The 285,080-nt window shown below is 52.8% G+C and overlaps 1 protein-coding gene across 2 annotated transcripts; it reads left to right on the top strand.

Annotated features, from left to right (window-relative positions):
* The first annotated feature begins 55,667 nt into the window (after positions 1-55,667).
* RBM19 (RNA binding motif protein 19) lies at positions 55,668-186,662 on the top strand. 2 transcript variants are annotated; one of them, XM_075996600.1, is made up of 25 exons: positions 55,668-55,834; positions 59,472-59,654; positions 61,148-61,267; positions 61,447-61,485; positions 61,777-61,969; positions 63,072-63,331; positions 64,634-64,714; positions 66,667-66,745; positions 69,011-69,082; positions 70,092-70,295; positions 70,811-70,941; positions 71,772-71,893; positions 72,301-72,397; positions 74,998-75,108; positions 78,054-78,254; positions 79,245-79,374; positions 83,996-84,168; positions 86,642-86,702; positions 90,287-90,366; positions 92,015-92,070; positions 94,906-95,022; positions 138,387-138,492; positions 151,534-151,654; positions 168,614-168,726; positions 169,394-169,551. In XM_075996600.1, the coding sequence occupies exons 1-24, from the start codon at positions 55,799-55,801 to the stop codon at positions 168,709-168,711; spliced, it is 2,871 nt and encodes a 956-aa protein (XP_075852715.1). In that variant the 5' UTR covers positions 55,668-55,798; the 3' UTR covers positions 168,712-168,726; positions 169,394-169,551. The 2 variants fall into 2 exon arrangements, with proteins under 2 accessions (XP_075852715.1, XP_020138512.2); XM_020282923.2 differs by lacking the exon at positions 169,394-169,551 and adding an exon at positions 186,267-186,662 and having other exon boundaries at positions 55,669-55,834.
* The last annotated feature ends 98,418 nt before the right edge of the window (positions 186,663-285,080 follow it).

Genomic DNA, 285,080 nt, shown 5'->3' with positions numbered 1-285,080 from the left:
AAGTGGGGAGAATTAGATTTTTCAAGAACCAGCTTTCGATGGTGGCTTACAGCAAGAAGCTAGGGCCTCCCCTGACCAACTCCCACACCCCATGAAACTGAGATGCTTATGACACCAGAGGTTACGCAGTCAAGCTGGGCAGAAGCAAAGCCATGTTCAGCCGTCGATATGCTGGCATTCATTGATGTTGCATATCAAGATAGTCTGAGGCTTTCTGTGCTTCGGCCTGGCCACGTGGCTACAGCAGTGCCCACTTCGCCTGCTAAGCACGTCATTTGGCTTATACAAACAGGAATGTTTGGTTAATCACAAGCTGCACAAATTCTGGGTTATTATGTCAGTCTGACACAGAACCCACATTCTCATGTGGCAACGATCTGATGGAGTTAAATGAAACTGTGCCCTTAAGGCAGAGTCCCAACAGGCAGCAAGAGTTTGAGGCTCCCCCCCCATGAACAATGGTGAGCATTTTGGCAATACGGTCCTGGGGTACACTTGGGAAGCTGCACCCTTCCCACTGTACAAAGTGTTTAAGCAGCATCTGAGGGGCGAAAGCTGATCTTAAGCTAAGTAGGAATGCAATTTGTTTCCAAGCTAACATGTTCCACCCACAACTGCGGCCCTCACCTTGGCTGTTTGCAACCAGCTGGAAACGGTGGTATTTTGGTGAAGTTTCTCTTCCCAGGCAGCTGAGTCTCCTCTTTGAAGATTACAGGGCTTTAGCATGCCTTTAAAGTGAATTTTTCCCCCTGTGTTTTATTATAACTAATGACCAGAAAAACTCTTCTTTTTTTCCCCTCCCTTTATCTCTTAAATATGTTTCTTTCCTCTTTAAAAATGCAATATTTCTTTTAAACCAGGATATGGATGAGCCTGTCTCGAGCAGGGCAAGCCCAGCTTCATCTGTCAACTTGATTATGCAAAGCCTCTGTTTTCTGCTGGCATCTGAGGTGGATTTCAAAGCCATGACTCATGTGTGCTTCCAGGCTTACGACCCAGAGAGCAACTGTCTACGAGGGCCTGAGTTCTCGGTGCAGGTCTAGCTTTGAGGAGAGGGTCCCTCCAAGGCTCCAGTGGCTAAACGATTCGCAGGACTTTGTGCACATGCGTGCGCTAACACAACCCTAACAGTACAGTTCTGCAATCCTGAGCTGACAGTCTGTTATGTGTGTTCGAGTCATTTCACTTAGATACAAGAAACATCTGCAATTGCTCAGGACTTGAATTGAGACTTCGTTGTGTAAATGTGCAAAGATGTAGATACAGAGCCATTTCTGTAATAAGCATTAGGTTTCCCATTTTTTCCCAAAAGGCTCTATGGTACATGCACACAACAGAAGGATACACAGATGTCCACAGTATTAAGTACAAAATAACAATTCGGAACAGTTGTTACAATATGCATGCCTGTGTGTATCTATATGCACAAACATCTAGAACAGGATTTCTCAACCTCAACACGAGTGATACTTGGGGCTGGATAATTCTTTGTGAAACTGCTGTCCTATACATTGGGAGAGATCCCTGCTTTCTATCCACCAATGCCAGTTCAGTTGTCACATCCAGGTATGACAACTAAAAATGCCTCTAAGCATTGCTAACTGTCCCCATGGTAAAATCGCTCTTCTATTGTATAGAACCACTAATCTATTATACACACCAAAAACCCCGATAGTGAATTCTGGGTAGCACAATCGGAGAGAAGGAATGAATGAATGGAAGGTAGATGCCTCTGCAAGGTGAGACAAAGTTTTGGGCACCCTGATTTAATAACCAAATTTTCATAAAGTCAGGTGTCTAAAATTCAAATCTGTTAAGTTTTTGATGGAGTTTTTACTATGCAAGTTGTCTTCACTGGGAAGGTTCGTCTGGAGCCCTTATGGAGTTCTTGCCCAGGATGTGTGTTTGGAACATAAGACAATTACATTTCTCTACTTCATACGATACACTTAACAGAAGCTTAATCTGGGTACAGGAGCTCTGGCAAAACATGGCCTTGTACCAGTTGTACCGCTTAATCATTGTTTCTTCAATAGCTGTTTTGCACTATGATCAGGAAAGTGACTGGCTGTCTTTGCCTTTGTTAGGGACACCCTCAGTGGGAGAAAAGCCAAGGGGCTTACCTCGGATGGTGCAACAGTGAAAACGTGAGCAGAGGCCAAACTTGTACATCACACCCAAGGTGTATCTTAAGTGGTACCCGTCTTCACAAACTGCTCCTTGAAGAGATGCCTGTAAAATCTTGGGAAACACATTCAGGATCATAGGTCCTTGGGTCTGGTTTTGATCCAATCCTTCAAGTGTAAAGATCCAGTGATCCTGGAGACCCACCCCCAGGGACTCTGATTTTGGCGGCTCTGGAGTGGCCCAGGGCTTTGGAGACTTTAAAGCCATCCCTGGGATTCTGATGTAACCTTGCCCAGTTCCTTGCAGCTACTTTCTGCAAGAGCCTGCTAGAGGTCCTCGGTGATGGATGAGAGGTGCAATTGAAGCCATAGTAACATTCTTCCCCTATGACAAAGCACTGAGGATGCTTGGGATAGAAGTCTTACGGCGCCCATGCCCTGTCTAGGTTTAAAGTCCCCGTATGTTGGATGTGGAAGGGTCGCCCTACACGTGCTGTGCAGCCAGCAACGGGAACGTGCCTCCCAGGGAAGCATGCAGGCCCCACATCTGGGTCACGTGGCCAATTTGCCAGCTGACTTTGATTAGAAACACCCAGAAGATTTGGGGACGTCCAAAGCTTTCCAGGCTTTGGGATTCCTCAATTACCAAGTACTAGGTTTCTCTGTGCCTAAAACTGCTGCCTGGGAGAGGAAGGGCTGAAACAGGATGAGGTCTCTGCTCAAAACCGGTGGTGACTTCTATCCCACCCCCAAATTCTGCCCACTTGTTAAGGCCCAATTCTATTCTCCAGCAAGAAGCCTTGCCTGATTCCTACAGCCCTGGAGCACTTAATTACAACCACAAATACAAATCTTCAAGTGCAACCTGTCTGGCATCACTCAGCAAGGACGGTGCATGGTCTGGTGCTTGCACAGGCCTGGGGTAGAGAACACAGTTCCCAAAACACCTACCCTGTCCCTTATCAAATGGAGCTAGTACAGGACACAGGTGGAAATACTGAGGTCAAATAAAGTGTGGAGCAAGCACACCAGGATGCATTAGAGCTCTGACAAATGTCCCATAGTGATGTGAGGTAGACACCAGGGAAGCCGGGGGAGGGGTAGCAGGAAAGTGCCTCTGCTCTTTGCATGCCAGGCCCATACATCAGGGACAGGCTGGCGTGTGTTAGGATCATGGGCTTTATGGGAGAGTTCACGTCTCAGCTCTGCCTCTAGCTGGAGTTCAAGGCAACAGGATGTAGAATTTCCCTAACCATTCCCCTCAGTTTCCCCATCTGTAAAATGGTGATAACCTACCTAGAAGAGTAATTAAGAATTAAATGGTGTTGCGTAATGTGTTAGCACAATGATTCCATGTCACTTCATTCATGCAATCTGTATTTGCCAATCAAACCATGAAATTCATACCCCCACAATGGCTAGATGTAACGTTCTGCTCTAGTTATTGTGCAACGTTTTCTTTGGGTGGCCAAATGGTGTCTCCAGCCCACTCCTCCCAAAAGTGGCCCTAGACATGCTGGGTGGATCCTGGCATCTTGCCCATGTGGCAGAATTGCAGATTTCTTGGCTATTCCCACTGGGGCCTGGTCATTGTCTCAAAGTACAGTTCTGACAATACGGAAAGAACTTCCGTGGGGAATATTTCTCCTCCTGGCCTAAACCACTCTACCCTGCACAAATCAATCTAGCGCTCCCAGAATGAACAAGGATGTTCCCTGTAGCGTCTACAGGGACTGATTTCAGTGGATCTGAAGTGGGCTAGGCCTTTGGGATACTTTAAAACCATCCCAGGGGATTCTGATGTAACTTTGCCAGATTCCTTGTGGGCCATTTTCTGCAAGAGCCTATAGTTAGAGGCCCTCAGTAATAAATGAGGGGTGCAATTGAAGCCATAATGACACTCTTCCCCATGACAAAACAGTGAGGATGCTTGGGGCAGAAGTGTTACAGGGCCCCATGATCAGGGAAGATCTGTCTAGGTGGAATCCCCATGTTGGACGGGGAGGGGTCTCCAGCCAGCGATGGCAAACCCCTCCAGACCCACTGAAATCAGTCCCTATGGATGCTACAAGGAAAACCTTTGTTCATTGAGCCCTAGATTGACTTATGCAGGGTGGAGTGGCATAGGCTAGGAGGAGAAACTCTCCCCCTAAAAGCTTTCTGTACCATTATCAATAGGAAGAAATTGGAAATAACCTTAAGTGCTTGTCGAGGGAATGACATAGGATATCTATACCCTGGGCTGCTCTGTGACAGCCGAAAATGAATGAGGCGGATCACTGTGGATTGGTGTGGAACAATCTTCAAAAAACACTAGGTGAAATTTCTGTGTATAGTAGTCTCTACTGCATAAAAAATGTAACATTAGATTTTTTTATGCATTTAAGTATACATTTGTGTGAAAACACATAGAAAAATCTAGAATGGTGTTAATGTAATACACGAAAATGTTCTGTATCAGTCCTACCCAGTGCCATAGCCACTAGCAACATGTGCTGTTGAACACTTGAAATATAATCAGTGTGTCCCGGGAACTGGACGTTAGTCTTATTTGATCTTGACTAACTTCAATGGGACTCACCTTCCTGGCCAATGGGTACCATATTGGATAGCACAGGTGACAATCTGTAGTTGGGAAGGCTATAGATCAAACTTGATGGCACTAGGACAGAAGACAAAGGAGGGGGACCTCTTTTTGTGAGTGGTGTGGCTTGTTTAGAAGGTACATTTTCCATGCTGCATGGAATTCATATTCGGGTGCAGTGTGGCACCCTGGGCTGGATCCTGGAACAAAGCCAATGGCAGGAACACTGTTGAAATGTAAATGAAGTTCAGAATCAGGTAATAGTAATACCTTTGTCAAAACCAAAAATATACATGGGGTATCACAGTAACATAAAACGTTGACATTAGGGGAAGCTGGGTGAAGGGTATGCAAACTCTGTACTTGTCTTTGTGACTACTCTATATATCCAAAAGTATTCCAAAATGTGCATTCAAAAATTAAGACTAAGATTGCTAAGTTTTTCCTAGGTTTTTTTAAAAAAATCACTTAATGTTTCTGGCTAAAGACAAGAACACAGATTTAAGTGGTTGGTTGTTCTGGGCTCAGTATGTTTGGGAACCTGGACCTGGAGGAGGCGGCTATGCAGCCACCGTGGCTTCCCATGGAGCTGGTATCTGGCATGACTCCGGAGCCTTGGGATATCTCCAGAGATTGGCCCTGGCACAGGCTGAGGACCTGAGATACTTGTCCTGTTGGCCCCACCTCCATGAAAGTGTGCCACTGAAGCTGGTGCCTCTGAGGTCCCTTCTGGCTCATTCTGAATTGTGAAAAAGCTGAACAAAGGCTCCCACATTCCACTGTCCAGCATGTTCTTTGCTCTTCCACCACAGGGAAGCACGCTATGAAGACTTCTCATGACTTCCATGCTAACCATGAAGAAATCTGGAACCCTCCCTCCCTTTGCCTCTCTGAGCTTCAGGATCACAGCCTGAGCCTAGGATTTTCTTTCAAACCCAACTACAACATCTCAGTGCTTGGGAGCCAGGCACTGTCCTATAGCATGGAAGCCAAGGGAGGTCCCTGTCCTCGTGGCATTACATGCTTGCAGAGCAATTGGGAGCATGCATCCTAGAGCTCAGCACACCTGGACTCTGTCCCCAGCCCACACAGCTAGGGTGTGGCGGGGGCAAGGCACAGCCTGTCTCCTGGGCTGCTCTGAGCCTGTTTTCCCTTCTGTAAAACGTGAGTGATTCTCATAGAATTGGTAGCTGTCGTGATGTATCAGGTCTCAATTAGCACTTTAAGATCACGTAATTCCTACCCATTTCCTGACATCATTGTTACCCCAGGTAGAAACGATTCCTGAACCTCATACTCTTCTGGAAAGTTCCCCAGTGGAGGGAGGAAAAGCTGGTGATTCTTGATGACTTAGTTTCTAGCTGGAGCCTCAGAGCAATCATATAATCATTCTACTGTGCTATACTGTTTATGGAAGCTGAATTTTCCCTCTATAGTAATGAGTGCAACCTTGTTTTATCACATCTAAACCAATCCAGGAACTATATTTTGCAAGCTAGCTGCTATTACGGGAACTGAAGTTGCTGGTCAGACATTACTTGGGCTGTGCCTCTTCACACAAACGCTCACATGTATTATAAGAACACACTTGCTCCCATGGCAGGTTTACAAGTCAAGTTGCTTCTTGCATTTTGCTTGGGTTATCTTTTAAGCAGCCATGCAAAACATGCCATAGGTTTCAATGTATAATCTCTTGGCTTTGATACTTATTTTCTTTAAAAATGAAAACGTATTGCTCAAACAGATAATGCAATCATAGTAAACCCAAGCCTGAGAAAAGGCTGAAATCCCTGCTCTAGTTCCCAGTTTTGTCACTGGGAGAACGTTCGTGAGTGTTCTGAGTAGTCTGCCTGGTCTAAAAGACCAGAGATCGGTGTTTTCCTGAGGGTAACGAAGAAATCATGATCAATACGTATGTCGGTCCTACCTGAAGCATCGCATGGGTTTAATGAGGTCCTCTGCTCTGTGGGGGATTGTCGTGCAGGGTCGCCGTGAGACAACTGCGGCGTTACTTCCTGGGTTTGGCAGGGCTGCCGGCTCCCACGCCGGCCAGAGGGCCACGTGACATCTGCCTTCCTGAGCATTGCTCCTGACGTGCATAAATGATGAGTCCTAAATCAAAACCAGACCCCACCCCTCACCCAGGGAGCACCTCCCCCTCTGCCTGTGAGCCTTTGTCTCGGGGGCCTTCGTGTACAGTCTACAGGCAGCTCCTTCAGAAACCTGCTCAGGTTTCCCCCTCAGCACCAGCCAGGACCCCTGAGGGCCGGAGAGGGAAGGCTCAGTGGCCTGTCCCCATTTCGCAAATGGGCTACTGTCTAATTCCTAGTCCTGCGGGATTATCCCAGGCTAGGGCTAGACGAAGGGAAGGGTGTAAGTAGGGAAGTCTGAGAAGCACTTGCAGCCATGCTGTCTGCAATAGCCTTTTTTTTTTTTTTTTTTTTTTTTAAAGACAAAATGTTGACCCACCTGGCCTAATTAACGCCAACTGCTCCTGCCATCCTGCTGTTTGATGGCAGGGCTTGAGGACCAGAAGCAGCTCCAGCACCACTTAAACTGGAAATCCCAGCATATGCCACTGGCTCGAGGAGACCCCTCGCCCTGTCCCTGGGAGAGTCTCTGGGGTCTGCTGGATGACTTCCTCTGCCACTTCCACGAGACGAGAAGCCAGCATCAATGTCCCCGTCCCTAGCAGCAGCCTGCCCTTGGCTGCTCGCACCTGGGAATCTACTTTCTGACTCCTGCAGGTGCCCAGAAGCCAGCAGCCGGGATCCGGCAGGCCCGCTGCCCCTGCTATGGAAATCTGGAGAGTGAGGGGGGCAGGCTGGGTCCCCTGCCTGAACACGTCCCCATGCTGCTGTATGGCTTCCAGGAGAATCGTCTCTTCTCCCACTGTGCCCCCTGGAAATGTCATGCTGTGTGACCTTGTTCACCTCTGAGCCTCTAGTCTCCCCATCTGTGAAGTGGGAACAGCAGTGCCCATCTCATAGGGCTGCTCTGAAAGGAAGCAAACAAGTGAATATCAGGCACTGAGAACAGTGCCCGGCTCCAGTCTTTAATCGACTCCCACTGAGCTCTCCCAAAACCTTCACGGAGGAGGGAACTACGCTCTCCGCCTTACTGGGGAAGGAGTAAGCTGGTCTGTGTGTCAAGGGTCACTCAGTTAGCAGACACCAGCCTCCCTTTTCAGCCTAGGCCATCTGACTCTAGTCTTTGCTCAAACACCCAGTTTCACATTGTGGCTAACTGACTCGATGGTGGCTTCTGGCAGCATGGTTTTCCTCCTTGGAACACCACTCTGCATTTTGCAGCAACACTAGCCATTAACCTTAATACTGTCCGTTTAGACTTTAGTGCAAAACTTAGCCAGGCTGTTAACAGACTACAAATCAATGTTTTAAGCTTTCAACCAGTTAACTAAAAAACAGGATGTTGAGAGCTGATGCTTCAGGAAGATGAACCATTGCTAATCTCTAGCCATTTGCCAGTTTTTGCACAACTGACATTTATGTTGGATTTACCGTGTTTGAGTACTGAGTTCTCTGCCTGCGTTAATTTCTCTGAATCAGCTGCCCTAAACAGGGAAACTGAGACTCAAGGACTCGGTGAGTTCTCTTGGCTGAGAGTCACACAGTGAGGAGGAGAGAGCTAGACCTTGGGCGCCGGCTTTCTGGCTCCTGGGTCCGTGGCTTTAACAACCTTCTTCTAAGCCCTCTTGGGACCAAATGACTGTCCCAGGGGTCTTTCATCTCTGGCTCTTCTAGGAAAGCCAAGTGCACCACGGGGCGCAGGCAGGATGGGAGCCTCGGGCAGAGGTGGCCGCACGTTTGTTATTCCCACCCCACCTTCTGGCGGGCTTGGGGGTGGCGCAGTCTGTAGAGAACGTTGAGTAATAACTGCAGAGGGGGCCGCTCTGGTTCCCAAATAAACATGCTGGTGAGTGACGAGGGGACCCCTTCTCTCCCACCCCAACCCGGGGCAGCTGCGGCCGCCAACACCGTGCGCACGTTTCTTACACGAAGGCGGATAAACACCACCGGGACCCACTTCAAAAGGCTCCCAGGGCAGCCGTGGAGGGGGCAGCTGCTGCTGATGGAACCAACGTGCCTTTGGGGGGCTGGGCCCGGGCCGGGGGGCTGGGGTGGCCTCTGGTAACAGACGGCCCCAAGACGTCCAAATACATCAGCGTGGAGGCCTCAAAGGCCCAGAGACTGAGAGCAGGAAAAATAAATAATTCCGTTATCTCTGATGAATTTTTGCCTTTGATCTCATTTCCCCCCTCTCTCTCCTTCCATCGCTCTTTTCCCCCCACCCCCTTTCCTGATTTTCCTCTCCTCACTACCTTTTTTTTTTTTTTTTAAACCCTTCCTCCTCACCATTTGATTTATACCCCAAACAGCTTTGAGAGGCTGACGTCCCCTGATGAATTGGCGAGGCTGTTCTGCTCAGAGACCCCGGGCAGGCGCTGGGAAGGGGCAGGGGGAGGGTGGGATGGTGCCTTCCAAATGGGAAGACCCGGCTCCAGTGAGGGGGTGCTATGCGGGTGTGTGTGAGCACACGCGTGGATGTGTGTTCCCATTGGCACACCGTGTCACCTAGGGCTTGGGCTACTTCTGTTTGTTTGAGCCAACGTGGGAGGAGGGAGAGACCTTTGTTCTCCCTCCCTCGGTGGACGGTCAGTCATCTAAAACCATTAAGTCTCTACTATGTACGAGGCTCTAGGAATTGAAGGATATCCGTCAGGGCAAGGTCATGCCAATATCTCGGGCCCTGGGACCAGACTGCTCAGGGTCAGCACTCAGCTCTGCAGTTTCTTAGAAAGCAGCTCAACCTCTCTGTGCCCCAATTTCCTCACATATAAAATTAGGGTAACAAGATTCATGCCAAAGCATTCAGTGAGTTAATACTGAAAGCTCTTAGAGATGTACTTGGTGTACCCCATAGTTCCTATCAGCTATTGGTGGGGAGTACAGGCAGAAAAAGCAGCTCTAGAAGCAACTAATAGGTACATCAACTAGCTGAAGCCTTTAGAGGAGGCTGTTTAGGGATGGAAGTGTCCAGAATAGCATGTGCAAATCTCCTGGGCTAAAGCATTTGAGGAATTCAAAGCTATTCTCATTCAAGTCTGGAAATCGAGGGGTAGAGCAATGACTAGAGGAGCTGGCAGCAAGGTCCTGTAGGACAGGATTGGGAGTTTGGTCTACATCTAGATGGCACTAGGAGTCCTTGAGGACCTATGGCAGCGGAGCGATGAAATGTGCATTTAAATAGACCCATGTGCCTGGGAATGGAGGCCGGGAAGGTATATGGAAGATTACTGGGGTTGCCCAGATGGGAGATGATGGTGGTGATAGTGAGAATGGTGGCTTCTCACTCTCCTTAACGGCAATGAGGAATTAGAGAAGGAGCTCGCCTGGACTTGACTGAATATGGCAGATGGCAAGGGTAAGGCAGCCTCCTACGTTTGAGCATCTGGTGGTTGTGGTACCCGTGACTGCAATGAGAGAGGCTGGAAGTATCTTCTGTTTCTTTTGTCAAGCGGCAAAAGAGACCACTCACTGGAGCGGCTGAGCTCGTGCCTCACACCTAAGCAGAAAAGGCCTGAAGCCGGAGCTAATGAAAAAGACGGGCAGCCTAGCCCACCTGCTCGCACAGACTCCTGAATCAGGGAAACTCAAGGCACCAAAACCTGGTTTTGGGAAATGATAATGATAAATCCATGGCTCCCAAACCTTGCTGTATGTTAGGATTTTTAAAAAGTATGGATGCTTGGCCTCCAACCCGGCATCAATTTGATTCGTATGAGGTGTGACCTGGACACCAGGGATTTAAGCTCCTTGGATGACACTAATGTTCAGCATAACTTGGGAACCACTGTAGTAAAAATTCACATCTTAGTTGTATGCCAGGCATTGTGCCAAATAGATTATATATTCTAGCTTTAATCTCCATGACATCTCTGAAGGTGTTTCTCATCTGTACAAGAGAGACGGGAGTAACTACTTCGCAAGGTTAAGTAACTTGCCAAAATGACACAGCTGATGTTTGGATTATGTGTGAACTTAAGCTATATGACTCCAGCTGCAGGGCTCATAACCATTGTGCTATCCTGCCTTCCCACTTGGGGGGTAAAGCAAGGAAAGAGAAGAGGTGATGAAAGCTCATCAAAGACTTGAAGACCACCATATTGGACACTCCTCCAAGGTTTCCCATATGGCTCCAGGGAGCAGAGCTTAGAGTGGAGGTGGGTGGGGGAGGTCTCTCCCATCAGAGTTGGTGCAAAGTCTGGGGTTCTCCTTATTCAGTCTCATACGGGCTGCCCAGGTTTGTGGGACCCCAGGGAAGAAGCCGGACTCAGGCACTGATTGTTGGGAACATTGGTGGAGTCATGCCCCTGGTACAGATTTTTATCTGAATAAACTTCTCAATCTTTACCAACTTAATTCTACAATTTGGTACCAGGGAGGTCAGAGACCAGACTGATTTTACACAAACCAAGGATTCTCTTTGCCACCATACTCTTGCTAAGCTAACCTTTAAATGTTGGCCATGTTGTGGCCCTTTCCTGCTCCAGGACCTACCAACTCTGTAAGGTTTGATTCTTCTAATTGGATTTTATAGTATTATATGAATAGGCCGAGATGTATCCCTTTTCCTTCGGGAATTTGATTGTTTCCAGTTTGGGGTTATCACACGCAATGCTGCTATGACATCCTTGGACATGTCTCCCGGGGCTAGGAGTAAAATTACTGGGTCACAGAGCATACAGGTCTTCACCTTGATTTTAGAGAATGAGGTCAACCTGGTTTCCAAAGAGGTCTAGACACTCCCAGCCACAGTGCATGAGAAGTCCTACTGACCTCTACCCCTCTGACAATACTTGTCTGCTTGGAAGTGACTGGTGGCCACAGTCCAGCATGTTCCTACACTTCTGATATCTCCCCCTAACACTCTTCCTTCTTTCCATGTTCATTTGATCCTCAAACGGTTCCTCTGAGGGAGAGCCAGTAGGACGCCCACTTAATGGATAAACAAACTGAGGCTCACCCAAGTCACACTGGTGGGAAGGGACAGATCCTGATCTGGTTTCTACCTTGTACTCAGCAAGTCATCACCTTCGAGGATCAGATCTGAGACTGGCCTCTATTTCCCAGAGTGTGTGACACAATGGCATCTCCCCCAGGGAAGGAATAGCTCTTCCCGTAGGAGTTTGACTGAATTCTCAACATTCAGGGTGGTGTGGGTTTGTGGCTTCTATAATTCCAGACCATTATAAGGCCAGTCTCAACCTTTAGGAAGAGCTTATACTTTGGGATTGGATTGTGATTCAAGCACCTCCTGTGTTCATAGCTAGCCACATGCCTCAGTTTCTTCCAACTGAAAAAAATGTGAATATTAATAAACAGCTTGCTTCTGTGGTGAAGATTAGATAAAATCATGGCATGCAGGAAACATCCAAACATCAGATACTTTAAAATGCTTAGAATGTATAGTATACCACCACCTGTCCCCCCTCCAAATAAAAACAGAATGTTTGAAAGAAAATCTAGTTCCAGCAGTTAAGCTTTAAATGCGGAAGAATTCTTATTCTATATAACTTAGGAATTCGCAGCCAGAGTTTTGAAGGAGTGTGTGTCGGGTGGTTGGGGGGTTGCTGGAAAGGGAAGCTAAAAGGACACTTGATTAGCGTGTGGACTGGGCTGGCAACAGCCATCCTCATATCCACACTTCCTGCCTGCTAGTCCATCAAGCAAGAATAAAACTCTAAATGGATAATGTTCCAAACGAAAGATCAAAGAAACCCAATTAAAGAGATGGATAAAACCAGAGAAGGTTAAAATAACAGAATTAGTATAAAACGACTAGGTTGAGACCCCTAGATATATGCTCTGGAAGAAAGCTCCACTCCCTTGCCAGAGCTCCTCACTGTGGCCGCTGACACTTATTTGATAATCCCAGGGTATATAGGACGAGGCAAAAAGGTGGCAGCTGCTGCCTCCAGGGCTGTGTCCCGGGCACCTGGCATAGTGCCTGGCGCATGGTACATGCTCACCAAGCATTTTCCTTTCCCTGCTTTCAATTTTATTCAATGAGACTAAAAATCTCATATGTGAGTTTCTTAAGCTTTACCTTATCATTTCATTCATAAGCTAACATGGTAAATTCCATAATCATGGCATGAAATCAGGGGAAAACAGGCAGAATAATTATAAAGTCAAGTTGAGAAACTAGAAACTTATCACATTTCATCTTAGCTGATTTTGTTTATCAAACTTGGTCTCTTTGCTTTTTGTAAGCTCATATGTGACCCTCTAAGTTCAGAGGTCTTGGGTGTAGTCTTTGGACCAAGGTAGCCAGACTCTAGAAGGAAGAAACTCTTGCTCGTGTGTGCTCCCCAGTTGGGAGTTCTCAGCAAAAGGCCACTTAACAGCCTTTCTCCCAACTTCCAACTGAGCCAGGTCTCTTATACCATCCTCACCTCACGAGTGGGGTTAGAAGCCAAGCTTTCAGGCTTCTCTGGACAAATTCCCCTCCACCATAATAGACAGGTCTGTGTCCATCGTTCTCAAGTATGGTTTCCTTGTCATAGCTTTCCTTTTGGAAAATCTCTTCTCCCCTCCCTGGCTTCAGTGGTTGTAACCTACTATAACTATTCACTTATTCTAGGGATGTTGTCCACTTGAATCAGTTTGCACCAGCCTCAAAATGCCCCTGCAGGTCCTGGAGGAATCTGCAGGGGTCTAGATTGGTCAGGGCAGAAGGGAAAAGGAGGAAAGGTGAGCAGTAGGTAGTTCCATGGTGTCTGCTGCAGTTGAGCACTGAGAATTGTTTATCTATGAGCACCAGGTGACTCACTGGAGAAAGACCTCCGTGTTGGGCTCCAGCCAACCATGGCTCAGCAGAGAGGAGGAGATAGTGCGGCAGTCAAGAATTCAGGCTGTGGGGTCGGGTGGCTGAGATCTAACCTGGTTTCCACCTCTCACCAGCACTTTGATCTTGATACACAATTCTTTCTATCCCTGAGCCTTATTTTTTCCTCTCCTGTAAAATAGTTGTGCCTATTTCATGGGGCTGATGGAATTAAGTAGATTCATACAAGTTCAAGGACTTTGACTCCATAGACCAGATGCTGTTCAGTATCAGGTACTATAATTATGTCATTATCCCTCCTGTGCTCAATGTTTGCTGGCTGTGCACTGTGAAAGGTAAAGTGAGATATTCCAACTCGTATCAGACAAGAAAGATACATTTCTCGTCCAAGGCTATTGAGAGAATTAATTGAAGTTTGCATGGACCTAGTATTGCTTTGTGCACAGGACTGCTGAGTCCACAGAGCTGGGACTAAACCCTGGCCCCTTCACACAGTGCTTGGCTTGGGGCTATGTCTTACCTAGCTATGCCTGTTTTCTCACCTGTAAAATGGAGATACCAGGACCTCAAGGTAGTGCTGTGAGGGTTACATTGAACCAATGCACTTGAACTGCTTGGTGCATGATAAAGGCTTTATAGACAAAAGTTGCAATTATGTGCATGGAAAATCTTATAGAAGATATAATAATCAAGGTTTTATGAAAATGAGTCAGGCATTATAATTACCCAATATGTGTTTGATGGTTCTTCTTTTCTCTAGGTAACTCCACCCCCACCTCATTCTATCATTGTTTTCCTTTCTCTGTAATCCTCTCAGTTAGGAAGTTAAGACTCCATCTGAGAAGGCCCCAGCCCATCTGTTTCAAAATTCAGGGAAAGATGCCAAAGAGCCTCCCCAGCTGGGGCCTAGCTGCCTCTGATAAGAAGGATGAAGAGAGGTGAATTCTGAAAATTAAACAAATCCTGATGTCTTTGAAAGGTCACCCGGCTCTGAGGTTGGCTGTCCTGCCGGTGACAGGCTGCGGGGCTGGCCAGCAGGGGAAGGGAGCCTCAGGAGCAGATGAAACCAAAGTCTGGGGCAGCTAGAGAGAAACCGTCCCCAGGATGTCCCTTGCAGGAATTAAGTGGCCCACAAGATGATGGAGGTGCTTTCCATGAAGCTGGCCATTCACAGTTGCCTCTTGAGTACGTACCACGTGCAAGCACCAAGAATTGAGGAATCCTGTCCCTCCCTGAAAGAACTCACTTTCTAGTGGAAAGTTAGCACTTCCCTCCTGCCCAGCAGCGGATACCAGTTCTATCCCCAGAGGTAGACTTCTGATCTCAACAACAGCTGCCCTCATGGGGCTACTGCTTTGCATAGACATCTGCATGAGACTCACGACCTCCACGTTGAGATGTGTATGTGCTCCCCCCAGCATTGGACGAGGCAGTTGGAGCTAGGGTACATCTGTCAGCAGCCTTGCCCCTGTGTATGGCAGGACAGAGGGTCTGTTCTGTGGCACCTGTTGTGCCCAGAAAGTGAGAGGAAGGACAGGACCACATCAGGAGAGCTCAGAGGGAGAAGCTTAGCTCTTGGATACAGTATAACCCTGTGAGTGTGTGGCTGGAACCACCAAGCATCATATGACCTTTTCATCCCATCCTTAAAACAGACCCATGTTAATAACAGGTGCTTTTATTAATCCCAATTGGCAGGATAAAATAGACCATTGTAACTGGGCTCTACTTCCTAGCTGTGTGACACTCGGCTCAATAACTTGCCCAAAGTCCATTATAAGCAACCGTTAAGGTTCCCCATTTGTTGACCACCACCTATCCCCAAGATCTGGGAGGAAAACAAGGTTCTTTCATGGACTAGAGACTGGCAGAAACTTTAAAATCTGGTTCCAGCTCACCCCACCACAATCATGGAGTTATCCTGTGCTACTTTCATGAGAAGGGTGCTCAAGCCTTTCCTGCTCAGCCTCCAGCCCATGTAGGTCAGAGAGCCACAGGGGATGTGGCCTCCTGGAGGACCTCTGAGATTGGACATGGCCAAACTGGAGTCGACCCCCTTTCCTTTCCCCATAATAGATGTGGGTGCATGTATTATGGGGAAAGGAAAGGGGGTCGACATACGATACGGATTGCCTTAATCAAATGGGATGCCATGAAGTCCTCTATCTTCCAGTAGTTCCCTGCTTAGTGCAATAGTATGCTGTACATTGAAAAGAGAAGATGTGGCTGTCTTTGCCATCAGAAAACATGCAACCTAGCTGGAGAGACAACTGTACAAGTATTTCATACTCCTTTGTGGCAACACCATCTTGTTTTTGTATTTCTATTGTATTTCTATTAATTGGAAAGGTATACAAAGTTGTGCCCTAGTTCCAAACCCCAGCCCCACCACTAACTTGCTGTGTCATCTTAAGTCATCTCTCTTTCAATTTCCGCTTGCATAAAATGGGGATAACACCATCATTTAATACTTGAGGATTAAATAATCAGGAATATGTATCACTTAAAAATATATGGAAACATACCCATACACTTCAACTCTGGACAGTACTTTTTGTTCGCCCTCCAGATTGTTTTCTAGCTCTTTACTGTGTCTTAGTCACTGAGTGTATCACTATCTGCAATTATGTGTTGGGGAAGAGTCTCCAAAACTGCCAGCAATTTCTCCTCTCCTGAATGTGCCTGTCATTCTTCATAGAAGTAATTCTACCCTCTTCAGTCTGGGCTGGCCCTGGGACTTGCTTTAACCAATAAAGCATGGTAGGAGTGATGATCTAGGACTTCTGAGCCCTGAGGAGGACTTGCAGCTGCTTTTTCCCCTTTGTGAAGCCCAGACACCATGCTGTAAGGAAGTCCAGGCTGATCCATTTCAGTGGTGAGAGGTCATGTACAGAAAGACCAAGGAGGATGGAGAGACCATCAGCGTTCCACCTGAATCACTAGCTAAATGTAAGTACACGAATGATTCTAGCTGATGACATTATGGCAGAAGAGCCGCCCACTGAGCCCTGCCCAAATGCCCAACCCCCACAGTATGAGAAATAAGCGATCACTATTCTAAGTTACTAAACTTTGGGGTGCTTTGTTATGCAGTAATCATCTGACTCTCCTCACCAGGATGTAAGCTCAATAATGCAAAGATTTTATTTGCCTTGTTTTCACTGTATCCCTGAGCCTAGCCTGGTATCTGGTACTTGGTAATTAAGTATCTTAATAGAGGATTAAAGCCATTCATTCAAGCAGGCACACAGTGCCTTGTTTACCCTTGTATCTCCCGTTTCCAGGCAACAAAACTGCTGCCCTCTTGTTGATTAGAGACTATTTGTGTACATTCTTTATCTGGAGTTACCTATTGCTATGTAATAAAGGGAGATAAATAGTCAGGACCTTGAGGCAGGGTGATCTGGGAATGCCCCCGCGGTTGGCCAGGCAGCCAGCTGCTCACATCCTCCCTTTCCAAGGGGCATTTCATGTTTCTCACTAAATCCTAGTGCTAATTCTTTCTGTTGGTAGACTATATCTCCGTTCTTCCCCTACCCTGTAACATAAAGGAATCCTTTGGCTTCCTCTTGGTGCTGGTGCAGACGTACTCTCCACTCGTGTGCCCTCGGCACTGGCCTCCACTCTAGGGAGGCTGTTTATCTGCATCCTCACCTTCTGTCCCACCCCCAGCCTCTCTGGTGCAGCTCTGGGTCTTAAGAACAGGAAAGATCTGAAGAGAAGCGGTTTGTGCACGCCCACCCCCCTTATCTGTCCTCCAGTGTCAGAGCCCTCCCCTCCCCCCACAGGCTGGGCCTGACAAGCTTGTACATTAGCACTTTTCAAAAGCGGTGTCCACTTTGGGGAGGGCAGAGGACCCCAAGAGCAGCCACTCCCTTTGACAAATGCCAGTGCTGACAACTGGACGCTGTTGTACAAACCCTGGCCCCTGCTGCTCCCCGGGAGGTGCTGGGCAGAGCAGGAAGGAGCTTGGAGACAGTCGCTCACCAGGGACAGGGAGACCCGAGGAGACATCTGCTTGGTGGAAATCTGCACACACAGGAGGGGGGTAGCCTCGTCGAGGGCCTAACAGCCCTGGGCTCAAAGCCTCTCACTCTGCCAGTCCCCCAGCTGTGTCTCTTGGGCAAGGTAGCTCTTCTCGGAACCCCGTTTTCCTCACCTGTAAAATACAGGCAATTGCCATGTTACGTATTATTACTCCTTTTAACAGATTGAGAACAAATGCGTGTTGAGTTTGGCAGTTTCTGTGGGTCGGAGGTCGGCGCGTGGCTTAGCTGAATCCTCTGGAACAGAGTCTCGGATGGCTGCGATGGAAGTGTCGTCCGCCGGGGTCTCATCTCAGGGGTCAACTGTGGAAGGGTCCACTTCCAAGGTCCTGTGGTCTTTGGCAAGACCGTTTCTTGCAGGTTGCAGGACAGAGGGCCTCGGCCCCTTGCCGGCCGTGGGCTGGAGGCTATCCTCAGCTCTCTGCCGCGAGGGCCACCTCAACATGGCAACTTGCTTCATCAAAGCCAGCGAGGGGGAGAGTCTGCCAGCAAGATGGACATCACAGTCTTCTGTAGCACGATGACAGAAGTGACATCCCATCCCCTCTGCCTAGAAGCAAGTCACAGACCCCACTCGCACTTGGCTGGGGGGAAGGAGGGTTTATAGGGGGGCAGGGACCACCAGGAGGTGCAGGGGGCCACTGGGACCATCTTAGAGCCTGAGCTTCTTGCCTAACTCCTAGGTGCGAATGAAGGAGCTGATGGCTGAGAAGTCCTTAGTGCCAAGCCCAGGTTTTCTGTCCACTGCTCCTAGCATTTCAGGGCCCCAGCAGGAAACAAGGCACATCCAAATGCAACCTCTTTGTTAAACCTCCCTCAAAGGTATGGAAAGGAAGCAAACAGGGTAACCCAAAAAGGAAGTGAAGGAAGTGCCCTGGGGCTGGCAATCCCTACTCCTAAAGGCGCAAGGGGAGGGTGCAGTTACTGGAACTTGGGGGAAAGACAGTGGGGGAGAAGCCACAGGCCAACCAGCAGCCAGCGGGAGGCTAAATGCCCTGAGCGCTCTCCTCCCACCCCTCGCCTCTGATGTCCTGCTGGGCCTTCCAGGCACAGAGCTACCCTGCCTGTCCCGAGCAGGGGAAGCCCTTTCGATCAGTTCCCAAAGATGTGGAGGATGGATCTGAAGACAAACAGGAAGCATGGAACACATTCTACTCTTGTTAACTAGTTGTCTTTCATACCAACCAGTTTCAGTTACCACGGGGTTTTCTAAGACTGGAAAACCTACTTGGTTCTAAGCCCTGGGAATCCGAAGACCAGTGTGGCACAGCTGGTGACCTAGAGCAAGGGTCGGTAACCACAGCTTGCCAGCCAACAGTTCTGGCCTCGGATGGTGATGGTTGTACAAGCCCGCGAGTGGACTTGATGCTACCGAAATGTACACTTAAAAGTAAGAACAGAATAGGTAGGAGTGTGGGTTGGGTGAGCTTTGTGAGCTCTGCCACAAGGAGACAGAAATGCCTTCTTACTCGGGGCTCTCAGGCTCTGCTGCCACCCACAGCGGACTCTCTAGCCCAGAGCCCTTTGCTCCTTACAGCTGTCCAGCCTCCTCCCCCAGCCCATCCATCACTCCGTCCCTGTTCTCCTCCCGCTCCCCAGGGCCATCCCAGGCACCACACTCATCCATCAGCTCTGCCACCACTGTCCCCTCTCGCCCAGCCCTCCTTCAGCCCCAGGCCTGTCTTGGGGCTGTCTGCTGCTCCTGCCTCTCCTCCCCACCACTGTGACCCCCGCCTCTGCCCCTCCAGCTGTGGGACTGCAAGACAGAGAACCAAGGCAGGTGCCCCAGCAGCAGAGATTGCCCTGCTTGGAGCTGATCATCTTCCTCTCTCTGTTCCTGGTGACTCTGGGGTTCTAAGATAGCACTTCTGAAACTACGGACCTGCACACAAGTCACCGGAGCTCTTGCTAAACTGTGGAGTCTGATTCAGGATGTCCGGTTGCGGGGGCCTGAGAATCTGCATGTCTGAACCAGGCTGCAGGTGATGCTGCTGTGCTGCTCTGGGGGCCACGGCTTGAGCAGCCACAACTGAGATACCACCCAATTCCCCCTCTGATGCCAGAGCCCGGGGAGGATTCCAGAGGACTCTGAGAAGCAACCTAGCCAATATTGGTCATCTCACTTGAACTTTGGGGTAACTGCCATACAGCTTGATTAGAGAGTGTGGGACGTGATCTTTGAGTCAGCAGGCATGTTACTATCTTGGAATTTTAGTGGAAGTTGAGAAATTTGTATAAAATTCATTGATGGAAAAGGACAAACCATTACGGAAGAAACCCAAATAATATGTCAATACATCCCCACCCAGGAGGTGGAGCTTAATTCCTCTCTTCTCCCCACCTCCCTAAAAGAGTATGAAAAGGAAAAGTGGTAGCCTTACAGTGGAGAAATCTGGCAGATGACACCTTGAACAGGTGGAGATTAACACCACCTGTGAGGCCTGGAGGCTGCTAAGGTAAGAAAGGTGCTTCCCCCTCCATGGTGGGCTTCCTGGTGACCCATCCTCCCAGTCCCATATGAGAAGCATCAGTCTAAACCCAACGGAGTTAGGGATATTCTAAGCACCTGATCAGTACTGCTCAGACCATCAAGGTCATGGGCAACAAGGAAAGACAGAAGCTTTGGACTGAGGAGAGACTGGAGGAAACAACTAAGGGACATGGTGACAAAACACGATGTGAGATTTTGGATGAGATCTTGCCATAGGGAAAAGCCAATGGAGCAAACAGTGACGAAATCTGAATGAAGTCCCAAGTTTGGTTAAGAGTAACAATGTACCTAGGTTGGTTTTAGTTCTGATGGATGCTTGGTGGTATTTGGAGGATGTTAACATGAAGGGTCTGGGGTATATGGAAAACACTTCATGTTATTTCAAAATTGTAAAAGCTTTTTAAAAAATAGCCTCTTACCCTGTGGGTGAGAGTGTAACTGGGCAGCACGATTATATGGGCGGGGAGGTATGGGAGCACCTTCAGTAACAGGAAGGAATTGTTTGATCGCTGATGTTGTTTTCAATTTCACTATCTTCTGCCAACTCTCCTGTCGCTAGTCCGAGGTGCATGGTTGGGAGCTGAAAGGAGTGGTGCTGTGAACTGGCATACCCAGGTACAATCAGGAAGGGTGCATTGTCTATTTTAAAACACATCAAAATCTGGTCTGCTTTTTATTGCTGTATGCTAGCTATTCCAAAGTGGTGATTTTTGACCCCAAAATTCAACTTCTTTAGGCATTGAAAATTGAAACCAACATCAATTTCTCTCCCCATGTGACATAAAATTCCCAATGCATGGATTTTGTCCCATTTCAAGAGCTCTAGCTTAGCGACAGAAGTACTCAAAGAACGAGGAAAGGGCGATGGTGTTGATTGTAGTACATCGGATAACATGGCGAGTCTGGGCACGGCCTTCTGCCCGTCCGTGGGGAAGTGGCTGCGTGATGGCGGTGGTGCGTCCGTGCGTGGGCTGCCAGGCAGCTGTCAGGATGGGGCGGACCCATGGCTTTTACCTGGAAACCGTATCCAGGATGTCGCCACGAAAAATGCACACTGCAAAATGTCGTGTGTGTGATCCCATGTTTGCAAAATGGGGAGAATCACGTGTGTATATGTAAGTATCCAGAAGAATGGTCGAAGTAATACATCAAATGGGGACTACTGGCTGACCTAGGGTGCTGGGACAGTGTGACCCTCTGTATTTTCCCCTAAAGCCATAACTTTGTAAACTTGAATAGTTATACAGTTCTGCATTAAAGCTAAAACCTTGAGGAGCTGCTGGTTGCACCAGGGGGTGAGGGCAGCATTAGTGCCAGCCCCCAGCCTCCCCTCTGTCCTTCCGGGCAGGCGTTATGGATGGCAGGGCATCGCCCACCCACCCCCCAGGCCCCACCCCGAAGCCCTCCGAGCCAGAGTCCTCCTGGGACATCTCACATTGACACGGCCCACGCTGCCCAGCCCGCCAGCTCTCAGCAGGCCTGCTGCCCCAGCCCTGACCCCGGCTCTTCGAGAGGTTGAAAGGCCACGGTGAGATAACCCAGCTCTGCACCCCCACCCTGCAGAAGATCAGTTAGAAAGCATCCAAGTGGAGGACCCCTTTGGCTGCCTCCTTTAGGGTTCCTGCAGAGCCCCCTGTGATAACAGCTTACTGTGAGCCAGTCCTTTAAATGCTCGCAGCAGAGCTTGCCTTGAGGAGCATGGACTCTCTGGAGCAAGTCGCCTGCTATCTCTGGGCCTCAGTTTGCTCATCTGTGAAATGGGCATGATGCTAACAGTACTATCCTCACAGGACTGTTGAGAGGATTAAAAGATGATACGCAAGGAAAGGCAAAGCTTCCACATGTAAGTGAGAACATGTGGTCTATAAAAAAAAAATCTCATAGAAGTAGAGAGTAGAATAGTGATTACTAGTAACCTGGAAAGCAGGGGGCAGGGTGGGGACAGCCAGAGGTTGGTTAATGGACACAAAGGTATAGCTAGATTAAGAGGAACGTTCCTAGTGTTCTATAGCACTGTAGGGTGACTATAATAATTTATTGTATATTTTCAAATAATGTTCCCAATGCAAATGATAAATGCTTGAGGTGAGGGGTGTGCTAATTACCCTGCTTTGGTCATTACACGTTGTAAACGTGTATTGAAATATCACTATACCCTATAAATACGTACAATCGTTACATCAAAAATAAAGCAAAAATTAAAAGATATATGTATGTGAATGTATTCACATATTCTCGTCTATTGTCTTACCTATGTATGTAATTTATATATATTCTTTTCGACATATATTTTCATATATAAATTTGTGTGTATGTATATTGAATAGTAAATGAGAACTCTGGTGATGAACTCAGACTGGACCTCGTTTTAAATCCAAGCTCCACAGATAAGTCTCCCAAGACGGCCACCATGATTGACAGGGAGGCTGGGAACGTGTCACCCTGTTGCTACCCTTTGCAGAGTTGGGAAGTATCCCTGAACAGTTAGGGGCCACTTGGATGAATTTCTCCAACAAAAGATGGTGTGGGCTAGGACTGTCGAAGGGGGGGGGTTCTCTATTGCAGAGGTTGGTGTTCGGTCTCCTGAGAGAATGGGCACAGAGCTGGGTCATTTTGCTACATAACTGTGAGATGCCATTTATGTTGCACCCCAGAGAGTCTACAAGAATAAGTGCTCTTGGGGTTGTGCAACACAACATGGCAGCCCCACTCGGGGCTTTCTCAGCTGACGACGTGGGGATGGGGATGGGGACGTCAACTTTAAGGCCCCAAAAAAAGCCACTGTCCCTTCTGACTTCCTGTCAAAGGTCTAGCCTAAGTTATCTCCTACCCTTTCCTGTACAATGGGGGCATTGGTAGACCATGACCTTGCAATAATAAAAATAATGTTTAAAAGTTAAGATTCAATAAACTGAACCTGTTGGCTGCTTTCCCTGTGTGATCTCATCTAACCCTCTCCATGACCCCCTGAGCTGGGCACTGCTGCAAACCCGATTTCTCAGGAAGGACGAGATTGATTGAGAGAACTGACAACATTGTGAAGAGCTGTCACCTGTTGGGTGCCACAGGCACTGAGCTAAGCATTTCTCTTGCAAGGTTGCTATGGAAATCAGATAATGTGAGCGAATGACAGTGCTCCCCAATGCTCAGGCTGGAAAGCCGAGGCACAGAGAGGGGCGACCACTCATCCGCGGTCCTGGTGAGAGCGAGTGGCAGAGCTGGGGAGCAAATCCAACTCCCTCCAGCTCCAGGTCTCTCTCTCCTACCGCAAAGGATTGCTTCTGCTTAAAGAGCGTGGGGGACCCCTTGTGGCAAAACTGCAAATCACCTGAAAACAATTCAGACAGAAGGGTGGTCTGCAAGGGGAGGAGAGGGTAGACTGGTAGGATTTTTTCCTCCTGTGGGGAGAGAAAGGAAGGTCCCCAGGAAAGCAACTGATTTATCTCCCCTCAGCATTGGTAAGATAAAAATTGTAAAATAACACAAATATCCAATAATAGTAGTTAAATGGATTCCTTTACATAATATGTATTATATAACAAGAGGAAATTTAAACCGATGTCACAGAATATTGAGCAACTTGGAAAGTGTTTAGTTCATGAAAAAGCAGACTAAGAATAATCATATAAGACATGTTCCATCTTTTTTAAAAAAATCTCCATTTTTCCATCCTCCCAGGTCATTTATTGAAGTAATGTCACGTGGTTATGCTCGAATGGCAAGATCAGTTAAAGGTAACCTTTGATATTCTTCGTTTGTTTTGTCCAAATTGATAAACCTAAATGCTCCTTTTTCCTCTAGAGAGGAACATCATTGTATAAAAACAATTTAAAATTAGTTTTACCAAACTGTTGTGGAAGAAAGCCCCACCCCTTGGGGGCCTCAGTTTCCCCACCTAAATGACTTGATTGGGCACCATCACTAGATACACCATTCAAGTTATGGAATGTTCTAGAAGTCCGGGCATATCCGGAAAGTTCTTCTAGTGGGGGTCGGGGAGGAGTGCTCAAAATGGCTCCTGCCGACACCTTCCCTGCTGAGGAAGGTGGGATGGCTGGTTCTAGCCATGTGGCAGATGAGCCAGTCACTGGCCACATGTGCTTCCTGTTCCCAGAGTCCTTTCCTGGGCTGCAGCTAAAATCCCTGAAAGTGGGGACTTGGCCATCTCTGTTAGACGCAAAAGGAAAGGGCAGTCTGAGGATACCCTTCCAGGGTTGTAGTCAGTTCTCTGCTCTGGATCAGTGCCTGCCAAAATGACAAGGACTTTTATGAGCAGAGTATGCCTCGATGTTGCTTTCTGTTAAAAGGGACAATATCCTGCTTCTGGAATCCTACCTACTATGAGGTGGAGGGGTCAGGCAGAAACTACACTGTATGTTGCTAAACCAAGGGCCAGTCCTTCCTCTAAGCCCGTCCCTAGGGACAGGAGGGATGTGGATTGCAGAGAATGTGGGCAGGTAAAATTTAGAGAGGTTTGAAAGTAGGAGAGACACTCCTATGAATTTCAGAGTGTCCCCACATGGGCTGGTGTCACGTCCCACAGCCTGACACTTGGTAGGTGGTCTGCAGGTGTTAAGGAAATCCAGCCCTTCCTAGGCTAGGGGCCAGCAAGTCCCACCGATGCTAGCATCTTCCTCTGTCAACAAGAACCAGCCATTTCTTCAGATCCTTAGGTAGGCTTTCAGCTACTCTAGCCTGCCACCTCGTCCATCTAGAGCGTTTTATTCATCGGTGAATACAAGGACAGGTGTGAGCTGTGAGTAAAGGTTGTGCATTGATGTTAGAAGCCTGGTCCTAGCCCCAGCTTACAAATAGACGCTTGCTATTTGTGGAACCCTGGGCACTTCCTTCCCTCTGTCTTACCAGGGAAGAAACTGAGGCTTAGAGAGGGGGTGTAGCATACTGAAGGTCACACAGCTGCCAGGTGGCAGAACAGAGATTTGACCACAGTTCTGTCTGTACCCCCAGCCTCCTCCTTTCCCACAAGGCCACCCCTGCTCTGCGTCCTAATGCAGAACCATGTCTCAAATGTAGAAAGAGGCTTCTGGAATAGGAGCAGTCCTTTTAGACCACTGGGGGGTTGGGGGGAGGGCTGGCACGATGGGGGAAGTTCCGGGGAGTCCTGGTCCTGCCCACTCCCAATCCCTCTGCTAATTGTCGCTCCCTGGCAGCTAGTCCCAGATTTGAGATGCTTTCTAAGCCCCACATATGCAAAGTGTGGTGTTGGCAGGCCGGGAGAGGACTTCGGCACACTGGCCTGGACACCCTAAGACATACAAGTGTAATCCTCCATGTCCCACCCCACTGAGGCTGCTTATAGACCGCTGTCTCTTGACCTCTCCCTGGAGCCAGGGGGTGGGGGTTAAGAGGCACCCGCAAATTAAACTACGTGTAATAGATGGGGCCAGGTATCTTACAAAAAGGACATTCACAGCACTTGCCGTATACAAGGCACTATGTTCAGGGCTCCACGGGGCTCACACCAGACTCTCCGGCCCCATGAGGAAGGTGCTGTTATGGTCCCCATTTTCCTGGTAAGAAAATAAAGGCACAAATAGTGTAGTCGCTCATCCAAAAGCCATGTGGTAATGGGCAAAGCTGGGACCAAAACTTCCCCACTTTCTTGAGTCCATTCTTCTAGCCTTGTTATGACCTCCTGAGAACCCCTGACCCCAGGGCACTCTCCCTCCTTGTCCCTCAGACCCTTCCCTCTCCGCAGGAAGAGAAATCAATTGAAAGACTGCTCACGGTTAGCCAGAGAAAGTTTCTTCTAAACAGAGTCAGTCTCAGTCTCCCCCCTCCCCTCCCCCCTCCCACACACACACCTGATACTTAGCTTCAGATTCTTCAACTGTAAAATTGAGATAATACTCTTCCTCTCATAGGTGTGTTATGAAGATTCAATAATATGTGTAAAGCACCTAGAACACATGAATTGTACTAAGCACCCACCTAACATCACTAAGCACCTACCTAACATGTATCACTGTTACCCATAAGTGTCCAATAACAATGCTGACAGGAGAGGCCAGAGCCAAGGTGCGAACCCAAACCTTATAATGATTCCTAATCAACTGCTCTTCCTGCTACATTCCATTTCTTCTTTATGGTGTCATTTCTCATAGAGGACTGTCAGGCACAGGGGTGGCTGCAAGTGGGTGAGGTTTGGGCAGGGGGTGGTGGAAAGAGAATCCCAGAGGTCTTTGAAGCCCAAGGGGCGACCACGATTCCCCTGACCCCAGGCCGCGTCACACTCAAACTTCCGAGTCCTTGTCTCCACGGCCCTTTCATGGCAGCTGAATGTTTCTGCTTCCCTGATTCCAGGGCCATTTTTCTGCCTGAGCGGCTCGGATATCTAAATGTGCACTCCTGGCTGCACGAGAGAAGGGCAGGCGTGGAAAGCTTTCGCTTCTGAGAATAACTCAGGAGTCACGGCAAGGGCAAGAGGAAGAGGAGGCGGCTTCTAATAGGAGATGGTTCAGCTCCCTGCTGTGTTCACCAAAGGCTTGGAGGATTCTCCTTAGAGAGGTAGGAGACCCCAGACCACTCTCTTCAGAGGCTGGTTGGAAGTTTAGGCCTGAAACTCTACCCACTAGGAGTTTTCTACCTAAATATTGAGACTACAGTGAAAGCATCCATGTGTAAGGCTGAATTTAAATGATGGAAATATGTGTAGCACACAGAGATGCAGGATTAAGCACACGACTTCTAGAAGGGACTTCAGAGAGCATGCAACCAGTGCGGTGGCTTGAAGATGACTAGTCCTCCCACTGAGAGGTGAAGTCTAATTTTCTTCCCCTTGAACCTGGACTGGCCTTAGTGTCTCATTTGACCAGTAGAATATAGCAGAAGTGACATACAGGGACAGCCACGGCTTGGTCATAAAGGCATTGCATCTTTCCACCTGAGCCTCCTGAATACTTTGTAAGAAATCATACAACTCTGCTGCCACCATGCTGTGAGGAAGCCCAAGCTACATGGAGAGATCCTGGAAAATGAGGCACCATATGGAGAGTGAGGAAGGCTAAGGAGCCCCAAGATTGCAGACATGTGAGTGAGAAAACCATCTTGGAAGTGAATCCTGTTGCGCTGGTGAACCCCCAAGTGTGTGAAAGAGAAACCGCCCCACTGAGCCCTTCCCAAATTCCTGTCCTGTAAAGCCACGAATGAATAGACTAAAATGGTTGTTTTAAGCCATTAAATTTAGGGGTAGCTTTTTACACACCAATAGATAGGAGAAATTGTCATTTGTCTACTACTTTCATAATTTTGCTATACTAACATTATTTACTATAGATTTTTCTCCTCTAAATTGACTTACCTTTTATGTTACTTTTTAAACAAATATCTATCTTTATAATATCAATATTATGTGTTATGAGCTGATTTGTGTCCCCTCAAAACTCACATATTCTGAGGTACTAAGTGTTAGAACTTCAAAATATTACTATATTCAGAAGTAGGGTCTTTAAAGAGAGAAATGAACTTGTTAGGGTGAAATTATTTAGGATCATCTTCAAGCCACAGAGAGAGGCTTCAGAAGGAATCATTCTCACCAACATCTTGATCTCGGACTTGCAGAATCATAAAAAAATAAATTTCTGTTGTTTCAGCCACCCCATCTTTGATACTTTGTAATGGAAGCCCTAGCAAACTGATACACCATGAAATCAAAAACCAGTAGTATTAGACACAAGCAGAAGGTAAAATTAAAACCTCTTTTGCTTGGTTGTATTTTTTTAATGCTTCATGATACCTCCAGTGATAAGCACACCACGCTTTGAGAAAAACTATGTATTCTCATCTACAAAATGAGGGTATTGGATTAGCATAGTGGCCCAAGAGAGGCAGTGGCATTGTCAAGGCCATGGAGAATGTTAATTGGTAGATTTGGGATGAGAGCCTGGGCTTTCTGACTCCCAGGCCCCCAATCCAAACTGGTTTAGAAGGTCCCTGGAAAGACCTCTTGACATGAATGTCTCTATAATTCATGGGGAATTTCTAGCATCAAACTAAGTGGACAATCTCTTAATACAAAGGAATAAAATTTCACTTGAAATCTAAAGAAGAGAAGGATCCTTAGTATGGTGTCAGTCACTAACACTTTAGTATGAAATTATTTGCTGTGTTTCTTTAGTGGGCTCAGGTCTAGGGCAGCATAGATGTGCTGGTGAGGACTAAGAGTTGAAAGGATTGCAAAAGTCCATGAAGAGTGAGGGATGCCGCTGTGGTCTGTGTTGTGTTCCCTCAAAATTCATATGTTGAAATTCTAAACTGCAAGGTGACAGTATTAGGAGATGGGGCCTTTGGGGAGGTGACTAGGTCATGAGGGTGGATCCCTCACGAGTGAGATTAGTGCCCTTGTAAAAGAGGCCCCAGAGAAATTCCTTGCTCCTTTCACCATGTGAGGACAGAGTCAGAAGTCACCATCTATGAACCAGGAAATATGAGCTCACCAGACACCGAATCTTGACACCTTGGTCTTGGATTTCCCAGCCTCTGACACTGTGAAGAATTGACTAATGTTGCTTATAAGCAACCAAGTATATGGTATTTTGTTACAGTAGCATGAACAGATTAATACAGTCCCTATTTCATTTCTCTGCCTGGGAAGTCCCTGCCAGCATAGATATACAATTGAAGAAAACTTAAGTGTGCCACCCTGCACAGTCTGTTGGAGAGGTGAATGTGAAACTATTTCTCCTGTAATATTTACTGAGCCCTTAGTAGCAGCTAGATGCTTTCTATGGATTCTCACATACACTTCCCATGATTAATCAAATAAGGGAAGTAAATACCATTGTGCTCATTTTCCAGGGAAGAGAGTGACTCACAACCTCTTCATGCTACTGTCTGGGAGATTTGAAAATCACAATTCTGCATGTGCTGTTGCCTTTGCCTACACAGGCCCTTCTTTTCCTTCCCCCTGAGTGTTTTGAATTTGTCCTCCAAGATTTATCTCCAACACCGCCACCTCTGTGACGCTGTCCTGGGTTCCCCTTTCCGAACGTCTGGGAATTACTTCTGTCTCCAAGCCCCCATGTTACTTTGTAACAGTTTTTTTTATATGCAGACCCTTGTCATGCAGTGTAACATCACACATGCAATGTGACACTCAGTGACCAGCCCAGACACCATGCTGCCACATGCCCAATCCATCTCAGAATCTATTTTTTGTGCACTAATTCATTCAGCTGCTACTCTATCTACAAAAAATAACGGGGTCCTTGTTTCTTTTACTCACAGGTGAATAAACATTTCCCGACATACAGCCCACTGGAGAGTTTTACGGAAAAAGGTCCCCCCCCACCACCACCTCCTAATTGGTGCACAGAATGAGATCAGCTCGCCCCAACTGCTGGAATCTTGACACGGGGGGTTGGTGATGCTGGGATCAACGGCCTTTGTATCTCTGGAAGCTCTCGGCACCCACGGCTGAAAGCTCTGCCACACATGTGCACGTTGCATAGTCTGTACAGGCACCCGACTCCAAGGTAAGTCCAAATGGTACACTTGAACCTAATTGGGTACAGCAATTTCCTGTAGAGAATCAATGTCAAAGTGTTTTACATAAATGAACTCATTTGAATATCACCAACAATTCCATGAGGTGGGAATCTATACCAATCAAACACCATTATCTTTTTCCTCTTTTAATATATCCACACAAACATCATTAACCATAACTAGAAAAGTATGTGATGATACTTTACCATTCATTAAAGAGGACACCAGATTTTCTTTGATTATATATACATATTTATACACACACAGGCATTCAGGGGCAGGACAGTGATGACAAGCCAACACTTTCTTGATAATCTTTTTCTGCCTATGAGGCAGCTTCTGTAGGTAACACTAAAAAGATAGGAAACACAAAAGATAAAAATATGAACATCAAGAGTAGAATAAAACAACTGTAGAACATAATCCTCGTAATCACAAGGAGCTAAAAGCCATTTTGTATGAAATCAAAACATGAAATATTGTCTATATTATTTATCTCTTGTTGCATAACAATTTGCCCAGGACTTGGTGGCTTAACATAGCAAACTAGTTAATATCTTGCAGTTTCTTTAGGTCAAGATTTTCACACTGGCCTCACTCCCTGCCTTAGAATCTCTTGTGAGGTTGCAGTTAAGATGCTGTGCAGGGCTGCAGTCATCTGAAAGCCTGACTGGGAATGGAAGATGTACCTCCAAGATGCTGCACTCACAGTGCCTTGGTTCCTTGCTATGGGGACCTCGGGACTGCTTGAGCACCCTTACAACATGGCGGCTGGCTTCCCTCCAAGCAAGTGATCCAGAAATAAGAAGCAGAAGCTGCAAAGTCTTTTATGATCCAGTCTCCGAAGTCACATACCATCACTTCTGCTTTTTCGATTTGTTAAAAATGAGCCAGTAAGGGCTGTGGCTGTAGAAAGGATAGGTCCTTGCGATGGAACTGTTCTGTATCTTGACTGGTGGTGGTGGTCCCATGGATCTACACACGTGATAAAATTGCATTGTACTGAATACACAAGCGTGCAGGTAAAACTAGTAAAATCTGAATAAAATTGGTAGATTGTATCAAGGTCGATTTCCTGACCATGGTTTGCACTATAGTTATATAAGATGTTACCAATGGGGGGAACTGGGTAAAGGGCACAATGCCCAGCCCCAGGGAATTTGATGTAATTGGTCTGGGGTGGGATCCGGCATCAGGAGTTTCCAACACTCCCTAGATGAGCCTCAGGCACAGCCAAGCTTGAGCACCCTGGACCCAAAACAATCCCAATCCCTGAGTGCTCAATGCTCCTGGAAGCCACTTGGCACCTCTCACCCCTCATTCCCCTAAATCCCTAAAACAGGAATTTAGTAATAATTCCTGGGGGCATGGCCTCACCTTGGTGTGTGCTGGATGTTGTAGCCAAGCATCATCCCTCGATGATGGATCACTTAATGGAATATAGCAAGAAATCGCACTGGAGAGAATGAAGATGCCCCCGGAACAAACTAAAAACTCAACCTTCCTAATATTAAGGCAAACGGGTTCCTGTGGCTTGCAATACAATTTCCAGCATCACTATCTGTTAGGGGCTGAATTGGATCCTGCCTCAAAAAAAAAAAAAATCATGTTAAATTCTTAACCCCAGTAGCTCAGAAAGTGACTGCATTTGGAGATAGGGTCTTCAAAGGTGATTCAGCTAAACTGAGGCCATTAGGGTGGGCCCTAACCCAATAAGACTGGTGTCCTTGTAAGAGGGGTTTAGGGGACACACAGAAGGAAGACCACGTGAAGACACGGAGAAGACAGCCATCAGCAAGCAAGGGGGGAGCCCTCGGAAGGAACCAACCCCATGACACCTTGGTCTTCCAGCCTCCAGAATGGTGCTAGAATACACTCCCATTTAAGCTACCCAGTCCGTGGTACTTTGTTATGGCGCCGGAGCAGACTAATCCAGTACCACATGCAGATATTAAAAGTGCTACCTTTCAGACAACTTTTTTTTTTTTCTTTTTCCAACACAGGGCAGCCAGCCACCAAAGTGAAGCCTTTCCTGTTGGGGAAGTGGAGATGCAAAGACAGGGTTCCAGAGCCTCAGGCTTAATCCTGTCTCTGCCCGGCTGTGTCTTCCCGAGCCTTTCCCAGTGCTTCCTGGAATCATCTCCCAAACAAGCTGCTTTCACTGGGTTCGTTGTCTCTGGGTCGGCCTCCAAGGGAGTCCAGCCCAAGACACCTCCCAACCACCTTGGGATTTGAGTCTTTGATCTGCTAATTTGGGCTGAGGTTGAGTTCATGTGTGTGATATGCTTGGCCGGGCTCACCTCCGCCAAGGCAGTTAATATTAGGAGAGGATGGTTTCCCAGGTTGCTTCCTGATCTGCCCCAGATTGCAACTTCCCTCTGGAGCAGAAGGCAGCCTCCCTTGCTCCTGTCTTCCCTCAAAAAGGCAAAATGCCTGCAGTTCTGGATGGCACAGGGCCCAGGTCAGAGCCCCATGCAGGGTCTCAGCCTGGACTCTTACCGCCTCTCCATCCTCAACGTGCTACAATTTGTGCAACAGATTCTTTTCCAAATTCCACCAAAAAGGAAATGACTATTAGTCTGTAGGGAGTCTTAGTGGGAAAGGATGTGGGGAGGTTAATCTGGGATATTCCCAGGATCCAGACACCTGGAGATCACTAGATGACACATTTGAAAAATAAAACAAAACCTTCCCTAAAAGTTGAGAACAGAAGACCAACTTGCCACATTCTTAAAGCACTTTTCTCAAAGCACTAGGCAGATCAAAAAAAAAAAGAAATCCCTCTTCATCGACTTGCCTGTTCTTGGGCAGTGCCCAACCATTCCTTTGGCTGCAAGACTGTTTTATGGGCTGTTTTTGGAAGAGCAGTAGAATAAGGTTTTTGAAAAATCATCAAATGCTTCCAAGAAAACTCAATACTGACCAGTGTAGGGGGTGGTGGTACCTTTCTTGGGCATGAGCTGCCTGAGAGCCCAGGACAGACTGGCCAGTTCTAGACAGGGCCGGCTGAGCCCAGGGCAGAGGAAATCATGCTCATGGATATGCATGGACATCCCCAGGTAGGGCTGCCCTACGGGGCTCCCAAGTGGCTCATTCTCTCCAAGACAGCCAGGCACTGGGCTCAGGAGGAAAGGTGGAGGTTCTGGGTATCTTGGCAAGGTCTGGGAGATAGTCATTTTACAAGAAGGCATTTGCATCTCCCACCCTTGTGGAGAAGGAAGCCAAGGTGGGTGGGAGCTGAGAAAGCTGGAGCTGCTGGTGGATTGGACACATGGAGCCTTCAGGATCTTTATCAGTCAGTCTCTGTTCTGAGAGAGAGGGCGGGAGAGAGATTATGGGGTAGAAAGATGAAAAAAAAAAAAATGTGGGAAGACCAGAAGTGAGTCCGTCTGCATCCAGATAGCGGGTGCAGAAGCAGAAAGAGGAGGGTGGCACCTCCAACTCATGGCCACGTGTGACCCCTCAGCACAAAAGAGCTGGGCACTGGTCAAAATCCTCCCATCAGGCCAGGCGCGGTGGCTCACGCCTGTAATCCTAGCTCTCTGGGAGGCCGAGCCGGGCGGATCGTTTGAGTTCAGGAGTTCGAAACCAACCTGAGCAAGAGCGAGACCCCGTCTCTACTATAAATAGAAAAATTAATTGGCCAACTAATATATATAGAAAAAATTAGCCGGGCATGGTGGCACATGCCTGTAGTCCCAGCTACTCGGGAGGCTGAGGCAGGAGGATTGCTTGAGCCCAGGAGTTTGAGGTTGCTGTGAGCTAGGCTGATGCCACGGCACTCACTGTAGCCTGGGCAACAAAGCGAGACTCTGTCTCAAAAAAAAAAAAAAAAAAAATCCTCCCATCTTCCAAACTAGGACTTAGATCAGTCCACAGCAGACAGCCCGGGGTATTTGAGAAGATAGTGGGGATGCTTAGAAGGGTCTAAACTTCCCGCCTATGTCGGGTTTGCAGAGGCAGGAACTGACATGGGGAGTCTCATGCAAGTGATTAATTATGGAAGAGCACCAAGGGAAAAAACTCACTCAGGGCAAGGACACTGGGCTTTCACTGTCTTGCACCCGTCAGTTGTCGGCTAGGGGTCACCCCAGAGCAGTGCCGGGCATATGCACTGTCTCCCGGTGCCACCAGCTCCCTGGGCTCACAGGCAGAGCAGTGGGTTGTCAAAGGCCTCCAAAGAGACCCACAGGTGCAACCACAAGAAGCCAAAGCTGCTAGAAGCCAGAGGATGTTCACATAGAAGCAATAAAAGAAAGAGATCGAGGTGGAATAGCAGCCGTGCAAATCTGCCAAAAACCTGGGTGATTGGATTAAAATGAACAGCCCTGTGGGACTTTTCTAGTCTGCAAAGTTCTGGCTCCTGTCCCCGCATATGCCCCTGCTTCCCAGGAGCCAGCAGAAAGAGACAGCATTGTTAAGCATCTACTATGAGTTGGGAGCTGAGATACGACCCCAACCGGTATTTTATTTACACTGAATCCTTGCCAACAGTTTTTGCCACCCTGCCCTTCTCATCATAAAAGCTTACAGACTTCCCTCCCCACTCATGATTTATGCTTCTCCAAAAGTTGCTCATGAGTAGAATATCTGTATGTCAAATCCACTTGACTTAATCAGCTAAGATGTTTCTTCACTCCCCCACGAAGCAGCTCTGCCTCTTTGAGCAGCTAACCGTCTCCCGAATGTCTCTTAAGCCACAGGTGCATTTCAGGGTGTTAGGGAGCTTCTGAAAGCGTTTTTCAAAATCCTATGTGGATATGAGTTCTTTGCAAAGGGGATCTGTTGTTTCGTTTGATTATCTGGGTGGACCATGGCCCCAAACACGTCCAAAGATAAAAGTCCCTCTCTCTGGCAGAATTAAATTTTCTAAATTAGGATGTTTATTAGTTTGCTTGGGCTGCTTTAACAAAATACCACAGATGGGGGGGGGGGCTTATACAATATGCATGTGTTGTCTTGTGGTTCAGGAAGAAGAGAAGTCTGGGATCAAGGTGGGCCCGGTTTGTTTCTGCTCAGGCCTTTGAGGGAGAAACTGCTTCTTCTCTTCTCACTTCTGATGCTTCACTGGCAATCCTTGGCACTCCTTGGCTTCTAGATGTTTCGCCCCAATCTTTGCCTTCGTTTTGACATAACGTTCTCCCTGTGTCCATGTGTCCATATCTGAATGTGCCTTCTTTATAAAGACACCAGTCTGGTTGGATTTAGGGCTCACCCTACTTTAATATGACGCTATCTCGACAAATTTTTTTTTTTTTTTGGAGACAGAGTCTCACTTTGTTGCCCAGGCTAGAGTGAGTGCCGTGGCGTCAGCCTGGCTCACAGCAACCTCAATCTCCGGGGCTCAGCGATCCTTCTGCCTCAGCCCCCCGAGTAGCTGGGACTACAGGCATGCGCCACCATGCCCAGCTAATTTTTTTTGTATATATATTTTTAGTTGGTCAATTAATTTATTTCTATTTTTGGTAGAGACGGGGTCTCGCTCAGGCTGGTTTCGAACTCCTGACCTTGAGCAATCCGCCCACCTCGGCCTCCCAAAGTGCTAGGATTACAGGCGAGAGCCACCACGCCCGGCTCGACAAATTATTCATACACCTGCAACCAGCTATTCCCAAATAAGGTCACATTCTGAGGCCCTTGGGATTAGGATGTCAACATAAGAATATTTGGAAAACACAATCCAACTCATAACAGGGTGCCTTAAAGTAGGGCAAGCCATCATCTCGTGGTGGTGGAGGTGGTATTGGAGCAAAGCGTGGAAGAAGAGTGTTCACCAGGGTAGAGGATGGGTGGGCACAGCCCCCGCCCATGGGCTTGGAGAAGCCTTCCTAGTGACTCCAGCCTCCAACTGCTTCTCTGCACCATTTCCTGTTTGCTCGCCCCCCCCCCCCCCCCCCCCCGTTACCGCTATCACTGACGGGTGCGAGAACCAGTTCCAGGGCAGCTGCGACCAGCTTAATGCAGGGGCTCAGGGACACCCCCAGCAAAGCAAGGGCCACACCATCACACAGCCAGAAGTGGGGGAGGGAATAGCCACTGGATAAATGCTGCCCTGGGCAGACGCTTCGGAGCTGCATTGCATACGGCTTCTTAGGTCCCTGGCGGCGGCCACATCCTTCTGGCACTGCCCGTTTTTCCTGCTCCCTGGGATCACTTTCCAAGTAAACTGCCAGTATGTGAACCCTGGCCTCAAGCCCTGCTCTCGTGTCCAGGCTAAGGCCTTCTGCATGCGAGACCGCAGAGGAAGGGGGAGTGGGCTTCTCCCTGCTGCCATCCGCACAGCATCTCTGCATGGACAGACGATGTTTTCAGAGAGAACTGGGAGGGGGAGAGAAGAGAGGGGCAGGCAGGTGCAGGGGCTGCAGCATCTTTCCTGTCCCTGAGAGCAAGCCACTGGCCACTACTCATGTCAGAGGGCGCCCTTATATGAGGGGAACCCCCCCCCCTCACCAAACAGCTCTGTTTCTTATAAGAAGCCCTGAGGCATCACACAACTATTAGTTGAGAGCTTGCTTTCCTAACATACCCTTCTTCCCGAAAATAAAACACTCTCTCCCTACTGACCCAGCCCTGAGGGCGCCATCCTGTAAATGCCTTGTCCCTATAACAGCATCGTTCCTGTAAGGTGCCATCCCTGGAAGAGCAGTGTCCCTAAAGCAGCAAATGCTCTCAGTCAGTCCTGCAGCCAGGGCTCAAAGCTCTGAACCCTCCCCTACCAGTGTGTGACCTTGGGCAAGTTACTTAGACACTCTGTGCCTCAGTATTCTCATCTGCAAAATGGGCATCGTACTCGCACCAGCCTCATGGTATTGCTGCAAGGTTTATGTAAGGTGAGTGCCTACAAAGAAGCGCCCCCCTCACCTGGTGCCTAGTGAGCGTGTGGTTTCCCTGGAGGGGGCACAAGAGGAGTCTCTGGGGGGCTGGGAATGTTCAGCTGCTCCACCTGGCTGCAGTCTCCAGGGCTGGGTCTGTTTGTGATCACTCAAGTGTGCTGACGTGTACACCCTTCTGTATATATCTTATACTTCAGTAAGAAGTTGAAAGCCAAAAAAATGAAATAACCTGCTGCTGCCAGGGGTGGTGGTGGCATTATGCTCCAAGCTACAGGAGAAGGTGGGGACATTGTTGGCTTATGCAGAAAACCCAGTGGCATCGCCCTGGGCTCCTTTCTGGCGACACTTCTGAACCGGGGCCCCACCCTGCTCCAATCTGGGGCAACTCTTAGGTGGGTAAACGCTGGGCTGGTTCCTTGTTGTGCAGCTGCCTATCGTGAGACCTCGGTTTCTCCATCGGTAGAATGGAAAGAAATCGCCCCTGCCTAATTCCAAACTCCTGTGCTGGCTCCGTTTCACTGGTGGGGAAACTGAAGTCTGAAATGGTTCATTACAAACTAGCAGGCACTGAAGCTTCTGGAAAGACCAGACTCCATCATTCTCTCCCCGGCTGGTCCCAGGAATAAAAATAGCAATCATCTCAGCACAGCAACGACAGCTGGCGTCTGTGAGCTCTCGCTCTTGGAACCAGACACTGTGCTGAGCACTTTACATTTCGGATAGCTCGTTTTGTCTGCACATGGCTACTCCCATTTTACAGAAAAGGAAACTGAGGCACAGAGAATCAAGGCCACAGGAGCAAAGCAAATGGTCCTAACTGCTGCCCTTCCGCCAGGTCCCTGCGGTTTGGTGGGTTGCTTCTGACCCCCCCCATGTGCCTTCCTTACCCTCCCCCACCCCCTGGCCCGTCTGTCCCCTCCCCCACCCATGTATTTAGCCAGGCTGGGTCCTTGCCAAGTCTCAGCTGTCACAGCGCTCTCATCTTTGATCACCAGTCAGCCCAGATGTTGGGCTGATCAAAGGCAGCTGCTGCCCAGACCCTCCCCAGAGCACGGGATCGTGGCTGCACACAGGAGAGGGGCGGGAGGGCAGGAAGGCGAGGGGACGGGCAAGTGGCAAGAGAGCTGGGCCACTGGGTGGGGATGGGCTGGGTCAACGGGGAGCCAGACTGGCCTGTGGAGCGCCCCCCGTCACTGCAGGTCTCAGAAGGACCCGAGTCCACTGACACTGGGCAGAGAAGTTGATGCTTAACTTTGGAGAAGCTGGAGCTAGACCCAGGGGCCCTATCTTCAACTCGAGGTAAGCAGCCAAATCCCAGAGACGAAGGGAGAGTGGCAGTAACTCTGCCCAGGACAATAATTCCCACCACCCAGCATTGATGCCATCGTCTTCTCTTGTAGGTCCTCAAGACCTGAATTTTCTGTTTACAATTAATTAAATAGAAAACAGAAAGCAAAGCAGGAAACAGCACGTAGGAGAGAACCTTGTGAGTTTTCATTTTTTAAATACAGCTAGAGAAACAGAGAACACAGAAACTCGCTGGAAGGGCCCACACCGAATGCTCGCAGCGGCCACGCCTGGGCAGGGAGAATGCACTCCCTTTCTCCTTCATTCACTGATTCAACCAAATGCATGGGCATATTCTCAAATAATAGCACTTAAGATTTATTGAATGTTTCCTGGATTCTAGAAACAGGCACATTTCTATTTTGCACAGTTAATATATGCTATTTTTGTGAAAAAGAATCTTATAATTTAAGGAAAATATAAAATGATGTATATGCTTGGATACCAATTTTCTAAAAGACATACTATTGTATAAACACAGAGAGAGAGAGAGAGACAGAGACAGACAGACAGACAGAGATGATAGATAGAAAAATGAGCTGGAATATGCAAGGGTCCCCCGGTACCTACAACCTGACTGCCAAGTGGCAAGCCCCTGCTACCCTCCCTTGTCCCAGCTTCCATTTCTCATGGGTAAAATAAAATTTTATGGTGTGCTGGAAGGGCTCCTATTCCCACGCTCAAAAACCTCAGGACCACAAACTCTAAGTGGACCTGCGACAATGGCAGCTCACCCTTTGTGAGAAGTGTGGTCTGTGCCAATCACTTTGCACACACTATTTCTAACTCGCACAGCGACTGCAGCAAGTGGCATTACCCTGGTTGAACAGGTGCAGGCTCTGAGTTGCAGGAGAGCCCGGCACGGAGGGGTGCTGGAGCTGGCTCCCGCCAGCTCTTGAGAGCTGATTGTTAAATGTTCAGGAATTTTATGAAGCAGTTGTCAAATGTGGCCGTTAGTAAAAAATTAAATTGTATAAACATGCAACTAAATAAATACTGAAACAAAGGAAATACCCCAAACTCATCACTTCCTAATTGCCTTGCTACCATGAATTTACTCCTGCCTGGTGGCAATATTACATCAATGTCATGCTGCTTACCTCTCCCAACCTCACATTCTGTGGCATCACTTTTGCAGTGATTAGCTATGCTATGTAAATACTATGAGAGTATTTACGACATGGAAATTGGGAAATGCTACATATCAGGATTATTTTTTTTTTCAGAGAGCCATTGTTAAATATTTACCAGCATGTATCACGGTTAGTGGTGGAGTCCGGATTTGAGATCTAGACTGTTTCCAGAACCCATGCTCTCAATACCAGCAGTGAACCACAGTCACCCCGGCCCCGGGCAGAGTTCCACACTGTCGTGTAAGCCTGGTCTCAAAACCACCAGGTATGAAGTCTTCCAGGTACAGAAAGAAATAAAATGTAAATTTCATGTGAGCAGAGATGGGTCATTCTATTTGAAATGAAAAAATGCATGAATTGGATCCAGTTCCATTGATGCTACAAGTTTTGTAAAAAAAAAAAATATATATATATATATATATAAAATTGTCAGATAAAAACTGAATATATTTAAGGTGTACAACATGAGGACTTGATATACAGACATATTCTGTGATGATAACCACAATCTGATGAACATGTACAAGGTTTCAAGAAAGCTCCCCGTCCTGACTCTAGCCCTGAGTGAGGGACGGATACCGACTTCACTGGGCACACAGCTGAGGACCTCATGATGTTGATGAGAATGACGGCTTCCTTTATTGAGCACTTAATGTATGCCAGGCTACGCACAGAGCACTTTAAGGAAATCACCTTGTATATTCCCCAAAATAGATGCTCAGGCATTCAAATACACTCAGGAAAACCCGTCTGCTTTATTTTCTATTTCCTCTCGTCAAGGCCCAAGCATTCCATGAACCATTAGCTTTGGGCACAGAAGGACAAACAGAAGCACACTTCGTAGATGCCCTAATTGTTCTCTCGCGAGAGGCAGTATGTTTTCAGACCCCAAACATTCTGTTTCCTAAGACATAAGAGCAGCAGTAGAAATGTCACAGTATATAGTTCGGGACTAACATTTATCGGCTGTCGGGGAGGTGGGAGGGGGGAGGAGGGGATGGGTATATACAAACACGACGAGTAAGATGTGCAACGTTTGGGGGATGGACGCGCTTGAAGCTCTGACTCGAGGGGGGAGAGGAGGCATGGGCAATATATGTAACCTTAACACTTGTACCCCCATAATGGGAGGGAGGGGAAAGAGGGAGGGAGGGGAGGAAGGAAGGAAGGAAGGAAGGAAGGAAGGAAGGAAGGAAGGAAGGAAGGAAGGAAGGAAGGAAGGAAGGAAGGAAGGAAGGAAGGAAGGGAGGGAGGGAGGGAGGGAGGAAGGAAGGAAAAAAAGAACCACATTGCAGGTGAGCAGCTGACTCCTCAGTCTTGGGAACTGGGTACGATCCAGGGGTTGGGAGTCAGAGCTACCACTGTGTTCACCTGCCCCGGAATCTTCCCGTGGCAACCCTAAGCTCCGCGGTGAACGTCCAGACTCCTCAGCAAGGTCCAGGGCTGACACAATTCGACCCGTGTAAACGTCTCCAGTTTGGTGTCTCGCGGTTCCCTCTGTTGTCGTGTACGGTCACCCCACGCCAGACATCTCAGGCCCTCCCGCCCCTCTCCCCTGCTCTCACCGGGGCCGCGTCCACCCTCGAATCTCCTCTCTCCCTCCCTCACCTGCCCCGTTCTCCAGGGCCCCTTTGTTTCTTCACTTCTCCTCCGCGCGTCTTCACTTCCCCTCCGCGCGTCCTCACTTCCCCTCCGCGCGTCCTCACTTCCCCTCCGCGCGTCCTCTCTTCCCCTCCGCGCGTCCTCACTTCCCCTCTGCGCGGCCTCACTTCCCCTCCGCGCGTCCTCACCTCCCCTCCGCGCGTCCTCACCTCCCCTCCGCGCGTCTTCACCGACCCAGCTCCCCGCCCAGTCTGTGAAGCGGCCGCAGCGACACCGCCCTGGGGTTTGCCTTCGAGGAAGTGTCACCTGTAAAGCGCTCGGTGTGATGGAGGGACCATCCGGTAGAGGGCAGCTGGTTGTGGTTGTTTTGCGTGTGTCGGTTTCGTGGGCTCAGAGACTGAAGGGGGTTCTCCCCAGGGTGGGGAGAGGCGAAGTGGACAGTCCGGAGGTGCCACCCCTCCACGCCGCCCCCACCGAGGGCATGAGACCAGGGAGGAGCGGGTTAATCCACGGGACTTTGAAGCCGGTCGGCTTTCGTGCACTGTGTCCTCCAGTGTTTCTCTTAGCTACGGGGTAACACCGTTTGTTTAGAACTCACAGCAGATACATCTTGGGGAGGACTTTGATCCCTGGCAGCTGTGTGCGCGTGAGCAGGGCACAGTCCCAGGGGCAGGGCGCGCCCGGAGAGGAGGCGGGCTGACCTCGTCGCTCTCGAGGCCTCTGGGCTGGGCACTTCATCCCCCCAAGTCCCCGCCCCAGCCCAGCACGCTGCACTTGGAGGCAGAGCTGAGAGCAAAAGCCAAAGCTCCAAAGTCAGAGGGTCTTGGATTCAAATCCTGGCCGTGCCACTTTCCAGCTGTGTGCCCTTGGGCAAGTCGCTCAACCTCTCTGGGCTTCACTTTCTTCATCTGTTAAAATAGGCGCCATGATGGTTCTCGAAGCCAGTCCTTTGCACAAAAGGAAATGGGACATGCCTGTAAAGTGCTTTGGAGTAAGGTAGGACCTTAACACATGTTCGAATGAATAAATAATCTGGCTCTGCCTGTGCAAAAGATGCCATAACATTGTAATTATGTTACAATGCAATTTGTAATGAACGAATTACATTGTTACAGTTGGCACCACTTCTGTCCAACTGTGTGACCTCCTGTGACTTATTTCCCGTTTCTAAGCCTCAGTCTCCTCATCTGTAAAATGGAAACCAGAACAGTATCTCCCTAGTAAGAAGGTGGATATGAAAATTAACTAAGTTGGTACTTGGCATATTGTGCGCTGGATAAACATTACCTTCGTCATCATCGGAAGTCACATGGCCACACAGACCTGCGAGGGAGCCTGGGAAGTGTAGTCTCTAGCCAAGGAGGCACGTGCCCCGAATTGGGTGGAGGGAGGTGGGGAGAGTTTTCTGCCGTAAGTCCCAAAGAGGAAGGCAAGTCCCCTTTGCTGAGAAAAGGTCTTATGTTCCTCACCCCAGCCCTTAACTGTCTGTACTTTAATCTCAGCACCTTGGCCTGGTTTTGCCCTCTGATCTCAAGACATCACTCAAAATCCCCTTTTGGGGTTGTTCCAAGGTCTTACTTTGTCACCTTGTGACCTCATTTAACCTTAATTACCTCCTTAAAGGCCCTATCTCAAATACAGTCACACGGGGGGTTAGGATTTCAACATATGAATCTGGGGGCGGGGACAGGGGACACAGTTCCGTCCAGACACTCCTGCTGCTCCCTTGGGGGGGAGCGTTTGCGTTCCCCTCCCGATGCGAATCGAATTGAATTTGCCTTCAAGTTCATTGAAGCACAAAATAAACCCTTCTGCCTGACCGAGGGGCAAAAAAAATGATGTTTATGAATGTGCACTCTCCCCCAAAGAAAAATGGCATCAAAAAGAAAAATACTAAGCTGAAAGGAAAATCTCACTGAACCCATAAGAAAAAGTTGGACGCTATGCATCTTTTATAAGACAACCAACCGTCCCTTGTGTAGAGTTCACCTCCTTTCCTGCCTATTATAACTAATATAGCAAACATAATTCCATTTACTAATACTCAGGGAAGTCTGGTGTTTCTCAGCTTCCAAATTGCTTTGTTGAACAGCATCTCATTGGATTCTCACACCTGCACCTAGGGGACAGGTGTAGCAGGACCCCATACATAGCTCCTATCCTATGTGCTTTTCTGGCACGGCCCCACCCCCACCCCAGCAAGAGGCCAGGGTCAGTGTCCCTGCCCTCAGATCCAGTTGCGGCTGTGACTTCTCTGACCTACAGGGTATGGCAGAAGTGATGCTCTGTGACTTCGGAGGCTAGATCCAAAAACCGACACAATTTCTGCTTGCCTCTCTTGCTCTCAGGGAAACGCACCTTGGAGGCCGGCGGCCATGCTGTGAGGAAGCCCAAATGAGCGTGTGCCGAGAACCTACATGGAAAGGCCCCCGAGGCCCCAAACAAGCCATCTCATCTGTGTTCCGTCTGAATTCTAACCACCAGCTCCTCCTTGTACGGTTACGTGGACTGGTCACACCCTGGACAGGTCCCAGCTCCCGTCAGACACAGGCCTGCACCTGTCCCTGTCAACAGGGCCCTCGGCTGTGTCCTCCCTTCCCCCTCCAGCACTAGAGACGGTCCCCACTCCTCACTGAGACCAGCCCCAGGCACTGCGATCTCCCACACCCTGCTTGTGCATCGGTAAGCTTGCCCTTCATTAAACTCCTTAAACCCTCAGTTGGAACGTGCTACCTACATCCTCCCAGAACTAGACCAACACAACAGGCATTACACTCGCCACCTGTCTTCTGGCTAGTGTGGCCTTTCAATCTTTCCGACCCCAACAGGCTGCTGCACGAGGCAACCACGTCTTACACGTTCAGGACATGCTGTTATCTGCAGGCTCCTCTGGGCATGGTCAGGTAGTCGGCACTTGAGACCTGCCTTCAGCAGTTCAGGAGCCAGGATGGATTCGGGTCACTCGGTTCTGTTAATGCCTCAAGTTCCTTTCTGCCACCGAGTTCGAAATTCACTAGGATTTGCACGGGAGAGGGGAAAGAACGGGGTCGTTCTAAACAAAGGAGCCACAGACCTCAGGCACAGTCCTCTGCTGGGAAGTCTCCATGACACTCCTCCTCGGGCTGTTTCCTGAAGTGTTTCTGCACCGTGTTAGAGCCAAAAGGGAGGGAAAATTAAAAAGACAAATTTTGCAGCCAGACAGACTTGAGTCGCACTGTGAGAGTGAGGACAAGACCCTGGCCCCAGCCTCCTCGACATGTAACATACAGGAAACAATGGAACCTCCTGCAGAGGCCGGTGGGGAGGATTTCACTGGGAAAACCCATGACACACAACAAGCCCTCAACAAGTATCAGCTGTTGCAGATTGATTGCAGTGAAGAAGTGCTGGCCACGACCAGGCACGGTGACGTGCTGCTGTCTGCTCGTTAGCTCACTTAATCATCACAGCACAGCCATGTGGGAACCCCTGTTAGCACCATCCTCAAATAAGGCACAGAGAGGTTAAGCATCTTGGCCAAGGTAGCACAGCTTGTAAGAGGCAGAGCTGGGATTGCAAACCCAGGTGGATGATTTCAAACAGCATGCTCTCAGCCACTGCACTAAACCTCCTGGGATCTTGATCCCATTTTGGATTCCATCCAGTCGTCCTGAAGCCCACTACTTAATAATAAGTACTGCTTGCTGCTCTTGGGCAAATGTGTGTGTGCAAACTGCAGTTAGGTTTGAGGTTCCCTGAGGGCAGGACACCTGACTCACATTTATGCAATAACCCAATTTTCCCAAGCTCAAAATTCAGATGTCTGCAACCAGGCAAATAAATGATGCTGTATTTCCTAACCAGCAAAGGTATTTTCAAGAAAGTGTTCTCGAAGCACCAAAGCTAAAGTGTGTTGTGGTGTACACAAGTTGCCAACGCTGAAAAGGGGGAAATCTGCCAAAATCTGGGGCTGTCCTAGAAAACTGGGAGACCTTGGCTGACTACACGCACATGCTGGGCACAGAGTGGGTGGGCTGGTCGTGAGCCCTGTGTCCTCCCTGACCACCCAGCTCTGGGCCTAGGAGGCTGGCCCGTATGGGCACGTGACACAGGGCTCCCTCCAGGCTGTGGCCAGCCAATGGGAGGCACCAACAGGCGACCGCAGGGTGGAGAAGAGGCGGTCAGAGTCCCCCCAGGTCTGGCCATGGCCCTGCCAGTGCTGCGTCTGTCTGTGCCCACAGGTGCCCTCTGGATAGCTGCAGCCCCCTCACTCCCTCTCTGCTCTGCACTGATTTCCTGACCACACACTTGAGGATTTCAAACAATGCAAATTGGTTCTTCCATAGCTCTGGAAGCCAGAAGCCCAAGATCAGTTCTGGGGGTGCTGAAATTGCAGCATCAGCTGTCCCCCCTTTCCCCCCAGGCTTGGGGGGGGCTGTTTCTTCCCTCTCCCCACTGCAGGTGGCCACTGGCTTGCCTTGGTTTGTGGCCACATCAATCTTCAAGGGCAACATTTTGTTTCTCTCCACTCCATCTGCACACCAGCCTCTGCTCTGTGTGCATCAAATCTCCCTCTTATAAGGGTACACACGATGGCATTTAGGGACCACCTGGATAATCCAGATAATCTCCCCATCTCAAGAGCCTTAATTCCATCACATCTGCAAAGACTCCCCTTTTTTTTGAGGGAGTGGGTGTCTTGGAGGAGGGGTGCCCTTCCCAGCCCACTATGATTTCCACAGTTGTAGGTGCCTTAGGACAGCTTGGCCTTTCCTTATCCTGCCCACGTCTCTGCAGAAACAGCTTCAGAACCTCGGTGGCCTGTTCCCTGCTTGGGACCTCAGCCAGCACGATGTCCCCGCCCACCTGCCCTGCCAGGTCCCTCCCTCTTGCTGTAGACCCCTCTTTGACTTCCTCCAGGTTCAAATCAATTTATGCAGAAATATTCACCGACCAACGATAGCGGGGCACTCTATTCAGCACGGTCCTTCTGGGGTAAAATCGAGAATAAGCCCCCATGCATTGAGCACCAGGCCAGGTTGGGCACGTGTGTGGCGGGCGTGGAAGTCCCAGGTGTCTCCGTTCAGCCGCTCAAAGAATCTCCCCCAGGTGTGCGCGGCTCTGCACGGGCTTATCCGCGGTCCTCTGGCGCCCCCTGCTGGTCGATGTGTAGAATTGCCGGCAGCTTCTCTGACATCCGCGGAAAGACCAGCTGAGCCAACTTGCCTCTCACCCAATAAGGAAAACGCAAATGGGGTGGAGGGTTGTGGCCTGGCATTAAGCAAGAGCGCCAGGAGGCACACATCTGAAACGAGCAAAGAGGCATCAAGCCAAGCCTGTCCACTCAATGAGCGGCCGCTACAATGTATAGCGCAGTGGATAGGATCTAGGCTCTGAATCCCTGTTCACTGCCTCCTGGCTGAGTGGCCTTAGGTAGGTCACTCCGCTTCTCTGTGCTCGGGTCTCTGTGCTCAGGTTCCTTCGTCTGTAATGATTGTACCTATGTCACTGGGTTGTCATGAGGTTTAAATGAGATAGTCTACTTTAGCTGGTGCCTGGCACTTCAAAATATGATTTTGTTATTAACATATTCATGGCTGCCTAGCATGACACCTATAGCAATATCTCTAATCCTCGCCACCAACCTGGAAGTGGGCATTACTGGTCTGCAGATGAGGGGTGATATTCAGAGAGGGTGGCTGCCTTACCCGAGGTCACACAGCACGAAGTGCCAGAGATGGGATTTGAACCCGGGTCTCTCCACTTCCTATATTCCTGCTCTCCCCGGGGCTTTATGTCATCATCTCGAGATGAGCTACTTCATGGCTGTGACTTTCCAGAGCTCCCCTCGGCAGTAAAAGGGGAGAGGACAGCTGAGGAGATGGTGGCACAAACACACCCAAAGAAAAGCCAAGAGGGGCAGGCGGGCACAGGTTTGGGGTTGACTGGGCGAGTCTTCACTCATCTCAAAGCACAGAAATTAGACTTAGACACGGCCTTGGAGATGCACAGCCCCTTCCTCCTCCAAGCTGGTGCCTGTGATGGTAAAGTGACTGTCCCACAATTAATATTTCATTCATTGTGGTGACAGTGATGGTGGTGGTGATGATTACAAGTGCATGCCTTTTAATGTTAGTCTCTCCCACTAGACTATAAGCCCCCTGAGGACAAGGAACATGTCCGTGCTGATCTCTGTACCCTCAGAGCCTGGGACAGTGTCTGGCACACAGCAGTTGCTCATTAAACATATGAATGAATGAATGAATGAATGAATGAATGAATGAATGAATGAATGAGTATGTTTGTTTCCCTGCATCTCAGCTTCCTGTCTAGTTGAACCACAACCAATCTTAGTGATGGTCTTAGGCCAATGTCTTCCACTAATGAACGTGCCATGATATAAAGAGGCTCAAATAAATCTGGGGCGCATTGTGTCAAGAAGTCTCGACCAAAGGGCTTTTCAGAGACTCCAATGTCCTGAGGTGTTGGAGAGTGTGTAGGAGCGGGTTATGCAGCATTCCCCCAATCTGTTTCGCTATTCTTTTTCTCCCTCCCTCTGTAGAAGAGATTACAGGCATTTTGCTGGATGCCGTTCCAAAAAAACATAACTTGGGAAATGTCTTTTTAAACCCACTATGAGAGTGGGGCGCTGAGGTTGGATCGGAATGAGCCCTCACCTTGTCTTCACAACCACTTATGATGAAAAGCTGAGCAGAGCAGAAAAGAGTGATGACGCCTCGGAACCATGAACATAAGCCTTTTAATGGTTCAAAGTCAAGTGTCTTTCAAACCAGACTTTGATAATTCTCTGTATGTGCAAAGGAGGCATCATCACACAGCACAGCTAAAATATAGAAGAAAAGGACAACCCCTAACCCGTCCCCAGATCACCCCTCTTTTGGCCCCGGTGGAGCGTGACAGCCAGGATTACAGAGGCACTAAAATTTGGAGCCTCCAGAGCCCACGATTAGACCCTCATCGGGTTGTCTTCTCAGAAAGAGTTGAGCTTTTCCCCAGCCATAATCCGTTGGATGATCTGTTTGTGATGCCTGCTGTTTACCCAGGTGAATATTTATGGAAACCGTCAAGGGCAGGAGGGGCTCCCTGCATCCCTAATGTCTGGCCTCCAGCAGGGCCTATCGAGGCCAAGGCTCAGCTGCCACCTGCCACAGGTGGGCTGCCTGATCTCTCTGCAGGTGTGGCTGAGGCTCTGCACACCTGGTCTCCTGTCTCGAGGTACCTGGCCACCTGGAGCCCTCGTGGCTCCTCCGCAGCTGCCTGGGACTAGGAAGCTGCTCTTCCAAGGGGCTTGTGGGGTGGTGGGCAGTGAGCTGCTGGGGGCTCCACTGGTGGCGTCAGGTGGTGACACCCCAAGGCAGCCCCGCCCCCGCCTCTGCTTCCTGACCTCAGGGGCGGCCACAGGTGGGGAGGCGCAAAGGGAGCAGAGCTTGAACCTGGCCTTGGTATATTCCATCTAGAGCCTTCTCTCTGGGCCTCAGTTTCCCTGTGTGTCAATGGATGGGAAGAAGATTGCTGCAAGACCTGTGTACACTTTTTTAAAAAATAAAAAAAAAAAATAAAATGTGCCACCTCTGAACCTTTCCACTACTGACAGTTTCTAAAAATCCATAGATTACTTATTAATGACAAAGGGTAAAGCTTCGCAAAATAGGAACCTTGGCAGACACCCCCTTCACCAAGCGATCAAAGTTACCATCACCAGTTTGGGGACAAGTGGACATCACCTGTCCCAGATGTGGTGCATTCTGAAGGACATGGCGTGGTGCCGGTGGCATTGGTGCCAAAAGGCAAGATGCACACGTGTGACACCTCGGCCCCTTAGACCTCAGTGACTGACACACGCTCATGAATACAGAGCTGCTGCACCTGTTTTTCATTTTCAAAGTATCTTTTAAAAAATATTTAATAAACTCTTCATTTTGGAATAGTTGAAGATTTACAGAAAAGTTGCAAGACTCTTGCAGATAGTTCCCACGTCTGCTGCGCCCAGTTCTCCTTATCGTCAGCTTTGCTCTGGTACATTTATCACAATTCAGGAACCAATGTTGCTGCGTCATTATCCATTAATGCCCACGCTCTATTCAGATGTTTTGTTTTGTTTTGTTTTCATCTATGTTCTTTCTCTCTCCCGGGATCCATTTCCTCCTCATCTTTCCTTGGGCTCCTCTTGGCTGTGACACTTTCTCAGACTTCCCTCGTTTGGGACGACCTTGACAGCTTTGAGGAGTGCCGCTCGGGGATTTTGTAGCCTGTCCCTCAGCGGGGTTAGCCTGATGTTTTCCCACGATTAGACTTACCTGATGGGACTTTGGGACGATGACCACGGAGGCGAAGTGCCGTTTCCCATCCAGGGCGCATCCTATCAACATGACCTACACCTGGCGAGGGTTGTGCTTGTCAGGTCTCTCCACCGTGAAGTTACTCATTTCCCTTCCTCTCCATCCTGTCACCTTTGGAAGGACGTCACTACACACAGCCCACGCCCAAGGTTGAGGAGTCACGTTCCATCTTCTCAAGAGTAAAGTATTATCATAAACTATTTGAAATTCTCAATTTGTCTATCCTCCATGCCTATTCATTCATCATTTATTTATACCACTATGGACTCGTGGATAGTTACTTTATACTCTGGATTATAATCCAATACTGCATTATTTATTTTGTTGTGCAAAATGTTCCTGTTTTGGACATTGGGGGCCTCTTTCAGTTGGCTCCTGTGTCCCTTTGGGAAGCTATAATTTTTTTTTTTTAGCACGTGCTTACTCTGGCACTGCAAGATGTCCCAGGTTCATCTCATATATTCCCTGTCCCAGCCCTAGAAATGGCCATTGCTCTAAGGAGCCCTGGTTCCTTTTTATCAAAGAATGGATTCAAAATCAAGATCTGAGCAATACTTTTTAACATCTGCATGATATTTTGTCAATTGTTTTTACCGGTTTCCTGTTGATAGGCATGTAGGCTGTTGCCAATCCTTTGTTACTGCAAACACTGCTACAACAAATGGCAATGTGTTGATATATTTTCCACACGGGTCAGCATAACTGTACGATCAATTCCTTGAAGTCCTCTCAGTACCTTTGAGCTGTGCCAAACAGGGACAGAAAGAAGGATTAGGGAAAGAAAGCAATGGCAAATTCCCGATCAGCTCTTACACTAAATGGAGCCAAATTCTCAATTCCTGTGCACGTTCCTGCCTTCCCCAGCTGCCGTCCTCTCTACCCATTTCACGCCAAGCAGGGGGAGGTTCCTTCTCCTTTACCCACTGCCACCAACCCTCACCGCAATCTCTCCTGCACTGAAGCTATGCTTGCCCATTGAGTCATTGAGGAAGGGTCAGAAAACAATTTGGAACTCAAGGTCTTGCGTCAGAGAGTCTGGCCAGGCATGGGGGTAGGGGCCAGGGATCCAAGGTGAGCAAATCAAACTCAGTCTCAGCTCTCATGGAGCAGGTATTTTATTGGGGAAAGACAGACAATATTATAGAAGACACCAGGTCATGCTAAAGCAGAGTCAAGGGATGGGTAGAGTGGAGTCCCAGGTGTCATTTCAGGTAGGGTGGCCAGGGAGGCCTTTCTGGTCAAATGAACTTTGAGCAGAGACCCGAGGGAAGTGAGGGAGGGAGACACATGGCAGGAAAGTAGGTCCAGGCATTGGGAACGGCAAGTGCAAAGGTCCTGGGGCAGCAGCCTGCTTGGTGGGGTGGAGGACAAGCCAGGAGGCTGCAATGGCTGAAGTGAAGTAACAGACCAAGGTGAGATCTGCTTCTGGGCAGACTTAGGAGGCACTGGAAGGTTTAGGCAGAGAAGGGACAGGTCTGGCTTGGGTTTCAACAAGACTGTGGGAGAAACAGACAGAACAAGGAGCCCAGTGATGAAGCTGTTGGAATAACATGGGTAGGGCTGAGGGCTGTGGTCAGCTGACTAACAGTCCCCAACGATATGTACATCCTAATCCCTGGGACTTGTAAATATGTTACTTTCTATAGCAAGGGGACTCTTTGATGTGACTAAGTGAGGGATGTGGAGACCAGGAGATTATCTGGGATTATTTGGGCAAACCCAGTGTAGTCACAACAGTATGGCAGGAGGGTCAGAGTGAAGGGAAGGTGAGCCGGCCACAGAAGCAGAAGGTCAAACAAAGAGCTTTGAAGATGCTGTGCTGCTGGCTTTGAGGGTGGCAGGAAGGTCCCCGAGCTAAGGAGCACAAGTGGCTGCCAGAAGCTGAGAAGCAGCAGGGAAACAGAGGCTCCCCTATGGCCTCCAGAGGGAAGCAGCCCGCCAACATGTGACTTCACAGAACTGAAGGTCACGAATGTGTGTGGCTCTCGGCCACTGAGTCTGTTACAGCAGCGTAGAGGATGAACACTATGGGTGCTTGGACCAGGTGAAAGTAATGAAGAAAAGACAAAGTTTGGGGCAAATCTTTAGGAGGCAGGGTCGACAGGACAACCCGCTGATGGGTCAGACACAGGTCAATGAGTGAGGAGTGAGCGCAGAAGACCCCCAGGTTTCTGGCTAGAGTAGCTAGGTGCCTGTTGGCCCCATTCATCAGGACAGAGAGCAACTGACATGCGGAGGAAACCACGAGCTCCCTCTCTTCTCCTCTTTCCAGAACCTTCCAGAACCTTCCAGAATCTCTCCCCACCACTGGCCTGTCCCAGGGTGGGAAGTTAATTCCCTCAGGCGCCAGACAGAATTTCTCACAGCCCCAAGCACACTCAAGAAGCAGCCAGGGTGGAGCTGGTTTAGACCTGCCAGGTTGTTTTTAGTCTTCAGGTATAATTGGAGATCCCAGCCTGGTGGCATCTAGGTGGCCCCAGATTATTTTTTCTGGGAGAGAAAAGGAAGCAGAAGAAAAAACAGGAAGGCCAGAGAGCAGGACGACTAACAACAATGCTATAATGTGGCTGATTATTAAATGCACAGGAACATACAGCCAAACAGTCCTTGCGACCGACATGTGGTGACCATATTTTCAGGGCCTGGTGTTGGGATGTGGGATTTATAAAGGGCATTCCATTTTCTTTTAATACCTTTGAAAGACCTTCTGATTTGTGAACTTCTTTAGGGGAGGCTACATTGAGTTGTATGTTTTAATAAAGGCAGTTCATGAAAATAATAAAATGAAAGTATATGAAACCAGGATTGGCTGGGCGACCCACCCTGGCCCTCTTATACAAGGCTTGTATCTCAGAGCTGCCTCGTAAACCCGGCCCCAGCCCGTCCTAGCCAGGGTCACGGTGTGCAGAAAACAGCCCCCCGGTTGTCATTTAATTCATATCACATATCAATAAGTATCTGTTAAATATAACAGTGCGTAGGAAACAATCCTCCAGTTGTTATTTAATTAAAGACATAACAATAAATATATGTTGCCTTGGAAACACAGTGACCCATAAGTTATCTACTCCAGGCTTGAGGGTACATTTTTACGTGTGTGTGTGTGTGTGTGTGTGTTTCAATTGCACAGAGAGTATCCATGAGACATAGGGTGAAATTTGCTTTTCAGACTACCCTACCACAAAACAAGCAGATCTCTGTGTAATGGGTTGAGTAGTGTCTCACCAAAAAGATATATCTACATCCTAATCCCTAGAATCTGTGAATGTGATCTTTTTTAGGAAAAAGGGTCTTTGCAGATGTAATTAAGTTAAAGATCATGAGATAAGATGATTCTGAATTTAAAGTGAGTCCTAAACCCAACAGCAGGTGTTCTAATGGACAAGAAAGAGACAGGCAGATTTGACTCAGACACCAGAGGGGAGAAAACCATATGGAGATGGAGGCAGAGGTCGGAGTGATGCCGCCACAAGCCAAGGAACACCTAGGGCCACCAGTAGCTGGAAGAGGCTCCCTAGAGCCTTTGGAGAGACCATGGCCCTGTTGATACCTTGATTATGAATTCCTGGCCTCCCAAACTACAAGGGACCAAATTTCTGTGGTTTTAAGCCATCCAGTTTCTGGTATTTTGTTATGGCAGCCCTAGGAAACCAATACACTCATAATCCTATAATTTGAAACTACAGCCCATGGGGTGGCTTCCTGTTATTGTAAATAAAGTTTTATTGGAACATGGCCGCACGTGTCATCTCTGGGTGATTCAAGCTACCACAGCAGGGCTGAGTGGTTGCATCAGGGACCATATAGCCCAATGAGCCTGAAACATTGACCCTCTGGCTTTCCAAGGAAAAGGTTGCCAATCCCTGACTTAAAACAGATATACAAAGAAATACTAGTCTCTCCACCCTTTCACCCCTCCAATGCCATCCCTTAGAGATGACGACAACTAATATACAATACTCTTCTTGACTTTGTCCTATGGTTAAGTATAAATATTTCTGTTTGTAGTTTATACATGAGCAACATGTTCATTTATTAAAAATAATAGGTAATTTTTTTTCATAATGAAAATGACAAAGGGTTACTCCACGTAAAAGACATCTGATTCCACCCAGATGCCCCCTTTCTTAGTCCCCTCCCCACAGACACCGTTATCACTTCCTTGCACATCTATTGAGACCATCTTTGCTTATGTTACTGTTAGAGGATGAACCATGTCCCCTCCGAGTTCCTATGTTGGGGTCCTAACCTCACAAGGCAACATTATTTGGAAATAGGGTGTTCACAGAAGTACCCGAGTTAAAACGAAGTCACTAGGATGGACCCTAATCCAATACGACCTTACAAAAAGGGGACATTTGGACACAGACACGCACACGGGGAGAATGTCATGTGAAGGTGATGGCAGAGATAGCGGTGACATGTCTACAAGCCAAAGAACACCAGGGACGGCCAGCAAACCATCAGAAAGCAAGGGGAGGGGGAAAAACAGATTCTCACTCACAGCCCTCAGAAGGAACCAGCCTAAGCAACACCTTGGCCTTGGATTACCAACCTGTAGACTGTGAGACAACACATTTCTAAATTTATAAGGGCCCTAGCAAACCAAATCAACAAGTATCTGTGTATCCCCGTCCCCCCTTTTCTAATACCTGAGTGAGAGCTGATGTCACACGTTATTTGATACTTTGCTGGCTTCTTGGAGATTGTCCCGTGGCTGGTTCTTCTCCAGTAGCCCATCTGCCAGCCTCCGCACCTGCTCCTTAACCCCACTCCGTGCACCAGCTGCTGCCCGTGTGGACTGCAGCTCTCGTGATCACGCCTCCGGCTTTTGGCTGGTTCGGCTGAGACTCCGGCAGAAAATTGGAGGTGGGAAGAGAGAAGGGAATAGGGTATTTATCTCTGACACATAAGTGGCCGTATATCTCTGCAGCTCTAGCCCTGTAGAGCCCACCCCTCTTCCACCTCTCCTGGCCTCACTGAGCACTAGCTGGTGAGGAAATGTCCTCCTCTGCCCCTTCAGCCCCAGGGCTGGTAATCGCTCCCCACTGCTGCTGGGTCCTGGTGTTCGACAATCCTTTGTAGGTTCCCTTTACCCTGCCCATATTCCTTTCCTGCAGCTGCTGTCACAATGACCACAAATCAAGTGGCTTAAAAGAACAGGAAGTTAATCTCCCAGTCCTGGAGGTCGGAAGGCTGCAAAAGCCACAGGGGAGAACCCCTCTTGCCTCTTCCTGCTTCTGGCGGCTCCAGGAATTTCTTGACTTGTGGCTGCACCACTCCAGAGTCTGCCTCCATCTTCATGTGACTTGCCCTGCGTGTCTTTTATAAGGACGCTTGTCGTGGGATTTAGAGTCAAGCAGGATAATCCAGCATGAACTCATTCTGAGATGCTTAATTACATTTGCAAAGATCCTTTTCCCAAATAAGGTCACATTCACAGGTTCCAGGAGTCAGGACGTGGACAGATGTTGGACTGGGGGGAGGTTATTGTCCATCCCACTACACCGCTGCAACAGTCCCTGCTTTAGATTCTCTTTGGTTCAGTCCTGAGTACACCATCTGTTTCCTGCTGACTGATGCATGTCCTTCGAGAATGTGTAGAGCTACCTACCTCTTCTTAACAACTGCATAGAATTTCCTTGAATAGACAGAGCTTAATTTACAATTAGCGTTTAATGAACCCCTTTACTTGTCTCCTTTTGGTGCCTAGTGTGATGCTTTACAAAGATGGATCTGAGGGGGCCCCCTTTGGCAACAGAATGTGTAGAAAACCGGCAGCTTGTCTATGACTCTGAATCAGCAGGGTATGTTCCTAGCAGCAATTTCTGCAGGTTTACGCTGTGGCAGATGCACGAGCTCCCTGCGTTTGGGCTCAGCGAGGAAGAGATCTATTCAAGGACACTCTGTCTGAGCTGGTCTTAAAAAGTAGGGGTGGGAGTGTGTTCAGAAAGATATTGTAATGGCCAAAAGCTCATGAAAAGATGCTCAACTTCATTAGCCATCACAGGAATGCAAATCAAAACCACAATGAGATATCGCTGTACTTACTCTGGCTCATTATGTATTTAAAAAAAGAAAAATAATAAAAAGATACCACTGTACACCCACTAGAATGGCTATAATTAAAAAGATTTCATAAGAAATGTGGATTTAGAGGTGAAGAACCTTCATATATACTGCTGGTAGGAATGTCAAATAGTGCAGCCAGTTTGGAAAACAAGTTAGCAGTTTCTAAAAAGGTTAATAAGCATAGAGTGACCATATGCCCTGGCCATTTCACTCCTAGGAATATGCCCAAGAGAAATGAAAACTACGTCCACACAACTTCAATCTCAGACTTCCTATTTCATAGCTATACCACTCTAAGCAAGTTGTTACACCCGTCTGGCTCTCAGTTTACCCGTCTGCAAAAAGCGGATGTTTATTTCCAACACGCACATTCTAATAGTTACACAAAATGCTCAGTAATTGATTTATGGTGCCTCTGCCTCAGTTTCTCCATCTCTAAAAGGGAGGCAACAGTCCCTAACCCTGTCCCCATTCTCAGGGCAGTCTTAGGGCTAAATATTAAAACTGTGAAGGGGCGAGAAAAGGGTTGCCGGATCTGCGCAGCACCAACGTCCGCCAATGTCGGGCACCTGCGCCCCCTGCCGCCGTAGCTGCTGCAAAGGTGCCTCCGGGAGCGCCGTGCGCCTGCGCAGAATGCAAGCGCCCAGGCCCGCCCCTTGGGGGTGTGACTTCCTTGAGTAGCTCTGGTTTGGTGACGTCACTTCCGGTTGGGGCCGGCCGAGGTCTGGGCTATTTGAGTGTTTTCCGGCTCTCCAAAGATGGCGGCGCCCAGAGCGGTAGCGTGAGAGTTGACGGTGGAAGTCGCTGTCCCGTTGCGCCGGAATCAAAACAGTGGGGACCGTGCGCCATGTCGCGACTGATCGTGAAGAACCTCCCGAATGGGGTGAGTGCAGAGCCAGGACTTGGAAATATGAAGATAGGACCAGCCGGGAGCTGTGGAGTTGGGAAAGATGTAGTTGAAGGGAACCAGGGCATTTCCCTGTGGGGCGGGACTCCGGGCGGATTCGGAACCCAGAGGGGCAGGATCCTTTGACCGATGGGGAAGAGGAAAAGTGACTCTTAAGGTGTCACAGCCGGCCGGTGGGTACCGACTCCCGACCCGACAGCTCTTTTTGTAGAGAGGTGCCAACTCGCACCTCGTGCCGAATGCTCTGTCCCACAAGCTCTGCTCTCTTGTCTGATCACTTTGTTGTTGTTGACCCGTGACTGGCTCAGTGTATTTATTACACATTCCTCTTCTACTCGGGAGACTGTTGGCAGAGTATTAGTCTGAGGACCTGCGTTCCAATCCCCACTCCCGTCATTGAGGCGATACTGAGTGCGTGTGAAGGGCTTTAAACCATTTATCCAATAAGTGGGGGATAAGTGACCCAGCCACACTTTTCTGTTCCCTAGAGCCAGGCACGGAACCTGGCACGTAGTAGGCATCCAAAGAAAAAAATTGCGGGATAGTGTGCCTTCTTCATTTCTTGAGCTGCCTGCCTCAGTGACTATCTGCTGAGTTCCCACTATGAAAGATGAAGAACTTAGATTATCTATTCCTCCCCTCCAGTCTCTGTAATGTTATTGTTTTTAATTCTTCCATCATTTCCCCAAGTAGTGTACTTATAAAATATCTATTTTTTTTTTTTCTTTTGAGACAGAGTCTCACTTTGTTGCCCAGGCTAGAGTGAGTGCCATGGCATCAGTCTAGCTCACAGCAACCTCAAACTCCTGGGCTCAAGCAATCCTCCTGCCTCAGCCTCCCAAGTAGCTGGGACTACAGGCATGCGCCACCATGCCCGGCTAATTTTTTCTATATATATTAGTTGGCCGATTAATTTCTTTCTATTTATAATAGAGACGGGGTCTCGCTCTTGCTCAGGCCGGTTTCGAACTCCTGACCTTGAGCAATCCTCCCGCCTCGGCCTCCCAGAGTGCTAGGATTACAGGTGTGAGCCACCGTGCCCAGCCAAAATATCTATTTTTGATCCATCCATCATCTTTAGACAGTGTCTCTTGATGCCTCTCTTTATTGGATCAGGATTTTAGCCTTGCTACCCTTCCTTTCCCTCCCAACTTCTGCTTCGTTGTGTTTCTCAGTGGGGATGACTCTCTTATGCTTGTTGTGTTTGACAAATGAAAGAATAACAAAAACAATATTAGTGGTAGCAAACACTCTCAGTGTTTTACTATGTGCCAGGCACTGTTCTGGATGCTTTAGGTAAAGTAACTCATTTAATCCTAACCACAACTCTGAGATAGGTTCCATTATTGTGCCCATTCAAAAGGTAAAGAAACCCAGGTACAGTAAGGTAAAGGAATTTGCCTGAGGTTACACACAGATGGTAATTTATAGAGGAGAGATTGCATTGAGCAATCTGGTTCTAGAATTTGCATTCCTGACCCTGCACCATAGTTTCTCTTAGCATGACTGCCTGCACTGGTTTTAGTTATTTTTCAGCAAATAAACATTTACTATTGAGTACTTATAATATTGCTGACATTGTAGATAGAGGTGGATAAGACTTAGTCCCCACTTTTATGGAGTTTTCAGTCTAGCAGAAGAGACAGACACCAAGTATAGGGTTTGAAGTGTCAACTAGGTGCTTTGGAAGCACAGAGGAGGTTGGGATGAGATCCCTAACCCAACTGAGGGATCTAAGAAAGGCCTCCTAGAGAAGGAGAGATTGAACTGAGAATGAGGAGGAGTTAGCCAGGGCCTGTCTGGGAAGATATCTCCCAGAGGGGACGGCCAAAGTAAAACTTAAGAGGTGAGAAGCACAGTTTGGCAAGACATGGGACTAAAGAGATGGGTCAGGGTTGGATCGTGGAGAATCTCATGTTTCCCTGTAGGTGTCTGTCCTTGAGCCTTTGGTACCAGAAAGTCACCAAAAGGTTTTTGGCAGAGCAATGGTGGGGTTGGACTTGAGTGAGGTCTCTCCCAGGCAGTAGGGACTTGAATTCACTGTGTTTTATACATCTGAGCTGAGTCACAAAGCTTGATTCTGTAGACCTTGGACAGATCATGTATCCCCTATGAGCTTTATTTTCCTCTTTGAAAAATGTGGCTAAAAATTCCTAACCCATAGAGTGGTTGAGATTTTGATGGTATCAGAATTATTAAGAAGCTGCCTCAGAAAATGTAGTCCCCTCTCAACCCCACTGCCACACCTAAGCAGTGGTGTCAACCCCACTGCCACACCTAAGCAGATCTAAGCAGATCTGCCAATATCTGCTTAGAAAACTCACTGCATTGTCGGGGTAGCCTGGCTGGAGTGAGGATGGTGGGACGCTAGGAGTCAGTTTTACGTGCAGTGGGCTTCTTAACCAAGTTATAATAATATGAGCATGTTGATTCCCTCATGCTGCTGTAAGAAATTATCACAAACGTAGCAGTTTAAACAATACAAGTTATTTTACAGTTCTGGAGGTCAGAACTCTTAAAATGGAGATTTTGGCAGGGCTGTGGTCCTTCTGGAGACTCTAGGGGAGCCTTTGCCTTTTTCAGTTCTAGAGGCCACCTGCCTTCCTTGGCTCATAGCCACGTAGTCTGTCTTCACAGCCCATAGTGTCGCATCTTCCAGTCTCTCTCTGCTTCCATCTTCTCTGAGTCTCCTGCCTCCCTCTTGTAAGGACCCTTGAGGTGACATTGGGCCCAGCTGGCTAAACCAGGATCATCTTGCCATCTCAAGATCTTTAACTTAATCACATCTGCAAAGTCCCTTTTGTCCTGTAAGGTGACATCTCCAGAGGTTCCAGGGAGTAGGGTGTGGACATCTTTGGGGGGACTCCATTGTTCTCTATACTACAATTATTAATAGCAAATGTTTATGTAGCATACCATGTTTGTTCATTCATTGATTCTGACAAGCATTTATTAGGTATATACTATGTAGCAGCTCTAATACTGCTTCTGTAATTGGGCTTATCCTCATAATAGCCCCATAGGGTAGGAAGATGGCATTTGCAGCCATTCTGACTCCTTTTTTTTTTTAGACAGAGTCTCACTCTGTTGCCCTGAGTGGAGTGCCATGGCATCAGCCATGCTCACAGCAACCTCAAACTCCTGGGCTTGAACGATCCTCTTGCCTCAGCCTCCCGAATAGCTGGGACTATAGGCATGTGCCACCATGCCCGGCTAATTTTTTCTATATATTTTTAGTTGGCCAATTAATTTCTTTCTAATTTTAGTAGAGACAGGTCTCGCTCTTGCTCAGGCTGTTTTCCAACTCCTGAGCTTGAGCGATCCTTCCGCCTTGGCCTCCCAGAGTGCTAGGATTACAGGTGTGAGCCACCATGCCCGGCCTCGTTCTGACTCTTGATTTCTGCATCAGCTCATGGGTGAGGGGCTCAAGGCCACACAACTAGAAAGCGTTAGAGTCAGAGCTGGAACTTGGTCTACCTAGGAACACGCTCTGCCACCTCCTAATCTATGGTCACCCTTGGAGAATCCAGTGGCCTCAGGTATCCAGCCCAATTTGTCCGCTCACTCTGGGGACGCCCCAACTCCTCCCTGGTCTCATGCCTGTCTGTTCCAGATGAAGGAGGAGCGATTCAGGCAGCTGTTCGCCGCCTTCGGCACGCTGACAGACTGCAGCCTGAAGTTCACCAAAGACGGCAAGTTCCGCAAGTTTGGCTTTATCGGCTTCAAGTCCGAAGAAGAGGCCCAGACGGCACTGAACCATTTCAACAAGAGTTTTATTGACACGTCCCGGATCACGGTGAGTCTGTGGGAGTCTTGCCCTTACTTACCTGTAGAAAGTGACACCACTCGGTCTTTTACTCAACACTGGGGCCCAAAGGCTGTCCCCCTCACTGGTTCACACACTTCCAAGTACGTAAGCATCACCTGAGAGCTGGTTAAACAGTTTCCCGAGCCCATCCCCAGAGCTCTGATTCGGTAGGTGAGCTGGGGCCCAAGATTGGGCCCGTCTAACATGGCAGCAGGTGATGCCCGTGCTGCTGGTCCGAGGACCACACTTTGAGAACCACAGGTCTGCATCATCCATTCACTCACCCATTTAGCAAGTACTCAGTGAACCCCCATTTGAGGCTGGGAAATTAGAGGAAAATGTGATTTTCCTCAGCCCCTGACCTCAGTGAGCCAGCTGCCTTCGGACAGGCAGGGGGTCCACAGGTAAACAGGTTGCTTTTGTTCAGTGTCATCGGGGCTATGACAGGTCGAGCACCAGCGACTGCGGGAAAAGAGAGGAGGCCTCTCTTTCCCTGGCCAGGGAAGAGTCAGGAAAGCTTCCTGGAGGAGGAGGTCCCACTGGGGTCACTCGTGCATTTAATGACTGTGGAAAACATCTCTAATGCTTTTTTGAGAAGGAAAAAACAGATAATGGACTAGTATATGTGTGTATCACATGGCCTCATTCATACACAGCCATATCCCCCGTCTGTATGTGTATGGTTTATGCATAGAGGGCCACGTGGTAGGAGTTTTACCAAAATAGTAATAACTCCTCTCTCTGGGTGATAGGAATTGGAGTACATTTTTTTAACTTTCACTGTATTTTTTCCTATTAGAATTTTGTTCTCTGAGCACATGTCATTATAACAGCAGCAACAAACTTATTTTGAAATGCCCCCTGTTGTTTACCCCATTTTTCCCTAGAGCTGTTCTCTGGGTCCAGGTGCACTCGCCTCACAGTGATTAGCGTAATCCTGGCAGCCATCGCCCCTCCCCGTTGCCCTGCCCAGACCCTGGCTAAGCACCTCGCTTGGGTCATCTCCTGCCATCCTCAGGGCCACCTTTAGAATAGAGGGGTAAGAGCTTGGGCTCCAGAGACTCCCTGGGTTCCAGGCCTCCTTCCATCACTTACTGCCTACGTAACCCAGAGCAAGTGACTTCATGTCTCTGTGCTTCAATTTCCTGATGGGGGGGGGGGTGGTGCCTGCTTCTTGTTGTGAGGCTCAGTGTATTCAAACTCGAAGAGCACTTAAGACAGTGCCTGGCATGTGGAATTCCTCAATACATTGTAGTTATTATAGTTACAGTGTTGTAGACTCATGATACTAGACTGTGATAATATCGTATTAAAGACTTGAAGGAGAAGAAAGCCTGCACTCAGAGATGGTGCCTAATCTGCCCCAACTCAGCTAGTCAGCGGCAATCGCCTGTTTAAAAGCCCAAGCTCCCAGGTACTGACAGGCTGTACCCAATGCCCAGGCACCAGGGCAGGTGTGAAAATCACCCTTTCCCTCACAGGTGGAGTTCTGCAAGTCATTTGGGGACCCAACGAAGCCCCGAGCCTGGAGCAAGCATGCTCAGAAACCAAGCCAAGCCAAGCAGCCTCCCAAAGACTCTGTTGCTCCAGAAATGAAGAAAGTACGTAAACAGTCACTCAAGCCCCTGTCCCCAGTGTCAGCCAGGCGGTCACTTCCTGGGAAGGAAGGACAGTGACTCCCTCTCAGTCCCGGAAGGTGGGCCCTCCCAGGGCGTTGCAGTTCCATCTCCCCTGTCCCTTTATCTGCGTGACCCTCACCATCTGTGCCTTCTGTTTCCAGAATGACAAGAAACAAAAGGTGGCAAGTGAACTGGAGAAGGTGAGTCTGTCCTGTTGCCCAAGGGGGCAGGAGGGTGGGTGGCCGGGAGGAGGGGGGTGGCCCAGGCAGACGGAGAGCTTGTCCCCTTGCCCTGCCCATGGCTTCCTAGTCTCATCCGGCGAGGAGTCTGCTTGCCTCCCTCGGAACTGACCCCTGACCCTGGGGTTGTCTGGGGTTTGGGGGAAGAGAGCGTGGAGGGTCATTTTGCCCCCTTCACAGTTAAAAAGGCTGACCCCACCTGAGCCTTCTCTGCCCTTCTCTGCCCCTGCTGCCCGGCTCCGGTGCCACCAGCTGAAGGAAGATACCGAGTTCCAGGAGTTCCTGTCGGTTCACCAGCGGCGGACGCGGGCGGCCACTTGGGCGAACGACGCCCTGGATGCCGAGCCCTCGAAAGGGAAGGGCAAGTCGGCCAACGACTACCTGAACTTCGACTCTGATTCAGGGCAGGAGAGTGAGGAGGAGGGCGCCGGGGAGGACCCGGAAGGTGAGGACAGGGAGTATGCGCCCATGTGCTTGGGCCTGTGCCTGCCACCGGGCTCACAGGCACTGGGGCCAGACACTAGGGGCTAGGTGAGCCGACACTGCCCTGGAGCTTTCTCCAGTGGGAGCGATTATCCCACCCGCTGGTACAGCTGCCTCTTCTGGTTTTAGTCACTTGTTTGTTCATCAGTCACTCAACAAATACTCATTGAGCACTTACTATATACCAGGCAGGCTTCAGACATTGAGTCGAGAGCAGTGAGCAAAAGACAGAGGACTCCCTGCCCCCCTCTCCGGAGGGGGAGAGAAACAGTAGCAGATAAACACACCGTTGGCCCCTGTGTCATCTGGTGGCAACTGCTGCCTAGAGAAGGCAGGAAAGGGGGTGGGAGAGTCAGCAGGGAAGGGGAGAGAGGAGCCTTTGTCTTCAGAGGGGCTTGCAGTATGGAGCAGTTGCGACACAGAATGGGAAGTGTTGGGGTCGAGGGTTGGGAGTGCGTGTTGGTGTGAAGGTGAGGGGTGTGCATTCAACTGAGTGTTACGCCTGGTAAAGTTTCTGTGCTGAGATCCAAAGGACTCATGGGACCTGGTGGGACACCATAAGGGATGGAAGAAGAAGGGGATTCCAGGCAAGGGAATAGCATTGCAAAGGCACGGGAGAAAGGGAAGTGCATGGGCTTGAGGGGCTGGGCGTGGGTCCGGGTGGCTGGAACAGGAAGAGATGGGTGGAAGGAGAAGCCAGGCACAGTCAGCTTTGAGTCAGAGGCAGCTAGTCACCTGAGCTTCTGGAAACCACTGGAGGTTTTAAGCAGAGAAGGACGATCCTATGCATAGTCTCAAAAGCATCATGGGGGCTGCAGAGTAAAGAATGGATTGCGTGGACAGGGCTGGCGGCAGGGAGGCAGAGGCCTTCCACATGCAGTACATGGAATATCAAAACTGCAGTAGCTTCGCCCATCTGGCGTGGCTTATCTGAGTGTTGTTGGGCACTGGGCCCTGGTCATGGTGGGCGTGGCATACACAAAGTGACACATTACTGCCACTCTCCAGGGGGCGTCTCTGGGTTGCTCACAGGGGCCACTGATGCAGCCTCCACCTTTTTCCAGAGGAAGAAGGCCTTGAACCGAGGGCAGCTGTGCAGAAGGAGCTGTCGGACATGGATTACCTGAAATCCAAGATGGTGAAGGCCGAGTCATCCTCTTCCGAGGAGGAAGAGGAGAGTGAAGACGAAGCAGTGAACTGTGATGAAGGGAGTGAGGCCGAGGAAGAGGAGTCCTCTGCCGCCCCAGCCCTGCGGAGGAGAGAGAGTGGAGGAGCCGGCCAAGAACAAGGGGTGCCCAAGAGAGCACTGGAGGCCAGAGTTGAGGTGTGTGTCTGCCCTCGGGGCGCAGAGGGAGGAGGAAACAGACCTGGAGAAGGGAAGTGACTTGCCCAAGGTCACGGCTGGGAAGGGGTGATGTCAGGACTTATACCCAGGCCCGCAGGCTCTGGAGTCTAGATTGCAAACGGGGGCGCCACCCTCGAGGACAGCCATCTCGCCTCCTACCGAGGAGTCCCCTCTGCTTCAGAGACAGGGCAGTTTGACACGTTGTCTGGGTCCCCGTTTCCTCATCTCCCCACGAGGCCTCTTGAAAGGATCGACTTTTCTCCTGCCCAGCCCTGTTTTCAAAGGAAATGAAGGGAGAGTTCATCTTCTTTCTTTTTCCTTCATCTTCCTTCCATCCTTCTGTCACTTCTAATTACCACACAACATCCTTTTTTCCAAAAACATATATTTCAGAGAGGTAGTGGAGTGTGGTGAAGTCAGAGAGTTATGGGTTCAAATCCCAGCTCCGACATTTAGTGGCCCTTGGACCTTGGGTGAGACACATCATTTCTGGAAGCCTCTAATTCTCATCTGTAAAATAACACTCGTCATAGCACTGGCTTCTGCAGCTGGTTTCAGAACCCCCATGCCTAAGTGTATGGTGGAATTGAGAACTTTGGATTTCAGGAAGGTGACACTACATAACACAGTACCCCAGCAGGTGTGGGGCAGCACCCTATACTCAAGCATATTAGTATTTCCATGGTGAAACCAGAAGTGACCACTTGCTCTGCATGGGACAGGTGTAAGCTATAAGTTGGCTCACATCCGCTCAGGGCAGGCTTTGCTGGGAATTTAGTTCAAGTTGGGAGGGCAGGTTTATGTTGCCAAAGGAGTTACCAAAAACTTAGGTTTTTCAGAGCTATTTTGATTCCAGAATTACAGGAAAAGATCCTAAACCCATATCCCTACAGGATTGTTTTAAAGATAGGGTAGTAGGTAGGACAGTGGCGTCTGCAAAGTGCTTGGCACAGGTGGGCCCTAAATCAGTGATAGCAGATACCACTGTATTCCTGTCCTCTGTCCTTTCTTGTAGCACCGGGACCCTTGTTAGCATGCCCGTGGGCTGCCAGGCTCTGATTCCAGCCCTCATCTCGGGTGCAAATGGAAGCGTGGCAGCTCCCACCTCCACGCCTGGCCAGCCTCTCCATCCACTGCAGGCACAGCTACTCGCCAGCATTCCCCGGCTCCCCTGGCAGCAGCCACCTCCTCCAGCACTGAGATGTCCCAGTCTGCCGCCTCCTGCACCTGTGCCAGGGCACTTACCGTGTCCATTTCTGTCTGTTCTTTGTGATCACTCAGGCAGAGAAACCAGCAAACCAGAAGGAACCCACCACCCCACACACCGTGAAGCTGCGGGGAGCCCCATTCAACGTCACAGAGGTACGTGCTAACTGAGGACCAGGACCAGGAATCTCCTTGGGAGCAGATGAGAGTGGGGGTTCCAGGAGCCTTTGCTGCATGGGGGCATGAGGGACTGTTGAGGACATGAGTTAGAAAGAACTGGAGCCAAATAGGCTGATAGATGAGACCTCAGGCATTGAAGGGTCAGGAGACAAGGATGGCTACACCAAGACAGAAGACTGATTTTACACACTGATACCTCCTACACCAAGGGCAAACTTTCTGTTTTTTAAAAAAGAGAGGGAGATGGTAAATATTTAAGGCTTTGTGGTCAGTATGGTTTCTGTTGCGACTACTCACCCTGCTGCTACAGCAGGGAAGCAGTCTCCAACAATAGGTAAATGAATAGGCGAAGCTGTGTTCCAATAAAACTTTATTTACAAAAACAAACAGGGGGCGGGATTTGACCCCTGCCTGTCATTTGCTGACTCTGGGTCTACAACAGCAGACAACACTTAAATTTCCCTCCTTATGAAAGTAATAGAAGTTCAGTATAGTAATTTTTAAAAAAAATATAGCTAAATAAAAAGAAGAATATAAAAGTCACCTATCAGTAGGATGCCTTTATAAATTATTATCCTCACCATGTTGAGAGTTTGAGGGGTGCTAGCCAGACGTGGTGCCAGGCTGCGAGTGTGATTACTGCAGGTCTCACCACCGCAGATACAAGGACTGAGTGTCTCAGGCACACTGGGACAACCTACCCAAAAGACTAATGTCCTACTGAGTGACAACCGCTAATACATTTGGGGTGTGTCTTCTTTGACCTTTTTCTGTGGATAAGCATTAACCTCTATATTCTATTTTTCAAAAGCAATCTTATAGTAGGAACTATTTGGGAAACCGGTTTTTCCTCTTATCACCATATGTCATAAACATCTTTGAATATTGAATATACTCTGCTACAACATCATTTTTTTATGTTGCAAGCTCTTCCTTAATCAGAATACATTTTGATGTACCTCCCCAAGCCCCTAAATTGGGACATAGGGTTATTTCCAATTTCTTGCTGTTATAAATAAATAATAATGCAATTCCTTACAATCGGAGGTCAGCAGACTTTTTCTGTAAAGGGCAGATAATAAATATTTTGGACTCTGTAAGCCATATAGTCACTGTCACACATTCTTCTGCTTATTATTACTTTTTAATGGTGCTTTAAAAATGAAAAAGAAAAAACATTCTTAGCTTGCAGGCTATGGCAGTAATTGGCCTGTGGGCCACATTTTGCTGGTCTTTGCCCCAGATGTTCTGTACAAGCACACGCATGTACGCTTCTAAGTCATTGACACAGAATGTTACTTGCCGTCTGGAAGCATTGCGAGTTTATACTCCCTCCAGCAGATGTGAGAGTGCCCATCGCCCTCAACCCTGGGTATTATTAACGTTTTGTTCTTTATCAATATGACAGGCAAAAACAGTATTTCCTTTTATATTTTAAATTATTAGTGAGATCAATCATCTTTTCATACTTGTGAATCACACAGACCTTCTGTTATGGAAAGTGCACGATCATGCCTTTTGCCCTTGTCTCACTCAACGCTTTCATTTTTTTTGGCAGTCTGTATGTTTACAAATTTTTGAAATACAACTTACAAAATTTCGGAGTGGCAAGCATTTGGGTTGTACTAAACTACTGGAGTCATCTGCTCGTTTAGAGTCAGAATGCTCTTCGTACCAACCATGCAGAAAATTGCATACTTTAATTAAAAAACAAAACAAAAACCACTAGGAGGCTACTTGTAAAATTAATACCAAAAACCCAAATATTTGTGCTTTAATGAGAAGTGACAAAAGCCAGATTTAACTCCAAGTATATTAAAAAGGTACTTAGGGGAAAAAAATTAGAAACAATGTTTTAAAATGCTCATGGTGACATTACTCATTGTTATTGGTTTGATAAAGGCGAAAAAAACTTTTCTTCTTAACAGAAAAATGTTATGGAATTCTTGGCACCCCTGAAGCCAGTGGCCATTCGCATTGTGAGAAATGCCCACGGGAACAAGACAGGTAAGGTTGGAGTGTCCCTGGGTGGGAAGGATGGAAGTTTGGGGCACTTGAACGAGGGAAAAGGGAGAAGCTCTAAGGGCAACATTCTTCCGTCTGTGGGGCTCATTTGTGTGGATGTGGTTAAAATGGGCAGGACAAGGGTCTGTTTCTTCTGCCTGCCTTTTTCAGCCCGGTTTGTAGTGATGGAGTTTTTACCTGTGTTTCTCTCTCCCGATCCCTAACCCCCAGCCTGTCCACCTGTTGGGCTGAAAGAGATGCCCACGGGTCCCGAGGTTTGCTGTGCAAAGTCCATCGGCAGCTCTGCTGGCGGGCAGTGCCGTCAGTTTTGGAGCATGTGTGGTGTCTCTCTAGGCCACCTTCTGCCCAGGTGTCCACTCTGGGCAGCCTGTCCTCTCCCTTGGCTTCAGAGCCCTGGGTTCTGGCTGTCCCGAGGCAGACAGCGTGGCCAGAAGGGAGGAGTATGAGCTCGGAGAGGTGGCTGCCTGCCCGGCCTATTTCCCGGCCGGGCCGAGAGGCCATGGAGATGCCCCAGCAGAGTTGCTGCTTCTCAGAGAGCCACGTGAAGGCTGTCTGGCCAGGGGAGGCTGGACACTGCTGAGCGTGCACCCTGTCCTTGGCAAGAGGACACCAGCCTGCACAGAGCAGTTGAGACCTGCCTGAGCTGGCATCTGGGGAAGAAACGTGTTCATTTCGTGCTTGATGGATGGTGGTGTCACCGTTGTGTTTCTGCATTTCTTCCCCAACTCTCCTCTTAGCATGAAAGCCCCGCTTACCCGGCTGAGCCATTCCCCTGAGCGCCCCTCTCACTTTGCAGACATAAGAGAGTGCAACATGAGAAGAGGCGGGAGCCCCGCCCAGGGCCAGGCCCACCCAGCAGCCCTGTGACCTTGCACAAGGGACTGGGCCTCAGGTTTTTTCTGTGCAGTCAGATAAACCTGTCACCAAGTCGTGAGGAGTCAGTGAGCTAATAGTGTGCAGCCTTTAAGACGATGCTAAGCACCCATCGCTCACTCCGTGAGAGCTGCTGTTGATGCTGGTGGTGGCAGTACCACCTCTGGCTTCATGGCATTTGGAGGCCAGAGGGGGAGCAGGAAGGAGCATGCCTGAGTTGTCAGAGCTGAGAGAAATCCATACTGGAGCCCCAGAGCTGGAGAGAGCCAACCACGCAAGCGTGGTGCTGGTCCCCAGCGGCAGAACATCCCCCACAAGAGACCTGGGGGGAGGCAGGGCAGTACCTTCAACTTTGGAGGCTCCTTGAAAGATTGTGGTGCTGGACGTGGTGGTGTACACCTGCAGTTCCAGCTATCTAGGAGGCTGAGGGCTGAGGAGTCTTGGAGTTCAAGTCCAGCCTGGGCAATACAGTGAGACCCCATCTCAAAGGAAAAAAAAAAAAGATTGTGGGCTTCAGCCTGGGTACAGGGCCCCCTGGGAGCTTAAGTCAGGGGAGGGTGGCAGTGGGACTTAGGATGGCCTCTGGCTGGTAAAGGAAGGGTCCCACAGCCTGGCTTTTGCCATCCCTTGGGGAGGATCAGCGGGAGTCTGGACCAGGGGTGGCTATGGAGGAGGAGGTGGGAGGAAGTGGAGGATGTTTGTGGTGACGCATGAGGTGCAGGAAAGGACAGCTGGGAGGAATCATGGAGAAAGAATCTAAACAGCCTGTGCTAGAGGCAGAAAACCCACGGGCTTTGACCATGTGACGGACGTTGCCACCTGTCAGCCGTGTGTCCTTGGGTACTTACTGCTCCAGAAAAGAGGGGCAGCCCCTGCCCTGCTACCTCATGGGATTGAGGCCCATTGAGGTCAGGACGCAGAGGCCCCCCATACTCCTCCACATTCTTATTTCTGTGCAAGTTGGGGCCTTGGGTGCTGAGGGGCAGAGTGGTGGTGGAGATGGTGCCTCCCCTGCTGAGCTGGGCCACCATGCAGCCACCACGGGCACTTCTGCAGAGAATGCCACAGAGCAGGCACTGCTCGGGTCAGGGTGGGGGTGAGGCAGGCAGCGAGGCAGCGAGGCCTCCTGTGCTTCTGACTCCTGGAGTCCAGCATCAGTGTCATGAAGCCAGGCCGGGGTCTGCACGCTCCCTGCAGAGGGAAATGTCGCTGTGGGAGGAAGGGAGGGAGGGGGGCTGTGTGTGTTTCAGAGATTTGCAAGGATAGAGGTTTCTCCCCCACTTTCTGCACCTAGCACAGTCTGTGTTCTCTGTGACTCCCACGAGGGTCCCTGCAGGGCCTGCATATTACACCCTTGTCATTGTCCTCTTACAGGGTACATCTTTGTGGATTTCAGCAGCGAAGAGGAAGTGAAGAAAGCTCTGAAATGCAACAGGGAATACATGGGTAAGGAAGGCCCGGCCAGTGCCGTCTCTGAGCAGTCATAGGGCTTATTGTTCCCTTGGCATATTCCACACGTGTCAAGTGTCTGCTCTCTGCAGACACCGGGCTAGGCACTAGGGACACAGCAGTGAGCAAACAGACCAGAGTCCCTGCCCTCCTGGAGCTGACCTGGAACAAATTTACATGGGGGAGACAGGTGACAATTAAATATGTGAGCAAATGCATGGTCCCTGCTGTGGGCACATATAGAGCAGGCCAGGGACCTGGGGAGGACAGGATGGGACGAGGCCCGTCTTTAAGCCGGATCGTGTCTGCTGGGGCCTCCCTGAGAGGCAGCGTTGGGACACGGCCTGGAGCTGAGGAGGCAGGCTCTGGCTGTCTGGGCAGGATGTTCGGTAGAGGGAAATGCATGTGCAAATTCCCTGAGTTGGGAGGTCCTGTGATTGACACCCAAGGATGCAATCTTGGCCCAACCCCTGGCATGGACAGGTGACTCAGATCCAGCCCTCATCCCCTAGTGAAGACGTGAGTCGTGTTAGGGAACATAACGCGCTCAGGAGTCTCCTGAGCAAGGAGGAGGTAGGTGTTATCAAGCACCTGGGGAGCAGCACATGCAGGAGGTGGCAATGGTCACACCCAGCCAGGCACATAGATGTAAACCCTGGTTCCTCAGCAGGTAGGTGTCCAGGGCCGGGCTGTCACATAAGACCTTTCCCAAGGCGAAGTGATGAATAGTGCCAGAGATTGTGCCCCAGAATTTAGAGGCTGTGTCACTGTGGTCTGGGCTGGCCCAGGCAAGCTGCCCCAGGGTTGAAGGCGGACTGGCAGGACGAGTGAGATCGGGGCCTTCCAGTGCAACCCAGCACTGGCCGAGGCTGCAGTTACAGACCACAGTGTCAGACGCTGTCATCTTGGCCTTGGCCATGGCTTCTGGAAGGCAGCAGGGAAGAGTTTGGAGTTGCCGGCAAGTTCCAGGCCTCCCGCCAAAGCCCTGATTCCTCTCTTCACGCAGGTGGACGCTACATCGAGGTGTTCAGGGAAAAGAGCGCCCCCACGGCCCAGGGTGCCCCGAAGAATAGTGCCAAGCCCTGGCAGGGCCGGACGCTCGGGGAGGACGAGGAGGAAGAGGACCTGGCTGACTCCGGGAGGCTGTTTGTCCGGAACCTGCCCTACTCCAGCACCGAGGAGGACCTGGAAAAGCTCTTCTCCACATTCGGTAGGCACGAGGCCTCGAGGCCAGCCACCCACACGGCTAGCACAGCGCCGAGAGAGCTGGGCTTCGCCCCAGACACCCTGGGTTCAAATTCCAGTCAGCAGATGCCTCCACCTTCTTGTCTCAGTTTTCTCATCTGTAAAATGGTACTAACTGTCCCCAAGCTGCCATGAGGATTCAGTGACAGGAACTGTGTCGGGCTTCTCAGAGGATTTGTCAGTACACTGCAGGTTCCCATTTGGGAAGACAAAGACCCAGAGAGGGGACATGGTCACACCCTGGTGTTCAGCATGGAAACCAGGATGCGCCTCTGCTCTCAGGATAGACACAGAGGGGACTGTGACGTAGCACCTGCCACCTTGGGGGTTGGTTCACAGCCAGTGCTCCTCACGTTCCTCCCTGGGCCCAAGTGGCTGTGGCTGACCCACAGCAGCGGAACATTCTCGCCAGCGAGAACACGCCACCTGATTAGCACCCAGGCCCAGCCCACGGGAGAGTGACACTTCTGCTGTCCTTAGGGCCCCTGTCTGAGCTCCACTACCCGATCGACAGCCTGACCAAGAAACCCAAGGGCTTTGCCTTCGTCACCTTCATGTTCCCCGAGCATGCCGTGAAGGCCTACGCGGGGGTGGACGGCCAGGTGTTCCAGGTGAGGTTGCCCACGGACTGGTGGAGGCCGCTGGGCTCACATGGTCGGGAAAGGACGTGTGTGTGTGTGTGTGTGTGTGTGTGTGTGTGTGTGTGTGTGTATACACACAGGTGTCTATATGGCATGTGTAAAGCAACATACCATGGCATGCCAAGCTGCTACCCCATGTGAGCTACCGGAGAGTAAGAAGTTCCATGAGGGCAGGTGTCTGGCACATAGTAGACACTCAAAAAATATTTGTTGGATGAATAAATTTACTCTCCATCTCCAGAAATATAACCTTGGAAGAGGAGTGGGCAAGAAAGGAATTTTGATGTGGGCATATTAAAATGGCCATAAGAGTGTGAGAAACTTTTCTTTTTTTCCCAGAGTCACCAGATAATGTGCTTAGCATGTGTCCTTGAGCCCCTGGCTACCTCATTTCATTTTCTCCTTTTTCTCGTTTATTCATTCATGGTTTATTGGTTTCCTGGTGGCTGCTAGGCCAGACTTGACTTCTGCCCACTCGGAGCTCTTGTTGTCACTTACCTATGCAGGGAGGGGCGGGATGGCATGCAGGTTTGAGGGATGTATTTATAAACTGATTGAGGTTCTGTTTGTGTATGGCTTTGTCATATGGCCCCAACACAATGCTGGGCCCCCGTGTCAGGTGGGGAGAGAGTGGACATTGGTTGTTCTACCTGACTCCCTGCACTCCGGCCAGGGGCCCAGCACCGGGCCCAGCACACTCGTGGCAGAAGGCGCCATCCTCCGGCAGGACGTGGAAGCAGCTGTCCCCACCTACTTGAGGGCAGGGCTTCGGTTTACTGCCTTCTTCTCATCCCTTCCAGGGCAGGATGCTCCACGTGCTACCGTCCACCATCAAGAAGGAAGCCAGTGAGGATGCCAGTGCCCCGGGGTCGTCTTCTTACAAGAAGAAGAAGGAGGCTAAGGACAAAGCCAGCAGCTCCAGGTCCTTGTTGCCCACTGGTGCCCCAGAGCCCCAGCCCCAAGCTTCCGCCCACCTCCCGCCTTCCCAAGCTGCCTTAGTTCTCTGACTCCTTCCCACGGGTTTAGTCCATGACCTTCCTGGGCCATCTGTGAAGTGGGAAGAATAATAGTAGTGCCTTACTTTGTGGTGTTGGGAGGTTTAAGTGAGTTAATGTATACCAAGTGCTTGGTCCGTGACACAGGGGAATACATCTCTAATGTTAGGGATTGCTAATGTCATCATCACTCTTACTGTCTTCGGGCCCTGGGTGCTTAGCTCAGGGGGAACTTAGAAAGGCAGGGCTGCGAGTACATTTCTAATAGGTATTGGATCTGAAAAAGTATCTCCCTCATTCAGCAGCTGTTTGATCTCCCTGTTCTGCTTTTCAGCTCTCACAACTGGAACACTCTGTTCATGGGGCCGAATGCCGTGGCCGATGCGATCGCACAGAAGTACAATGCTACCAAGAGTCAAGTGTTTGACCACGTGAGTGGGGATCCACCCTTCCTCTCCAGCTCTGAGCCAAAGGGGAGGAAGAATGGGGGTGAGGGAGGGTCATCTGTGGGCCGGGGCCTCTGAGGCTGAAGTCATGAGTGTCCTCTTGGTCCCTCCCAGAGGCCTCTGGAATGGGGGCAGGCTCTCTTCCAGCCCTCCCCCTGGAACCTTCCGCATCCACACTCCAGCCCTGGCTTCTCAAGCCATATAGCATGGAGTCACCCAGAGAACGTGATAGGCAGTGATGTCCACAGGTGATGTCCCTTGACTCAGCTGTGCCACAAGCATTAGTACGTGGCACTCCTCAAACAGCTCTGTGTAGTAGGGGCTCTTATGTCCCCACTGTCTAGATGAAGAAACTGAGGCCCAGTGACACAAAGTAATTTGCCCAGGGTCTCAGACCTGCAAAAGGGCAGAGGTGGGAGGATACCAGGTCTGCCCAACTCTAGTACCCTCCCCCTGAACCACGTCACATGCCTCTCCGATGGTTGTGCCATTTCCTCAGCCTAGGCAGCCCGAATCTCTGAGGCCAAGGGAGAAGTCCCTGGGCTCTGTTCCTCCTCTCCCTAGTATAACCTTAGTCCTTCTGACTTTTTCTTTATCTAGCCCCTCCATCCACATCACGTACCTTTTTAAAAAAACGATTGTACATAAAGTATACAATGTGATGCTCGAGACAGATATAGTGAAAGGGTTAATATAGTTCACCAAACTAACATACCTATCACCTCACAGTTGCCTTTTTTTTTGTAGTGAGAGCACCTAAAATTTATTTCTAGCAAAATCTTGAGTACAAAACAGTATTATTAACTATAGTCCTTATGTCATAGATTAGAGCTCTAGACTTTTCCCTCCTGCATTGTGTTGCTTTGTATCCTTTGACACTTTGTATTTTTGTAGAAGGATACTTTTTTAAAGTATACTTTGTATAAAGTATAGTTTACATAAAGTGCAAGGTATATTTGTATAAAGTGTAATTTACATAAAGTGCAAAGTATACTTTGTATAAAGCATAGTTTACATAAAGTGCAAAGTATACTTTGTATAAAGCATAGTTTACACAAAGTGCAAAGTATACTTTGTATAAAGCATAGTTTACATAAAGTGCAAAGTATACTTTGTATAAAGTATAGTTTATATAAAGTGCAAGGTATATTTGTATAAAGTGTAATTTACATGAAGTGCAAAGTATACTTTGTATAAAGCATAGTTTACATAAAGTACAAAGTATACTGTGTATAAAATGTAATTTACATAAAGTGCAAAGTATACTTTGTATAAAGCATAGTTTACATAAAGTGCAAAGTATACTCTATAAAGCGTAATTTACATAAAGTGCAAAGTATACCTTGTATAAAGCATAATTTACATAAAGTGCAAAGTATACCTTGTATAAAGCATAGTTTACATAAAGTGCAAAGTATACTTTGCATAAAGCATAGTTTACATAAAGTGCAAAGAATACTTTGTATAAAGCATAATTTACATAAAGTGCAATGTATACTTTGTATAAACTACCTTGTACATTGATGCAGTATAAAAATACTTTGCTCTTTTGTATCCACATACCTCCTTTTAAGCCACATGTATCTGGAATTAGATAGGGACTGAGTTCCTATCTAATTCCTGAGGCAGCAATACCCAGTAGTGTTTTTCATGCAGTCAACAGAGGATATGCATGGATTTGGCTCATAAGTTCTCTAACCCGTTGTTCACCCCTTCTTCCTGGGCATTTGAGGTCAGCGCTGGCCAGTAGAAATGGAGTATAAGCCACATGTGTAATTGGAAATGTCCTAGTGGCTGCATCCTAAAAAAGCAGAAAGAGATGAAATTAATAACAACATATTTCTTTTAACTATGTATGTCCAAAGTAGTATCATTTCAACATACGCACAATATAAAATTTGCAAGCTACTTTATATTCTTTTTTTCTCTCACTAAATTTAGCATGTGTTTCTCTTTGAGAGCACTTGGACGTGCTGCCTTTCAAGTGCTCAGCGGCTCTGTGTGGCTCTCGGCGCCACGGCGGGCTGCACAGCTCAGACCTAGGCCAGCTGTGGGGGCTGCACCTGCTCTAGACCCCCGAGTACTCAGCAGCATCCAGAATGGAAACAAAGCTTGTTCCGCTAGTGCCTTCTAGTGGAGGACGCTAGCACATCGGCAGAGGTGCAGTGTGGCAGGCCGGGTGGCTGCAAAGGACAGTAAAGTCAACAATAGGGATAGGGTGTCACCGCAAGGGTGGGCTGGCTGGCAAAGTGACATTTGCTCCAAGCAGCCACTGAATGGCTTGAGGGAGTGTGGGGTAGGGCCATCAAGCTGTAGCCCTGGGGTGGGGATGAGCTCGGCCTGCAGGGGGGCAGCAAAGACCCCTACAGCTGAGTAGGGGGAGGGCAGAGGGAGCCCTGGGGTCCCATATCTACTATAAGAGACGGGGAACCAGAGCCATGGGGCATTAGATCAGCGTAGGAAGGTGAAGGGCCTCAGCAGGATCCGTGTCCACACCATGTCATCTTCCCAGACTACTGGGGACGGGCGGGCAGACTTGTCATCACCCCGCAGCTGACAGGGGCTGCCTTTCTTCTCTCCCACAGGAGACCAAGGGCAGTGTGGCCGTGCGTGTGGCACTGGGGGAGACCCAGCTCGTCCAGGAAGTGCGGCGCTTCCTCATCGACAACGGGGTCAGTCTGGATTCCTTCAGCCAGGTGGGTACCCTCTGTCCCGCTCGGGAGGCCTCTCGTGGCTCCTCCACCAGCCCTTGGAGAGCCCCTGGCGACACGGTTGGGTTTGAGGATCCAGCCCTCTAAGGATGATTGCTAATTTTTAAATTGTCCATGAGAAAGGAAGAAATGTCACATGGGCTCAGACAAGTGGCCCTTCTAACCCAGATTCCATCTCTAAGGAGCCACATGCAAGAGGGCTGCCTTGTAAGCTACGGTTTCTCCACACAGATCAGGGGTCCCCATATCCTGCTCCCCCACCCAGTACCTGCTATCTGTTCAGAGACTCAGCCCTTCAGGGCAGAGTCAGCACTGCCACACGCATGTTCTCCACTAAGTAGTAGTTCTTGGATTTGGGGAGGATTCCCGCTTACAGGGTCCTGTGAGACCACTTGATATCTGCCCCTTTCACTTTACAGACTGGGAAACTGAGGCTCAGAGTAGGGAGGTGACTTGCAAGGTCAGACAGTCCATCTGGCAGGAGCCTGGACTAAAACTCAGGGCTTCGGACTCCCAAAATAGCCCTGCCGCAGTTTTACCAGAACTTAAATTTTACCTCAAACTGGATGAATAGGACGGATGGATGAAGATGGAGGGATGGCTGGATGAGTAGGATGGATGAATGAAGATGGATGGATGAGTAGGATGGATGGATAAAGATGGATAGGTGGATGATGGATGGATGAGTAGGATGGATGGATGAAGGATGGATGGATAGATGAGTAGGATGGATGGATGAAGATGGATGGGTGGAGGGATGGATGGATGAGTAGGATGGATGGATGAAGATGGAGGGATGGATGGATGACTAGGATGGATGGATGAAGATGGATGGATGGAGGGATGGATGGATGAGTAGGACAGATGGATGGAGGGATGGATGGATGAGTAGGATGGATGGATGAAGATGGATGGATGGAGGGATGGATGGATGAGTAGGATGGATAGAGGGATGGATGGATGAGTAGGATGGATGGATGAAGATGGATGGATGGAGGGATGGGTGGATGAGTAGGATGGATGGATGGAGGAATGGGTGGATGAGTAGGACAGATGGATGGGTGGATGAGTAGGATGGATGGATGAAGATGGAGGGATGGATGGATGAGTAGGATGGATGGAGGGATGGGTGGATGAGTAGGATGGATGGATGGAGGAATGGGTGGATGAGTAGGACAGATGGATGAAGATGGACGGGTGGATGAGTAGGATGGATGGATGAAGATGGAGGGATGGGTGGATGAGTAGGATGGATGGATGAAGATGGAGGGATGGGTGGATGAGTAAGGGGGATGGATGAAGAGGGAGGATGGAGGGATGAGTAAGGCAGATGGATGAAGATGGAGGGATGGGTGGATGAGTAGGATAGATGGATGAAGATGGATGGATGGAGGGATGGATGAGTAGGATGGATGGATGAAGATGGATGAGTAGATGGATGGATGAAGATGGAGGATGGAGGGATGGGTGGATGAGTAGGACAGATGGATGAAGATGGAGGATGGAGGGATGAGTAGGGCAGGTGGATGAAGATGGATGGGTGGATGATGGATGAGTAGATGGGTCGTTGGATACTAACAGCTAGCATATATTAAGACTTGTCAAAGCACTCTTCTCACTTCGTGTATTTTATTAGCTCATTCCATTCACATGATAACCCTACGAAAGCAGCACTGCTGTGCTCCCACTGCACAGAAGGAACTGCAGTCACAGAGAGGTGAAGTCACTTGTTCTGGGTCACACAGCTTGTCATGGGGGAGTTGGATTTGAGCACGGGCCTCCAGGCCCCAGAGTCCATGTCCCTGAACTGTTACTTTTTGAGGCCCGAGTTGTAACTAAGAAGTCCCTGGTACCCAGCCCTTCCACCTACAGACGCCTCCCACCCCATCACCTCCCTCAGTCCTCATAGTAACCCTGTGAGGCCTGTGCAGTGTGGGTGTTACTGTTAGCCCATTTTGCAGGTGAGAAAACTGAGGCCCACAGATGGAAAGCAATGGACCCAATGTTTCAGGTTAGTTTAGTGGCCAAGCTGAGACTCATGCCCAGATAGATGTGCCATATGGCTGGATTTTTCCATTATATTTTATTGGCTCTTTTATGCCCCTCCAACATTCTTTTTCAATAAAATAATTGCTAACATTTACAGAGCACTCATGTGCACTTTTACTAACCCATTTAATTAAATCTTTTCCTGGAGGGATCCTAGGAAATAGGAGCGGTGTCTTTGCTGCAGGTGCAGGGGCTGAGGAGCAGTTAAGTACATTGCTCAAGGCTACACATCTAGTGTCTCGGTTTAGATTCTACCAAAAGCAGGCTCTGAGGCAAGGATTCCAGGACAAGTAGTTTGGGGGCAGTTCAGAAAACGCTAGCGAGAAAGGGCAGACCACCTCGGGTGTGCTGTTAGCGGCTGCCATGGGGTGCCTAGAGCTCTCTAGGGCAAAACTACAAAGCTCACACCTCAGACTCATCCTGCCCAAAGGGCAAGGGGTGCGCCAACTCTTGAGGGTCATGGGCTACTCCCCGTGGGCATCAACTCCTTGGTGCTTCCTGCTGGCTGTACGGGGCAACAGGCAGGCGGCCTGCAGTTGCAGGAAAAAGCGCTCGGCACCAAGATGCAGGCCCTGGCCGCTGGGAGCCTTGTGAGGTGCGGCCAGGGGCTGTGGGCACCTGCCATGGCTCAGAAGTGGAGGGGCTGGGATCTGACCCGGGGGTCCAGCTCTGGAGCCCTGGGCACAGCCGCTCCTCAGAGCTGCCTCTCAGCCTTGGAGCCAGTGTCATGCCAGGGAGGTCCTCGTGGGTTAGAGTTCTAAGTGCCTGGGTGCAGAGGTCCCACATGGGGTGCTGTGTTAGAAACCACCGCAGATCAGTGCTGGTGCCAGCTGGGGAGCCTCCCTCTCATCGTGCCCTGTGTATTTGTTGCCTGCCCCCAGGCCGCTGCAGAGCGAAGCAAGACTGTGATTCTGGCAAAGAACCTCCCGGCAGGCACCCTGGCGGCCGAACTGCAAGAGACCTTCGGCCGTTTTGGTAGCCTGGGCCGCGTGCTGCTGCCCGAGGGTGGCATCACCGCCATCGTGGAGTTCCTGGAGCCCCTGGAGGCCCGCAAGGCCTTTAGACACCTGGCCTACTCCAAGGTAGGGCTGCCCGAGACCCGGAGTCGATCTGGGGAAAGACCAGCGAGAGCTACGTGAAGAGAGAGGGCGCAGGGCCGTGTACCGACGGCTTCCCTGTAGACATGGGCACTTGGTCTGAAATCGCCCGTCTCAGTCGTGTGTCTGAATGTCATCACTAGCGCCATGCCCACCCCAGCACGTCCGGATGGGAAGAGTGGGAGAAGGAAGCCGCGAACTGCCCTCGAGAAGTGTGCCGCCGTCCCTTGCTGCCTCACTCCGGCCTTCCTCACCTTGCTTGTCTCTTGCTGATCAAATCATTCTCGATGCTTTCACTACCTCATACCTCAGATAAGATGAAAGTCAGTTCTATGGGTCAGGCCGTCTCTTGTTTCTTAGTGAAACAACAAACAGCAGTGCATTCGTTTCCCGTGGCTGCCAGAACAAGTCACCACTAACTTGGTAGCTTGAGACAACAGAAATTTACTGTCTCACTGTTCTGGGGCTGAGTCTGAGATGAAGGTGTGGGCAGGGCTGTGTCCCCTCCGAAGGTTCACATTTGCACGCGTGCTGCTTGTGGGTGTGGGCTCGTGGGGAGTTTTGCTCACTGACAGCCATCTCACACTTCCTCCTGCGAGCTGCCCTTTGCCAGCGATCCTGCCTCCCTGTCCCACTCCCCGTTCCGTACTGGGACTAGAGAAAACACTAAGGGAGCTTGGAGCCCCCATGTGTCCAGTGGCGGCAGAGACTCGGCCTCTCTCCTGCACCCTGAGATGCAGCACGGGGCCCAAGTGTTGTTTTCAGGGAGTAGTAGGCAGCTTGTAGGGTTCTGGGCTGCACTCCTTCTCCCGGCTTCATTCCCTTGGCTGAATTGCCTGTCCTCTCTGCCCCTCAGGCTCTTCATCTGTGAATGGGACTGAGTCCCTCCGTGCCTGGCCCCCCCACACACACACCCCTGCTGCCTGCCCTGTGTTGTAATAATGACTCGTAACACCTCCGCCCCTGTCTCTGCAGTTCCACCACGTGCCCCTCTATCTGGAGTGGGCTCCAGTTGGCGTCTTCTCCGGCGCAGCCCCACAGGAGAAAGAGCCCCAGGGTGCACCCTCAGAAGCCGCAGAAAAGGGCAAAGTGGAGCCAGAAACAGGTAAGCACCAATCAGACCAGAGTGCCTGGAGCAACAGGCGAAGGGAGGGAGAGTCCAGGCGCAGCAGGACGTTTGCCATGGGCCCTCTGTTGTTGTGTTCTTTGTCCCTCCTGGAGACCAGTAGGTCTCAGACTCTTGAATTTTATGGGCATGGCCTTAAAAAAATAGTGTCAAAATTATGGGTGCAACATAAGATAGCGAAATTCTGGTTTGTCAACTAAAGTTTGTAGGAGGAAAAATACTCCGGCCTGTTAACAAGCATTCAGAACAAGGCGGGAAGTGTTTATTCTCCAGTGTCCTTGGAACTGCACAGAACCGTCTGGCATTCCAGTGGCAGGAAAGGAGAGGGAAGCAGTGGCCCCTGGGGGCCACACAGGGCAGCCGCCACCCTGCCTAATACTTCACAGTTGGGGGAGGAGGGTGTCTTTAGCATTTGGGGCAGGAGGGTTCTTCCTTGTCAGGGCCGTTCTGCAAACCACAAGACATTTCACAGCCCTGGGCCTGCCTGCTGAGGGTCAGTAGTGCCGTCCTATCTTTGTGACAACCTGGCACACCCCCAGGCGTTCCCAGATTCCCCCCTGGGGGTAGTGCACCCCTCCCCCGCCATTGAGAACCACTTAGTCTGGGAACCACGACCACATCTTAGAATCCAAATCCTTTAGAAAAGCTTTGAAAAGGACCACGGAGGTCATTTTACCCAGATGTTAAGATTTTGCCCATCGGCAATACCCCCCCACACACACACAATAGGGTTGCCAATTGTTTAAAAAAAAAAAGACAGGCAATAAGTCCCCAGCTACTCTATCCATTGTTCTTGTAGTTAATGAAAAAAGAACATTTTATAGCAAAAAAAAAAAGGTAGTGAGTGGAGGGGCAAAATTGTCAAGTTTAAGATTTAAATTGAATAGATACCACTGTGCGTGAGCCTATTACCTTGTCTGCATTTGTTGTCTTACTGTTTGGCTGTGGGTGTTCAGGACTGGCCCTGGCAGCGCAGGGTGCTCAGAACCATCTGGAAGCCCCTTCTGGTCGGGAATTAAAATTCTGTCCCTTTGCTCTCTGAGGACCCATGTGCACCCCTGGTCATTGGGGTTCATGATTATGGGTGTAAACCTTTCAGAAGCCCCCCTCCCCAGCCCCTATTTATTTGTGAGTTAGCTTGGTACATAGTTAAGATTAGGATTCCCTTCAAAACCTGCAAATGCTCCCATGCAAAAAATTCTTTCTGTAGTCCTGGTGTATTCTCAACATGCCATCTCCCAAAACTATCAGCTGCTTTGGTTCTCACTCCAGTTGCTACACTGGCACCTGAGTGATGTTTTCGGGCCCAAAGTGCATCCTCTTTTCAAGCGCAAAGATCAGCCAGGACCAGGGGGCCCTCGGAGGCCTTTTCCTGCCCGCTCTGGGCAGCAGCGGGAGGCACCTGGTGCAGTGACTGCTTCTGTGTGGCCGAGACCCTTTCCCTGTGTCCCGGGGACCATCCCCCTTCTCTGTTCTACTGTAACACTCGTCACAATCTGTGTGAATCCTGTCGGTTTCACGTGCATCTCGGCCGGCTCCTGGGGAAACGGCCGGGTGGGTTCCGGGAAGCAGCCTGCCTTGTCCTCGCCTCACTCTGTGGCTGGGCCAGCAGCCTCCCTCCCCGGGGACTCAGTTTCTGCATCTGTGATGTGGGGCTGATGACTGCGCTGACCTCGAGGTGTTTTCGAGGCTGTAGTGAGACGTTACATGCGTGTCACCACTCCCCCGGTGGGTAACTGGGCAGCGTAAGTCAGTGGATGGTCTTGAACTCCCTCATGAGCCGCTGCTGGGCTGGGCTGACCCAGACAGACCCAATACAGACCCTCGTCCCCAGGAGCTGTCACGGGAAGGAACAGAAGTGGGCCCTGGTTACAGAAACGCTGGGAGCACGGGGAAGGGAGGCTGCTCAGAGGTGGCGTCCCCTGGTCCCTCAGGCCCACATGTCGGTGTTGAGAGTGTCCCCAACAGGCCCTGCCTCTCATGGGCTGGTTTCTGGGGCCTGGCCGTGACTGTCCCGAACGAGGCCTCGGGGCCCAGCGGCCTTTGCGCCTGGATGTTGTGCATGTCTGTGCTGGCTCCAGCCCCGCCGGGCCCCGTGTCGCTGGTACAGTCCCAGAGAGCTCATCTCAAGGGCCTCCTGCCCTCTCCTCCCGCGCTCGGCACGGCCCCTCCCAGGTCCCAGTGCACATCCTTTTCTCCTGCCCCTACCCACCCCCGCCCTCTTCACATTGTTCCAGAAGCTTCCCCAGGTCCCTGGCTCCCAGTCGCAGGAGGACGACAAAGGCTAGGGGGGACTCAGGCAGCCCCTGAGGCCCTGGATTTGCTCAGGCCCCAGGCAGGAGAGCAGAAGGGGAGCGCACCAGGCTTTTTGTGTTTTACCCCCTTCCTCTGTGCGAAGCTCTCTGGTTCCTGTACCAGTCTCGAGGGAGGGGGACAGCGTGTTTTATCTCCCCACAACCAAGACCCTCACCTCCAGATAAAGGGCTCAGAGTGGGGGGAGGTCCTGGAAAGCTGCTCGCGACTGATAACAGTCTTTGCTGTCAGCCTCGGCGCCGGGAGCCTGGAAGGGGGGGCGCGGTGAATTCTGCGGCCTGATTATAAGAAAACCCCATGTGGCGACGCGTGACCGGATTTCATTGTGCTAACTACAGATGGAAGCACATGTCCCCTGCCTCCCCCAGCCCCCTCCAGCCCACCTTGCTCGTAGCCACCCCCACGCCCCCCCAGCCCGGCCCTGCCTCCTCTTTTACTTCTTCCCTCCGTTTCTGCTTCCTGGTGATTTTGTTGGCAAACGTCTGTCTGAGTTTCACAATGCCATGTTTTGTTTTGTTTTGTTTTGTTTTCTCTCATCTTTCTTTTGTTTCCCCACTTGGGGCGGGAACAGAAGTGCTTTTAGAAATGACCTTTGGCTTTGTCACTCTGGCCCTTGGCTGGCTCCGCTCCTGTCGGGAAGCAGGCCATGGGCCACAGCAGGGCCTGGCCTGGCCTGGCCACTCGGGAGCAGCAGCTGGTGGCAGGGGCGCGCGCCCTGGACTCCAAGGTGTGGCGCTGGCTGGTCTTCCTGGAAGCCGGCAGCCCCCTGCAGGGAGCAGAGCGAGGAGGGCAGGGGCTCCCTGGTGGCCATCTTGCCTCTCCCAGGTTAGGGATTTGCGACGTTTTCATGGACGCCTGGCTGGGCAGTGTGGGTATAGGGTGATGTTATGACAACGAAGCTGTTATTTCTCAGGCATTTGCCGTAGGCCTGGGCGCTGTCCCAACAGGCTCCTGTGTGTCCATTTTCATAGTCACCCCGGAAGTAGGCACCGCTACTGCCATCCCCCTTTCTAGGTGGAAAGAGGGAAGGACAGAGAGGTTGCGACTCGGGCCAGGTCACCCATGTGGAGAGAGCCGGGATGTGACTCTGAGCCATCAGCTCTGAGGTCTGTGGTCTTAGGTAAGACCCCACAGCTCCTGTCAGTCACAGTGAGGGCTGTTTGCTGGATGACAGTCGTCATCCAAAGAGATTTCTGGAACACTTGCTCTGAGCTGGTGCTAGGGACGCAGTGCCAAGGCAGACTGGGTCCTGTCCCTGACGAGTTCCCCTTACAGTTGGGGACACAGATCGAGAAGCCAACCGATGAGTGTGGTGACATCAGAACACCATGAGGGCTCTGACGAGAGAAAAGCAGAGGAAGGCAGCAGTGAGGCAGGGCCTGGGGTGGGACCACTTGAATGAGAGTGGACAGGGTGAACTCCCTGGGAGGAGGACCCGTGAGCTGAGACCAGAGGAGCCCGGCCTGGGAAGACGGGAGACTGGCAGCACGGGCAAGGAGCAGCAAGTGCAAAGGCCCTGGGGTAGCGACGGGTCTGGCTAGCTTGGCAATCAGAAAAGAAGCCAATGAGGTTGGAGAGAGGGGATGAGGGAAGAGGGAAGGGGCAGGGGTGAGGTCAGAGAAGCTGGAATGTAGGGCCGGGTGCTGAGCGCAGAGCAGCCGGGAGGCTGCTCTGTAGTCCAGGTCAGGGGTGACCATGAAAACTTACCTAATCTCCTTTGTGAACATACAGTGTTTTCAGTTGTTCACTATTATGTATAACTCTGAGTTTAACATGTCACATACAGATAACACCACACCTTTTATGTATGTGCTTCCCGAAGTAAAGTATATGCACATACTTCATTGCACCTAACAGCCTTGAGTTTCACGAGGTATTGAGAACATTCTAAGTTTTGTTCCCATTCTGTAATTTTTGAAAAATTTTAAGTTGAATTTAAATTTGAAAGTTCACTAAGTGCCTTTTTTGAGGAAAAATAACATTTTGCCTTGGCTTATGGTTCAGTAAAACAGTTTGCGCAGTGATTTATTGTGAAGTTGGTCCAGTTTGAGGCTCACAGTTTTGGGTCTATGTTTATGTTCCTTTCTCTTTAAATCAGAGGCGGGGGTGGGACTTCCTCCCTCTCTCTCAAGAGTTGCTGAAATTGGTGCAAGTCAGGAATCTCAGTGTCCCTTCCTGACGCTGTGGCAGCGCCCCTTTATCTAGTAGGTTCTGTGTGTTAGCCCCTGGGGCTTTGGTGGGTTAGATATTATTTAATGGATTTTTTTTTCTTATTTGGTGGAACCAGTACCAGATAGCGAGGCCCCAGAAGGTGGAAAGCCAACTGAGGGTGGCATGGACACATCTTCACCAAAGATGGAAGAGGAAGAGGAGGAGGAAGAGGAAGAAGAGAGCCTCCCAGGGTGCACTTTGTTTATTAAGAATCTCAACTTTGACACAACAGAGGAGACGCTGAAGAAGGTGAGTGGTTTTGCAGAACAGGAGGAAGGAACATGAGATGGGAAACCCCAGTCGCTGACATGGTTACTGCATTTATTCTGCCTCTGTGCATAGCTCCTCTTCATACGTCACTGGACAACGACTGACAACCCCCTGCGTGACGTCCCTCCTGGAGTGTCCAGGAGATGGCTCAGCCAAGGACTTGGCCAATAGCACGGCTGGCCCAGGGGGCCTGGGAGGGGCTCCCACACATGCTCCAGGGGGCACGCGTAGTATGAAAGTGGTGTATGTTGGGGTTATGTATTTAGAAAACACTCCTCCTAATTGTTTCTATGTTGTGAACTACCAAAGTAAACGTCAGCACGACCCCCTCGGCCTGGTGGGAGTATGTAGCAGCCACATCAGTGAGTGAGTGTCTGGTCCCCACCTGAAACTCCTCAACAGGGTGAGATTTTTGCATTTATAGGAAGAGGGCATGATAGGCAAAGGATAGGCAACTCCAAATAGGTGTTTGGTAAATGTCAAATGGGTGTTGTACCAAGTGAGGCCTGGGAGCTTGTAGAAGAAATTGGGCCAGAGATCAGGAAATGGGGCCTCTGGGTCCAAGGGATTGGGGTCTGCAAGCTCCCCCACTGGACGGGGAGGGCCCTACGGGGTAACTCTCCATTTCTGGAAACTGGCCTTGACACAGAATAAATACTCGATGGAGCTTTTTATTTTGAGTGAATGAATAGCAGCAGGCTGACAGCCATAAACTTGCTCTGGAAGGGAAGATGCCGTAAGAATTGAACTGATTTCCCAACATTCCTTAATCTCTAAAACTCTGTGGATGGAGTTGAGAGAGAAGACGGTGTCCACCGAGTCGCGGAGGCAGGAATGTGGTCAGCAGGTGATCTGCAGACACAGACTGGGGTGTGGAAGGGAGGAGAGGTCAGAGCCCCCATGCTGACACCCGCTGCCTCAGCCTCTGCCATGTGACGGTCCCCTTGCCTGTTAAGAGCAACCCCTACAGCGGGGATGCCCTGGCCCAAGCAGTAGCATTTTAAGAAGTAAAGATTCACCTTATTCCACAATTGGAAATCCACCCTTAGACTTTTTTTTTTGGCTACTTCCCGAGTCCATTTTTGTTTTGTTTTGCTTTTAAACAGAGGCACACACTGGTAGTGTCCAAAAGGTAGATAGCCATGAGTGTGCCAAACCAGCTTGTGGTTTTTTTATTTTTATTTCTGGTGTGGGAACAGCATTATCAGGGATTATTGTTTCCCGGGAGATGCACACACCCATCGGCCTAGGAGCCTCCTCCGAATTATAGAGAATTCTAGAGCTGGAAGGTGCAGCCAGGATGATCTAGTCCAATCTCTTTCTATCGCACAATTGGAGACTAAACTTCAGAGAGGTTGGTTCACTGTCCTTAGGTAACACAGCTCATTGTAGACACCAAGGGGAAGAGCACCTTGCTCACAGGACTCCCATTTCCGCATCCCATGTGGGTAGAGAGCCGTGGGTAGGGGAGTAGCCCGCCTGGGCTCGGATCCTGGTTTTACTCCTTGCTAATGGTGCAACTCTGGGCAAGTCCTTCAACCCTTCTGTGCCTCAGTTTCTTCATCTGTAACATGGGGGTGTTAATAGGGTCTTCTCATGGGGTTGTTTTGATTAGGATGAATGAGATAATCCCAGAGAAGCATTTGACGCTGGAAATAAGAGAGTCAGTGGCTGTCTCTTGTGGTGTTTATCAGGATTGTCCCTCCCCCTTGTTCTAAACCTTTCCTAGGCACCTGCCTCTCGCTGGCCCCGTGCTGAGGACACAGCCGACAGCCACGCAGACTTGGACTTTGCCTGGGCTGCTTTCAAATCCTAGCAAAGGAGATAGAAAAAGCAAAGGGAAAAGTAGGATAGCATATGACTTACTGTTTTTTTAAATCACTTTGGCATTCACTCCAGGGGGCAGTGCCAGGGTCGGGTGGAGCCCAGGCTCCCGAGTCTGCGCCGGCTTCCCTACTGTGTGGTCTGCAGTCTCTCGAATGTTCTGTGCCCCACTTCCTCTCTGTAACTGGAGCAAGGAACAAGCCCGGCTGCTCTTGTGGGGAACCCCCAGGGACTGCCCAGGTTACTAAAGCAGGTCATCACTGTCACCTCAAGGTGGTTTGGGACCTCAAGCTGTCAGTATGGCACATTTGGGGAGGGAGGGGACAGTGTGGGGCAGGGCTGTCGCCTGCAGAGTGGTGTAGAGCCTGGCTCTCGGCTCCGCATCTCAGCTCCGCCACGTCCTAGCTCTGTGACCCCAGGTGCCATCTCTAACCCTCCAAGCCTTAACTTTCTCATCTGAAAAGGGAGGATGGTAATACCTACAGCAGAGTGCAGGTGTCAGTTCTGCTTTTATTCTCAGCTCGGTGCCTGTGCGCGGGCACGCGGCCTCTGTCCGTCAGCAGGCGCCGGCCCGCCTCACGGGATTAGCCTGGGAAAGCCGATGATACGAGTTACCATTCTTTTCCAGGTGTTTTCCAAAGTGGGGATGGTGAAGAGCTGCTCTGTTTCCAAGAAGAAGAACAAAGCAGGTATTTCGAAATCACAATCAGAGAGAAATGGTGTAGCTTTGGGCAAGGGGCCGGGGTCACTCTCACGTGTGCGTTTTGAAGGTCCTCGTTGTTCTGAAGCACTGTCACCCTCAGACTCTCTCGTCCGCCTTGTCTAAAGTGGCGCCTCTTCCCGTTTCCCTGGAGACTCCTGCTTCTCAGTAGAAGCAGCCTCGCACATCAGGTTCTTCTGAATCTAGACCCTGCGCCACCGCGGACGGTCGGAGTGGCTTTGGAGTAGCGCCATTTGTGGGCAGGCGGCAGAAGCCTCTGCCTCCTCCCAGCACCTCTGTGCTCTGGAAATTTCCCAGGAAATAGCAAGAAACAACTGCTCGTGGGCTTCCCTTCTCCCTTTCCAAGGGAAATAACCCAGTTATAGAACTTCTGGAACATTCCACCTGGTCATTAACCATGCATTTCCCTGGCCAGCGGGTCTGTGGGCAGACAGAGACCATCCTCATCTCGCCACTGGTCCTTAGACGTTGTCCTGAGTCCCTTGGCCTCTGCTTGGCTGTCCTCCAGCCCTGGCTTCCTGCAGAGGACGGGCAGGGAATAAGTCTTTGCCTTCTCACAGCTGAGCCTTCCCCATCCCAAGTCCCTTTAGGTAGGCAGGATTCATAGGAATGCCATAGGAGTCAGCCCAAAACTATGTCCCTGAGCACCTGCTGTATGCAGAGTGCTAGGTGGCTGGGATGTCTACTGTTCATTTATTCCTCAAACTGTTCCCAGAGCGGGCCATGCGGTGAGCATGGCATTAGTTTTACAAGATGAAGGAGATGCAGTCCCTGCCCCTAGAGGGCCCACAGTCTAGCTGGAGAGACGTGGGAGCTGGTGGTTGTGGCACAGTGCGACAAGGGGTGGGGTGGGGTTCCCAGGGCAGGAGCCCAGCACGAGAGTCTCCATGTCAGCCTGAGGCTCGTGGGGGCTACACGGGGACAGAGCAGCAGGCAGGACGTGCGGACGAGGGCAAGGCTGCTGTGGCCGAGCCTGGGGGTTTTGCTGAGGAAGAGGCAGGAGACACAGCTAGGGAGGCTTTAAGCAGACACACGGCGTGGAGGTTAAAGGGTCCCTTGCGTTGTTGCTGGGCTGCCGTAACGAAGTGCCACTGATTGGGTGACTTGAACGACAGAAATGTGTCATTGCACATGGCTAGTTCTGGTGTCTAGAAGTCTGAGATCAAGGAGCAGGTAGAGCCGGTTCCTTCTGAGGCTGTGAGGGAAGAGCTGCTCCGGGCCCACTCCCCGGCTTGCACGTGCTCACAGGGCGTCCCTCGTGTACGCTGGCCTGTGTTCACGCCCCGCCCCTCTTTTAAAGGATACCAACCACATTGGATTAGGGCCCACCCTAGCGACCTCATTTTAACTTGGTTGCCTCTGTAAAGAGCCAGTCTCAAATAAGGTCACGTCTGAGGTGCTGGGAATTAGGATTTCAGCTTGCGGATTTGGAGAACACACTTCAACCCATAATATCCCTGTTCTCTAGGAACCTCAGAAATAGTTTGGGATATAAGGAAAGGCAGCCAAGTACCAAGTTAATGATGAGAAGGGTCAGTCATGGGGATTTCAGGAAAGAAAGTCATTGCTAAAGTCTGGGAGGTGGGTCAGACTGGACAGAGGTGTGCCCAGGCCAGCAGACACAGGTGGGTCACTGTGCCTGTCTCTGCAGTCGGCTGCTCTGTGGGCCTGCCTTTTCCTCCCAGGGAGTGCTCTTCAACACAAGTTATCTGATCCACCGCTGTCATAAGCAGCTCTTAAAATGTACACTCTCTTTTTCAAGAGCCTCTATTTGGGAGCCCTGTGCTCTGGGGCCCATCCATCACAGTTTGGAGGAAATATAGACAAAGGGTATCAGCCAGGGTTATAGCAGGAAGCAGAAAGCATGCTCAGCTGGGGCTGGAGGACAGACAGCTGTGATGAGGAGGCCACAGGCTGAGGTGTGGCCCGCAGCAGGTGGCAGGAAAGCATGGCCGTCCTCCTGCTGAGTGTAGAGGGGCATTGGAGGAAAGGGTGTGACCTGAGCTCGGTTGAGAGTTGGAGCCATGAAATAAGCAGTAGGATAGCTGCTGTGGATGGGCCGTGGCCCTTACAGAGCCACACCAAAGCAGGGACATTGGAGAGCCACACCAAAGCAGGGACATTGCAGAGCCACACCAAAGCAGGGACGTGGGTGGGCAGATGGAAAGAACCAGAACTCCAGCCTCCCCCTGCTCCACCCTCCCATCTCAGACCAGCACTTCCCGACAGCTAATCCCAACAGGAGACCGGTGGTCTGTGGAGGTCAGACCCCCGTCCAGGGGTGTAGAGAAGGGCAGAGAGTGGATCTGCATGGTGTCAGGGGCCGAGAGATGCACTTGACCTTCTCATGGTTGCCCTTCACACAGTCTTAACACACTTGTCAAAAGTCACAGGTGCACAGACACACCAGCCCGCCATCCGCACCCTTGAGCCCCAGAAGAGAGCTCCCAGGCAGGGTCTGCTTAGAGAACGGAGGTTTCACGTCACCATGGGGTGGCGCTGCTGTCTTAGCCCTGTTTGGGCCACTGATGTTCTGCATTTGGCTCTAGTGTTTTGTAACCCTTGCTGTGTCTGGGTGGAAATGCACGACACCACAGGGGGAAGGGTAGGAACTGCCAAGTGAGTCAGAGGCAAGAACCTCGAGCCTCCTTTGCACACACTGGACTTAAACCAAACCTCTTTGAGGTCAACTATGAAAAATATAAAGAATAAACCTAACAAATCTGTCTGAAGTACGGGGGCAGAGGTGGAAGGTGTGAATGCATCGAATTTTGTGTCACAAAGGCAAGATGTAATTAGGGATTTTTTTTTTTTAGTGCCTTATGAAAAGCTCCACCCTCTGCCAGTCGTCTGTAGTCAGGAAGCAAAAGTTTCTCCCATCCAAGTCCGACCCTGCTTAGCGTCCCAGGTCAGATGAGATCGGACGTGTTCAGGATGGTGTGGCCATAGACGTGGAAGCAAAAGTTTCTAAGATTTTTGCAATATGCCTTGCTACATGAACTCTTGCTTCTTGCAACCTAGAAGTGGGGAGCCAGAGAAGTTTGAATAATGCAGTCAGCCCTATCCAAACTTGGTACCTGAAACCCAGGAAGCCAGTGTAATTGGCTGGTCCTAGAGGCTTGTGAAGAGTAAGCCTTTGTTGTATTTGACGTTCCTGCACGTATTCGTTTTATGCATCGTGAGTGGAGGCCGGGGACTGCCCAGGTAGAGCCTTTGCCACTTGTCACTGCGATGGTCATCCCTGTTAGTTCACTCTCTCCCCCAAAGCAGAATTCCATTATGAAGCTAATTATCATGTCAGTCATCTGTTAATTAATAGTCAGCCGGGCCTCAGGTGACAGCCATAGAACCTCGTTGGCTGATGCATTAAGAAGACTAGTAAGAAATGGGAAAGGAGGTGCTGAGATCATTTGGGGGATGAAAAGGGCTATGAAAAGAAAGGAGAAGACACAGCAGAGGTCCCGGGGCCCGCCAGAGCCCTGGCACTTGGTCCTGTGCTCGTGCTGCTCTTCCACCCACCCACTGGTGTGACTCCACCTCTCTCTCTTTCAGGAGCGCTGCTCTCCATGGGGTTTGGATTCGTGGAATACAGGAAGCCCGAGCACGCCGAGAAAGCTCTCAAGCAGCTCCAGGTACAATGAGGTTTCCCAGCTGAGGTCCTCTGGGGCCCTTGGCAGGTGCTGAGTGGTGCCATCAGCCCTCCGAAATTAAGCAGCAATGTGTATTACGTCCACACTTTCCCAGGCCCGTGGTCTTTGCCAGTTCTGGGGACTGTGGCCTAAGAAAAATTAAGAATCTTTGTGAACACTCCATGGTCACTATAGTTCATTCAAGGCACAGCACTGTCATCGAGGGCCTGGTCTGTGCCAGGCAGTGTGCTAGAGCTTTCCTCTTGGCAGGGAAGACAGGCAACGGGCCACTGAACAGGCAGGACCAGGTCATGAGAAGTACTTGGACAATGACAGAGCCGTGAGGTGGGGTGGGGGCAGGGAAGGCCTCTCTGAGGAGGTGACAGTCAGAAGGAAACCTAATTGCCAAGAAGTCAGCTGCGAAGACACCTGTGAGGAAGTAGTGGAGGAGGAGGGAACAGCAAAGGGTCTGAGGCAGGGCCTCTAAGGAGGGAATGAGCTTAACACGTTTGAGAAACGAAAACAAGGCCCCTGCGGCAGGAGCAGAGCAGGGGCAGGAGGTCAGGGCACAAGGAGGAGAGAGGTGTGTGGGGCAGAATCTTGCAGCCCATTTTAAGGACTTGTGGAAGTCAGTGAGAGATCATCAGAAGGCTGAGAGGATGTTGGGAGAGGATCTGGTTTCTGCTTTAGAACAGCCCCCCTCGCCGCTGCATGGAGGGGGGAGGGGGAGGGCAGGGAGGCAGAGATGACCCTCGGGTCATCTGGGCTTGGCCAGGGTAGAGGCAGGGTGGCCAAAGGTAGAGAGAAAGGGGCTGAACCAAGAGATGCTTGGACGTAGACTCAACCTCTTGTTCAGACGGAAATGCCCTGCTAGGCCTAAGTACCAGGGACAGATTGGGAGGAGGGGAGCTGGGGGGGGGCAGAGAGAATAGCCGGGAATTTGCACCACCCCAAAGGGAGCCAGACCTCAGCTAGGGAAGGTGTCCCTTCACTAATGCCCCACGACCCTGGCCCTTCCGGGTCAGGGACTATCTGCTCAGTTAACTTACATTCGGCCTTACAAATCAGTGACCCATCTTTCTCTTTCATACAATTCACGATTCTCTGAAATTCCACTTTGCATGTGTACTGTATTATGTTCTGTATGTCGTATGCATGCATATGTGAATATTGCCTCAAAGAATTGTTTGTACAAGCTATGTGTGCTGTATTTTCTGGGAGATTGAAGGGATTTTCAAGGATAATTTTGCTAACACATCGGTTTTGCCTTTAGGGACTAATGAGCCTAGCTTTAGATGCAACTCCACTGTGGGTTAGAATTTTTTTTAAAGATCGTACAAACTAAACCGGACTCTCACTGTAAGCCAGACCTAAGGGGCTTCCTTTGCCTGGAAATGCTTATAAACAGTGGGAAATCCAGCACCCTTTGAATGGCGTAAAAGTCAAGGCCTAGTAACAGCTCGAGAGAGCATTCAAGGGTGGGTCTCTGTGACCACCAGCTGCTCATCCTCTGTCCTCGGTGTCAGCCAGACCCTCTGCCTGGGGAACCGTCAGTCCCCTGTCCACCAGCCAGGAGCTCCACTCTGGGGAGGGACAGGGACATGGGTGTTTCCAAGGACAAGGGGATGAGCCATGTTGCCTTGTCTCCTAGGGTCTCGTCGTGGACAGTCACAAGCTGGAAGTGAGGATCTCGGAACGAGCCACTAAGTGAGTCCTCGCTGACCCCTGGTTTCCTCTGATGCAAGTCTGTGCCTTCTGTTCCTGGTGCTGGCCACCCTGGAGGGTGGCTCACAGCCCTTAAATGTCCTTTAAAACCCCCTCACCATTTAGGACTCTGCCTAATTAAGGCTGGCGTTTGCCAACTCCCACCCCGTTTCCCTGATGAGCTGAGACAGTGCTAGCCCTTGGGGTGAATGTTTAATGCACATTGCTTGTAATCAAAAGAACAAGTGCAGGAGAAACAGACAGATAACACTCATCTCAGTGGTATAAGTAAGCCACGGAAGGACAGGTCGCAAGTCGCTGGTTCTGTGGCTGAACGAGAAGCAGCTAGAAACCTAGACCTTCCGCCCTGCAGACTTACTTTCCCAGGGCTGGATGGCAGTGCCCAGAGACGGCCTCCAGTTAATCTGTGGGACACTCAGTGGGGGTTAGAGATGGAGGCAGGCCAGTTTGCCCAGTCGCCAGTATACTGAAGTAATGGAGCAGGGGGGTTAGTTTCTCTCTTCCGATTCCATGGGCTTGGACATCTACGTGAACTAACGCACTGGAGGTGCTCCCAGCAGTGCCCGGCACGTAACAGGTACCCGGTGTAAGCCATTATTGTCATTATCGTCCACTTGCTGCGGGTGATAAAGGGCCACTCTAACAGCCCCAGAGCTGGTGTAAGATGTTTATTTGGTAGTTTTGAACAAGTTGCTCATTCGTTGTACTCATTCAGCAAATTAGCTGCCTGCAAACTGGCCTTTCCTCTTCCTTCTGTTTGTCTGTTATTGCTGCTTGTGGATCAAGCTTAGACCATCTCAGGTGTTTCCCACCTGTCGTGGTTGGTGCTATGTTAGGCATCTTCAGAAGAAGGCTGGGTACCGGGGCCCTCAAAAGCCCAATGGAGGTTCCTGAGCTGTCAGAGTGTAATAGGAGGAGCCCAGATTTTGACCCCCAGCCCCTTTAAGTCCTAATCCAGAAGCTCCATGACCTTGCACGGGGGACTCTGCCTCTAAAGCGAAATTGCATGTAGAGCATCCAGCACTTGCTGTGCCCATGAGCACTCAGCCGGTGGTTTCCTTTTAGTGCCCTATCTCTAGGGAGACAGCCTGAACCCAGCCTTTGAGCTCTCGCTTCCTGGCCAGTGTCATGGGATCACTGTTTTATCCAATAAATATTCCAGCAAAGCCCACCGTGCACCAGACAGTCCTCCTGGGCACTGGGAGTGGAGTCTCCTTGTGGAGTTTATGCTCTAGGGCGGTGCTGTTGTGTAGAAGCTTCTGCAACGGTGGAGATGTTTCACATCTGTCCTGTTTGGGTGGTGGCTCTTTAGCCCTGGAAATGTGGCAAGGGCAACCGTACCAGGTATCTGTTGCTCTGTAACAAGGTATCCCAAAACTTAACAACCTGAAACGTTATCTCACAGTTTCTGTGGGTCAGGAATTCAGAAGCAGCTTAGCCGAGGGTTCTGCCTTAGCGTCGTGAGGCTACAGTGAGAATGTTGGCTGGGGCTGTGGCCATCTGAAGGCTCAGCTGGGGTGGATGGGTCTGCTGCTGAGATGGCACACACATGGGGCTGTTCCTCACCTCCTGGGCCTCCTGCTGGGACTGCTTGAGTGTCCTTGCAGCATGGCCGCTAGGCTCTCCCAAAACAAGTTATCCAAGACAGGGCAAGGAGGCAGCGACGCCTTCTACGGCCTTATCTCAGACATTGCACCCATTCCTTTTGCTGTATCTTGCTGGTCACATGGTCCTGCCCTGATGTGGCATGGGACAGGGTACACAAGGCAAGAATACCAGGGGGCCAAGGATTATCAGACGCCATCTCCAGAGGCTGACCACCCCAGCAACTGAGGAAGTGAACTGTTGGCTTTGTTTCAGTTAAGTTTAGATCTAAGTAGCTGCATATGGCTGGTGGCTGCTATATGGGACAGCACAGCCCAGAGTGATGAGACGAACAGTGCAGAGAAACAGGATTGAATTGGTCATACACTGTCAGAGGGTGATCAGTGCCAGGAAGAGAAGTGAAGCTGCCATTACAGTGGACACAGGGAAGCCCTGGGCAGGCTTGAAGGAAGTGAGTCATCTCAGTCATTACAATAACAGCTGCCATTACTGAATATTGGTCCCATGCTGGGTACAGTGTGGAGTCCTCATTAAATCCTCAAACAATCCAGTGAGGTTGGCACCATTATGCCCATTATGCAGTTGGGAAAATTGAGGCCCAAAGAGGTCAAGTAACTTGTCCAAGATCACAAGATCCCGCGTGGCCCATTTGGCATCTGCACCCAGCGTGTTAACTCCTAGCCTTGCTTGCTACCCTACCCTGTTTCAGTGGAGTAAAAGGTCTCTCCGGGACAGCAGCAGGACAGGCAGGGTAGGACTGTGTTGAGGATGGCCTTGAACCCCAGGCTGAGGGTTTCCTCCCTTACCATAGTGAGGCCACTGCATGCTCCTCCTTGGGTTGGTATTGTGCCTTTGGGAATCGGCCGGGGTCTTTCTGTGCATCTGGAGAGAAGGAAAAGTAGATTGGGTTTGATGAGAAAGTAACCCCACCCTCATCAGGGTTCCTAAAGTCCCAGGTAGCCCCTGGGTCTCTCAAATGAAGGGCAGTGGCAGCCTGAGGAAGCGTGTGTCGCCCAGGAGTCCACGGCTGTTTGGGGCTCAACCCACCTTGGGGAGACAGCCTCCCTCCCTTTCATCCTGGCCTCTCTGCCACGCGCTCCTCGAATCGTTGCCTGAAAGATAAGAACCTCGGTTCTGGTAGGAGAGTGTGTAGCGCAGGAGCTGCTGATACCCCAAGTAATCTGGACCCCCTTCCCTGTCCCCCCTGCCCAGGCCAGCCCTGACATCCGCTCGGAAGAAACAAGTCGCCAGAAAGCAGACGACTTCCAAGATCCTGGTGCGGAACATCCCCTTCCAGGCCAACAGCCGGGAGATCCGAGAGCTCTTCAGGTGAGACGCGCTCGTTCGGCCCGGAGGGCTGGCGTGTGGGCGGAGAGGCCTGCTGAGCCTCAGCGCAGGTGGTCTGTGGGTCTGGGTGCTTCTGCTGCGGCCAGCGCGGTGGTCTTTCAAAGGTCATTTGGCTGCCTTTGATTTATCTCCCTTGATCTCGGATGTGGCTCCCCAGTGCATCTCGCAGGAAAAAGTCAAGAGCCTCAGGCCTCCTCTCAGAGGCAGGAGAAGGGCAGGCAGGTTCTCCTTCCCCATCCACAAGGCGTGGGAGGGGCAGGGGCCCCCGAGGTTAAACCCAGCTCCACCCACGGTCTGCTTGAAATGGCCGCCATGCAGGGCGCCCTTTGTTTTGGGTGGATCTCTAAGTATGCTGCGATCACCTGGCACTGCCCTCAAAGAGTTGGATTCTACTGGTCAGTGGTGGGGTCCAGACATTGGTATTTTGCTAAATGCATCCCAGGGGATCCTAACAGCCAGCCAGGATTGGGGACGCTGGTCTAAGTGGTTCTCTATGGAAAGCTCCTTTTGAAATGTAGAGGAATTCCCTGCACAAATAATGCAGTCTGCGGCACCTGCTAGCACAGGGGTCCAACACTCAGCCATCTCTCAGGGCCGGGCCGGGTGGCTACCGGGAGTCAGAGGGCCTCTCTGGTCACCCTGCCATGATGCCGTGCTGAAACGCGACATCGTAACACCAGTTCCCATGTTTTGAAAGAGAAACTAGCAACCTGGATTCTTAGGGGGAATTCATCGGCATCTGATTCACTTTTTAAAAACAAACATTGCAGAGGACACAGTTTGTCCTGCCCCAGGGCCAGCAGTTTAGGAGCCCCATGATGGCGTGTTACGATACTCGGTTTTTCAGACTAGTCAGGTACCTGCAGTGTCAGGCCCTGAGTGAAAGAAATGTCCTTACTACAACACAAGAGGGCAACGCGTAAAGCCAAGGCATGTGTGGGGTGGGACAGAGAGACCATCTAGCCCTCAGGAGGTAATGGCAGGTGACATCAGCCTCGACGAGCAGATTGTTGAGGCTTGGCTGCGACCTGAGAGTGCTCTGTTGATCACAGCACCATGGCCTGCACCTGGGCGAACATTTGGGATTCTCGATACTAGGTCTCCTTCTTTCAGCCTGTTTGTCGAGTGCTAGCCTGAAGATCAGAGAGTGGAGTCCCTATTGGAATTACCAGTTAGCATCTTGCAAAGTAAACTGTGGAAGCAAAATGAGGACTTTGTTTTGGAAACCAGAAAGAATTATCTTTGTGTGAAATCTACCCTCTTTGGTCTCACTCTAGTTTGGGAAGAATGGGAAACCATTTGGGGAGTTTGCTTTAAAAATCCTTGTCTTCCTTCTCCCCTCTGTTTGTTCTAAACCATACACCGGGATTCTGTTCACTAACAGACGTGGTTAGCCTGGAGCTGGGGCAGAGGCTGTCCCTGCTAGTATCCAGGTAGCAGGGTCCTAGCTATGGTCCCTGGGTAACCTACGTGGCAGGACAGCCTGGTGAGATGGGGTCATGCCCTGGGGGGATGTTTTCCATTTCCCCAAACCCGGGCAGATTAGTCAAGAGGGGCACGTGAGGTTGTCATATAGGCAGGTACATATCCTTAGCGTGTGTCTGCGTGTCTTAACATGCTTCTGCTTTTAAAAAGAGTCCAATTTAAAAACTGCCAGATCAAAATGGGCCTGCTAAGAACAGCGCATGTTGATCAGGAAATAATATCCCGCCGAAATGACAGTTTCGCTTGGTTCTGCGGTGTATTTGGGATGACACTTATCCGGGGAAACAAAAGACAGCGAGGGAAGGGAAAGCGCTTTGTTTGATCTCATGCATTATACTTATTTTTAGAAGACGGGGAATTAGTGTCCACTGAACATAATTACATGTGGTGTCTCTTCTCCTTGCCATTGTTCTGATGAGAGTTTTCATAAACCCCCGGAAATGTAAGCCCTTCTTGGAGGGCTCTACCTTGCTTTTGTTGTTAAATCCGTCTGGGGATTCGTGGCCGTTCTGAGTAGTGGACAGCAGGGGGCGCTGTGAGCCTTCTCAGGGACAGGAAGCCTGTCCGGCCAGGGAAGCCCCAGACAGGATTTCAGACAAAGCCACTGGCCAGCAAAGGTCATCAGGCCAGGGAAGTTTGCAGGGTTTAGGGGAACCAGTCTGGTCCATTCTGCCAGGAAGGTTTTGCGGGCTTGTCCTACCAGGTGTAATAAAATCACAGCCCCCTTCCAGGGCCCGCTTGCGGTGTGCTGGGCTCTGTGCTGACAGCCTCCCGGTGCAGGCCATCTCCTCCGAGCCACGCAGCAGCCCTACGAGGGAGGGCTGCTGTGGTCCCTTTCGCACCTGGACTTAGACTCAGGGAGATGAAGTGTCCTGCTGGGACCGCAGAGCTGAGCCGGGATTTGGGTCTAAGTCAGTCTGACCCAGAGCCCTGGCTTGGAACCACTCCCCACCCATTGTCCTGGCTCAAGAAGGAGTCGTCACCCCCCGGATCATTTCAGAGGGACACTGCCCATAGCAAGTGCATCGTCTGTGCCAGGCCCTGTGCTGGCCACCGGGCTGACGGCCATTTCAGGAGAGACCCCGGCCCCTCTCTGTGGAGGCCCTGGGTAGGGCCTAGGTCTGTTCCCTAATGCAGAGTCAGCGTTCAGGGCCTTTTGCTGCCCTGCACATGCGTGCAGACCTCAGGCGCTGGATGGGGCCCCGCTCCCGCCCACATTCCGAATGGTGAGAATGAAGGTGAGAAGCAGAGATGTCCGATGCCCATGGCACTTGGGAAGAAGCAAGGGGCACTCTGCCCTCGTCCCCACGCTCTCGGCATCAGTTTGCCCCCACGCCCGCCGTGGTAGGACTGCTGTTGCACCTGATTTCTACATGAGGGAACTGGGCCACAGAGAGGGAAAGGGCTGTTCTCAGGAGGACCTCGGCTTGCCCGTTTCTGTCGTATTCCGAGAGGCAGCCTTGGTTTGAGCCACCCGGGTTCTGGAAGGGAATGCCATCAGCCTTCCAGGAGGGACATTGTGCAAGCAGGGCTGACCTCACGGGCCTGTGACCAGCAGTCACACACGCCCTGTGCTCGGTTTCATGCTGTGCTCGCTCACCATCGGGAAACGCTTAATAGTTTTTGCACAGGGACAGTGAATTTTCTTTTTTATTTTACTTTATTATTTATTTATTTATTCATGAATATGTACATATATATGAGATAGGATCTTGCTCTACTGCCCAGGCTACAGTGCAATGGCATCTTCATAGCTCACTGGAACCTCAAACTTGTGGGCTCACACAATCCTCCTGTCTCAGCCTCCCCAATAGCTGGGACTACAGGCTCATGCTACCATGCCCAGCTAATTTTTCTACTTTTAGTAGAGAAAGGGTCTCGCTCTTGCTCAAGATAGTCTCGAATTCCTGAGCTCAAGCCATCCTCCCGCCTCAGCCTCCCAGAGTTCTGGAATTACAGGTGCGAGCCACCACGCCCGGCCCCTTCCTTTTTACTGAGAGGTTTATTTTGCCTTCCTGGCATTAGGAGTCAGGTGGATGTCTGTGAGAAGGTGACCTTCTTGGTAGGGGTCTCAGGTGATTACCCCCTTGAGTGTGTCCCCCTGAGAGAAAATTGCCTACGAGGATAGCACACGCTGAAAGTCTGCTTCCCTGTTCTGGGAAAGACCAGGTTATCAGCTGCTTTTTCCTCCTTTTGTTCAAGGGGCTGTCCTGGTAAATATTTCCCAAGCCACAGAATCCTCAAACTCAGTCTCTGATGACTGTGTCATTTTACAGATGTGGAGACAGAAAACCAGTCACCAACCAGCTAGTTAGAGCCCGACCAGAGCAGGGAGGCCACGTCCCTAGTCTTCTCATTGGGGGCATCCTGGGAGTAGGAAGCCCTATATCATTCACTGCGTATGGGTCCCAAACTAGTCCCTTAGCCTCAGTTTCTGCTTCTGTAAAATGGGCTGGTGGTACTATGCTGCGTCCTGCGCCTGTCTCGCCACCCTGGGGGCCTCCAGTCACTCTGGAGAAGCCGGCTGGCCCTGACTCAGCGCCTCCCTGCTCACCACCCCCTTAGAGCAGAGGTGACAAACGAGCAGGCCCGGTGCACCCCTGCACGTTGTGTGTTTGAGCCCACATGGTGCTGGGGGTGGGTGGCTGGGGTAAATTAGTGTCCCGTATTTGGAAAACATGGGGTTCCTGTACAACGCCTGTTTCTAACTCTTGGAAAATCAGAAGATCTGACTGTGTCAGGCCTGGACTGGCGTGGCCTCAGCTGCCACTCCTGCGGACAGAGCACTTGCTCTGAGTTCCCACCGTCCCTCTTTACTGTCTTCCCTCACCCGCCAGCCCCTCTCTGGCCCCCGTTCCCTTCCTCAAAACCTCCCTTACAAGAGCCCATGTGATGCGTCAGGGATCCCACACATAACAGGCATCTCTGTGCAATAGAAATGTCATATATCCCACATCAAGGAGATGACCGGGGTGGTGGCCCTAACATCTGCAGTGCAGTAAGATTAAGAGCACACTGCCTGGGGCCAGCCTGCTGGGTTCATGTCCCAGCTCCACCACTTCCTAGCTGTGTGACCTTGGGCAAGTTACTTACCCACTCTGTGTCTCGTTTCCTCATTTGCAAATGGGCATAGACCTCCAGGCCACAGTCTCTGGAGCAGTTGTAAGGATTAGCTTTGGGAACAGCGAAGAGTCGGCACACTTAGTGCAGCTGCAGTGATTGCGGTTTAAAGTGAGGCCACTTCAGCTCACACCTACTCTATGGAATCCTGGTAAAGAGGGGGCTTGTGAGGCACAGAGAGGTTCAGGAGTTTGCCTGGGGGCACACAGCTCTGCAGCAGCACAGCCTGCTCTCCCTCTGGACCTCCACCCCATCCCCCTAACACCATCCCCAAGGGTCAGGGATGTGGGCAGGCTGCAGGCTACAGATGGAGAGCCACTTCTCTTCTTTCATCCCAGCTCTTTTTTTTTCCTGCTATTTTCTTTCTCAGAGGTGTGAACCACCTGCTAGGGTGTGAATGGGCGAGTTCACAACAGGTGTCTGGAGGCCTTAATTACATGGCTGTGTCTCCTGTCTCCTGTCCCCTCCACACCTGTTTTGCCTGCTTTGTGGACAGCGCCCGGTCAGTCCCTGGCCTCCTCATTTCCTCTCTCAGTGGCTGTGACCGTGGGGGAGGGCTGAGGACAGCTTGCTTGTCCCTCACCCCCTCGCCCAGGGGTGGGGTCACTGTCAGTGGTGGTCTTCCAAAAGCTGCCAGCCCTTTAATCTGCTCTCAGTGGAGACTCGGGGCTCTCTCCGCTGAAGCTCTGCAAAAAAACAAGCTTGGCCAGTTCCCAAGAGCCAGCCAGGACCAGGACGGGACTTGAAGGAGGTGTGTGGGGAGGGGAAGCCCTTAGCCAGGTTCCCAAAGGGATGGGTGAGGAGGGCGCAGCTGTCCCCAGGTGCCCCTCGCCTGTGTGGACATCTCCTCCCGAGAGAGGCCCTGGGCCGGGGCCATCACCGTCACTGGCCATCTGCTACCCTCGTTCATTTCCCCCGCGGCCTCGGCACTACCGCAGCAGAGCTCGGGCTGCGACAGAGGTGGGCCACAGAACCGAGACGTCGACTCTGGCCTTTTATGGGGCAAGTTTGCCGACCCCTGGACTAAGTGAAACACAGGATCTAGGTGGGGATGTGGATGCCCTAAAAATGTCGGGGACCCAGGGTCAGAGAGCGGAGTTTGTGGGTTTGTCTTCTGGTTTCAGTTACACAAAGACAGTATTTTCTTCTTCCCTGTTATAGAACACACAGGCGTTATAGATAAAACTTCAGCCCCCTTGTCCCCTTGGAGGACCGGGTGTGAAGTCCGGCTCAGGGACTTGCTGGGTTCACTTCGGCAGGTCATTTCTGTCTGACCATTTGCTCATCGGGGTGTCCCTGCCGTTCCTGCTCTGCTGAGGCTGAAAGGGTGGAAGGCACGCGTCCCCTCCGTGTAGGGGGAGTGTCAAGCACAGATTGTTCCACTCCCATGCCAGTATTTGCGCAGCCTCTCCTCGCCAGGCGCCTTGCTCAGCTCGGGAGGCAGCCGCGGATAAAGCAAAGTCCCTGCTCTCGTGGCACTTATATCCTAGTCGGGGCGGGGGAGTCAGCAAATGAGCAAATAACTCCTACGACATGGTGGCCGAGGGCTCTAGGGGGGGGGGACAAGAGCCCGTACTAGCTTCCCGTGCAGCGTGCGTGCCACAAAACAACTGACACTTATTCTCCTGGTTCTGAGAGCCAGAAGCCCAAACTCGAGGTGTGGGCAGGACTGTGCTCTTTGAAGGCTCCAGAGGGGGATCCCTCCTTGCCTCTCCCAGCTGCCAGTGGTCGCCGCCAATCTGTGGTGTCGCCTGGCTTGCAGCTGTGTTCGTCCGAGCTCCGCCCCGTCATCTCATAGTGTTCTTCCTCTGTGTGCCTTCTCCTCATAAGAACACCAGTCATTGCATTTACAGCCCACACTAACCAGTGCGACCTCGTGTTACCTTGGTTACGCCTACAAAGGCCCCAGTTCTAAACAAGGTCACATTTACAGGTTCCAAGTGGACACGAACGTGGGGGACACCGTTCACCCAGTTCGGGGTGTCTTAGATTGGGTGGTCAGGGAAGGCTTGTCTGAGGAGGGGGCATTCCAGTAGCGACCTGCAGGTGTGAGGGAGTGAGTCACGTGCAGGTCTGGGGGCAGCCAGTGCCAAGCCCCATGGCAGGAACAGCTGGCCCTTTTCAATGGATACATAACATACATGCAGAAAGTGCGACATCATACGTGTGCGGAGTGGTGAGCGGTCACAAATTCAGCACACCTGTGTGCCTGGTACCCAGGTGGAGAAACAGGACGTTCCTATCTGGCCCCTGCCCAATGCTGCCTTCCCAGTCACCACTGCCCCACCAAGAGCAGCCACTGTCCTGACTTCCCGAAGCACATGTTGATGCTGCCTGTGTTTGTACTGCATGTAAGTGGAGACAAAACATAGCTGCTCTTTTGTGTTGGGCTTCTTTGTTTAACGTTTTATTTCTGAGATTCACCCATGTTGTTACAGTGCAGTTGTAATTTGTTCATGCCTGTGGCCATTTAGTATTCATTCCATTGTGTGAATGCATATCACAACATATCTGTCCGTTTCACCGATGAGCATTTGGGTACTTTGCAGTTTCTTAGCCATTTCAAATACCACGCCTGTGAACCTCCCATAGGTGGCCACATGCATGCGTCTCTGTAGGGCACATGTGGAGGAGTGGAATTGCTGGGTCATGGGGTGTGCATGTGTCAACTTTAGTAAATCTCGCCGCTTGGGTCTCCAAAGTAGTTGCATCAGTTTGCACTTTCGCCACCAGCGTGTGTATGAGTGACCTGGTGCCCCTAGTCCTCACCTACACGTGGTATTATCCTTGTCTGTCTTTCTCTTAACCACTCTAGTGGGTATACATTGGCTACACTTTGTGGTCCCAATTGTGCTTTCCTGGTAGCCAAGGAAAGCAGATGTGTTTTCATGTGTTTACAAGCCGTTTAGATACCTTCTTTTGTGGAATGCCTATTCAAGTCTTTTGCCCATTTTGAAAAAATTGGGTTGTATGATTTTTAAATTAATTTTTCTTATTAATCTTCTAATTACTTCTTATTAATTCCCTATATCCTGGGTCCAAGTCCTTTGGTGGATGTGTGATTGCCATCTCTCTCTCCTGTTCTCTGGGTGGCTTGCACCCTCTTGATAATGTCCTTTGAATGGAAGCTCTTCACTTTGATACTGTCAAATTGTCGTTTCTTTCCCATCACGGTTAGAACTTTTTGTGTCCTGTTTAAGAAACCTTTGCAGCCTCCAAGCTCACAAAGGTGGTGTCTTGTGTTTTTGTCTAAAACCTCTGACCCTTCACCTCTCGGTATGCAATCCATCTGGAATTGATTTTCGGGTATGGCGTGAGGTAGAGACCGAGGAGCATTTTCTTCCCACGTGGATATTCATTTGGCCCAATGTTATTTATTGCAAAGACCAGCCTTTCCCTTCCGCCCTGCAGCATTGATTTTGTCATAAATCAGGTGACTGTATGTGAGGGTCTGCTCGGGACTCTCTAATCCGTTCCCGGGTCTGTTTGTCTGCCCGTGCCAATAGCACAGTCTTAATTACAGAGCCTTTGTAATGGACCGCGCAGCCAGCGTCTTTGTTCCTGCTCACGATCGCCCGGGCTGTGCTTGGCCCTTCGAGATTCAGGTCTCTGGGCTTCACTGACCTCCTTTTGTGAACGGTCTCGTGAAGGGACCTACAAGGAGGTGTATGAGTCGCCCGGGCCAGAGACGACTGTGGCTTGGGCCAGGCGTTGATGGTAGATGTTGGGCACCAGGGCAGCTTGGGTTTACACTTGCTGGTGGTGGCTTTGGTGAGGGCTACAGCAGAGAGAGGGATCGCAGACACCTCCTGGATTCATTTTGGGTCCTGAGCAGCCAGCTGGGTGATGTGCCATGTGGGGGCAGGGCAGTCTGAGGGAGGTGTCACCCTGGCAGTATGTGAGTCCCTCACCATCCTGCTCTGCACACACCTGCCCTCTCCTTGCACTTACACACTAACCACTGGCCACGGTTGTGGTGCCATAGTTGTATGCCTCAACTCATCTGCCTGTGTGTTTGCACGTGTTTGGGAGGTCCGGGGGGGGGCATTCCTGTGGGGATCCATGCACATCAGCTGTGGCACCAGCGTTTGCCGTATTGATGGTCCTTACTGGCATGATCGAAGCGCCATTGACAACAGCTGCTGACGTTGCTCAGCACCTTACCAAAGGGCCCCGCAGGGCCTGAAGTGCTCGTGTGCTCGGGAATCCATTTGTTCCTCCCCAAAGAAGTCTGCAGAACCAAGCTCATGAGTCAGAATGGCTTCCCAGCCATAAAACCCTGAGCAAGTTGCAGAGTCGTATCTGCACTCCCAGCTACTCTTCCTGTACTACCTTTCCCATCACGAATCTAAGGGAAGAGCTTTTTAACCCTTTCCTGTGCCTGTTAATTCAGCACATATCTGTTCAGCCTGTACAATATGCCTGTTTTCAGCAATCGTCACCCCTGAGGTTTTACATCCATGATGCTAGTCCACAAATACTTACGCGTGCTTACTGGGAGCTCAGCACTGTGCCAGTTTCAAAGAGCCCCTCCCATCCTCAGGATAACCACAGCCCGAGGAAAGGAAGATGAGCACAGTTACAAGGCAGAAACTACAAAATGCCATGGAGTCGATTCCACTAAGGGAATGGCCCAAAGACAGAATGGAAGCGTCCTTGCGTGATATCTTTCTGTTTAGGAGAAACGATCTGGAGTTCTTGCTAGACTCCAGGGTTCTTGTTGTCCAGCTGTGGACAGCAGCTCAACAGAACCACGTGGTCCAGACCCCAGAGCTCTTACCTCCGCTGCGGCACGGCCACATCTCAAATCCAACTTTAAATGCAAGGCTCCTTGTTTTAGGAGGGAGAAACATAAGCCACCCAGATTACATCAGGGTAGAGGAACTAGGGCCGGCCGGCCGACAGAAGGAATGCCCGAGAGGAGCATTCAGGGCGCTGACTCACAGCAAGTGTTAGCGAGAATCGGATTTCTGCTGAGGGTAAAAACAAATGAATACACGTGTACCTGTCAGAATGGCTGAAATAAAAAATAGCGGTGACACAAAATGCTGACGAGGCTGCAAAGAAGCTGGATCGTTCACACATTGCTGGTGGGAATGTAAAATGGTGCAGCCACCCTGGAAAATTCCAGAGTTTGGGCAGTTTTACAAAACAAAACATGCACTCACCCGTACAACCCAGCAACCACACTCTTGGGCATCAACACCAGAGAAATGAGAACTTATGTTCACACAAAACCAATTCACACATCCATCTGCTGATATAGGTGGATCAACAAAATAGGGTATGTTCACACGAAGGGATGTTATTTGGCCGTAAGCAGGAACGAAGCACTGACACAGGCCACAACGTGGATATGCAGGTGAAAGAGGCCAGACGCAGAAGACCACATACCGTGTGATTCCATTTATGGGAAATGTCCAGAATACATTCGTATTCGCGGATTCCACATCTGTGGATTCAACCAACCATGGATCAAACATATTCAGAAGAGACTTTAGCATCTCTGGATTTGGGTATCCATGGGGGTCCCCCACAAACACTGAGGGACAATTGAGTGCAGGCAAATCCTTAGAGACAGAAAGTAGATTTGCGGTTGCTTAGTGGGGAAGGTGGATTGAAAAATGATGGCTACAGGGTACAGGATGTCTTCTTGAGGTGATGAAAATGTTCTAAAATTGTGGTGATGGTCACCCAACTCTATAAATATACTACAAACCATTGAGTTGTGCACTTTAAATGGGTGAATTGTACAAAATGTGAATTGTATCTCCATAGAGCTATTACCAAAGAAAGAATTATCAAAAGAGAAACGTATGCATGAATGTTCACAGCACCTTTATTCATAATGGCCCAACATTGGGGAACAACCCCAAATGCGTTTCAGTGAGAAAATAGCTAAACCAATCGTGGCACATCCAAAACATGGAATGCTACTCGGCAGTGAAAAGGAACAAACCAGTGATTCAAGAGTCAACCTGGATTACTCTACAGAGAGATGAATGGAAAAAGCTAATTCCAAAAAGGTTATATACCGTGTGATTCCATTTATGTAATGTTGCTGGAATGACACAATTAGAGAGGTGACAATCAGATGAGTGGTTGCCAGGGGTTAGGAAGGCTAACCCTGTCTAGGCTAATCCTGTCTCTAAGGATTTGCCTGCACTCAGTTGTCCCTCAGTGTTTATGGGGGACCCCCGTGGACACCCACATCCAGAGATGCTCAAGTCCCTTCTGAATATTTTTGATCCATGGTTGGTTGAATCCACGGATGTGAAATCCACAAATGTGAATGTATCCTGGACATTTCACAGGCTGCTCTGTCTATCAAAGGGTAGCACAAGGGACCTGTGATGGAACCTCTCTGTGTCCCCATTGTGGTGGTCACGCACATCTACTCATAATAAAATTGCGTAGAACTAAATACACACAGATGAATGCATGTAAAACTGGTGAAGTCTGATTAAGGTCAATGACTGTATTAATGTCAATTTTCTGACTATGATACTGTACTGTAGTTTTGCCAGATATTTACTACCATGGAGGGAAACCGGGTGAAAGGTATATACAGGCTTTCTTTCAACAGCATTTAAATCTATAATTATCTCAAAATTTAAAAGTTTTCAAAAATGAATAACCCAAAGCATAAAAGATTAGAAAAGGCTATTTTCTGCAGTAGTGAGTTGTCCATCATCAGGAGTTAAACAAGTGGAATCTAGGGCGACTGTCTGTTAAGGATGCTTAAGAAGGAATTGCTGATGGAGTGGGAGACCGGGCTTACTCCCTAAGTGAAACTTCCACCCCAGAATATGTCAGCCATAGAGCCTGTGGGGTCAAAGAAGGGAGAACGCTCTGGACTTAGGGGTCGCTGCAGGTGGTCTGGGCCTTTGGTCACAAGGATATTAATATTCAGCTGCCACATAGTCGCCAGAAGGGAAGAGAAATTATCCCAACGTTTGTACTCCATACAGAGCGTTTATTCACTTTATTACTTAAATCTAGGCCAATTGTACCCAGGGAAATAAAAAGGCTGGCCTAGTAAGTATATTTTATCTAGGATCTATTTTTATTTAGTAGGTTCATGCATGAACCTGGTACTGCAAAGAAGGTAGAAAAATATTAAGCTTGAGCTGTTGGCAGTGTGAGGAAACACTGTTTGGAGAAGTGTTTCTTTCTAGACTCTTTCCAGAGAGCTAGGAAACCAGCACGTCACTTCCCTAGCCTCTCTGTCTCTCCAGGCAGCTCGGCGTTGCAGGACAGGCACAAAGCCACGTGTCTACGAGCATGCCTGTCCCGATTTAAGATCTCGGGGAGTACCGCCCCAAGGAGTTTGGTGGGGACGTGAACTGGGTGATACTTTCCTCACTGGAGAGGCCCGCTTTGCAGAAAACCTATTTCAGGCTCTTCTCCTTTTTAATTATCCTGTTCCCTGCCTACGAGTCTGTCCACCAGGGACGGGCAGAGGCTGTAAAAGCTACCGCTGCTCTAGCCAGAGTGAGCGCCACTTGCTCAGAGCAGATACCTAGGTTGTCTGAGTTCTCGTTCCTCATGCTACCCTGGTTCCTCCGTCATCAGGAGTCGGCTGTCAGCTGGGAAGGGAGCCAGTGTGATTTTCCAAGTGAGAAGAACACCAGCCAGGGAGTCAGGAGACCTTAATGCTGGCCCAGCTTGGCCTGGCCCCTGCTCTGTGACCTCGGGTGGTTGCATGATCTCTCGGGCCTCCATTTGTTGAATGAATCCATGAGGGGGTTGGCTAGGCCAACCATTTCCAAGCCAACACAAAGCCGTTGGTCATGGCTGCCTAGAATCCTGTATGAGAGCATTGTGAGACTGTTTAGTCTCTGCGGAGAGTGGCGTCGTAATTGATTAGTGATGTCTGTCACAGCAGCAGAAGCAGCGTCTTTGATAGGTAAACAGCTTCAGGTGTTTGCCTAAGAGTATGTGTTTACCTGCACGAGGCCCTTTCCCTGCGCCAGACTAACTGGTAGAGCAAACCCAAACTGTGGCAGCTCCTTAGCTTCCCTCCTTAAAAAAAAATAACAATAATAATTAACCCTGCAAGTTGAGAAGGGTTTTTTGCTGCTGTTTTCTTCCTTTCTCTGAGACTCCCAGACTCAGTCGTCTGCTGCAGCTGGCATTTTCCCTCGCTCCACACCTACACTGATTCCAGAGTGGGTGACAAAAGCTTAGACAGTGGAACAGGGCATCCCAGGAAGAGCACACGGGTCCCTGGGGGTAGAGTGGCATTGTGTGCCCCGATTCCTCGCCTCCCATCCAAGCAGTCCCTGCAACTTGCGCTTTCACACCTCCTCTCCCCATTCAGCGCCTTTTCAGCTGCAAGGTCTCCGTGCTTTGTCTGGGCTCGCTCGGAGGGCCGCCGCTGGCTCATTGCTGGAGCTGGGCATTGTCTCTGTGTCTCCCAGCATCCTGGGTGCTGAGAGGTGACAGGGAGCTGCAGGACAGCTTGGGAGACTTCCCTGGAGGAGCAGCTCTGCCTGCTCATGGGCCTCAGAGCTTTCCTCGGAAAAGGGAGGTCTCAACACGCTGCTCTTCGGTTAAGAAATAACTCATCAGTTTAGCAAATATTTACTAAGCATCTCTAATGAGGCAGAGGCTGTGCCAGGTGCTGGGTTACAAAAACAAACGTGAACTCCAGGAAGGGAAGGAACTGTCTTGGCTTAGGGGCAGGTGAGGACAAGGCTCACCCCATTAAAACCCTCAGGCTAGAGGCCAGGTTCGTGCTGACTTAGTGATCTTGGTCTCATGACTTCTCTGTGATTCGATGTCTGTCTCTATAAAATTATGGATTAACAGCAGGATTAACAGCAGGGTCTGGCTTGCTGTAAGGTACAAGGTTAGGGATGTTAGTTAAGCACTTGGTATTAGTCCCGGCCCTGGGTAGCTGCCATATCTACTGTGGCTCCTGCCTAGGACTTCTAGAATACACTAGAACTGTGCAAGGAGCCAGGGGAACTAGGCTTTTGCTTCTAGCCCTGCTACTAACTAGCTGCACGCTCTTAGGAAAGTCACCTTACCTTTCGGATCCTCCCCGAGGAAACTGAAGTGAGGAAGCTCCCTACGTGATCATCTCCGAAGGAGTTTCGTATCCTAAAGGAACATTTCAGGAAATCAGGGGCCCTCTCAGTGCTTCTCAAACTTAAACAATATAGAAAGAGCCCTTTTAGGCCGGGCGAGGTGGTTCATGCCTGTAATCCTAGCACTCTGGGAGGCCGAGGTGGGTGGATTGCTTGAGGTCATGAGTTCAAAACCAGCCTGAGCAAGAGTGAGACCCCGTCTCTACCATAAATAGAAAAAAATTAATTGGCCAACTAATATATATAGAAAAAATTAGTCGGGCATGGTGGTGCATGCCTGTAGTCCCAGCTACTCGGGAGGCTGAGGCAGCAGAATTGCTTGAGCCCAGGAGATTGAGGTTGCTGTGAGCTAGGCTGACGCCATGGCACTCACTCTAGCTTGGGCAACAAAGTGAGACTCTGTCTCAAAAAAAAAAAAAAAAAGAAAGAAAGAGCCCTTTTAATGAAAAAAAAAAATCTCACAGTCCTTCCCCACAGTGGCAACGCAAATATATTTATTATTATGTTACTTAACCATGTACAAATGTGAAACTCAGAATAAACTGACAATCACGCTTATGCTGCTTTTAGGACCATAAAACCAAAACACATTTCCAAGTTAAATACAAACAAAATTTAAAATCAATAAAATTCAAATTAACAACATTATTTTAGTGTGATGGATGATGTCGTTTTGCAGAAACTAAATTCAGAACATGAGTTTTAATATTAGAAAGATGTAGCCTCAGGTCTAGATCTATAATCTGTTTCGGTGCTTTTACATCAGTAATACTAATGCAAAGAATGCCTGTGTGTGCGCAGACGTGCGTGCGCAGGATGGGATACTGCACTGAAGGCTCTCTGCCAGTTCAGTGTAATCTGACCTCTCACTTATCTGAATCTAGACCTGTCGTCAAATGCCTCATTTAATGCAGCGTCGCATAGTATGTTCTATAAAGCCATCTCGATCCCTTAGAAATAAAAGTTGAAGCCGGGCACGGTGGCTCACGCCTGTAATCCTAGCACTCTGGGAGGCCGAGGCGGGCGGATTGCTCGAGGTCAGGAGTTTGAAACCAGCCTGAGCAAGAGCGAGACCCTGTCTCTACCATAAATAGAAAGAAATTAATTGGCCAACTAATACATATAGAAAAAATTAGCCGGGCGTGGTGGTGCATGCCTGTAGTCCCAGCTACTCGGGAGGCTGAGGCAGGAGGATCGCTTGAGCCCAGGAGTTTGAGGTTGCTGTGAGCTAGGCTGACGCCATGGCACTCACTCTAGCCTGGGCAACAAAGCAAGACTCTGTCTCAAAAAAACAAACAAACAAAAAAAAGAAATAAAAGTTGGCATTGTAGTGTTATTGGAATTACTGATGAATGGATAACCAATTACTCTTGGAATTGGGAACAGTAAGATGTTTCATTTGTTCAGCCCGGCTAATTGATCTGTTATCACAAGTTGGTGTGTGTATAAGGACAGATTCCCAACACTATAGCATCTACACCAACTAGAGTAAAGCACAGGTCTTTGGAGGTCAGCGTGCCTGCACACTTGGTGCCCTGGGATCACGGGATTCACCCAGCACTTGTCTGAATTCAGGTTACTAGGAACTCTGAAAATCCAGTGTGCTAGGATGTCACTTGCCTGTCCCCAACGTCCAATACAAGCACTGAAATCTCTTTACAGTATTGTTACGATGCGCGTGTGTAAATACATATCAAAAATTAGACTATCTGAATAAGAACAGAAAATTTAAAAATTATCTCACAAAAATATCAAATCTTCCACCACCACCACCACCCCGCCCTGTTCTACCCATATATAGGTGCACACAGACATGGAGGCAGCAGATTTTGGTTAGAGAACTGTTCGATGAAGTTGACTCAGCTTAGTCCAAATTTCAGGTCCAAGCTACTTGTCAGGTTCACTTAAACCTGTAGATCTTTTTCCCTGCCCAGCCCACCTGTGGTTGAAATACTGCTGATTTGATGCAGTTTTCCTATCAGAGTTAGTTGTTTTGCTACTTGGCCGCCAAGATTAGGGGAAGTTTCTGGTGCTCCTTAGCGTGTCCTGTCAGCCTGTTTGCCTGAGAACAGGATGTGGCCGCAGGCTCCAATAAGGTGATCTTAGAAGTCAAAGCAAAAGGTTGCTCGGTGACAAGAGAAGGACTGTTATAGCTGGAGGCTTTGTGCTAAATCAAACGCCAAATGTTAGCATAGTGGTTCAGATCATCAGTGCTGTAATCTGCGGGAGTGGCAGCCTCTAGAATTGTGCAGTCTTCAACCTGTGCAACCAAATGTGGCAGCCCTAGGAGTCCATCCGATGATTGTGGTTTAAATCTTGCCTCCAGCTGTCACACTTGGACAAGTCATTTTAACAGGACAGGCTCTCAGGGCCTGAGTCTGTAAAATGGGGATCACAGTAACTACTTGCCAGGACTATTGTGAGGATTCAGTAAGGTAATGAAAGTAAAGCAGCTAGCCCAGTAGCAATGGTCCCCAAACTGTGTGCAGAGAGGCACCTTGGTGTGCCTCAGTGAACTGACAGCTGCACTGTGGAATATTTCAAAATTGAGAGGAACAGTCACATTTGTCAGAGATGGTATGAACTACGCCTCTCAAACTTTTTAGCCCTAACCACTTAGTAAACTGTTAGGTATGTCTTTTGGCCTAGGGGGGGCATGAAAAAAACTACTGAGACACCAAGGGCACCATGAACTAAGTAGGTTTGGGAATCTGCAGCCTGGTGTATAGTGCAAAATCAGTGCTCAATAAATAGTAGAGGTTATTTTGTTATAATAGAGCCGGAAAGGCTATGCAGGCCCCAAGATTCCATTTTGCTTCAACCCTTCATACGTTTCGTTTCTCTCATTTGTGTGGGGCTAGCATTGGTATCGAGGGTTTTTCACTGTCCTTCCACCTCCCCTCTCTTCACCTCTGTTCTCTTGTAAACTGCAATTGAGAACATTGATTTCACAGCCTAGATTTTGGGAAAACCCCATGCTACCTGCGGTCTTCGCTAAGGGGTGACACAAGAACCTCCAAAACATAAAGTCTCGGGAGAAGATTAATTCTTGTCACCGGAATGTCCATGCTTCCCGCTCTTCCTGGCAAGGGCCAGAGCTGGGCTCCAGGTCTGGAGCCAGGGAGCATTTCCTCTTATGAGGTGGACCCTGTGGGAGTGGCCGGGTGTGACTCTTCCCATGGGAGGCGGAGCCTATGGGAAGGCCTTGGCCTAAGCCTTCCTGGCTCCCACGCCCCCGGCCCAGAGATCCCTGGGAGCTGTTGTAAGTGAGGAGGCTGCTGCATTCTGGAGGATTCTCCTGGTTTTCCCTGTGCTGAGGTAAGCAAAGAGTGTTACAGGGAAGATGGGTGCACCCAGGGCCTCAGATTTTTCTGTTTGGTTTCCTTTGTTTTGTTTTCATTGCCCTCCTGATTGTGGCTACCTCCAGCCACCTTGTGGTTTGGGGTACTCATTAGCCTACAGATAATGGGTTAACCTATGTAGAAATAAGTGCCCATATGTGGTCATCTGTGACATGCAAAGGCAGCACCCTTATTTAGTTCAGCCTGACTATAAATTTCCACGCTTCATTGAACCCCTACCATGCCCCTAGCATACACAGCTCTCTCCCAAACTTTCTCCTTTTGTCTTTCCACATATATGTCTCTAGACATGTATACAGAGAGATACATAGATATATACAGAGAGAATAAAATTAATTATATATGTTGGATTTTTATATAGTATTTTTTAAAAATAAAATTTAGTTTTCACAACCGAAACATGGGATATATTTTCCTTGTTGGAAGGAAAAATAAGGCTAAAATCCCCTTTTATCCACTGCCACTCCTAGTCCATGCCACCCTCCTTATGTGATTCATTGGTTACTTTCCCTCTAGATCTTTCGTTATGCGTTTCATATGTATGTGAGCCCATAGGCGACATGCGATAGTGCTGGGGCCATTTAGACAAACATGCTGTCGTGTTTTACGTATTGTCTGGCTTTTCCCGTCTCTGAAGGGAATGTCGGGAATCTTTCCAATTTTGTGCCTCCTCCCCAACACCCTGCATGTCTCTGCACTCTGAGCAGATCGGATCATGCAGCCCATTTCACAGATAGGAAAGTGGGGTTTAGAGCCACGAAGGTTCCTCAGATGGGAGGCGGCAGGTTCTGACTGCATGTCCCTCCCACCAGCTCTCCTCTCCCTCCTCCCTGGCAGGCTGGGAGTGCTCCCTCCAACCCGACGAGAGGAGGGGTGGGGCTCCTGGCAGGCCCACCATTCAGGTTAATGGAGAGTTACCTGTGGTACATGGATGGCCGCTTTCCAAGGAATTAGAATATAATAAAATATACTTAACATTGGAACTCGGTGAAGTATAATTGAGTCCTTGATGATCCAGAAGGCGATTCGGGACCTGCTGGGCCCCAGCTCGTCATTACGAGTATCAGCGCCGTGCGTGCCGGCAGAGGCCCTGGTTAATAGGGCCTCCTGGCTGCTGGCCTAAGTGGCTCTCATTGCAGGCCATGTCCCCTGTGATGGGCCTTGTCCTCCGGCCAGAAGAGCAGACTTGGGGAAGAGCTTTGCTCGGGCAAGGGACAGCCCTCGTCCAGTATCAGAAAGTTTGGGGACACCTGCGGGATGTGTGGTTGTCCCGGTTGTGGCTTCAGCATTGTCCCATGAGGATATATCCAGCTTTGGCCCCTGAGAAGCACTTCAGCCAGAGCCTGGGCTCTGTAGTGGACAAGACAGGCTTTAAGCCCTAGCCTCGAACTTCCTTCATTTGGAGAAATAGTTGAGTGGCTTTTTCAGGAAGATGCAGTTCTGCAAGCAGGTAGATTCCTCACCTACTTCCAGAATGATTAAGACTTTTTAAGCCTGGGTGTGGTTGGCTCACACTTGTAATCCCAGCATTTTGGGAGGCCGAGGCTGGAGGATTGCTTGAGCCCAGGAGTTAAAGACCAGCCAGGGCAACGTAGCTAAAGGAGCCAGAGAGGAAAGAGTCCACACTGTATGATTCAGTTTCTATGAAGTTTTATCTGTTTTGATTTATTTTCCTTTTTAAGACAGAGTCTTGCTCTGTCACTCCAGCTAGAATGCAGTGGCATCATCATAGCTCACTGCAATCTCAAGTTTCTGAGCTAAACTGATCCTCCTGCCTCAGCCTCCCGAGTATCTAGGACTACAGGCATATACCACCACGCCCGGCCAATTTTTGTTTTTATTAGAGATGGGATCTCACTCTTGCTCAGGCTGGTCTCGAAGTCCCCATCCCAAGTTATCCTTCTGCCTCGGCCTCCCAGAATGCTAGAATCACAGGTGTGAGCCACCGCACCAGCCCCATTTCACTTTGAATAGACCTTTTGAAGGGCTCTTTGCCTTCTCTTTTCCCCGTCTCTGCGCAACATTGCTCTTAAACTCCAAGCCGACCCTTTCTAAAATCTAATTGCATTAAACAGAGCCGGGACAATACTGCTCTGATGGTCTTTTTGCCCAACACTTTATATAATTTCAAAACTCTCTCATACACAAAACTCGTTTGAATCTCTCTATTAACAAGTCAAACTTTTACTCTTTTAAAATTCTTTCTCCTGATTTTAAAGCGAATCCCATTCCAGCGAGTCTGGGAAATTGAGCATAAGCAGAAGAAAACCACGCACATCCCACCAGGCAACAATAGTCCTTTTCTATCCACCTCTGGAGGCATGGCTGGTATTGATATCACCGTGTGCAGACGAGGAGACACCAAGTCAGAAAGGTCAAGTGGCTCCCCTAAGGTCCCGTAGCCAGTTAAGTGGCAGAACCGAGCCCGAGCCTGAGTTCTAGTCTGCGTTCTTTCTCCGGCTTTGTAGGTGAGGTTTGACGTAACCCCTAAATAGGCATCTCCCCTATTCATGGGATGCTGAGAGCCTCTTGTTCTTCCAAGTGCAGTGCTTAAAAGCCTTCCATAATGGCTCAGCTCACAGAGTAAGTTACACCGGGCTGATCCTTTCTTTGCAGGAGTTTACTATTGAAAGTAGACACGGGTGACACAAGACGAGGTTTTCAGGATGCACGTTGTCACACACAAGCAGAATGAGCTAAATGTTTACCCGACGCGCGTCGGAGGGACAAAGGCTTTCTGCAGGGAAACGAGTGGCAAGAAAGGGAGTCGCGTGGAAGAGGTTTTAATCCAGGCAGCAAGGTTGCACTTCCTGGGACAATTATACTCTGCTTACCATCGCTTCGGCTTCTTTTAGTGTAGCCAAGCAGCAGCACCTTCAATCCAGATGGTTTATTTAAAAAAAAAAAAATTGGTGGATATTTTTTAAGGGCCTCAAAACCTCCTGGGTGGGTATGGAGTGTGCTCCACAATTTTTAGAGGTGTAGTCTATCCCTCAAGTAAGTGAAGGTGACAGCCCCTGCCTCTCCACCTGGACAACCCAGCCCTGCCTGGACAAGCAGAGAGTGGCCCCAGGCACGGCCCAGCCCTGGCAAATGAGCAGGAAGTTCAAGATCTGCCTGAGTCCTTTGCTCGCCAGCTCTGAGCCATGCTGGAGAAACGTGGAGAAGTGCTGACCACACGCTATGTGCTCCCTGGAGTTTATTTGTGCTTTTCTAAACAAGTTGTGCTAACATTGACGTCCCCGTGGGAGAAGCAGCCCAAGTTTTAGGAAGAGAGTTGGCTGGGTGAATACAAACAGCCTGGCAGCCCAGCTGTGGTCTGTGGGGACAAGCGATGGTGACATGTGTCCTGTGAATGAGCTTGTGGTTCTCTATCTCTTTCCGGGGCTCCTGACGTAGCCCCTCCAGACTGGTGGCCAGGACATACCCCCACGGGTTGTTCCACTCAGATTCCGTCTGCATCCAGAGTGCGTGGCATTCCTGGGGAAAGGGCTCGTGCTGTGGGACCTCCCTTTAAGGGACTCGGAACAGGGAAAATCTACCACTTGGAGCGGGTTGGGTTTTGTTTGTCAACCAGTCTCTCCATGGTGACCAGAGCATCCCTCCAGCGTCCCCGAGCGTCCCCGCCACACTCAGACGGCGGTGGGGTGGGGGAGAGCGGCGGCACGTTCCACTCATGAAGAGTCACTCATTTGGATCTCATTTTCGAGTTATTATCGAGCCGGCAGTTGTGAGAGTATTTTGACAGCAGCTGTCAGCAAGGTGCAAGCGGCTGCCATCGCCTCCGATTGGCTGAAGACACCTATGGCAGCGCTCGGAATAATATTCAAGCCCACCCCAGCCCCCGCCGGAGAGCCAGGCAGGGAGGAAGGGGGCGTCGAGGGAGGAAAAGAAAACAGCAGAGCGGAGGAAGGGAAAACACCCCGGCCACTCCAGGCCCCAAGCCAGCCTGGCTCGGCTCCGGCAGCCCCGGAATCATTAGCATTTTTCTGACTCCCGCTAGAGAAGGCGGCCGTAAAAGACTCAGATTGTGTCTCGTGTTTTATTTAATTTATTTTATTTGAGGTTTTGGGCAGCGAGGGGAGGGGGAGCCAGAGAGGATCCATCCAAACAACCATTTAGGCTTGTCAGAGTTCATTTATTGAATTAGCGAGGTTACCACTCCCGGGCTCCCAGCTGCCTGGGCTGCAGCCCGCAGAGCCAGGGGGAGCTGCAGCCTCGGAGCAAGCAGGCAGAAAGGGGGTGCAGATCTAAGAACTGGGGCGCTCTGATCAATTACGGCCTTTCTTTCTTTCCCTTTTTTCCCTTCCGCTTGATTGAAGTGCAGCGGAATGCTAGTGTCTTCCCTTCCTCCTGGACGACTCCTCTCCAGCCAGAATATAAATCGTTCCACATGTGTTTGTTAGCACGAGCTGTGCATCCAGGCAGGGAATAAATAACGCTTTGTGTTCTCTGCCTTTTACCTAAGCAGCTTAAAATTCGTTGTTTGTTTGGGTTTTCTTTTTCTTTTTTCTTGGGTTTTCTTTTTTTTTTTTACTTAAAAAAAATGTCAGCTACACCAGAAAGCAGATGTTTGGTGTTCGGGAAGCAAGCGCACTTCTGCCTTAAATTGAGGACCCGTGGGGGTAGTCTTAAATGCAGATTGACTGCAGGAGAATGTAATCTCTGTGTACCAGACAAGGCAGCCCATGTGTCATTCTTGTTTCCCACCTAAAACATTTATTTCCCAGAAACTACTCAGACTTCCACGGTGGGGTCTGAATTCCTCCGACTTTCGGCTTCAGTTGCTATGATCAGATGTGGGGCTGAGATGGCGTGGGTGTTGTAGATGTATGTGCCCATTGCACTCCTGCGGGTTTTCCTTGCCTGTGAGTACCAGAGAGCCAAAGAGACCTGCAGTCTCTGGGTGCATCTGTTTACCTGTAGCAGTGGTGACATTTGGCAATGTCTGGGGGCTGTCACAACTGGGAGGGTGCTACTGGCATCTAGTGGGTAGAAGCCAGGAATCCTTCTTAATATCCTACAGTGCACAGGACAAATGGGGTTGGGACACTCTGGTCTGTAGGGAAAGGACCAGAAGAAAATGTGTGGAGGAAACCACAGAAGGGCTGTCAGCGTCCCAGTGTTCTGAGTAGGGGTGCTGGTGGCATGGAGGGAGGGGCTGCCACATACCTGTGGGGCATTTCACATGTGTAGTTGCCACCCAGTAAAACCAGCAGCGCTCATAGTCATCGATGTGACCCCAAACAGCCCCCACAGATTCCCAAAAGCCCTACAGGGGGCAGTGCCACCTGTTAAGAACCCTGACCTTTATGTTTATTTTTATCTATCTATTTTTTAGTGATGACCATGTGCTAAATGCCAAGCTAAGTTCTCTTCTGTCCCTTCTTATGTTTGGATCTCACGATAGTCCCTTGAGATCGAAGTTTTTACCTCCATTTTGGAGATAAAGAAGGGACATGACACTCACTGGGCATGTCCCTTGCCTACAGCTGCAAAGCAGGGAAGACAGATTAGAACCCAGATATGGCAGAGGCCAGTCCCTGCTTGTAACCGCTCTGCTGAGCACTGTTCCTCTCGGGGCCTCAGTTTCCTCATCTGTTAAATGAGGGGAACTGATGTCTGTACTCTCACCTCATGTGTTTTTCTTGAGAACCTTAAGAGAGAACATTCTTAAAGAGGCTTTGAAAAAATAGTGTACAATGTAGGGAAATTGCAATAATTGTACCTGGTAGGAATCTAAAATCACATGAACAGTGGAAAGCCGTCTTTGTGAACCTATACCAGCAGCTGAATCAGTGGCCCCTGGCATGTGGATGTAGAAGGTCAAGGTTTGAAGCCTGACTAGGTTTGGGCTGAAATTTATAAAGCAATTGCAAAGCAGAACCAGATATTCTTATTTTGAGGGCTGTACAAAAACAGGCCATGGGCCAGTATGGGCTGCAAAGTTGCAAGACTTTTATAAAGTTGCACGTACCTTTCACACATATTCCCCCAAATTAACATTCGTTTTATCATTCTATATTTTCTCTCTCTCACACACACACATTTTTTTCTGAACCATTTGAAAGTAAGTTATATAGATGATACTTTCTTTATCCCTAAATATTTGAGTATGTATTTTAAAAAATGAGATTCTTTTTATAACTGCAGTACAATTAACAAAACTAGGAAACCTAGAAACGGTATTATCATCTGATCTGTAGACCTTATTCAAAATTTTGCCAGTTGTCCTAATAATGTCTTTTTATTAATAGAACAGAACACAATCTAGTTCAAGAGCCACTCTAGAATCACATTACGTTGAGTTTTTGTGTCTCTTTAGTTTCCTTTCATTTTGGACATGTTACCTGGAATTTCTTTGTTGTTGGTGATGCTGACGGTTTCAAAAAGTCCCCACTGGATGCTCTGTGGACATTCCCCAGTGTGTTTGTTGGGTGTTTCATCGTGCCTAGGGTGTGACTCTGCTAGAAATACTCCAGAACCATCGCGTGGCTGGTGATGGTATCTTTGATGACTCGGTGAAGTCATTTGGCCAGGTTTTCCCACTACGTTAATATTTTTTCCTTTTGTAATTAATAAGTATATGGAGGATACTTTGAGTCTTTGAAAATTCTCCTGTGTCCGGGCTCACTTTAATAACTTGAGCTTCTACCAGTGATTCTTGCCTGAATTACTTGTTACGCAGCTGGTGGCCAATGGGTGACTTTGTAATTCCATCATTCCTCCTGCATTAATAGTGGCTGTATCTTGGGAAGGGTTTTTCTCCATTCTCCATCCTCCCCCCCCCTCCAATATTTATCTATAATATTTTATTTTCATCAGTGTGGGATAAGGGCTTATTTTATTCAATGAGTTATAAACCATTATCATTCTTTATTTTGTTGCTGGAATTGTCCTCGGTTTCGCCAGTGGGGGGGACCCCTTCAAGATGGACCTCATCCTTTTGACACATGGCCCCATCTTGATGATGGGTCCAGTCTCATCTTGTACTTTCTCACCTCCAGCCCTGGAATCAGCCATGTCCCCAAGGAGCCCTGGTTTTGTTCAGTCGGTGATGGTATTTAGAAGCCACATACCAGTTCCTTACCTCTAAAGAGGATGAGTTGCTGGAACACAGAATTATGGCAAAGTGGGATAATGAACCATGAACCCGTGTGGAGGTGGCCAGGCCATTCAGTCCACTTCACATAGGAGCCACTGACTTGCCCACAGAGCCCCACAGGAAAATTTTTGGACACTCCAGATGACCCCTCGAGACTAAGAGACCCATGCCTCTCTTAAGGCAGCCTAGTGCCTGTCCCCTGCAGGAGGAAGGGGGTTCTCTTTCTTTCCCCCCAAGCCACAAAGCCCAGCACTGATCTCCTGCACGACCACCCTTTGCTGTCTCACAGTCCCAGCTTCTAGAGCACTTTCTGCTCTGAGAGGGGAGAGCATGTTTGCCGACAGATCCGAGATGTATCTCCCAGAGGACAGAGGCCACCAGGACTCTGTGACCAGCCAGTGGGGCCCTGGCCGGTTTAGGGGCAGAAGCTCCAGTATCAGAGGGCCGAGCTGCACCCAGGCCGTGTGTGCGCCCCCAGCAGGTGGAGAGTGTGCCGTCCTGTGTGCCCAAGGCTTTGCTTCTGTGCAGCAGGGATAACCAGCTCCGAAAGAGACCTCGCCAGTCTCCAGTTATTTCTAAGAGTTGGTGGCGGGAGGAAGCAACATGTGGTTTTTAGAACAAAGGGTTTTCTCTAGCCAGTAGAAGAAGCTTCCTCTCAAAATTAGGGGGCATTGGGCCAGGCCAGTGGCTTTATTTCTTGTCCACACCTGTCTTCCAAACTGTTATTTAACAGAGAATGCAGCGTTTTGCCCTCCTGTCATGGCCCCTGTTTCATCTTCCATGCAAGAGGCCCCCTAGGGAGGGAGAGAGGCGGCCAGTCAAAGGTTTCTACGAGCTGTCACTTTAAAGAAAGATACTCCAGGCTCTGGATGCCAAAGGGATGTGACTGGCGGCCAGAGGAAGACACAGTTTGCAGTCGATGTCCCTGCAGTTTTTCTAATTCACTTGCTTCCCTCCCCCAAAAGTAGATAAGTAAGGCATTCCCACCTGGGTCCTGGTGAAACATGTTCTCACTCTTCCATCTCTCCAACCGCGGGCCTCCTCTGGCTACGGGAACTTAGATTATTTTTTTGGAGGTGGGGACGTCAAGCCACACGACACTTGTCCTCCTTCCTCCCTTCCCATGACAGATCGTTAAATTATTCCAAGGGAGCCAGAGCTCTGAGGCTAAATTACCACGACGGCCGTATCATGGCAACTGTACCTGTCTCTGGTTCTATCACTTTCTTCTGCAGCTGCAGCCGCCAAGAAACTTGCCTGAGAAAAGTCATTATCGGGGCCGGGTGGGAAATCCAAGACAGTAAGTGTTCCAGAGCTGGCTCCCGGCTCCTCGAACCCATTAGAGCAGGGGCCCAATTGGGGCAAACCTTGCGTGCGTAAGGCAAATTAGGAGCATGGGGGGCGTTCTGAATGTGATGTAGGTGCTTATGGTGACAGGCCACAACTCCCCAGCATTTGCAGATGAAGGGGCATCTGATGACAGCAGGGTTTTTAGGAAGGGGGCGAGGCAGAGAGGGCCCCTTTCAGTCTGCATTTCTGAGTTTTACCCTCATGTATTCATTTCTCCAATTACTGAGTGCATGATACGGCCGCAGAAATGCATTATTGGCCAAGACCTGTGAGGCCCCTGCAGTCACAGGTGGAGAAATGGATGCTAAATCAGGTGGCATCAGAGAGTGGTCGCACAGTGCAGACTTGCTGTGGGGCAACGGGGTTGATGGCGCCTGGCAGTATGGCCCGGGGTGGGAAAGACTCCCTGGAGAGGCGCCTTTGATGTGGGACTTACAAAGACCAAGGCAGGGGAACACCGGGTGCCCCAGTTTTGAGTAAGTGTGGTGGCTTTAGCCCCCCATCTAACCATTTGGACAGCTGTCACATCATCCTGCTCCCCCAGAGAATCTGAAGCCACTTGAAAAATGACCCTCATGGAGCAAAACGTTTGCATGGCTGACGGAACCAGAGGGGTTGGTTGCATCTGTTGGGATCTCAGCTAGAAACACGATTCATCCCCGCTGCTTTACATACTTAACGGAGGGACTCCTAACAGATGTGGGCAGGGTTCTGGAACCCACAGAGCCCAGTGAGGGGCAGGGGGCATGCACTCAGCGTGCCCAGAGACCCACAGCAGAAGTCCATCACCACCAGGGATATCAGAGATAGCAAATAATACAGAATGCCCAGTTTAATTTGAATTCCAGATTAAAAGGACTTTTAATTAAGTGGGTTCCTTTAGTTTAAGTACGTCCCATGTAATATTTGGGCATACATGCAAAGCTTCCTCGTTCTTTATCTGAAATTTATACACCTGGGTGTCTAACATTTTACCTGGCAGCCCTTATCACTACCCCTGGAACCAGAGTGATGGGCAGTGAGTCAGAGCTGCCATTGAGCTGTCATTGTTGAGGGCACAGCTGCTGCCAGAGAAGGGCTCCAAAGCAAGAAGACACCGGGAAGAAATACCCCAACCCCTCTCTGGTCACCCTCCAACTTTCCCCCTAGGGAATCGCACTGGTGCTCCCCATAGGGCATCTGGGAAAGGGACACATGGAGCCCTGTGCGAGTTGGGGTGGGGGAAGGGCCGCATTTGTGCCAGAAAACTTAGGCTAAGGAAGGTTCCTGCAATGGAATACTGGATGTAGCCTGAGTTTCCTGGCAGCCTAGGGAATAAGGGAAACAAGTAATTCTGGGTGCCATGGATACAGGGATCAAGGCAGAACATTTTTTTCTTAGCACTAAACTCATAGGAGGAAGGAATGAACTAGCCATCCAACCATGGTCGAAGGGGCCAGGGTTTGAGATGTCAATGGCTCTTTTCTCTCCCCTTTAAAAAAATATCTATGTAAATACTATTTTTATAGAAAACATGCATGTAGTATAAAAGCAGTAAAAAATTCTAGAATAAATGCCAAACATCTGTCTTAAATCGGTTGTCCCAAACCAGAGCCTGAGGGAAACACTTAGGTACAAGCAAGTGTGCTGGCAGCCAACCCCAGGCAGAGGGGAGAGCAGAGAGCAGGCTGGGGGAGGAGGATCCACACACAGGTGTGTCGTCATGGCCACAGCTATGAGCATGACACACGAGAGATGTGTGAACGCCATCCAGAGTGGCCCCCTGGTGCTCTGGTGGGTGCCAGTAAGGACTGACCCCCGACTTTACCTTCCCTGCACTATGGGTTGAGCGAGCTCCTGGGGCACTGGGGAGGGACACAGGCAGGGACAGGGACACCGAGCTCTCCCAAGACTGCCCACCCTACCTGCAGCCACAATGGCGGGAGTGGACACAAGTCCCCCGGGTCTTAGTTCTATCTCCCACGGCAGCCAGTGCGGCCACTCCAGAACTGACACTCTGCGCACACGTACATCTCTTCCCCCGGCCCTTTTCTTTTCTTTTTTTTTTTTAATTTTTAACTCTTCAGCACCTAGCCTTTTCTTCTTTTCACTTAGTTGCATATCTTGGTGATGGCCCAGTTTGGGGGCAGTTTCCTAATGGCATGCCTCTGCACTGTGACCATGGACTGCTCTCCTTCAGTCCCTGTGCCTTGGTGCATTTGCTGAGTTGGGGCATGTGGCTGGGAGAAGGGGCGCTTTCTTCCCTCTGGGCACCATGTCTTGTCCCTCCCAGGGGAGGGTGGGAAGATAGGTTGTCCCCTCCCCTGGTCACTGCAGAGAAGCTCTGGCTTGGGGCCGCTGTGGCCAATGCCAGGTTCAGCCGTCTGTGAGGGTGAGCTCCCTGGAAACGGTCCCTCATTAAGCCCCTCAGGTAAACGACACATCGGGAGGCAGAGGTGGCGAGGCCTAATGAGGCTTTCTGCAAACCTCCCTAATTACCAATTGACTCAGATCTTCTCACAGCCTCTAATAAGTGCCCCCGTAAGTGCCTGATTAAGGAAAACAAATAGCTCAGGGAGTGAGGGCTAGAGACACCTGGATCTCAGGGTGACATGGTCAGGACCTGGTGGCAGGGAGGAGGCCCCCAGCTGGGAGGACAGAGGTGGTGTGACGCCTCAGGGCAGAGTGGGTTTGGGTGGGGGTGAGGTGGGTCTAGGACAAGGGTCGTCAGCCTTTCTGGAAAGGGCCAGAGAGGAAATCTGTTCAGTTTCATGGGCCCTACAGTCTCTGTCAAGACACTCAGCCCTGCCCTGGCAGTTTGGAAGCAGCCCTGGGACAGGGACAGTCGGACAGGAATGGACATAGCTTCGCTCCAGTAAAATTTTATTTACCCAGAATACTTAGTAGGCCAAATTCGGCCCGTGGGCTGGGGTTTGATCTAAAAGAACCAGTTCCCTTTTTCCTTCTTCCTCTTTATCATTTGAAATGGGAATTGCTATCCTGTGTAGCATAACGTGCTAAAGCACCTTAGAAAGTGGGAGTGAGGCCTCGCAGAGTGCCTGTACACAGTAGGTGCTTCGCCAGCGCACAGAGAGCCAAACCAGACTGGGATTCTGAAGACCAGCCTTTGTGAGCGCTTGTCCCAGGGGCTGCTGTCCTTGGGGCTCCTGTCCTTTTGCATTTCGGCTGCTTTCCTTGCTGCCTGCTCATAGCCAACCCCAGCATCCCCCAGATGCTTCCTTCCTGAGGACCGCGTTAGTCAGGGTGGACTAGATACGCTGCCGTAATGACTTAGCCCTGAACCTTAGTAGCTTGCCGGGGCTACCGTGCATGTTCGCGTCCAGCAGGGGTGGGCTCCCCTCCACAGTCCACAGTCACTCGGGGCCCTGGGTCTCACCGCCGCAGGGGAGGAGAGGGCCACAGAGCCGCACCCAGGCCTCTGCTCACACCTCATAGGCCAGATCTGGTCACATGGCTCCTCCTAGCTCCACCTACTTGCAGGTGGCCATGGATACTTGGTGATCTAGTAATGGCTCTTCCACAGGAACTGGCCTGTCGATGCAAGTACTGTCTGTCGCTGCAAGTTCCTGGGACACCACAGTTCCAACCTGTGGACTTTCATGGTACATGATCAGGAGGGGCACAAGTGTAGCAGAGGAGGTTTCTCTCCCCAGCAGAAACCTCATTTTAGGTGCAATCACCCCCAGAATTGCAATGTTCAGACCATACCCAAGAGGAGCTTCCCTGCTGTGAATTGGAGAGGGTGGGACAAGCGGGGCATCCTCAGGGGCAGCCCATGGGGGCAGTGGGGCATGGGTCTGTGGGCTGCAAGTCCCATCCCAGTGGCTTGGCAGTTTGCACGCAGGCAGGGGCGGGGGCCGCCCCTCTCCTCGTCTGCACAGTGGGATCCCAGCCCTGCCCGTCACTGGCTCTGAGTACCAGGAGAGAGCACGCATGTCAGAACACTTTGTTGTGGGGGATGGGTAATTCTTGACCTGCCCCACATGCAGTCCCAATGTTCATTCTGCCACTCGTTCATTTGTACATTTTACTCATTAGGTGCTCACTGTGGGCCCAGCTTTGTTTTGAGTGCCTCAGACTTATTGTCTCCTTTAAGCCTTAGAACAACTCTGATGAGCACAGACACCATTAGCCCCATTTTGCAGGTGGAGAAGCTGAAGCCAAGTGGAGCAGAGAGGACTGGATTCCCAGGCTGGCCTTCGTGGCCCCACACCCCACCTGTGCCTCCAGACCTCCCTCCTCTCCCAGTGCGAATGGGCGCCGCGCCCTACGTGGGTTGCGAACTCTCCCCGGCTGTCGGTAGACCAGCTTCCCGCCGGGGGGTTGGAAACACCACATCTGATCCGGGCGGAATTTTTGTTTCACGGGGGCTAGAATCCACCCAGAGAAACCCATTCCGGTTTTAGTTATCTCCCACCCTGTCCCACGAGGGCATGAAAACCTTTTGATTATGCTCCTCTAACGACAATTTTTCACGCCCACGCAAGGCACGCGTCACCACAGGCCTGCTGGGACAGTGGCTGCACCTCGGAAAGCCGCGGCCACACTTCCTCATCCTCCAAATGGAGCGGAGGGGGGAGGTGAGGACGGAGGCCGAGATTCACGTAAACATGCCCTCCCCTGCGCGCAGACAGGTGGTGGGTGGTAACGCACATCCAGGGCTTTGTGCATCGCCAGAGACACGATAATTTACTTTTCCCTCCTCACGAACTTTGCAAATGATACTCTTTAACTCACTTGCGAGATCAACAGTGATTATTGCAGAGGGGCCTTCTGACTGCTGGTTTTTCTCTTTTTCTCTCTACTTCTGCCTCAGGCTCCCCGAGTTTGTCCACACCCCAAATTTCATCTGATCCTAAATGGGTTTTTTATTAAAAAAAAAAAAAAAGCCTCCCACCTACAGATACCGGGATTTCCAAGGGCAGTACCAGCCCTGGCTTTCGCATTTGTGCTCACTGACTCCATGCTCTGCCCTCTGGACAGCCACTGGGAACCAGCCCCCAGAGCCCGTTCCTCGCTGTCCTGGACTCCAGCCCACTCGTGGACCCCAGTTAGTAGACCCCTTTGGCTCTTGGCTTCTTTCTTTTTTTTTTTTTGAGACAGAGTCTCTCTCTGTTGCCTGGGCTAGAGTGCCGTGGTGTCAGCCTAGCTCACAGCAACCTCAATCTCCTGGGCTCAAGTGATCCTCCTGCCTCAGTCTCTCAAGTAGCTGGGACTTAGAGGCACGTGCCAACACGCCCAGCTAATATTTTCTATTTTTAGTTGTTTGGCTAATTTCTTTCTATTTATAGTAGAGACAAGGTCTCGCTCTTGCTCAGCCTGGTCTCGAACTCCTGAGCTCAAGCAATCCTCTAGCCTCGGCCTCCCAAAGTGCTAGGATTACAGGCATGAGCCACCATGCCCAGCCAGCTCTGGGCTTCTAATGGACCATCCAATGTTGAACTTCCTTGTCCCCTTTTGTAATTGCATCAAGTTCTGTGTTGACTTATTGGGCCCCAAACAAAAGGCCCATCTCACAAATCCAGTCCAGCCTTTCCCTGCATCTTTAAAACTCACCAGCCATCCTGAGCTTGAGTTGTTTTATGGTTGTTTTCTTTTCTGGACTTTTAAAAATAATATTTGTCCCAGTAGGGTGAGTGTTCTCCCCCTTCTGCGAGCTGGCGGGTTCAGAAGCGTGATTCACCCACCGGCCACACTGCGTCCTGTCTCTGGGATGCTCCTGGGAGGACCTCCAAGGCCGTCCATCGAATGGTCCCCCTGTGGACTTGCCTCTCGTGCCTTCTCAGCGGAGTCTTGGCTGTCATCCCTGGTTGACGATAGGCCTGGCGCTCTCGGGAAGCTCTTGTATCGAAGCTGCTCAGTTATCTGGTATATACCCATCTGTACCCCACCAGTCTGGAAAAATGGCCACCTCCCAGCCGTGACCTGTTGGTGTGGGACTTCCCAGGGAGACGGCGACCATGCCCTCTGCCTCTTCCCGACTGTGAGCAGGGCCAGATGGGTGTTTGCGACTCTTGCCAAGTGTGTGGGGAACGTCCGCAGTGGGCTTTCCAAAGCTGTGGGGGGTCTGGAGTGTTCCTTCTCTTGGCAGGTGTCAGAAACCTCTAGAGTGCTGAGCTCGTCAGAGACTTTGCTCTAAGTCCCTTGATCCCTGGGTCTCCGTCCTAGCCCCTAAGTGGTGGCAGTGTCTCACATTCCATTATTGCTCCCATCATAGGGGACTCTGGTTCCCTGAACCGTGCAGGGGGCTCCTGCCACCATCGGAGGGCCCCTCTCATAGAGATGCCCTTGGAAAACCACGTGGACGTGTCTGGATGTTGAGGTGTCATCTTGTGCTTCTCGGACAGGACAGCACCCCGATAGCACAAGCTGCTGTGTTGTAGATCTCACACCTGCCCAGTACGCCCTTCCTCATGGTCGGTAGGTGGAAGCTGGCATTGGTGCTTGTGGGATGCTGCTTGCTGCTGCTAATGGAGGGACCATCAATGGGGAGTTTTCTTACCTCCCGGGGACTAGAACTTTCTACTGTCCACATGTGCCCCCTGAAGATCCCTGTGAGTTTCTACAAAGTCAGTCGAAGTTCTCCCTGCATTTGTACGGTCTCGCTGCTCCACTTTCCCCTCATCTCCACATGCCCTGTGCGTTCTCTGGTGGGGAGGATCTGGGTCATTGGAAGATGCGTGCCCTCAGCACGAGGAATTAAAACAGGCCACAGCGAGTGTGGGAGAGCTGCGTGGGGCTCGTGCAGATCCACTCGAGATAATCTGGCTCTGTGCTGTGAGGTCCTCATTAGGGTTCTGGGCATTGAAATGGAGCCACACAAACGAAATTGATCAGGCCCTCTCCGTGTGTGCAGGCGCTGAGAAGCTGCACGGCCACCCTGAGTGCAGCCTGCTCTGGGGGCCTGGCGTGACCAGGCAGCAGGTGGCATGAGGGAGTGAGAGCCAGGAGCATGGGGTACCTCCCCGGTCGGCACCCTGGGCTCACCCTGAGACGGCAGGTCCAGCTCCTACTCGTTTCACAAGGGAGCTCACTTTGCACTCCCCCTGCCTCTCCACTAACCTGCTCCCCCCGTGGCCTTCCGTGTTCCTGGAACCCCAGCTGCACCCTCTGTGTCCAGGATCAGAGGTTTCTGAGGATGTGGGCCCGGGAGTTCACCCCTCGGTGGCCTTCTTAGAGCAGCGGCAGAGACAAGCAACGGCTGCGAGTCAGACACAATGGCAGCCACCGCTGGCGACTTCCTGGATTTGCCTGTCTCCTGCTGCCATTTCTGGAGTTACCGTGGCGATATCGGGCATGATGGAGACAATAGCAAAATGCAAAATATGTGGCAAATTAATTCCTGAACCAGGTTTAAGCTAACAAAAAAGAGGCTGGTTGTTTTTGTCTTCTCTCTTTAAATGTATGTCTTCCTCTTTTCAAACGTTTCTTGTCCTAAGGATAACAACACCAAAAGGTGTTAAATTGGTTCGGAATGTCCACCTCTGCCTGGCCACATTCTTGTAACGATTTCATTAGCCTGAATTATCCACTTTATTTTCTGGTAATGGGATTAGCTATACTTGAGGCAGCCAAAGACCAGAGGGGGCTGGGGGGGTGGGTAGCATCCACCGTGTGTTTCATTAACCTCTGGCAGGGAGGTGGCACTGACCAGAACGTGTGCCCCAGGCCAGAAGTCGCGTCCCCATCCTCTCCCGAACGGAAGAGGGAGCACGAGCTGCTTCAATGGGCTTGCTCAGCCCCAGGGAAGGCAGGGTGCCTGGGACTGGCTGAGAGACGCCTCCTTGGGGACAGTGTCTTCTAATTATCTTGTAAAACTGGTAGGACATGTGGATACCAGGGAGAAATGCTGCTTTTTCAGGGCTCCAAGAATCACACAATCACATCCAACCCCTTCTGTTAAGGCCCCTTGGTTATCTCAGCTCTTCACTGGAACCACCTTGGGTTTTACCAGAAGGATCTGACTGTCCTGCCCTGCTCCTTCTCAGCTTTGACCCAAAACACTACCAGAGCTTAGAAGTTGTCCCTTGCTTGGCACTGATACAGATACTTTTAATGGACAAGCAATAGCTTCCATTCGTTCATTTCCTGATTTTTGCCAGGAACCATGGCTTCAGCAACGCTGTGGGGTGGGTGATTATTTCTAGTTCACAGGTGACAAAACTGAGGCTCAGAAAGGTGACGGCAGGTGCAGGGCTGGGATCTGAACCCTGATCTGACTGCACACTTAGGTTCTTCCGCTGACATTCTGATTCTGCCCCTTGCTGTCAGAACTAAACTCCCACTACAAAAGTTCCCCACTTTGAGTAGTCCCTGGCTAATTAGAGGTGTTACCTGAGTGTTAATCAAGCCGAAGGTCTTTCACCTTAATGTGCATGTTCAGACCTTCTGAAATGACTGCCTGCCTTCTTTCTCATCTCCTAAATTGCACTTCCCAGCTGAGTTCCATGGAGTACCAGTGTCCTAAGAAATACCAGTACATTTTCTTGTTTAGGAATTTGAGAAACACTGTGTCTTCTCTCTCACTTTTCCATATATATCCTCCACATACCTAACATCTTAAAGGCACTGACAAGGTCTGCAGCAGAAGAGCTTGCTAAATTCTGTTTAACCCAGAGTCTCCCAGACTTCGTTAACCCCAGAAGCTTTTCTACACAGAATACCTATTAACATCTTTCCGGAAAAGTCTAAGAAATGTCGTTTTTAAAAAGTTATCTCTGATCTTTAAAGTTCTGTTTTTATGATATTCTCTAAAACCTGTACTCAGGTTCAGCAGACAGTGCCCCACCTTCAGGTGCTTCTTAAATCCTTTAGCCATGCACAGCTCTGTGCCTTCTAGCGCAACGCAGCAGGTCCGAGCGTAGACTTTAGAACTTCCTCGGGCCTAGGTTTGAGTCCTGGCTCACCATTTCATACTTTTGTACATTTTTGGCAAATCCCTTAAGCAACCTGAGCCTCATTTTCTCCATATGTAAAATGGGTGCACAATTCCTGCCTTCTAAGATCGCTGGGGATGAGAGTGTACGTGGAATAGACTTAGCACAGACCTGGTCTGTTGTGCGCTCTCATATAAATTGTATGGCTACAAAAAGTGGCCAAGATAGTCAGTTGGAAGAAAAGGAGGATAATATTAGAATTTCCATTTCTATTTAGGTTTCATTTCATCCTTTTAAACTTTCTAATTTTTAGATATCTAAAGATATATATAATAAAACAGCAGGGCATGTATATATTATTTGTAGGTTGAAAAGTGTATATATATGGAGCTTTATGCTCAAAACTGTTTCACTGAGGGTGTGCACTGACCAAAGGGGGGGAAACACTGAAAACCACCAGCTTCAAATCAGTGCCCCATGGAGGCCAGAGCATGGCTGGTCCACTTTCCTTTCCCAGCCCAGAGCTCGTGCCTACACACAGGATGTGCTCAGGAAACATTTGCCGGGTGAATGCAGGATCCATAGTACCTGAGTGATAAGTCACATTAAGGTTCCTACCAGGTTTTGAATTTAGGTCTGCGTGCTGGGGACTGGTGAGCAATGATCCATTCGGTGCAAGTGCAGCCACACCTGCCGGAGGCCTCTCTGTGCAGCAGGTCACAGCGGCAGGGCCCTCTCTGTCCCCAGGGAGCTTATAATCCCACAGAGGACACATTATTTGAACCCAACTGAGAGGGCCAGTGGACTGCAGGGCACAAGAGGGAGAGGTGAGAAAGGCCCTGTCATCTGCACCAAGACCTGATCTCGGGTAATAAAGACGTAGGGAAGTTCTCATTTTGGAAACAGACCGGCCCTCTTAGAACCAAATCGGAATGGAACCTACACATGGAGCGCAGTACCCAGGCAGCCCACTGCCTCTGTCATATTTGGCAACACAGCGTTTAAAGTATTTTAGTTTTGTTAACACTATTTTAAAATCTTTTTTCTTAAAAGAATCTGGATTGCAGACTTCTTCTGAAGAAGAGGAAGATCTGCCAGTCCTAGGCGCAGATGTCCACGTAGCTGTCTAGACTGGGGCTGAGTGGTCCACTCCTTGGGCGTAGCACGGAGACTCGACCCTGAGCACACTCACACTCCCCTGGAGGGTTTGGTGCAGCCCCAGAGCCTCTGATGCGGAAAGATAGGACGTTTCTAACATGCTCCCAGGTGATGCGGTCTTGCTGGCCCAGGGACCAGTCGATTTGCCCAGGGTCGCCCAGCTGGCGAGGGGCAGAGCAGGCCAGGAGTGCCGTCTCCCAGCGCCAGCCACCCCCCACCCAGCGCCTCTCAGGAGAGTCCGTGGCTTCCGTCTGGAACACAGGCCCCAACTCTGACTCAGAGATACCATTTAACTGCTCATCTGAGCTTTCTCATCTAGAAAACGAGAGGGTCACGCTTGCCTGGAAAGGACCCCATGAAAGGCTATTGAGAGAAGCTAAATGCTGTCCTCGGCGCCTCTTTCTTTCACTTTCTTGGAAACCAGACCATTTTTCAGCCTCCAAGAGGCAAAAATGAAAGGGAGTATTGCGTTGATGGTGATAAGGTAACCTTTCTACATCCGGCTCTCACCGTGATGAGCGTGAGTAATTGGAAAAGTTCAGTCTAAAAGGCACTCTCCGAAAAGAGAGAGGGAGAACAAAAGAGGAAGAGACTCCACGCCTAAATATACCTCCATCAAACAGCTCCCAGAGCTGTTGCCCCTGTGCACAGTGCGCTTGGCTCCCAGCCCGTGCACACTCGTCTGCACAGCCTGGGGGAGTGAAAGCCGCTCGCTGCCCGCCAGGCCACGCTGAGGCTCCCTGCTCGCGTCTGCTCTTCCCACCACACCAGGCACAATCCTCAATGTCACTGTCCAGGCACCAACTTAACCCCCTTGGTAAATAAGTAATCGAATAGGCCCCCTTTTGCTTGCTTTGATTTATTCACTGCGCTTGAAGGAATAAACGTGGGCACTTTGGAAGGAGTATTGATCGTCGAGGGCCAAACACTCCTTGTAATAACTTGTGGTCGTAAGAACATCGTCCTAAGGGACAGACTGAATGTTTGGCCCCCAAATGTGACTGTGTCTCCACAATAGCATATGGATTATATGAGATAATTCATGTAAAGGATAAGGACCCGACACTCGGGGAGAACTCAGTAAATATTGACTCCGTGATGAAATGCATGGGTAGCGTGTTTTCCGAGCGCGAGGCACGGTCCCAGGTTCTGTAGACACAGCAGAGCGTGAGAGCCCTGCCATCTTCCCGCCTGCTTTCTGTTTCTAGCAAAAGGATGGAAAAGATAAGTAAGTAAACAAGCCGTTTCGGGCAGTGCTCAGATGTGGCGGAAGGTGGCTCATGTGGTGGAGGAGGCAACGTTAAAGGGGACAGCCGCAGGAGGCCCCTTAGAGGAAGTGGCGTTTGAGCTGACAATTGAATGACAGGAGTCGATTGCAGGAATATCTAGGTAAGGTGGGCACTAGATAATGGGAGCGGCAAGTGCAAAGGCCCTGAGGTGGGCACACATTTGATGGGTTCAGAGGGAAACCAGTGTAGAGTCTCTATAGTAAGTATGTCGGCGGGGCGGGACATGAGATGAGGTTGGAACGCAGACTATAGTCTGATCAGGCACCCAGGACCCAGGCTTGGGTCCCAAGAAGTTCAGGAATTATTCTAAGGATGCAAACCCCATCAGAGAGTTCAGCAATTTGGGAGTGATGATGACCAGCACATACACGAAAAACTCAGGGCAGTTAGCTATGGAAACCCACTGTGGGAGTGGCAATGACTGGCATATGCCCGTGAAACAGGGCAGCAGCACCCACTGAAATCCACAGGGTTGATTGGATCAGCCTCAGTTGGAGGATTAGATGAGGCAGCTGGGACTAGCTGCCACCCAAGGCTTTGATTTATACACATCCCAGAAAAGCCGGGAGGTTTAGATGATAGTTCCCGTTCCTGAGCCTCCCCCACTGCAGAAATCACCTCCTGCAGACAAAGGGATGGGTTTGTCTCTAGCTGTCCAGCCTCACTCTCCACCTTACCTCAGCTGGGGCCCTTTGCCACATGAGCACTTGGTAAGGAAAGGGGGACAGTAGGACATTGGGCAAGGCAGCAGCCAGCTCGCCGAGTTCACTGGTGGGCCCTTCTTTAGGACAGGGACAGGAGAGCCGTGAGCAGAGATCAGGTGCCCCCAGCCCTAGACCTAACCGGGCGAGATAAGTGGTTTTATCCCAGACTCTTCTAGTGTATCTGAGGAAGAGGGGGCTCACTGCTTGCCTGCCGGCAAAGGGACTTCCCGTGCAGCTGCCCCCAGCCAAGGCAGGGTCCTTGAACACGGTTAATGCTGGACCCACCGTTGACTTTATCGTTGCACCCTGCACACAGGGAGTCTTTGGCTGATGGTTTATAGGCAAGTCAGTCGTGTGAACTCTGAGCAAAAGCACAGGCTTGGGGGACAAACTGCCCACTTGGAGCCCAGCTCAGCCCGTTACCACCTGTGGGACCTTGGCAGACACTTCATCCCTTGTGGTAGGTAAGGACTTGCCAAGTGACCTTGGAGGAATCATTCACTTCTTTGCATCTCGGTGTTCTCCATATAGAAAATGGGAATGGCATTGCCTAGCTCATAAGGGTCTTGTGAGTTCATGCCCACTGGGTGCTGAACATGCCACAGGGCACGTAAGCACTGAAGTACCGGATGAATGGATGCATGTGTGTTAGAAAATTGGTGGGGGTGATATATTCAGAAGGCTTTTTTTAGTGCCAAGAGATTTAGCCACATTTTTCTTACCTGTAGAAGGAGCAGAAGAAGCCTGCAGTCTATTCTTAACATAAAAGCAGCCCTTCGTCTTGTTCAGATCACACCATTGTTCTGATTCTGGGTCCCTTGGGTGGCAGCAGACTTTTTTTTTCTCAGCAGTGCCTTGAGCACAGGTGGGGAGACGTGAGGCCAGCAAACTTGCCCATGTGACTCAGCACTTCTGCTGGGAGGCTGGTTCTTCCAGCAGATCCCAGTGGAGAGGGATGAGGATGTACATCCTGAGAGCAGAGGGGCCCAGGCTCTTCAGGTTGTGTCCGGCCACCTCCTGGGTGCCAGCATGCGGGCTGGGGGTTCGCCTGGCCTCCCAGCCTGCCCACGAAGCCCCCAAACCCAGGCACCAGAACAGCTGCAAAACTGTCAGGGTCGGCATCATCTCTGGAGGGTTCTCCCCACTCCCTACCGTTCTTCTCACCTCCTTCCCCGAGCCCAGCGCTTCAGTCAGGGAGGTGGAGAGACGGAAGATGATTCATCCCTTTTCAGTAGCAGCTGCTGGCTGGGCTCTGGCAGGGCTGGTCAGGGGGCCGCAGCTTTCACGGAGGGAGGAAACCCACCTGCGCGTGTGCACACACACACACACACACACACAGTGTATTGTGTCTGCCTTCAGGCCTGTGTGCAAACACCATTTGCATAGCCGAGTTGTTTATGAGCACTGGGCATAATTGGCTCGCCTCACTCAACACCTCAGCGCCCCCTCCCACCTCCTCCTCCCCCCACCCCCTCCTACCCCCACACACCTCAAAAGAAATTAGAAACGTGACAACAAACTCCGGTTGTCTGTCGAAAACCCACATCCCCACCACCAATCCTGGGCTCCCCGAGTGGCGGAGGGGTGGGGCTGCGCTGGGGGGAGTAATTGGTGAACCCGGGGTGAATGAAGTAATTGGAAAGTGAGGTGTGAGTTTGTTAGGAAGTGTGAGCGTGGTGGGGGAGGGAAGGAGGGCTGTGTTTAAAAGCCCGGTGTGTCCTCTTTATTCACAGCTTCTGATACAGTAATTGCTACTTTGTGGTTTCTATTATCTACACAGTGGGGAACATGCGCGTCTCCTTCCCCCCAAGCACAGAGTCTGGGCTCCCGGGGGAGTTCCTGGGTGCCCCGTGGTTTTCCTCCCTCTCTGGCTCCTGGTGGCCCCTCACGGCCTCACCCCGACAGTGGCCTCCGCTGCCAGGAAAGGAGGGTTCATGCAGAACTTCCTTCAAAAGCAGCTCTTAGAAATGGCTCTGTAGACCTTGCTGTCAGATAAGAACCCTAATAATGGCTGGTATTTATATATCGCTTATCTCCAAGGAGCTAAAGGTACTTCATCGATTTCTTCTCCCCCAACCTTTTTTTTCCCTTTTTAATTCTCTTTCAATATCTCTCTGAGATCATTAGTATTGGCCTCATATGATCCTGCACAGTTATACAAGCCAGCGAAGCCATTCACTGCCCCAGCTTTGTTCCTGGACCGGGAAAGGCAGCCCGGGTGAGCAAGCTCACCTGGATCTTGAGTCCTAGGGCCATGGAGTATAGGCAAATCACTTCCTCCCTGGCCCTTGACTTTGTCATCTACAAAATAAAGGCAGTGACACTATGGTGCCACAGTTGTAGTTACAACTGGAAACGATGTATTTAAAAGATGTGGCACGCAGCAGGCACTCATTGGAAGCCAGGGGGACGGCAGCAGTGACGGTGTCTTGAAGCCTCAGCCAGGGCACATTCCAGGAAGTGTCCACAGACATCAGGAAGTTCTTTCTAAGATCTAACCCTGATCTTCCAGCTCCTCTTAGGCCTCACTCTCTCTTGCCTTCTTCGTAGAAGGAAGGAAGAAACCTGCTCACTGTGACCATTTATCTGACTCCGTGGAGAATACTGGGATTTCTGCATCTATGATGGTCTTCAGAGACATCATTTCATCTGCCATGCAGATGTCTGTCTGGAAACCCCAGACTGGCTGTGACCTCCCCAAGGCCCTCCAGCTGCCCAGGACAGGATACCCAGCTCCCTGATATCTATCTCCCACCATTCCTGACAGATCCCAGATGCCCTTCTGTCCCGCTGCCCCTTCCGAACATTCAGATGCCACTTCTGCAGGCCAGGGAAGGACAGCTCCTGCAGCCTCTCCTCGGCAGCTTTTTTGTCTACCTTTTAATTATTTTCCTCGCCTTTCTCTGGACCCTCAGCTGCTTACCATGCATGGAGCATCCACAGCTCGCAGTGTGCTGCAGAGTGAGGACTTCACCTCCTCAGTCAGTCTCTCTCTCTCTCTCTCTCTCTCTCTCTCTCTCTCTCTCCCCCCCCCCTCCGCTCCTCTCTCCCTTTCTCTCTCTCTTCCTCTCCGCTCCTCTCTCTCTCTCTTTCTCTCTCTCTCTCCCCGCTCCCCCCCTCTCTCTCTTTCTCTTTCTCTCTCTCTCTCTCTCTCTCCCTCTCACCCCCTCTCCGCTCCTCTCTCCCTTTCTCTCTCTCTCCCTCTCCGCTCCTCTCTCTCTCTCTCTCTCTCTCTCTCTCTCTCTCTCTCTCTCTCTCTCTCTCATGCATACGTGTGCATTAGTCTGGCTCACAAGAAAACAGACAGAGCTAAGAAATGTGGGCAGAGGTCATTGAGACCATCAAGGGATAGGAGATTGTAGCCCCTGTGAGTAGAAGTAAGAGGTTTGCATGCAGTGTGGGCAGAATGGACTGGAACTCAGTCTACCCCCTTTGCCCTGTGGTGTTGGAGAAGTCACTGGACCCCTGGGAGTCCTCGTAGGGCTTTCCTAGCCACCCCACAGGTGGCCATCCTGCTTCACCCCAGACCTGTCCGAGCCCTGGGAAGAAAGAAGCCCCAGCTCCTGAGAGTGGCCAGTCCCCATCCGGAAGATGGAAGGGGATTGAGACATTGTGCGGCAGAAAGAGAGAGCTCAGGCTTAAAGTCAGACATGCCCAGGGTCACGTTATAACCCCGCCACTTACGAGCAAAAAGCACTGCCTCCCTGAGCCTCAGTGTCTTTGTCTGTCACATGGGGATGTTAAGACCAATAATAATTCACGTCTGTGCTGTTTGTGTTTACCCCACGCCTGTCTCATTTCATCCTCATCACCACTCTCTGAGGGTAGGTGTAACTTACCAGTGTCTGCCTACCAGGGCTACTGTTTGCTTGTTCATTCATTCCAAAAATACCTTCAGGCATCCACTCTGAGCCAGGCGCTGGGCTCACTGCTGCAGATCCAGTGATGGTCGAGGTAGATGTGGTTTCTTTCTGCTCTTGCAGAGCTGAGCCCCAGCCCTGGCCAGGGGAGAGCAGAGAGGTACACAGGTGTTTGTCCCACAGTGCCCGGGTCAGGGAGCCTTAAGGAGATTGGGAGAGGCTGCTCGGGGCTAGTGGCATTTAGGCTGAGGCCAGAGGGCACCTGCAGGCCAGGTTAGGGAAAGCAGGGGAGGGACCAGCACACCCAGAGGCAGCCTGTGCTGTGACCATGTCAGGGAAGCCCCCAGCACACTCTCCCTGTGCCCTTCAGCCTCCCTGTGCCAGAACTGAATGCTCTCAGGTCCAGTCCTCATGGCCACCAAGCGTGCCATCCCTGAGGTCCCAGCAGCTCTTGGAAGAACGTGGAACCAAAGAACCGTTATCCGAACAAGCCCACCACAAAGCCTTCTGCCCCCCTTCCCTCCCTGTCCAAAGCTGCCCCGGCAGAGGCTAGGAGGCTTGGGTGCAGGGGAGAGAGGCGGCGTGTCTGTTGTGGGATGCAGCGGCCTTTAGGTGGCAGAATGAAGCAGGGTTTGTGGCCGACTCCTCCTGGCTCTCCAGCCTCACCTTCTGATCCCCACCTGCCCAGCCTCCGGTCCCAAGTCCCAGCCCCCTCCAGCGGGGAAGACTGACGGTGCTCTGCTCCCCGTGCTCCCCGGGAGGCTGGCCTTGTCACCAGCCGTGCTTCCTTGCCTGCACAGAGAAGGCGCCGGGAGGGGGAGCGGAGCTGCTGGGGGGAGCTCCGAGGAGACGTGCAGATTCATTTTGAGGATTCATAATGCTGCATTTACACACCGTCCTGCCTTCAGAAATTGGGCTGGCAGATGCCTGGTCATGCTGGCAGGGCTGCGGGTTAACGCCTCGGATTTAGCTTATATCATTTCGCGAGAGCTTACGGCCTTTACTGTGTTTTTTACCCAATCGGTCTTTGGCCCCGAAGCATCCTAGAGTGTCGTGCGTGCGCGCGTGTGCCCAGGTGGCCACAAGTATGTGTAGATTTTCAAATAAAATAATACCTCTCTTCAGATGCCGTGCACATTAAATATTTATCGGCAGCAATTTGTGCGTATATATTTGATAAATGGACATTAGGAAGGGGTTGGAGAGTGGGGAGTCAGACAGGGAAGCGAGGGAGGCTCTGAGAAAGCCCGATCCTTTTGTCCTAGAATCTCTCAAAGGTTTAACCCGAGGGGAGCAGAGGAGGGGACGTAGGGGACGGTCCGAGGCTGTGTTTACCGGTTCGATCCCTGTCAGGAGAAACCAGGCTGTTTTCTTCTCCAGAGCTTTGCCTGACTTTGGCTTAGCAGAGAGCTCAGAGGGAGGGGACGAGCGGTTTAGGAGGGGGTAGCTGCGTGTTGTCTGAGCTCTCAGAAGAAACATGCCAGGTCTGGGAGAAGAGGTGCCATCATGCTCGCTTGACGTGGAGTTTCCGTGTGCTCAGCTCAGACGTAGAGGAAGGTTTGAAAGGTCAGGAGACTCCACTGCCCCAAGTCCTGGCTCGCACACATGGGCAGCCCCTCGCCCTGGCCGGGGCCCCCACCCTGGCCTCTGTGTGCCAGGCTGGCACGCGGTTACCCCCTCGGGGAGGGGAGGACAGGTGTGCTGGAGCTGCCAGCTCGTTAGAGAGGAACCGAAACTCCCCGTCAGCATCTCCGGCCCGATTGTTCCCTCCCTGCCTTGTTTGATGACCGGGGCCTGGGAGGAGAAGACCGCCATGCCCCGGGGCTGATGCGAGGGTGCACGTGTGTGTAAGTGTGTGCGCGCGAGTGCCTGCGATCCCTTCCCACCCCACCTCCTTTGCAGGCCTCCGTCCTTAGACCCTTGTTTTGCCTTTTGTTTCCAGCACCTTCGGGGAGCTGAAGACGGTCCGCTTGCCAAAGAAGATGACCGGGACAGGCACGCACAGAGGATTCGGCTTCGTGGACTTCCTCACCAAGCAGGACGCGAAGGTGAGACGGGGCCCCTCCCCGCCCGCCTGGGCCCCTCCCCGCCCGCCTGGGCCCCTCCCTCCCGGGCCCTTTGTGGCAGAAGCTGCACGGCCTCTTCACAAATGCGAGTGTCGCAGCCTCGTTCGGGTTTTCTCTGTCTTCCCCTCAACCTGCTAATTTGCACAGTATCCCTGGGGGAGAAGACCCTGGGCTTTGTGGTCAGAGGAAGGGGCAGTTTCTGCGTCCCCCTTCCTGCCCCACTTCACATGCACAGGAGCCTGGGACACAAATGAGGAAGCAGGTGGGTTTCCCAGGCCGCTCCAAGTCTGCGAGAAAATTCCTCAGTCCAGGTGGCCCCCCAGGGGCAGGGAGCGTGGGAGATGCTGTGTGGAAGTGCGCGGAGGGGACCCTGAGCAGATCGTGTGGACGGGAGGGCGAGGGCACCCAGGAAGCAGCGTGGAAATGCACTTTCCCCTCATCCTCCCGCTCGTGGCCGGGGCTTCCATCTCGTGCTGGTAGCTTATGAGCGGCCCAGGCAGGTGCTGCTGTGTACACGCGTGTGTGCAGAAGTCCCTCGAGGCTCCTTGAAGATCCAGGTCACCTTTTATTTTTGAGGCGTGGTGGCTTTTCTGAATTGGCTCGATGCAGCATGGCCGGGCTTTGCTTCTGCAGCGGGCACTGGGTCCTCGCGCGGCCCAGTAGCCGATATAGGGGCAGGGGCCGGATGGGGGTCTGGCTGTATCCGCAGCCGCTGTCGTCATGGCACCAAGCTCCAGGTCACAACCCAGAAGGAAGGTAGCCACGGAGCTGTCACATGGGCTGCCCTCTGAGCTCTGTGCCCACGGTTGGCACTTCCCCCCCTTTGCCTCATCTTTCCTCAAGGATGAAATAACGTAACGGGGCGCACTGCCGGCCGGGCCCCTTCCCCGCCGACGGGTGTGCTTCGGGAGGGCGGCGAGCTTTTCTGGGAGTTGCACCCGCTGGCCTGTGGCAAGTTGGCATTGCAGGAGGCCCAGGGGTGGGTCAGCTGGGCAGAGCCGAAGGTGGCGGCTCAGGACACAGCTGCGGCCTTTGTGGGCCCTGGGAACAGGCACAGGCAGAGAGGGCGCACCGGGACCCTCGGAGAGCCTTGCCAGACACCTTTGTCTCCGCGTCTCGAGCTCAAGTGCCTGTTTTGTTGACTCATGGCCACATTTGTCCGGACATCTGCTCCCCTCTCCTGTCACTCGGCAGCCTTTCACTCGCCCCCCGCCGGGGACAGCGTGCAACAGGCCCACGGCCTTTGTCCTCCCCGCGGGAGGCACGTGGGGCCTGCGCTGGCTCAGGGCAGCAGGGCCGGGCGCCGCACAGAGCAGCGGCTCTTACCAGCAGCCGCTCGGCCCCCGCTAAGCCTTCTCTGTGCCTCAGTTTCCTCATCTGCGAAACAGGAATGACACAGTGGGCACCCTCACAGGAATAGGCAGACGATGCCAAGGAAACGCTGACCCAGTCCTGGCATGGAGTGAGCTCGATACAAGTTAGCTATCCCCTCCTGTTGTCACCAGCCCAGGTCCCTGCAGAGCCGCCTGTCCCTGGGTCCGAGGATTCGTGCACATGTTCAGTGCTTAGTCCACAGAGAGACGGGAGCACAGGCAGCGTCTTCTCCACTGTGTTCCACGGAGCTCTGGGGATGTGACGGGATGGGCAGAGGGGACAGAACCGTTGTCATCTGTCTTGTGTGAAGGTTCCTAAATGAGATCGAGGCTGGGGGGACGGAGGGATGGGAGATTCCCTCCCTGCCCCTAGAACGTCTCCTATTAAGGCCCATGTGAGGGCCAGACATCAGAGCGTGAACTTTGAAGCCAGACTGCGTGAGTTTGGATCCCAGGGCTGCTACTATTCTGTGTGACCTTGGGCAAGTGAGATCCTTTCTGTGTGCCTCAGTTTCCCCCCTTGTAAAATGATCATAGGATTTCCCGTATTTTCATAGAGTTGTTGTGAGGTCTGAATGGGGTGATACTCTTAGAACAGGGCCTGGCCCCTCTGCGCTCTGGCTGTCGGCTCTGAGCAGGAAGCGGACAGCGCAGATAGTGACGATGGTGATGATCTGAAAATAAGAAGGGTCGAGGCAGGAGAAGAGAGCACAGGGTGGGATCCCCTTCACCCGGGAAGCCCTCCTCCCACCGTGTCCTCTCTCCCTCAGAGGGAGGTTGACGTCAGGGTCCACACAGCCCGGGGCCTGGAGGATCACAGCAGGGGCGGGCTCCAGCCTTGACGTTCCATGAGCCTTTGCCACGTCGAGGTCGACACGGTTTTGCTCTTCGGGGTGATTAGAACAGAAGGTGGATCCCAGGGAAGCACGCAGGGCAGCACATGGCAGTCACTTGAGGGAGTTCACCTGATGCCCAGTTGGCCCGGGCAGGGCCCGAGGCCAGGCTGTGATGTTCTCTCCAAAGCCCAGCACCGCCCCCCAGTGACCTACAGCATGATGGCTCCGCTGCCCCCCATCCCTTCCCTGCCTTCCATTCCCGGCTCCAGGAGGAGAGAGGGCAGCCGAGGACAGTCGGGCTCAACTCACAGCCCCACAGGGATTGGCTCGTCCCTCTCACCCTGGAGGAACTGGGCCCTCCACGCCCACCGCCAAGCAAGCTGGCCTCCCAGGAGGTCCGTGTCTCCCCTGCGAAGATGGCTTTGCTCTTTTTCCTTCCCGGGGAAGCTGCCGTTGCTTCCTCCCTCCTCCTCTCGCTCTGTCTGGAGAACTTTATTGTCTTCTGAGTGGAACAGTTAGCACTCTCCGCTGACCCATAGACCCACGCAGGCTGCATATTAGTGAATAGAATTCTGAATATGGTAAATATCTGGTTAGCTCGAGGGCGGGCTTGAGTTTGAAGAGGGAGAGTAATACTGCAGAGATGGGGAAAGAAAAACTCCGAACATCTCTGTATCTCAGCGGAAGGCATTAGTGAGAATCCAGGGCTGGGGGAGGGGCCTCCGTGATCCCAGGCTCAGGGTGGGATCTCGTAAGCATCCTCCCCCAGTGAAGCTCTTGGGGGCAGGAGACCTCCTTTATAAACCCATCCCAGGGCTCGATTCAGCACTGCCCCCCCCAGTCCCCCTCTGAGGGCTCAATAAGGGTAAACAGTCGGTCCCTATTTTCGCTCGACAACTTCTTGATTCAGGAGATCCATCCCAAGCAATCCTCTCTTGGATGGAGGGAAGAGAGGGCGGAAGGAGTATGGGCAGGTATCAGTGGAGAGGAAAAGCTCGGGGCTGGAGAGCAGTGGAGAAGCGCATGGTTTCTGGGAGAGGCCAGTGCTGGGACTTGCACCCAGAAATCTCTACCCCCAGGACAGTGCTCTTTCCCCAGCACCAACTAGTCTGTCGTGCCGGCAGAGGATGGGAGAGGGAGGCCCCAGTCCATTCCTAACGGCCTCCCCTCCACACAGCAGTCCCCATGCTGGCCCTGAGCACGTGCCCACGCCCGCCACCCGGAGCCGGGGATCCTGGGTCTTCTGACTTTTCTCCTGGAGACCCACATCCGCCTCGCATTCTTGGTGACTCCGAGGTGCATCAGGCCTTTCCTGGGGCCAGCACAGACCCCCACGTGGAGAGAGAGTCCTAGGGAGGGGCTCCTCGAGGCTGTTGTGGCAGAGCTGGAAGTAACCAGGCAACTGATGATGACAGTGAGGCTCCCACGAGCACGCGGGCTTCGTACTGACAGCCCACCGCCCGCGCAGTGCCGCGTCCCGAACTGCAGCAGCCTGGGCATCTGGCGGGAGATTCACTAATGCCCCGCTCTGTGGCCACCGTGGAGCCCTGAGGATCAAGGGGAAGCCCAGACCTTGGCCATCTGCCCTCGTCACAGGCTCTGGTGACCGGAGCCTCGCTCCAGGGAAGCAGGATCGATGAGCTGGCACATTCTCCCAACCTAGGACATTTTATCAGCCCCTGATGTCCCTGGCGGTAAATGTCAGTCCCTCGGAAAGTGCTGGTGTTATCTAAACCTCCAGGTGTGATGATCTGGCATTTCTCAGGGAACCTCCCCCCAGTGGGGGGAAGCAGGGGACAGAGGTCGAGGAGGGAAGGAGAATGGGGACAGCACAGGAAGGCGAGGACTGGAGCACACCCTGAATGCGGGTCCCCCGGGCAGCCTGGGTCTGCACTTCGTGCACAGCTGTGTGTCCTGTCACCGCGCCACGTGCTTCCCTGGGCCTCGGGGATGTTTCTGAAAGGGCAGTGTCTTTGGACTCGGCTTCTGAAAACCTATCTTTGTCAGGGGTAGTGCTGGACATGTGCGTGTGTGTGTTTCAGTTCTCACGGGACTCTAGGACACAGCGGGGCAGGAGGGTGCTTGACAGTTGGGGAAACTGAGGCTCAAAGAGACAAAGTCACTTGCTCAGGGTCATATGGGCAATACTTGGCAGAACTGGGCAAAATCTGATTCCAAAGCCCTGTATCCGGGAACTCCTCCCTCCCTCTTGCCTGTCATCAGTTCACTACATCGGGTGCATCTCCAGGCCCCGGCAGCTGCCTCCCTCCCCTCGTCACCTTTGACCCGGCCCTAACATGCCCCCAGGAGAAGGACTCACCATTTAAAGAGACACTTTGGAGGAATGCCAAGAGGTTGTCCCTTAAAACATCTCTCGGGAAGCCAGCCCAGGATGAAATCAGCAACTCCCAGCCCCCAAAGGAGGAGCGGGCATTCCTTGAGCCACCCCCACAGCGCACACTGCCATTCCACCTTCCAGCCCGACCCGGGCCTAAGGAGCAGTCTCACCAGGAAGGCAGCAGCCTTCCACCTGGGCAGGTGTGCTGGGGACTCCCCACCAGGTGTGCCCATCCCCATTGGCTGAGCAGCCACCAATAGCCACTGGGATTCCAGTTAGAAGCAGCCATTTCCTCTCTCGCTCCCCCTCCCCAGACTGGGCTGGCCATGGAGGAAGATAGGAAGGGCAACTTGGAAGGGAAGGAACACATAAGAGTAGACTTGCTTCCTAAAAACCAGAATATTAATTTTTTCCCCATGCAATGCGCCTTTAATTCTTTGCTTCCCCAAGCCCGCCGTGCCTTTGTACTTTTGCAGTTGCAGCTGTTTTTATTTGCCGTCGCTGCTGTTGTTTTAAAAGGTCTATTTTCACATGGAATGTTATCCAATTAGCAGAGCAATGTGTTGGCTTAAATAAACACTTGGGGGGGCGGCAGTAGGGAGACGCGCTGGTGGCTGGCGTTGGCAGGCAGAGCTGTTCGCACTGTGGTAAACAGCCGCAGCTTTAATTGTAGGGTCGCACCAGTTAATGTCACCTTCCTCATGTCTCACTTCTCCACTCTGCCAGGGGTGGGGGCAGAGGGAGTGATGGACACGTGGCCCAAGCCCTCCCCAGCTCAGGTGATGCTGAGTGTTTTGGTGGGGGGGGGGGGTTTGCATTGGACCTTCTCAAAGAATGTTCTCGGAACCTGTGGTCTGCACCTCGCAGATTCCACCCAAACAAGGCCCGTGGTGGGAAGAGTTGGCGACGAGCACACCAGACAAAGCTGCTTAAGGCAAGGACGGCCTTCCTCCTTGCCAGGCGCCCCTGGCGCACGCGGCACGCTGCCCAGCCGTGTTGCGTGCACAGTAAACGATCACTGTCAGATTGTCGGTGGTGTGCGCTTAACACACATGTTTGCTTAATCAAGTGCAGCATGGAGTAGAATACAGTCTCCGTGGGGGCCCTGTGGGAGTACAGCCAGGGTCTGAAGGGGACAGTGCCCCTCGGCAAGGAGGAGCTCACAGGGCTTCTTCGCTGGCCACCTGTGTGTCCGGCAGGCAGAGCCGGGCAGTGGTTAGTGTGGCCTGTGGCGTCAGAGCTGCCTCCTTCCAGCTCTGTGAATGTGGACAAGGAACGTCAGATCCCCGATCCCCGGGTGACTCATCCCCACCACGGGGAACAATAACGCTGCCCTTGAGGCTCTTGTGAAGATGGAATGAATGATGCATGGAGAGCCCTCGGCACAGGCTGTGGCACGTGACATCAGAGACATGGGGACGGCTGAGTGTTCCTCTGGGCCCCACGACCCACAGTGCTGCACTTGGAAACCCAGGTGTCAGTTGTCCTGTGTTTCCCAAAACGGGAACTGGAAGCAAATCCAGGAATCGGGTTTGGTCCCCACCTTTCTGTTCAGGTTTGCGCGTTACAGACGTGCACTCACGCCTGCGTCCTGATTGTGGGGTTTGCCCAGTTCCTGTCGTCAGAGCCCAGGGGTGAAAGAAAATGTGTTCAAATCCTGCATTCCAAGCAGGCTTAGTCAGCGTGTTTCTGGGCCGAGAACCCGGGATCAGGACAAGCCACCCTTCTCAGACAAGCACACGAGTGGCCCTCATCACCAAGACAGAAGCAGCTATCCTCTGCCACCAGCGTCCCTCGGAGCCTCTGTGTAGGGTGAGGCCTGCCCAGCCTCTCAAGATCAGCACGAGGAGGGTTCAGGTTCAGATGTCCTCATTCCACACTTACCAGGCGTTCAGGACAAATCACCAAGGAGAGGTAAACATCCCAGCTGCGTTGGACAAACTGTCTCCCTTTTAATGGCATTAAAGTAACTTGAGAAAAAGAAAACTGCACTACCAGTGACAACAACAACAGGTACCAGGAATCGGGCCCTTGTGTGCCAGGTGCTGGGTTAAAGGAACAGCCACTGTCTGATGTTTTCTTCCTGGCAGACCCGGGAGGTCGAAGCACCCCCATTTTGCAGGGGAGAAAGTGAAAACTCAGAGAGGTTTCTGACCAGGTCGCAGGGCCAGGCCTCGTGCCTGACGGGAGCTCCGAGCCTCGCCAGGCCACACTGCCCATTGCCTGGTGGCTTTGTACCCGTGGCTGCCTGGCGGTGGCCCTCTTCCCCTAGTGGCTCTTTTAACTCCCCCTGGGGGCTATGAATGTGCAGGGGTCAGAGGTGGTGTCCCACCGTCAGATGGCCTAGTTTTGTGTTCGCATCACAGTGAGTCCCCAGGGACGCTGAGTCACATGGGGCTGAGCCGAGTGAGCGAGAGGGAGAGGCCCCTCCTGGTCTGCAGGAGTGCAGACGCCACTGCCAGGAAATGGGCCTCCGGGTGCTCCTCCCAGGCGCTCGCCCTCAGCCCCACGGGATCATCTCGGGTGGGTCCGGGGTGCTCACCGAGGGCCCAGGATAGAAGTCACTCGGCACGACACAGAGGGCTTGGCCCCTCCTGGGGGAGCCCCTGCCCTGCGTGCAGCCCCTGCGGAGGCCAGAAACAGCTGCTGCGCTCTTGATCCCAGGACAGCAGGAGCCTTGGGACAGGGAGGAAAAGGACCTGTCCCTTGGGCGCAGGAATTGGCGGTGACATTTAAACATCTTGGGGAGGCAGACCCTCCTCCCTGAAGTCCTTGGCCTCTACTTTTCGACCACCTGGGCAGAATGATCCAAGCCCCGTCAGTGCCAGCTGCTTACTCCGGGCGTCCGGGACAGAGGGTTTGGGACGAGGTGGCGTTGTCTGTGTTCGGATGGATTTAGCGTGTGCTGAGAGATGCGGCCCTTTGGCTCTGCCAGAGACAGCTCCCTGAGGAGCAGAAGGGGCTGGGACAGTGCCCTGGACTTCCAGAGAGAGGAGTCTCATCCTCGGCTCTGCCCGGAAGCCATGGCCTTGGCTGTTCTTCTCGGCCCCTCGGGTCGGAGTCCTGCCAAGGGCACGGAATGGGCTTTTGTTGCTGCGAGGAGGAGTCCGTCTCCGGGGAAGCTGCAGAAAGGTCAGGCCCGGTGCCGCCCTGGCAGCCTTCCAGTGCCTTCCCAGTTCTTGAAAGAGGCCGCCGGGCCCAGCCCCAGTCTAGTCTGCAGCTGTCAACCCCAGGCCACTTTAGCAGATTGTCTTCCAGGGGAATTCGGAAAAGGCGGCAGGAGGCCAGAGTTCTCCGTGCCTGTAGTCCACGGCTTAAGCCAGAGGGGATCAAAGAGCCGTGATTTCCGGACAGCCGAGCCAGAGGACCGGGCTGCGGGCACAGCCTGGAGTCCAGCTGGGCGGGCTCGGAGCTCTCCTGGGTGGGCCTCAGATTCTCCAAGCAGGGCCAAGGCGTGAGATGTGCCGTCTGAAGTAGGAAACCCCTCTGCCCCAGGTCAAGGCAGAGGGACTTAAGGTGGCCATCGGGGTCAGAGTTCCAGCAGGAAACAGAACCTACCCCCTGGGTGCCTCAGATGCAGAGCACCGAGTGAAGAGATGTTCACGGAGGGGTGAGTAGGACTGAGGGACCGGCCCGGGCTGGCGAAGCCTCCAGGCACCAGCGGCAGTGGGGACTGTCATCTCCCTCAGGCCAGGGGAGCTTCAAGGGAGGGGTGAGGCTGGAGGGGCTGTGGAGGAGGGCCCTAAGTGGACATGGCCCTGGACGGGGAGCAGGCAAGGAGCACCCCACCCCTCTCCTCCCTCTCCCTGCAGCCTCCCACCCAGGCCTCCCATTTGCTTCGCCTCGGTGGAAACTGTCGAATGCAGGAGCCCAGGTCAGATGGTGCATGGAGTCGGCTCCTAAAGCAGGGGGCCGGAGTGGGGGACCAGGGATTTCCAGCCCTGGCCATCCATGATGGCGGGAAGTGCTCCCAGGAGCAGGGCCTGCTCTTCTGTGGCATTCCCTTTGCCCAAGTCATGTGTCCTTAGAGTTCCGATCCGGATCTTCAGGCCTCTCCAGCAAGCCGGCTGGGGATTTGACCTGTGATCTCTCGAGTCTTAGTGGCATGGGTGACTATTGCCACCCCACAAAATCCCCAAGTCATGCACGTTGGGAGCAACTCCACACCCAAGACTCAGTGTATCGGGTCTCTTCCTGACCAAAAGGCCAAGTGTCCCTCTCGTGTGCGTGCTCAGGGGCTGCACTGTCAGAGCGGGCCGTGCTCCTGTCCCCACCGTCGTCCTGGTCTATAGAGTACAGGGCTTTGAGGGAGCGTGGCAGGACATCTAAGCCAACCTAACCACCCACACAGCCTGGAGGCGTGTCCACGGTGTCCCTGTGAATATTTACTGAGCGTGCTCTGGCTCAGTCCGGGCACCAGGCCAAGCCCATCAGGGTGGAGCACCGTCCCCCAGGGGTTCAAGGTTGAGTCTGGGAGACTGGCACTCAACAGGCGTTATAGGGCTGGGAGCAGGTGCTGCAATGGAGGCCGGGTGTTCAGGGCGCAGGGAGGGCACTTGGCTGCTCCCTGTGGGACAGAGAGAGGGACAGAGCCTTCCCTGGGCACTAGCAAGCTGTCTGTGAGCGCAGCCCTCAAGGCTAGGACGTGAGGTGCAGGGGCCCAGAGATGGAACATACAGAGGACGAGGGGAAAAGGAAGCAGTTGACCTGCATTCGAACCTCGGCCAGTGCCTCAGTTTTCCCTTCATTGAAATGGGAGAATAATATCTTTTCTGGGAGGAGATTGAAGTCATGTGCTTGGAGTTCCGTGGAACTCAGAGATCCGTATCTATGCTAAGAAGGCCTTTGACTCCAAGGAAGGAGAAACAGCAGAAGCAGGATTTGGAGAGGGGCAGAGGTCCGGGGCCATCCAACTCTCCCGAGACGTACACGGCCTCATAGGCTGTTTTGGCAAGGGAGCGCCCTGCCAGGAGCTACAGTTGAGAAAACTTCTCTCTGGGGAGAAGGTGGGGGTGGGTTTCAGTGTGGGAAGTGTAGACGCAGAGACCAGGAAGGAAGCTGCTGGTGGCCCTCAGACCACGGAGGCCTGCGGTTTCCCTCTGCAGTGGCCTGAACCTTTCGAGCACCTCAGGGTCTGCCCCTGGGTCCTGGGCTGCATCTTCCTCCTCCTTCACCGTCTCTTCTGCCTCCTGGGATGGCTCTCGTTACACTCTTTTCATGAGACACAATTACGCTGGATTATCCCAAGCCAATTTTAGCCTCGAATCTCTGTCCTCACGCTGCCTGCGACAGTTTGAGGCCACCACATTCCAGCCACCAGGGCAGTGGGTGCTCAGGAACACAACCTGATTGTGTATTAACCCGCAGGGACTAGAGCCAGGCAGGGGAATTCTGCTATTTTTGGACAACCACACATTGTACGGTGACTTCAAACATAAAAGAGCTTTGTATCCTGCCGCCCATTGTCCCTGCTCTGTAGTGTCGTAATGAAAGGTAGAGACATGCGTGATAATAACAATAACAGCCAACACCGAGTGAGACCTCTTACATGCAGGGGCCGAATCCTGCCCGTTCTTTGCTGCTGCTTCGCTTTTACACACGAGGAAGCTGAGGCTCAGAGAGGTTAACCAGCTTGCCAAGATCACACAGCTCCTAAGTGGTGGGGCAGGGATTTGAGCCACAGTAGTCCAGCAGCAGAGGCCCCTCTGCACAGCCATGCCACCCCACCTCACCTGTTAGCATGAAAAGCCCTTCCAAAGAGAGGCTGATAAAATGCCAGGGGATCGCAGAGGGAGGGGATGAGAATTTGTAAGACGTGATGTCAGAGAAGGAACTGGAGAGGGAATTTGTAGCTACCCCCACGAGGAATGGAGACCTGCCAAGCTTTCAGTGGCACAAGAATGGGGAACTGGTTTCCAAGGGAAAGAAAGAAGCACAGAAACCGGCGGTGGGAGTTTGAGAGGCAGGGCATGTGGCCCCTCGGCGGGAGTCTCTCATTCCCTTCTTCCGAGTCTGGGCCTGGCATCCACCAGATGCAGCCTCTGGGCCACCCCCACCCGCCGTGTCCCCAGGACTGCAGCTCCTCGGGGACCCTGGCGCCAGGATGGAATACCCGCCACGCCAGACTCCCCACGAGTTCCTCTCTCCCATCTTAAAACCCCGGCTCCCCCAATCATGCCGTCTCTCTGTGCCTCGCCAGCTGAGCACGCGTGTGTTTTAAAGCTCTGAATGGGCCATTTCGGATCGGAGTCCAGATGCATTTTTATATCCGCGTGGAAAAAAATGCAGAGGCTCTGCTGGCAGTCAGAGAGAGTTTTTTAAATTAAAGTTAAAAAAAACAGAGCAGAGGGGGAGAAAAAGTTTCCTGCACCTGGCCCTTGTCAGAACAGCACAGAAGAGAAAAAAGCATGCCTTTCATTTGGCCACATGTCTACTTTTAAAAAGATGCGTGTCCCGCCCCCTTCCCTCCTGTCCTTTCAGAGTCGTTGGCTTGTTGACTATTTGTCATGTGCCCCCTCGGTGCTGCATCACAGCCAAGGAGATCGAGGCTTGCCACGGGAGGTGAATGCCCAAGGTCGCCACGTTAGTTCCCCTGGGCTGCTGCAACAAGGCACCGCAGGCTGGGTGGCTTAGAACAACAGACATGTAGCGTCTCCCGGTTCTGGAGGCCGGAAGTCCAAAATCCAGGTGGCAGCAGGGCTGGTTCCTTCTGAGGGAAGCTCTGTTCCATGCCTCTCTCCTGGCTTCCGGTGCCAGCCAGATCCTTGGCGTTCCTGGTTGGCAGGTGCCTCGCTCCATTGCCTGCCTCCGTCCTCCCAGCACGTTCACCCCGTGTCTCTGTCTTTACGTGGCCATCTGAGGACACCAGTCATTGGATTAGGGCCCACCATACTCCAGTGTGACCTCATCTCAACTCATTCCCTTGGCAACTACCTATTTCCAAATGAGGTCACATCCAGAGGTCCTGAGGTCAGGACTCCACGCATCTTCTCATGGGGACACTGTCCAGCCGTAACAGTCATGCAGGGGTGAGGGGCAGAGTCAGATGGGCTCCAGCGCAGGCCCTGCTGGCTACGCAGTGCCTTGTGGCATCAAAGAAACAAGAAGGGCAAATGCCTCCACGCCTGGGACCCGTCGGTGCCGCCTGCAGCCCAGAGAGCAGGGGGAAGTGTCCTCTTGGCCACTGTCACTCTCCAGTGCGGGGCCTAGTCCTCTTTAGACCCCACACCAACCTGAGATTCTCTGCCGGGAGGAAGAAATTGCAAATACGACAGGTCTGCAGTAACAACACAACAGCAGCGAGAACTAACATCTCTAGGGCAATGCCCCACACTGCTCTAGACAACTCTTTTTTTTTTTGTCCTTAGTCTCCCATAGATTGGCATGTGTGAGCATTCCCATTTTTTAGATGAGAAAACTGAGGCCAGGAAGATTTCTTCAACTTGCTTGAGATCTTGAAGCAGGGTGACCCCAGAGTCCAAACTCTTGGCCACTAAGCTCCACAGCCTCTGTGTACCACGGGAATGCTGGGGGACAAGCCCATCAAGTCGGGGAGAGTGTCCCTGCGCAGTGCCATTGAACTTGAGACCTAGCGAGGGTTAAGAGGGCACTGCTCAATACTGTGTGGTTCCATTCGTATGAAATGTCCCCAGCAGGCAAATCTACAGGGACAGTAATCAGACTGGTGGTTGCCAGGGGCTGGGGGAATAGCGGCTTTAGGAGCAGTAGGTAAGAGGAGTGGAGCTTTCTTTGGGGGTGATAAAAATGTCTTGGTTGCACAGCTCTGTGAATATACTAAGAACCGTTGAATTGTACACTGCAGACGCGTGGCCTGGACAGCATGTGATTTATGTCCCAGTAAAGCCGTTAAAAATCAAAAAGCGGGACGTAGGCACATGGGCAGTCGGGAACAGCAGAGGGTGAGAGGGAACAGCATGTGCCAGGCGCAGGGCTGCTGGTCTGGGCGTGGACACCGGCAGCAGGGCCAGAGAAGCAGAGAAGGGGGGGATTCAGGAGCCATATGGGGGACAGAATCGCCAGGCAACAGAGGAGAGTGGCACCAAGTGACAACCAGGGGCCTGCCTGGTTGTCACCCAGCAGCTAGACAGGGCTCGGCTTTCTCACGCGGCGGCCGCTGCTGACAGCCGGGTGGGAGGCAAGCCCCGCTAATGGGGTCGCCCGCCGCAGATAGGATGTAACATGGCAAGTAAGACGACCGCCGCAGCCCAGGCACCAATTACGGCCCAGACGGCAGATATATCGACTGCTCAGTCACTTGCAGCTCTCTCCCTGGGAACATAACCCATTAATTAAACGGGTGCACCCAACGGCTCCCCGCACCCTCGCCGAGGCTCGGGAGTCGTGGGGCAGAGCCTGGGCCCTGGCATCTGAGACGCGGGCAGCAGAGGGAGGACGGGAGGGAGCGTGCAGGTTCCGTTTTAGCTGATGCGCTGCTGTGTTCCTTGTCCCCTTGCAGAGAGCCTTCAGCGCCCTGTGTCACAGCACCCACTTGTACGGCCGCAGGCTGGTGCTGGAGTGGGCCGACTCCGAGGTGACCCTGCAGGCCCTGCGGCGGAAGACGGCGGAGCACTTCCACGGTAGGCACGGGCCGGGGACCGTCTCGTGCACCGATTCTCATTCTCGGGCCCCAGGGGGAGGCAGGGGCTGGGTGGGGCTTCCACGAGAAGCGCCCTGGCCTTGGCGGGCCTGTGGGGCGTGAGGGGCCCGAGCTGAGCCCTCCCTGCTGGCCAGTGCTGGGCATCCCCCGCCAGCCCCACCAGCTCTGCTCGCCGCTCCTTGCGTTCTCCATGCCGGGCGCTGACCAGGGTGGCCATGACCGGGGCTCCCCTGTCTTCCTGCTTACCGTTGGGTTGGGTCCCTGGGGGCCCAGGTGGGAAAAGAGAGGTCAGGGTGTTTATCCCTCACTCCTTGCCAGGGTGCAAGGCCCCAGCCTGCGGCTACTGGCCGCCCACGCAGCCTCTCCGTCCAGGCCCCAGACTCGGCCCTGCAGGCCCCTCCCGGGACCACGCTCTCACCGATCCCCTTCTAGACATTCCCCCGTGACCCCATGGGAGGGCGTCCGCCTCCTGCCAGGGCCCTGCCACTCACAGGCTTCACTCAGCTCTTACACACCTTGGTGGCATCGTGAGGTCTTGACGACTGTTCATCGGTGACTAGGACACACAGAGCAACAGCTGTGTCCTCATTCTGGGGGTGCCGCAGTGACCACGCAGGGCCGTGGGCTCAGGTGGACGAGGCCGGGGCACGCCGTGCACCAGGCAGTCTAGAGAGCCCTCTCTTTGGAGGTGATGTTTGCACCCACGCGAGGGCAGCCGAAGCAGAGAGCCGCTGTGGGCGACAGAGGGTACCCCGAGGTTAGAGTGAGCTTGGTGTGCCTGAGAAATGGGGAGGCCAGCATGAGAGGGCAGCTGTTGGCTTCCTACCCACCTTAGATCCCACCAGCCTGGCGATGGGTCACCCAGCCGGCGAACTTCCCTTCCTCCTGCCTTCCCGGGAAAGCCAGGCTTTGTAACGGGGACAGTCCTGTCTGTGGCGCCTCCCACAGTGCTCTGAGTTCTCCTCACACTCCCTCATCATCCCTCAGATCCACGGTTCTTGGATGCTTTCCTAGATGGACCTGCCACCTGTCCCTTCCATCCCCATGGGGTGGCTGAGAGCCCAGGGTGTCACCTGGGGGCACACTGGGGGGTTGTTCGCTGCAATCCCCCCTCCACCCCACTTATCTGTGTAGCAAGGGAACCCGGAGCCAGGAGTGATTGTTCTTGTTCGGCTGCTGAAGCAGCAGTGACTTGGAGGGACTCATGGGACAGTTTCCTTTATGGAGATGTGAGTTTTCCAATTAGTCCGCTGTCCTTGCTTGGGGTCAAGTCCTCTGCTCCCCGCCTCTGTCCCCTACATTTCCTGTCATGTTGTAACATTTCTTCATGGTTCCATCCTCACCCGACCTGTTCCTCCCGACATAGATGCTGTGTCGCACTCATCTTTGTCAGCGATCAGTTCTCTGGGTGCCCCGTGCCTGGCACTGTGTCTGGCACGTGTGGCGCCCTTGATCTTGGGCTGGGGAACCTTCAAGTCCAGGAGATTGTGAAACCAGAGAGGTGAAAGCTGAATGCACAGTGGCAAGCTCACAGCTCAATAAGTCCCCAAATGTGACATGCAGAAAGAACCTGTCCTTATCGACATCCATTGACAGGCCCAAATGCACCCATCGGCAAATGTTTGTGTAAGGGACTCTCCCTGGAGCGCAGGCGGGGGCCGCCTCCGCCGTCCCCCCTTCCGCCCATCCCTGGGGCCAGCGAGGAGCGCAGGCTCAGCACTTCCGCCCTGCGCTGGACAGAAGCCCCCTTCGATAAATCGAGTTCCAGAGGCAGCACCGGTGCCTCAACCCCTGGAGAGACGAGGCCGGAAGTGTTTCTGCGGCTCTGGCCGTCCTCACGGCCACTTAGCAGCTGCAGGTCGAGGCCCAGACCGGACAGGTACAATAATAATAGTGATGAAGACAGTAGTTTATTTGCTTCCGTCTTCCCATTAATTTCCAAACAGCCTGTGAGAGGGGCACGACCAGCCCCGTTTCACAGCTGAGACAACTGAGGCCGGGGAGGCGTTGCAGTGACCCGCGACAGCCAGCGTTTATTAAGTGAGTCTGTCCTCGCAGCCTTGGGCATTGCCGCGTCCACTAAGCTGGAAACTGGCGGAGTTCAGATTTGAACTCCAGACCAGCTCTAGAGCAGCCCAGCCCACCCACCCACCTCCCCGTACTCGTACTGCGTTATTCAAGCAAACGCCACTTAAGGAAACAGAAGTCTTGGACCTTCAGTACATCTGGGACGTGGGAGTGTTTACTGCATGGTGTCCGCCATCCTGATTCACCCAGACCAGGAACCCGGATCTGCAGGGGCCCTTCCAGAAAGGGAGGGAGTGAACAACAAATCATAATGAAAAACGCCGTGTAGCCCCTTAGAACGGACACAGCATGTGTTCTTAGAAGGCCCATGGTGCGCGTGTTCCCTTGTCCCCATTTTACAGATGAGGAAAGTGAGGCACAGAGGCGAGGTAAGGCCCCGGGGGGCGGTGTTGAGTGTCAGGACTCAGCCATGTATTGCCACCCCTCTTGAGTCCCTCTGAAAGGGCACTGCCCTGCCAGGTTGAGGGGCACGTCAGGTCTGGGTTCCTGAGTGTGTCCGAGTTGAGCACTAACAGACACTCCCTGAGTGCCAAGGGTAAGTGGTCTGGGATCTTGGCAGAGAGCAGAATTCTCCCTGGAGGTGTGGGGGGGGATGATGGAGACACAGAAGGCTCTAGAGCCGCAGCGCGGAGCCGGGGGGCAGGTACAAGTGGGCACTTTAGGGACACAGCTACTGCCGGAGAACGGCAGCAAAGCAGGGACCTTGCTGGGGGAGAAATAGCCACAGCTCCGTCCCCTGCAGCCCCTCTGCTCCTGCCGCAGCCCACCATGGGTCAGCCAGAGGCCTGGCTGCCCTGTGATGCTGTCCTCCCCTGGGAACAGGAGGGAGCTGGGGGGACCAGACAGAAAACGTCCAGCATTCGTGGTGACCCACAAATGTCAGGCACATGGCGGGGCCTGCAGGAGACCGAGCTTCCCTCCTGAGCGCAACGCTGGCCTGGACCTGTCCTCGCTGCTCCCTGCCAACACACCGGTGTCAGTGTGATCTCTTCGGGAACCAGGAGGTGCCCTGGCTTTCAGAATCGGGCTGCTGGCTGCCTGCCCTCGTGCCCAGGTCCCCTCCCCGCCCCGTGCCCTTCCCCTGTGGCGAAAAAGACCCAGCGCACTTGTGTCTAAATCTGCATTGTTCGGCACTTCCAGGGCCCTGGCAGACTCTGAGGGCAGGTGGTGGCCGTGCCCAGTTCCCTCCCCCAGCTCAGGCCTCGGCCGAACTCTGCCAGGAAGGCACTCAGGCCTCAGGTGGAGGCCCAGCGCCACGGCCACTACAAAGGGCTCCCCGTGGAATGCGGGGCACGGATGAAAGGCAGGCGTCTTTACCATTGGGCAGGGCCTGGCAGGAAGCTCTCTGGTGACGCCACTGTGGCCTAGAAGCCGCACTCGGGGACAGTGGGAGGCAGCCGGAGCAGATTGAGTGAGATTTGGCACCAGCCAAAGCCCTAATCGTGGACTGTGCCCCCAGCATGGCTGCCCGGTGTGCCTTGCCTGCCCCTGAGGGCTCAGCTTCTCAAACACCCCAGCCCCCGCCCCGGGAGGGCCTGGGGAACAGATTGCTGGTGGGCCAGGCTTCCCAGCCTCCGAGACCAGCCCAGTGCCTCCCACCCCGGGTCCCTGAGGCACCTAGGTCAGGGTAGAGAGCTCAATTTGCAGTTCAAGCTTAATAATAGTAATTATTATTATTACTATAACAATCTTCATCTGTTACCCTTATGCGGGGGCCAGATACTGTCTCCGTATGGGCTTTCATAGGTATTAATCCTGCAGAATCTTGGGAGGTGATTATAGCAGGTCCTCGAATCATGTCGTTTCATTGTAATGTTGATGGGAAAAACAGCATTCATTCCCGCCTGGGACTGTGGACTTTCCGTGCTCTCCTCCTGTCTGCATGGGTTTTCTCTGAGTCCTTGGGTTTCTTCCCACATCCCAAAGATGTGTTGTTAGGTGAACGGGCCCTGTCTACATTGTCCCAGTGTAGGGGGGCAGGGTGAGAGTGCCAAGGCTGGCTCCCACCTCGTGGCCTGAGCTGCTGGGACAGGCTTCAGCCACTCACGCCCCTGAGCCAGAATAAGTGGGTAAATAATTACCTTACTTGTTTTTATTAATTTTTCTTAAATGTATATATAGTGCACGTTTATTTCAGTGTTTGGTATCAGAAGCATTTGGGTCTTTAGAAGTCTGATGATATCTTTGTGACCAGAAATATGCCATAGGAATTTTAAGTCTTATTTATATCAATTAGCCTAGGGTCAAATTGGTTTCATTATACGCTGTTTCACTTAAAGTCATGGTTTCTAAGAACCCGTGGACCCATCGATGTTAAGTAAGGGCTTACTGTGCTTTTGTCATTCTCTGTTTCAGAGATGAGGAAACCGAGGCACAGAGAGGGCAAGTAACTTGCCCAAGGGCACCACCCAGCTACCAAAGGCAGAGCCATGGTCCCAGCCTGTGCTTTTATCCGTCCTGCTGTGCTAAGTCTGTATCAGCTGGTCTGGGTAGCTGCCCCTACATTGTCCCCGAGTGTGTGTCCTCATACCTGTTCCGTGACCTTGGCCAGGTCGCTCAGCCTCAGCTGGTCAGCACAGCGGGACTAAGGTTTGCACCTGGTTAGGGGAATCGTGGGGCTCAGAGGAGAAGCTGCCTATAGGGAGATGGTGTTTATAAGCCTGGACAGTAGCGCATGCACGTGTGTGTGTATGTGCGTGCGTTTGAGAGAGAGTGAGAGAAGGCGGGAGGGAGGAATGAGGAGGAGGAGGAGCACGCCTGACACGTGTGAGCATGGCCCAGGACGGGCTGTTAACATCTGGCTGCAGATGCCGCCTGCTCTCCCGTGTCCCAAGAGCATAGCACGGAGCCTGGCACACAGGAGGAGCTGCTTAGTACCCCGGGAGCAAGAAGGAGGAGGGTTCCTTGCTGGTAGAACAGCAACCGTGATGTCTGCCCTTCCAAGGCTGTCGTGGGAACTCAGGTTGCCCAGCGCCAGGTCCAGAGCTCTCTGCTCATCCGAGTTCCTTGCTGGCAGCCAAAAGCGGCTCGTTTTAAACCCCTCAGCGCCGCCCCTCCAAGTGGAAGCCTTCACTTTATCCGATGCCCCTGCATAATGGCAGGGCATTATGTTTTCCCTTGCAAGTTGATGCTTGCAAAACACCTGTCAAATTGAACAGCAAAGGACAGGTCTTTGAAAGTCATTTGAAAACTTGGCCTGAGTAGGCAAAGACCTTGACACCAAACAGAGGCGCTTTCAAAAGGGAATAAAATGTCTGCGGACATGGTCCACAGACCCGCCCCTCCTCCCCTGTCCTCTTCCTGCCCCTGCCCTCTGCCTCCCTCCCTCCCTCTCTCCCTCCATTTCTCCCTCCTTCCCTCCATCCCTCCCTTCCCTCCTTCCTCCCTGGCCAAGAATCAGATTTCTCATCTCCAGCTCGGCAGCCCGTGGTAGGTGAAGTGCTATTCTCCAGCGCCTTGCATGTGGGAGTTTGAAAAGAGAGAGCAAGGAGGGAAGAAAGAGGAAAGTCCGCCACTGGCTGTGTCCTTTTCTTCCCAAGCGTGTTGCAAAGCAGCAGGGTCACGGCATCGAGAAGCTTTCAGGGCCTCGGCAGGCCACGGTACCTGCGAGCGCAGCCGAGAGAATATAATGGTAGGGAAGAAATCCGCCCGCAGAAGCCTCTGTTTTAGAGCACTCACAGCCGGGGAGGCCCGGGCAAACAGGCTTTTATTCGGCCGGGAGCACGGCTCTGCTTCCCCGTGTTGTCTTATTCCAGCTGGGGAGGACTGATGGGCTGTGGTTAGCGTTGGTACCTTTCACCTCCAGAGCTGGGAGCGCAGACATGACCGGCATGACAAGTGGCTGGCAGCAGCGCCTTCCCCGCCCGCGCGCCCGAGCCAGGCTGGGGTGGGAGGTCCACGAGCAGAGCGCCCAGAGACGCTTTCTCTGGGCACAGACGGGTGGCTGTCCCCATCGGTCTTTGGCCTCCAGCATAGAGCCGACCGCTGGAGCCTGACCCCAGCTCCCCCTTTCAGCCAGAGAGTCAGAAATTCGACTTTCCCCCCCGTCCTCCTGTCCTCTGGATTCCCTCTTCCTCCTCCTCCCCTCATCCTCCCCAAAGGGTCCTTCTCCCTGTGAGGCTTTACCTTCCTGTGGACAAGGACCTGCCCGCGTGGCCTGCATCCAGCACAGATGCGTGCTCAGTGACCGTCTGTGGGGTGAGAACATGGCATAAATAAGAAGCTAGCGATCAGAATGGCGATTAGGGCGTGAATCGAGCATCTAACACGTGCTGTGTACCGCGCGGGCGTCAGCTCGGTTCGTCTTCACGTTTGCCGCACGGGCGAGGAAGCCGGGGCTCTGAGATGCTGGGGAACGTTCTCCAGGCCCCGGGCGTGCAGCCAGCACCCTGCGTGGTGTGAAGCCAGATATTCCTCCCCAGGTGGCTCAAAGCACCACTGGCCTGAAAAGAGGCAATCATGTGACTTCTTATTAAAGATCAAGTCGGGAAAAGGAGAGAAAGGGGGAGAGAGTTTTGTCCAGGGCCTACTATGTGCAGAGAATAATACTAAGCGGTCATAGGTGACCTCATTTTAGCAGAATTCCCTGGAGAGAGGTGTTATTCGCATTTTACTGATGTGCAAACTGAGACCCAGAACAGTCTAGTGACTGGTCTGAGGACACACAGCCCTGGGCACTGCAGAACAGATAACCCTGTGTCACCGCACTCTCTCACTCCAGCACTTCCTGAAACCACGATTGCTCTCTTTACCTGGATTCCTAATCCTGGTAAGGCAGCAATTGCAAACTACTGCCTGTGGTCTGTGTTTATAAATAAAGTTTTATTGAAACACAGTCACACCCATCTGTTCAGATATTACCTATGACTACTTTCTTGCACCTCAGGGACAAAGTTGAGTGGTTGTGACAGGGACCCTGTGGCCCTCAAAGCCAGAAATATTTCCTACCTGGTCACTCACAGAATAAGTTTGTCAAATGGCTCTACTTACTTTATCTAGAAGCCAGGGGTGGCTAATTCCTCCCACTGTGACCCCACTTTTCTCAGAGAGCAGATAATTCTCGAGGTATCATAACCACACCCCTGGACCCCTCCGGCTTCCCCAGAAAGGCGGCCCCACTGCTTTGCTTCTCACTTGCTCCACTTGTTCATTCATTCATTCAACCAACAATTCTTCACTGATCACCTCATTATCAAGCCATGCCCTAGACACTGAGGGCAAAGCAATGAACAGAAGAGAGGGTCCCTCCCTCAGGGAGCTGATATTTGAGTGAGGAAGACAGATGATTACCAAAAGAACGTAAATAACAAGTTCTGAGGCTAGTAAGCGCCATGGAGGAAGTTAGAAAGGATAACAGAATGAGCTCTTCAGCAGTAAGGAGAGAGGAAGGAGAGATTTCAAATATGATGGTTGGAAAGTCTTTCTGGGGATCAGTATTTCTGTGCAGTTCGAAGGGACAGGCCAGCCAGAGATCCAGGGGGAACATTCCAGGTAGCAGGAGCCACAGGTGCAGGGCCCTGGGGCAGAGCTCGTTCAAAGCAGGCAGAGAGGCCCACAGGGGTCCCTCCTGGGTCCTTGTCAGGCCTGGCAGGGAGCCTGGCTTTGACACCCCTGGCAGATTTTGGCGGGTGGGGAGGTGCCAAGACCTGACCTACTCTGTCAGACCTCATCCTCTGCACTATAAAGGGACAAGGGTGGAGGTAGTTGTCCAGGCAAGAAGGACAGTGGGGGCGAGGCCGTGGCATAGACAGAAGCAAGTGGACTGAGCATTTTTGGTAAAGGTTAGAGCCAGCCGGACTTGCTTCAGGGGGGCAGGGACCAATCAAAGCCGGTCTGTAGGTGTTTGCTCCAAGTCACCTAGGACGGTGGCGAGACCACGAAGCTGTACAGAACAGGTGGGTGGGCGGGGGCGTTCCGAACGTGTCGGGTTTGAGACACCTATTAAGGACTCCCCTCGGGATGTCAGGCAGATAGATCTATGAGTTCGGAGCTCAGGGGCGAAGTCTGGGCTGAGATATAAATTTGGAAGTCATCAGCAGACAGATGATATTTAAAGCCTGCAACAGCCCCCCCGCCCCCCTTCCATAACTTAATCATTCGTAGGATGGCACATTTTCAAAAGACTGGAGACCGAGAGCGCCCGTTATCCCCACGTCAGCCCTTGCAAATAGGCCGCCTTGATCTTGCCCATGAAAACATAATCACTGGGCTTTAAAAATCACAGTCAGGAAAGTTCAAGCAAGTATGTGAAGTCACAGAATTTATTATTCAAAATATCCCTCTGTCGTGGTTCCTTCCATGGACCCGGAGAGAGAGGTTTTCTGTAAGCTCCGATTTTTATTCCTTGATCTAGGTCCTTCTTGTGCCGTCCCTGAGACTTGGCTGTGGCAGCCCTTCCTCCAGAGGTGTCAAAGGCCCTGGCGGGAGGTGGGCAGAGGGATCCTGTCCCCGTTGCCACGGAGGGGCTTGCCCGGCAAGGTTGAGGCTGTGGGTGGGGTACAGGGAGGTGCAGGAGGCATTTTATCCGTGCCCTCTCGGAAACCATCACTTTCTCTGTCCAGGGGGCTGTGTTTTGTCCTTTCGCCAGCTCCCGGTCACGTTGGCAGGTGGCACCAGGAGAGGTTGAGATTGGCTGGGAGACACGCTCTTTTTCACACCCTCCCGGCTGGGGCAGGCAGAATCCAGAGAGGGCAGATCGAGGAGCGGGAATTGTTTTGGTCAAGGCAGCTCCTAGGTGACAGCTGCTGCTCGCAGGGTGCGATTGGCGGGCCGTGCGGGAGCCGGGAGCCGCGTTCGTGGAGCCGGATGCTTCTCCCGGCAGAGGGGCTGGGGAGGCAGGGGGCCTGGAGAGAAGCCGGAGCAGGTGTTGCCGGGTCACCCCCTCCTCTCGGCCCCCACGCCCCAAGCCTCACCGGGTGGTGTTTTGGAAATATTTCCGAGCACTCCGACAATATCCTGCACACTCTCTCCCCCTTCCCCCGGGGAGCGGCTGTCCGTGCGGGGAAGGTACTTGCTCCCAATCCAGCTAAATTGTTATTGACTTGTGTTCTCTGCGTTTCGCAAACATTTCACTCAGCCGTCGCCAGCGAGGCCAGGAATCCCTGCTAGGGCTAACGGGGGAGCCAGCTGTGCCGGGCCATTTCTCCTGCTCTTCCTCATCGATCACGGAATTAAACTGACAGAAGGAGAATTTCAGAGCGACTTGGGAGGGGCAGGGGCCGGGCCTGGATTGGATGAGGGTTTGGGGGCCTGGGGACCAGAGTGCTGGAAATGGGGGCAGGAGGAAGGTGGGCTTCCCCCAGGGTTGGGGCTGGTGGCAGGGGGTGGCCAGGTTTGCTTGCCCAGAGAAACGCAAGGAAAACACACAAACAAGGTTTTATCACTGTTTCCTGACCACGAGTGAAACTAGTATGCTTTTGTAGACAGGAGAGAGAATGGATCAGAGGCCCACTGGTTAGTGCCGGCTGAGATCAGCCACAGATCTGCATTTTGCCTACAAGATGTGGGAAAAATGATTTTTAATTAATCACCACTATTTTGCTATTAGAAGATTTGACCTGAAAATCAAGATTCTGATCTCTCTTGAAAACCCAGGTCCAGACACCCTGGTCCCACATTCCTCTGGGGTAGCTGGGGCTGAGCAGTGGCTGCCCATCTACGTGGAGGGTGGGCTTCCTTTTGCCACAGTCTGAGGCCCTCCCTATAGTCACCCTCACACCCCCGGACTGTTTAACCCCATCATACTCCTACCTGGCCCCTCAGCCTTGGTGCTTACAGATCCTGGTGCAGACGTCGTTGTGCCTCGGCCCCGTAAGGAGATGTTGCCAACTCCTCCCCTTCAGCCTCTGCTTCCACCCCAGGGCCTTTGCCAAGAGAAGAGAGATAGGGAGCTCACGTGGACCAACCCCGAAACATTGAAAGAACGCCCAGGCCTGACGCAGGGGAGTGGGGGGGCGCCTTCCCACCTTTTCTGGTTCTTTTTCCCTATGTAGTGAGCCACCTTCACCCAGACACTCCCCGTGCCCGCGGCCTGCACAGCTTCCCAGCGTCTGTAACCCACGCAAACACGTGCAGGACCCGGCCGGAAAGGCCCAGGCTCGGCCGCGTCTCAGGCCCTGTCCGTGGGGTGTGGGTGGCCAGTCCCAGAACTGCTGCACACACAACACCCGGGACTCCCAGAGCATACAGTGAGGTCAACCCACCGGCCACCCCACCTGCCGCGTCCAGCCACTCAGGGAGCCACCGCCGTCCTTAGCACTGTGATTTACAGTAGTTGTGCTGTTAAGGGCCCGCCCTGGGCCGTTTGCATCAGAACTCTGGCGGTGGGATGCAGCCATCAGGGTTTTCTAGCTGATTCTATGGGGCAGCTGGGGTGAGAACCACCAGCCTTTAAGGAAACTGCTGATGCAGGTACCTGGGTGCTGCGACGGGGCTTGGTCTGTTCACGCCTTTCCTGTGGAGTCCCTCCTTCCTGGAGAGGCCTGGGCTGACGCCTGCCACTGCAGGGCCGGCAGCTGAGCCACGCGACCTTAGGCTTTGCTGTGGTGTGACGGGAAGGCCCTGGAGCCGGCCCATTCTGAGCTCAGTGCCCCACTTGGAGAGTCTGTGGTCATGTGACTTCCCAAAACCCTAGAGTGGCTGCTTCCCCATCTGAAAAATGGGACAGCGATGTCACCCCGCTGGTGGGATTTCTGTAAGAAAGTCCATACCCAACCTGCTGCCTCCTCCCTGCTGCTGACCCCTCAGCCTTAACCTGGGCTCCTGGAGGCTCCATTTGCTGGGCACTGCCAGTCCTCCGGGGTGGCCTCATGGGACCTTTTGGTACTTTGAGCATTCGCTTGGCTTCTCCGAACGCCAGGCCCGGGCTAGGTGCTTCCGTGCCTTATCTGAGCCATGCTCTGTGGGCGCGTCACTGTGTCCTGTCTGTCTGTAGAAGAGTAACTCGGGGACTCTGAAGGTGGGACCCCTGAGTGGCAGCGCTAAGGTCCCACCTCGTCCCACACCGAGCCCCAGCACGGCCCCCACAGCAGGCGGCCTGGTTTATCCTTTGCGGTCGTGTCCGCTGCTGCGTCCTCAGCCCCATGCCTGGCACGTGCTGTATGTGCAGAAATACTTGCTGTGAATGACGGAGAGCAGGAGCCCTAGGGCCCCGTGACATAAGGGCAAGCATTGTCCCCATTTAACAGACAGGAGCACTGAGGTGTGGGGTTTGGCACCTCCTGGGAGTCCCCAAGGTGGCAGGGGCAGGTCTGGGGCCTGGTCTCCCTGCCTGCCAGGTCTGAGCAAGGACTCAGCTCACGCCTAGCTCTTAGGACAGGCCGTGTTTTGAAAAGACACATCCCCTGCAACAGCCCCTTGTGTCAATAAGGAGCCACCAGCTTGGTCTCCTGAGCCAGGCTGCTCCTCTCTGAAGATGCCCTCCATTCCGTGAGCATCTAGTGTGCGCCTGCTGTAAACAGCCCCAAGACGCAGGCCCATCGTGGTATCTGAGGGCCCTGCCCGTGGGGGCTGCAAGATCTGAAGCTGGGGGGGGGCGGGGCAGGGAGGGAGAGACCCCAGGCAGAGGCACCAGCAGCTTGGGGTGCCCGGCACCCTCAGGGCTCAGCCCATGTGTCACTCCCAACAGCACAGGACGGCAGGCCACTGAGTCTGAAGCTGCAGGTGCCTCGATCTGCCTGGAATCCCACCCTCCACACTCTGCCCCGACCCCCAGCCCCTGGAGTCCGTTCCGGCACCGGTTTAGCAGAGGGAAACCTTTACTCAAGGAGAGTAGCAAACTCAGGGGCGTCTGCCCCGTCCCTGGGGCAACAAGTGCACGCTCAGTCACCCTTGGGTGGGAAGGGGACAGGCCCCGTGGGGCCAGGTCTGCCACACTCAACACAGGTTTCAAGAGAAACTAGAGATGCCAATTCTCATGTCACATCTCCCTGTGTGTAAACCTCGGTAACTGAGGGTTTTTTCATGATACGTCAGCAAATTCAGATGCTCTGCGGTGGCCCACGATGGAACGCTCCATCCCGTTTGGTCACCTCTTGACGCTGGTGTCTTAGTTCCCCAGGAAGCAGCCCCTGAGATGTGGATTCGGGCACCCAGCAGTTACCTGGGCGGTGGCCAGGGAGTGTGGGAGGAAGGCAGGGAGCCCGTCCAGGGGCCGGAGTGAGCAGATCCGCCGTGGCACGCACGTGGAATTGTCCCCCACCCCGGCAGAGGCAAAGAACCTGGGACGCGTATCCACCAGCTCCCCGTTCACCCCGCTAGTGGAGGGCTCCTGGGGGCCTAACTCCCTGGCACGTCCAGCCTGCCCCACGCCAGAGCCACGAGAAATCCTTGGTGCTGGAGGCGGGGCGCTGATGGCAGCTGGCGTCACCGTCCCTGTGCTGCAGAGGAGGGAAGCGGCCTGCCCTCGCGCTCTGTGACAGATCCCGTTAATAGCGGTAAGAAAGGCTAACCTATATCGAGTGCCTGCTGTGTGCCAGCTGCTGTGGTGAGGGCCTTGCACACCGTCACTCTTCTAGTACTCTTAAGCACCCTAGGCAGTGGGCATTGTAAATTCCATCGCCATTCCGCAGCTACAGAAACTGAGCCCAGAGAGGTGAAGCGACCTACCTGAGGTGGCCCAGCCAGGAGCCGCAGGGTTTGGTCCCAGCAGCCAGTCTCTACCCTGCGCCACACGCCTCTCCACCCGGAGCCCAGCCTGGGCTTGCCAGCCCGGCTCTCTTCCCCTCCCGGCCCTTCTTCCCCATCAGCCACGTGCATCTCCCGGCTTGCCTGGAACAAAACCCCGTGCAGCGCTTTCCCTTGTCCTCCCGTCAGCGCCCGCCCCCGCCCGCGCCTTTCTCTCTGCCTGTGCCTTCCACGCGGGCCGCCAGCGCCAGGGAAGGGAGAGACGCAGGCTGGCATTCTGTCAAGGAATTAATTGAAAAATAAAATCATTAGGTGGGAACTCCAGAAATGCAAAAATGGTGGTTGGAGGTTGGGGGGGAGTGGGGCAGGACTGGGGGGTTGTTGGGGGACGGCTGAGCTTTTTGTCAAGTTAATTTCTCGGGTATTGATGTTTGGTGACATTCACTTGTTGTTTATCTTCGGGTGCAGCTGTAATACTGAAAGAAAATGCACAGCTTGTTTCGTTTATTTATTTTACACCTTTCTCCGGTTCTGCATTATGTTTGTTTGGTGAAAACCCACTGAGGCTTTTGATGTCGGGGAAGTGGGATTTCAGCAGCTGTTCCCTGCAAGCTGGGTGCTCTGCATGGAAGCAGGGCCGGCGGGGGGGGGGGGGTGTCATGTGATGGGAAGTCGGGCCTGACGCATCCTCAGGGGGAGCAGTGGGGGGCCCAGCCTGAACCTGGCAGTGGACGTCAGCCAGGGCGCCGGGCCGGGAGCGAGGTCCTGGGTCCTGAGTCTCGGGCCCACAGGTGTGCCGGGCTCTGTCCCTGCGCTCGTTAATCTTCACAGCCGCCCCCCTGAGATGGCCCCTGTTTTTTTAACTGTACAGACAGGAAACTGTGACGCCCAGAGAGCTGAGGTGACTTGCCCAAGGTCACACGGCCACAGGGTTAGCCACCACCAGCAAGCCTTCTGCGTCCCTGGCCCCACAGCGAGTCAGTGGGTGTCCCTGTGAAGTGAGGAGGCCGGTGAGCACGCCTCCTTGGCCTTGAGGAACCAAATGGTTTCACTGTTTCCCTGAGGGCTCTTTATTGATCGCCTGTCGCGTACCAGCCTTCCTATGTACGAGAGCCCCTCCCTGCTGGCGCTCACCGCCCTGTTGGCAAAGAGCCGTGAAATCACGCCTTGCGTGTCAGTGGTAGGGACACAAATGCTGGTCCCAGCACCATCAGCTGAGCCCTCGCCAGGGCCAGGGGTTGCTCTTTCCACTCGTGGCAGCCTCAGCACAACCCCTTATATCCCCGTTTTACAGAGAAGGAAACTGAGGCACAGCCATCTGTTATCTTTTCCATTTCCCATGCTGGACCAGCACGCTCTGGATGGAGCAGAGCCAGTCTTGGTCCCCACGGTATCTAGCCCAGAGCTCCACACGTCTCTGTCATATGCAGGAACGGGGACACACGTGAAGGCCATGAGGGATGCTTTGGGCCCTTCTCAGCTTCTGTTGGTCCTTCAGCAGTTTGCAACACTAGACCCTCAGTTTCCCGTCGTTCATTCAGTCAGTCACTGCACACGTGTGCCAGGTGCTGTTCTGGGCGTGGGGAGTAGCAGTAGGTGACACAGACCAGAACCCGCCCTCCTAGAGCTGGCATTGCAGGGAGGGAGGCAGTAAAGTGAACACGTGAAACAGGGCCGGGCGCGTGCTCACGCCTGCAGTCCCAGCACTCCGGGAGACTGAGGCGGGAGGATCGCCTGAGGCCAGGAGTTAGGGACCAGCCTGGGCAAAGGCCCTGAGGTGTGCACAGTGGGAACCAGGAGCGGGGACAGGGAGGGAGACTTGGAGAGGCGACCAGGCCTCAGCTTTTCCCCAGGTGAGATGGCGCCAGCGGAGGGTCTGGGCACAGGAGCCGCACGTTCTGACGGAGGTGTTCACAAGATCCCTCCGACTGCCACTCGAGAGCCCCTCTGGTGGGGAGGACAAGGAAGCCAGAGAGGGTGGCCCAGGGCACAGCAGCAGGGGAAAAAGTGCTCTCGAGTCGGATCTGCTTTAAAGGTTGAGCTGACACGAGGGGTGGAGATCAGACTCGCCCCTGCCAGCGTCTCAGAGCTGTGTTCACGCTGCCAGGCCAGCCCTGCCCGGGAGAGCAGGGACCCCACCCCAGGAGCGACTGCCCCGCTCCCCCCCATGTGAGCAGATGGGAGGGGGCGTCGGTGACAAGCCCACAGGCCCTATTTTGTTGCACTTCTATTTCCCAGCTCCTATTACCTGCCCACGAATTCAATTTCCAGAGGCCATTGTGTACCTCTAGAGCCTGGCGATTATAAGAAAACCAGAGCATCGAGGAGGGAGGGAGTGAGGAGGGAAAGGAAGCCGGTGTCTGAGCCTGGGGCTGCCAGCCCCCCCAGCCCACCCTGTCCCCCTCTCCCTTTTCATGATTAACAATGACGGGTACAGCTGCCAGGCCTTGAGCCTCCCAGGCGGGCGGGCGGGTGCCTCCCCACCCCCATCAGTTCCGTTCGCCCATCCCCCGTTGGGTGCATTTCCCGAGCACCCTCTAGGTGCCAGGCAGTGTGCTAAGGCCAGGGACACAGCAGTGAGCGGGACAACGTCCCAGACAAAGAAATGCCGGCTGCGGCATCAGCGTTGAGAAGCGCTGTGACGCATAGCAGGGTGGGGGCTCCAGAGCTGGGGGACGAAGGGGGATCTGGGCACTGCAGGTGCGAGAGTCTTGGGGGGCGTTGGGCCAGCTCCAGTGATGCCTCCAGGGCACTTGGGAGCGGTGGGACCTGACGCACACGCTTGGCAGGAGTCCCCAGGGGGCAGGGGTCCGTTGAGGAGGTGAGAGGAGCTTGCATCAGGGCACAGCCGTGGAGATGAGAAGGGGTGGGTGTGCGGACTGATCTGGGAGGGATGGGATGAAGAAACAGGCCCCGGGAGGTAAAATCACTTGCCCAAGACCACCCAGAAGGGCCCAGAGAGTTTTCATCTCTGGGCCAGGCACTTTGCAGGCTCTGGGGCAAAGATGCAGCGGCTGCAGGGAGCTCCCAGCCCGGGGGGAGATGGGGCCCCAGGGCCGGGGGGTGGCTTGTTCCACCCGGAGGGCTTCATGCAGGAGGAGGTGTTTGAGCCATGGAAGGGGGAACATTTGGCCAGCTGCTTTCTGCCGTCGCTGGACAAGTCAAGCCCTACCTGTGAGGGGCTGCGTGTTGCTGAGTGGCTGGACTAGCCCCATGCCCTTCCCCAAGGGCCCGGGGACCGGCACATCTTCCCCTGGCACCCTCTGGTCGGCACCAGGCACTTCCATGAAAAGTGGAAAGACTGTGGGCTCAGGCGTGACTTGGGTTTGAATTCTGGCTCCACCACTTCCTAGCTGGGTGACCTTAGACCTACCTGTCTGTGACTCAGTTCCCCCAACTCTAGGAGGCAATGCAGTACCTCCCTGTGAGGTTGTCGAGAGGTAGAGCTGTATGTAGCACACAGTAGGCATCCAGTCAATATGTGCAGCCCACAACACATATACGTTGCTGAGCCCACCATGCCCTCTCATACTTCCATGCTTTTCTTCATGCCATGAGTCTGAATCCCCTCTCCTCACAGAAAACTCCTCTGCATTCTTCAAAGCCCAAGTCAAATAGCCCCTCCTCTCCAAACCCACCTCTAATTGCTCTTCCTTCTGTACCTCCCCTGGAATCCTTGAGCTTTTCATCTGTCCTAGTCACCAGCCACCATTTATTGAGCACCTTGTGCATGCCAGCCACTTACTACACCATGAGAGTCTGTAACCTCCAAGCTAGCAGGACCAGCTCCCAGTTGTTTCCCCAGCTATTGCCCCATGCATGGCTCAGCTCCCCCCAGGCCAAACTCTGACCTGCTAGGAGCAGGCAGCTTAGACGGGAACCCCCTTTTCCTAAGGGAATCCTTCCCTCTGGGGGGAGGAGGGCAGGGAGCACGGCCGGGCGAGCAGAGGAGTTTCTGGGGCTGCAAGAGAGGCAGCGCCCCATGGAGAAGCTGGAGACTAACCCCAGTATTCTTCTCTCTCCTCCTCCTCCTCTCCTCTCTTCTCGCTGCTCCTGTCCCTTCTCTGTCCCCCTCCCGCCACGTCCCTCCCTTCCGTCCTCATTTCCCTCTGTCCCTGCACCCCCGTTCTCTCATCCCTTCCCTCCCCCCCCCTTGTCATTCCCCTCTCCTGCCTCCCAACCCTCTCTGCTGTTCTTTTCTCCTCTCGTGCCATCTGGGCTCCCACAGAGCCCCCAAAGAAGAAGCGGTCTGTGGTGTTGGACGAGATCCTGGAGCAGCTGGAAGACAGCGAAAACGACAGCGAGGAGCAAACCCTTCAGCTGTGAGCTGGCACCGAGAGGGTACGTGGCTCCGGGGCCCTGGGGACCGGGGCAGCTGCTCCGGCTTCTGCGCTCTCCACCACGCGGGCCGGGACGAGGTGGGAGCAGCAGGCAGCCCTGCCCTCCATGGGTCCAAGGTCAGAGGGACAATGGTGCCTGGACACCCTGGGCTCCAGACACCTGCCCAGGGGCCATCCCTGCAGACACTGAGTGCCCTCCTGAGCCGTGCCCGGTGTAGGAGGGCGAGAGGGAGCAGGCAGGTTGCAGCCACGGTGGGACATCGTCGGGGCAGTGAGGACCGGCCCACCGCAAGCCCGCCGTGTGTCCCACCTGCATGAGTTTCCCCTACGTGCCCCTCTTCCCAGCAGCCCTGAGAGCTGCGCAGGGCCACCACCTGCTTATAGGTGGGTTGGGGGGACAGACTCGAGGACCGTTGCTCCCCCCGCCCCACCCTAGGGCAGCGTGGCATCAGCTGGCTCTCTGGAGGTGGCTGTCCGGGCGTGAAGCCCGCTCCACGCAGCTCACGCTAGGAGACCCGGCCCGGTTACCCAACCTCGCTGGGCCCAGCCTCCTCCTCAATGACTGGCTCCTACGCCATAAGGTTTCAGTGAGAAATGAACACGGTAATCCATGGAAAGCGCCGGGCGCGGTGCTGAGCATAGACGCCTCGTTCCTGCTGTCCCCGCAGAGCTGCGGAGCTGCATTCCCACCCACATCTGCCCCGGGACCAGTCACAGCTGGGACTCGATCTCGTCCTGCCCCGTCCTCGCCCCTCGGATCCTGGAGCCCTGGTTTAGCCACCCAGGGACGCCTCCAACAGCCACAAAGAAGCCTCGAGCACCAAGCTCGCCGGTGGAGCTGAGCCGGGTCCCTGTGGCCGGGGCCTGAGACACATCGAGGGCCTCAGCCCTGGCACACAGCGTCCCCAGTGCAGCCTCCGCCACCGAGGGCAGCGCCAGCACCAGCCCAAGGGCAAGGTGCGGAGGGGAAAGAGCGTCTGACCTCGATCTGAATCTGCGAGTGGCTGCTTCCAGCTGTGCGGCCCCTCGGAGCCCCAGTTTTCCTTTCTGTGAAATGGGGGTGGTGACCATGCCTACCTCACATAGATGGTGCCGGCCTTGAGTGCGTCGGCCCAAGTAAAGCTCAGAAGAGCCTCACCAGCTCTTTTGTTTACTCCGTGCGGGATCGCCGGGTGGGACCTCGAGCGAGAGCCCAGGGTCTCCTGACATCGTGCCCGAGCCCTGGCGTGGGCACTTTTCCAGGCACAAGGTTCCCATCTTCATCCAGTTTTCGAAGTGGCCTGGAACCCACGCAGGGCTCCGTGTGCTCCCGGCGTCCTGTAGGGCGACCTCCCCATCCCCACCCCAGCACCTCTGGCTGTGGATTCATGGAAACGGGAGACAAAACCCAGGGTGGCTCGTTCCCCTAGTGGGGTGTCCCACAGACGTGACACTGACCACAGCCTTCTGGGGGTGGGGCTGTATGCCAAGTCAGTGTGAAACCACGCCCGCCAGGCCTTCAGGTGGCCAGGCTCCCAAGTCACTGAGTGTCTTAGGGAATGACAGGTCCCGGGACCCACCTCCTCCTTCCCCCTGCTCATCCTGTTTAGGGGCACGTGGCTCCTTCTGGTTGAACCTCTGGTCTAGACAGTGCACCCCCATTGCCACACCACCAGGGCTGGGGGGGTGGCCTGGTAGTCACCAAAAATAAGCTGTGGACCTGGTACAGAAGGCAAGCGTCATTGGCACCAACTTAACTGATCAGGATGATGCCACTAGAGTCTCCCCCAGAGCAGGATTTGGCGGCATCTGTGGCGTGGTGTCAGAGCACTTGGGCAGGTGACTTGACCTTCTGAGTCCTCAGACTCCTTGTTTTAAAACGGGATGACACAGAGAGCAGAAGTGTCATGAGGCCCAGAGAGCTCCAGGCGCCTGCTCAGGGTCACACAGCAGGAGGGATGTGAGTCACATCCATCTGCCCCTGGAGACCTGGTCTTACCCTTCATGCTTCCCTGCCCCCATGTGTCCAGAAGGAAGAGGAGGGGCCTTCCAGCCATTCCCCAGGCCCCGAGTCTGCCGTGTCCCTTCCTCCATCCCTCCCTCCCTGCCCTGGGCGCTCACTGACTACAAGGGCCGACTTGTGCACGGACAGGAGTACTTGACTCCACCCCACAGGTCACCCACCTCCATGCCGCGCCCACCGCAGACTGCACTCTGGTCCCCTATCTTCCCCGCCCACCCCTTCTCCACGTGCAGCCAGCGTGACCTGGCTGGACCCATGGACCGGATCGTGTCAGTGCGCAGTTCCAAACCCTTCCGGACCTCCCGTCTGGTCCCCGCACTCACCTCCTGCACTGCTCTGAGCAGGCCCCACCCCAGGGCCTTTGCACTCACTCTTCCCCTGCCTGGGATGCCCATCACGCCTACGTCTCCTGTTTAGCTCCCTCTTTTCCTTAGTTTAAATTCACTTCCTCGCTGACCCATTCATCTGCAGCAGCCTCACTCAGCCGCGCTCCCACGCCCGGCCCCGGCCCCCTGTGCCCTGCCAGTCACAGCACTTAGTACGGGGGACACCATGGAGTTGGAGCAAAGGTCACAGGGACCCAGAGCCCTTCACCCCTTGAAACTGATCGCTTTAAACAGGAACTACGAAAGCTATGTAAATGTTGTTGTAATTATCGTGATTATTCTGGAACGCAGGAGAGGCCAGCGAGGCAATAATGAAGAGAGCAGGGAAGGCAGGGAGCCCGGCCTGGAGGCTTCATGTCTTCCTCGCTGAGAGGAGGGGCGGGTGACGGCACTGCTTGAGGACCACCTCCGTCCAGTGCGAGCAGCGTGAACCGGGCGTGCGCCTATGAACCGAGGCAGCAGGGGATGCATAGTCGCTGTTGTCACCAGGAGTGGGGCACAGAGGAGCTTTCCGGAAGGGGCTTTGGTTGAGTTTGAAGGGGCGATGGGGCTTCAGTGGCCCCAGATGATCTAGGAGAGAGGCGGCAGGACGAACCTGGGAGGAGGCAGGGCCACTCCTGCGCCCGGCCAGGAGCCTGCCGACCTGTGCAGGGACTGGGCCGGGGGCACGAGACAGGGCCTTAAGCTGGATCGGGGCTGAGCGACAGCGAGGGGAGGAGGGCAGAAGGCACAGGCCCCGAATCCGAAGGCCTAGGTCGGATCTCTAGGGTCTGAACATCTCTGAGCCTCGTGTTCCAGGTCTCTCGTTTGGGCACCGTGGATTTGTTAAAGAATAAATAGAAGATTGCAGATAGAAAGCGTGTAGCAGGCTGTGTCCTGCCTAGTGAATGCTGAGGAAGTGGTGGTTGTCTTCACTGTAGCGAATATCACTGTTCAACAAGAAGGCAAGTCCGTGGGGCTGCGCCGCGGGCATGTGTCAGGCCCGCTGGCTTGCCAGGGCGGGTCGTGTTGGAGACCCACGTGTGCAAGAAGGAGCCTAAAGCAGGTGCCTCTGCCCAGCAGCCCCAGCGTGGCAGAGCAGGCACCTGGTCGTTCCTTGCACGGAGCCAAAGCGCAACCCCACATGGGCCGGTGGTTGGGAAACAAGTGAGCCCTCTCCAGGGAGTGGCCTTCCTGGCAAAGCTGTCTGTTCCTAACCCTTGCTACTCTGGTCCCACGTGGGTGGGGACTCCGTGGCCACAGTAGCAAAACTGTCTCTTGAGAAAGTTAGGCTCAGGGGCCCCTGGCTCAGTGCCTCTAGGTTAGTCCACAGTTTAAAGAAAGGGCCAGAGGGCGCAGGGTGATCCCAGGCTGCCAGTCGGGTCCCAGGCTGGGCCCGGAGGTCTGTCTTCGCCCTGGAAGCTGGGGCTGGCGTCTCCAGCTGGGTTGCACCCTGGGGCGGGGCCGGAGGGCCACAAGACCAGCGAGCTCAGGTCCCAACATTAGCAGCTGGACTCTGCGGGGGTGCAAGGCACCGTGTCACTTCTCAGGAAGGTACAGGGGCGAGGAAAATAGTCACTGCCACTCTGCAGAGAGGAGGAAAGGGGGCAGGCCAGAAACAGGCTGGCAGGGCAAGTCCTCACCCCCAGTCACAGGTTCATCAGACACTTGCCGGGCAGCCCCCTGTGCCAGCCACTGTGCTGGGCGCCCCGGGCGTGAGCACAGAAACCCGGGCGGCTCCACGTGGGCACTCCTTGCTGGGTGGACACGGGCTCTGTCTCCTGGGCTTTAAGACCCACGCGTCAGGCAGAAGACGGTTTCCAGCAGCCTTCATCGCCTGTTTTTCCCCCTCTCCCTTTACCGCCTCCTTGGTCTTTTTTGTCTTTTGTGGCGGGCCGTCCCTCGCAGCGCCCGTCTGTGCTGCGCAGCGCCCGGGAAAGGATTAGTGGGAGCGGAGCACGCAGGCTTTGGTGAACACAGCCGAGCTTGGTTTCAACATCTAATTCAATTTGTTCTGCCGAGATTGAAATATGAAATGGTTGCCAGTCAAACGTTCAAAGGATGGGGAAGGGAGAGTGAGCGCCTGCTGAAATTTAAATTTTAATGAAAACGACTTTAACCCTTTGGTACACCCCGCCGAAATGGAACGTCCTCCCGTCCTGCGACAAAAGCCTCGTGGGTTGCATCTTCCCCTCACTTCTCTCTTGCTGAGCCGCACTAATAATATGTAATCATTTTTTCCAGCAGTATTAATAGTAAAAGATTAATAGAATACTTGCTTAGTAATGACGTATCCGCCCATGCCGCCTGGGCTGTGGAAATAGGCGCCTCCCGTAGACAACTCTCCCAAGCCCTGTCCCGGGCAATCCCAGGCGCCCCGTTCACTGCACTCATGCCACCGAACGCCCCTTAGCTCCGGGGAACAGTTGCCTGTGCTGCTAGTTCACGTCTGTCTGCTCTCTGGGCGTGCACACGGCGCCGTGGAGTAGGTGCTCAGTAAACACTGACAAAGGAATGAACGGCCCCACTTTCTCCTTCCAGCAGTTGGGGGAGGTAAGGTTATGGGATGTGCAGAAAGGGAGCCTCGGAGAGGTGGGCGGCATTCCCAGAGCAGCGGGGGCAGCTTCCGCGGGCAGGGCCATCATTGCGCACCCTGCGCGCTCGCCGCTGTGCCACGGGCCCCACGTCACAGCCCGGGAGGCAGGTGCAGGAGCGAAGGCCCGGCATGTGCCCGACTGGAGCTGTCATCTGGAGGTGGCCTGGATGAAGGACTCTCTCTTCTCACCCCCGTGAGGCTCTTCCTGTTCAGCTCCTGCTTGCCTGGGGCTCCCGATGTGCTTGTTTTGTTTCTGAACATTGCCAGGCACCATCAGTCCCGGGCCAATTGGGCGAGTGCGGCGGCTCAGTATGGCTGTGGGGGCGCCAGGCTAGAGAGTGCGAGGTGGTGGGGCGGCCCTGGGACTCACCTGGGGGCAGCTGGCGTCCAAGGTCTGAGTCCTTGGCCGCATCCCCAGGGAAGAGGTTTAAACCTGAAACCCCTGCCCACCATTCACGCAGGAGTGGGCACAGAGACAACACTCCTGGCCCCAAGGAGCTGACGGTCGGATGTGGGAGACCCGGGCACAAGTGGGCAGGCGACGTGCTCTCTGGGGAGTGTCTGGTGGGCTGAGGAAGGGCTCCCCGAGGGTGGCCTGTGAGCAGAGCTGGGAGGAAGAGGATGGAGCTCTCTGTGCTCAAGGGAGAGTTGAAGGCCAGTGCGGGCTGCAGAAAGAGCAAGGGGGGAGGCAGGGGCCACCAGACCAGCTCAGGTGTGGGCGCTGAGCCCGGGCACGCAGGGGAGCAGAGCAGGCCCAGTCTGGTGCTGTGTTGAGAATGGGGGACAGAAGGACAAGGACCAAAGCCAGGACAGGCATTTAGAGGCCGTTGCAGGACCCAGGAGAGGCGATGGTGACTCACACAGGGGAGGCAGCAGTAGAAGCGTAAGAGGTGGCCCAGACCTATAGACGGGTTGCAGGTGCAGCCAGTGGTGCATACTAAAGGTTTGGCTGTGAGTGTGGACAGCCAAGGCTGGTGCCCCGGCCTGGGCCTAAGCCGGGGGAAGAAGGACGCTAGCATTTGCCGAGACAGGCCATCGCAGGAGGTGGCCCGGAGGGAACCAGGAACTGGTTTTCCACTCAGCAGGCTGGAAACGACTGCTGGCGGCAGGCGGAGTGGAGAACTCGCCCAGGGATGCGTGTCTCGGGTTGAGCAGAGAGGGCTGGACCGAGACATGACAGGAAATTGTCAGGGAACTCACAGCAGACCTGGGAAATCCTCCCTCGCAGCTCAGAAGTTTCAAGTTCCTTTTGAAGCCACTTCTACATGGTTCCAAACTCTTTTGGTTGAACAACCCCTTTTCCAAACAAAAGTCTCATGCAGAACCCCAACACAGAAAGCAAGGTGCAGAGCCTGGTCCCCACACACTCATACTCCCCCCTCAACTCCTCTGCAGTTTAAAAAACACTGAACTAAAAATGTCTCCCAAAGCACAGAGCAACCTGTGATTCAGACGTTTTTAGGTAGGCCACAGACTTCTTTTTAATTTTTAATTTGTGAGTTTATTTTCACGTGCATGTCACAAATACAGATCTATAACTAGCTTATGAAATCTACAGTTTTGCCAGTCTCTAGAGAATACTAGTGAACTGGTATAAAGAAAACTATTATGAACATGAATATGGGCATAATGGCTCACACCCATGATCCCAGCGGTTTTTGGGTGGCCAAGGTGGGAGGATCACTTGAGCCCAGGAGTTCAAGACCAGCCTGGGCAACATAGTAAGACCCCCATCTCTACAATAAAAAATTATAAAAATTAGCTGGGTGTGGGGACACACACCTGTAGTCCCAGCTATTTGGAGGTTGAGGCAGGAGGATCTCGTAAGCATGGGGAATTCAAGGTTACAGTGAGCTGTGATGGGGCCACTGCACTTCAGGCCAGGTGACAGAGCAAGACCCTGTCTGTAAAATACATAAATAACATAATAAAGCAAAAGTAGTCAAGAAGGGACATGAATGTTTGAAATCAGGGGTCAGCAAACTATGGCCTTTTTTTTTTTTTTTTTTTTTTTTGCTGCTACTGTGGCCTGGTTTTGTAGATAAAGGTTTATCGGAACACAGCCACACCCACTGCTTTACAGACCCCCAGAGAGGGCGAGTGGCTTCTGTTAGCAGCAACGACTGGAGCCAGACTCCCTGGATTTGAATCTCAGCGCTGCCACTTACCCAGAGCGTGACCTTGAGCAAGCTCTGTGACCTCTCTGTGCCTCAGTGTTCCCACCTGGGAACCAAGATCAGCAACAAGACAGACTGGTTGGGGATGGGAGGATTCAGTGAGTGCTGAGAACGGTGCCTGCCTCGCTACTCGCTAAAGCTTCAGCTGTGGTTACCCCATCCCTCAACGGAAAGGCAGTGTCCCCGCACCCCAGGAGGCTGGAGTATTCCAGCAAAAGCCCCAGGCCAGGGCCTTCCGGGCCAGCAGGGGAATGGAAAGGGCCCTGCAGTCTCATTACAGCATTGCCAGAAGCCAGGGCACACTCCCCCCAGCCTCCTTAATAAACCCCGCTTGCCCTTAATTGCAGCTTTCATGAAAATGCTCTGCTGGGGCCACAGCGCCCCATCCTTGGGCTTAGGCCAATGGCAAACATTTGTTACCGTGCAGACTTCCGGTGGCAGCCGCTCCTGCCTTCCCTGGAAGCCGTCGGAGCCCTCCTGTTCTCTCCCTGCATGACTTTGAAGCCGTCGTTGTGGCAGGCTGCCCTGTAGCCCTGAGCGAGGGACAGGTGCCGCTCCAGGGGGCCTGGAGAGAGTGGGGATGGGGGATAGGCAGGCCTGGGGTCAGGGCGAGACCACCTCCGACAGCGCCGGGCCTTGCAGCAGCACAGCACAAAACACGTAGGCTGAGCCACAGCATATGTGCCTGACGGTGAGCTTACATATCAGTGTATAACATCTAGAAACACGCCTGATTTGCCGAAGAACTGCCTACGTGGGCGGGCACTGAGCCCCGTCGCAACCGTAAATGCAGTTAGATTGCACGAGACAGAGGTCGTTACTTATTTGCCTTTCTTTCAGTGAGAGGCCTGGAAGCTCGTTCCAGCGGGAGGCCAAGGCCATCCCAGCGGCAGTGGCCACCGTCACTGAGCCTTACTCTAGGCCAGGCGCTCTAAACGGGGGAGTCCTCGCTGCAGCCGGAAGAGACAGGCCGCTGTCCCCATTTGACAAATGCAGCTGAGGCTCAGAGAGATGGCACGCCTTGCCCAAGGTTGCAGGATATTAGAGGAAGGAATCAGGGGACTTGAACGTCGCTTTGTCTGCCCACAGTAAAGCAAAGAAACAAAGAACAGTGTTATTCAAAAAACAGTGACTATATAGGAATCTGGCTATAGTAGGGGGCTTGTTAAAATTCAGATAACCAGGCCCTCCTACCAAGTGAATTAGTATTAATGGGATTGAGGTTTAACACTCTGCATTAAACCAGACACCTTCTTCCCTGCCCCAACCCCTGCAATTTGCAGCCTGGTTTTGGATGCACTGTTATGAAGTATATATGTATATCTTCTGCCTTAGGGTATCAGATTCTTTGCTGTGAACAGAATATACCTCCTCTCAAACAGTCAGGGGAACATTTATAAAAGAGGACCATATATAAGGCTACCAAAGAAAACCTCAATGAATTCTGAAAACAGGAAATAATATTGATCACATCTTATGATTACATGTGATAAAAGTAGAAATTTGTATCAAAAAGTAGGAGAAAGAAAAGCTCTTATAAATTAAAATATTTTTCTCAAAGAATTTCAGTCAAAAAACAAACACCAAGGCCGGGCATGGTGGTGCACACCTGTAATCTCAGCACTTTGGGAGGCTGAGACAAGAGGATCACTTTAGGCCAAGAGTTTGAGACCAGCCTGGGTAATATAGCAAGACCCCATCTCTACAAAAAAATTATAAATTAGCTGGGTGTGGTGTGCGAGCCCGTAGTGCTAGCTACTTGGATGGCTGAGGCAGGAGGATTGTTTTAACTCAGGAGTTCAAGACTGCAGTGAGCTATGATTACATCACTACATTGCAGCCTGGGTGACAAAGCAAGACCTTGTCTCTAAGAATAGTTAATTAAAATAAGCATTGAAATTGCAGAATATCTTTTTTAAAAAATAAAAACACCCATGGTTCTGATAACAGCTAAAGCTATGCCTAGAGGAAAAGTCATAGCCTTAAATACCTACTACATAAGCACTAAGCTCTGCCAGTTCCATCTTGTATTAGTATCTCTTGCCACAATAACACTGCTTAATGAACAATCACAATACTCAGTGGCTTAAAACATTTAGGTGCTTATTTACCTCAGGAGTGTATAGGTGGGTTGAGCAGTCCTTGTCTCAGCTTGGTCGTTCATGCCTCTGCTTTCAGCTGCAGGTTAAGTCGGTGGCTTTGCAGACCTTGGCTGGGCTCTCCCGCGTCTCAGCACTGTCTCGTCCCCCAGCTGGCCAGCCCAGGCATCTTCTCGTGGGTAAGGCATAGGAGCAGGAAAGGAAGAGTTTGTTCCAAGCCTTTCGTGCCGAGTTTGCTGCTGCCCCACTGGCCAAAGCAAGTCACATGGTAGAGCCCAAAGTCAGCAAGGAGGGGCTCTCAGAAGGCATGGATATGGGGGTAGCAAAGGGCGAAAAGTGGGGCTGTGAACGCAGCCAGTCTCCCACATACCTCTGAAACACACCTTGCGCCCATCCCCCTCCTTGGGCACCTTCTTAGTGCCAGCCCCCGTCTGTCGCCTGGGTTATGGGGACAGCCTGCCTCTGCCCTTTCCTCTCTGCTTTCCCCCAGGTACCACTTGCTCTTCCTTCAGGTCTAGACACCACTCGCTCTGGGCAGTGTCCACTGGCCACCCACGACTCATGCCCTCCCCCGGGCCTCTGTAGGATGTGTCCCTCAGTGCACAGTAGAGTCACCCAGGTGTGGCTCTTTGAGGACAGGCCGTGTCGTGCCCACGACAGCATCCACGAGCAGGAGGCCCCACTACGTATTTGCTGCCACCCAGGGAGCCCCTAGGCTGGCCCCTTGAGAAACAGGACATTCAGAGACTTTCATTGCCCAAACCAGGAACATTCTGGCAGGAGGTGAGCTCAGCCTCCCCTGTGCTTGTCTTCCGACCTCAGGAGTATTCGAGCTGCCGAGGGACCCAGGTGGCACTCCTCAAGCCCCAGGGGCGAGTGGGCCCCCGAGTTAATTCCCTCCTGCCGGAAGGGTCTGCTCTCTGTCTTTCCTCCTCAGTGTGGTCCGTCCTGCTTGGTTGTCACAGCCAGGTGGGCGCCACAACCACCCAGAGGTGACCGGCAGGTTCCCTGTGGCTGGACAGCCTGCAGTCTCTGCCCTCTGCTAGGAAGGTGGGCCAGCCCTGCCCTCCCCGCCAGGGCCCGGCACCCTCAGGCTCCTGCTCAGACTGGGCTCGGATTGAAGGCGGTGCTCATCCCAGTCTCACGGTGCCCCCAGGGTCCTTCAGCGGCCGGAGCCAGTTCATTCCGGCTCCCCAGACTCGGTCATTTGAAACCCCGTGTTCCCTGGGAAACCTTTGAATTTAGAAATCTGAATTTTGGATTTAGCCTTATTTCTCTGCATTCTGGTTCCCGTCCAATTCCCTGCGCTTCCCGCCCTGGCTCCGCAGGCCCAAACCAGGAACGAGCAGCTCTACCCCGCCTCCCCTCCCAGCTGGCGCCGCCTCATTTCTTGGGGGACATGGAGGAGCCAACCCCTCTTTGTTCCTGCTCAGAGAAGCCCCGATTTTAACTTCCTCCAGTCTGAAAAGCAGGAAGTCTTCAGTGTGTCTCCTGTGCAGTTAGGCAGGTGATCTGCTTAGGACAGTGTCCACAGGCCGGTGCCCTCGCCCTCCACCCACTGCGAGCAGTTAAGCAGTTTTCAGAAGGACAGGGGTCGGCTGTATTTGCTTTTATTGCATCTTGCCTGAGAGTCTCGGCTTCTGGAGAAAAAGCCCTGGGACCCCCACGACGGGATCAGGGCGCATCCAAGAAGTCCAAGCCCTCGGGGGCTAGATCAGCTCCCCCCTTTAACCCGGAAGCACAGGCTTAAAAATCCCCTCCGCCTAGATTCTGCTTCCCAGGTCCGGAGCATGAGCCTGCCCCCTAGGGAGGATATGAGGGCTCCAGCCAAGGTCCTGGCTGGTGGGAGATGCCTATGCCGTTCATTCCACCGAGTTCTGCTAAATGCTGCGCTGGGTGGGGAGCCAAGGGTACAGGTCCAGGCCCCCAGGGGAGTCACCCCCAAACACCCAGAACCGGAATGGCAAAGGGCGTGCGTGAGAGCGTGAGGCTGGAGGCCCCGCACAGAGGGGGCAGCTGAGCAAAGAGAAGAGGAGGCTTAGGAGGGAGGAACGGCCTGGGTAGAGATGCAGTGGTGGGAACTGGTAGCCGAGTCCCTGGCTGCGCCCCCCCCTCCCCGCACGCTCAGCCCCCAGCCCCTCCTCTGGGTCACCTGCCCTGGCTGCAAAGCCCCGCCAGCCCCTCCAGGGTCCAGGATGGAACGCTGTCAGCCAGGGGCCCCTCCCAGGACGCTGTGCTGTCCCCATCTGGGGGCCGACACCGCAGCACAGGCTGCCCAGGTCCCCTGTCCCCGGCCCAGCCTCCTCCCCAGGCAGGGAGTCACGTGGCAGCTGACTGAGGTTTCAGATGTGTCCACTCATGAATATCAATCAGGCCTGGTAATTCACAGTAAGTGGGATCCAGATTGGCTAATAAGCAAGGCTTTCACCCCAAACTGGGTCTGGGGAAGGAGAGTGGCATCGGCGTGCAGCGGGCAGGTGTGGGCACGATGTGACCAGAATTGGAAACCCGATAGCAGAGCTGCAGACGGCAAGGGCCCTCGGGGCTCTCTCTCCCTGCCACGGAGCATGCGCAGCCCAGGGGGTGCTGGGAGCCGGGCAAGGGCTGGGGTCTTCCTCAGGGCAGGAGGAGGCAGGGCTGGGGAAAGGAGTGTGGCCTTGCAGGGGTATCCAGTGCCCACCCTGGCGTCTGGCTGGGGACCCTGCATGTTCCTCTCCATCCCAGCGGGAGCCGGGACTGCTCTCTGGTTGTGGGGTCCAATCCATGATCCAGGGGGGATGAGTTGGACCCCGAGAGCAGAGGGTGGCGCCCAGCCCTGCTCTCAGGAAATCCGAGGGCCAGGAATCTGAATTATGGACCATTTTGTTAAAATCCCAGCTCTACTGTTGTACAAGCCTGTGACCTCAGGAAAATTACCTGCGTGTTCTGTGCCTCAGTTTCCTCTTCTGTAAAATGGTGATGACAGGAACACCCCACCCCCACTCTGTTATACCATCATAACCGCCAGTGAGGAAGCGGGAGCCCAGAGAGGGCAGGTGACTCACCCAACACCACACAGCCCATGGTGGAGCCAGGGATGGAAACAGGCGACCAGACTCCCGGTTCTGTGCTCCCTGCCTGCGTGCTGTAGCCCTCAGCCTGCTGGGTCGGCCTCTACCTGTCGTCTCAAATACCCCCGTGCTGTCCTGCCCATCAGAGAAAGCAATTGCAAGCCTCCGGGAACTGGAATTTCCCTCTGGCCCCCAGCCGCAGGCTGCTCACACGCTGGGAAGAGCATTTGGATTTTTAACAGGATTTGCAGAGAAGAAATCAAGCCGAATCCTGTGCCTTCCCGGTGCAGTGCCGTCTTGGTGCCACCGTCCCCAGTTGCTAGGACAAGACCAGCCCCTGGCCTCACGTGGGGCAGGAACAGCAGCAGCAGCCTGACTCCAGGGGAGAGTGGGTATTCTGCCTCCAGCCACAAAGCCCTCCCCTCGGGGACAGTGGCTGACCCAGAGTAGGGACTGGAGATATTTGGGCCCCCGCTAGAAGACCCTGCAGCCCTCCAGGCACATCTTTGGCAGATTTGGCAGATTCTCGGGGCTGGGGTCTGAGTCCTTGGGACAGAATCCCTCTTTCTTTGCCACCTGAGTTTGAGGTCCCAAGGATTCAATGATCCATTAAGTCAGGTGATCAATTATCAAATCCTCACCACAGCCCCCTGGGTACTGCTATTTCCCCCATTTTACAGTTGAGGAAACTGAGGCTCAGGGCTGTGCCGGGGACTTCCCAGAGTCACACAGTCAGAAGAGGCTGGCGTGGCGTTCCTGCCGAGTCCCTGTGCCTTCCAACCCCACCGCTGGGCCCCAGCTGACGGCCTGCGAGAGAGAGCTAGTGCATTTGTTCTTTCGGCAGAACAGACACCTGCTAGCACCTTCCGTGGGCCGGGCTGGGCCTTGGCATCCACGGGGAAGAGAGTAGACACGGCCCGTCCCACGGAGCCCTCAATCCAGCGATTGCGGCAGACTGAGGACGCTGAGGTCAGGGTGCGCCTGGGCGTGAGTGTGTCTGTGTGTGCACACGCGTGTGGAAGGGACGGGAAGCTGCGGACATGGGTCTGCGGCTGTCCCGAGCTCCGCCTTGGCCTTCAGAAGACACAAGCCACCACCTTGGCGAGTCCAGGCGGCAGCCGGGGCACTCCCCCGCCACATTGGCTGTTTTTCTGACATGGGGCAACATAAAAAGCAGTTTAATAAACCGCAGCCTTCGTGACCCAGGGAGGCAAGGAGGTCGTCTGCCTTCATCACTGACAGGCCGCGTCGGTGCTGAGATGCCCCAGCCGGGACATCTTGAACGTGACCAAGAGTCCTGTGCAAAGGGGCTGCTGGGGACAAGGCCTCAGGGCTCCCCACGGCGACAGCTGACAGCGCTGGGTGTTACGCCAGGGCTGGGCTGGGAAGCGAGGCGGCAGCGTTTGGACTTGGGTGAGGCAGGGCTGTGGGCACGTGGTCAGGCTGGGTTCAGCTCAGGGTGGCTCAGCCTCAGTTTCCCTTAACATGCAAGCAGCATTTCCCCCGCCTGGCCCAAACACCTGGGCGGGCCGTGTTCTGTTCCATTGTGGCACAGGTGAGGGGCCAGTCCTGGACGGCTTCGAGAGCGCCCGCCCTGCCCTACCGCTCTGCGTGAATGCATTCATCCCGCCGTGGCCACCACCCTTTGAGGCACCTCCTCCCCTTTTCCAGACAAGGAACAGGGGACACAGAGAAGTGTCACGATGTGCCCAAGACCGCACAGCTCCAAGGTCGGAACCCAGGGAGTCTAGTTCCAGAGCCGCACCCTCGGTCATGGCGCAGCGTGACTCTGGGGTGGCCCGTCACACGCCGCCTGCACCGCTCGGCCAGGGAAGTCGGAGCCCAGCGAAGGTGAGCTCCCAGCTCTGAGCACCTTCTCTGAGTTGGAGCAGACGGTGGCCAGGCCCAAGCTGTGGCAGGTGAGAGTCGACGAGGGGAAAGGCTTGATTCATGAGGAAGTAGGGCACGGCTCGGTGTCCTCGCTCCTGATCAAACGTTAGACGCTAAAGGGCGCATCCAGGGGTCGCTGGACCCCAGGCCAAGGCCCTGCCCTGCGGCTGAGATCCAGCCCTGCCACCTGCCTCTGGGATCCTTGTCCCCTCGCTTTCATTCTGCAAAGCGGCCATCCATTTATTTGGTAAAGACGTATGGAGAGCCACCGAATGCCAGTCCCTGGTGCAGGTGCTGGCTGAGGACTCAGCAGGGACTAGAACAGGTGCAAAGCCCCAGCCCTCCTGACGCTCTCAGCAGGTCACAATGTAGCGTAACGTCGGGCACAGAGAGGGCTGGAAGTCAGCAAGGTGAGGGCACCAAGGTGGTAGGGGAGCACCGTCACACAGGGCCCAGGGATCAGCCGGAAGAAAGGGTGTCGGGAGCCCCCGCCCAGGGCCCACGCATAGTAAGTGCTCAATGAACAGCAGCCCCTGTGGTGGAGCTGACCGTCGTTGCTATCTGCATTCCTATTCCCATCGATTCTTAAGCGGATGCCGGGTCAGCTCCAAATTTCCCAGCCTTAACTGCAAAGACGGGCGATATTCACGGGCCGTGGGGAATACAGGGGCCAGCTTGCCGCTGCTGCTAATTTTTATTTGCATCTCAAGTGGGCCTGGTTGCCTCTGCAGTGTGGGGAAGTGCAGTGCGGACCCGGTGGGTGCGGCGGGCACCTGCCCCCTAGTCAGGGCGTCCAGCGCCTGTGAGTCCGTGGCCGGCGGCTGGTGAGGGTTTGCCATCGGAGCTCGGAGGCCCAGCCGCTGCTGCCTCCCATGAAACACTGGGTGGTTTCTCATTTTCCCCTTGAGTGGTTTCACAGCCCAGCTGAACCTGCAGCGCAGGCTGGCGGGTCGGAGACCCAGGCCCAGGCAGGGAGGCCGGCGAGGGGAATCAAATACCCCCCACTCTGTGCCCTGCCCCCACCAAAAGAAAAAAAAAAACATTAATCAGGAAGAGTTCAAGGGAGAAAGTGATTTACAAATACTAGCCCTGCCTCTTCCCCCGGGGCCAAGATGAGTATTCACCAAATACAAAGATATACACAGCATAGAGATTCCCACTTTTGGAAATTTATTTTGCAAAGGGAGCAGCAGATTGCACAAAGACACCCTGTTCCAGCTCCTTATCTTTCAAAGCAGAGATTTACCCCCTAGTTCATTTCCCTAAAGTGTGGTTCGGCTGCAGAATGCTTTTGGTGATTGGGATCCTCTGGGGCCACCAGCCGGATCGGGATCAGCTTTCGGCACAGGGGTGGCATGAAAGCTGGAAGTGCTACTGTTGGAACTGCCCCGGCACAAGGTGCTTATTAACAATGCCTGTCTGTAGCCATGGGAGGGAGGCTACTACGCCCGTTTTCCAGATGCAGGAACTGAGGCTCAGAGAGGTCTGGTGACTTACCCAGGGTCACACAGCTCAGAAACAGCAGGATCAGGCTTCAGGGCCCCGGGTCTGTCTTACCCTAAAGTCAGCGCTCTTTCCGGAGGGTACCCGGATGGGCAGGAGCAGTGAGAGGGAGAACGAGCCCATCATCTTGCAGACAGTTTCTGGCCCAGGGTCCAGGCAGTCCCTGTCCACTGCAGTATGGACGGCATCGGTTCACCGTGGGGCTCACAGGTCCTCTTTGCAGCTTTTGATCGCTCGGCCCAGGCCCCCGGCGGGGCGGGCGGCATGTGCGGGCATCTCCACGTGCCTTCTCTTCCCTCCTGGGGCTCGAACAGGTGTGACCGGGGCCGTCCAGGCTGGGCTGCACCAAGGCCAGCTTCTCGGAGTGTGCCAAAGTGCCAGAGGCTTCTGGGGGCCAGGCACCCGCCACACCCTGCCAGCTTTGTCCACTGCCAGCCACCTTGCTGTCCCTGCCAGCGGCTCCCGGCCCCTGGTTTTCGCCAGGCCTCTGCTCGGCGGTGGCCTTATCGGGAGGCTGTCCCTTCCACCTGCGTACGTAGTGTCCCGTGACACGCTCTACCCGCCGACCGACTGCATTTTCCTCCTAGCACTTACCACCCACCGACGTACTTTATATTTGTTTGTTTATTGCCCGCTCCTCCTGCCTCCCCAAACTAGAATGTTCCATCAGGGCAGGGCATGTTATCTTGGTCACTGCTGAGTCCCCAGTGCCCAGAACGGCGCCTGGGGCAAAGGCACGCAGATGTGGAGCGAACGAGACTGATCGGTAGGCAGAGAGCACCACGTGCTCCCTCCTCGGGCGCCAACAACCCTTCCTATCCCCACTTCACAGATCAGAAGACTGAGGCCCTGGGACACAGTGTCTCACAGGTGGAAAACCAAGACTCCTTGACACTGCAGTGGCCACTCTGCACAAATGCAGAGGGCCCCCGTGTCACCCTTCAGGGGCGACAGCATGACATGCCCTCCACAAAGGAGACAAGTTTGATGCTTGGCAAGCCGTTGCTTTCTAAATAAATAAATAGGAATAAAATCAAATAAGAAGTTGGAGACTTGGGTTGGCCGGCATGGCTCCCGGTCCCCGGCGAGGCCGCAGCGGCTGTCTGTGCGGGGTCCGGGGCCTGCTGGCAGCGGGCCGGAAGGCGCGCCCGCCTTCGTTAGAATGCAGCCGTTGGATCGCTCCCTTCTCTCTGATGGCTGCGAGTGATTGACACTTACAAATTACCCAGCCGAAAGTGTCGAGTCTTTGACCCCTGAGTAACATCTTTGGCAAGCCTGAGATTTGCCAGCATTTTGTCATCTAATTACTACAAATCCCTTGAAAATTCACTGGCTGGTGAATTTTTAATGCGGGGCAATTTCAATGTGATGCATGGTCCAGATGGGTTCTTGCGTTTCTCACCTCTCTCTCTCCCCCTCTTTCTCCCCTTCTCTCCCTTTCTCCTGTCTCCATCCCTCTTTGCTTAACTTTTTTTCTTTTTTTTCTTTAAATCTCACAAACTTTTGAATGAGCTCTTAGCAGGAGCCCTACCTGCCCCGAGAGTTTGGGTGGAGCCGCTGCAGGTCGTGCTGTCCTCACATCTGGTCCCTTCCACACTGTTGTCTGGCAGTGTGCTCGCAGAGGGCTCCCCGGGAAAGTGCCTCCCTCCTGCCTCCCAGGAGCGCGGCTTTGCCCCCACCCTGGCCTTCCCCAGCTAGCATGAGAAGCCAGCCTCTGCCCCAGCTCAGCCTGTGCGCGGTCGCCTTCCCCAGGCACGTGGGCAGGTGACTCTCCGCAAGGTTGGTTCGACTCTTGGGCAAAGCAAGTGTGTCACCGCGAGAGTGTCTCACCACCATTTTTTTTTAACCTCGTCCTTTAGGTCCTCAGAAGGTGAGGTCCATCGAGGCAGAGCAGAGACTGGATCTCCCGCCCTGTGTGCTTGGACATTTCACTCTGAGATGCCACCCGGCTCGGGGAGCTGGACTTTCTCCGGCCAAGCGTCGCCCGGACCTGTGCCGTGGCCTGAACTTGAACCTTCAACGCAGGGGAAGCCAGACCTGCCAGCGCTCAGGGCTTCTTCCCCACCTGAGCAGAATCGCTTTCAAACCACAAATGAGAAGACGCCCGTGAACGAGATACACGGGTCCCATTCTCTGAAGAGTCGCCCTCCCCGTTCCTACGTGGTTTTTAAATATTTCTGATTCTTTTATTTTTTCACCTATGAAATGTGCATTGGATTCTTATTTCTAAATACAAAACCAGATTTTTTTTTAAACTTTGTACCCGAACAGCCCTCTGTGTGGACGCTCCCCTCCTGGACAAGAGGGAGGGTACAGATCAGTCACTGTGTTTCCTCCTTGTTGACCTCGCAGAGATAAGTCCCTTCCGCCACCCCCGCCAGCCGCCCCGCCCCCTCCCGCCCCTCCCGCTCTCCCCCTGCTCAGGGAAGGGAGGTTTTGCCCTTCAGTCCCGTTTCTGGTTACATATGTACACGGCTGATAAAATATTCCACTTCACCCCTTCTCCCCCGTGGGACCCGCCGTCTTACGGGAAAAGGGTTTGTATGACAGCGACCGCAACAGACGACGTGTCGCCTAGAAACCGAGGTGGGGGGGCAACTCTCCCCCCCCCCCCCCCCCCCCCCCCGCTCCTCTTCATTCCGATTCCCTCTCCTGGTTCTGACAACGGCCTCATCGCTGGAGAGGAAAGGCTCGGGCTTCTTCCGTGGGCTCTGGCCGAGGTCCAGGTGGTCCCTCCTGTCCTTGAGAGAGGGAGGGTGCTACCAAGGTCCCGGCCATTTGCTTTCTGGCAACGGCCACCTCCCCAGTACTTTGCCCGGGGCCACCCGGGCCTGCGAAGGGGTCGGTTCTGCCCTAAGCAGGCAGAGTGTCTGTCACCCAGTGGCTCGCTGAGTCCACGCTGGGCTCGCCCTCCCTGCCTGCCCTCCACAGCTGGGGCCGGAGCAGAATTGGGGTGGTGGGGGGCGTTCCAAAAAGAGCAAGCGTGGCCGAATGGATGGGATCCAGCCACTAGAAAAGGAGGGCCTGGGCACTGTGCACGGAGGGGAGGGCTGAGATCGTCCATGAAGGAGCAAAATAAAGAAAGGTCTTGGGGTTTCGCCCAGAGGGCTCAGGGGTGACTCCAGGTGGTGCCTTTGAGGATACTGATTCCTGCCTCTCTCTCCTCCCACTGGATTCTCTCATTCTCTCTCTTACACAGCCTCCCTTCTTGCGTTCTCCAAATCCAGAATATTCTAGAACCAGAAGATGGGGCAAAGGAAGGTTTTTGGGGGCAGAGGGACGTCGTTCCCCAAGCTTTGCTATAAGTTCCTTTACCAAAAAGCAACATCTCGCTTTGTTCAGAGTTCACAGAAGCAGGGACTTTGCATTCCAAAAGCGAGGCCGGCCCTGGAATCGGCGTTGGGAGCGCTCTGTGAGGGGCCGGGCACCGGGCTCGGCGCGAGAGGCGCAGACCCTGTGCTGAAAAGAGCTTAAAATAGGACTCAGGGTTAAGAAGACGGAATGAATGAACTCCAGAAAGGTCAGAACAAGGTGGGGTTCAGATATGAATGCAGCAAGCACTTAATACGCACCCACTAGGTGCCAGGCACTGGGGTGGCAGAGATGAGACAGTCCCTGGCCTTGGAGGGCTGAAGGTCAGTGGCAATGACCTTTGCATGCAGATGACCTCTTAGAAAGGGGGCATCAGAGTGGGCTGTTGCCAGGGTAACAAAAGGGTCGGGCACCGTGGCCGTCACAGGTGCACGAGACCCTGCGGCCGGGCGGGGCTGTTTCAAACAAATCGCGCATGTGCGTTGCGCGCAAACTAGACCCCAGTCCCTCCATGCTGTGGCCGAGATTAGCACAGGCTAGGGACTCGGGGCCTGTGTTGAAAGAAATGCATCTGGGCCTCAAAATAACACTGCAAAAGATTAATTCCGTTATCTGTCCGAGGATGCCGCCTGTCGTAGTCCCCAAGACAGAGGAGTGAAGCAAAAGGCTGGCGGCAAGATGTGAGGAGTGTCTTTTTTTTTTTTTTTTCATGCCTCAATATTCCTCTGCTTTTTTCTTCTTGTTTTATTGTTTTGTTTTGGAATGTGTGTGTGTCTGTGTGTGTGTGTGTGTGTCTGTGTGTGTTTGTGTGTGTGTGTATGTCTGTGTGTGTGTTTGTGTGTGTGTATGTCTCTCTGTGTGTGTCTGTGTGTGTTTGTGTGTGTGTGTGTATGTCTCTGTGTGTGTGTATGTCTCTCTGTGTGTGTCTGTGTGTGTTTGTGTGTGTGTATGTCTCTCTGTGTGTGTCTGTGTGTGTTTGTGTGTGTGTGTATGTCTCTCTGTGTGTGTCTGTGTGTGTTTGTGTGTGTGTATGTCTCTGTGTGTATGTCTCTCTGTGTGTGTCTGTGTGTGTCTGTGTGTGTGTCTGTGTGTGTGTATGTCTCTGTGTGTATGTCTCTCTGTGTGTGTCTGTGTGTGTCTGTGTGTGTGTCTGTGTTTGTGTATATGTCTGTGTGTGTCTGTGTGTGTTTGTGTATATGTCTGTGTGTGTCTGTGTGTGTCTGTGTGTGTGTATGTCTGTGTGTGTGTATATGTCTGTGTGTCTGTGTGTGTTTGTGTGTGTATGTCTCTCTGTGTGTCTGTGTGTGTTTGTGTGTGTGTTTGTGTGTGTGTGTCTGTGTGTTTGTGTGTGTGTGTCTGTGTGTTTGTGTGTATGTGTTTGTGTGTGTTTGTGTGTGTGTGTTTGTGTGTGTGTGTGTGTGTGTTTGCACACACATTTTACTCCTAACAGAATGCTATGATGACCGTTTAAGGTTCTGAGCCATGGGCCCCACTTGACGAATCTGCCAACAGTGCTGAGACTGTTGGCATTTTCTCTTCCTCCCTTTCACTTATTCACTCATTCATTCAGCACTTTTTTTTTTTTAAGACAGGGTCTCTGTTGCCCAGGCTGGAGTACGGTGGCATCATCATAGCTCACTGCAGCCTCAAACTCCTGGGTTCCAACGATCCTCCTGCCTCAGCCTCCTGAATAGCTGGGGCTACAGGTGTGCCATGACTCTCAGCTAATTTTTTCTATTTTTAGTAGAGACAAGGTCTCGCTCTTGCTCAGGCTGCTCTCAAACTCCTGAGCTCAAGCGATCCTCCCGCCTCGGCCTCCCAGAGTGCTAGGGTTACAAGCGTGAGCCACCGCGCCCGGCCTCAACACATATTTGTTGATATCCTGACACTGCACCTTGGACAGGGACACAAAGCTCTTACCTCCCGAGGTCTCACGGGGAAACAGACAATAACCAGGAACAAATAAATGTGGCATTCAGATAGAGATGAGGCTAGAGAGAGGACCGATTTTGGTTGGGCTGGCCCAGGAAGGTCACCCTGAGGAAGGGACATTTAAGCCAAGACGTGAAGGCTAAAAGGACACCACCCACGCGTGCTAAGAATGGGGCTGGGCCCAGCAGCACCTCGGCCAGAGCGACAAGCGAGTCCACAGGTCCGGAGGCAGGGAGACATCGAGTTTGAGGTTTTAAAGTCAGCCTGGGGTCCTGGAACACGATGGCTGTCCTGGGTGCACAGGAGGGACATGTAGCCAGGTAGAGGCAGGTGCACCGCCGCTCGTGGAAACAGCAAAGATGAATGATGCGAGTGTGCAGTGGGGGAGACCGGCTCAAAGCAGGATGCAGCAGGCACCGTGGGATAAGTGGCTGTGTCCCGGCCGCTGGCCTGTGCTGCCTTCCACTTGCTTCGCGGCCCCTCTGGCAGCTAGGGGTGGCTGAGACAGTTTCAGCCACTCAGACACAAACCACTAGCAGCTTTCCAAAGAGATCGTGCCCAAAGTTGCTCAGCTCGCAAGTGGGGGAGCTTCACTGGGCATCAGAGCTGCACATCGTCTCTGTGCCTGTTCGGTCCACTCTCCACGACTCCCCACTTTGCTCTGTGCCCGGGAGGGGCTGACGCGGCGGACCCCGGCACAGACTCGCTTTCAGGCTCCCAGCGGTGTTTGGCCAGTAGGAGGCGCTGGCGGAAGATGGGAGGGCAGGAGGAGAAGGTCGGGTATTAATGCACCTGCCACCCCTGCTCTGGGGCCACCATGAATGGACCACTTCCTTCACCAGAGGCCATGGCTCGAGACCACGGTTCTCTCCAACACCACACCAACGTTTCTCTCTCTTGTTTTAATCCTCTCCCTAAGGAGACTTAGACATTTTTACATTTTTTTTTCCTAATCACTTTCCTGTCCGTGAAATTATAATACTGCATATATACTGCATGCCTTTTATGTGCTGTACATATATTTGTGCTTCATACATAACAAGAGCAAGATTTGTTTTACCTCCCAAGAGCCGATTTTTGCCCGTTAGGGGGGTTGATTTAAGAATGCATGTGCTGAGGACATTGGTATTTTAAGACAGGAGTCTGCCAGCCTCCTCATTTGCCAGCAAAGTAATAAACTACTCTTTCCTTCTCCTAAAAAAATAAAAAAGAAAGCATGTGCTCTCTGGGTGCCAGGAACCTCCCCTTGCCTCCTCCAGGCAGAAGCTGTAAGAGCCCCTCACTGTTGCTAAGTCAAAGGTGCTTCACTCCACTTTTTGATGTCTCAAATTCACCCACATGTTTGTTTCTTTACTAAACCCTCAATTACCATTTCTTTCCTGCCGGCATCCTAACTGATGGAGATTCAGTGACTAAGCCCAGACCACACCAGAGGAATGTTCTAGAATGTTCTGGAAGTAAACTCTGAGAGTTGGGGGGTCATCCACAGGTCCCCCTAATCACCACATCTCTGCCTCCCCCACTGGCAGAGCCGGGCATGGCTTGGCCCTTCTCCTACCCTGGAGCTTCCCTGTGAAGGACATACCTCTGGCCTCACAGCTGCGTGTTAGAACCCTGTTGTTCCTCAAGGGCATCCGGAATGTTCTCAGGTGAACAGAAGGCACACTCTTTCTCACAGAAAACTAGGGCTGGAGGGGAAGAGGAAGCATTTTAACGTTTTTAACAAGACAGATGCTTATCAACCCCCAACCTGCACAGACAGCTGTGTCTCGCATGACTCGAGTTGGGTTTGAATGTTTTGGATGTGTTCCTTGGGGGAAAGTGTTCCTGTATTAAAGGGTCCATGCGGGCTGGCCAGGAAACCTCCTGTCCTATGCCCAGCTTCCCTCCAGGGCCGACTTGGGATTTTCACCTTCCTCGTGGCCCTTGAGATATTTCCAGCAAGCATTTTTCCTAAAGGGAGAGATAGTGTTTTCCACTTTGGACCCGGAGTCTTCCAAAGGGAGCCACAAACTCACTCCGACGGACAAACGTGCCCTTCCCTTCTCAGGAGCCCTCATTTACCTCTTTTCTGATCCCACCTGCTTCTCCATTTGCTCTCTCTCTCTTTGCAGTCAGCCCAAATTTTCTGCGCAGCATAGTATAGCTAATAATTTGGTGCCATTTCCAACAACAACAAAAAAACCACTAAAGGTATATATCTGCTCAGCGTTGTTTCAAAGAGCAGCAGAGAGTTTCTGGGGGGCGATGGCGGGAAAGAGCGCCCTCTGGTGGCAAAGCTCAGCCTCGCCTCTATGAACTGCAGCAATTCTGCTCTGGCCCCAAACTTGCATATCAGCATCAGCAAAGAATGGTCTTGCAGGTAGTTGCTAGGCACACAGTCCTAGCAAGGAAGTCTAGCGATTATCACTGTTACTTGAGGAAACCCGTTGGGGACTCTCACTCCCTACCCCAGCGACAGCCTTATACAAGACTCTCCTGAGACGAGTTCTACAAAATGCTATTTTCTTCATATTATTACACGTCCATTGTTGATTTTATAACCCTGAAGGGTGGCTGTTTCTTGCCATTGTCCAGCCAGCCTGATCCTTAATTCACCTCTTTTTCCTGCCACAAGCCTAGGATGTCCCATAGCCAAAGCCCCCTCCATACCGGGGTTAGAGCTGGATGCCTCTCAGCCCCTCCCATAGCAACCAGGTAGGTTTCCAGAGAACAACGGTTCTCGAACTTTTTGGGTCTTGGGACACCTTTAAACTCTTGAAATACCGAGGGTCTCAAAGAGCTCTTGTGTATGTGGGTCATGTCCATCCACATTTACTGTTCTAGAAATTTAAACCGAGACATTTAAAAATACTTAATTCACTTAAATTAACAATAACAAATGCATTACATATTAACATAACATCGTATCAAAAGCTAATAATATTTTCTAAAAGTGAAATTAAAAATTTAGTGAGAAGAGCAGCATCGTCTTACATTTTTGCAAACATCTGGCTTAATAGGAAATACTTGGATTCCTAAACCTGCTTCTGCATTCACTCTGATGCGATGTGTTGTTTTAGGCGAGAAATACGAAGAAAATCTGGTTGCACAAAAATATGAGATGGAAAGCGGAGAGCCCTCTGGACCCCCTGGAAGGGTCTCTGGGAGCACCGAGCGTCCTCAGATCACTGCCTTAGAGGATTCAAGCCCCGGCTTCCCCCTGGCAGAAAAGCAGGTGTTTGCAGGAAGCGGAGAGCTTGTGTTAAGCCTCAGGGGTTCTTAAGTCTTTTGGATTAATGACCACTTTGAGTATCTGATGAAAGCTAAGGATGTTTGCCTGGAAAGCAAGCCATTTTTAGTGGATGCAAAACAGGTAGGTGTGCACGGGCATAACTTCAGGGGTTTCGGCAACCCTAGGAGGCCCAGCTCTGACCCCCAAGTGACAGTGGATTTGGGGTGTGGGGGGTCTGGCGGGGGGAGGGGAGGGCACAGAGCACTTGCTTTGCCTGAAACATCCCACAGCTGCTTCCGGGCCCAGAACAAGAGCACAGCCCCTCTAATCCACTCAACGCAAAGTCACGTCCAGAGCTAAGTAACAGCAGCAACAGCCACTGTTTGGGGACAGGCTGTCTGGCGTGCAGACACAGTGCTGTGCTGTACGCACTGTACCCAGGTTGCCCCTCACAAGAGCCCGCAATGCTGTGGTTATTCCCATTTTATAGATGATGAAACTGGGACCCAGAGAGGGAAGGTTACCCTTCTAAAGTCACACAGCAGGACTAGATCAGCTTACTCTGGTACAAGAGCCTTGCTCAGTCCCCAGTGCTAGTGGCTTCACAACTGAGAAGAGCATGTGTGTATTGTGTACTGTTCTAAGCAGGAGAACCTATTTTCCCAAACAACTCACAGTACGTAAAACAAAAGGGAGGCCAGTCTGGGGGTGGGGGAAGAGCATATTCCAACCCGCTCCCTCCTCCGCCTGAGATACCTCAATAGAGTTCCTGGGCTCCACGGTACCTAACTTGGAAACTCCAAAATAATAGCTCATGTTTATTGAACACTTCCTAAATGCACAGCACTGCTCTAAGTACATTACATTCATTAATTCATTCACTTTTCCCTACAGTCTACTATCTATGACTGTGCCTGTTTTACAGATGGGGGAATAGCTTCAGAGAGGTTAAGTAACTTGCCTAAAGCCACACAGCAATTGGCAGCATTGGATGAGGAGCTCAGGGAGTTCGGTGTGTACGTGCATTTGTACGATCGTGGAGAGTTAGTGGAAAAATCTGACAAGATGGACACCAACCCATTAGCCGGGGTTGGGAACCACTTACAGGGTTGGGAAAATAGACCTTACTTGATACACTTTTCATTGCAATGCTTGAAATTTTAAATCAGTGAAACAAAATAGAGATTTTAAAAAAAGAAATCAGTAACGATTTGCTCGCCGACCTGTAGAGTAGATCGTGAGCATGTGGTCTAGTGTGTGGGCATGCGTGTGCGTGTGTATGTGCGTGGTGGGGAGGGGGAAAGAAACTTCCAGAAGGCCACGGGCTGGGGGAAAGGTTGCCGGGTCCTAAGCATAGGAGGCTGGAGGCTAGGTGAGGCTGGGGAATGACAGGTGCCTCACGACCGTGCCGCCTTCCCCCTGAAGCCCTCCAGGGGTGCCCCCGCATGTGGCGGGCACTGGGGTGCCTGAAGCCACTGGAATCTGCTGTGGCCGTGGGCCTGGCCCCCCGGGGGGCTCACATCATCCCCCGGGTGTGAACACCCCTGCCAAGCCTCCTCCTTCCCCAAGTTCACGAGACAGGAGAGTCTCATTTTCACCCGGGAGACAGCCTGTCTGTTGGATGGCTGGGAGCCGCCTTCTATTTTTTTTTTTTTTTTTGAATGATAATTTCCCCCCCCTCTTTTTTTTTTTTTTTTTTTTGTAGCTAAAAATCACCCAGGCTTGTCCAGACGAGAGGGCAGAAAATTATGCGGTGAAAGAGAAGGGAAGATAATTTCTCCGGGTCACAGACATTCTCACTTGTCATCCGTCTGCAGGAGGAGAAGCGGAGAGGGAGGGAGCCGAGCGCGAGGTGCGGGACGGAGAATGAAAATGAAGGCTGGCCCAAATCCATCACTGTCCTCCCCGCGCTCCCTGGGGGAGGGGGAGGGGCCCCGGACGGGAGAGGAGGGCATTTGGCCGCGATCAAGGGGCCGGAGCGGGGACGGAGCCGCCTGTGAGCCCGGCCCTCCCGTCCCAGCTGCGCAGGTCCACTTCCCCCCTCCGGGCCTCAGTTTCCCCATTGAGAAAGCAAGGATAATAACTCCCTCCTCCCTCACCACCTACCACCTGCAGCACCTCCCACCCCACATCCACCCAGGAGATAACAGGTGGGAACATTCTGGAGAATCCAGACCACGAACACAAATGTATGGGAAGGAATAGGATGGATGTGCGGAAAAGGCGGAGGGGGCCTGCAGGCAGGGGGTTCGGGACAAGCCGGGCTCAAATCCCAGGGCTGTCCCTAGGAGGGCTTGGGCAAACTGCAACTCCCACCTGGGCCTCAGTTTCCCCATTTGTGAGCAGGGGACCCTAACATGACCTATGTTATAGAGTTACTCTGAGGGCAAAGTGAGAATGCGACATAGAGTGTCTGGCGTGTTGGGATCACTCGGCAGTGACAATAGCGGAAAATGACAAAGGAAGGACCCGCAGTCACCCCTATTCTCACCACCCCCAAATCGACAGCAGGTAATGCCTCAGAGCCTGGCTTTCTCGTGTGCACAAAGAAAAAGGGGCCCCAGGCTTTTGAAGAGAGAGGTTATAGGAAAGCAGAATTTATAACCAAACCAGTCTGGTTTGAGGCCTCAGTCTAGCCACCCATCGTGTGACCCTGGGCCAAGTCACTTCATTTCCAGAGGCCTCAGTTTCCCCATCTGCAAACAGTGGGCTGTGACACCTCACAGGTTGCCGGGGGGATCAGAAATGCCGTGTGTGACCTGCCTGGTATACGAGTGACCGCAGGTTCTCCAGACCCTTCCAGCTGAAGGGCTCGACAGTGACTGTTCTCAGTTTCGCAGGCCAGATGGTCTTTGCTGCAACCACTCAACTCTGCTCTCGTAGCAGGCTGAGGAAAGCAGCCACACGCAACATGTAACGAATGGCCTGACTGCGTTCCAATCACGCTGATCTCCAAAAGCAAGCCGCAGGCCAGATTTGGCCCGTGGGTCACAGTTTGTTGACCCCTGCTCTCATGGAACGAAACTGTAGCACGGGACACCCAGCTCAGCACTCGGTCACGCTAAAGCCACCCAGTTGTGTGTGACAGCATCAGGACCGGGGCCTGGGCAATTCGGAAAGCCGGAGCGGTCCCGCAACCCGTCTTCTTAAGCCAGCACTGGGTGTCCTCCCTGCCCTGCCCCTGCCCTGCCCGCCCAAGCACGTGCCAGCTGCCACTGCCTGCTGCCCCCACCTCCTCGCGGGGCCCTGTGGCCCTCCAAAACTCGCGTTCCTGCAGGTCGTCCCTGGTAGGAATGCTCTTACTCTTCCCCTGGCTGCTCAGTGTGGAGTCGACCTTCCAGAGCTGGCTCAAATACTGAGTTGAGATTTTCGAAGAACCACCGCAGCACTACCGAAAGCAAAACTGCAAACACACACGGAGCACACGTCACTTCACGCAAGCTCTTTTCCAGTACCAAGGCAGACATTACTAATCAATCAAGACAATTCTTCCTGCCTTAGGCAGCCGTTAAATCAAACAGAGGTGCTTTTTCCATAACAGCTAATTGCCATTCAGGCTCCATAAGAAGAAAGAGAATAACTGCTTTAGTGCCAGTTTCTTTTATGGCCAGGGAAGTCCTGAGATCTGAGATAAAAAGCGTTTGTAAAGTCCCCGAGCGCAATGCCAGGCACTTGCTAAGGGCTCCATGAATGGGAGCTCCCATGGTTACTGGCTCCAACTTGGGCTTCCTCGGCCTCGTTTGGAGGAATTTGAGCCCAGGTGGAAGAGGTTGGTTCTTGTAAATCCTGGGAGAAGCTTCAGGGGTGGTTAGCTAAAACCTAGGAGCTTCTGGTTTCTAGAAATTGAGGTCCCCTATGCGTCCAAGGCGGAAGAGTGGGAACATGCCAATGATATACCCCAAACTTCTTAGGGGTAGGGATATGAAAGGGAAGGAAGGGGGGACCAGCCCATGGGGCTTTAAAGCCCTGTTGTTGCTTTTAAAAAAATCAAAATCCCCTACTCTGACTTTTCTTCTTTACTTTGAGCTTGTCACTCTCCCTCCTATCTCAGGGCCTTTGCATTGGCTGTTCCCTTTGCCTGAAATGCTCTTCCTTACCCTCGTCACCTGATGTCAACTCGCCTTTCAGATCTCAGCTCAGACATTCTTTTCCCAGGGAAGCCTTACTCGACAGCCCGCACCTCCCACCGACTTCCTTCCTCAGACTCCTCTTCCTGCCCGGCAGAGTCTGTGACCTGGTCAAACCATCCCCTCCACGGGGTGGTAAACCCATCAAGAACAAGGAGGGACTGTGTCTGTTCATTGGGCGATTCATTCATTCACCCAACAAACATTCATTAAGGACCTGCCATGTGCCAGATTGGGTGGTTGGGGGCACCAGGAGGCAGGAAAAATGAAGATTCTGCAGGGAAATCAGTGCAAGAAGGCCACCACGACGAGCAAAGCCAGTGAGGGGCGAGAGTGGGGTGGGGGAGACTGGGGAGAGATGAGGGCCGGGGGGAGGGTGGACTCAACACGAAAGGCAAGGCGAGGCTGTACCAGTCAGCTAGTGCTACGATAATGCTGCGAGACAAATGAGCCCAAAACTCAGCGGCGTAAAACAATAAGCATTAACATTTCTTCATGAGTGTGGGTGCCGTAGTTCTCCTGGCTTTGTCTGGGCCGTCTCGTGCTTCTTCTCTCGCACTTATCCGAGGGTCAGCTGGCTGGCGGTGGGTCTGAGATGGGCTCTGCTCCACGTGGTCACTCACCCTCCAGCAAGGACTGGGCTCTGCTCCACGTGGTCACTCACCCTCCAGTAAAGACTGGGCTCTGCTCCACGTGGTCACTCACCCTCCAGCAGGGACTGGGCTCTGCTCCACGTGGTCACTCACCCTCCAGCAGGGACTGGGCTCTGCTCCACGTGGTCACTCACCCTCCAGCAGGGACTGGGCTCTGCTCCACGTGGTCGCTCACCCTCCAGTAAGGACTGGGCTCTGCTCCACGTGGTCACTCACCCTCCAGCAAGGACTGGGCTCTGCTCCACGTGGTCACTCACCCTCCAGCAGGGACTGGGCTCTGCTCCACGTGGTCACTCACCCTCCAGCAGGGACTGGGTTCTGCTCCACGTGGTCACTCACCCTCCAGTAAGGACTGGGCTCTGCTCCACGTGGTCACTCACCCTCCAGTAAGGACTGGGCTCTGCTCCACGTGGTCACTCACCCTCCAGCAGGGACTGGGCTCTGCTCCACGTGGTCACTCACCCTCCAGTAAGGACTGGGCTCTGCTCCACGTGGTCACTCACCCTCCAGCAAGGACTGGGCTCTGCTCCACGTGGTCACTCACCCTCCAGCAGGGACTGGGCTCTGCTCCACGTGGTCACTCACCCTCCAGTAAGGACTGGGCTCTGCTCCACGTGGTCACTCACCCTCCAGCAGGGACTGGGCTCTGCTCCACGTGGTCACTCACCCTCCAGTAAGGACTGGGCTCTGCTCCACGTGGTCACTCACCCTCCAGCAAGGACTGGGCTCTGCTCCACGTGGTCACTCACCCTCCAGCAGGGACTGGGCTCTGCTCCACGTGGTCACTCACCCTCCAGCAGGGACTGGGCTCTGCTCCACGTGGTCACTCACCCTCCAGCAAGGACTGGGCTCTGCTCCACGTGGTCACTCACCCTCCAGTAAGGACTGGGCTCTGCTCCACGTGGTCACTCACCCTCCAGCAGGGACTGGGCTCTGCTCCACGTGGTCACTCACCCTCCAGCAAGGACTGGGCTCTGCTCCACGTGGTCACTCACCCTCCAGTAAGGACTGGGCTCTGCTCCACGTGGTCACTCACCCTCCAGCAGGGACTGGGCTCTGCTCCACGTGGTCACTCACCCTCCAGCAGGGACTGGGCTCTGCTCCACGTGGTCACTCACCCTCCAGTAAGGACTGGGCTCTGCTCCACGTGGTCACTCACCCTCCAGCAGGGACTGGGCTCTGCTCCACGTGGTCACTCACCCTCCAGCAGGGACTGGGCTCTGCTCCACGTGGTCACTCACCCTCCAGCAAGGACTGGGCTCTGCTCCACGTGGTCACTCACCCTCCAGTAAGGACTGGGCTCTGCTCCACGTGGTCACTCACCCTCCAGCAGGGACTGGGCTCTGCTCCACGTGGTCACTCACCCTCCAGCAGGGACTGGGCTCTGCTCCACGTGGTCACTCACCCTCCAGTAAAGACTGGGCTCTGCTCCACGTGGTCACTCACCCTCCAGCAGGGACTGGGCTCTGCTCCACGTGGTCACTCACCCTCCAGCAGGGACTGGGCTCTGCTCCACGTGGTCACTCACCCTCCAGTAAGGACTGGGCTCTGCTCCACGTGGTCACTCACCCTCCAGTAAGGACTAGGCTCTGCTCTACGTGGTCACTCACCCTCCAGTAAGGACTGGGCTCTGCTCCACGTGGTCACTCACCCTCCAGCAGGCTGGCCCAGGCTCAGCTTCAGGGTGGAAGCAGGGCTGCTGGACAGCGCGTGGAAGTTGCCAGGTCTCGGACCTGGCGCAGCATCACTTCTACAACATTCTATTAACCAAACCAAGCCTCGAGACCAGCCCGGGTTCAAGGGGGGGCAGGGGAGACTCCACTTCTGACGGGAGGAGCTTCACACGCCAAGGGCAGGACATGAGGGAGATGAGAGTTGGAGCCACAGATGCCGTGGAAGGCTTGAAGCAGGGCGGTGACACCGTCCCCAGGCTGCTGTGTGGAGAGTGGGCTAGGGGGTGGCAAGGGGCGGGCACAGTGGGGAAGGGAAGCCATACCGGTCCACCACCGATCCGCCCCCGAGATAACTCACGCCAGACACAGGTGAGCGCGTCAGGGGCCTCACTGGATGGACGGGCAGGTAGAAGCATGTCGGATGGACGGATGGACGAGCCCAGCCGGTGGCTGAGCCAGCACAGACCGCAGGGGGCACAGCGCCTCCCCCTGGCCCGTTAGGAGCCGCGCTGAGAAGACAGCCTTCTTCCTCCCAAAGTTTAATTAAGTGATCTGCTTCCACGGGGTTAATCCTGTTATCACTGCCCGGCGCTGACCACGGGGGAGAGCAGGGGCGGTGGGAAATGTCAGCTGTCTGGAGGGCCTGGCGGGCCGCTGAAAGCCCCTGGAATTTGGGGAGAGGCAGGGGGTGGAACGGAAGCCGGAGCCCCATGGGGGCAGGACGTCCGCTCCCCAGACCCAACACAAAGGGGCTAAACTCGGTTTCAATCCCGTCCCAGGAGGAGACGAGGAGGAGGGAGTTGCCAAGAAGTTTCTGGCTTGCATGGACTTTGCCTGGGCTGCCACCTACCCGGGACGCCGCATTCCAGAGGAGAGGCCTCCAGCCAGCTGTGTCCCCTCCTCTTCAGAGAGTCGCTGGCCCCCAGGGGCAGGGGGAAGAGGTGGACACTCCCTGGTCCCAGGCACGTGCTTCTGGACCAGATGAGCTTGGGCTTGGATTCTATGTCAACCATTTTGCTGTGTGACTTCGGGCATATTACCTAACCTCTCTGAGCCTCTATTTCCTCATCTCCACAATGGGAGCAGCAATGCCATCTTCTAGGGTTACTGAGAAGATGCAATGAAATACCTAGAGCCGCACCCTGCACGCAGCGGGTGCTTTCACCTACGGCTACCACAGTCATCCCCCAGTATCTTCCAGGGCTTGGTTCCTGGGCCTCCCCTGTCCAAAATCCGGGGACGCTCAAGTCCCTGATATAAAATGACATAGTATTTGCATATAACCTATGAACTCCTCTCGTACACTTTAAATCACCTCTAGATTACTTATAATACCTAACACAACATAAAGGCTATGCAAATAGTTGTTACACCATATCTTTGTGTCATTTTTATTGTCGTGTTATTTTTCTGTTGTTCTTCCTGGCCGAATACTCCCTGTCCATGGCTGCTATCACGGTCAACCATTCACCCTCTTGCAACCTCAGTTTTCTCATCTGCCAAATGGGGATGACTCATTGTGCCTTCCTCCCAGGGCGGCTGGGAGGGTGGCAGGGCTGTGTCTGCTGTGCCCGGCGCAGGGACAGCAGAGGAAGGAGGCTCCCCGAGCACGTGGCTGGTGACCAGGCCCGAGTCCACGGGAGCCGCCACCGGAGACGTGCAAAGCGGCAGGTCCGCCTGCGGCCGCCGTGGTCTCCAGAAACGGCAACCCCAAAGCACTCCATAAAACCCCAGTGGTAGTTACGCCGGACTTATGAGTGAACGGGAGTAATTAGTGCACTTCCCACAGAGAGTAAAACCCAAATGTCAGGCAATGCCAGGGCCATTAAAGCCGTCCTCCGCTGCGGCTCCTGCCCACTCCTGGCTGGGTCTCCACCTCCCTCCTGACCTTTCTGAAGGCCGAGGACAGCGCAGCAGGGAGCTGCCCAGGCCTGGGGACAGGACTTGGGGACCGAGGATGGGCTTCCTGTTCTGCTCAGCTCTGGTACCCATATCGCCTCCAGCCTCCACTTTCTCATCTGTTAAATGGGTTGCACCCACCTCATAGGGTTGTAGGGAGAATCAGGTTTGGTCATGTATCCAGAATGTTAGGCACATAATAAATAGTTCTTCTCTGCGAAGCAGGTAAATACCACAAGGGCAAATAGTGCCAGGCACGTAGCAGGTGCAGTAGATGCTCCTGGAACCCGCCAGGTCCCTCTACCTGTGTGCCTATCCCCCACTGTTCTCTCCGGCTCTCGGCATCCTCCATCTCCAGAGAAGAAGCCAGAACTCTGCTAACAGGACCTGCCATTGAGTAGGAGGCTTCGCCAACCCACTCCCAAGGCAGCCGCAGCCAGTGCCTGGTAGGTACAGGGGTACACGCGGCCAGCCCCTGGCCTCAGGGCTGGGGACAACTCTGTGGGGCCAGCCTCACTCCCGAGCTCCCCGTGGCCAGGCTGAGGCTGCGGTCCAGTTGCAGTCACGTTTGCCCGGATCCTGCCGCTCTGCCCTGCTTCTCTAACTTCCCGTAGGCGCCTCCCACAATGCTGCCTCAATACAAGATTTCGTGTGAATCCTAAGGGTCTAAGGCTCTGCCTAGCACAGGGGTCTGATTTAAGATGCTAGGTGCTCAGCAAATCCTTGTCGAGCCAACATACTGCCTGTTATTCCAGAACACAGGGCTGGGACCAGGGGAGGCTGAGTGAGGCGTCTGAGGGGCAGAGTTTAAAGAAACATTCACTTGCAGAGCCGTGCAAATGTCCTGCCGAACAACCGGAAGCCAATGTAAGCACCCATCCATCGAGCCCTGGGGCACCCTGAGAGAGGGGGGAAGGTCGTGGCTAAGAAATGGATCCCTCAGTCGGTTGGAGATAGATCTGAGTTCCAGTCCTGGCTCTGCCACGTAATTGTGGCTTTGGGCAAGTCACCTGCGAGCCCCGTTTCCTCATCTCTAACATGTGCACGGGCAATCTCTCTCTCGTAGGGCTGTTGGAAGGTTTGATCAGGTTGTGCTAACGTACTTTGCACCAAGCAGGTGCTCAAGAAAAAGTAGCCACTGTGATAGCCTTTGAAAACAATTAGAATAATTTTCTGAAGGTACCAGAAGTGAGATGTCGCCTTCTGCCCTCTGCTTTGGGTTCCCACCCCGGTTACCTGCAGGACCCGATGGTTCCGATTCTCAGGTAGGCCACAGTAGAGTACGCGACTGATTTCTTATGATGGTTACATTCCCTCTGCTTGCCCACGGGTGGATGAACCCACGTCTAAGGGATCTTTTGGTAAGAATTGTGATAAAATGAGATGTGCGTAAATGCACCCCATTCCATCCATGAATTGGCCCAAGCGACTAAACGGAAGAGCCCAACGCATGACATAGAATTAACCCTCCAGAGGTGCCATGACGAAGCACAGGCTTTGAAGACCCACATCCGGCCACTGTCTGATTCCACCGCCCACTAGGGGGCCCAAAGCAAGCTGTGTTTTCTCTCTCAGCCTCAGGTTGTGTGCCTGCAAAATGGGCGTGACAAACATCGCCACCACTAACGCTGACATAGCACCAGTGTTATGTCCCTATTCACTGGGCTCAATCCATTTATTCAATGACCCCCAAAGTCCGCAAGGTTGCTATTACAATGAGCTCCGGGTTTCTAGAGGAGGTGCGGAAACCACCCAGAAGAAGGCAGCTTTCAGAGGTAGGAGGCATCTTAAATCCAAGCAGAAACTGGGATGAATCTGGGGTGCAGGAAAACACCGGAGGATTTGACCACAAACACCCGGGAGTGAAACGGTGCCATGGCCGTCTGTCCGTGACGCCTGCCAGACAGAGCCGCCATGAGGGCTCAGTGAGATGACCTTCATGGGCATCCCCTCTGCTCTGCAAAACCCAGTTTGCTTTTAAAGAATGAGGAAGGACTTTTTCATTGTGAGGTTTTTGGGGGTCCACCCACGGGATATTTGCCTTTCTGGCAGTCTTTGTTCTTCGCCATTTCCCCCCAACTCTGAGTCCACAGACCTCAGCGAGGCTGGTCCGCTCTAAGATACATGGTGATCACATGACCGGGAGCAGGCAAAGGAGGCCATCCCCTGGTCTCATTGATTGGTTCCAGGGTGGCACGTGACCCAGGTGTGGCCAATCAGAGCACTCCAGCCCTCTAACTGCACTGATTGGTTTCAGGATGGGCACATGACCGAGCCGGTCCAATGGGAGCTAGCCGAGGAATGTTTTTCCGCAGTGACTGGGAAAGAGGAGTCTCTCGTGATTCTGCGACCGCCAACAGAGGGGAGCTGGGGACTTCCAGGAGCCGCGTGGAGCCTGAGAACGAAGCCAGCACCCAGGCAGCAGGATCAGGGGAGGAGAGAGACGCACACCCGATGATATTGTTTGAGCCTCTGGATGCAGCTGAGCCTAAAGCCATCCATTCCTGGATTTTTGTTACATGGGACAATAAATTTCGTTTTTTGCTTGTCGGTGTGAGTTGGATTCCTACTGTAGCAACCTAAAAAGCTCTGTGTGGCACGGATATCAGGCCCACTTGAATTTTTCCCCCAAGGGAAGCTTTCCTTCCATTATGGTGTGCCGCCATCTTTAAGCACCAGTGTGGGAGAGCATCAGGTGTGGCCCCCAACTGCCCTGGGTTAGGGTCAAGGACCTGCTACTCCCCACCTGCCCACGGCCCTTGGGCGATGGCCTTCATCTCCCAAAGCCTCAGTTGCCTAATCTATAAAATGGGGTTATGAATATCCCCCTCACTGTGCAGATGAAACAGGAAAATGTATGTTGAGCCTTTGCACATGCTGTTCCTTCCACACAGGATGCCCTTCCTTTCCCTCTCTGCTGACTGAGCATGTATGCGTCACTCAGATTCTCAGCTCAAGGGTCCTTCTGTCAGACTGCCCTCCCCTAACCTCGTTGGCCAAGGCCGCCTACTCCGTGCAATTGTCCTCCCACCCCCCCTCTGGGGCTTTCGTCACAGATTCAAAGTGTCACTCTAAGCACGAGTGATTGGTTAATGCCCAGCGCCCCAGCTAGAATGTGAGTGCCGTGGGCAGGGAAGTGGCAGTTTCTGTTCACCACTGCGCCTCCAGTCCCCAGCACAGCCCAAGGAGGCCCTTGAGAAATGGCCATTGCATTCATGGCTGGTGAGCCAGTTTCCAATCAAAGGTTTGGGGCAAATGATGTTTTCTTGGGCTCAGCCTGCACAGAAGTGAGCGTTTGAAGTCGCTGGGGTGCTGTGATTCCAGTGAGTCTCCACGTGGGCTCATTTGACCCCGAATCGGGAGATGAGTGCTGGTCCCTATGAGATCCGTCTGAGCCATGTGGATAGATGCCTGGTCTGCTTCCATTAGCCAGTGAAAGGCCACTGTTCCCTTAGGTCCAGAAAGGCAGGAGCAGTGGCCTGCAGAAGCAGAAGGGGCCTTTGAAGGACCCGTGGAAGGGATGAGCTTACAAACAAGGAGATATTATTGCTATCGTGGGCCCTGGAGCTCAGCTGTGTGGCTTTGGACAGGCTCGATCCCTTCTCTGAGCCTCAAGTCCCTCATCAATAAAACGGAGGTGGCCATCCCCGTCCCCAGCACTGGGAGGAGAGACAGACTGGCTGGGTCCAAGTCTCCACTCTTCCATTTGAGCTGTGTGAACCTGGCCTAGTGATTTTGCATTTTGTGCCTCAGTTTCCTTGGCTGTAAGGATGAGATAGCAATGGAATCTAATTCTTAGGGAGGTTAGAAAGATGAGTCCATTTAATGAATGAAGTAGCAGCAACCAAGCCTGAATGTAAGAGGCACTCCATGGATGTGGCTACTGCAATTCTACTGCAATTCTACATTAGTATTATTAGCAGTGATATTAATATAATGAATGAGCTGGCTTGCGTCAGGCACCCAATGCTGCTTGGAGGATGATCGGTGCCTTTCTCTTTTCCTGATGTGTGTCCTGGCCGTGGCCACTGACTGACCCACCCCAATTAGGTGACTCTCGTGTTAATATTGACACACAAAGGAGCCAGCTGGCGACCTCTGAACTCGTCTCACTTGGGATCACAGGCCGATTTCGGCCCCCGCCCTCAGCCCTGAGAGCTGGACTCGTAATCTTCTTTGACACCAAAAGGAGCTGGCCTGGCCCTGACCTTTGCTCCCTGCCTCCCTGATTTCCGGTCTCTCCTGGGCTTGACGAGTTGCGTTGCCCTGGAGGGTGGGGGCGATGACGGGCGGCCGAACCTGGGTGCTGGCGAGAGGTGGAGCTGGCAGGAGAGAAACTGGGAGAGCGGAATGTGTGGGGCTTCCCCGTGGATGACCCTGAGGGGTGAAGGGAGGAGGTTCTCTGGGTGGTGTTGGGGGGGGGTCACTTCTCACGCGTGCTCCTCACGGGGCTTTGTCCCACGCTGCTCCGGTCTCCCAAGGAAGCAATGCAGACACCTTGCCTGTGCTCCCCACCAGCCCCCGCTGTGGCTTGGGTGGTCTGCATTCGAGACGGCCCTGTGCCTCTGCCCCCAAACCGGCTCCAGCCCCAGCCCTGCCTGCCCCCAGCAAGCAGACCCAGAGCCCAGTGATGCCCGGGAGGAGTAACCATGGCAACAGATGGGATGGGGAGTTTTCCTGACCCATCCCCGGCCCTCTGGCTGCCCCTACGGAGGGGTGCATGAACCGTATACGCTGTCCTTGCAGCTGGCCTCGGGAGACCTGGCTCTGGACAGCCCGCCCAAAGGAGAGGTTTGCCCGGGGACCAGTCGCCAGTCGCAGGAAGCCAGGGCAGCCCCTGCGGGAGCTCTCTGGCTCCTCCAGCTGTCTCCGCATGATGCCTTGGAGTACGGCCCTTTCTGGGAGACACTGTGCTTCCGCTTTCCCCTGGGGCTCCCCCCCTGTGCTGCTGCTGCTGGAAGATGAGGATTAAATGAGATGATACGGGATCATTCTTAGGACAGTGGCTGGCGGAGCGTAGGCGCTCTGTTCCATTGCCGCCTCCTTTCGTTAAAACCACCCATTCCTGGGACGAGAGGAGCACGTGGCCGGCCAGGGGGCCGTGAGAATCCCGAGGGCTAAGTACAAGTGGAAGAGAGCGAATGAATCAGAGTTGGGGGGTTTGGGAATTACAAAGAAAGGAACTTTCTTAATATAATCTGCACTGGATAGGAAGCTTCCCGGGGCGGGGGCAGGAAGCAAAGCAAATGTCTACCTGATTTACCCAGATCTTCCCAAAACCCAGCACAGGGCTGGGCAGGAACTCTTATTTCTGCAATCTAAAAATGCCATCCGTTGTAAGAAGCACCATCCATTTAGTTATAGTATTTCTAGCAAATAAAAGCGGTGTTATATGTGTAATATGTCCCAGTTTCAAAATGTTAAAAAAAAAAAAAAAGAGTTGATTTTTAAATTGAGGAAAGAGCAAGTCATCAATAAATGGTAATGGACTATGCGAGTGAACGAGCGAGTGAATGAACGGTTGCAGGAAACAGCACGGCTGAGTATCGTTGAGTTCTTGCTACGCCAGGCTGACGCTGGGAGAGCTAGGAAAGGGACGCACCGTTACCAGCAGAGTGCATCTGGGAGGGCTCCCTGGAGGAGGCAGCCTGTGGGTGGGACCCGCAAGAAATTATCTGACTTGGGAAGAGCAAGAGAAGGTAGCTCGGTGCAGGGGGTGGGGTCGTGATAAATCAAGAAGTCATGTGACCACCATCCTCCTCCTCCTCCTCTTCCCTTTCTTCCCCGCTCCTTGGGTAATATAGAGAATATCAGAATCATCCAGGCAGGTGACTTCTGCGCCAGCTCCCAGGACCAGACCGGACACAAGGCCCAGGGCGCCGGGCTGCTCCAGGCTGAGGGGGCACCGGGCTTAAGATTCAGGCTTAGAAGCAAAGCAGCCTAGCTTCCAATTCCAGCTCTGCTGCTGCTTGGCTGGGCAACGCCAGGCTGACTACTCGACGTCTCTGAGCACCAGGTCCCTTGCCCAGGACGTGCGCAGAGCAACAGGGCTCCGAGGCCACGCATGCACAGAATCTGGCATGCGGAAAGTTCATCATAAATATTAAATGTGTAACAGGATATGGTTTCCTTTTGCTTTTCTTTCTTTCTTTTTTTTAAATTTTGAAAGTTTCAAAGGCCACCCGCTTTGGAGCAGAGAAACACATTTCCCTACTAGCGATTTCTCCTCCCAGGCCTGGAATTGGAGAATTCCGGGCTCTTCCAATGAGTTACAAGCCACCAAGACTGTGGGCCCATGGGGCGGGGGGAGGGGTGCGGACAGGACCAGCTACATACTTTGCAGGGTCCGGTGCAAAACCAAGAAGCAGAGCCGGTTTGGATGCGGGAGTGCGCCCTCCGAGCGCCTCTGTGGCCTGGCAGGGGCCGCGCAGTCTGTCACCGGAGTCTGGCGAACACTCGGAAAAGAAACCAACACTCCCTAAGCCCTGTCGGGATCTAGGATGCACTTGTCCTAACACAGCCCTGTGAAGTAGCCACTGTTACTACCCTCATGTGACAGATGAGGAAACTGAGGCACGGAGGAACCGACCACCAGCTGGACCGCCAAAGGACAGACAGCTGGGTGGTGCGGCTTCTTAAAGGGAACCTACAGCCCTGGATCTGGAGGCGTCTCACCCCACCAGCCCGTCCCCGCAGGAGGAGGAGACAGACACTCTGCCAAGGGAGGCAGCTGCAGAGGCAGCTTGACCCAAGTGGCGAGGCCGCGGTGGCCGCAGCCCGGGGCGCCTCCTCCCGCCGCACCCCGCCTGCTCCAGCAGGGACCCCCCCCAGCAGGACGGGGGCCGGGCCCTGCCAATTTGCTCCCGGGGCTGGGGGCCAAGAGTTAACGTGGGAAGGGAGCTGGGAGAGTGTGAGAACGAAAGGACATGTCAAATCAATCATATTTAAACAAAAGCCTCTCCCGCCCAAGGGCCCTTTTAAAAGCTGCTTATTTAATTAAAAGTCCCATTTTCCATATTTATGGCCCTTATTCAGTTAAATATTAACCGCTGGGGCCAGGGCTAGTGTGTGCTTTGTGAGCAGTGTGCGGGGAGGTTCATTACCGCGGCCGGGATTTATCAGATGGTGGCGCGGGCGGCGGCGATCAATGCTGCTCGCCCTGGACAAACACGCGGTGGCGGGGCGGAGGCCGGGCGCGGCGGCCCAGGAGACTCCGTCTCTCTAGCGTCCACCTTCTGTCCCGGGGGCTCAGCCGTGCTCCTGGGCACAGAGACAGAGCGACAGCGAGAGACCCAGAGAGACAGGGAGGGACCCAGGGAGACACAGAGACAGTGAGAAAGCAGAGAGACAATGAGAGACTGGGAGGTTAGGGAATGGGCCCAGGGTCACTCAGCCAGTGACGGGCAGAGCTGGGATTGGACCTGGGCCATCCATCTGCCTCCGTACCACGACACAGAAATTGCCACCCCTGCCTTTTACGAGTTCATGCCCCTCCCAGAGCCTCAGTTTGCCCGTCTGCGAAATGGGGGAGGAAGGTTCTTGGGGACATTCTGAATCTTGTTTTGCGGTTGCTCCACCGGACACTGCTGCTCCTGGTCATTGCACTTGGCCCAGGAACTCTCCGCTCTCCTCCCTGTGGCGTGACCCTCCGCATGCTGGGGACAAAAGCAGACTGCATCTCCCCTTCCACTCCATGCTCAAGGGGCAGGGCTGGCTCTGCCCCCCACCGCAGGAAGCAGCAGTGGATGGAACAGCTGCACTGTAGCGCCACAGGGTCCTCGGTTTGAATCCCGCCTCTGCCATTCCCTGGCTCTGTAAACTTAGGCGGCCTCACATCGCCACTCTGAGCCTCAGTTTCCCCATCTGCAAAATGGGGACAATGACCAACCCTCCTCCCAGCTGTAAGGGTTCAATGCCATAACTCTTGCAGATGGCTTAGCAGTGGCCGCACTCAGTGGGCTTCACTGCCAGTCCTGCAAGCGCCTGCAGGGCTTGCGCCAGCGTGCCAGTCTGTGCTCCGGACGCCTCTCTGAGGGCTGTGGCTCCAGCTCCCGCCCTGAGACTCTTCCAGCCTCCTCAGTGGCCTGGCACCGGGAGACTTCAGCCGCAGTGCCGCCTCTGTCCCTCCTGTGACCTGGGACCTCAAGCTTGTCACTGCCCCTCCTGGGTCCTCAGTTTCCCCATCTGTGCAATAAGGCGATTACTGGGATTGGAAAATCTCTCTGGGCCATTTGCAGGACTAAAGCACCTCAGCAGCCTACCGGGTGAAGAATTTGACCTGAACGTGAAAATCTTGTCAGAATGTGCCCGTTTATATTCGGGAAGGGCTGTGTAAACGACGAGGGCAAATGTCCGGTCTCTTAGAGCTGTTGGAGGTACCAACAGCCAGGCTGGAGAAGGTGTCTTCTGCATCACAGACATGGGCTGCACACGCGTGGTCACAGGCACACATGCATGTACACAATGCATGCACAAACACACACACGCACACATGCATGTACACAATGCATGCACAAACACACATACACATGCACACACACATGTACACAATGTGTGCACAAACACACACATGCATAAACATACACACATGCACACATGCATGTACACAATGCACGTACGGACACACATACACATGCACACACGAGCACAGACACATGCACACACGTGCGTGTGAATACACACATACACGGACGCATGTGTACAGCCCACACAGACATGCATGCGTGCACCTGCATGTACACGTATGGATGCACACATGGGCACCGGCATACGTGTATATGAACACACATGCACACAGAGATGCATGCACACACGTGGACACGAACACACACACATGCACAAGGGCACCCCCCCGCCCCGCACCTTCTGCCCTGTGCTCTGCCTCTGCATTTGGATCCTGTTAAGAGCTTGGTTTCTCCCACCGCCACCCCCTCCCCTAAAAGAAAAAAAATCCTGAAAAGCCAGATTAGAACTTCACACACGCATCGCCGGGAAAAATCTATGTCTCATTTTCATATCTAGCAAAATAAAATGACACCAGAGCACTCCAGCAAACCCCTGGAGGGGGAGCGTGTCTGCCGAAGATGAAGGTGGAGGTGGGGGGAGACGCCTTTCCCGGCGGGGGGGGGGGGCCGGGGCCAGAGACACGGGGGGCCGGGCCTGGTGGGAGCCGGGGCGAAATCCATCAGGCCATTTTCTCCTGGGGCTGGGGGGAGACTGGGGGTCGGGGAGAGCCCGGGGGCGGGCTGGGGGGAGAGAGGCAGAGAGAGAGAGAGGAGGAATAAAATCCTGGGGCTGGTGGTGTGAGTGGGGGAGTGGGGGAGAGAGAGGGAGAGACACCAGGTTATCAGAGAAGTGTGAAGACAATAATACAATCTGACATTTCTGAAACAAGACCCCCCGGTTGCCATGGCAACGTCTCATGTGGGAGCAGCTCCCAGGAGACGGCTCCGAGATGTACTATAAATGATGTTTGATTAGAATTTAAATCATTTAGGCAGAGAGAAGATAGGCCTTTTGTCAGCAAGGGGACCTGAGGGTGGGCAGGGAGGGGGCCGGGGGTGGCGGCGGGGGAGGGGCGCAGCCGGAGCCGCCCGGCATGGGGGGCAGAGCGGAGGTCAGCCAGGGGGTTGATTACTTTTGCCCTCGGCTTCATTCCCGTTTACAGTAACCTTTCCGCGGTGGCCGCCGGGAATCAGAGGGCAGGCGAGGAGAGGCCTGGGGGGACGGGCCAGAGACACAGGGAGAGGAGAGATGGGGAGAGACAGGGAGGTACTGAAGGAGCAGAGAGGCAGGGGGAGCAGGGGAGAGGGAGAAGGAGGGACAGGGGAAGAGAGACAGGCACACGGAGGGGCAGAGATGATGAGAGAGACAGAGGAACAGAGACCCGGAAATTAATAGACTGAGAGACATAGAAGGCGCAGAGAGGAAGAGACCGAGAGAGACTGAGGCAGAGACCAGGAGTGAGAACGAGGCCCCCGACATCCACACACCCAGAATCATTTCCCAGCTTCTAAAAAGCGCAGCGGGAATGTGGGTGCCATGATGAGTTCTGCACTTAGACAAAGCTCTGCCTCCACCTCCCACTCCGTTCCCGCCCCTGGAGGCCCAGAGAAGAGGCTGCAAGTGCTTCCTAAGGGACATGGGCCAAGCCGAGCTTCCCCATAAAATCATCGGCAAACCACGTCTCTGCTCTGAGCCTCAGTTTCCCCATCTATAAAACCGGAAGTCTGAGTCACAGTCAGCCCATGGGCAGTAAGTTCTGTCTTCCCCATTCAGTTTTTCAGCTGCTTTAGTTGCTACATTTAAACATTGGAAGACTTCACAAAAATATTTAATTTCTGGGTTCTCTAAAAAAAAAAAAAAGGAAAATCTGTCCATGCTGGGTCTGTATTTCAGCATGACAGCCATCTGCTGGGAGTGAGTAGCGGTCACCCCTCTAGGCACAGCACGAGGTCTCCAGTCTACCACAGACCCCACCGCTCCCTATTGTCTCACGCTCAGCCACTTTGCGCTCATTCACGGCTCCTGCCTGTGGGCAATGTGGACTTTCAAACTCTGCAAATTCCCTCCGAGATCCTCAGGACTCCAGTGATCTACTGATGTGTGGCTTGTAGACCTCGCCCTTCTGTCACTGTGGCTTGGGCACCCAGGGTTCGTGGGCGATCGCAGAGTCAGAGCAAACTGTACAGCCATCCTCATACACACAGTAGGTGCTTAATACAGGAAGAAGAGCCAGAAGGGTTGGGGAGACTGAATCGGGAAGCATGATGGAGTGGCAGAAACAGGGTAGCTATTCGAGAAAATGGACTTGCCCCACTGAGCACTGGGGACAAAAGTGACCAGCGTGGGAGGGTCTAGGAGTTGGGTGGGAGGGAATTTGGAGGGAGGGAAACGGCTGCTTCCGAAGAGGCGATTCTGCAGTTTCCTACCTTGGCGCCTTCCTCCTGCCTGCCAGGGCACTCCTCGCCACCTGTGAGTTTGTTGTCTGCTCACCTGCCTACGTGCGTGGCTTCTCCTCCCCCGGGGACTGTGCACTCCGTGAGGGGGGACACACACTGTGTCTGGCACAGTCGGTGCTGTAGCGCCAGCCCCCAGCACACAGTAGGTGCTCAGAAAACTCCTGACGAATTAAAGAGGGAACGAGTCCTCTTTTCTCGCATGCTCCTCACTCCTCCCACTTTTGCTGTGGCTACATCGAGGCTCCGTGAGCCCAGTCCTCATACTCTATTATCAAACTCAAGCAGTTCGCTTCTATGTTTTGTTCATTTAAGGGAGTGCTTCCATTGTAAGGGGCGGCCATGATGTGATCCTGGGCAAGTAGGAGGCACTTCACGCCTCTGAAGTTCAATTTCATCACCTTCAAAGTAAGGGTAATACCTTCATCGTGGGCGTGTTCAGAAATGGGTCTACAACCGCACCTGGCACACAGTAGGCGCTCAATAAATGGAGGCAATTTTTATTACTGTGGACACAAGTCATCTGTTAGTATACAGTAGTAATATAAGTAACAAGAAGACCCAAGGGAAGAGGCAAATCTTGGGGTGATGGGGAGATAGGGAAGAATTTGGAGTCCCTTGAGCAACGTTTGCCTTCGACAGATCTGTGTTCCCAAGAGCATTTTCCATTTTCAATTTTAGAAGCATATGGTAGATTCATAGATGAAAAGTAACCAATAGTGGCCACGGAGCCACTTAACCCTTCCAAATCTAATTGCATCAGCAGTGCCTGCCTAGTGCACTGTGTTGAAAAAGACATTGCAGCCATGCCTGGACTCAGTGAGCAAGAATGCTACAATCGATTAGTGATGTCTGCCACGGGCAGGGACACATTCACTCAGTTGCCATCTCTGGCTGGGATAGTTCCAGGTCTAGAGGAAAGAATTACTTCCTTCCTTTTCTGTGTGTAACCGTCACGGGATATTTTTATTATTGGCAGGTTTGACTGTGACTAAATGAGGAATGGTTTCTGCAAAAGCTGAGTGGAGAGGCAGAGCGGGCAGGGTGAAGAGCGGAGAGGGCTCATTTGATCATCTGTGGGAGGCAGTGCAGCATTCAACACCGCTGTGCCAACGAGCTGCACACCAGAAAGGTCCCTAAGACTGGAGCCTCCATTAGAAGAGAGGCCCCTGGGGGTCTGGGGGATTTGCATAAGGAAATGACTTGGATGGGGTGTAAAGAAAATGTTGCATGTGACACACTTAGCACAGCTCCTAGCCCACGGGACTGCTTGTGGCAGCCACCTCTGGTTCTGGGCGTCACGGCCCCTTGGCTCACCTCTAATTCAGCCACAACTGCAGTGGGCAGTTTCGCGTAAGCAAGCCGAGAGTCACCGTGGCGACAGCACACTGCCTCAAGCTTGAGCTGGGTGTCTCCTCCTTGTGTCTCAGGCCCCGTCTGATGCCCGCTCAGCTGGACGCGGTGCAGCCTGGACATGGAGGGTTATGGCGTGCATAGCTTTCCCATAGCCGCGGTACTGAATTACACACACTTAGTGGCTCGAAACAACACCCACTCATTCCCTTACCATTCTGGAAGTCAGAAGTCCGACAAGGGTCTCACTGGGATAAAATCACGAGCTGCGTTCCTTAGAGGCTTAGGGGAGGGTCGTTTGCTTGCCTTTTCCAGCTTCTGGGAGCTGCCCACATTCCCTGGCTTTTGGCCCCTTCCTCTATCTTCAAAGCCAGTGACGCTGGGCTGAGTCCCTCTCCACTGACTTCTCTAGTCGTCCCTCTTTTGTCCCCTCCCTTTCACTTATGGAACTCTCGTGGTTACATTGGGTCCGCTGGATGGACCAGGTCCGCCTTCCTATTGGAAGGTCAGTTGGTTCACAACCTTAATTCCCCTTTGCCACGTAACCTAGCATTCCACACGTCCTGGGGATTAGGATGGGGGGGAGGGATTTGGGGGCCATTACTCTGCCTGCCACGTCTCCCCTGGAAGCCAGGGAATAATGCTACAGCCTCCTGGTCTTCGATAGACACTTCTGGAAAACATTCTTACCCTCCCCCGCAGGTTCCGGAGAAATCTGGTCTCCGTTGCCACTAGCGGCCACCTCAGTAACGCACCTGACATTGACGTTCCTCCTTCCCTGACTCATTCTCCCTCACCCCTCACTTCTGCGCCCAGAGATCACCTGTCACGTCAGTTATCTGTGCCCAAGTCCTTGTCTCAAGCTCTTCTTTCAGGGGAACCCAAACCAAGACAGTTCTCAATACGTGTTGGCCATCACATTGATTGAGCTGATGTGACACATGTCTGGTGCCAGGTGGCTCAAGCAAAAACAATTTATGGTCTCATGGACTGAAAAGCACATAGTTACATATAGGACTTCAGGCACAGCTGGATCCAGGTCCTGGAACAATGTCATCAAGCCTTTGTCTCTTTTTAGATCTCAGTTCTGCTTTCCTCTGTGTTGGCTTCATCCTCGGGCACCCTCCCACCATACAGTGGCAAAGATGGCTGCCAGCTGCTGCCAGCATCACCCCCAGCAAAAAAAAATAAAAAAAAAAATGAGAGTGACTTTCACCTGTTAGCACAGTGAAAGCCTAAGTAGGCATCCTTGTTCCTTTGCTCTGATTGGCTCATCTTGGGTCATGTGCCTGTGCCTGGACCAATCATGACGGGAGAGGGAATGCAGTACTCTCATTGGCCTGCCTTGGGTCACCTGCCTGTCCCAGGAGCTGGGGTTGGGGTGAGCTGCATCGAGGCCACCTGGCCTGAGAGGGGACAAGCTGTGGCTCCCCTAAAAAAACTGGGTGCTTCTGCCATCACAAGGGGCAAAGGAAAAAGCACAGACGTCCCCTACAAGCAGGATCATCATGTTCTGTTAATTTTAGGTAAATCTCTCCCAAGGATGGGAGACAAGATGCTGCCCAGCAGGTGGAGGCCTGGAGCCGGGAGGAAGGGAAGCCAGGCGTGGTGCCAGTCGGCGGTGCCAACCCGTCCTGGCTGGAGGGAATTCTCGGGATCAGAAATCTGCAGTCTGAGAACCTGTCTATATTTTTGCAATTTCTATTTTCTTCGCTACAAAGCAGAGAGAAAGCCAAAAGGAAATAAAGTTCCTCTCAAAACTGCCAGGCTGTCTGTGCCTGTATAAAATGGCACATGGAGAGTGAAAGAGCCTTTTGTTGAGGCTTGGGGAGAAAGGAAAGGGGGCTGGAAGCAAGGGAAATGCATGGGATCTGCCCCCAACCCACCGGGAAGGGGCAAACGGGGGTGGAAAGAGAGGAGGGGGCTCCTTCCGCGTGAGCTGAGCCCAGGGGAGGTTTGAGTGTCATTGGGTGTCAGGGATCGTACAGACCTGGGCGTGACTCCCAGCCCTGCCACTTTCTAGCAGTGTGGCCTTGGGCATGTTTTATAAGCTCTCCGAGCCTCAGTTCTCCCATCTGTGAAATGGGGATGATAATAGAACTTCCACGTATGCCTTAAGTGAAGATTCAATGAAATGACATATATGAAACCATTAGCCTGATGCGCCTGGCATATGGTAAGGGCTCAAGAATTAATAGCTATTATTATTAGGATTGCTATTTTTACTCCAGTTCCTTATACTTGTCAACCGACAGGGTCATCCCGTCTCAAGGCAAATGGATTCCTAGCTTGCTTTTGACCAGAGGGTGGGAAATGCCTCAGCACAGAGACCCAGTATGCTGTATTAGTCTCCCGTTGCTGCTGTAACAAATTCCCATAAACTTGGTGGCTTAAAATAACACACATTTATGCTCTCATAGTTCTGGAGGTCAGAAGTCTTCAAGCCAAGGTGTTGGCAGGGCTGGTTCCTTCTGGGGTCTCCAGGGGAGAACCTATTTCTTTGTTTCTTCCAGCTTCTAGAGGCCCCCTACATCCCTTGGCTTGGGTGCCCTTCCGCCATTCTCAAGACCAGCAGCACAGCACCTTCTAATCTCTCCCTCTGCTTCCGTCGTCACATCTCCTCCTCTGACTCTGTCTCCCTTTTGCGGGGACCCTTGAAATGACTGGACCATCTGCATAATCCAAGCTCACCACCCCAACTCAAGATCTGTAACCTAATCACATCTGCAAAGTCCCTTTTGCCATGGAAGGTCACATGTTCACAGGTTCCAAGGGTTAGGGATGTGGATATTTTTTTTTGGGGGGGCACTATTTCACCTACCCCATATGCTAAGCCCAGACTACAGGAAGATGCATAGCCTAAGAGGGGGTAAGAGTCAGTTAGTGTTGACTGCACACCAAACCACCTCCAAATTTAGGGCTCAGAACAGCCACCATTGATTTTGTCCATGACTCTGTGAGTTGGCTGGGTGAGTCTCCGGGTTGGGGCTGGCTCAGCTGGCCCTGGTGGGTCTTGCTCCTGTGTCTGCAGGCAGCCAGCAGGTTGGATGTTGCCCCCCCCCCACTTGCACGTCTGATGGTTGGCTGGCTGTCAGCAGGGCTGTAAGAGAGGCAGGGCTATGACACCAAGCTCAGTGCTCTCTCATTTCATCCTCATAACAAGCCTTTAAGATAAGCACCATTTGGGTCCCCAACCTGTAGATGAAAATAACGAAGCTCAGAGAGGTGCAGTCATTTGCCCAAAGTCACACAGCTAGTGAGTAGCAGAGCTGGGAATTAGCCCCTGTGTCATGAGCCACTACACCCCTGGGTTCATGCAGACTCTTCTAGCAAAAGACGTGCGCTGTGCGATGGCTTATCAGCTTTCGAAAGGATGGCTGAGGCTGCTGTCTAGAGGGATGCATGCTTGCACGTGGGTCTCACTTGATACAAGGAGGAAGGACAGCCAGCTGGGTGGAGGTGTCCAAGCCTGTCCCTTTCCCTGTGAGTCTGTCCTCTTTGCCTTACCACCCCTGTCCCTGCCCAGGTCCAAGCCCCGCCTGCTTATGGCATGGATGACGCAAGAGCATCCTCCCTGGTCTCCCTGCTTCCACTCTGGCCTTCCTGCCTCCAGCATTCCTTTCCCGCATGGTGGTCAGGGTGAGCCTTGGATAACCTCAGTCAGATCCTATCCCTCTTCCATGACTCCCATCTCACTCAGGCTAAAAGCCAAAGTCCCCACAAGATCCTGCCTGTGACCTCTCCAACCTCCCTCTCATAGAGCCCCTGAGCCTCTATCTGAGAATCCAGTGCTCCTGAGCCCCCCACACTGAGAGGCCACATGGAGGCGCTCTTGTCAGCAGGGCGGAGAGCTGGTCCAGCCCAGATGAGCCTTCAATTAAATGCAGCCCAACCAACAGGTGACTGCAGTCACATGAGAGACCTCCACGTGAGAACCACCCAGCTGAGCCCTTCCCAAATTCCTAGTCCACAAAAACCCAGAACAAAAACAGGTGTTTTAAGCCACTAAGGATCGGGATAATTTGTTACACAGCAATAGTAACCCGGACACATTCCCAAACCTAATTATGAAGACATTTCCTCTAAGAACTTGACAAAAATACTGATTTCTGGATTCACCCTAGACTTTCGTAAATCTTTTGTGCATAAGTTCTAAAAACCTGCAATAAAAAAAAAAAAAAGGCAACCTCTCCCACCCCAGGTGATTCAGATGCACAGCTAGGTTTGGAAATTTGAGAACTTGGAAGAGTCATGTCACTTCTCTGACATCTCAAGATGGGATCATCTCAGATTCAGGGTGGGCCTTGAATCCAATGATGAGTGTCCTAATAAGAGACAGAAGAGGAGAAGACACAACACGCAGGAAAGAAGACCACGTGAAGACCCACATGAAAACAGTGGCAGAAACTGGAGTGATGCTGCCACGAGCCAAGGAATGCCTGGTGCCAGCAGAAGCTGGAAGAGGCAGGGAGAATTCTCCCCTAGAGACGTCAGGGGGAACACAGCCCTGCCGACACCTTGATTTTACGCTTCTGCCCTCCAGAACTGTAGAGAGTACATTTCTGCTGTTTTGAGCCACCTGGTTTGCGGTGCTTTGTCCCGGCAGCCCTGGGAAGCTAACACACCAGTGTCCGGCAGGCACCACGCCGGGCACTAGAAAGACTAAGGTGAGGAAGATGCCCAGTGTCTCCCTAGAAGGGATGTCCTCAAAAGTAAGCTCTATCCTGTGACCCTTCACAGAAGGGACATCAACTCACAGTAATGCGCACAGGTGTCTGAGGCTTCCAGCAAACCTAGAGCCGCCTTCCCACGTGGGTACATCTCCCACCACCCGCTAATGAGAACCAGGAGCCTGAACGTTCAGTCCTGACTCAACGGCGGTGTCACAGCCTTGATGATGAGAGCAGCAGGAGAACCTCAGGAATCGAGACCAGAATCCAGGGACTCATCCACTCGCCAGATGTTTCCAGGGTGCCACCTCTGTGCCACCAACCACGCCGGGCACAAGGTCGCTGCCCTCACAAAGCCCAGAGCCTGGTAGAGGATGCAGACCAGCACAGTGACCATGACAAGGTGACGAGGGAGCTGTTGAAGAGGCAGGACAGTTCAGGGGTTAGCATGCTGGCCTCCAGAGCCTGCCTAAGGTGGGATTCTGGCTCTACCATTCTCTAACTGTGTGGCCTTGGCCAGGTCCCTTACCCCTTTCGTGCTTCTGTTCCTCCATGTCTAAATTGGGGACAATCATCACACCACCTTCAGAGGGTGGTGCTTGTGAGGATTCAGTGAGAAAAATGGGTAGGTCCCGAGCACAGTGCCTGGCACAGGTGAATACAGACGTTAGTGGTGAGGAAGAAGAACGTGGGTGGGGGTAGGGAGAGTGTTCCTGGCAGAGGCAACAGCAAGTGCAAAGGCCTGGAGGGAAGACAAGGATGGCATGTTTGGGCAGCAGATGGCTCCATCAGCCCAGGGCCCAGAGGACAGCAGGTCCTAACCTAGTCTGGGTCACCACCCAAACTGGGAAAGACAAACTCAGAAAAAAATGCATATAGTATACACCACATTTTATCCCTGATCTCAGGAGGGTCATGGACCGTGGTTTCTCAACTACAGCACTAGTGACATTTTTGGCAGATAATTCTTTGGGGCAGGACATGTCCCGTGCATTGTGGGGCATGTAGCAGCATGCCTGGCCTACACCCACGAGAGGCCAGTGGCACCTCCTGCCCCAGTTGTGACAACCAGCACATCTCCAGATGCTGCCAAATGTCTCCTGGGGGACACAGTTACCCTTGGTTGAGAACCAATGTCCTAAATCATCTCTTTCAGATCCCACATGACAGTGCAGCCTGGGCCACCTGACTCTTCCCACTGCTCCTCAAACATGGCTGCCCAATACAGAATGGATGCCCTTCTAAGGCATGAGGGCTGGGCAAGAAAGAGCACTGGAGGAGGAATCAAGAGCTTTCTACTCCTGATACATTTAGAGAACTTTCTAAAATACCAAATCCCAGGCCCCTCCATGGGCATGGACTCTAGTGGCACAGCAGCACAGAGATGTGCTACATGCCCTTCAATAAAAGCCTCCTTGCCCAGCTGCAAGAGTGGGGTCCACGGATGACTTCCGGTTCCTCCATGTTTGCTTCCTCTAAGGTCGTGCCCTTCTCGGGCTGGCCCCAGGCCAAGGGCTAAGCCAGGAGGTAGGGCACGCTCTCCTTAGAACAGCACCTGAGCGGTGACAAGGCAGAGGTACCAGGGCCGCATCCATTTCTGCCCAATTTAGGACTCTTCTTTGATCTGCATCCCCACTGGGCTGGCAGAAATTCATCATACCTGCACTGTGATCTGACACCAGCCCCCCTCGGTCCTGTTTCCTCCCTTTGTTGTGCCAAGGTGTTACTCCCCTGTGAGACCTTTGTGATCCCAATTCCCAGCTAACACAGGTGGTCAGGGTGGGGCCCAGAGATCTGAGTTTTTAAATTATTCCCCAAGTTCACTCTCAGCCAGGTCTGGGAGCCTCCAGGCTAAACGATCTCCCAGTTCCTTGCCAGCTCTGACATTCTAGGGTTTTATGATTTGGGAGAGACTTGATTTGGCCCCGGGTGTGTTTGCATGGGTGTCATAAACCATGCTGTCAGGGGTTTTATGGTTTCCTTCCCTGGGCACCGCTGGCCGTAAGCGTTAAAGGCTCCCCCCTGAAGAGAGAAAATAAACCCCAGCTCTTGTCCTGATTTGGGTTCCCATAGAGCAGGAGGGACATCTCTAGGTTCCATAACTTCCTCATTTGAAATAGCCAGGAGCCACCCCTGTCCCCATTTTTCAGATGAGAGAGAAAGTGTAAGCTAAAGGAAGGAACAAGGACCTTGGAGGCAGCAGATCTAGTTTGCTGTGGACTTTGAGCTAATCACTTAACCCTCGCTGAGCCTCAGTTTCCTCATATGCAAAATGGGTCAGCTACTGGTGAGTACTTACTGTGTCAGGCAAGTAAGATGGGACACGTGTCATGGCATTCACGTTCTACAGGGGAGATGGGCAACAGATGAATAATCTCAGATAGGATGAGTGCCCAGCAGACAAAGAAACGGGGGCATGTGGTATGATGGGAACCAGGGTGAGGGTAGGCAGGTACTGGGTATCGGGAGACAGCGACATTTAAACAGAGATCTTGGGGATGAGAAGCAATTAGCCACTGCAGGAGCCAGGGGAATGGCACTCCAGGCAGAGGGACCAGCAAATGCAAAAACCTAGAGTGGATTGGGAACTAGCTTGGTATGGTGGAGGAACCAGGAAACGAGGGCAGCGAGGCCTCAGGGGCGGGAGTACTGGAGTTTCTAGCAGAGGACAGCTGTGGCTTGGCTCACTTAGGTGATGAAAAGGAGCCCCCACTCTTAGGAGGAGGGATTTGCCCAAGGTCACAAGCCTGTCACCCCAGCTTTTCCTCCCAGTCATTCCCCACCCTCATCAAGGAGAGCAGACCAGCCAAGGGTGCTCAGAGGAAGAACAAGCTGGGACAGAAGTGGCGACGAATCAGCCCCACAGAGCAACGCACGGGCAGCGCGCTGAGATCCCGGACTACTTCCGCTAGTCTCGGCCACGTGACCCTGCAGTCACGTGACCGCATCTACTTGCCGCTCCCCAGGGGGCGGGGCCTGGGCTATTTCCGGAGACTGGGATTCTGGGTTAGGGGTTTGGGGCAGGGGACACAGAGGGGAAGTAGAGGCTGCAGTGTAGCCTTAAGTGGTTTTTCCCGCCTCCGAAGTCTCCCTCTTGTTCCCCAAGCCTTTGTAACCCACAAGCTTTGCTGTCTCCAGGGACCCGCCCGTGACCTCGAGGGAACCCTGGGAACTGGAGTTTCTTTCTTCTGTTATTTTATTTATTTTCCTAACTTTACTGAGGTATAATTGACGCATTAAAATTGCATATATCGAGGTGTACAACGTGATGATCTGATAGACGAATACAGTACAGAATGATTGCCACAACCCAGTTAATTATTTTGGTGGCCACGCTGGGCAAGGGAGGTACAGCTCCTGGTTTTTGCTGTTGTTTTGGTTTGTTTCGTTTTTATCCCGGTAAGCTGCACACTCCATGGTTGGCCACCTGCATTTCTTGGGGGGCTCCTGAGCACTGTAACCCCGGGCCCCACCACCACCCCCAACTTCAGGCTTTCCCAGGCTCAGCCGGGGACATTACAACAGCATCTTCACTCCTTTCCCAGGTGCCAGCCAGGCTTTCTCTCCACAAATCATCTGAGAGAGAGGCCAGGGGGGAGAAAGAAATGAAAGAGAGAAGGAAGCAGGGAGGGAGGACGGAAGGATGTATGGATTCCCCTCCTCCTCTGCCCGGCAAATGCTCACACACCCTTCAGTGCCCATCCAAATGCCACTGCCTCTCCTGTGCCATCTCCAGAGCCTCCCCCAAGCAGGTAGCTGTGTCCCACAGGACAACTGCCCCTCTGATGGCACAAGCACGTGGGGGAATGAAGACCAGCCCAGGTATCTGGGATGAATGTTCTGGTTCTTGCTTTGCTGCTGACTCACAGGGTGCCCTAGGGCAAGTCCCTTCACCTCCCAGGCCTCACGTTCTCTATTTATACCTGTAGGAAAGTGGACTTGGTGGCCTCGGGGAGCTTTTCCAGTCTCAATGTTTTTGCTCCCAGAAAAGAAACTCCTGGAGCTGAGTGCCCTTCGGCCACTCTCCATGGGACGATGCAGCACAAAGGCTCTCACCAGATGCCGGCGTGTTGATGTTGGACTTCCCAGCCCCCAGAACTGTGAGGAGCACATTTCTTTTCTTTGTAAATCTCCCAGTCTGTGGTATTCTGTTACAGCAGCAGAAAATGGACTAAGATAGCATTTAATATACACAAATTCTCTTTTAATCTCTAGCTAGTAGGTAGTCCCCCTTTCACAGGTAAAAACTCAAGCTCCCTGAGGAATTGCTGTATTGAGAAAAGTAAAACCGGTAGCTACCACGTACAGTAGTCCCTTATCTGCATTTGTCTTCCTGTGGTTTTTGGCTACCCAAGTACTGTATGGTACAGTAAGATATTTTGAGAGCAAGAGCAAGAGAGCACATAATCACATAACTTTCATCACAGCATATTGTTGTATTTGTTCTACTTTATTATTGTTGTTGTTAATTTCTTACTATGCCTGATTTATAAATTAAACTTCATAACAAGTATGTATGTATATATAGGAAAAACCTAGCACAGTTGCTCCTCAATTTATGATGAGATTATGTCCTGATAAACCCATCATAAATTGAAAATATCGAGTCAAAAATGCATTTAATACATCTAACCTACCAAACATCATAGCTTAAATGTGTTTGGAACACTTACACTGGCCTACAGTTGGGCAAAATCATCTTAATGCTGAGCCTATTGTATAATAAAGTGTTGAATATTTCTTATAATTTATTGAATACTGTACGGAAAGTGAAAAACTGAGTGGTTGTGGGGGTACTCAAAGTACGGTTTCTACTGGATGCATATAGCTCTCACACCATCGTCAAATTGAAAACTTGTAAGTCGAACCATGCTATGTTGGGGGCTGTCTGTATATTACTATCCATGCTGTCAGGCACCCACTCGTGAGTGGTCTTGGAACATGGCCCCTTGGACAAGGGGAGGCCACTGTTATGACAAAAACAGCTGGCCCTTCTGTCGCATTCAGGCATGCCAGACAGGCATCTAAGAGCTTTGCATGCATGTTAACTCATTTCGCCCTCGCGGTAGCCTAAGGAGGGGCTTCCTATGATTCCCCACGTTACAGATGAGGAAACAGAAGTGAAAAGATGTTAAGTGCTTGCTCAAGGCTGAGCTGGGATTCTCACCCAGGCAGCCCCACTCCTGCTGAACTGCCTCTCGTCCCTGTGCTGGCCAGTCTACGTGGTTCATCCAGCCACGCCGTGGGGAAGAGCAGAAATGGCTGTGACCATTTCCTACTGAATATTTGAAGAATAAGCAAGTGACAGTAGCATACAAAGGCACGCTTATGTTGGCACTTGCCTTTGTCATTTGGTTTGGGACACATCCCATGTGCCTTCCCCACCAGACTCCCTGAGGGCACAAAACACACCCAGTGGATCCTCAGATCGCAGGCATATAGCAGGGCTCCTGGTACATAGTAGCGTGCATGTTTCTTGCCCTGACCCCCCACCTACATACCTTCCTGCAGGAGACCCTGACTGTCGCAGCCTTGCTCAGCGTCCAAGGCCCTGGGCACCTGAGGACGGGAAGCTAGTGATGCTTTCTGGCTGAATGTATGCCTGCCCTCCCTCCCATGGAGGGGACAGGGTGAGGAGGAGGAGGAGGTGGCAGCAGGATCCACTCCAGTGACGCCGGGACGGAACCATATATCACCCCGTACAAATGGATCCACTCTGAGGAGTATTGAGCGGGTGCAGCAGACGGGTGAGCGGAGCTGGCCTGCTGTTCGTCAGAGCCACTGCTGCCGCCCGGGGTGAGGGCCACAGGGGGGCCCTGGCAGAGCCCCATCCCCTAGTCGCCCCCTCAGCAGATGGGCGGGGGCCGAGTGTCCCACAGGGAAAGGATCTTACTGTGTGAGTCCCCCCTTGTGGCCCTGACTGTCCTGGACTTGAGCAGCAGGGGTGGTGGACAGATAGAAGGTGACAGCGGGACATTTATAGGGGTGGCGGATGGGTCAGTGCAGTGGATGGGACTCACGGCCGATAGTATCTAGATGGGTCCAAGACAGACGACTGCAGAGACAAACAGCCCCCTCCACACGGGGTCCACGCTGGGGACAGGGGACAGCCTGGATGGCACCGTGCCTGGGGGCGGGGGCGGGGGGTGGGTGGAAGGTGTGCATTTTCAGGGCAGCATTGGGGAAGGTGGATAAATGGTGGCAGTGGGAACAGCTTGGGCAGCGATCAGGGGAGGGGACCAGAGACCCCTGGGCACGCACACTGTCTCTTTCACATTCTAGCTTGTCTCTGTTTCTGTCTCCTTATCTCTCGCTCTGGTTTTCCCTTTTCTTTCTTTCTTTCTCCAGTATCTGTTTCTGCCTGCCTGACTCTCTGGTCCTTCCTTCCTCCCCCTCTTCCCTTTTCCCTTCCCCACCCTTCCCTCCCTCTTTCTTCCTCTCCCTCCCTCCCTTCCTCCCTCCCTCTCTCCCTCTCTTTCTTTCTTTCTTTTTTTTTTTTTTTTTTTTTTTTTTTTTTTTGAGACAGAGTCTCGCTTGTTGCCCAGGCTAGAGTGAGTGCCGTGGCATCAGCCTAGCTCACAGCAACCTCAAACTCCTGGGCTCAAGCAATCCTGCTGCCTCAGCCTCCCGAGTAGCTGGGACTACAGGCATGCGCCACCCTGCCCGGCTAATTTTATATATATATTAGTTGGCCAATTAATTTCTTTCTATTTATAGTAGAGACGAGGTCTCGCTCTTGCTCAGGCTGGTTTTGAACTCCTGACCTCGAGCAATCCGCCCACCTCGGCCTCCCAGAGTGCTAGGATTACAGGCGTGAGCCACCGCGCCCGGCTTCCCTCTCTTTCTTATTCTCTGTTTTTATTCCCCCTGGGTGTGGATGTGTCTTTCTATCTTGCCTATGTTTCTTCCCTGCTCTGCCCTCCCCTCCCTGTCCCCCCGTCCTGTCTGTAGACACCCACTGCAGCCGGCATTTACGACGGGAGTGTCATACCCAGGACACGGTTCCAAGCTCTTCACAGTCATCGCTCCATCCTCACCCAGCCCCAGGGGGCAGATGCTGGCTCTGGGTCCTGGTCACCCTCTCTGGGAGCCTGTGTGCCTTTTCTGGAATCTAGGCATGTCGTGGCTGTTAAGATGATGATGATGATGATGATGATGATGATGAAGATAAAAATAATTTACTGGGTGTTTTCTCTGTGCTAAGTGTTCTGTGCGTGTCATCTCTGGAAATCCTCAGAGCATACCTGGGAAGTAGGTATCATTATCCTTACTTTACAGATGGGGAAACTGAGGCTCAGAGGGGTTAAATGACTTGGTCAAAGTCACACAGTTGGTAAGACAGGAAGCAGGGCTGGAGGCCAGGTCTTTCTGAACTTGGCCTCTCTGAGCCTCTGCAGGAGGGAGCCTGGGATGCCCAGGCAGGGCGGGGACGCTGGTCTACAGGACATTCCTCCCTGGGAACCGGCTGAGGGACCAACTGCATCACTGTCTTAGCCCCCGTGTCAGTGGGATACTGCTGTAATATTAATAAATAGCTAAACATGTGGAAGTGACTTTGGACTTGGATGACAGGTAGAGTCTGGAAGAATTTTGAGGTGCATTATAGAAAAGGGCTGGATTGCCCCAGACAGACTGTTTGTAAAAATGTGGATGTTAAAGGTGCTGCTAGTCAGGGCTCTGAAGGAAGTATGCAGCACGAATGAGAAAGGCTGTATTATCTTAAAGAGGACCTTGCTGGGCGCGGTGGCTCGTGCCTGTAATCCCAGCACTCTGGGAGGCCGAGGCAGGAGGATCACTTGAGGCCAGGAGTTCGAGGCCAGCCTGAGCGAGAGCAAGGCCCTGTCTCTACAAAAAAGTAGAAAAATTAGCCAGGCATGGTGGCGCATGCCTGTAGTCCCAGCTACTTGGGAGGCCGAGGCAGGAGGATCGCTTGAGCCCAGGAGTTTGAGGTTGCAGTGAGCTGTGATGATGTCATCACACTCCAGCCCAGGCAGCAGAGTGAGACCCTGTCTCAAAAAAAGAAAAGTTCCTAAGTCATAAATGGACTTTTGGTAAAAATAGGAACACTAAAGATGCTGCCGCTGAAGCCTCAGGAGGAAGCGAGGAACATGATTCTGGAAAGTAGAGGAAAGAGAGTCCGTGTTGCGGAGCTGTGTCCTGCAGTTACAGGGAAAGCAAAACCTGCAAGTGATGAACTCCTATCGTTTAGCTGAGCGGATTTCTAAGCAAAATGTCAAAAGTGTGGCCTGGTTTCTTCTTGCTATTTGGAGTAAAATGTGTGTGTGTGTGTGAGAGAGAGAGAGAGAGAGAGAGAGAGAGAGAGAGAGAGAGAGAGAGATTCAGAGAAGAGCTGTTGAGTAAAAAGGAACCAGGACTTGAAGATCTGAGAAAATTCTTAGCCTATTAAAATTGCAAATGATGCTAAAATTAGTAGATTCACTGTCAGCTGTAAAACATCTTGCTAGTGCCTCAAAAGGACAAAAAGTCACACCATTGAGTCACACGGAGGGCTGTTTGTTCCCTTACCCATCTCAGCAGAAACCAGGAGTAAAGACGAGATTATCCAGGCAAGATCTGTGGAAGAGCCTCTTGTGTAACGGAGCGAATCCCTGTGACATGCATGGGAAACCCACAAGGTTTTCCAGACTGTTATAGCAGCAAAAACACTGCCACCTTGGACTGAGGAAGACAGAAGACAAAAGGAAAGAAGGCTGCTGAGCTCTCAAAGTTCTGCAGGCGGGAAACAGGCTGATGCAACACGGCTTCGCTGGAAACATGTGGGTGCTTCATAGAAAAGGAAAGAGGGTGCAGAGGGCTGAGCGGAGGCCCAGTGGCGGCAGCCGTAGGACGCTAATAACACGCCTTCTCGACCCTTGCTTATGCTCTTAGCACCACATTCAACTGTCTGTGGCTGACCGAGGAGGTGTAAGCTCAGGCCACGGTAAAGCAAGTCTCAGGAGTGATAACTGGCGTGGAGGAGCCTGGGCGGGAGGAGGACGGACAGGCGGGGGCAGAGGAAGACAGAAGAGGCGCTCAGCGCGTGGGGCCTGCCAACCTCCCTTCCCTGCTGCAGGAGAGCGACCACCAGCTCCCCTGCCAGTTCCTGGGGTCGGCATGTACACGGCCCTTCTCAGTGCAGCCAGGATGTCTGCCTCCTCTCCTCCCACGGTTCTCTTCTTTTAGACTTTTCTGAGAAAAGGGTTTTGCAACAGGTCTTCCGTATCTGCTAATGCCGGCTGTGTATTCAGGTGATATCGGCTTCTGTCTGTCCATCCCGGGAAAGCCTAGGATTGCAAAGGGCTGTCATCCTCTGTAGGGCTGGCCCAGTGGAAAAAAAAGCATACTTCCCCTTCTACCAGCCCCCCTACCCTTACATTTCCACCAAGCCAATCACATCAGCCTGTCCAATGAAACAAAGTGCTGTGTGACCTTGGGCAAGATACTTAACCTCTCTGGGCCACAACTTCTTCGTTTACGAAAGGGGAGCTATAATAGTGCCTGTCTCGCAGGGTTGCTGGGAGGGTTAGTTAACAGCATATTGCGAACGTGCTTAGCACGGTACCTGGCACAGAGTAAGGGCTCAATAAATAATAGCTATAATAATAACAACCATATTAAATATTAGACCAAAGACTGTTTCACTCACAGCGGCTGTCTTCATTCACAGCTGCTGCTAGCCCACCAAAGCAGCTCTTTCAAAGTGCTGACAAAGGAATGCAATCATCTAATGTATGTTTCACCCCAAAAGCGCCTTAACAATTGAACACAGGAGAGTCGTGGGCTCATAGGGTAAGGCCAGGTGATGTTTGCGAAGTGGAGTCGGCTCTTTCCACCAGCCCAGAGTCTTCTCTTCCTTCAAATCAGGGGAGCTCATCTCCTTACCGATTAAAATCACCAGGAGTTTCGAACCACTACTAGTGAGATTTGAACCTGAACCTCTGAGGATGGTATTTTCTGAAGCTGCCTAGCCAGGGTTGCCAGGTGTAATTCAGGACACCCAGTTAAGTCTGAGTTTCAGGTGGACATGGAAATAAATTTTTTTAGTATACGTATTTCCCAAATTTTGCATGAGATATACCTCCCCAAATTATCCTTTGCCTATCCAAAATTCTAATTTAGCTGGCCATCTTGTGTTTTGGTTTGCTAAATCTAGCAGCCACAGGTCCAGAAAATCCTGATGCACGGTGAGGGTAGGGAAGGATTGGGGTAGAGGACGCCCTTCCCAATTAAGACAAAATTCGTGGCTGCCCTGCACGTCACGTTCCTCTCTTCAATATAAAGCCCTTCCGTGTGCCGTACGCACGACCCCTCTTGTCACACCTTGTGGGAGTTTTTAATTTACTTGCTTTTGCTCTAAGCTCTGCCAGGCCATGGGCACACCTGTCTCGTCCTCTGCTGTATCTTCATACAGCGCCCGGGACGTGAGAAACACTCCGTATGGGCAGAGCAAATAAAGTGACACAGCTCCAGGGTGGTGGCGGCTCAGTCTCCTGGCTTGCGTCTCTTCAGTGTATGAAGGCGAGCATTGTGGAGGGCAGGGACACCCCTCTAACCCTCGCTGGGGACAGGCAAAGATACAAAATGTAACCAAAATGTTTGTGCTCTCATATTTTCTTGAAATAATAATAATTAAAAAAAAGTCGCTGTGTCCCGTGCTGTTCCCCACGTGGTCCGTGGACCCCACCTGTCTGTGTCACCTGGGAGAAGGTGAGACGCAGGGTCCCAGGGCCCCGCCCCGACATCCAGTTCGCCTCTCACGACGACTGGGTAATTTCATTCCAAGTCTCCACGCCTCGGTTTCCTCAGCTGAAAAATAAAAGGTCATAAAGCCCTTTCGTGCCTCCTCCCAGCGCCGCTGCCCGGGTCAGGTGGGAGAACGGCCTGGAAGGCGCCACCCCGAATACGCCGTTTACAAGATGGCATCGTTGTCGCTACGAGCGGTCAGAGGCTTGTGAAACGGTGCCCTGTTCCCCCAACTCCCTTCCAGGCTAACCCTCGTCCTCTCTTTGTTTCTCTGCTCCCAAGCTCCCAGTCCCCAAATAAAACCCAGAGGCCCCCCTCCCCCAGCCCCTGCGTGCAGGTGCAGCCGTCCAGGTGCCCGTCCGTGTTCTCGGCTTGAAGCAAGCGTCATTTGCACGTGTCTGTCTGAAGGGGGTCGGGGTGGGGGGCGGCTGGGGGCTGAGTGGGACCAATTCAAACGGGCTCAAGTCCCCTGCGCTCGGTGTTGTCCAGTTGCAAATGTGTCATTTGATGCAGGCCTGATCAAACACGTCCCCGAGCTGGGAGGATGTGGGGACGGGGACAGGAATTAGCATTTTTCTCTCCGCGCCCGCCCGCGGCCGCCCCTCCTGCACGCGGCCTCATGGGGACAACATCCAATTATAGACGGACCTCAAAGTCCGGCGTCTGCCTCACATCCTGCGCCGGCTCCCGAGGTTTTCAAAGGACCGAGCTAACATCTATTAATGTTTTCGACGTCCTGGGCTGTGTGCTGGGTGCTTTACAAACATTTTTATGGGGTTACTGGGGGAATAAAATGAAACACAGGGTTAATGCATTTCCTGAAATCGAAAATTCCATCAACTGTAACTTTGCCCCCAGATTTAATGACAGCCACGTTAAATGTCTGAGTCGACTGCTTCGTGGCTACTCAAAGGGTGGTCCATGTACTAGCAGCATCCACGTCACCAGAGAACTTGGCAGAAATGCCAAATCTTGGTCCCCCACCCCAGACCTACCGAATTTTTAACAAGACCCCTAGGACATTTGCGTGCACGCTGAAGTCTGAAAGCATCGGACTGACGACCAGACCTTTCTTGATTTGGGCATCATTAAAGTAGAGGGGGAAGTGCATGTTTTGGAATCAACAACACAGGGAGGTTTCCATTTCAAATGAGGAAATTGGAGCCCAGAGAGGCCAAGTTGCTGGCCCGAGGTCACACAGCTTGCAGATGGCAGAGTCAGGATTCTAGCCCGAGCCACCAAGGGCCATGCTGTGTCAGACGCTTAAAAGGAAGGATTAGAAGCGGTGGTGGCATGAGAGGAAGAGATGAGGGAATTCAACCCTCTGATCTTCCCACGGCACGGTGCTCCAACCCTCAGATGGGGGATGTCACTGTCATCAGTGATAATCCGTACGTGGGTTCTGATGTCAGCTGAAGATAGTTACCAAAGACCCAGGTGTGGCTTCCCTGTCACCTTGAGAAGCTGACCTTGCCAGCCAGCCTGGGCCTGGCTGTGAGAATTTCCAGGTTGGAACAAAGAGGTTCTGCAGGGCTTTTATGTTAGCGGTGTCGGTGCGTGGAGGAGCTTCCGAGGGCCACGCGGGGCTCGCGTCTGTGTCTCCCCTCGGAGGGGCCCACCTGCCCCTGCGGCCTCAGTTAGGTCCCTGTCCTTTCCTAGCACGTCACGGTGTCTTCATTCTCAGCGTGGCACTTGTCACTAACGCGCGTGATGGTGCCTGTTTGTTGACTTGTCTGTCCCATCAGGGTGGGAATTTGACTCGCTTAGTTTACCCCAGATGCCCAGCGCCTAGAAAAGGCCTGGCACACAGTGAATGCTGCACGGGTGCTTGTTAAATCAGTGAATGAATAAATGCATCTGTGGGATGGATGGATGGATGGATGGATGGATGGAAAATTGACAGATGGATGAGTACACATGGATAGGTGGATGGATGAATAGCTGGATGGCTGGATTTTAGACAGCCAGAGGGCTTGGGAAGGGCTTGCTTTCCTATTCTAGACCTTGAACCTCCAAAGAAAAGTCTCCAGTGAAAAACCACTTTAAAACATCATTCTCACCAAAGCTGAAATGAGGCAAGTCTCATCATGAAAGAAGACAATTAAAAAAAAAAAAAAAAAAAAGCAGCATTTACCTGACCACAATGGCTTGTCTCTGATCTTCAAGCAAGATATTTAGAAAATCAAAACAAACCGGTGAACCTCCCCTCCCGATCTTGCTCTGTCTCTCCCCTGTGGGAGGTTGGGACTCCTCTACGATTCAGTGAGGCTGAAACTGAGCCTTCTCTCTCTAGACTCTCGCTAGCTTGAGGACAGCTCCAGGCTGTCAGTCGCCAGGTCCTCACTCCCTGGGAACCTGGATGGTCCTTAGCCCACATGGCACTAGAGAGAGGCGCCCCTTCTTCCGGGTGGGCGTGGCGATGGGCGTGGCAACAGGCTGGGCAGTGGGCGTGGCGATGGGCGGGGCAAGGGCTCGTGATGAGAAGGCCTCCAGGCATCTCCTCGCTCAGCACCAACCTCCCCATCTGGACGTGGCGGCCTCGACTGCCCGCAGGACTGGCGTGTTTCAGTCTGAGAGGCTCTGAGCGGCCTCGCCACGTCTCATGGGCCCCAATCTGATCTTCTTCGGTTGATCTTTGGTCATTTCTTGAACAGAAGCGGCGCAGCAGGCTGCCAGCAGAGGACCTGCAAAGGGCTCTCTCCGCCAGCCACCTCTCTCTCCGTCTCTCATTGTCCCTGTCTCTCCCAGTCTCTCTCCATCTATCTTTCTCCCTCTCTCGCCTCCTGCCCCTCCTTCTCCTCTGCAATTAATTGCTATAATATTTATTTATTTTGAGACAGAGTCTCGCTTCGTTGCCCAGGCTAGAGTGAATGCCGTGGCATCAGCCTAGCTCACTGCAACCTCAAACTCCTGGGCTCAAGCGATCCTCCTGCCTCAGCCTCTTGAGTAGCTGGGACTACAGGCATGCACCACCATGCCTGGCTAATTTTTTCTATATATATTAGTTGGCCAATTAATTTCTTTCTATTAATGGTAGAGACAGGGGTCTCGCTTTTGCTCAGGCTGGTTTCGAACTCCTGACCTCGAGCAATCCGCTCGCCTCGGCCTCCCAGAGAGCTAGGATTACAGGCGTGAGCCACCGCGCCCGGCCTAATTGCTATGATATTTAGCAATAACAGCATTCCCCCACACTCTCAGCGTCATGGGCTCCGCCAGGCGGCTGTCCGAATGATGAGATGCAGCCCCCTTCCCTCTGCTCCGGGGACGGGCGTGGATGGAGGGGCTGGCCCGGGTCTCTGCTCCCCTGAGCCTGGTTCTGAGGACCGTGGCCGGATGCAGGCTTCAAGGATGGGGCAGAGGCCGCAGCCCAGCCGTGAGGAGCACCAGCATAGGACTTAGAAAGACCTGGGTTCAGGTCGGCCACGTTGGCTCAGTAGACGTGAGTTCAGGCAAACTTGACCTCCCGGACCCTCTGTCTCCTCTGTGGAGCAGGAACAAAGATGCCCAGGGGTAGTGAGGATCAGACATGAATAGCTGGGGTTGCTACTCAAATGGGAATTTTTTGAGAAGTGGAGGGAGGGGTTAGCGGGAAGGATGTGTAGGCGACTGGCCTCATCTAGCGACAAGGACATGTTGCTACAAGTGCCAGGAGCCAGAGGCTGCCAGGAGAAGGGGAGGCAGGGGAGACGGACATACGGTCCTCCCCGGGCTGGGCATTTTCCCATCAGTGGGTGGCAGCCTTGGTCATCTGCGGTTGGAAGCCTGTGGGCCACGTCTTGTCCTCTGAGGTGTCCCCATCGGAAGGAGCTCGGACTCGGAGTAAGAGCACTTGGGTTCCCGTCTCGGCTAGCTTGCCGACTCAGTCTGCTCAGCTGCAAAGTGGGGATGAGAAGCCCCCCCTTCAGGAGTGGCCGTGCGGACGAAAGCACTCTGGAGAGCCCCTTGTACCCTGGGAAGTGCTCCGAAATGTGGGCAAGCACTGTGTAAACTGTAGAGTGCTTTACATGCTGAAAAGGATATTGTAAAATTAAAGCCTGTTCACTCTGGTCTCTGTCTGGCCCAAGTCACCGGGTAAACCTCCCCTTGGGTGATGGGGTGCTCGGTCGCCCCAGCTCTGTGGCTGGGACACAGAGGGGGCGAGAGCTGGGCAGTGGGAGACCAGATGGCGGGAAGGCCAGAGCAAGGCGCCAGGGCTCCTACCCTGCCCGGGGGGCAACTCTGCTGTGTCCCTGTCCTGTGTTCCCTTCTGTCCTGGTCCGAATCTACCTCTCCCTCCAAACTGGTGTTTCTCAGGGTCTTTCCAGGGAGGACCCCTTGCCCCAGAATCACCTGCGGCTGTCAGGGTGGGGGGCTCTCGTGCAGATTCCTGGCCCTCCCTCTGCTCGCTGCATCACCGCCATCTGCATTTTAAGGGGCTCCCGGGGGGATCCTGATGCACAGTGATGTCTAAGAAACGCTGGGCGAGCCCCTGAGCCCCTGTCCTCAGTGTTTCCCAATACAGTGCCCGGCACATGGCAGGTGCCCGGCCTACATGCTGGTCGAATGGACGCCTAAGTGAGCACAACCTTTGCAGGCCTCAGTTTTCTCATCTGTGAAATGGGAGGGATGGGAATTGCTGCCTTGCCAACTATCCTTTGAGGACATTTAGCAAACAACAGTCCTTCTGAGGATAAAGGGAAGCAGGCATGAGAACTCTCAGCATCAAATGACACTAGAAATGGAAGGTACAGAGGAGAGAGAGAGAGAGAGAGAGAGAGAGAAGGAGGGAGCAAGCCTCTGTGCTAATAAGCACCAAGGAAAGCAAGCGGTGGCCTAAAAAGCTCAGTGATGCTCTCTGCCCTGAACCCCCAAAAGGCTGACCTCTTGCCCACAAACTCTGCCTTAGTGCGGGTCGCCCCAAAGCAGGCCCTGCGACAAGGACCCGGGTGCAGGTCATTTATTTAGGAGGAGGAAGAAAGTGAGAAAAGTGGGGCAGAGAAGGGGGACAAAAGCCAACGAAGCTCATGTGCAAGGGCAGGTCACTGCTGGGGGAAGCCGGGCTCAGGCCCCGGGGACCCTCTGAGGAGCCTCAGCATTGTCCCCCGAGGGACGCGGAAGCTGGGGCATTTCTCCCCCAACTCCTGTTGCCTCTGGAGACATGGATTTCCCAGCATTTCCCGCTGCCCCGTGCACCTTGGAGAACGTCTTCTAGAAAAGCCGGGGCCGCGGGGACGTGGCAGGGGCGAGAGCAGCTCGCAGGTGAACTCCGAGCTCCCCCGCCTCGATCTCCAATGACATAACGGGCCCCTGGCCACTCCCGCCAGTCCCAGCCAGACCCGCCCCTCAAACCAGCCCCAGCCTGAAAGCCTTCTCCGCCCACTCCCACCTCCGCCGTCTTCCTTAAAAAAGTGGCAGTGATCGGAATCATTTTAATGGCTTTAGGTCATGTGTGCTGAACAAAACTGCAGGGAAGAGCCAGGTGCCGTGGCTCACGCCTGTAATTTGGGAGGCCGAGGCAGGAGGATCGCTTGAGGCTAAGAATTTGAGACCAGCCTGAGCAATATAGTGAGACCTTGTCTCTACAAAAAATGCTAAAAATGATTAGCCGGGGGCGGTGGTGCGCACCTGTAGTTCCATCTACCTGGGAGGCTGAGGCAGGAGGATCACTGGAGCCCAGGAGTTCAAGGCTGCACCACTGCACTTCAGCCTAGGTGACAGAGCAAGACCCTGTCTCTAAAAATAATAATTAAAAAAAAAAAATCATAGGGAGGGAAGGAAGCCAGGAAGGAAGGATATTAAGTACCTCCTGTGTGCATGCCACTTTCATGTCCATTATCTCATTAAAACCATCACAAGGAGTCTGTGCAGTGGGTAACATCATCTCTGTTTTCTACAGTGAAGGAAACCGAGGCCCAGAGAGGTGAAGTCACTTGCCCAAAGTCACACAGCTAAGTATGTGGCCAAACCACCGGACTCCAAAATGTGTGCTCTTTCCTGCCTCTCCTGCTGCCTCTCCTCAACCTTTACTTACTTGCAGGGTCGCCGCGTCTCACCTGGATCGTGCCGCTCAGGCCTCATCTGCGGCACCTGCACCCCTCGGGGCTTCTTAGGAATGCAGAGTCCCGGGCCCCGGAGCTACTGAATCACGCAAGTAGCAAGTGCCGTGGAGCCCGGGGGGGGGGGGGGGCTGTCTGGTCAGCCACGTGCCCAACAAGCGTGTGTGCCTGGACACGGCAGTCAGGACCTTACGTGTGGACCTGGTCACGTTATCGGACCTCTATCGAGCACCGGCGCTGCGCAACGCATTGCACGGCGCAGAGATGTGTGAGCTCGCTGCGCAGTGACCCGAATTCAGAGCTGGGGAGAGTGTCGGGTGCACTGGGGAAGATCAATAAGCAATTATAATTATTATTACCATTAATAATAAATGCTACATGGTCCGGACACAAAAGCTGCAATGGGAGACGGGTGCCCGCCTTGGAGCCCGGGGCCAGCGCGTGTTGGCGACATGGCCCAGCGTTGGCTTCACGTCCAGCCCTGGGCAGCTGGGGGCTCCCTGCGGCACGGGTGGGGGCGGGGTGGGGAGGGGGGTCTCACAGCCTCTGCCGCTGTGGCGTGTGTGTTCAGAGCCTCCCTGGGGGGCTGGCAGAGGGCAAAGGCCCCAGAGGGATTGGGTTGGGCGGAGGGCAGGGGGCAGCCTGGGGCTGGTGGTTTATGGGGCAACTCCAAAGATTCCCTGGCATGGTCCAGCTCGGCGGCCTCACTCCCCCCCTGGGCCGGCGGAGCTCAGCCGCCCACACAGAGGCCTTTGCACGCCCTCTGGCAGGGCACTGCTCCTCTCGGATGCCTGGGACGGCAAGGTGGCCGGGCTGCCCGTGGTGAGGCGCACATGCTCAGAAGCCAGAGCACTCAGGTTCCAATCTAGGATTCACCACCTATGAGCTGTGTGTCCTCAGACAAATCACATAACCTCTCTGGGCTTCAGTTTGCTCATTTGCAAAACAATCCTAACAATAGTGCCCATCTCGTGGGGCTTCTGGGAGGACTGAAACCATGAGTGTAGAGTGCCCCGTACACGGTGACTGTCCCAGGGTCCGCTGTCATTATTTACTTTCCTGTGTCTTGCCCATCACTGAAGCCCGGTGGCCGCCACGGGGAAGAGCTTGGCACGTGGGTTGAGTCATTGGCTCTGTGAGTAGCTGTGGCCAGCGTACAAACCGCTCACTCTGTGCTAAGCACTGGTCTAAGCATTTTCATCCATTCGTTCGTCTTTGCACCAACTTTGAAGGAAAGGACTATTATTGTTCCCATTTTACAGGTGGAAAAACCAAGGCAGAAAGGTGAACTAACTCACCCACTGTCACACAGTCAGTAAGGAGGGAGCCAGGATTTGAACCCAGACAGCCAGGATCCAGAGCCCCTGCTCCTAACCCCGTGCTAGACTTCTCCCGAATAAATGAGGGAAGGAAGGCGGGAGGGTTATCACGAAGGAGGAAAAGATGGTGAGAAGACGGTGCAGGCGTCGGGCCTGGCACGCAGTAAGCGCTCAGTGAACGTTAGCGCTGGGGTGAGAACCGTGACAACGGTGACAACGCATATGGACAGGCTGAACGGAGAGATACATGAACGACAGCGGACGGGGCCAGCGGGCTGGCGTTTGAGGGGTGACCAGCCAGATCTCTGGAAAAGCCGGGAAGGAGACGCACGGAGGCGTGGACTCCTCTCCCCATTCCACAGACGGGGTACGTCGAGGCACCAGGAGTGCAGGGACCGTGCAAAGCCCACACTCCTGCTCTTGGAGTCGGGATCTGATTCCAGGACAGCCTCCTGGGCTGGGCTGCTGTTGTCCCAGGTCCCTGAGCCGGCACCCCACCGTATCCGGACGAGGAGATTGTTTCAAAGGCTGAGGCAGAAGTAGAGGGGAAGACGCATGTTTTGCAGTTCAGCGAGCCTTTATTGAGCGCCTATAGTGTGCCTGGCCTTTTCTGACATGCCAACTGATTTCTACCTATCTTCCCTCTGGTTTCTGGCCCCTGGGGCCCGTCCGTGGGGCACAACCGCGGTGACTAGGCACGGCTGGAGCCAGAGCGGCGGCCTTTGGAGGAAAGGAGGTTTCGGGCTGTATCTGTCAGTGATGCTGCTGTAACAAGCAGCACCCAAATCTCAGTCCCTTTTTAAAAATTATTATTATTATTATTTTTTAGAGATAGGGTCTTGTTCTGTCACCCAGGCTGGAGTGCAGTGGCACGATCATGCCTCACTGCAGCCTCAAACTCCTGGCCTCAAGTGATCCCCCGGCCTCTGCCTCCAAAAGTGCTGGGACTAGAGGCGTGAGCCACCATGCTCGGCCTCAAATCTCAGTCCCTTAAAGCAACCCGACAAAGGCCGACGTCCTGCCCGTGCTGCACGGCCAGCGTGGGCTGGTGGGGGCCGTACCCCACATCATTCCCCTCAGCATGCCAGGCGGAGGGAGGAGCCAGCTTATGGGGCATCACCGGTTAGGTGGCAGGATGGGGGGCAGGAAATGGAGAATCACACACCGCCGCGTGAGGACTTCCACCCAGCAGCGCCATGCCTCGTTTCTGCTCACGTTTCACGGGCCAAAGCAAGTCACATGGCCATGCCTAATGCCGGGGGGCAGGGGAGGGCAAGGCGACCAGGAGGTCACCACACACGGCCACCATACAGACCTGCAGGGAGGAGGAGGGGCTGCTGGTGTACACAAGTGAGACTGAGAGGTGTCAGGCCAGGGTGAGCACTGTGGGCAGGAGGGACTTGGGTTAGGGCTCAGCCTAGGGTTGGGATCAGGGCTCAGCCTAGGGTTGGGATCAGGGCTCAGCCTAGGGTTGGGATCAGGGCTCAGCCTAGGTTTGGGATCAGGGCTCAGCCTAAGGTTAGGATCAGGGCTAAGTTGGTACCATGATCAAGGCTCAGTCTGGAACAATGGTCAGGCTTCAGTGTGTGACTGGGGTGAGGACTCCATCTCTGACCAGAATTGGGGCTTGGTGTGGGATTAGCTTCAGGGGTCAGCCTGGGACTAGGATCAGGGCTCAGTCGTGACCAGGGCTCAGAGTTCAGATTGTCACTGGGATAATTCGTGGTCTAGGCTGGGCTATAAGAAGGGTCAGAGCTCCGGTTGTGACTGGGATCGGGGCTCAGTCTGTGATGAGAGTCAGAGCTCTGGTTGTGACTATATCAGGACTCAGTCTGTGATTAGGACCAGGGCTAGGTCTGTAATTGAGATCAGGGCTCAGTCTGTGGCTGGGATCAGGGCTCAGTCTGTAACTGAGATCAGGGCTCAGTCTGTGGCTGGGATCAGGGCTCAGTCTGTAACTGAGATCAGGGCTCAGTCTGCGGCTGGGATCAGGGCTCAGTCTGCGGCTGGGATCAGGGCTCAGTCTGTCGTCACCAGAGTCAGGACTCGCTCTGAAGCAAGAGTCAGGACTTCCTGTGTGGCCAGGACGAGGGTCTAGCCCGTGACCAGGGTCAGAATCCCCCTGTGACCCATCGGTACCCGCTCACCAGCCTCACGCCCAGCCCCCTGCCCTGCCTGCAGGACTCCAGGGAGTGTCCCAGGGTGACACCCACGCCTCTTGCCCGGCAGCCCCGGGCCAGCCGAGTGGCCCAGCGTGGCTGCGGGCGCCGTCCCCGCCTGCCCTCCCCCTCCCTCCCTCTGCCACCAGCTGCCGGCGCCGTCTGCTCGCCCGGCTCCCTCCCCCTCCGCCTCCGAGACAGCTATAAGTCTCCCGTGAAATATATACAGTGTAAATATATAAAAAGCTTGTGCCTGCCTGCTGCTTATGTATTCATGAAATAGTAAATAAATTTTATGGGATAATTTGAAGGCTGCCAGGAAGCCGGGAGATGAAAACGAGGCCTAATGAGACGGAGTATCGGGGCGGCACACGCACAATCGATCTGCCGCCGCCGGCCGCGCGGGCGGGCCCATCCCCCGGCCGGGCCTCGGGGGCGACACACTTCCGAGGGGCCCCCGGAGGTCATAACCCACGGGTGGCCGCGGCCGGGGCAGGCCCAGGCTCTGGAAGCCACCATGGGGGTGCTGACAGCCACCTTCTGGGGGACCCAGCCGGGAGACGTGGGCTGCGTTGTTGTCCTAGCTCAGCCAGGGGCTTGCTGTACGACCTTGAACCAGTCCTGTTGCCTCTGTGTGCCTCGGTTTCCCCATGTGTGTGATGAGGGGGCTTGAGCAAGTAGGTCCCCAGGCTAGGGCATGTGGCCGGGACAGTCTCCTCACCGTGCCCGTCCTGTCCTCCCTGGTAGGTATGGCAAGGTGCAACGATAGTTGATTTTGTGCTAATTGCAGGAATGGCTGTCTCTCCACTAAACCTCCATTTGGGTAGGATTCTGCTCAGTGTTTAGTGCTCCTCAAGTCTGCCAGGGAGGAGGCTCTCAATAAATATTTGCAGGCTGAATGGCTAATGGAATGAATGAATGAGGGAGGGGGTGAAAAACCCACAAGAGATCCAATCCCGCCCACTCCCCTCCGCCTCCACGCTACCAGCATGGTCCGAGCCACCATCATCTCCCGCTTGGACCGTTGCAGTAGCCTCCTCTCTGGGCTCCCATCCCACTTGGAGAAACAGCCAATGACCTCCTCATGTCCTACGAGGCCCTGAATGGTCTGCAGCGGCCCCTCTGGCTGCTCCCACTCCTCCTGCCCAAGCGCCCCTCGCCCCCTCCGCACACTACAGGCCTGGCATATAGTAGGTGCTCAATTAACCGTAGCTGGAATCGTCATCATAGCATTACGGGCGATACCCTGTCTCTGCCCCTGTTCTCCCCATCTGTAGAATGCAGCGGAAGGTTCCATCTGTGGTTGCTAACCCAGTGTTAACCCAGTGTTGCTAACCACACGGTGGCCATGCGGTCCCTGAGAAGTGGGTTGCTTGATGTTAATGCAATCTCCTCTGTTCTTGCAGGGACGTGGGCACGTCACGCCCCATCTGTCCTTGCTGGAGGTGGGTCAGCTCTGGAAATTAAACATTTGCCACGGGAAGGCTTGCTCCTCCCCCTCCGCTCCCCTCCTCCCCGCCCCTCCAGCTGAAGCTGGCCTCCACATCTCTCCTGCTCCTCCTCCTAAGGGTGCTAGAGCCAGGGGTAGAGGCTACCAGGGAGGGGCTGGGGCCTCTCCCATCCCGGCTCTAACCTCCCACAGAAGGAACAAAAGAAGAGACCAGAGAGGGTGTTAAGAGCAAAGAACCAGGAGTCAAGGATGTCCTGGATCTGCCATCTGCTTGCTGTGTGACCTTAGGCAAGTGTCTGCACCTCTCTGAGCCTCAGTTACACCACCTGCAAAATGGGCATCCAATAGGCGCTACCTCATTGGGCAGCATCAGGATTACAATCATGGGAAGAGTGGAGCAGGTCTTAAGTGCTCAAAGTCCTTCCAGAAACTCCCGAGGCTCTGCATACACCTGCCCCGGGGTCCTCCCGCCTCCTCCCTCCCCGCCGTTTGTCAGCTGCTGCTGCTGGCCTCACAGCACTTGCACCCGCTGTCCCTCTGCCCGGACACCCCGTCACCGATTTGCTGGGTGGACTCCGGCTGTGTGCTGGGCCCGCCTCCTGGGAGCTCCCAGCCTTGGGCCGGGGGGTGGGCGCTCCGTCATCCCCCCGGGACCAGCTTTGTCACAGCGGCAGCAGCGACCGCACCTGTGCAGGGGGTTTGGGGGATCCCAGCGGTCCTCCCAGGGCAGGAGCGGGGCCCTCACGCAGGGTGCGTTCTGGGGCCGGCGCGGCCCTCAGAGCCCAGGCCCAGGCAGGGGAAAGGCCGGCAGGCGGGAGGGACCGAGGGGAGGGGTGAGGCTGGACGTCAGGACCTGCAGTGGGTTTTCATTCTCCCAGAACCTCCATCTTCATTTCAGAAAATCACCCTAACGGTTCTGCAAAAATAGCTCGCAAGGCAATCTCTCCCTCTGTCTCCCCCCACCCGCACCCCACCTGTTATTTTAGGTGGGACTCGATGGAGACGTAATAACTACTAACGCCCGGAGCAGAGCTGGGTGTTTCTTCCTCTCTCCATCCTCAACAACCCCCCCATGACGGTTCTACGCTCCAGTCTCCCCCCCACCCGTGGCTTTGTTTATTTGTTTATTTGTGCATAAAGACACAGGGGCTCGGGGCCTCTCCTGGCCCCCGTCAGAGTCAGCTTCCCACGTGCCCAGGGGACACACGACTTCGGAGAGGAGAAGGGACTTGCTGGAGGTTGCTTGGGCAGCAACGACAACCCAGACCTGGAAGCTACGTCCCGGGCCCCAGAGTAAAAACAGAAAGTGGGATTGGAGTAGCAGCATCGATGCCTGGTTTATCACGGACGGAGCTTGAGGAGATACAGCAACTTGCCCGAGGTCACCCGAGCTGGGATCAAACCCGGGCACGAGAGTGTGGAGCTGGCACTCTGACCGTGACACCCTCCGCCCCTGCCCAAAGGTGCCCGGGTCCCTGCAGCCTCGAGGCCCTGTCATGCGCTGATCCCTCTGCCTGGGACGCCCCAGGAATGCCTGTTTATTTATATCTATTTAGTTTTGAAACTGATCAGGTGTTGCTGCCTCTGGGAAGCCTTCTGGAACTCTCTAGAATCTTCTGGAAGATTCTGGAAACACGGGCCGCCTGTGCTCGCCCCATCGTGGCCGTTCACCTGTGACGGAACTCCCTGCTGCTTGCATAGCTACCCCACCAGGCTGGCCGTTTGGTGGGCGACACGCAGAGCCCAGTGGCTGCGGCGATAGCCTCTGGAGACAGCGCCTGGTTATCTCCTGCTGCGTGATGAATCATCCCCAAACCCGGAGCCTAAAAACACACAGCGATTTTCTTACCTTCCCTCTTGGTTCTGAGAGTCGACTGGGCTCAGCTGGGCGGTTTTGCTCGTGGTCTCTCATGTTGTCACAGGCAGATGGGGGCTGGAACAGGGGTCATCCCATAGCCCTCTCACTCGCAGGTCTGGTGGTTGGATCTGGCTGTCTGCTGGGGACCTCACCTGGGGCACCTGCGTGTGGCCTCTCCACAGGTTCCCCAGCGTGGGCTAAATTGGGCTTCCTGACAATATGGCGGCTAAAGCGAGCCAAGAGCATGCCTCCCAAGGAAACAGGGAAGAAACGGATCACTTTTTTTCTAGGGCTTAGCCTCCAGAGTCATGTAATGTCATTCCTACCGTACTCTGTCACTCAAGGCAGTCACAAAGGTCTGTCCAGGTTCAAAGGGAGGGGGCAAGGATCCTACCACTCCATGGGAGGACCGTCAACGTCCCATTATAAGATGGCGGCCATCCTTGAAAATACAATCTGCCACGGTCAGACTGACCTAGGGTGAAATCTTGCTGCCATCGTTCACTTGCCTTCTGCTTCTTCATCTGTAAGAGGAAAAGCTAGTAATAGTGCCTACACCATTGGATTCTTATAAAAATAAAGCGAGAAAGTGCATGTACAGCCCTTGGCCCCACCGCTGTACACACCAGCACTTAGCAAGTGACAAACATGATGACAGTCACTCCTGTGCTCCCACACCTAACATAGTCACAGGCACACTGTGGGTGCTCAGTGATTGCTTCTTGGATGTGTGAGGGCCACATTCCCTTGGCTTTACATCTCTCCAACACTGGATATTGTCAGCATTTTCATTTTTGCAAGTCTCATGGGGGAGAAATTGTGTCTCATTATTCGAATCTGCCTTTCCTGACTACTAAGGTGATTGAACATCTGTCCGTGTCACTGACCGTATGGGATTCTTTATGGAACTGCCTGCTCATATCCATTCATGTCTATTTCTCTATCGAGTTGTTTGGGTTTTTTTCTCCGATTGGCTTATAGTTCTTTATATACTGGATACTAATCCAGAAACAGTTGTTCATCTGCACTAAGTGCCTTTTCCTGTCTGGAGCTTGTCTTTTCACTTTGTTTGTGGTGTCTGTGGTTGCACAGTTTACATAAACTTTTACTTTACAGTTTGTGCTTATTGTGAATAGCTTAGAAAACCCATCCCTATGCTCTGAGATCAGAAAATTAATCTGTCTTTGTCTACTTGTGTGAAAGTCTTGCTTTATCACATGAAAGTTCTTTATCCGCCTGGAATTTCTGTGCATGTATGGGATGTGTGTGTGTATGGTGTGAAGTAGGGATTCATGCTTTCCCTGCCATTCAGGGAAGAGTCCACTGGATCCCATGATTTCTGATGTCTCCTCTGTCAATGTCAAGACCAGGCCTGTTCCTGGACTCTCTCTTCCATCCCAGTCCCTCCACTGGAAACTTCTTTTGCTTCTCCCCAGTGGTGACCAGTGACCCTGCCTCCCTTTCCCCAAGCTCTGATTTCTTCAAACTCCAAAATTCAAGACCTGAGTTTGATGCCCAGCTTTGCCTATAATCAGCCATATGACCTTGGACCCACGCCCTCCTCCCAGAGCCTCAGACTCTCCATCTGTGGATGGCAGAAGGTGGTCACCCAGGTCACCAAGCTTGTGGTCTTGGAGGTTGGTCCTCTCTCTCCAACTTTTCACTATCCAAAACACGCAGCTCCACCATTAGGGTGGCTGGCTGTTCTGGTTTGCCCAAGCCTGATGATTTCCTGGGATGTGAAACTTTCAGTGCTAAGACCAAAAGAGTCCCAGGAAAATCAGGACTAGTTGGTCACCCTATTAATTGGCTCCTGCCCTGCACCCACTAGATGGTGGGCTCCACATGGATGGCGTGAGTACTGCATATCACTGTCCCCAATGCCCAGAATGGTGCTGGCAAACGGTAGGCGCTCAATAAGTGACTTATGAATGAAAGAGTCTGGGGAGGAATGAATGACTGACTGTCCACAGCGTCCCCTGCCAGCACCCTGGTTGAAGCCACCATCACAACCGCCTCCTAAGCTGCGCCCCTGCCTTTGCTCTTGGCAGACTTGGTCTCTTCACCCAACTGCGTGGAAGCCACCATATAATTCCTCCACTCAGTGGCTTCCAGTGGCTTCCGGACCTCAGTCTCAATACTCACGACAGTCCCCCACACCTGCCACCTCTCTGACGTTGACGGAGATGGCGCACTGCCCATCGCTCCGACCACGCAGCTTCCTTGCGAGTCCTCAGCTCTCCTGGTGTCTTCCCGCCTCGGGGCCTACGCACTGGCTGTTCCACCTTCCCGACACACTCCTCCAGACAAGCATGTGACTTGCTCCGTCACCCAGTGTCACTATATAGTATTGCGATTCCACCCCCAACACCTCCTATCCCTTTCCTGGTCTGTTCTTCTCCTCGGCCATCAAACGCCCCACTCATCGGACTCATTCACCTGTCTGTGTCCCTCCCCGGAATGTCAGTCCCGGGAGGGGTGTTTGTCCGGCTTGTCCACCCCGGTCTCCCCAGCACCCAGACATTGGAGCGGGGGTGGGGGAGGGGGTGCTGGGGGTGGCTGTTGAGTAACCTGATGGCTTCCTGCCTACGATAAACACCTAACTCTGAGCAGAGAGAAGGTGGTCTGGGAGGCACTTTCCAGGCGTGGGGAGCTGACCGGCCGGTCGGCCCCACCTGCGCTTTCTGCAGCTGCTTCCTCAATGGAGTGGAACAGGCCTTTTCTTCTTTTCCTCTACTCCAAAACCAATCTTTATATTGATTTCTCCACCTCCAGCTGCAGTCGGGGGCGTTGAGATGCAGACAGAGCGTGTCCGTTTTGCTTAAAAGCCCCCAGTCTCAGCGGGGCCCGCGCAGTCACCAGCCGCTGCACGTCAGGCTACGGGGACCTGGCTGCCTGGCACCAGCCCCCCCCCCTTATCTCCTAGCACCCCTCGGGGGCAGGCTGGGCCCTCATGCCTTCAGCATTGTGTGGGCGCCTCGTGTATGCCAGGTCCCATTCTAGAGTTGAATCACTGGGTGACTCATTCAAGTGACATTTAATGAGCACCTACTATGTGACAGGCACTGTTCTAGGTAGGAACAGCTGTGAACAGCAGAGATGAAAACCCCCTGCCCTTGCGAGTGGGAGACGGGGGTGGGGAATCAGTAAACTCTACGCAGCACGTGTCATGTGGGATAGATGGTAAGGGGAAAAATAATGGAGGATGAGGAGGGTAGTGAGTGTCGCGGTGAGGTGGGGCGGCTACGAAGTGGGGTGCTGGGGTGACATTTGAGCAAAGGCCTGGAGCAGGTGAGAGAGCCGGCCGTTGGCAGTCTGGAAGAAAATCATTTAGGCCAGGAAGCAGCAGGTGCCAAGGCTCTGAGTTCTAGAAAAAGCAAGGGGCCCAGCGTTCCCGGGGCGGAGTGAGGGAGGGGGCAGAGAAAGTGGGTGATAAGGTCGCAGAGGCAAAAGGTAAGAACCTGTGGGGACTTGCATGCCCTGGCGAGGACCTTGGCTCTCACTCTGCACGGAGAACCTCCACCGGAGGCTTCTGAGCAGGAAGCAACGTGGTCTGACAAATGATGGCAGGGGCATTCTGGCTGCTGCGCAGAGAACAGACCGCAGGAAGGAAAGCGGGCAAGGCTACATTTCGTTCACAGCCCTCCCTTGCTGGCAGACATTCCGCCTTCATGTCTAGCCATCGGAGCTGTCCTGGAGAGAGAGTGAGTTCCCTGCCATAGGAGGCATACAAGAGGAGCCAGATGTCCTGCCAGGGATGAACTAGAGGACATTCTGCGAGCAGGCAAGTGTTGGAACCAACCAGATGACCCCAAAGGGACCTCTAGACTCCCTCCCAACCGTGAGATTTTACAAACAGAGTTTAGATTTTCTGACTTTCTTATGCCCCCCTCCCACCCCCACGCTGCCACCACCGAGACTGATAGACCAGAATTCTTTTAGTTGCAAGTGACAGGAACCCACATCAGATTGGTTTAAGCATATAAGGGGAATCGACTGGATCGCAAAATTGAAAAGTTCAGGCTTCAGGCACAGCTGGATCCAGGAGCCCAACTGCTCTCACTTGGAATCTGTTTCTTTCCACCTTTTGGCTCTGCTTTTTGCAGTGTTTGCCTTGAAGTCTCTCTTCACATGGTGGCGAGAATAGCCACCAACAGCTGCAAGCTGACATCCTTCCAACTCACCAACCAAGAGAAAGAGATCAATTATTTGCCAGCAAGAGTACCAGCATGGTCTCATGGGCCCAGGCGGGTCACACACACCTTCTGGAATCAATCATCACAGGCAGAGGTGTGACGTGCTTTGATGATCATGTTCCCGGAGCTGAGGGTCAGGGGGTGGCTCAGCCTCAGCCACGGGGCTGAGAGAGGAGGGAGGCGGTTCCTCCAAAGGAAGATGGGCAGAAACCATGGACAGGAGGGCGTGGTGGGTCCCAGGGCACGCCTGGCCAGCACAGGGGCTGCAGGGACAGCTTGAGCCACCCCACGTAGCTTTTGCAATCACTGATTTTTTTCTAGTGAGAGCCTGAGAGGGCACAAAACCTGGTCAAGGGCAAAACACACTTGGGCAGCATGGTTGTAGTTGTTTGCAAACAAAGTCTGGACCATAAACATAAAGCTTTGGAAAGTCTGTGCTCAGCCGCCAGCCCCAAGGCCATCTGGACCCCTGCCAAGTCTGAACCCAGTGGAAACAACATAAAAGCAACAGCAAGGGATTGCTTAGCAGGGGAAGGCTGCTCTGAATCCCACAAGCTGCAAAAGCCAACGACGTCTGACAGAATACCACACCTGCCCTGCCAAGAGGGGCTGCAGGGGTCATTGGAGCCACCCCCCTGCCTCCAAGTGAGGCTGAAAACCAATCCCCAGATCGTAAGAACCAGTCGTGGGGGGCATGCAGCTCAGAAACATCAGGTAGAGTTGACTTCGACAAATTGGGATTTTGAAAATGAAACCCACTTTTTCATTTGTTGTAAAAATGCCAGGGAGAATAATTAGCGGCTTCCTAAAATGCAAGCTTTCTGCTCCTTGCAAAATTCCTTCCTCTTTTTCAATAACACATTTCTTTTGGCGGTTTGGTGTTCCAGCTGCCGGGCAGCTCAGTGGCTCAGGAGAGCACAGGAAAGCTGCCCTATGACCAGAGATCATGGGAATTCACTGAGAGATTAATATAGCACGGCTTTGTAGTTTCAAGCTATAGTTTTAAAGACACCCCAAGAGAAGTGGGTGTCTTAGTCCATTGGGGCTGCTATAACAAAATGCCGTAAACTGGGTTGGCTTATGCACTACAGAATTTATATCCCATAGTTCTGGAGGTTGGGACGTCCAAGATCAAGCCGCTGGCAGATTTGGTGTCTGGTGAAGACTTGCTTTCTGGATCATGGATAGGTCAGAATTTATTTTTTAGTTGGAAGTGACGGGAATCCATATCAGATTGGTCTAAGCACATACGGGGAATTGATTGGATCACAAAATTGAAAAGTTCAAGCTTCAGGTACAGCTAGATCCAGGAGCCCAATTCTAGCTGTGTTTTCACATTGTGGAAAGGGCATGGGGTCTCTCTGGGGCCTCTTTAATAAGGGCACTAATCCCATTCGCAAGGGCCCCACCCCCATGGCCTAATCACCTCCCGTAGGCCCCACCTCCTAAAACCATCACACTGGTAGTTAGGTCTCAACATATGAATCTGGGGGGACACAAACATTCAGACCACAGCAGTGGATTTGAATACTAACTCTTCAATCTGTGCATCCTTGAGCAAATTACTTAACCTCTCTGAGCCTCCATTTTCTGGTCTTTACAATGGAGCCACTCAATATTGTTAGTCATCAGGGAAAATGCAAACTAAAACTGCAATGAGATACATGCAGTTGCAAGCCCACTAGAATGACTAAAGTCAAAGACTGGCACCACCAAATGTTGGTAAGATGTAGAGCAATCTGAACAATTCCCCATTTAGTGAATGCCGCATTTGATGCACACTGATTTGTAATTTTTCTGCCACCTATTAAATGGAAATGTAAAGTGGCACTACCACTTTGGAAATATGTGTAGCAACTTCTTATAAAACCAATCCTGCACTTACACTGTGATCCAACAATTCCACTCCTAGGTATTTATCCAAAGTAAATAAAAACATAGGTCTGCAAAAATATGCGCATAAAATGCTGATGGTAGTTTCATTCATAATAAGCCCAAACTGGAAACAGCCCAAATGTCCACCAACAGGTGAATGAATAAACAAATTTCAGTGTGCCTATACAATGGGATGTTTCTCAGCAATAAAAAGGAACAAACTTCTTTTTTATTTTTGCATTGATACAAATATTTGCACATATTTATGGGGTACATGTGATATTTCGTTGCATGCATAGAATGTGGAATGATCAAGTCAGAGTATGTGGGGCGTCTGTCACTTCGACTGTTTATCATTTCTATGTTTTAGGAACATTTCAAGTCCTCTTATCTAGCTATTTTGAAACACACGATACATTGTTGTTAACTATAGTCACGCTACTCAACTATTGAATATTAGACATTATTCCTTCTGTCTAAGTGTATGTTTGTTCCCATTAGCCAACCTCTCCACTGCCTCACCCCACCCCCACACCCTTCGCAGCCTCTGGTATCTACCATTCTATTCTCACCTCCATTAGGTCAAGTTTTCTACCTCCCACTTATAAGTGAGAACGTGCGATATTTGTCTTTCTGTGCCTTGCTAATTTCACTCAACATAATGGCCTCCAGTTCCATCCATGTTGCTGCAAATGACAGAATTTTATTCTTTTTTAAGGCTGAAGAGTATTACATTTTGTATATAGGCCATATTTTCTTTCTCCATCCATCCATTGATGAACACTTGGGTTGATTTCATATCTTGGCTATTGTGAATAGTTCTGCAATAAACACGGGGGTGCTAGTATGTCTTTGATATACTGATTTTTTTTTTCCCTTTGGATAAAAAGCCAGTAGTGGGATTGCTGGATCATACGGTAGTTCTATTTTTAGTGTCTTGAGAAATCTCCATACTGTTTTTCATGGTGGCTGTAGTAATTTTCATTCCCATCCACAGTGTATAAGAGTTCCCTTTTATCCACATCCATACCAGCACCTGCCGTTTTTTCCTCTTTTTAATTATAGCCATTCTAACTGGGGTAAGATAATATCTCATTGTGGTTTTGATTTGGATTCCCTGAGGATTAGTGATGTTGAGCATTTTTTCATATACCTGTTGGCCATTTGTATGTCTTTTTTTGAGAAATGTCTATTCAAGTCTTTGCCCACTTTTTAATGGGGTTATTTGTTTTTCTATTGTTGAGTTTTTTGGGCTAACAGGAACAGCTACTGTTATACACAACACCTGGATGAATCTCCAAGATTTATGCTGAGTGAAACCCTCACAAAAAAGGATAAATTTGTACAATTCCATTTATATGAAGTTTTATAATAACCAGATTTATCTGTGGTAGAAAAAAATGGAAGAATTATTGCCTCTAGGGGCTTGGGGATTGATTGAGAATATAAATAATTGTGTGTGTGTCTATGTATATATATATTATATATTATGTATGTATTTGTCATAACAGCATGCTATACACTCTTCTAACCTTTTTTTACTTAATAAATATCCTGGTGAATCTTCCATATCCATACATAAGATCTGCCCTTGTTCTTTTACATGCCTGCATAGTATTCCACGGGGTGAGTAGGCGATAGTATATTTGCTCAATCCCCTACTGGCGGACATGAGGGTCATTCCCATTGCTTGTCAAACCATTTGAATGCTACCATTGTTTTAAAGATTTGGAAACCAAACCCGGCAATTGTCAATGAATGCGTCAAAGAATAGGGGCTCCTCTGGTCAAAACCCATAGCGCATCATTAAGTCATTGGGCTTCCTCACTCCGGCTTTTATTAAATTATCCCAATTTGTCCTTTCAAATAGATGTCTTTTCTTAAGTAGTGATTTACCACAATTAAGCCCCCCAAAATTAAATTAAATGAATTACGTCTCTGAGGTTGGGTGTCTGCAGGAACCAAGGTTGGGCGCAGTAATGGTCCAGATGCTATTAAAAGCAAAGGCAGGAGAATGTGCGCTGGGTTAGAAGGGAAAATTCATAGCTCCACTGATACGCCATGATAAATAATTATGAGTTATTAATTTTAAATTACATCTTTAATGCGTTGCATGATTTTAATTCCCCCTACAGTATTAATATCGGACTGGCTTTGATTAATTTAAAGCAGAACAGAAAGGTGCCAATTAAGGGAGCTAGCTGGGAACTTTGAGGTGTTTATATCTGTCTCTTGATAGCCCCCGTGGTGGGGGCAAGGTCATTCCTCAAGGGACGCTGGTGATTATCCACAGGAACCCAGGGTGGGATGTGTCAGGAAGAGTGGGAGATGGATGTTAACCCTTCGTGCGCCTTCGAGAGCTAGAGGGGACAGATCTGAGGCTGGAAACGCAGAGGGGCTGAGCCCAGCCCCGGGGCCCTTAAGAAGCCAGGAGAGACGGGGCAGAATCGGGGTGGCATTCCGTGGCCTCCAGACGGATTCAGGGACCACCACTCCTGGGTTCTGGGGTTTGCTCTGTCACCCAGGACAAGGGCTCTGACCCCTCGATGACTTTATGGGACCTCACGACTTGGAGAAAGGAATAACCCTTGGTATGGCCGGGCGCGGTGGCTCACGCCTGTAATCCTAGCACTCTGGGAGGCTGAGGCGGGTGGATTGCTCGAGGTCAGGAGTTCGAAACCATCCTGAGCAAGAGCGAGACCCTGTCTCTACTATAAATAGAAAGAAATTAATTGGCCATCTAATATACATAGAAAAAATTAGCCAGGCATGGTGGCGCATGCCTGTAGTCCCAGCTACTTGGGAGGCTGAGGCAGCAGGATTGCTTGAGCCCAGGAGTTTGAGGTTGCTGTGAGCTAGGCTGACGCCACGGCACTCACTCTAGCCTGGGCAACAAAGCGAGACTCTGTCTCAAAATAAATAAATAAATAAATAAATAAATAAATAAATAAATAATCCTTGGTAAATATGGAACAACGAATCCAAGAGTCTCCCAACTAGCCGAATGGTAACAGGATAATGCTTGGAACCGCCGGCCACCATAGGAATGTCGTACACATGGAGACATGTTTGGTGACACCCATTTTATTTTATGGACTAGCTGAGTGTTTCCTTCCTTGTGTGCTAGAAAGAAATATATAAGCAGCTCCTCGAAGCCATGATCTGGTAGATAGGATGGCTCGGGTCGAGGCTGAGTTTAAGTCGGAAAAAACGAAAGTGACTCAAAACAAAAGGTTGAGCAAAGCACAGTTGTACGTGGCAGGTGGCCACGGCAAAGGGAATGACAGTGAGTGTTATGATGGGGACGGGCAAGTCACTGAGGGTGGTGACTTTCAAATTAATGTCATTCTAGCCACAGATGACGGACACCCCCAGGCTTGGCAAAAGGAGCTAGCATTTTATAAATACGAAGCAACGACTCGAGGAGGTTTCCAGTTAGTTGGATGGCAAGAGGGTATTGCCGGGAGTGGCAGCTCATGGTTAGAATATGGCACGAAGGGAGATAATCTGGAATAATCCGGGAACTTCTAGAATTGCGTTGAGTCGCTAAGTGTTTGATGAGTGCCAGCACACCAAGACTTTTGGTTTCATGGGTGGTATGGTTCAGGTTAAAATTGAATTTAAGTTTTTTTTTTTTTTTAAGTGATTCAAAACAAAATATTAAATACAGCTAGCTGTACGCGGTGTGGGGCCATAGCAAATATCAGTCACTGTGATGGGACACACAAGTAACCGAGGCCGGTGAATACCAAATTAATGTCACTGCAGGCCACATGGGCTAGAAATCCTAGTCGAGGCTCTAAATTAATGACCCTAGATGAGACAGAGCATAAAAAGAAGTCGCCACAAGCCACGGTGTGAATTTATCACCTCTTCTCTTCCATGACAGATTAGCCTTGATCTTGCCAAAGCGCTTCCCCATTAGGTGCATTTGCTTCTTAGAACAACCCTGAAGATGTGGGCAGTGCCTAGAAAGGTGCCTCACTGGTGGCAGGCGTGTGATTCGTGACTGTGGAGCAAGGGAAGGAGGTGGGCGGGGGAGGAACAGGGAAGAGAAGAAGGAGAAAAGGAGGAATAAAAGGAAGTGGAGGAAATCGCAGCTGTTCAATCTGCACTAACACGGTGATTCTGTGCCGAGTGTCGCTTCAAGCATTTAGCACGGGCCAGCTCATCCAATCCTCACGACAGCTCTATGAAGTGGGCATTCTCACCGATTCCCGACTCAAAAGGAGGAAACTGAGGCTCAGAGAGGTAGAGCAACTTGCCTGAGGTCATCCAGCCAGTAGGCAACATAGCAAGGTTTTATTGCTTTCCATGTTTTATAGTTTCAGAGTCTCAGAGGCACAGAGAGGTTAAGCAACTGGCCCAAGGTCACACAGACATTAAATAGACTGAAAGCCAGGGGACCTGGATCCAGAGCTGCAGCTCTTTAAACACCAAATTACACCGCCTTGTGAAAAGGATACACATCGTGCGGTTGTGAACAAGTGAGACTTAGGGCGTGTTGGTCCTAAGGGCACTGACTCAGTGCAAGATTGAACTGAGGCACGGGGCCTCCCTGCACCACCACAGGTGACTGTGTCTACCTGACCGCCAGCAACACCGAGGAAGGGTCTCTTCACGGGCCGGGCGGAAGAGGGCGCCTTGCCGCGTGCAGAGCAGGTGCGCAGTTGCACGGTGTCCTGCACCCTGGCCGTGCTCCTCCCAGGCGAGGCCCCCTGGCCTCGGCCTCCCATGAGCGCCTTGTTGTGCCTCCCTCCGGCCCCCGAGCCTCGGGAAGCCCAGCCAGAAACCCCGAGCTCAGCTGCCCAGCAGGGTCACAGGAGCGAGACAATCGTGTTAGGCGCCCGGGCAGATTGGGCAGCCCGGTCATGCCTCTGAAAGGCGAGGATTCGCTCGCTGTCTGGACCGCAGCGGCGGTGGGAGCTGGTTCCTGTTCAAAGCTCCTTCCTCTAGAGGCATTAAAGGTGGATTATAATTCAGAGGGTTAGAGAAGGGTGAGTGAAGCCCCCTCCCCTCGCAGATGAGACGGTGGTGCGGGTGGCGGCTGGGCACTCCCCGGTCAGGGGCAGCTGGGACGACGGCAGCAGTGGTGGAGATACCCCTGTCACCAGTGCCCGCTGCGTGCCCGGCTCCGTGCCAAACACACGCCACAGACCAGCACCTCGTCTTAACTCTCACAACAAGCCTGAAAGATAAGCACTAACCCCCCAGAGAGGAAACCGAGACCCAGGGAGATGGGGTGGCAAGCGGGGGTCAGCCCCACTGGTGGAAAGGCGGCACTGCGTCCCGGCCCAGGGCTGCCGCCTCTCCCGCCAGGCACTAGCATAGCCGGCAACCTGCAAAGACTCGATTCTTCTTCCCACGACTTAGTTAAGGCCCCGCCTGCCCTGCTGCTTCTGAGCTCAAGGCCACGGTCCACGTCATTCCCTTTGTGCCTCCGCAGTCAAGCCAGGTGCACGATGCATGTCTGCAAACTTTGGAAGGAGGGAAGACGGAAGGAGGGAAGGAAGTATGGAAGGAAGGAAGGAAAACAAAGGAAGGAAAGAAGGAAGGCAGAAAGAGAGAGGAAGGAAGGGCGGAAGAAGAAAGAAGGAAAGGAAAGAGAGAGGGAGGGGGCGCATATAATGAGGAGGGAAGATTGTGAGCAAGGCACAGAGGCCGGGAGTGTGGGACACATAAGGACCTTCACACCGCATGGGGGGTGTGACTGATAAGTCCTGCACGAGAGGGACAAAAGAGTTCCCGCCTCCACCCTGGGACCAGCCATGTGACCTTAGGCAAGTCCTTTTCTTTCTCAAAGGTGGTCTCCAGTTTTCCCCATTTCCCTGCCTCGTGGGGCCGTTCTGAGGATGGGATGGGGAAATGCACTGCTCACCCTCAAGCCAATCCAAAAAAAAAAAAAAACGAGAGTGTTAGGCTCCCGGCTGTCCCAGCAGATAGAATAAAAGGACAGTTTCCTGCAGCCTGGAGCGGGGGAAGCCACAGCTGGGCAGCTGCGTGTTTGCATCTTCATTCTGGACTTTGCTTGCTGTGCGGCCTTGAGCAACTGACTCACTGTCTCTGGGTCTCAGGCCCCCGCAGTCTGCAACTTGCGGGTAACAGTGGGAGCGCCCCCTTCCCGGGGCACGGTGGTGGCAGGACGCCCGGCGCTGCTTGGCAGAGCACCCAGAGCAGTGCCGGGCACGGGCTGGGCACCAACCGAGCAGGAGCGGCTCCTTGCGATGATCTCACATGTCGGCGAAGCCAGCCTGGCAGCCACGCGGGGGCTGTGGGGCCGGAGGGATTGCTGGAGAAATGAGTGAGTGGATTTGATTCAGAAGAAATGGCTTTCATGGAAGCCCCAAAGTCAGAACGGAAAAGACATTTGTGGGGAGCAGGGAAGCCTCTAGACTTTAGGATCTACCTTCCGAACTTAAAGTTGGATGCTTTGCAGCTTGGAAGGGGTACTGCTTACCTACAGCCACAGTAACGCCGCGTAACAAGCAATCCCAAAACGTCCTGGTGGAGGTCAGCAGGCCAGGTGGCTCTTGACTTGGCCCGCTCTTGTGTCTGGGTCAGCTGGCTCTTGGCTGATCCCGGACAGCCTCTACTGGGACGAGGAGGGTGGCTCGGCTCTGCTCCACGAGTCCTCCAGCAGGGTGACTGGAGACGGCATTTCCCCATGAGAGGGCAACAGCAGAGCAAGACTGACGTACAGGCCATTTTCAGCCTTGTGTCACATTTGCTAACATCCCATTGGCCAAAGCCAGTCAACGTCACCAAGCCCAGAGCCGGAGTGCGGGAGGACTGCAACGTCCCCAGCAAAGGGTGTGAATGTGGGCGCAGGTGCACAGCGGGGACCGGTATTATAATCTAGCACGCTAGAGTTTAGTACTCAAAGAACATAAAAAGTTTATAGTAAAAAAATCTCCCTTATACCTCTAACTCATGCCAGCTACTATTATCGGTCTCTTCTGTTTCCGCCCAGAGATACTCTATGATTTTACAACTTTTTTTATAATTTTTATGCCTCGGTTGTGTCCAACTCCTTCCTGACTATCCTCTTAAATCCAGCGCCAGCCAATCATGTGGAGACTTTGATGCCCTGCCCCTTGGGCTCAAGGCCCACCCACTGGCAGTGTGACCTTGGGCACATCATTTCCGCCCACGGATGCTTGGCTCCCTCATCTGTGACGTGGGAATGACACTGTGCACCTCACAGGGGTCACTGGGGCTTAAATAACGCCATGCATGCAGAGTGCCTGGATTTGGTAAGTGCTAAATAAATGCTTTGCCATTTTCATTATTATTACTGTTGTTATCGCTGTTGTTAAGTCACAAAGATATGATTTCCCCCCACTGGTTTCAAAGCTTCTGGGATTCCCAGTAGGAAAGGGCTTTCCCTTCCCTCGTCTGGGCCCTGGGAGCCAGCTGACCATCTGCCAGAAGGGATTTCTTTTTAACAAGCTCTTGTAATCTTTGCTGTGATCACGACTTCCTCCCTCCCGGGTCTGCGCTGTCCTCTGGGGCCCGCGGCCTCTTAGCCTAAGCCTCTGACAGAGCCATGAATATCTGAGCACCTGACCCCGCATTTCAATGTGCCCAGGCTGGGCCCGGAGCCTGTGTGCGACCGGCAGAGCTGCCCCCGAAGCCTGTTTCACTCTCTCTCTCTTTCCAGAAACCCCCTCCTCCCCAGCCCCAGAAATGTTTACTCGTTCGGGTCTTTCACTGCACAAATATTTGCTGAACCCCTTACTAGAAGCCAGGCCCTGTGCTAGACCTAACAGCAACTGTCGGTAGCATCTGACGGCTGCCTCTCCACCTCCGAGACATTGTTCAGGGCTTCTTGACATTGAAGTGCTTGGTCAAAACAGGGTCATCAGCCCCAATTTACGGCTAAAGGGTCAGGCCCCTTTCCAGCGGTTTATCTCAAGTCCTCGTCTTAGGGAACCGTAGGCAATTTCCTGGAAGCAGAGCCTGGGAAGTGGATTTCTAAGCAAGTGATCTAGGGAGAGAAGGGTCTCAGGAAAACAGGCTACCACGGCAGGGGTGACCCCACCATGGCGCCCTTAGGTGACAAGGGCGCTTTCCAGCACCGTGTCTTGTGTCCCTTCGTCCTCGTGGTAGACACTGTCGGGGTTCCCTGACCCCCGCCGCTGCCAGCGCCGCCCTCTTCTCGGAGACGTGTCCTCAGCTGGGGTGAGCTGCCCCTGGGTGTCCACGCCCCGCTTCTCGCTGGGGGCCGCCAGCGGCACACTCGCGCCTGGCCCCCTTGCTGAGGGGGCACGCCCTGCTCAGCTGACACTCCAGAGCCACCCCCACCCCGTGGGGTCGGGCCACGCCCCCCCTCGGCCCCTCCCCCGTCCGGGGCCGCCCCGCCGCTGTGAGGGTTCGGGGCGCACCCACTCCTCGCAGGCCACGCGCCTCGCCACCCTGTCCCAGGCTTCGCTCTGGGGCCTGACCTAGGACGACCTTCAAAACCCCTCTACAACGCTGGGACTGTGGCGAGCCCCTGTGACAGCTGAGCGGCGCGGTCACTTGCCCAGCGTCACCCAAGGGACAGGTGGACCCAGGTCTGTCTCCGAAAACGCCCGGGCGTGGCGCGGGGGACGAGCCCGGGTGACAAAGCCCTTCGCCAGCCAGCGAGGACGTGAACGCACGACCTGCCCTTTGGGCTGAGGCCTCCGGGGACACACGGTGGTGGCCGGGGAGCGGCAGGCAAGGAGAGACGGGAAGAAGGGAGGCCGCGGACGTCAGCACCGCCGCGCTGGCCCCGTCCGCCCGCCGGGGTCTCAGGTGGCCGGGCCGCCAGCCAGGGCCAGCCCCGCCCTCCACTTCAGGGGACTCGGCATTCCAGCGACAATAGGGGACATGGAGACCTGTTCTCCCCTGGCTCCGGGCAGCTGCCACTGAGACGCGGGGCTGCGCCAAGGACGTCTGCGAGCGCCAACGGCCCAGATGCGCCCGGGCCCTGCAGGCTCATCCGGACGCCGCCGGCCACCTTGTCCTCACAGCCCGCCTCTCCGTAGGCCCCTGCACTGGGGGCGGGGCGGGGGACTTGGAGCTTACACTGTCCCTTCAGCCCTCCGCACTCCCAGGCGGATAGTCCCGGCCCGCCTGCGCGTGGACACGCCACCCCGCCCCTCTCCGCGCCTGTGTCCCGGCCTGGAAACGCGGGAGCCCGTGTCCCCTCCCCATCGCGCCCTGCGCGTCAGGGAGATGTCCAGTCATTCGCTGGGCGCAAACAGGCGAAGCGCCTACTGTGCGCCAGCCCCGTGGGACACAGCAACGCACACGACGACGGTCCCGGAGCTTAACCGAGGGTGGAGGGTGACGGGCCACAAACGATCAACACACAGCTGATGGTGTCCAGCAGCTAATAATGGGATTAACCCTGCGGAGGCGGAGCACTTAATTAACCTCTGGGACAAGACGGGGAAGGGGCGATGAGGTTCTTAAAGGGACAGGCCAAAGGATGTCACCCATGATCAGTCGGGACTCTGCAGAGGATGTAAAATCGCTTGTTCCATAAATATTGACTGAGTGCTTCGTATGTGCCCAGGGCCGTGCGAGACGCCGGGGATATGGAAATGGGCAAAGCAGACAAAATCCCGGCCCTCCTGGAGCTGACACCCTTTTGGCGGAGATGGACCAATGCCACATGGGCACATACATGAGTGCGTGTCATTCATAATGGCTCCTGATACGCGTTGAGGTACAGTCTGTGCCAGGAAATGTTGGGTACAGGGCCGCAACGGGACGTACAACAGCAACTAAATGGTCACATTCTGTGCGTCGGGTAAGATCAGGACCTAGGGCTGGAGGCCAGAGAAGCGGCCACCCACCCACTTTGTCCCTCGTGCCTCCCCACTGCCCTCCCAATAAACCCATGCTGGAGACTGCAAGGCCCCACCTGGATCTCGAATCTCCCGTCAGATGCACTTTCCACAAGCCCTATCTGACCTCTAGCCTGTCCTCTTGTTCCCACCGCAGGGGACACTTTCCATAACCCCATCCCCTCCCCAGTGTCTTCCTCTCCCACTTGCCTGTGGAGTACCAGCTTCGACATCACCTCCTCCAGGAAGCCCTCCCTGCCCACAACATGGCATAGAGTGTCCTGTGCTTGTTGCCCAGTTACTCCCCATCGGTTTGTTAGCAAACCGCAGGGGCTGAAACAAGGTCTGTCTTGTCCGCAGGTTTCTCTCTGTCACTAGCACACAGCCAGGCACATGGCGTGCAATGAACGACTTAATGATCAAATAAAGGAAGTTATCTCCCACTCACCTATCGACTCTGGTGCCTAAAACCCCACCATTAACCACTCTTGTGGGTAAAGACAAGAGTCGGCAAACTCTTAAATGCAACCCATAAGCAGACATTGGTTCATTGATTTCTATGGCTGCCGTGTCGCCAAGACTACAGAGGGGAGTATTTGCGACAAAGACCCGTTCTGTGGCCACAAAGCTTGAAATATTTACTATGCGTCCCTTCAGAAAAAAAGGGTGCCTGCACCCATTGTTAAGAAACTGAAGGACCCTGCCCAGAAATAGACTCAGGTCTGTCGTCTGCACAATGAGGATAACAGTAGTGCCTACCTCTTAGGGCTGCTGGGAGAATTAAATGAGCTAGTCGTACAAAGTGCCTAGGGCAGTGCCTCGCACTTACGAGATTCCTGAATGTTCTTTGTTGTCATGGTTATTATTTCCGGGGTCCACTCAGTCTATCAGATCAGCTGGATGAACTCCTCTCCGAGAGACTGGGACCCAGGCGGGGGGACAGAGAGAGGTCGTGACGCTGAGTGGCCCGGGAAGGAGAGGCAGCAGTTTTGTTCACCTCCTCAAACCAAGTTCAGCTGCCCTCAGTTCTCCTCTTCTGTCCTGTTTCGGCTCACAGGGAGGAAGAATGGTGGATACGTTCTTCTAGCAGGGTGGAGAAAGATGCTGGTCGTCCAAGGACTCTGCCCCTTTCCCATTCCTGGTGTCCCCACACCCACAGATACTTCCCATCACCTGCTGCTTTCACGTTAAGATGGTCAGAGAGTCTCGTCCCCATAGCAGTCCCAACTAAGATTTCAGACTTGACCTGTCTCCAAGCCCTTCTTGCCGAGATATCAATACCTATAAGTCCTTCTCGGACATCTATTAGGTCCCTAGTGCTGAGACTCTTTTGGGCTTGCAAGTGGCACAAACACAACTCAAACTCTCTTAAGTAGGAAAAGAAACCCACCAAGCAAACAAAGTAGGGGGGTAAATTGTATAACTGAAAAAGCCAGATGAAGCCGGATGATCCAGAAGGCTGGATCCAGGGCTCAGCTGTCATCAGGGACGTGTCCCCTTCCATGTCCCCTCAGCTCTCTCCTGCTCAGGAGGCTCCATGCTCAGGCACACTCAGCCCCCAGGGCTGACCAGCACCTCCTGGTTTACATTCTCTTCAAGTCTAGTCCAAAGCTCCTAGCAAGTCCAACTAAGTTCAGGGGCCGCCTCTCATTGGCCTGGCTCGTGTCATGTGGTTGCCCCCTAACCAATCAAAGATCTGGGGATGGGATGTTCTGATTGGCCAGACCTGGATCACATAACCAATCACAGAGCCCAAGAGGGTGAGCCCTATTCAAGACACATGGCCTGAGCTTGCAGAGGGGGAGAGTTCCAAGAGGGAACCTTAAGATGCTTCTGACCAGAGTCAAGCAGGTGGGGGTGACCACACTCTGTGCTACGGTGGGTGGAAGGGGTGAACGGATACAGGCCTACCTGCCAAAGAATTTATCCTCCAGTCAGAATCAAAAACGCCCAGGAAACAATACAGATGCAGGAGGGGAAAAAAATAGAAAAGAAAAACAAGAACAAGAAGGGCTTTGCTCAAGTCTGTACATCTGAAGCGAGTTCATCAATCGCATGCAGAGATTAATGCTGTCCGGTAGAAATATGGGAGCCACGTATGTAATTTTAAATTTTCTACTGGCCATATTAAAAAGAAAAAGTAAAAAGAAAGAGGTGAAATTCATTCTTTAAAGATATTTTCCTTCAACCCACTCTATCTAAAAATATTGTTTCCACGTGTAATCAATTTTAAAAAGATATTAAAGACATTTTTTACATTCTTTCTTTTTTTTTTTTTTTGGTACCAAGTCTTCAAAATCCAGTGTGTCATGTGGTTTATGGCCATCGTCCCAGACAGCCCACCTCCACGCCGGAGCTCCTCAAAGTGTATTCTGCAGAGCTTGGAAGATCCTCAGAAATGTAGACTCTTGGGCTGCAGTCCCAATCTCCCCAACCCGAATCTGCATTTAACTCGATTTCCAGGTGATTCCTGTGCATGTTAGGTTTGAGACACGCTGGCCTAAACCAGCGCTGTCCAACATGGTAGCCTGTGGCTTCACTTTATCTCACTTTCATTTAAATAGCCACAGTGACTACCTATTGGCTAGCACAGACCTAAATCAATGTCAGTGCTACAAATCGTTAGCTATTATTGTCATTATTATTATTAGCCTGCAAATCATTAGCTATTATTGTCATTATTATTATTAGCCTGCTACTTCTCCAAGGTGGGGAGGGAATACAATGAAAGTGTATGCAGCCACATGGGTCCATGCGACTTGTTACCAACCTCCGGGGCGGGTGTGTAATTACCTTCATTGACAAGATTTGGAAAGTGAGGTTTGGGTCACTTGTGCAAAACCACGTAGTAAAAATAACAGCCAACCCAACGGACATCATTGACCAAGCCCACCTCCGTGCCGGGAACTGTGTATGCTTGTCTTTTAATCCCCATAGCTACCCAGTGAGAAGATATTATTGCACTGGCCATCTCACAACTAGGGAGGTTTGGGAGGCTCAGAGAAGTGAAGTGAGCTGTCGGGGGTCACACAGCATCCAAGTGGCAGAGTAGGGGTGTGGGCCCCGACTGTCATCTCCCTAGCCAGGGTCTCTCCCAAGGTTGTACCACGATGTCCCCAAGTAGGGGCAGGGCCAAGCCACGCTGGAGGGTCTATGCAAGCATGAGGCAGGTAGTGGACAGTCCTCAGCCTGCAAATGCCCCGAGGAAGTGGGGGCCACCATGCTGACCTCTGGGGGTCCCTCACTGTCCTCGGCCGGGCAGTGGCAGAGGCCAGGCAAACACTGCAGCCCGCACAAACCTCCAGTCGCTCTCTGAAGCAGGCTGGGGCCGCCGGGCTGCAGGCGGCAGGCACCGGGGAACGTGAGCTGCTTCCTGAGTAGCTGCCGTGGGTGGCTGTGGCCGGCCAGGTCCGAGGAAGCCGGGGGAAGCTGGCCTTCCGCCTCGGCCTCCGCTGTTTGCTTGTACTTAACGCCTCGCTCCATTTCCAAGCGAGCGTGGGTGCTGCATGTTTTTGTTTGTCTAGCGACAGAAGGCAGCCTCCCAGGGAAAGGCGCCCCCTCCCGTCCCCGGCCCCCCTCTATGCCCACACACCCGGCCTAATGCTGCGTGGCGGGAACAGGCGGGTGATTAGCAGGCAGGCTGAGGGAATCCGGAAATGCAGATCTTCCCGCCTGAACCCTTCCCCAAAGGCTCGTCCCCGGGCCACGAGAGCCAGCCCAAACCCGAAATGTTACAGACAGGGGCGTTCCGCCCCCAGTTGCTGCAGGCGCAAGCTGGGAAGTTGAGATTATAAAGTCCGACCCCCCCATAGGTGGAGAAATAATAATGATAGCAACAACGAAAATAATAGCTGCCATTAGTGGACACTTACTGTATACCAAACACTTACACGTCTAATTTAGTCCACACAGCAGCCTACAAAGCAGATTCTGCTATGATTCCACTTTGTCAAAGCAGCAACCGAATCTCAGAGAGTTCATTCGGCCAAGGTCGAACAGCAAGAGCATGGCAGAGCCAGGCTCTGAATTCGGGTCTGCGGGGCAGACGGAAGGCAAATTAGAATGTGGCGGGGAAAAGCTGGGCTTGGGAGCCTGACCTCTGGTTCTGCAGTGTTCTCATTGCGCGTGACCTTGGGGATGTAAGTGGCTTGGCCCTTGGGGCCTTGGGGCCCTCCTCCCAGAGTGGGGACGGGAAGGCCACACGTGTGCACAAACAAAGTGAGAATTAAATGAGATGAGTCAGCTGGTGTTCAGGAAGGAATCAGCGGATAAAGCAATGTATGTCACAAATGGAGCAGAGAGCCGGTATGCAGTAGGTGCTCAATAAATGGTGTGAATCCATACCATGGAAGGAATAGTCCCTTCCCTCTTAAACCTCTGAGAGCAACAAAGTCCTGTTCCCAAAGAGAGCTAAGCATCTACATACAATATCTCAATGAATCCTTACCACACTCCCCTGGACGTGATTAGCCCATTGTATAGACGTGAAAACTGAGGCTCTGGAAAGTGTGATGGTCTGCCGAGGGCCTGGCAGCTGCTAAGCATTTGGGCTGGGAAGGTGGTCGGGCTCTGGCTGAGTCACGGTGCGAACTAAACCAAACGCCCTGTGGCGGACTAGAGCCCGGAGCTCCAACCAGGGCTGTCTCTGGGACAAGCACCCGGGGCGGTGACTTTGGGTGGCTGAGATGTCTGTCCCTCACAGATGGAGAGCCAGAGGGGGGCTGGGAGCTGCTAAGGACAGCCTTTCTCTCACACACTCACACACAGCTGCTGCTGCTGCCGCTGCAACGTCCTTGCCCAACTGCTGGGGACAACCATCACCATGGCAACCGCCAAAGGCCAGCTGGCCTCAGGTGCAAGGAGAGGCTGTGGCCACCTTGAGCCCTGGCCTTAAGCCCTCGGTGACCACTCTCGATGGTGTGTCCAGCCTGGCAGCCTCCAGAAGTCACCAACCCCGGCAGCTGGGTGGTGGCAGAGCCCCCCAAAGCAGAGCCCAATGGCTAAGCCACAGCGCCTGCACCCAGGCTCGGCCTCCTGCCCCAAGGGTGTGCTGCCCTTAGGGTCTGGGGCCCCCCTGGCCAGACTCGGAGGGCTAGAGGCCCCAGTTCCGTGGGTGGGAGCAGCTTAGCAGTCACGGCTCTATGCTGCAAATATTAATTATCTCCTAACGACTCTCCGGGCAGTCATTACAGCTCAGCTGCTGGCAGCTGTTCCTGAAAACCCACCCAAGGCTGCTCCGGGCAGAAGGAGCCCGCCCCAGTGGCTAGAGGGGTGAAACAGGCCCTGCAGTGTGTGGGGACAGGCAGGGGGCTGAGGGACTCTCAGGAGGGAAGGGGGCCCCAGTGCCCTTGCCTGCCAGGCCGAGGAAGAGAATTAAGGGAACCAGGGGTGAGGGAGGGGCTGGGCAAGAGAAGGGAACTCTGGAAAGACAGAAATTTCAGTCTTTGCTGAAAAATCCCTTCATGTATTGAGCACTTGCAATGCACTAAGCGCTTTCATGCCTTGCTACGTGCAATGTGGCGCACAGACCCGAGACCCCAGCATCCTCTAGGCGCTGGTTAGAAGTGCAGGCCCTTGCGCCCACCCAGGGTCCATTGAATCAGAAGCTGCATTAAAAAAAAAAAATGATGCATGCACAGATTGAAGTTTGAGACATGCAACTTTAAGGCATGATCACGCAAAGCGATGGGGGAGGTAGCGTTTATCTCCGCTGAGGCTCCTTGGGTGAGGGGTCTTTTCCAGGGTCACAGAGCTAGCGAGGAGCGAGCCCCAACCCGTGCCTCTCTGCAGCAACCCGCCTCTGACCAGCGTCCGCACCCCGGGTTCCGCGCCGGGGCCGGAGCCAGATCTGTCTTAATGCCGAGTCCCAGGCCCTTTCCAACTTTCTCCTGCTGCAGCTAAAACAGCGTCACCTTTGACCTCCACACCCAGCCCCCGAGAAAGCTGCCACAGTCATCCTCATTCTCCAGATCGGGAAACTGAGGAAGGGGAGGCGATTCTCTAAGACCAAAGGGCTTGTCTGGCACGTGGAGGGTTTTCAGGCAGAGGACAAGACTCTGCTTCCTCTGACACTAAGCCCGGGGCCCGGGCTCCTTCCCGTGTCCCCGAGATTGAGGACCTCAGGTACAGGCCACAGGAGGTCATTTCCAACGTGACATAAGGCCCCGCTCGGGCCGAGGACCCCAGACCCTCCGGGCGGCAGCACCCTTGGGTGGGAGGAGGGAATGGGTGTGGCCGGGGCGGGTAGGAGGGATGTCCCTCCACTGAGCTGTCAGGGTTGGTGACCCCAGGGACCACCAGGCTGGTCACGTCATCAAGAGTGGCCACAGAAGCTACCAGGGCCAAGGCTCATGGGGCAAACACTCAGTGACCAATTATGCAACAAATCTCCTGGAATGGTAGTGAGCTTCCTTGCCCAGAGGAGTATTCAAGGAGCCTGGATGACACCCTAGCACGGGGTGGAGGGGGGTTCATGTGAGGTGCCCAAGCTCCAGAGGAGGAAAAAGAGTGACAATGGTATTCAGGGCTCCAGGCAGCTCAAATCCCAGCTCTGCCACTCAGCAACTGGAAGGCTTGCACGAGTTCTCCAACCTCTCTGAGCCTCAATTCCCGCATCTGCAAAATGGGGATGATCGAAGGTGTCCGTTCCCAATGAAATGACAGTCGGCCCGGGGCCCAGGCTGCTTCCTGTGTGACTATTTATCGAGTGAAAGGCAGGGACTCTCCCCTGTAGCACTCGAGGTCATTTTAGGGGGTACAGAGAGAGAGCACTGGCTAATACTAAGCAATAAAGTGAGAAAGTTATTCCTTTTCAATTGTCCTTGATGCTTCTGGAACCATCACTGAGAAAGGCTCACCTTGGTGCTAGTCCCTCTCTAACACCTTCTCATTTTCTTCCTTTTTTGAAAAATTGACATACAACTGAAATATGCTAAAGTGCATAAATCTTAAATGCGTAGCTCGATACCTTTTTACTTGTCCACCCCCCTCTTCGAGATCTAGAACCTTGCCGGCCCCAAGAGGGCCCCCACCCGCCCCCCAGCCAACACCCCCAACAAGCATCCCCACGACTTTGACTTCTACTCCCTGAAGATTAGTTTTGCCTATTCCTGAACTTCCGTCAAATGGAATGATTTCGTGTGTGCTCTTTTCTTAAACAGCTTTATTGAGATATAAGGGGAGTGTTAGTTCTGTTCTCCCGTTGCACTTTCGCTACTGTTTTTCTTTTTGTAAAGATGAAAGTGATGTAAATCTTACATCCATGCCTCTAACAAAAGCAAGAAACGAACAAACAAAAACGCCCGGCCAAGAGGCTGGCTGATCGTCTTTGCACGTGCTCCTCTTAGGTACCCTTCATCACCCGGCTGCCCCTCCTGGCCTGTGCGATTTATAAAGTCCCGCTCAGGTTGGAGAGTCTGAACGGGGCGATGGGCTTGTGCGCGGGACTCTCGGGATAAATCCTGACGGCTGCACACTGTTAGACGGGAAACAGCTACGCACGCCAGGATCTGGTGTTCAGTGCCAGGTCACGGACGCAGCCCCGGCTTTGGCACGGAAGACCTGGGCCCGATCCCAGGCATGTCGATCACTGGCCGTGTGAACTTGACCAAGTCACTTCTGGTCCCCGAGCCTCGCCCTCCTCACGTGCACGATGAGGTCCTCACACGAACTCGTGCGAGCTTCACTTCTAATCCCCCAGTGGGTCCTCAGCGTGCAAGGCACGCAGCAGGCCTCCCGCGCGGGCCGGCGGTGCCTGCGGTCATGGCACCCCCTGGCCAGCCCTCCGCCCAGTCGCCCCCGCCGGCCACCCGGGCCTCCGCGTCTCCCGCCAGAGGGCAGCTGGGAGGACGTGCCAATAAGTAGCTAGTTAACTAAATAAATGAATGAGGCAGGTCTATGCCGACATAAATCTCTGGAAGAGAACATTTAGACACTCCATATTCGAGCTGGGTATCATTTAAATCACCAGGCTGCCTCCTCGGCCCGCATTCCCTTCTTGCCGTGTTTTTAAGGCTCAGGGCTTAATTGCACGTCGCCACAGCCTCTGCCCACGGAAATCAGAGGCGCCTGCCGGCCCGCGCACCGGCAGCCCGTCCCTCCCTGGCTGGCGAGCCGGGGATCGGGCACTGGGCACTGGAGGGGGTGCCTGTGGGGACCGCGGGCGCCCGGTGCCCGGGCCGGGAGTGGGCTGGGAAGGGGCACCTCGACTGCCTCCCTGCCTCCAGGCCGGCCCCTGCTGGGCCATTTTCCATAGAGCAGCCAGGACGAGCCTGAAGTAGAAATCACATGATGTCATCCACGCCGGCTCTGACTCGTCACCGAAGCCCTGCTCACTCAGGTTAAAAGCCAAACAGCCCACCCCGGGCCCACGAAGCCCTGCGGGATCTGAATCCCCGCAACCTCTGACCTCTGCTCCTGTCACCCCCTGCCCTGCCTTGCTGACTGGGTCTCAGCCACCCCAGCCTCTTTGCTACATCTCCGGCAAGTCCCTCCTACCTCAGGACCTTTGCACGTGCCGTTTGCTCTGTCCGGCTTACTCTTACCCTGGTATTTTTATGGTGGGCTCCTCCACCTGCTTCAAGACTCTGCTCTCTCACCTAAAACATGTCCCCTCTCCCCCCACTGTGTGTTCTTTCTGCTTCATTTTTCTTCTTCACAAAATTTATCACTGCATATATCATACTTTGCAGATATTTGTGTATTTTTTTTCCCCCGTTGACACTCTCTCCTGCTAGAATGTCACTGCATGAGGGCAATGGCTTTGGAGAAAAAAATGATGAACAGAACAAGGCCTTGCTGGAGGTCTCGACGGGAGGTATCCAGGCAGTGGCTGTTGAAGGAATACATGAGTACGTTATTGCTGCATCTGTCCCTAGGTCACGTTCACCACTTCAAACTCCTAAGTTCCCCCATCCTGTTCTGCAGAAGTGACAGGTGGGAGGAGGTTGAGAAATTGAGGCTCAGAGATGTGATGTGACTTCCTGGGTCACATAGTGAGTTGGGGGACACATGCCAACCCCCACTCCCTGCCAGCAATGCGCCACGCATTTTCTACCACAGGGCCTTTGCACAGGCTGCCCCCTGCCTGGGATGCCCTTCGCCCCACCCGCTTGTAAACTCTCACTCTTCAGGCCTCCTTTCAACGTCACCTCCTTGGAAGGGCCACCTCCAGCCAGAGACAGGGAGCGTCTGCCTTTTAGAAGTTCTCAGCACACCTCGTATCGCTCCGGAGTGCTGGGGGGATTTAGGAGGCTCTGTGGGGAGGCCGCGTTCTCGCCAAGTGAGACGGGCGGGGAAGGCAAGGAAACCGAGGCAGGGCGCATATGTTAGAGGCGACTGTGGGCGGCAGGGGCTCGGACCCACTGGGGGCGCCTGGGGGACTGTGAAGAACACAGCCCTGAGGGCGAGGAAGCTGGGACGTTTGCCCCCCGCCACCACTGATTGAAGGTCGCTCCCGAGGCGGCATTACCTTCCCGGCACTTGCGACCTGCTCCAGTGGGGACGGAGCTCGCACCTGCGCCCGAGAGAAGCAGCGAGAGGCACCTGTCGGAGGCAGGACGCCATCCACGTCTTTGAGAACTGTCCACGGATACACGCGGCAGCCGATAGCGTCTGCTACGGCTTCCTGCTATGGCTGCCACTTGCACCCGTAGAGAGCAGTCGATCTACGAACGCCGCTCGCTGCCCGTGACCATGTCTCCAGCCCCGAGCTCCGGGGGTTGCAGAGGAGCCCGAGACCTCAGCCCTGCCCTCCTGGAGCAAAAGGCCTAGCAAAGGAGCCCAAGCCCCAGCACCCGGAACAGCTTGATGAAGCAGGTGCATTCCACAGATGAGATGCAAAAGCACAGAGAGGCGAAGTGATTTATCTAAGGTCACACAGCTAGTAAATGGCGGTGCTGGGACTTGAACCCAGGGCCCACACGCTTAACCCCCTTGTCTGCAAATCCCTGGCCCCCTGTGTCGTTAGTGGCAGCCGTTAATTTTATTCCTGCCCGTTCGTTTGAATATAGCCTCTATACCTACCCTAATCATCCCCATTTTACAGGTGAGAAAATTGAGGCCCAGCGGGTGCACGATCACAGGACACGTGCTCCCTTAGCCCTTTGGAGGCTGGAAAGCAGAAGACATAAATAATGCCCACAGCCGTTTATTGAGCAGTACTGTTTGCCAGAGCCTTTTGCAGAAACGACATCTCACCCTTGAAGCCACCTTCCCTATGAGGATTAACTGCACCCACTTTACAGCCAAGGAAACTGAGGTAAGCAGGCTTCCCCAGGCGAGTGGCAGAGCCGGGACTCCAATGCAGGTCAGTCTGACTCCAGAATCGAATGCACCTTCACCCTCGAGGCAGGAATGCCTCTTAGGATGTCTGAGCTTGATTGCCTCCAGCCAACGGGGGGCTCCTCACCTCACAAAGCCCGACGGTCCACTGCTGGGCAGCCCCAGCTGCGTCCTCCCTGCTCCCGCGGGAGTGCTCCAAGCTCAGGCCTGGGTCCAAGCTCAGCTGAGAGTCCTGGGAGCCCAGCACCCGGCCCGGCCTTCACGGGCAGGGTCATTTTGAGCTATGGTCTCTCCTCTTGTAATTCCACACCTCAGTCTTGGTGTGTCCTCTGAAGCAATGAAAACTCAACCTAATCTTTCAGGGGACAGGCAGAAAGACAGGAAAATAAGCTGAAATCACGTAAAATAGCATATGCAAAGTACAGATCACGGTGCCCAGCGCACGCCACACGCTCCGCAGAGGGAAGTGGATATTATTACCACTGTGATTTTTAGTATTATTATCTGCGGTAGCAACCGCAGGACAGTTGGGAGAACTCCAGGGACCCTAAGCGTGCTCGCATTTGAAAGCCCCCCGCCCCCGGCATATCCGACACGCTAAAATGCACCCACGCCCTGCATTAAAGACAATTTCCTGCGAAAGATAATTTGGAAGGAATTTGGTAGTTTTGCTTCGGACATTACTCTCAATTTTGATTCCTGAAGTTCTTTTTTGTATATTAGAGCTTATCATTTTTTTCCCTCCCTCTTTGGATGTCAAGTGCTCCTATTCAAAGAAGCCAGATGGGGAAACTGAGGCCCGGGGAGGCTAAGTGTCTTGCCCGGTAAGACACGCTTGGTGGCAGCGGCTGTGTTCAAATCCCGCCAGTGCAACTTGAGACCTGTGCAACCTCTCGGTGGGGAAATGGAAGTGGGTGGCGAGGAAGGGACGACTTGGGTGGAAGTGGCAGAGGGGACCGCATCGACTTGGGGAACGGCGGGCGGGGGCCTGGGTCCCCGCCAGCCCGCCTGCAGCCCCTCGCCCCCGTCTGCTTAATTGCTCTTGCCAGCGGTTCAGGGCCAAAGCGCCCAAGCAGCCTTATCTCCGTCTTCACCATTTTTCTTTCTGGGCAATGAAGTTAAAAATCCCTTCCCGGCGCTCTGATGGGGTTTTTTTTTCTAAACGTAGCCTCCATATCACTATTTAACATGCACTGCTAAAAACTCGATAAACAGCGACCATCATTTGCAGATTAGCTCCTCACATGACGAAATGATTTATTTAGAAGATTTCCCCCCCTCCCTCCCTCCCCCTCATTCCTTGGTTAAGAACATATTAATCAGAAATTAAGGCTGGGGGAGGCCGGAGGTGAGAGGTGGGGAGCAGCGAGAGACGGGGGTGAGGAGGGAGGCGAGGGGGGGGGCGAGAGTGTGACAAGTCGCCCAGGACAGGTGGCAGCGGGAGCCCGAGGGGCCAGGGTGCTCCGGAAGGTGGGGTGGAGGGTGGGCAGAGGGGGCGCGGAGGGGAGGAGAGGAAACAGAGCAGGGAAGAGAGAAGGCGAGAGAGGCTGGGAGGCCAGGGTGCAGGCAGGGAGAAAGATGGAGGGACAGAAAGAGAAGAGACGCAGAGAGGGGCTGAGACAGAGGCAGGGGGCACCTCGGGGCCAGGTGGGGGTGGGTCCCCGGAGTAGGGGGACGGCGGCACGGCCACTTGGGTGCTGCTCCCCAGCCCCCCCACAGACCAGGCCAGCCCACCCCCAGTGCCCGTGTCCAGCAGGCAGAGGGACGACGACAGCCCCTTCTCTAGCTGTCCCCGGCCAGGCAGAGGGGCCGGCAGCTGCAGCCGGCTGCCTCCTCGCTCGAGAGACACAGAAAAGCGCTCAGGCTCCTGCCTGGCGACCCCTTTTGTTATTTTCCGAATGCCCGTATATTTCTGTAACTGTATATGCGACATAAATATATATGTATAAATCAATCTCTCTCTCTCTCTCTCTCTCTCTCTCTCTCTCTCTCTCTCTCTCTCTCTCCCTCTCTTTTGCAAGCCCGAGAGATAACCAGGCCTGAAGCAGAGGCTACAACGATAAGGAGATTAGAAAGGATTGGTTCATTTGTTGTAAGATACTCCAGGAGGGATATTTTGCTCTCAGAAGACCAACCGGAAGGTTATCTAAATAGGCTAGGTCTGAACTCACCCAGAGCTGCACCCCACTGGGACATTAATGGCACAAAGAGGGAAAGGCAGGAGGGGCGAAGATGAGTTATAATGATTATTTGATTATCTTGGGCTTTAACAAACCCAGCCAGTTCGTCTGGGTGTGAAAAATTAGCTGTTCTCGCAGCGGCAAATTTCACAGCGTTCGGCGTTATATATCTTTCTCTCCAGAGAGGAGGCGGGCGCGGCACGCGGGCTCGGGGGTGACAAGGGCGCCCCAGTTTCTCTCGCATGTGGCCCCGCTGCCGGGTCCTCCAGACAAGCACCCCAAAACTCGGGGTCACTTCAAAGAACGCCCTGGATCGACAGCTTAAAATATATGGAGACACAGATGGATGGGCTATAGAATGGAGTAGAGCACTCGCTTTCTTTTAAAAATAAAACCTAAATTTTGAAAACATCACTTGGTTTATGGCCCGGTGAAATAAAAACCATCTTCATCTGAACCGCCCTGCCCAACCTGGTAGGCGCTCAGCACACACGGCGACTTAGTGGGATTTTTTTTTTTTTAATGTAAAATATTCCATTAAAGGTATTTCTATATCGATGACAGATGGAAAAGAAAAATATTTTAGATATGCCGGGTTAAATACGGCGTATTATTAAAATTAATTTCATCAATTTCTTTTTACTTTATTTATTTATTTGTGTATTTATTTATGTTGTGGAGACAGGGGCTGGCTCTGTCTCCCAGGCTCCAGTGCAGTGGCGTCAGCCTAGCTCACAGCAACCTCCAACTCCTGGGCTCAAGCGATCCTCCTGCCTCAGCCTCCCTAGTAGCTGGGACTACAGGCATGCGCCACCGTGCCCGGCTAATTTTTTGTATATATGTATTTTAGTTGGTCAATTAATTTCTTTCTATTTTTGGTGGAGACGGGGTCTCACTCTTGCTCGGGCTTGTCACGAACTCCTGGCCTCAAGTGATCCTCCCGCCTCGGCCTCCCAGAGAGCTAGGATTACAGGCGTGAGCAACCGTGCCTGGCCTCTTTTTCTCTTCAAACATGGATATGAACACATTTTAAATGGTACATGTGACTTCCATGGTAGTTCTACTAGATGCCCCAGCTGTAGAGCCTGGGTCTTGTACACAGTAGGTACTTATATAGTCATGGAATCCAATTATTTGATTAGGAGTGGAGCAAATTAGTGGAATTTGTTCCAGCTTTTAAGTGCTGGCTTGATCAGAAGGTTAGCAAAATGCCAATACGGCGAGGCCCGGATCTCTTCCGTGTAGACCCGCGTGCTGCAGCCAGGCTGCAAAGCACCTACTATGCGCCAGGCTTCGCCCTGAGCACATCGTTAGGGGCCTTGTTTGGCCGCTCGATGCCCCGAGAGGTGGGGTCGTCAGCTTTGTCCCCACTTTGCAGCGGAGAAAGGAGGGCTCGGAGAGGAGGCGTTCACTGAGCACGTACTATGTGCCGACTCTGTGCTGCCCCCACACGTGTCCTGTCTCAGCCTCGCCGTTGGGGCAGGCGCGACCACGACCCCCAACCGACAGGGGAGGAGGCCGAGGCTCCGCAAGGCGAGGCCCTGTGCCTGAGGCCGCTCACTCTGCCGCAGGGGCTGTGCCTGGGGAGCCCGGCTCTGGGCTGCAGTGGGGACGGGAAGCCACGGCGTGGCCCGAAGCCACGACATAGCAGGGACTCAGTCCCAGCTCTGCAGACCCGGCGCCGTGCGGCCGGGCTGGGCATGGGGACACAGAGGGACACGAGGCACAATCCCCTCCATCCAGGCCCCAGGCATTCGTGAGTGGGGACGGGGACAACGATTATCCACTCGGCCCCAACGATGGGGGCGTTTTGCGCTGACGATACCAAGAGCTCGCGGCATGTTGTCACCGTGATGATTACCGCCACCGCTATCATCGCTGGTATTGGACAAAGCCACCTCCGTCCCACGGCCCCGGGCCCCAGTCTCTCCCGGAAGCATCTCTTTCTCCCTTTTATGTTTCCTGCCCCCCCCTCCCCGCCCCCTTCCCCCGCTGCTGTCTCCTCGCCCCTCTCTCCTTCCTCCTTGTTTTATCTCAACTTGCCACAAATCTGTCCCCCTACAAAGCAGCTGCCATCTCTGTTCCGGGCCATTATCTGTGCAGCCCGGCCGAGCGGGCCGCCGGGCAGACAATCGCCGAGTAATGGAGTGTCTGCGAGCTATTGTGGAGTGTGTCCGAGCAGATCCATCACCCGCCGCCTGACACTGCGCGGGCGGCAGCCGGAAGGCCCGCCGGGCCACCGTCCCCTCTCGAGACGCGGCATGGGGACCCAGGACAGGGGATCCCGGGCTGCGGCGTGGGCTCATCCTGGCTCTTCCCACGTGCTAAGGGTCTCCTGGCTCTTGCTCATTTAATCCGCACTCCAGCACTAGCCCAGGGAGGGTGGCTTATTCTACCCCACTGTACAGATGTGAAGCTGAGGCTCAGAGAGGGCAGGCCACTTGCCCAAGGTCACACAGCAGAGTGGAGGCATAACTGGGACTTGGAACCCAAGTTTATCTGCCCTAGAGCCTGTGGTCTTAAAACACCACCCATGCTGCTCCCTGGCACCTACTTTTGCAGGGTGGCAAAGTGCTTTGCAGGTTCAGGGCACAGGATGGTAGTCCGATATTTGCAGGACTGTGTTCTAGACACTGAGCAGGGAGCATTGTTCTAACCTGCCTGGTGGTAGGCGAGACAGCTCCCTGGCAGGTGTATAAGAGCAGGGGCTCTGGAGCCAATGCCAAGTTTGCCCAACGTTCTGCTACTCCAGCTGAGTGACTTTCATCAAGAGAGGCTTCACCTCTCTGTGCCTCGGTTTCCTCATCTGTGCCAATGCTAGCAATCCTCCCTTGGTGGGATTGCTAGGAGGATTGGATGTATAATAGAAGGGCCTGGCATTCAGGGCTCATCATAAAAATATCAGATATTTCTATTCATTCCAGTCTTACTTAGAGCTGGTGTGTTTTTTTGCATAATATCACTTACCCTCCACAGCAAACCCTGGCAAGGTAGGTGCCATTATTATCCCCATTCTACAGATGCAGAAATTATAGCTCAGAACCTTGCCCAAGATCAACCAGCTAGCAAACAATGTATTCTTCCTCATTTAATCTTTAGGCATTCGTTGAGCCCCTATTATGTGCTAGGTTTTGTCCTGAGGTCTGTAAGCACAGCCTTGTAGCAGCAAAGAGCTTTGCTGGGAGCCCTCTTTCTGCTAAGCATTTACCTGCATGTGCTGAGTTAATCCCCAGCAATCCTCAGAGGGAGGTGCCATTATTCCCATTTTACAGACAGGAACATCGAGACACCGAGAAGGTCGGAGTCCACACATAGGTTGTCCAGGTCTGTGCCCTGGCACTCTCAGTCCAGAAACAGAAAGCCACAAACTGCCTTGTTTGAGAGCTCTCTTGCTCAGCCCGAACTTGCTGCCTAGCAAGGGGAGGCCAGCTGTGGAGGCCCCTAACTAGGGTATGGAGAAGAACTCGCACCATCCAAATGGAAAGGCCACCCCAGCGGACTCTGACGTCACAGGAGAACTCAAGCACGTGGGGCTGAGGGTATCAGGGAAGGCTTCCCGGAGGAGGCAGAAGAGGAGGGGCTGAATGGGGACCCCTGGAGATGATGTCAAAGTCAGGCAGGGGACTCTGCGGCACCTCGTTTGGCTGGACGGGACTTGGGGAAGAGAGAACCGAGACATTCTGGCGGTTAATCTGAGCTCAGAACAGGGGCCCTGTGGGAGGTGGTTCAGAGAGCTTGAAATGGTCCCCAGGGGTCGGCTGGCCATGTAGATAGCTTTTAGTTGAACAGCTACCGTGTGCCAGACCCCTGCGGCGTACCCCTTGCCCTTATATTGCTTATACTCCAGCAGAGGATGGTTTTGACGCAGAGTGACGCGTGCTTGACGAGAAGGCACAGGGAGCTGCAGGGGCGTCCAAGACCCAGCTTGAGAGCCGGGAAGGCTTCCGGGGAAGGAGGGTGGGGATCTGGCACCGCAGCGGGACACAGAGGATGAGACCCAGCAAACCAGAGAGAGAAGAGGGGGACTGGTGCAGCAGGCAGAGGCACCAGCATGTGCCCAGGCTGAGATCGGGGAGAGGAGATGCCGAGGGTGCCAGCTGGGGACAGGAAAGACGTGAGGTCCCTGAGGTCCCTGCGGTGGACGGGGTTTGCAGAGCAGCTTCACAACGAGGCTCGTGCCTAGGAGAGAAAAGTTCCCGCTCTTCACAATTAAGTCAGCACGGAAATGCTCGCATGGGATATTCTCGGGGCAGGTGGAGGCAGGAAGGGACAGCCTGTCAAGGTCAAAGTTACGATATCCACCGTTCCTCGAACACTTGCGGGGCCCAGACCCTGTGCTTCACGCTTTGCACGCAACACCTCTGTCAGTGTCTTTCCATCAACCTTGTACGAAAGGTCCTGTTATCCCCATTTCACAGGTGAGGAAACTGAGGCTCAGAGAGGTAACGTCATTCACTAAGTGCCTGACTTCAGAGCCCGAGCTCTCAGCCACTGCAAAGAGCAGAGGCCCTTCTTGCCTAGATGTCTTCCCCGGTGGCCTGGGGCACAATCTCCCCTCCCCAGCCCCGGTGGAAGCCCCCTCAACCCCCGTCCAGGCGACCTCACCCTGTTCCGTCCTCCCAGCCCCACACATCGGCGAGGCTTCCCGCCTCCCCTGGCCCCGAAGCTCCTACTCACTCTGCAGGGCCCCGCTGAGATGTGCCCCCCCCCCGGAAGCTCTCCCAGCCAAACCGCCCCCTATCCTGACTCATTCTCCCTGCGCTAGCGCATCCCGTACGGGGCCATTTTCCTGGCTATCTTGATCAGGATATTAGCTACCACTTGCGAAGCGCCTATGGTAGTCCAGGCTTCGAAACCTAGCGGGAGTGGCACTAGTGGTGGAAGCGTGAGACTAGGGTGAGTAACTGTGACAGTGGCAGCCGCAGTGGGGACCGTCCCCAATGCTGAAGCACCCGCTGCAGGGCGGCATTGCGGTGGCCTTGACCCCGTCTGCCACTTGCTGAGCAGTCACGCTGTGCCCAACTCTGCAGCCCAGGCACCCCCGTCAGCTGCCTCCTGGACCCTGCGGGCAGCCCCCCAGGCGGTCTCGTCCTTGGCCCACTTCTCGGAGGAGGCAAGCGGTGGTCAGATGAGTGCAGAGAGCCGGGAGCTTCCCTGCAGCCTCTGGATCCCAGTCCCCACGTGTCCCCACGTGTCCCCCGGGTGCTCCCAAACCACCCACCCGAGGGGGAATGAATGGAGGACAATGATGCCGGAGCTTCCTCCCGGTGACGGTGACGGCCAACCCCAACCACCTAAAAGGCCACCCGAGCTCTCCCATCTTCTCCCGTTCCGACTTCTCGCTCTCTGTCTGGGCCTCTCCCAACTTCCTGGGAGCTTTTCCCAGTGGTTTGTCTGGGCTATTTATTTCTTTAAACCTCTTCCCTTTTCTCTGCTGTTGCCCCCAAAGACAACCTGCCCCTGTCTTCCCTCCCCTGCCTGGGCGTGCGCCCCTGTGGGGGCCTGAGCTTGGCAGTGGGTAGGCGAGATGCAGCCGTGCACGGAGACCCCAGGGAAGGCAGGGGCGTCTGGGCTTGCTGGGGGGTCCGAGCGCTGCTTGGGGGTGATTGGGGGGGCATCCAGGAGAGGCCTGGAGTCTGAGGAGGTGGAGGGGCCCACGGAGGTGCAGGGAACCCTGGGGGGGCTGCAAGGCTAACCCGAGGGCGATGGGGGCCGGCAGAGGGGAGGAGCCCACCCTGACTTGGGGAGAGGCCTGGGGCCGCAGGGAAGGTGGGGACCCCAGTTTAACTGCCTAGGAGGGGTTGAGGGAGGGGCAGACTGTGGGGGGGATGGGCGGACTGCAGGTGTGCAAGGGAGACAGATACGGAAGCCCCCAGGGCCCCTCCTGCCCAATTTCAAGACACACAAATGCATGAGCCTTATTGCCTCAATGCTGCTTACAAGCAAACACAAACTATATATATATATATATATTTTTTTTTTTTAATGTATTTTTTCTCCCTCGAAATCAAGAGTTGCACAGCACACTCGGGGGAAGCGGCGCCCGCGAGCCGGGGCCGGACGCGGTAATTAACAAAGGGGCCTCGGTTTCCCCGCCGCGGTATTTACTGATCTGGGCATGCACACACAAGGTGAGATAGGATGAATGGCTCATTTCCCAGCGGCTTTTGCTCCTGCTTGCTGCAAAGTTGTGAACAAAATGACTGGCCATGCATTGAACTGGCTTACACAGCTCTCCATATGGAAATTAAGATAATCCAGGCCCCAGCTTTGTGTCGCGGCTGGGCGGGGGGAGCCGGGCGGGCAGGGGAGGGGGCCGGGGGGGCTCCAAAGAGCCCCGGCGAGGCTCCCCGGCCTTTCACAAGAACAGTTTGCCGCTCGGGCTGCGGAATTGAGCTCGATTTTGTTGGTCAAACACTTAGGAGGACGCATTCTTCCACGGCCCTCCCTCCCCGGGCCTGCTCCCTGCCACCCCTTTCTTCTGCCCGGACCTCGCCGGGGATGCAAGGCCCGGCCGGGTAGGAAGGGTTTAGGCAGCAGCACAAAAGAGGAGGGATTATGGGTAAGGTCAGAGGGCGCCGGGGATTAGAGATATGATGTATTAAGAGGGCAAGGCTGCCAGGAATACTTTCCGTTTCTATGAAGCCTGCGTTAATTGATGGGAAAAATCTCTCCCCTCCGGCTCCCCCACACCCCCGCCCTCCCTCCGCGCTGCCCACCGGCCTCTCTTCCCTCCGGTCCTGGCTCACTCCTCCCTTGTTCTCCTCTGCCTTTCTGTATTACCCCTAATCTCTTCCTGACCATGTTGGCTTTTTCTTTGCTCATGTGTCAGGGAGACAGGTGAACGCAGAATGTTCTAGGCGAGGTGAGACTGGCACAAGGTTTGGATGCTGTGTCTGCAGCACGCACATCCGCACACGCTAGGTATGTGTGTGGTTAGGGGTTCCTCAACCTCTCTGAACCTCAAGTTTCTTTTTTTTCTTTTTGAAGCAGGGTCTCATTCTGTTCCCCTGGCTAGAGTGCAGTGATGTCATCAAGGCTCACTGCAGCCTCCAACGCCTGGCCTCCAGTGATCCTCCCGCCTCAGCCTCCCAAAGTGCTAGAATTATAGATGCGAGCCGCCGTGCCCGGCCTGAATCTCAATTTTCCAATCTGTGAAATGGAAATAAGAAAAGCACCGTCTACTTCATGTTGAGGCTTGTTTGCTTTTGCTTTGTTGCCTGCGCCGGAGCGCACTCTGGGTGCTAGGGGCCAGAGGCAGCAGCATGTGAGCAGGAATCAGGGAGATGAGTCACTGAACGAGGTGGTGGCCGACCGGGGCACTGCAGTACGGGACACAAACAGGGCACGGTGGCCGAGGCCGCTGAAGGGCGAAGGCTGGGAAGGGGGGAGGCAGGGCGGGCGTCCCTGAGGAGGTGTCCCCGACCCGTGGCCCAAAGGCCCGAGAGGCCGAGGGGCCCGCGCAGGGCAGAGACCCACAGGGGAGGGGCGCGGGGTGTGCCAGGAGGAGCAGGACGGGGTGAGGCTGGGAGGCCCGGCTGAGGGGCAGGGTGGGAGCTGTGAGAGGGGCTTCACCACACGGGGAGTCTGGGCGTCGCGCTGGAAGGTTTGACGCAGGCAAGTGGCATAAACGGGACCCCACTTGCGTTTTTACAGGACACTCAGGTGCCGGGTGGAGAACAGGTCAGCAAGAGGCCGCTGCAGAGGAGAGAAGTGACCCTGTGGCTGGCAGGGCGCCGGGAGCACAGACTCCTGGGCCAGATGGCCTGGCCTGGCAGACCTGACTTCCCCAGCCCCCCCAGTCACATGACCTCGGGCAAGTTACCCGGCCACTCGGAGCCTCGGTCTCTTCTTCACCTAGAAAGCGGGCATGATGACAATCATACCCACCCCCTAGGGTTGTTATGAGGCTTAAAATAATCCACGTATAGAAGCAACTGGGACAATACCCCGCAGGTGTGTTCCGTGCTGTGGCGTCATTGGCTATTGGCCTGAGTCACTAGAACGATGCCAAGAGCGAACCCTGGGGGGTGGCTATGATTGTCATCTCGCCCACTTTTTAGATGAAGAAGAGACTGAGGGTCTGAGTGGCCGGGTAACCCTCTCTTCTAATCCAGAACCCAACTTTTAAAGCTCGGTTTTCTTCCCAGGAGGTTTCCCATCTACCTCCCGCTGAGACCAAAAAGCTCCCGGGGTTTTCCTTGCCGTCTTTAAGCTAAATCTATTAATACTAAAGCGAAATGTAAGAAAAATAAATGCAAGGTCTTTTCCTTGGGGCCCATGAAACCAATGTGTCCCAAGGAAAGAAAAGAAAGAAAACCAAACCAAGCCAACCTCCTCCCAGGTCCAAATGGGACAGATAGGGTGCTAAGTGGCAGCCCATGGGCAAACCCCAAAGGCACAGGTTTTGGTTTTCACGTTTGAGTGTCAGAGCTTGGGCTCCATGAAATCCTCCATTACGATGTCCAGGTTGGGCCTGTAGGACTTTTCTGGGAAGTTTCTGGGCTGTTCCAGCATCTTCTCCCCAGACAGGCCTCACAGTCTGGTGATGGAAAGGTGGGAAGACACCGTCTTAGCTAAGGGCAGCGTGGAGCCCTTGGTTGGACCCTGGAACAGAAAAAAAGACATTTTGTTCAAGAGTCAAAAAAGACTTGGTTCCAAAGAGTTTAGTTAATAGTGCTGCACTGATGTTAATTCCTTAAGTTGCAATAAATATGCCATGGTTGTTCAGGATCTTAACACCAGGGGAGATCTTGGCGAAGGGTTTATGGGAATTCTTGGTACTAGCTTTGCAACTTTTCTGTAAATCTGAAGTTATTCCAAAATAAAAAAAGTTTACTAAGAAAACAACATTGGCTTAGGAAGAAGTTTGGCCATTGGAGTACCACCACCCTAATCCATTTCATATCTCTACGCCATATGTTCGCTTTCCCACTGACTTCATATTTTTAAGTGAATTCAGTTTTTTCTACTTTTAAAAGTTCATTTTAAAATGAAACTCTATATCACTGCCATAAATGAGAAATCAGTTTCTCTTGCCACAAACTGGTGGTGACCACATAAATAAATGCAAGTAAAAACAACAAAATGATGCTATTAAATGTAAACTCAACGCATCTACCTGTGGAAGGTTCCAGGCCTGCCTCTGCTGTGTTTGTTGAAAAGGGAGGTAAGAGATCCTAGATCTTAGAAAGGTGTTAAAGACCTGCCGGTAGCCATGGTGACTTTCTCCTGGCTGCAATCCCAAGATTGGAGGAAGAAACAGAAAAAGGAAATTATTTATTACCGTGTGACTCAAGGTTATTTTAAACCGTTGTCTGTGGACGCCTTAAAGATGCATCCTGGTCTTTAGGAAATGCTTCCTGAAGCTGCATCATCCAATGGGGTAGCCATAGCCACGTGCGGCTATTTATATTTAAGTTCATTTAAATTGAATAACCTGGCAAATTCAGTTCTTCAATCTCACTAGCCACATTGCAAGTGCTCAGTAGCCAGGCATGGCCAGAGGCTGCCCTCACGGACAGACCCTCTCGGACAGTGCAGAACAATTCTGCTTTTGCAGAAAGTTCTATTGAACAACGCTGCTCCGAAGTGTATCCTTCTGATTTGGAGTTTTGGGGGGGGCTTATGACCCAAGCATGTCTCAAAACTCCTTCTTCTAAGTGCTGCCGAAAGGGGTCAGGTCAGCGGCCCCTGGAGACAGCAGGAAAGCAGATGGGCTGAGGCCTCAGTGAGGCAGATGGGCCGTCACCTCTGTCTTGTTAAGCTCACTAAGAAGCCCCCTCCTGCCTCTGGCCCCTGCTGCTGGGCCCCTGCGGTTGGCATCATTTCAAGGCTCCTTCCCCCCTACCACCACCACACCGCACCCCTCTTCTGCTCATCCATGGCTGTCTCAGAGACAGATCAACGGACATCTGGGGGAAGGGAAGGAGGCAAATGACTTGGAAATCACAGATTTTGCCCAAAGTGATCACTGAGTCTACTTGATCATCCAAATCGGAAATTGTCCTGCTAACTTAAGTGGCTCATTTCACATAATTGACCTTATCGGTCATTTTTCATTTTTTCACCCCTCCTTAAGAATAAACTATGGCCAGAGTTGGAAGCATGGCTGCTTACTGCTGCGTGACGTTGGGCAAGTCACTTAACCTCTCTGAGCCTCAGTTGCTCTGTCTGTAAAATAGGGATTCATGGTAATAAAGTCCTCATAGGAGTGAGACAATGTATGTAAAGTGCTTGGTCCATGGTTAATGGTTAAAAATAAATGGCAGTTCTTATTATTATTGAAAGGATTATGCAAGATGTTTGTTGTTGTTTATATTCTATGCTTTGTAGAGTATAAAGAGGTACAAAAACAATAAGAATGGTGATGGGAATACTGCTGCTAATAACTGATAAATTTCATATCGGAGGCGTGGTCATTCTTGGGCACCCAATTTCCCAGACCCCGAAAATCTCTTATTCCATGTGACAGACATCATTAATGTTCCTCAACATCCAGGTCTTTATTTCCAGGTTCAAGGGAGTTCCAAGTCACCTTTCCCTTGAAATTAGGTGTAGTGATGTGACCGGTTTTAGCTAAATTAAACGTGAGCAAAAGTAATCGCAGTGCTTCCTGGCCAAACATTTAACTGATGGTGCTCAACTCTCCAGCCCTCTCTTCCTCTGCTGCATGGATTGTAAAAACGTATGTTGAGAAGGCAATGTCCTATAAAGGTGACTGCTCCTTCAGCTGAGAACTTGAGGGACTACTTCAATGAACGGAGGCGCCCCTGCTGTTTTTCACTGAACAAGTGAGATGAACAAGAAATTAACCTTTGTTTTAAACCGTGAGATCCTGGGACTGTTTGTTACACAGCATGACCCAGCCTATACTGACTAATACAATCCAGTTACTCCTTTCCCAAAGATTGTATATTAGAAGAAGAATTTAGACTTGCAACTAAATTGATGCCTGCGCCTCACACCACTGCTGGCTGATCAGCTCTGGAGCCACCAAGGCTAATTAATCTTCCTCTGCTCCTAGAACCTCAATTCATACCCAAAATGTGATTGACCGCATTGTTCAGACACAGGCCACAGTTGGGAAACTGAGACTCAGACCTCCCAGGCTGTTATCAAAACTAACAGAAATAATTCCTGCCATTCACCAAACTTCCTCCTCCCTGCCTGCCCCAAATACCTGCCAAACATTACATGATCTGGCTCAAGTCCAGAAACATACCAGTGGTGACACTTAAAAAAAAAAAAAACATATCAACACACACATGACACTGCAGAAAATTCACTGCCCTCTTTCCAAATAAAAGGGATGTGTTGCTCTTGCAAAGAGCCACATTGCTAATTATGCAAAGACTTTCTCAGTTAGTAACAGCAATAAGATCCTTGAAATACTGTTCGCATTTCTTGATTTAAAGAAAACTAAGAAAATAATTACGCCATTCTAAATTATCTGCTAAATGAAATTGTTCTTCAGTAGACTGTTGAGTTTCTTTTTCTTATGTCAGCTGTTGTTCGGGGGATAAAATGATATTTTGTACTAATTGTGTAATTTATATGACATTTATTATTCCTTTATTTGAAAAAAAAAAAAGAGCAACAATAACAACAAAAAACTTATAGGAAAATGCCCTGGTCATTGGACTTCCCAGGATGCTCTTGGATCTATGGGGAAATTGAGTGTTGATTTCTGGATCCCTAGAACAGAGAATTTGAGAGGCTGGGGTGAGAATCTAGCCTTTGAGAGGGACAGACAGAGCACCAGGAAGATTCCAGAAAGGTAAGCTTTGCCACCTGCCCTTGACATCATCGTGGGAGGAATTATCAGTCCTGGTCCTACCCAAGACCAGCCTTATTCTCTCCTCTTCTGAGCTCTGTGTATTGTTTTTATGAATAATACTTCTGTGGGTTTTCTTTTGAAAACAAATATATACAGAGGTTAATTTTTTAAAAAATCCACGATTCCTCTACTCAGCTCTTGCCATTGTTTGGTAAAGATCTGTTTAAAATAGTAAAGCATTCATTCAAGTAACATTAACTAAGCACCTACTACATGCCAAGTCCCGTACTGTCACAGGAATGCAGAGGCAGTATGTGTAGAGGGTTAGAGCCAGGACTTTGGGGTTGGACTGCGTGACTTTAAACCGTCACTCCACCACTAAATTGTTCCATGACCTTAGACAAATTACTTAATATCTCTGAAACTTTCCTCATCCATAAGACTGGTAGGTTGACTGTTGTATCAGTTAGCTATTGCTGTGTAACAAACCGTCCCCTTCCCAAAAAATTCAATGGCTTAAAACAGTAACTATTCCTGATGGCCCACAAAGCTATGGTCAGTTGGGAAGTTCTGCAGTCAACCAACTGGTGGCTTGGCTGGGGGCTGACTCAGCTGGAATGACTGTTCTGTCCACGTGATCACTCATCCTCTAGAACAGCAGTCCCTAGCCATTTTGGCACCAGGAACAAGTGGTCCATGGCCCAGGGGTTGGGGACCACAGCTCTAGGAGGCCAGCTCAGGCTTGTTCTCATGGCAGAGACATGGCTATAAGAGGGAGCAGAAGTTCAGATGGTCCCTCGAGGTCTAAGCTCAGAACCAGCACATCCTCATTTCTGTTGCGTTCTATCGGTCAAAGCAAGTCCCCAGGCCACCTCAGCCTCCTGGGATGAGAACCCAACTTCTCACCTTGAGGGGAGGAGGCACAAAGTCACATCGCAAAGTACGTGGTTACAGGGAATGGGGCCACTGGGGCAGTCTCTCCACCACAGCTGTTCCGAGGATTAGACCATGAAAATGCTTAGTGACTGGGACCCCTGCTCAATAAATGTTTGCCATTAACATGCAAATCAAAATCTCCACCTTAAGGAGCTCACAGCCTGGTAGGAAAGAAAGGCAATTATGATTAATTAATTAGAAGGACATCAACAGAGATCCACGGTGATAATAGTACACTTAAGCAATTATTTAATCTTTTTTTAAATTTAATATATCATAGGCACATCCCTGTCATTAACTCTCCATGCACCTCACTTTACTGGCTGCATCTGATGGATGGGCCATGCTTTACTTAGCCAATACCCCCCTTACCATTGGAGATTAGGTTGTTTTCTGGTTTTTTGCTCATGTAAATAATGCTGCCATGACTAACCACACTGTGATTAATTGCAGGGGTTGGAAGCAACTTGATTTTTGTCTCAACCTTTGTGAAGACTCTGCCCTGGACTAGGGGTAGGCAGGACACCCCCTTTCTCTCCATCTACCCCCGTAGACACTCATCGTAGGGGGCTGGGAGGGGTGGGTCAGAGATGTAAGACAATACCTGGTATTGGCACCTGGACTCCAAATGGCGACTCCACTCCCATTACGGCCCCTGCAGCACCCCTTTTGTGTGGCCCCTGGGGTCTCAGAGACCACCCACACATTTGGTGATTTGCTAGGACTCGCAGAGGCCGTTGTACTCACAACTATAGTTCATTACGGTGACAGGATACACAACAGGATCAGCAAGAGAAAAAGACACACCAGGCAGTATCTGGAGGACTCCACACTCAAGCTTCGATGCTCCACACACACACACCCAGGAGGAGACACACCGTGTGTCCTTTCTCCAGCAACAAGATACAGCAACACGTGTGTGCTGTTTCTGCCCAGAGACATCCATCTGAGACTCGAAGCCCAGGTTTTTGTTGGAGGCTCATCATGTAGACAGCCACAGTTACCAAAATTCCAGATTCTCAGAAAGAAAGCTGGCATGAGTGTTGGGCAAAACAACCTTATCAGCATAGGGACCAACCCAACAGCCAAGTTCCCAAATGCCAGCCAACGACCAGTCCTGTAATCAGTTAACACAGCACGTTAACTCTTTCCTACCCGGTCCCCCGTGAGCCATGCCTCCTGCTAGCCGTGCACTTGTGCAGTCCCCTCCTATGTGGAATCTGAGCTGGCCCCACGACACACTCTGACCAACAAAATGTGCTGCAGGTGATGCTGTGTTACTTCCAAGGCTAGGTCTTAAGAGGTTGGCGGCTTCCTTCTCTTGTACTTGCAATGTTCCTCCTTGGAGCTGCTTTGCCTAAGGTCTGGCCACATTGCTGGAGGGACGGCATGGAAAGGTTATGTGAGGAATGAAGGGAGGTCCATCTCCACTCCAGCGATGAGAGCAGTGCTCTGGGCATGCGCCCACAGACAGCTTCTGTAACCTGCTTGAGGTCACCCAGCCAGGAAGTGGTAGAACCTGGATTTGAACCTCGGCCGGCTGCCTCCAGTGTCTGCACCTTAAGGCGCTGCATCCTATTGCCTCTGAAATTGTCAATTGCCAGTGAATTTTATCCCCGCATTTAAAAATGCAAGACCTTAGAATTTTATGTGAGGGAAATGGATTTTTATTGACTGGAGGATATTTAGTTTTCAGACCTGCTATTCATTGAAACTCCTCTTTGCTCCCTCCGTCCCCCCCCCAAACTAGCAAGGAGTGATTGTTTTTCTACAAGGTATTTGCAACGGGATTCACCCGTTGGTTGTTCTGACGAAATGAGCTCTGAAGGGTTCCTGTCATTCCTTTCAGATACTCCCACTTGGCTTAATTTTTGCTCCTTATAATTTAGTTTCAAGGTCACGAGTATATCTAGCTTTTTCTTTGTATGTCTTGGATGGGCCAATGGCCCACAGAAATTTTATTCTCAATATTCCTCGTGCTATGAGCCCCGGGCAGGTTGTGGGATATTCAGAATTTCTGCCCCGTGGGCCTAAAATCCCCGGAAATCTCAAATCCACACACGGCTTAGTCCCAAGGATTGAAGAGTTTTGATCCTCTGTCCCGCTTGGGGCGAAGAGGCTTTGATTGGCAGGGCCAGAGGTAGGCGAGTTGAAGGAAGTTCTTAAATCAGGCTCTTGGTGCCAGAGCGTGTGAATACATAATCTCCCGCGTGTGCCAGGAAACACAATACATCATCATCCATAACCGTAATA

This window comes from Microcebus murinus, chromosome 22, assembly GCF_040939455.1.
Source record: "Microcebus murinus isolate Inina chromosome 22, M.murinus_Inina_mat1.0, whole genome shotgun sequence".
Taxonomy (NCBI): Eukaryota; Metazoa; Chordata; class Mammalia; order Primates; family Cheirogaleidae; genus Microcebus; species Microcebus murinus.
Note: the sequence above shows the minus strand (reverse complement) of the source record. Positions and strands in the feature narration are given on the sequence as shown.

Bases quoted from the DNA above. Each gene is read 5' to 3' on its own strand.
- RBM19 (XM_020282923.2), top strand. From the start codon at position 55,799: ATGTCGCGACTGATCGTGAAGAACCTCCCGAATGGG. The intron at 61,268-61,446 runs GTACGTAAACAG...TTCTGTTTCCAG, and splicing joins TTGCTCCAGAAATGAAGAAA to AATGACAAGAAACAAAAGGT. The intron at 61,970-63,071 runs GTGAGGACAGGG...ACCTTTTTCCAG, and splicing joins CGCCGGGGAGGACCCGGAAG to AGGAAGAAGGCCTTGAACCG.